The sequence below is a fragment of the Lepisosteus oculatus genome, chromosome 2 (genome assembly GCF_040954835.1).
Source record: "Lepisosteus oculatus isolate fLepOcu1 chromosome 2, fLepOcu1.hap2, whole genome shotgun sequence".
Lineage (NCBI taxonomy): Eukaryota > Metazoa > Chordata > Actinopteri > Semionotiformes > Lepisosteidae > Lepisosteus > Lepisosteus oculatus.
In genome coordinates, this window is record NC_090697.1 from 4,429,981 (window position 1) to 4,718,338 (window position 288,358).

The 288,358-nt window shown below is 39.1% G+C and overlaps 17 protein-coding genes across 20 annotated transcripts; 12 read left to right on the forward strand and 5 right to left on the reverse strand.

Annotated features, from left to right (window-relative positions):
* Positions 1-11,429: 11,429 nt before the first annotated feature.
* Positions 11,430-12,431, reverse strand: LOC138225486 (trace amine-associated receptor 13c-like). Its single transcript, XM_069185737.1, has one exon. It carries the CDS (start codon positions 12,429-12,431, stop codon positions 11,430-11,432), a length of 1,002 nt encoding a protein of 333 aa, XP_069041838.1.
* Positions 12,432-20,688: 8,257 nt separating this feature from the next.
* LOC107076435 (trace amine-associated receptor 13c-like) lies at positions 20,689-21,705 on the forward strand. Its single transcript, XM_069185739.1, has one exon. The coding sequence runs from the start codon at positions 20,689-20,691 to the stop codon at positions 21,703-21,705; it is 1,017 nt and encodes a 338-aa protein (XP_069041840.1).
* An 11,750-nt stretch (positions 21,706-33,455) lies between these two features.
* Positions 33,456-34,472, forward strand: LOC138225488 (trace amine-associated receptor 13c-like). Its single transcript, XM_069185742.1, has one exon. The coding sequence runs from the start codon at positions 33,456-33,458 to the stop codon at positions 34,470-34,472; it is 1,017 nt and encodes a 338-aa protein (XP_069041843.1).
* A 4,932-nt stretch (positions 34,473-39,404) lies between these two features.
* Positions 39,405-40,421, forward strand: LOC107078147 (trace amine-associated receptor 13c-like). The gene has a single exon (XM_069185747.1). It carries the CDS (start codon positions 39,405-39,407, stop codon positions 40,419-40,421), a length of 1,017 nt encoding a protein of 338 aa, XP_069041848.1.
* A 19,518-nt stretch (positions 40,422-59,939) lies between these two features.
* On the reverse strand, positions 59,940-61,072 carry LOC138225490 (trace amine-associated receptor 13c-like). Its single transcript, XM_069185754.1, has one exon. It carries the CDS (start codon positions 60,966-60,968, stop codon positions 59,940-59,942), a length of 1,029 nt encoding a protein of 342 aa, XP_069041855.1. The 5' UTR covers positions 60,969-61,072.
* Positions 61,073-68,316: 7,244 nt separating this feature from the next.
* Positions 68,317-69,306, reverse strand: LOC102697474 (trace amine-associated receptor 13c-like). Its single transcript, XM_006626255.2, has one exon. It carries the CDS (start codon positions 69,304-69,306, stop codon positions 68,317-68,319), a length of 990 nt encoding a protein of 329 aa, XP_006626318.2.
* Positions 69,307-76,827: 7,521 nt separating this feature from the next.
* LOC102697277 (trace amine-associated receptor 13c-like) lies at positions 76,828-77,850 on the forward strand. Its single transcript, XM_015353803.1, has one exon. The coding sequence runs from the start codon at positions 76,828-76,830 to the stop codon at positions 77,848-77,850; it is 1,023 nt and encodes a 340-aa protein (XP_015209289.1).
* A 6,923-nt stretch (positions 77,851-84,773) lies between these two features.
* Positions 84,774-89,403, forward strand: LOC102696890 (trace amine-associated receptor 13c-like). The gene is made up of 2 exons (XM_069185764.1): positions 84,774-85,214; positions 88,450-89,403. Exons 1-2 carry the CDS (start codon positions 84,774-84,776, stop codon positions 89,401-89,403), a joined length of 1,395 nt encoding a protein of 464 aa, XP_069041865.1.
* A 17,415-nt stretch (positions 89,404-106,818) lies between these two features.
* LOC138225501 (trace amine-associated receptor 13c-like) lies at positions 106,819-107,948 on the forward strand. Its single transcript, XM_069185766.1, has 2 exons — positions 106,819-107,267; positions 107,493-107,948. The coding sequence occupies exons 1-2, from the start codon at positions 106,819-106,821 to the stop codon at positions 107,845-107,847; spliced, it is 804 nt and encodes a 267-aa protein (XP_069041867.1). The 3' UTR covers positions 107,848-107,948.
* Positions 107,949-113,406: 5,458 nt separating this feature from the next.
* On the forward strand, positions 113,407-116,966 carry LOC138225503 (trace amine-associated receptor 13c-like). Its single transcript, XM_069185776.1, has 3 exons — positions 113,407-113,566; positions 115,147-115,295; positions 116,607-116,966. The coding sequence occupies exons 1-3, from the start codon at positions 113,407-113,409 to the stop codon at positions 116,964-116,966; spliced, it is 669 nt and encodes a 222-aa protein (XP_069041877.1).
* Positions 116,967-124,985: 8,019 nt separating this feature from the next.
* Positions 124,986-125,881, forward strand: LOC138225504 (trace amine-associated receptor 13c-like). Its single transcript, XM_069185777.1, has 2 exons — positions 124,986-125,301; positions 125,527-125,881. The coding sequence occupies exons 1-2, from the start codon at positions 125,009-125,011 to the stop codon at positions 125,879-125,881; spliced, it is 648 nt and encodes a 215-aa protein (XP_069041878.1). The 5' UTR covers positions 124,986-125,008.
* Positions 125,882-133,077: 7,196 nt separating this feature from the next.
* Positions 133,078-136,706, reverse strand: LOC102696692 (trace amine-associated receptor 13c-like). Its single transcript, XM_069185778.1, has 2 exons — positions 136,124-136,706; positions 133,078-133,148 (listed from the first exon to the last, which is right to left on the reverse strand). Exons 1-2 carry the CDS (start codon positions 136,704-136,706, stop codon positions 133,078-133,080), a joined length of 654 nt encoding a protein of 217 aa, XP_069041879.1.
* A 7,356-nt stretch (positions 136,707-144,062) lies between these two features.
* On the reverse strand, positions 144,063-145,163 carry LOC138225583 (trace amine-associated receptor 13c-like). The gene has a single exon (XM_069186122.1). It carries the CDS (start codon positions 145,089-145,091, stop codon positions 144,063-144,065), a length of 1,029 nt encoding a protein of 342 aa, XP_069042223.1. The 5' UTR covers positions 145,092-145,163.
* A 15,386-nt stretch (positions 145,164-160,549) lies between these two features.
* Positions 160,550-162,126, forward strand: LOC138225508 (trace amine-associated receptor 13c-like). The gene is made up of 3 exons (XM_069185789.1): positions 160,550-160,583; positions 161,213-161,545; positions 161,726-162,126. Exons 1-3 carry the CDS (start codon positions 160,550-160,552, stop codon positions 162,073-162,075), a joined length of 717 nt encoding a protein of 238 aa, XP_069041890.1. The 3' UTR covers positions 162,076-162,126.
* Positions 162,127-166,978: 4,852 nt separating this feature from the next.
* Positions 166,979-168,001, forward strand: LOC102696305 (trace amine-associated receptor 13c-like; the record flags this gene model as incomplete). The annotated part of the gene is made up of 1 exon (XM_006626251.2): positions 166,979-168,001. A coding segment is annotated over one exon (1,023 nt), but the record flags the coding sequence as incomplete, so codon positions are not given.
* A 7,731-nt stretch (positions 168,002-175,732) lies between these two features.
* On the forward strand, positions 175,733-213,824 carry stx7l (syntaxin 7-like). Of its 3 annotated transcripts, none has more exons than XM_006626177.3 (10): positions 175,733-175,823; positions 188,762-188,884; positions 191,592-191,661; positions 193,877-193,967; positions 203,135-203,272; positions 203,783-203,835; positions 207,890-207,986; positions 208,322-208,394; positions 210,332-210,414; positions 212,709-213,824. In XM_006626177.3, exons 2-10 carry the CDS (start codon positions 188,800-188,802, stop codon positions 212,802-212,804), a joined length of 786 nt encoding a protein of 261 aa, XP_006626240.1. In that variant the 5' UTR covers positions 175,733-175,823; positions 188,762-188,799; the 3' UTR covers positions 212,805-213,824. The 3 variants fall into 3 exon arrangements, with proteins under 3 accessions (XP_006626240.1, XP_069052198.1, XP_015210173.1); XM_069196097.1 differs by lacking the exon at positions 175,733-175,823 and adding an exon at positions 187,038-187,057 and having other exon boundaries at positions 188,761-188,884; XM_015354687.2 differs by lacking the exon at positions 175,733-175,823 and adding an exon at positions 188,384-188,420.
* A 99-nt stretch (positions 213,825-213,923) lies between these two features.
* moxd1 (monooxygenase, DBH-like 1) lies at positions 213,924-271,303 on the forward strand. Of its 2 annotated transcripts, XM_015354674.2 has the most exons (13): positions 213,924-214,210; positions 214,617-214,687; positions 227,899-228,045; positions 228,324-228,491; positions 229,101-229,184; positions 249,008-249,187; positions 249,618-249,720; positions 255,057-255,223; positions 256,636-256,827; positions 258,384-258,443; positions 260,139-260,281; positions 269,420-269,588; positions 270,526-271,303. In XM_015354674.2, the coding sequence occupies exons 3-13, from the start codon at positions 227,968-227,970 to the stop codon at positions 270,697-270,699; spliced, it is 1,518 nt and encodes a 505-aa protein (XP_015210160.2). In that variant the 5' UTR covers positions 213,924-214,210; positions 214,617-214,687; positions 227,899-227,967; the 3' UTR covers positions 270,700-271,303. The 2 variants fall into 2 exon arrangements, with proteins under 2 accessions (XP_015210160.2, XP_015210154.2); XM_015354668.2 differs by lacking the exons at positions 213,924-214,210; positions 214,617-214,687 and adding an exon at positions 222,502-223,063.
* The last annotated feature ends 17,055 nt before the right edge of the window (positions 271,304-288,358 follow it).

Below are 288,358 nucleotides of genomic sequence, written 5' to 3' on the forward strand. Positions count from 1 at the left end.
TGATTGTACCCATCTGTCATGGTAATAAAGCACCTTGAATTGAATTGAATTGAGAGAGAGGGGGGGGAGGGCGAGTGAGAGAGCACAGCCAGGACAATCAAATAAGATACACTCCATAGACATTCACAACAGCGACATATCATAAAACGTTTGCACATATTGTTCAATTATTACTTGTTTTTCAGGAAGTTAAAAAAACACTTGAATTGCTTATCCAGTCTCTCGAAATACAATTATTTTTCAAGCAATGCAACTAACGTCGGGCAACGTGTTTTTTTTAATCCAACATTGAGAGCCACATCTTAAATCTTGTCAGTCAGCTCTTTTTTCTCTATTTGAATTGTTGCGATTCAAACAACTTGGGATAACAAGTGGTCTCAAAGTTACCGAGCTCACAGAGCTTCATCAACAGATGACAATTTCCTTAGTCCTTCCTTAGTCTTTCTGAAATTGTCAGATTATGAGTGAATAAAAGCATTTTATTAAAAACACAAGTGTTTGTTTGGGAGCTATATTATGTATTTTTCATATGTAAGATATAGTGATGTGTTCCTGCTTACACATCGCACGACTTTAAAAGCTAGAAAAACAGGTTTCGATTCACATTATCTGGCGAGCCTTGTTTTGTCATAGGACAGCACACTCTCTCTCGCTTGCCCTAAACAGACAATATACAGGGAGGAGGGCAAGGCATTATATGATAATATATGAATTCCATCAAGTCAGGCACCTGTGAATTTGCAGTATTCCCAGAAAGAGCCGCATCCCATCTACTGTTCCTCCAGAAAGCTTATGCAAAAGTGAAGGAATTAAATATGGAATTAATATGGAATTTAACCGGTTTCACAGGTATTTTCAAAGTAGAAGGGGGTGAGATTTCCAGCGAAAGACAACCCCCCCTCCATCCAAAACCCAGTAAGTACTGTACTAACTAGTTAAGAAAGCTAGGCTCCTCAATGAAATCGCTTTAACATGCTAATGCGTTGGTGTAACAGTCCGGGCGTGGTATTGAAAATACCTGTGAAACTGGTTTAATTCGCCACAGCCAGCACTCCCACAGAGAGGGAGGTTGTACTTGCAGTGCATCGGTATAGATGGGAAAGCCAGAGCCGAGTCAAGTCTAGCCATGTGTGAGTCTAGTCTCACAGAGCTTTAACAGCAGATGACAGCTTGTGAGTTAGATTAAGAATGAATAAAAACATTTCATTAATAACGCCTTTGATTTGTCTGGGTGCTGACAAAGTAAAAAACAATTACTTTTTGACAATGAAGAACTGTGTGTGTCTCTCTCTGCTGGCGTTTGTAATCGTTTTTATTTTTAAATACATTTTAGCAAAGTAATGTACCATAAAAGTGTTGTGAGACATATTTGGGTTAACATGTTCAGTGTTCAGTGTGTGGTAATTTGTTTGGTGCAAGTGAAGTTTTATTTAAAATCTGACCCAGGGAAAAGTGTGGTGTGGACGGCTGAGGAGAGAATGCAGGCTCGCGCTGTGTCCGTTATTCTTTTTGTCTTTTTGAGCCAGTGAAAGCTCTGTTGTCCTTCACATGAATGCCTGAATCATTGTACCGAACCCAGGATTTTACAGTATTTTTTCTTTAAAATACCAATAACAGCAACATACAGTTTACATAAGATGTTGATGTTCCAAAATTAATATCGTTTATGACCTTTATGACCTTCGTTATGCTCTTCGTTTATGTCTAAGCTGGAACACATCATTATATCTCATTTTGTATTTCTTTTAATAAAAATCGTTTTCCCAGCCTAACAGTATTGTTGTTATTGTTTTTATCCTGTAAAGCGCTTTGAGTAGCCACCTTTAAAGGAGCCATATACAATCTTGGCTGCATCTCTGATCAGTCTTCTCCTTGTCTGAGCTGAAAGTTTAGAGGGACGGCCAGATCTTGGTAGATTTGCAGTGGTCTGATACTCCTTCCATTTCAAGATGATCGCTTGCACAGTGCTCCTTGGGATGTTTGAAGCTTGGGAAATCTTTTTGTATCCAAATCCGGCTTTAAACTTCTCCACAACGGTATTACGGACCTGCCTGGTGTGTTCCTTGGTCTTCATGATGCTCTCTGCGCTTTCAACAGAACCTTGAGACTATCACAGAGCAGGTGCATTTATACAGAGACTTGATTACACACAGGTGGATTCTATTTATCACCATCAGTCATTTAGGACAACATTGGATCATTCAGAGATCCTCGCTGAACTTCTGGAGTGAGTTTGCTGCACTGAAAGTAAAGGGGCCGAATAATTTTGCACGCCCCACTTTTCATTTTTTTATTAGTTAAAAAAGTTTCAAAAATCCAATAGATTTCGTTCCACTTCACAATTGTGTCCCACTTGTTGGTGATTCTTCACATAAAATAAAAAATTTATATCTTTATGTTTGAAGCCTGAAATGTGGCAAAAGGTTGAAAAGTTCAAGGGGGCCGAATACTTTCGCAAGGCACTGTATTTGGGTTAACATGTTCAGTGTTCAGTGTGTGGTAATTTGTTTGGTGCAAGTGAAGTTTTATTTAAAATCTGACCCAGGGAAAAGTGTGGTGTGGACGGCTGAGGAGAGAATGCAGGCTCGCGCTGTGTCCGTTATTCTTTTTGTCTTTTTGAGCCAGTGAAAGCTCTGTTGTCCTTCACATGAATGCCTGAATCATTGTACCGAACCCAGGATTTTACAGTATTTTTTCTTTAAAATACCAATAACAGCAACATACAGTTTACATAAGATGTTGATGTTCCAAAATTAATATCGTTTATGACCTTTATGACCTTCGTTATGCTCTTCGTTTATGTCTAAGCTGGAACACATCATTATATCTCATTTTGTATTTCTTTTAATAAAAATCGTTTTCCCAGCCTAACAGTATTGTTGTTATTGTTTTTATCCTGTAAAGCGCTTTGAGTAGCCACCTTTAAAGGAGCCATATACAATAAAGTTCATTATTATTACTATTGTTAATTTGCTGGACAGAGAGGAAAACATTATTACGCAGAAGACAATGATAGCGATTTACGTTGCATTGTGCATTGTGCTGCTGTAATACAGTTTTAAATAATTAAAAGTCAAAACAGTATCAGCTTTATTTATAGGTTTTAAATAAAGGCGATTTAAACACAATTTAAATCAATATAAATGTTTATATTGTAACGCATAGGTGACTATTCATTGTAATTAAAATGACTTAAATTCGATCATGTTGTGATATTTAGAAATATAAATTTGTTTGGTGCGAGTGAAGTTTTATTTAATCTCTGACCCAGGGAAATGTTTTATTTTTTCAAAGAAATGTTTGTTAAAAAAAAGTCATGGCTTCGGCTGGATTCGAACACGCAACGTGTGATGTAGGAGTCAGGAACCTAACCCACAGCGCCGCTGGCAATGTCACATGAAAAGCGTTGAAAAAGCCTTACAAACATTATCAACAGACATCGTACATCGTGTACTTTTCTTGTGTTGCGGTACATGAATATAATTATATCGTTATTAATTTCTTTAGATACGCAATTCCATATTATATTCCCTTTTAATCAAATTCTAAAAGTATGCTTGTTGACTCAAGTATCACGTTAGTTAAAGACTTCGATGCTTAAAATGTTTAGGGAGAAATGGAATACTGGTGTGTATGTTTTCTTTAAAGTACCGAGACCAGCCATATATTGTATGTTTATGTTCCAAAATTAATATCGTTTATGGCCTTCACACGCGTTACAGTATGCTCCTATTCTTTTTATGCTCAGCTACTAAGATTTCCCTTTAGTGGTAATTTAAATCTTTCTACAACCGACAAACGGACCACGAGTGCCCCTGTCGGTCAGCCAATCACGTACCGCGGTATTTTGTGCGAGGCCATAGCCAATTACCTCCGGTACATGTCTACACCGCGCACTTTGAATGGTTGCATCTGTAAACATTCAAACATTCACAAAGCATCTCATTCTTTCATGTTGTTGTCCCTCATTAAATGGAAGTACTTAAGTGACGTTCAGGAAGGATAAAGACAGCAATACAATTTCACCCAACTGTTTCTAATCATAATCATCTTTGATTATTAGCTATATACTGTATGTCTAACATTAATACCTCTTTTCACATTAGTCCCATGCATCCCTCCTTCCATTTTATCTCCACGGTACAGCTACCTTTCAGTTAACTCCTTTCTGAATGTGTCCAATGGCCTGGGGGCTACTATCCTATCTAAAATACTCAAAACATTCACAAAGCATTTGATTCTTGTTGTCATATAATGTAACACCCAAGTAAGCCCAAGCTCACAGTCCCTGGAAGTTTGACAACTGACAAGTGACTTCCAGCTAGGGTCCCAGTCCAGATGGGTCCTTTTTTGAGTAGTAGACTATAAGATACAGATGTTGGGAGCTTCACTATTGCAGGTGTCAAACATGGAGCCACTTTATGATGTCCTGGTTTGTTTCAGTACATATTTTGAAACAGTCTGAAACAGTCACATCTCAGATGCAGTTATTAAGACAGGAGACCAACGTTGTGGCACTGTTATTGTCTGTTCTAGGCAAGAGAAAGATTAAGAAAAATCATTTTTTACAAGCATTGAATACCTATCTTAATAATTACCCCTACTGATGCAATGATGACAGGAAGCATTGTGCTGTAATTGGTGTTATCTTTCATATGAGATGTTAAACTGGATTTGTGATTGTTTGTGGTCAATAAAGTGTTCATGGGAGTATTTCTTAGAACAGGTGGGTAGCTGTGTCAGCATGCGTAGGCTGCAAAGGAACAAGTAATAGGTTGTTACCTTTTGAGAGGTTGTAAAGGTTGTCACCTCTTGATTGGTCTATTTCTATCCCCTGCTCCCGCCTCTCACTCCTCGTCTTTCCCAGCCTTTGTTCTCCCGCTACATTACCTTTCCCTACTGCCTTGTCTCTCTCACACCTGAAGAAGGCTCCACGGCCGAAATGTTGTGTTTTCTTTCTTCTTTTTTTCAGCATGGAATAAACCTATTACTTGTTTCTTAGAACAGGTGTGCTAATCCCAGATCACTCATTAAAGTTATGTAAAGCAGCTTCTGAATTTAGTTTCATATTGGCGTAAATTGAATCTAAATGTAACTTACTGTCTAAAACAGCATTATGAAATGTATATATATAATGTATTGTTACAAATAAGAAAATGTAAAACACAGAGCAGGCTAATCAATAATTATAGTAAATAATTAAAACCCTCAGTTGTCAAAGATATGCCACAAATATAAACGAGTGGCTGGTACAGTTAGTGGCACCTGACTTCTTTCTTCTATTGCACAACTGTAAGAGTAATACATGAGAGGGAAACTAGTTGCTAAACTAATTGCTACACAACATACAATATAAAAGTTATCCTATCTTCAAAACAGCATGATTCAGAGGCCTGTGTTTTGAGCTGCACAGAAAAACCAAGACTGCTAACCCAGTACTCAGAAATCCTATATAAATATGAAAGAATATGACAAGAATGCATTTGTACCTTAACCATACCCATGATTTTTCATTCCTCCTACCGAAAACAAAAATGTCTCCATATCATAATACTACCACAGAGCATACAGTAAATTATATTGAAATGAGAGTGCATTTCAGGCTAGTGTAAGGTTTGGGTTACAAGAACCCTTAAATGTTGACTCCAGTTATAAATCTATTTGCATATTAAATGAGAAAATTAAGAGAGTTTCACAGTAGAATAGGTTTTCTGACAACTTTTGATCTGACTCAGTTTTGGACTACAATTACTGAAAGGAGCAATATACAATACATTTTAAGCAGCCAAAAGTGTCAAAAAGAAAGTTGAAGATGGGAGCAAATTATCACTAGTCCTAAACTTGACTTACAGTGTAAAATACAAAATACAGTGTTAAAAATATCAAAGTAGAGTGGGAATGCTAACCCTAACCCAAGCTGGAGTCTCAAGAGAGCAATTGTGAAATCTGACTCTGAAGCCCTCCAATAATCATATCTGAAAATGTTCCTCAAACCTAAAACATATGTGTCTAAAACAATCAAAAAATGAAACAAAACCTTGGAAATGCATCTTCTTCATTAATCTTCCTCAGGCAAATTTTAAATAGGCTACAAAATGCTATATACAGCACAATGTATTGAAATGAGTGTGTATTTCAGGCCAGTGTAGGACAAGAAGCCTTTAACGTTGACTCCAGTTATACAGTAATTTTCTTGAGAAGAGGGTCAAATAGAAGTAGTAAACACATTTTTATGTGTTTCCACAAACTCATCTGCTAATACAGCTGCTTGCTCAATGAAATAAGCTGCAATACAGTCAAGCAGACAAATGTTGAATTCTTTAGGCAGAAGTAGCTGTTTGATTTGTTAAAATCAGCTACTTTGCAAGCAGTTCATGACTTATGAAGAGGTACCCCTTTATCCTTTGCACTCTAAACAAAAGTTTTCTTTTTTTCATAATGTCAAAGCCTTTACTTTAACAGTATGCCTCATGGACTAATTCATAGTATAATTAAAACAAAACACCCACTGGACACATTCTGATCTGATATGAAGTAGGGTTAATAACTTCTGTTTTAAAACATTGGTTTTAAGATTTGAATCTCTTGTAACTGTTAATACAATGGTGAATATAATTCTGGTTCTACTGTTTATTGTCTAATATTGCGATTGTTATTCATGTGTGTTATACCTGTGATGTGGTTGTTGAGTTACTCAGGTTCAGTCTTTGCGTTTTCACATTGAAAAAATATGCATGTGCTGTGTTGATGTTATTGCTTTTACAGTAAATCAAATATGCATTTTTATTAATTTAAATCGCACTTTCTTATCTCCCAATTTTCCACACATGCAATTCACATGAAGTCATATCACCAGATATACCGAAACAGTAGAGTACACATCAGTGTATGATACCATATACAGTAGTTTTAAAGCCACTACAGTGTAGTATTTGTGAATATTTGTTTTTATAATTAAAATATAGTAAAAGTGTTTCCTGATTACTTGTTGATTAAATCTACTTTGAGAGAAAATATTAATTATTTTAACGCATATGTAAACCTGAAAGAAGCACATCACATTCACAACAAGTTACTGTATAATAATAAACTCTTTCTTTATACCGTATATCCGACTGAGTATTTTTGTTTTTGTAAAACAGTCATATTTTCTTTTTAAAAATTAATTTAATATTTTAAATACTGTAATATACAGTATGAATTAAACAAAGGTCTAGACACTATACAACTTCTATAGCTGGAAAAAAAGTGTCCCAAAGGGGTCAGCATAGATCGGGATTTAAAACCAATCCTTTTCTGGTGACAGCCCAAATGCTTCCACAAGCCTTGTTAAGCATTTGCTGTGCCACCTGGCAGTTTTACAAAAGAGTGCAGTCCGACAACTGAATATTTTTCGAGTGCTGCAGTAGGGTGTGATGACATGTGTACACCACACTCTGCTGCTTTATCCGGTGTGCATTCTGCATGGCTGGAACTGGAATTGGAAAACAAAATGAGTGTTACAGAGTGTTTTCAGTACTGTATATGTAGATAGAGATAGATAGATAAGACTTTATTAATCCCGTAGGGAAATTGATGTGTTATAGCAGTCCAGCCCAAGACAAACAAAAAAAAAAACTCAGAATAGTTATAAAACAAAAGACAACAAAATAAATATAAAAAAAAATTAAAAACAATTAAAATAAATACATAGGTGTGTGCAAAATGTGATGATCGTAGTCACTGTAAAAACAATTAAATACAGTATGTGCAAAATGTGCATAGGTTTATACAGACAAAGTGTAGTACACTTGATTTGAGTATGTGTAGATGTTTGAATCTGCGATGCACATATCGCTAATTTGATCTTGGCTCTGTGATTATCTTATCCAAGCAGTATAGCTCATTTGATCAATTTCTATTAGAGTTCACAGGGGTGAGGGATGTACTCTTTGCCTGATTGTTGCCAAATGTACAGTAGGGCACCACAGTGCAGTGAGCAAGTGCTGTTTTTAGGCAACACATACTGTAGTGGCAGTTTCCAACGGAGTCCTCTGGTTCATGTCTCTCTGGACATTTGAAGAAATCTATTGACTAAATTTTATGGTACCAATGAGAATATTGAAAACATTCATACTCATATTCTACTCAAGGTCTGTTCTATTAAAGGACTTCAGCCACATAAAGCATCTGGCTGCTCTTTTTTACACTGATTCAATAGCAGTAATATCTTCTCTATATCATTGTGACATAACTTGCACACACACCTCTAAATGAGGTTTCCCTAGTGTATTATACTATTTTAATATAACATAATGTTATGAGTTCAGTGGTTATAAAATCTAGGATTTGCAGTTCCCAGTGCCTAAAAATGAATAGATTAATAGAATTCAGGTGGTTGCCCTGATTGAGGATCAAAGAGGACTGTCTTGTGATTTACCGTGTTTTTTCTTAATAAATAATATTTTTGTGTTTTATGTGATGTATGTGAATGTCCAATATGTCACATTATCATCAATCATGCCAGCAAGTGAACTGACTTAAACTGACTGAACTGAATTGATCAAACATTCAGATCACAGATAAACAGCATAAGACGACACAGGAGAGGTAGGAAGGAGAGAGAAGACAGGAAAGAGTAGAGAAGGAAAAAAAAGTGAGAGACAGACTAATGATTGTGTCAGGTGAGAGGACCTCGATCAGATCACAGTTAGTGACTGTATTCTGAATAAGTTATTTTTCTAACTTGTTTAAGACAGCGGCAAAAAAATCTGATTCCCTTTATTGATGAATCCCCTGGCTAAAAATATTCTGTCTTAGTTGGTGATGCATTTTAGAATATGGAGACAGATTCCTATTAGCTATTGGCTTTCCAGGTTATAGGAAGGAACATTTAGCATTGGGTTGTATTCTTTAGGACAAACAGTATTTCTCTGGTTTAGGTATTATATAGGATTTCAATTAAGGTTTTGTTAAGTTTTCTGTTGTTGTTGTTAATTGTAGATAAATATTTTTTTTTTGTGCTAGATGCCTCTGATTTATTATTGTTAAAAACAAATCACCAGGGCATGATGGTATTTTCTTAGTCATTCTTAAGAAAATGTGGACTGATATTTGTAGACCTATAGTCAGAATATTTTATCTCTCATTTAGAATTGGAATAGTACCCACACATTGGAAAATTGCAAATGTAACATCAATCCACATAAACAGAGATAAGACTGAATCTGGAAATTACAGACCAATCAGTCTTGTCTGTTACTGGTAAAGTAAAATGACAGTTATGGATAAAATAGGATAATACAAGGACAATATAAGAGACAATCTAAATGGGATTATAAAGGGAAAGTGTTGTCCAACCTGATATAATTTTCAAACAAAGCAAGAAGGACATAGGATGACACTAAAGTGCAGTGATATAGTTCTATTTCCAGAAAGTATTTGATGCTTAGTACTTTGCCTGCCTGAAGAAACCAGAACTATCACGTTCTCCCCAATACACCGACACAAAATTCAAACATAGAGGTAAGTGCTGGCTGGTTAAGCTGTGGTTTAGCCAGAAACTGTCAGGACATGCATGTAACAAATGAAAAGTGCATATGACACAGGCTTGAACTTGTTTGAACAAGTGGATTTGATGTGCAGTGCATGTATGATGAGAGTGATGTAATGTAGAACAGTTGGCTAAACTAGCAGCTAGCTGCATTAGCAGGAGCTTGAAGCTCTGTAATGGGAAGTGGAAATTCTGCAGAAGAGTAGTTTGGCCAGAGTACTACTAGAAGAGTAGGTTGGCAATTGGATTCTAAGAGGCAGTCAAAATGTTTAAAAAATAAATTAATTTGTTATATTTATTTAACCCTGATAGAGTTCTCTTGCCAGAGTATTATATTCTTTATGTAAATTTTCCAATAGTTTTTTATAAAAATGTCTTCATTAAAGATTAAGTATCAAACGGAAGAGAGTACACATTTGCGTTTATGTTTTTATTTAGGTTGACTGAAGTCAATACAGAAAATGGGTAAACATTCAAATTGGGGTGATATAGTTAGTAGAGTATCACAGGAATCTGTAAAAATCATTGCTCTTTCATATTGATATTAATATTTTAGATTCTAAATGGATAGACAAATGAAGTGTGTTACATGCCACTATAAAATAAACTGTGATAGAAGCTGCACATGAAAAATATTAAGTTAATTATGTGAGTCATCACATCACGTATACATAATTTCATCTAGACAATGTAAGTAATAAACGGTTAACAAAATGTTACAACAGTTAAAAAAAAGTACATGAAAAAAAAAAGTAAATGAATTGAAGAATTATGTCAATATTCAATTTCAATGTAAATTAGATGCAGTTTGGGGTGAGATTTTGTATTGCCATACTGTAATTAGTAATGCCCCAGTAGATACATTTTAAAGAAGAAATTTTAAACAAGGTGGAGGTTACTTTCTGAATTACAATAACAAAAATATATCTGTTTGTATCTGGTGTATATGTTTTGAAGAGATCCACTTATAAAAAGATAATTGCACCCACACAATGCCCCAGGCAACGTCACAATTAGTAAATTCACAATTAACATGCATAAACATGCATGATGCATAAAATGTTAAAGGCGGAATACTGCTGTTATATTTAGATACCACTCTCATCTATTGTATACACAGTGGTTATATATTACATTATACTTTTTATTGAATTTATATTTATAGCTACCAAAATTTCTCTTAAGTTGTAAAATTCCTTCATTAATATTCCATATTAAGTGGAATGTTTAAATGATCCTAGGGTCACACCTTCCCCCTTCTCTCAACAACCAACTCATTTCCTTCTAATCCTCTATTGCTTGGCAAGTTTTGAATTCTCACCTCTCTTCACCTCTCTTAACTTCACACCACCCAAGTGGCCTCCCTCCTGCTCCCGCCTCCTCTACACTCCCGGCTTTTGTTCTCCTATGATACATCCACTACTGACTTCCCTCTCTTTCTCACAGCCGAAGAAGGCTCCACAGCTGAAACGGTGTGTTACTTTTCTTCTCTTTTCAGTATGCATACAGGAAGATTAGGGCTGGAAACCCCTAATGGGTTAATAAACATTTAATACTGTATTGAAATACCTGAAAACCACTCGCAGCTGCAGTGATTCACTGCATCACCTGGCAGTTTTCCAGAGTAGTGCAGTCCTGCGTTTATTAGAAAAAAGAAAAACACCTTGAATGGCTGCTGTCAAGGATACCACGGTGCCTACAGCACTATACCGAATGACACCTTGAACATTCTAGGTGGCTGCATCTGCATGTCTTTGGACTGTGGAAGAAAATCAGTTCACCCAGAGGAAATCCATCTGAAGTTGGGGAGAACATTCAAACTTCATACAGATCTTTCAGTGATGAATTAATTCATGTTAGACTTTAATTTCAAATTATGGATAGTAGCAGTACATAATTAAAAGTGTTCAGGATATACATTGATCAGAGATGATGCTGTATTAAAAATTTTAAGTGTTATAATTAGTTTCACAGACTTTTGAAACCAGGGGTATAACAGAGCATAAATAATAGGATTGAGAGAAGAATTAAAATATACCAACCAATCTAGAAAATTAATATCCACTGAAGAAGAAGATACAATCTCATCAGATTTAACAAAACTGAACACGTAATATGGAGTCAAACACATGAGAAAAACAAAAATTACAATTCCTAAGGTTCTGGCAGCTTTTCTTTCAGATTTAGAAGAAATTGTATGTTTCCATTTTTGAGAAGAATGTAAGTGTTCCTTCACCAAACAAGTAACTTTTGCATGCCTTCGAGCTACAATAAAAATTTTTCCATATAATGATAATATCACGGTGCATGGAAGGATAAATACAAAAACTACGTCAGCTATTCCCCAGGTTTCACTGATCAGAAATCTACATTGTCCGAAACAAATATTTGTTTTGTCTGAACCATTGATATTTCCATTGAAATAAACGAGTGCCAAATTGTATAAGACTGCAAAGAACCACGTAAACAAAATGAGGGACCATGTTATATTAACTGTTACTTTGTTGGAATATAGTAAAGGGTCACACACAGCAAAATAGCGGTCAATAGCAATACAGACAACATTATAAACTGAAACAACAGCTATGATACAACCAACTGTGTTGTAAAATATGCAGTACATTTCCCCAAAAAACCAACAGGTCTCTATTAATAGAATTAAGCAGAAGGGCAACACAGTTGTTCCTACTAGAAAGTCTGCCACAGCCAGAGAGAGCAGGAGAAAGTTGGTTGGTGTGTGGAGCTGCTTGAAGTGAGAGATAGAAATAATCACCACCAAGTTTCCACACACTGTCAGCATCACCACTGCCACTGCTGAAATATACATCACCACATAAACACCTGGAGATCGGACTTCCTTCAGGCAGGATGAGTTGCTATCCTCAAAGCAATACTGCATAGCTTGAGATTGTGTTACTTCCATTGAACTGAATTGCAAAACAAATAAAATGTTGACCGACTCAGTCCTATCAGATTCATCCTATCAGAATGTTATTGTCTTCAAAAACTCATAAAGTTTTCAAAGATAGATTTAAATGATGATGACACTTAAATAAATACTTACTGGCCCCAGAAGAGATGACTGTTCTGTGTTGTTAATTACACCTGTTGTCCTGGGGTTTTGTGAGGAGCCAGGAGAGCAGCCCGAATCCTCAGAGTGCAGGGAGACCGAACTGAAAAGGATAGTAAACAAAAAAGCTTGATAGAACTTTAAGTGAAACTGAATAAATGATACACAATAAGGTGAATAAGAGATCTGATCTTCTAAACAAAAAAGGTAATACAATGTAAATATAATTAGCAAAACTAAAGTAGAAAGAAATCATGCACAGTCTCTGTGTCTTAGTGCTGATTTTGTTCAGAACTTCAACATGTGAGATATGCTCATGTCACTGACTTTCATGGAAAATAATGTGCGTCAAAGAAAAAAATGCCAGGCTCTTGAGTGGCTGAACTAACAAGGTTGTTTGAATTTATGGTTCACATATTGTTAATTTGAGATTGTCATCTTTCATTATCTAATTCAGTTAGACAATGTGCAGACTGTGTAGAACAATTTATCAAGTGCTATTAATGTCACGCCCTCTGCAGCCAGAGGGCGCTCCTTCTCTGTCCTGTCCCTAGTTTCTGGTCTGCTGTCCTTCCTGTCCCTCTCTTTCCCTTGGGCTATATATTTCCGGGTGTTGCACTCTGTCCTGGCTCAGCAGTGATGTTCGGATGTCCTGAGACCCGCTAGCACCACGGCGCCCCACGTCCGCTCCCTGAGGGCATGGGTTTCTATACGGCATTCCTGAACTCTTTGCACTAATGAGCCCGGGCCTTTTTCCCGTCTCGCCGCTACGCATATGGGTCTTTTTCCGCTCTCCTGCTCCCCACGGTTAGTCCCTTTGGACGTCCGTGACAATTAAAGCTTGCAGAGGTCAGTCAGTGCTGCAATTACAGTTGTGAGAAAAACGTTTGTGAACCCTTTGGAATCATCTGTGTTCTTGCATTATTTGCTCCCAAAATGTGATCTGATTGTCATCTAAGTCATAGCAATAGATAAACACAATCTGATTAAACAAATAACACAACCAACAATTGTACTTTTTCTTGTCTATATTGAACACATTCCTCCCCACTGATCGCTGATGTGTGGTGAGCGTTCTGGCCCACTATGGCTGCTGTCGCATCATCCAGGTGGATGCTGCACACTGGTGGTGGTGGAGGGGAGTCCCCGTTACCTGTAAAGCACTTTGAGTGGAGTGTCCAGAAAAGCGCTATATAAGTGTAAGCAATTATTATTATTATTATTATTATTATTATTATAAACATTCACTGTCTATGCTGGAAAAAGTATGTGTAACTCTAGAATAATGGCCTCTATTACAGTTGGTAGAGGAGTTGATTGCCATATGTACAGATGCAGCCATTCAAAGTGCGTGGTACACACACGTACCGGAGGTAATTGGCTATGGCATCGCGCATTGAGACACACGATGACGCGCGGTACCGCGGTACGTGATTGGTTGACCGACAGGGGCACTCGTGGTCCGTTGGTCTGTCGTAGAAAGATTTACAGTAAACGTCTTTATTGTGCCCGTTGTAGTATTGAATATTTATATGGAATTTTACCACTGAAGGGAAATCTTAGTACCTGAGCATAAAAAGAATAGGAGCATACTGCAACGCGTGTAAAGGCCATAAACGATATTAATTTTGGAACTTAAACATACAGTATATGGCTGGTCTCGGTACTTTAAAGAAAACATACACACCAGTATTCCATTTCTCCCTAAACATTTTAAGCATCAAAGTCTTAACTAACTAACGTGATACTGGAGTCAACAAGCATACTTTTAGAATTTGATTAAAAGGGAATATAATATGGAATCGCGTATCTAAAGAAATTAATAACGATATAATTATATTCATGTTGCAAAAAAACTGCAACGGACATAAAAACTCCCTTGCTTTTAACAGAGCGTTCCATAATTTCTAACTACGAAAATTATTTAAACTGCGACACTTATCATTCAACCAGAGCTCAAAATATCACAAGGATCCTCTAGAGCACAGCAAAGACTGTATTAAAAGAATCGCGTATCTCAAGAAATCAATAAGATATAATTATATTTGTGTACTGCGACAGGGCTGTGTAGGGCTGTTTCACCTCTGTCTTCATGTGACTCTATTCAAAAGCCATTTAGCAAAGAGGGGATGAGAAGAGTGACAGACTAGTATACAGTACAGTACTTTAGATCTTTTTTTCTGAACCGGGGAAAATCTGATCATGTTTCTCTATAACAATAATAAAAACATTATTTTACATATCACCTTTATGTGATATCACCTTAAGGACAGCACATACAAAGGTTAATTCCACAATGGACCACGCAAAGAAATTTAAAATAGTCTTCTTTAGGTGTGAGGGCAGGAGTGGATCGCAGCAGGCATAATCGGCAAATTAGGAAAATAATTATTAATTTCTTTACAAAGCATTGAAACAGATGTACATATATCAGTAGAAAGTCTTATACTACTGTTTGAGTTAGAGTATATGAATATAATTATATCATTATTAATTTCTTTAGAGACGCGATACCATATTATATTCCCTATTAATAAAATTCTAAAAGTATGCTTGTTGACTCCAGTATCACGTTAGTTAAAGACTTCGATGCTTAAAATGTTCAGGGAGAAATGGAATACTGGTGTGTATGTTTTCTTTAAAGTACCGAGACCAGCCATATACTGTATGTTTAAGTTCCAAAATTAATATCGTTTATGGTCTTCACATGCGTTGCAGTATGCTCCTATTCTTTTTATGCTCAGGCACTAAGATTTCCCTTCAGTGGTAAAATTCCATATAAATATTCAATACTTAAACGGGCACAGTTAAGACATTAAATATACATATACATACTGTATACAGTACAGTTTGCATACGGTAATATGTTTATGTTCCTAAATCAATCTCTTTTATGAGCATGTGAAAGGCATGGTGAATCGATTCTCAAAAATTACTGTACTTTGCATGATTGGAAACAAATGCGTGATTGCGAAATGCTGTGGTGTTACTTTTACAAAGATGGTCAATGAAAAAAAGAATGTGGACCAGGGCAATACTTTGAGTTTACACTTACAGCTTGTCCAAGGTCATTCATTATTAATACTATTAGTAATATCTTCGTTAAAGACTTTGATGGCCACAGCTCAAACATGAGAGGTTGAGCTTAATTAGCTCCACCTTGCGGAAATTCCGGATACTATTATTTTGCTTGCGGTATTATAGGAGAATTTACGGTAACTAGCGGTATTTACCGGTAACTCGCGGTAGACTGCATACAGCACACCGGAAAATAATGCGGTATCGCCCGCGCATTTTGAATGGCTGCATCTGTACATGTACTGTACATTGACATAGTTATTCATGACCAGAAAAGCACAGTAGAGCAGACAACACCACACAATGTACACTCTATGTTACAAAATGGTACATGTGTAATTGGAATCAGTTGCAATCAATGAGATTACGTCTAAGCTCATAAGGCTGGAAAGGGTTACAGAAGCATTTCTTAAGTCCTAGGCCTCCATCAATCCACAGTCATTCAGATAGTGTACAAAAGGTTTATTTTTTAGAATTTCAAAACCTTGGATGGTATGACTCATGGACTCATTCATAGTATAATCAAAACGCCCCCCCATCCCCACCAGTTCTCATTTCCCGACATTCCACACATGCAAATCCCATGAAGTCATATCCACAGATACACCGAAACAGTCATGTCAGTGAACTGCAGTGTGATCGTATACTGTATATACTGTATATACAGTATGATACCATATGGTTTCAAAGCCACTACAGTACAGTATATGTGAAATATTCTTCTTAATTGAAATTTAAAGCTATATTTCCCAGTCCTGAAATATCCCTTAAGACAAAATATATATTTTCTTAATGCAGGTGTAAATCTGATAGAAACACATCACATTTGCAACAAGCTAAAGTAATAAACTATTTTATGTATCCAACTATGTAAAAATATAGCCAAAAGGATCGCTCTAAAGGTTAATTCCAAGCTCAAATTGTCTTCTCTATAATTCTTAAGCTTCCAGCTCATTCATGGCCATTTATTATTAATATAATAATATAGTGATGGAAAAAAGAAACACAACATTTTCTGGAATGAGATTACTATAGTTACAGCATACAGTATGTACTTCAGTTGTCAATTTGTTTTAAGTCCTCTGACCAGCAAAACACCTTGTGCAGTGAGGCATTGCAACTTGCCAATCACACGAAAGCTTGTTAAGTGCACTTTCACCCAACAAGGTCCAGGTGGAACAATGCCTGATCTGGTCACCTTTAAAAAGGCCTTAATTCAAAGTTTAGGTCACAGCAAGAAAAAAACTTGGTCAGTTTTCTGTGCACTCCATACTGCCTCGAATGTCACCAGAAGCAATGGAGAGGGCCATTGGAATAATGCAGGAAGGCATGTGATGTGCCGGTGTTGGCAGACACTATGGAGTAAGCCGCTGCACAGTGTCCTGACTCCAGAAAAGGTTTCAGCAGAGTGGCAGGACAAATGACAGTCCAAGATCTGGTCGCCCCTAAGTGACCACACCAGAGCAGGACCGACACATCAGACTGATCCATCTGAGAAATTTTTTCAGATCTGGCACCTGTACTGTTGCTGAAACTGCTGGCAATGCCCAGCTCAGTGACAAGACAGTGAGGCTCCATGCTGCTGGCCTTAGGGCAAGGTGACTTATTAGAGGCCCTTTGCTCACACCTCCTAGGCTTCACACCCAACTGACTTGGGCCAGACAGAGGCTGCGATGGACTCATCAGCAGTGGCATCAGGTCCTCTTCGTGGATGAGTTACTCTTCAGCCTGTTCAACGCAGACGGGAGGGCCAGAGTGTGGAGGAGGAGGTGTTGCATTAAATCTTCCATCAGTATATATTTCGTATTGCATTTAAATTGGAACGTTTTTACAAGTATAAAAAGAGGCAATACACAACATGTCTCCTCTATAACTCTTCAGTTTACAGAAAAATTCCCCCAAAGCCACAAGACATTGCCAATGCCATTCTTGTGTCTAATTTCCAGGGAGTAACTCTATAACAAAAGGGAACAGCGCATCCTTGATTATGGTTAATCAATACGTTTGGTGTCTGGTGGAGTTTTAGCACTCACTTTTCTGTAATTTATACAGAACCGTGACGTCTCATGAAGGTTTGGTACCAATAAACAAGGGAAACTCCATGGACTTGCTTGTTAGAACTAAACCGTGCTCCTGGAATGTATCACCTTCTGCAACGCTTCTAGTTTAACAGGATTTACAGATGCAGCCATTCAAAATGCACGATACAAATCTGTACCGGATGCAACTACCCAGAAGCCACTGCGACGTACAGGAGCACTTGTATTGCATTGGTCGGTAGTGAAAAGATTTAATCATTTAATCTCTTTACTGTGCACGTTTTAATTCGCTTAGTATTGAATATTTATATGGAATTTTACAACTAAAGTGAAATTTTAGTAGCTGAGCATAAAAAGAAGAGGAGCATAATGCATCTGATGATCATAAATGATATTAATTTAGGAACATAAACATAACATATAAACTGTATATGGCTGGTATTGGTAGTTTAAAGAAAAAATACACACCAGTATTACACTTTCTCCCTGAACATTTTGAGCATCAAAGTCTTACACGTGGTTATTTCGGAAACGTTTTTACGTGCTCCTTCTGACCATATTAAGTTTATATACTTTGTGGAATGTGATAATGTTTTAACCTTTTCTGCGAATACGCTCATTATCGGAGTAAACAAGAATTTTATTAATAGGGAATATAATATGGTATCGCGTATCTAAAGAAATTAATAACGATATAATTATATTCATATACTCTAACTCAAACAGTAGTATAAGACTTTCTACTGATATATGTACATCTGTTTCAATGCTTTCTATGTGGCTTGATGTCTTAAGTGACTGACTTATAAGGTCTGGCATTCGAACCCAGCTATCGCCATGAGTTTCTTTTAACAAATAAAAATTTCTTTGAAAAACTAAAATAGCAAATATTATGGACACTACTGTATTTTGACATTTTTTGTATTTTTTATATTTCTAAATATACAACATGTTCGAAGCAAAGTCATTTATTAATAACAACGAATAATTTCAAACTACTACTGATATTATAATAATAAACTTTATTTTATATAGTACCTTTAAAGGTGGCTTCTCGAAGTGCTTTACAGAACGAGAACAACAATAAATAAAAACAATACACAAGATTAAACACAATTACAATATACAGAGGAGACAGTGGATGGTGGTACTAGCAAAAGCAGAGGGGTGAAGAATGGAACCCAGCTACCCACCTGAACATATACAGTACTGTATGTATAATACATTTATGAAGTTCGGGGATGTTATGCTCCTGTTATTTTTATGCTCAGCTAGCAAAATGTCCCTTTAGTTGTAAAATTCTATATTAATATTCCATATTAAGCAGATTTAAGCGCGCATAGTTGAGAGCTTAAATGAAGCACTCATTTCACTAACATCTAATCTCAAGTGCCACCTGTCGATCATCTTTGGCCACTGAATCACATGCCATGGTAAAGTCCTAATAACTCGTTACAGGGTTTTAACATGCATTCTGAATGGCTACATGTTATTTATACCTGAATACTTTTACTGAATCTTTTACAGCTTTGTAATGTTTGCTAATGTACCTCAGATCCCAAATATGTGTTAATTAAAGATTATTGCCCAGTATTGTTGTTGAATTCCCATTGCAGGCTGGTCCTGTTTTTTAATTGATGTACAAGAACTCTACTGTTGCATTTCTGTCTACACACAACTCTTCATGCATTTTTTCTAACCTCTTCCAGCGTTCTCCACATTTCATTACTTGTACGTAAGGGGGATTGTAACAGCACTGATCTTAAGCCAGTGCTGCAGTTTCCTCACCCAGGTGTGTTAGTGCTAAATATTTTTGTATGGTATCCCTTTGTATTCATTGGCTAATTTCAGCATAACTAAATGTTAAATGAGCATCCAACATCTCATAGTGAACAGGAAATAAACAGAAAAAGACAGTAAACAACAGAAAGTGTAAGATATTTAAGTACATGAATTAAAATAAAAACGGACCACAGAAATGCAAATACAGTAAGTAAAATCCTAAGAGAGAATGCATAGTACAGTCTCATGCTTTTGAGGAGGCCATGATTGGTAAGGGCCAATGGGAAATTTGATCAGGACACCTGTGTAACACCCCTACTCTTTTCGAGAAACACCCTTGGAATTTTTAATGACCACAGAGAGTCAGGATCTCAGTTTTACTCCTCAGCCGAAGGACTGCGCCACTTTACAGTATGGAGTCCCTGTCACTATACTGGGGCATTAGGACAAACAGACTGAAGGGTGAGCACTCCTTACTGTTTCCTCTAATACCTCTCCCAGCAGAAACCTTAGTTTTTTTTTCCCAGGAGGTCTCCCATTCAGGTTCTGACCAGGCTCATACCTGCTTAGTCTCCCATCTGCCTAACTTCAGTGGGCTGCCAAAGGTGAGATGCAGGGTGATATGGCTTCTGATGAACACATTTGAGACAAAATCTCTAAATAAAATTATTTTTAAAATGTATTATCTTAAATCTTCTTTACCTTAAAATCAATGATATCACACCGCATACCTGTACTGCATATTATACCTCTGATTCTAATGGATACTTCCAATTATTTCAGTTTTATATCTATTGTGTTCATTTCCTTTTACCATGTTTTTTTTTCTACACACAGAGTACACAAAACATTTTTCCACCAGAATGTTTCCACCAGTTTTTTTTTCTAATTTTCTCCTACAGTTCATTCTGTGTGGGGGGGCTGCTCTGTTAGCATCCGCACATAAGCTCAGGAGAATAGAGATTAACAGGACAAATAAACGATCATTGAATTCTGCTAACAGCAGGTGGAGCCAACAATGCCACTTATGTTATAAATGTCACAACACCATCATAGCAATTTCCAGACACTGCAAAACTGACAACCTGTTTTTATTACAAGCTTATGATCATATCTTTATTACACAGGCTAGAATTTTGAATTGTACAGAACTCAGAACAGTCTGAATTTTAAGCTATCTTTATACAATGGAACAGTCAGAATTACAAGCAGTTGGATACTGTTTTGAATCTAATTCTTCCTGCCTGAAGCAAGTCCGATCTCCGGCTGTGTATGTGGTGATGTATATTTCTGCAGTGGCAGTGGTGATGCTGACAGTGTGTGGAAACCTGGTGGTGATCATCTCTATCTCTCACTTCAAGCAGCTCCACACACCAACCAACTTCCTAATGCTCTCCCTGGCTGTGGCAGATTTTCTAATAGGAGCAGCTGTGATGCCTTTCAGCTTAATTTTATTAGTAGAGACCTGTTGGTATTTTGGAGAAATAGTTTGCATAATTTATAAAATCTTGTTTTATATCTTCACTTCTGTTTCAATTGGTAATGTGGCATACATAGCTATTGACCGCTATTTAGTTGTTTATTACCCATTACTTTATTCTACTAAAGTCACAGTTAATGTTACAGCTGCTGTCATATTGCTTATTTGGCTGATATCAATACTGTATAATTTTGTATTCATGTATTTCAATGGAAATATTGGTGGTACTGAAAAGCTAAATATTTGTCTTGGAGACTGTGTGCTTTTTGTAACTAAAGGTTGGGTAATATTTGATGTATTATGTACATTGATTTTGCCTTGTTCTATAATGATAACATTATATTTCAAGATTTTCATAGTTGCTCGAAAGCATGCACGAGCAATCAGCTCTGTTACAGAGCAAATGCAATCAGCAGATGGAGGGAATAATAAAATTTCCCCAAAATCTGAATGGAAAGCTGCAAAAACATTAGGAATATTAGTGATTGTATTTCTTCTCTGTTTGGTGCCGTATTACATATGCAGTCTCGCTCTTGAAAATGTGGACCGGTCCTCTTTAGTACTTAGTGTTCTGAGTTGGTTTTTATATTTTAATTCTGCTATCAATCCTATCATTTATGCTTTGTTTTATCCCTGGTTCCAGAGGTCGGTTAAACTGATTGTTACACTTAAGATATTTAAAATAGAATCCTCCCTGATAAATGTGTTTTCTAAACATATTTAAATTTGCAGTCTTATCTTTCCACAGGTAACCTAAATAATTAGTTCAATTCTGCAACTGGAGCTAACCTTTTCAGCATGGAATAAACCTTTACTTGTCCCTTTGCAGCCTACACGGCTACCTACTTGAACTAATTCTGTTTATTGTAATTGTATTATTTTGAAGCTGATTTTCATCCTTAAGATATTTAAAATAGAATCCTCCCTGATAAATGTATTTTCTAAAGAGATTTAAATTCAGTCTTCTCATTACATCAGAAATATAAATTATGACATTATTTTAATTTATTAAATGAATGTTTTTCTGTACAAATTTATTTTTAAAGTATTTTAATTATAATTCTTATTTTATATTAAATTTATACTTGATTACACTTTATCCAATATTGTACTATAAAAACCTGCTCATGGCATCTATACTGATTGTCAGTGCAGATTTGTAAGTTTTGAGAGGTATGATTAATCCAATTGATTCGTATAATTGAACTGGAGTGTTTCTCTTGGAGTTTTACATGATAACTTTGTAGTTTAAATGTCTTTAAAGAAGTGTTTATGAACAGTTGAGCTCCTGGGGATGCTACACATGAACTTTGATTTCAATTTTACATCCCCACCTTAAAATGTAAACTAGCACTTTATATATATATAAGGATTTATATATTCAATTTTTATATTTAATTTTAGGTAATACTTTAACATGGGTTTTGTGCAGTAACATACATGCAACCTAAAACTGAACTACAATTAATTTTATGTTTAAAAATATTTTTTTAATATATCTATGCTTTTTGTGTTCTGTTTAATTGTAAAATACAGTACCTGTGTATTTTTTTAATGTTTATGAAGTGAAAACCTCTGATTTTAAAATAAAGAAATGAAAAAAGCAGCATTTGAATACCCCAGTCCTACAGTGCTTTTCTTCCTTCGCTGTCTTTATCTCATTTCATACTGTTTATTATACAGTATGAAGCCATCCTGAACACTACACTCTCTAGAAACTAACTTTTGCTAATATGAAAAACGAATTAAAAATGTATTCGGCTTTGAAGGTTCATTGATGTGCTTTTGAAGATTTATTTGTATTTTGTTTCTGTGGTTTTAAACTATTTTGTTCACTGTGTTTGTGGTTTGCTGTTTAAAATCAATGTATCTCTTTTGGCAAAAAGCATACTTCTATACAGATTCATTTCTATCAGTATTTAGTTCTCCTTTGCCAAATAATCACTCAGAGAGAAAAGCAACCTAAATGATTAATATTGATAAAACATATTAATTAGAAATCAAGTTAATCTTTGCAGAAATAAAGATCTGTGCCTAGAGATGTGATTTTATTTGTTAGTTTTTTTTTATTTTTACTGGCTAAGCTTTTATTTAAAATTCATATTCTTAACATAAAAATGACCTAAAACATTATTTTTCTTTGTAAAGAATCAATTAGAATGTCTCCCAAAATGTTGTGGTTTTGTATGTCATTTAAAAATCCACTACGTGTGAATTCATAATGTAAATTTGAAAAAGATTAATTATCCATTGCAGAAAAAACATTTCAGTGTTCAGTTCCTACATTGCCTGTCTTTCTTCAACATCTTTATCACATTTAACATATATCACATTTAAAAAACATATTAAAAATGCACTGTGTATTGGAAGAGTTTTGTGGTTTGGACTTCAGTCACTGTACCTCTTTTGCCACAAACACACACAGAAAGGTGCATGTCATAAAGTGTCTTTCTGTGCAGGTACATTTCTATCAATATTGTAGTACTTGTTAGCATGATAATCCTTCCAGTAGGGCAGAGAAGTTAGTAAAATGATAAATATTGATAAAAAAGTGTCAATTATAAGTAAAAGCTTAATCAAATATAAGTATTTTTTCGAGTTAAAATCATAATATGAGGAACTTGCATTACTGCTAAACAAGGTGTGGTAAACTGCAATGTGTTTCAGCTTGCTGTGACAGTCACAGTTCCGCGCGGGGTCGTGCCCCCCAACGCCCCCTTACCTGGGGCACGATCCCAGGTCTCCGGCATAACGCAACAGGGCGCCAACCGCGTGAGCTAAAGGAGACCTCCCCCAGCCCAGGCAGCTGAGGACCCTGCTACGCGCAGTGAGGGCGCTGACGTCACCACACCAGCTCCGCTACACCAGCAGCTGCCGTACAGTCCACAGGTCTGCAGAACTCCGCTACATTACCACCTTTAGCACCTCACTGTCCATAGAAAATCGATATAGTCTCGTGGCTCTCGCGGTTCATTAGATGTTTGTGAAATGGTAGCTTCATTTAATCTTTTGTACCACTTCTTTAAATTAACTTAATATAGAATAGTAATATGGAAATTTTGAAAATTAAAATAACTCAAGTATAACAACATTTCTGATTGTTATTAACTATATGTATAGAAATATGAAAAGAAATACAATACATTTGTATAGCTGGTAGTGGTAAAAATAAAATAAAAAATAAGGTACACAACAGTATCCATCTTCCATATTCCACCATCTTCATAAATGTTGCATTTAATTCTTTTACCAGGTCACTAGTTTTGGTTTTTGGTTGTTTTGGAAACATTTTAACATGCTTGCTTTAACTGTATTTTGCTGTATACTGTAGATTGTTGGAATTGAAAATGGTTCTGTGTTCAATTCCTGGCCAATGCATAAGGTGTGCTTTTAACAAATAGAGCGCCTTTCTTTAATAGTAAAATATAATATTTCATTATTTTTGCATGTATGTTATATATTGTTAAAATGAAAAACATTCAATAAACAGGAATGAGTTAGCAAAACATGAATATTCTCAATTGTGGGATTAAAAATTAGTTCTACCAGTTGCTTGGAGAAAGCAAGAAAATGTAAAGATGCTCTTGCACAGAAAACACAATTTTATGTGCATATTTGCTTTTAAATACTAAACATTAAAGCAACTATATATATTATATTTTTAGACACTTGGAATTTTTCTTCGTATCTCTACCTTGTAGTTTCAAAGTTGGCTTTCGTTATTCGAAATGTATGGAATAATTTGCATGCTATGTAGTATAGAATTTCCATAAAAAGAACCTTTATAAAAAGAGGGACAGGTGTATATATCACAGTATCTTAAATATTAAAATACTGAGGGTGGGGATGAATCTTTTGCATAGGAGTGCCAGTATTTTCTGTGTGTTTGTGTCAATAGTAAAATTAAATCTGTCTGCAATATTTTTATGTAAACAAGCGTACCTTATATGATTCATCCTAAGGTGGAGGCACAATTATAACGTTTAGAGAAAATGGGAATTTTGTCTTAAACTGAACACAGTGAGTGGGAAATTCCAACAGTTCCAGAAAGGAAAAGCTGGCAATTAGTGCATTTGTGAAGATTTTAAAGTTACGATAAATCCTGTACTCCACTGTGTTCATTACCCTTTACTTCATATAGAAGACATTTTTGCAACATCAGTACAGGTGGGCATGCTAGGAAATAGTAGTGAGGACTCTATGCATAAAACCAGGGTGATCTCCAGAGGTATAGTCGATATAACAATCCAAGGTCCGAAAACCGAAGGTAAACAAGCAGGTGCAAAAGTAAAAAAACCAGAAGCGGAGCCGTAAGCCATGAGGAAGCCGAGATTCGAAACCAGAACAATAACCGAAGTACCAAAACCATCACCAGGAGACGTAATCAGAGAATAAACCAGGGTCAGGAAGCCAAAAACCAATTAGTAAGTTATAAGAAAATCGAAGTAGCTCTAGCCAGGAAATCCCTAATACTGAGCACAGGGAAGAGTGTGAAGCAGCATTAAACAGGCTGGGGTAAATGGGCTAATTGGGACGGCTTCCAACACCCCAGAGGATTGATTGAAGAGACACCGGAGGAAACCAGCAATCAGTTGTCGGTTCAAAATGTCCTTTTCAGGAACCTAGGAGCGCTCCTTGGGCCCATAGCCCTCCCAATCAACGAGATAATGTAACTTGCCACGGAACCAGCGAGACTCCAGTATCATTACAGTAAATGCTGGGAGTCAATCAATAGTCCGGGAGGGTGGGGTCTAGAAAGGGGAGATCTGTGGAAAGGTTTGAAAAGGGAAACATGAAAAGTGGGGTGAATCTTCAACAAACAAGGGAGGTTTAAGCAATATGTTACCAGGGTCATTTGTGCCAGAATACGAAAGGGACCTATAAAGCGGGGAGCAAGTTTGTGGGATGAGCAATGAAGGGAAAGGTTGTGGGCCAAACCAGTCGCCCACACCTGAGCTGGGGTGCAAAAATGCGGTGTATATTTGCAGATGTCCTTTGGCAGATAGGTGCGAAAAGAGAGCCGATTTTGCCGTTTTCCAAATTTTCCAAAAGTTGCAGATGAAATCTTGTACAGATGGTACCTGGATCTCTGGAATGGTATCAGGGAAGAGAGAGGGTTGGTAGCCAAGAGAACACTGAAACGGAGACATACTAGTAGCATGTCTAGTATGAAGTGGAGAAGGAATTGTGGGCATATTCCGCCCAGGGGAGTAAGAAACCCAGTTGTCCTGCATGGTAGAGATGTAAGCTCTGAGAAAAGTCTAAAGTTCTGAAGTATGTGATGTTTGCCCATTAGCTTAAGGGTGGTATGTGGAGGAGGCTCCGAGAGCTTTGAAGGCATGCCAGAACTAGGAAACAAACTGCGGACCCCAGTCCGAGACAATGTCCTTGGGGATTCCATGGAGTCTGAAAACATGCTGCATGAAAGGGTTGCGAGTTCATGGGTGGTGGGCAAAGAGGGCAGAGGAACAAAATGAGCAGGTTTCGAGAGCCAGTCTATGATAACAAGGACAGTGGTGCAATCCTGGCTGACAGGGAGGTCAGTGATGAAGTCTACCAAGAGTTGGCTCCAGGGGCGCTCTGGACAAAATCCTGCTAGATGGGATGATGTGCTCCAGGGGTTGTTGCACATTAGGAGGTTCATGGAGGCAAGAGAGGGCATCCGCTTTGAGGTTCTTGGTACCTGGTGTGTAGGTAATTATGAAATTGAACCTTCAGAAAAATAAAGACCACCTTGCTTGCCTGGAACAATGATGTTTAGCCGACTGAAGGGAAGAAAGGTTCTTATGGTCAGTGAGAATGAGAAAAGAGTGTTGTGCCCCCCCCATCCAGTGTCTCCACTGTTCAAGTGCTAACTTGATGGCTAGGAGTTCATGATCTCCAACATCTTAGTTCATCTCAGCCGTGGTCAACAAAAAAAGCACAAGGATGCAAGATGCCTTTGTCGTCGTGGCACTGAGAGACAACGGCCCCAACACTGTGGCTTGAGGTGATAACTTCAACAACAAAAGGAGAGGTAAAAAGGCCCTTTAAGTGTTGGAAGGCGTCATCGCCTTGAGGGGTCCATTTACCCTGTTGCAGGCCCTTCCAGGTGAGGGCCGTAATAGGAGCCACTAAGGAACTAAAATTACGAATAAATCTCCTATAAAAAATTGCAATACCCAGGAAACATTGTACCTGTCTTAGGGTTTTCGGGGTTGGCCAATCCGTAATTGCAAAGATCTTGCTTTTGTCCATTGTGACCCCTTGCAGTGAGAAGATATAGCCCAGGAATTGGATCTTGGACACATGAAAAATGCATTTTTCCTTCTTAACATAGAGCTTGTGACGAATCAGACGAGACTGGACCGCTCTTACTTGAGAGATATGTTCCTGCAGGTTAGTGGAAAAAATCTAAATATCATCAAGATATACAAGGAGGCATTTCTGAATGAGATCTTGAAAAAACATTGTTCATACATGACTGAAAGACCACACGTGTAACAGAGCTTTCCTTCAAGATAGACTAAGCCCAGGCATATTTTCAAATGGAGATTGAAGATGCATCAAAGAAACATTTGACAATACTCACAAAGGTCTGTTTCAATACAATCTCCTTGTTTTTGGGGTTCTGTTGGCCCCAGCTCTATGGCTGTGGGTGATTTATCAAGTCCTGCAAGGAATTCCAGGTACACAGTTTCTGGACTGACGGGGAAAATGATAGAGAACACTTGGGAAATTTAGAGACACTACTTACCAGACTCAGAGAGTGTGGATTGAGAGCTAATAAGGCCAAGTGTGAATTTCTTAAAAGTGAAATCTCATATTGTGGTCATATGATTAACATACATAACCTTTGTACAGTAGTCACAGGAAACAATGGCAGCAGTGTTTAGAGCACCCCAACCATGATCTTACCTGTGGTTGGTAAACTATTACCACACGTTTTAATCGAACCTGTCAACAGTTCTTCATCCCCTAAATGCTCTGCTTCAAATGGGAGTAACTTGGAACTGGTGTGAAAGCAGCAGTAGAGCTTTCCAAGAAATGAAAAGATTGATCGCATCAGTGTTTGTGCACTTTGACCCATCTCTGCCCATCAGACAGGCATGTAATGCTTCACCTTTCAGTATTGGTGCAGTCAATCACAAGCTTACACAAGTATCACACAAGCTTACAGATGGCACTGAAAGACCAGAGCTGTTTGGTTCCAGATCTTTAACAAAAGCAGAACGTGGTTATGCCCAAATGGTCTGTGAAGGTTTGAGCTTTGTGTGGGGTGTAAAAAAATTCCACATTACCTCCCCTTAGTGACTGAACACCATCCTTCGGTGTCCATTTTTCAGCCATAGAAAGATGTTCCAGTAATGGCTACAGCATGTCTTCAGAGGTGGGTGCTTTTTTGAGGGGCTCATGTTTAAAAGATCAGATCACTTTATTGGACATATGCAATTTCTTGCACTAGGAATTTGTCTTTTCGCATACCCCAGCTTGCTCTTCATGAGACACACAGATAGGGAGAGAAGCTTGGGTCAGAGCGCAGGGTCAGCCATTTATATGGCATCCCTGGAGCAGCTGGGGTCCAACGGAGTAGGATTCATCTGCTGGCCGTGGGAATCAAACCAGCAACCTTCCATCATTCATGTCAATTTAATAAATAATAAAGAATCCTTACACTTATCTTACGCTTATACAGATCTGTGCTGGACACTCCACTCAAAGCACTTTTCAGGTAATGGGAACTACCCTCCATCATCACCAATTTCTAGCCCCACCTGTTTAACGTGACAGCAGACAAAGTTTGCCAGTAAACGCATTATACAACAGCTATTAGCGGGGAGGAAAACAGAGTAATGAAGCCAATTCATAGACGGAGATTATTAAGAAGTCATGACTGGTAAAGGCCAGGAGAAAATTTGGGCAAGACTGTTGGGAAACACCCCTACATTTTTCAAGAAAAGCTCTGTGATTTTTAATGACCTCAGAAAGTCAAAAACTCAGTTTCACAGCTCATTTGCAGAACAATTCGTTTTTACAGTATAGCATCCCCATCACTACACTGGGGCATTGTGACCCACACATTAATTTAGGAATATAAATATATTATAAAAACTATATATGGCTTGTGGTTGTAGTTTAAATAAAAAATACACAACAGTATTCCTTTCTTCATAAACATTTTATGCATCAAAGTCTTTTACTCGGTCTCTAACTGTGGTTATTTTGATGTGCTCGTTCTGACTATTTTAAGTTTATATAATTTATAAAAAAGCAATAATGTTTTAACCTTTTCTATGAATACTTGCCCTTGTTATTGCAGTAAAAAAACGCATACTTTTTAGAATCTGCTTAATAGGGAATATACTACGGAATCACGTCTAAAGAAATTAATAACGATTTTAATTGAAGGATCTAAATATATTTATATAGTTCAAAGTATTACCATATTCCACTTTTTTTGTAAACATCTGCATCAATATGACCGGCCGAGTGGCCAGTAGGCACAATTGCTTCAGCGGCTGTTTATGTATTCCATTGCAGCTATGTTATGTAAAGCAGCTCCGTACCTCATTAAGAAATAGTTGTCACAAAGGCTAGGAGTGTTACACACTGCTGTGTTTGATATGTAGAATAGATAATTTTTGGGGGTGAGGATGCACCTTCAGTAGCATGCCCTCTGTTGTGTTTGTCTCTCTTTAACATAAGACAATCAGCAATCAAAAGTCCTGTTGTTTCTAAACACTTGTTTTTCCATACTGTAGTTTTGAAACTTGAACAAAGACATACAGTGTGATGCTGTGTAGTTTTAAAGCCACTACAGTACTGAGGTCCTAACTCAGTACTTAAGAACTTCAGAAAGAAAACACAACGTTTCGACCATGGAGCCTTCTTCAGGTGTGGAGCGGAAATGTTGTGTTTTCTTTCTTTTCTTTTCAGCATAGAATTAACCTATTACTTATTCTTTTACATTTCATTATGTTGGGAGTCTATCCAGTTAAGTCCCTCGTATAACCCCAAGAAAATACAGATTATTTAAACAAACTGTTGAACTTGAACTTGAACTTTATTGCCATATGTAACCGGTACATGTACTGGTACAATGGAATTCTTACTTACAGAAAGTCTCTCGATTGTAAAACAAGCGTAAAAACACAAAGTGCAAACAGTGCATCAAGACAATATACAAACAAACAGTAGACAATGTACAAGTAAACATGTAGACAGTTTGAATGTAAACAATACAGACGTGTAAACAATGACTGGAGATGTGCAATAGATAAGAAATCATAAAGAGGTAGATGGTGATGGTGTAGGTGTGGTCTGAGGGGGATGGCTAAATGTGTTCGCCAGTCTCACTGCTTGTGGATAGAAGCTATTGAAGAATCTAGTGGTAAGTGTCCATATGCTCTTGTATCTCTTGCCTGAGTACAGTGGGGTGAAGAACTCATGCCCGGGGTGGTGACTGTCCTCTGTGATGGCCTTTCTTTCTCGAGAAGAGGTGTTGCCGTACCATATGGTGATCCTGTTGGTGAGGATGCAGCGATAGAAGTTCACCAACACAGGTACTGACATCCCCCATCACTTGAGGCACCTCAGGAAATAAAGGCGCTGCTGAGCCTTCTTCATGATAGAGTCAGTGTTCACTGTCCAGGTTAGATCTTTAGAGATGTGAATTCCCAAAAACCTAAAGCTGGTGACTATTTCCACTTCCGTTCCATCAATACTGAGTGGGCTGTGAGTGTGGCCTGTGTCTCCGAAAGTCCACTATTAGCTCCTTTGTTTTATTTACGTTCAAGTCCAGGTTATTGTTATGACACCACCTAAGCAGCTGTACGACTTCATCCCTGTAAGTGGACTCATCATCATCGCTGATCAGACCTATTATAGTGGTGTCATCCGCAAACTTAATTGCTGTATCTTGCTGTGCAGTCGTGAGTGAACAGGGAGTACAACCTTGGACTCAGACAGCAACCTTGTGGGGTTCCAGTGCTCAGGGTGAGTGGTGTTGATGTTTCATTGCTTATCTGCACCACCTATGATCTCTTGATAAGAAAGTCCATCAGCCAGTTGCAGACAGAGTTGCACAGACCTAATCCTCTGAGCTTTGTCACCAGTTGACTGGGTATGATGGAATTGAGTGCTGAACTGTAGTCCACAAACAGCATTTTCACATACGAGTTCTTAGTGTCCAGGTGTTCCAAGGCTGTATGTAGAGCCAGGGAGACAGCATCATCAACTGATCTGTTGCTCTGGTAGGTGAACTGCAGGGGGTCCAGGGACTCTGTGATGGAGGAGTTGATGTGTGACAACACCAGCTTCCCCAGGCATTTCATCACGTCAGATGTTAATGCTACTGGGTGGTAATCGTTCAGGCACATCACTTTTGCCTTTTTGGGGAGTGGAACAATAGTGTTTTTTTAAAGCAGGTGGGGACCATGGACCGTGACAGGGAGGAGTTAAAGATGCCTGTAAACACTGTGGTGAGCTGGGCTGCACATGTCCTCAGGAAGCGAGGTGGTATTCCATCAGGCCCTGCAGCCTTACAAATTTTCACCCTGCTCAGAGTCTTCTGTACATCCTGCTCTGAGAGTTTCAGAACAAACTCACCCTGCACGCTTGGGGTCTTCTCAGCAGTGCCCGTGTTCAGAGCATCAAAGCGGGCATAGAAATGGTTCAGCTCGTCAGGCAGGGATGCGTTGTTCGTGTCAATCTCCTGGCTGCAGCCCTTGTAGCCTGTGATTGACTGTAATCCCTGCCACAGCCTCCGGGTGTCAGCGCACTGCGTTTCAAGCCGCACTCTGTAGCTTCGTTTGGCGCATTTTATGGCTTCCTCTAATGCATACCGTGATTTCCTGTACAGTTCATTGTCCCCTGATTTGAATGCGGTGGGTCTATCTTTTATTTTATTGCGAATGTCATTGTTGAACCACAGTTTCTGATTGGAGTTAACACTCCTCTTGTGTTATAAATGTCACACCACCCCCATGTACTTTTCATGTAATTTTACTTTGTTCAAGTAAAGAAAACTGGGAAAATATATAAATTACACATTTAAACTTTTCATTCTTGAAATTCTGTGATGTAATAAAATACAACAAAATTGTTTTTTTGTAAAATTGTAAATGATTCAAACAAAACCTATTAACTTATTAATACTTATTAACTGTTATGCATATTAAAATGATAAATTCATGCCCTTTATAATTATACATTTCAAATTTTCACAGTAACAGTATATTTTACACTTCCAAATGTTCAGGAAATAAGTTGATTAGAGATTATGCTGTTTTAAAAATTCAAAGTGTTAAAATAAGGTTTTCATACGTTTGAAATCAGGGTTGAAGAAAGCAGAAATAATAGGATTAAGAGAAGAATTCAAATATATTCACCAATCAAGAAAGGTTTTTGACATATTTTAGGTAACAATCTATACATTTGTTCAGTACTGAAGAAGGTGAAGAAGATAAAATTTCACCCAACCAACCCCCTGTGCTTTCCGTTGATTTACAAAGTACTGAATCAGCTTGTTCATTCAGTCCTTACCGGTTTATTTTGTCTCGTTTTTTAGCCATTTTTTTCACTGTCTCCTACAAAATTCTACCATTCCCAAGGAGAGCAGAGTGATGAAGTCAGTTCATAGATGGGGATTATTAGGAGACCATGAATGGTAAAGGCCGGGGGGAAATTTGGCCAGGAGGCTGGATTTACACCCCTACTGTTTTTGAGAATCACCCTGGGATTTTTAATGACCACAGAACATCGGGACATTGGTTTAACATCTCATCCGGAATAGGGCGCCTTTTTACAGTATAGTGTCCCCGTCACTATAGTGGATCATTAGGAGCCACACAGACTACAAGGTGAGCACCCCTTAATGGCCCCACTAACAACTTTACAGCTATAACCTTAATTTTTCTCAGGAGGTCTCCCATTCAGGTACTGACCAGGCTCATACCTGCTTAGCCTCCCACTTGCTTAGCATAGTGGGTTGCCAATCGTAAGTTGCATGGTGATATGGCTGCTAATGTACACATTTAAGACAAATATGTGGCTAGGGTCTCTAAAAGTGATTTTTTAAGTTTATTTGTGGTCAGTTCCTTTCACGATGTTATTTTTCCACACACAGAACATAAATCGTTTTTCTACCAGAATGTTTCTGTCTTTTAGTTATTAAGTTTACTTCAAAATTCAGATTTTTCTCTAATTTTCTTGTACAATTCATTCTGTGGATGGGTGCTGTTCAGTAAGCATCCACACATAAGCTCAGGAGAATTGAGAATAATAAGACAAATAAACTATAATCGAACAGCAGGAGGAGCCATCAATGCCTCTTAAGTTATAAATATCACACCACCATCATAGAATTTCCAGACACTTCAAAACAGTGGAATCTGTTTTTTATTACAAGCTTATGATCATATCTTTATTACACAGGCTAGAATTTTGAATTGTACAGAACTCAGAACAGTCTGAATTTTAAGCTATCTTTATACAATGGAACAGTCAGAATTACAAGCTGTTGAAAACTGTTTTGAATCTAATTCTTCCTGCCAGAAGCAAGTCCGATCTCCAGCTGTGTATGTGGTGATGTATATTTCTGCAGTGGCAGTGGTGATGCTGACAGTGTGTGGAAACCTGGTGGTGATCATCTCTATCTCTCACTTCAAGCAGCTCCACACACCAACTAACTTCCTAATGCTCTCCCTGGCTGTGGCAGATTTTCTAATAGGAGTAGCTGTGATGCCTTTCAGCTTAATTTTATTAATAGAGACCTGTTGGTATTTTGGAGAAACATTTTGTATGCTTTATAAAATCTTGTTTTTCATCTTCACCTCTGTTTCAATTGGTAATGTGGCATACATAGCTATTGACCGCTATTTTGTTGTTTGTTACCCATTACTTTATTCTACTAAAATCACAGTTAATGTTACAGCTTCTGTCATATTGCTTATTTGGCTGATATCAATACTATATAATTTTGTATTCATGTATTTTAATGGAAATATGGGTGGTGTTGAAAAGCTAAATATTTGTCTTGGAGACTGTGTGCTTTTTATATCTAAAAGCTGGGTAATAATTGATTTATTATTTACATTGATTTTGCCTTCTTCTGTAATGATAACATTATATTTCAAGATTTTTGTAGTTGCTCGACAGCATGCACGAGCAATCAGCACTGTTACAGAGCAGATGCGTTCAGCAGATGGAGACAATAATAAAATTTCCACAAAATCTGAATGGAAAGCTGCAAAAACATTAGGAATATTAGTGATTGTATTTCTTCTCTGTTTGGTGCCGTATTATATATGCAGTCTCGTTCTTAAAAATGTGGACCGGTCCTCTTTAGTACTTAGTGTTCTAGGTTGGTTTTTATATATTAATTCTGCCATCAATCCTATTATTTATGCTTTGTTTTATCCCTGGTTCCAGAGGTCGGTTAAACTGATTGTTACACTTAAGATATTTAAAATAGAATCCTCCCTGATAAATGTGTTTTCTAAACATATTTAAATTTGCAGTCTTATCTTTCCACAGGTAACCTAAATAATTAGTTTAATTCTGCAACTGGAGCTAACCTTTTCAGCATGGAATAAACCTTTACTTGTCTCTTTGCAGCCTACACATGCAGACACAGCTACCTACTTGAACTAATTCTGTTTATTGTAATTTTATTTTGAAGCTGATTTTTATCCTTAAGATATTTCGTATAATTGAACTGGAGTGTTTCTCTTGGAGTTTTACATGATAACTTTGTAGTTTAAATGTCTTTAAAGAAGTGTTTATGAACAGTTGAGCTGCTGGGGATGCTACAGATAAACTTTGATTTCAATTTTACATCCCCACCTTAAAATGTAAACTAGTACTTTATATATATATAAGGATTTATATATTCAATTTCTTTATTTAATTTTAGGTAATACTTTAACATGGGTTTTATGCAACAGCATACATGCAACCTAAAACCAAACTACAATTAATTTTATGTTAAAAATATTTTTAAAATATTTCTTAGCTTTTTGTGTTCTGTTTCATTGTACACATACAGTATGTGATACTTGTGTGTTTTTTAATTGTTTATGAAGTAAAAACCAAAGGTCTGAAAATAAAGAAAAGAAAAATAGCAGTATTTGAATACCCCGGTCCTACAGTGATTTTCTTCCTTTGCTGTCTTTATCTCATTTCATACTGTATATTATATGAAGCCATCTTAAACACTACAATCTCAAGAAACTAACTGTTCTCAATATGAAAAACCCATTAAAATGTATTTGGTTTTGAAGGTTAATTTATGTACTTCTAAATATGTATTTTTTCACCGTGTTTGTGGTTTTCTGTTTAAAGTCAAGGTATCTCTTTTGGCACACAGAAAGGTGCATGACAAAAAGCATACTTCTGTACGGATTCATTTCTATCAGTATTTTAGTTCTCCTTTGCCAAACAATCCTTGCACTAAGAAGCAACTTAAATGATTAATATTGATAAAATGTATCAATTAGAAATTTAAAAGTTAATCAATGCAGAAAGCTTGCTAGCTGGCTCACGCTTATGTATTTGTTTTATCTCACACTGCTTGTCTTACTTTTTTTAAGCTGTAATTTAACTTGTTGTTGCTGCTGCTGTTCTGTGTTTATGTTTTCAGTGATTTCTTTCATGTCTTTGTATTGGAGCACACATACAAAGAAGCATTTCATTGCACTTTATATATGACAAATAAACTCAACTGAACTGAACCAAATTCTTTAACTTGGTCATTTGCTGTCATTATTTTTTTAAAGTTTTGAGATGCTAATTTTAACTACATTTCCCATGAACACTTGCAAGGTTCAAATTAAAAACAATAAACATATGATTAAAATTATAACTACTTATAAACCACCTAGGCTGGGTGGGACCTGTAGCTCCCAAGGGAGCAGAACCGTGGATTGCTGGGAGGTGTAGTTTATGTGGATAGTAGAACGACTGGGCCATCTAGATTTGTGTTTTATGGTTTATTTTCATAAACTCAAGAAAGAGAAATACTGTGGCATAATTTCTTTGACAATCTGTTATAACTGTTAACATTTCTAATTTATTTAAGTAATTTGATTCAGTATATATACTGAAATGAATAGAAATATTCAGCAATATATGTGAAAAAAACACTTCAGTGCTGTTTATTTGCCTGATGCCAAGTGCAATTAAATGCTTAGGTAGGATAAGTCAAATCCTACTTAAATGATATTGAATTTGAATTGAAAATTGAAAATGAATTTTAGTGTTATGTTTTGATTATGAAGTCTGCTGCTAATCAAAATATTTTTATTTAATATTTTATTTTGCAATCCCTAAACATAATTCAAAAGCAGAAGTTTCACTTTATCATTTGAAATAAATGTATTTCTGGATGGAGTTGGGCGTGTTCTAAAGAGATTACAGATTGGTCAGCCATGAAATTAATATTTCAAACCCATTGTTACTTACAGTACATATGATATCTGGTGAGTTTCAGCATTCACTTTTCTGTAATCTGTAATCTTTTCTGTTTCAGCTAAATGAGGCAAATATAAAGACAAATCAGTCAGGATCTCTGAGTTTAATAAGTGAGCTCTAGAGTCTAAAATATTTCACATATCAAGACTGTCAACATCTACACAGTGTACATTAATAAACAACATAATGAGTCACTGGTTCACTCAAAGGTGTAACACACCTGTCTTCACTGTTATGGTACAGTTTCAACATATTCATAAGGTTTCTTTAGTTACTGGCAGTTGTAAAAATACCCCTTCTTTCCTCTTTTGTTTGAGTTAAAGAATTCTGTGAAGAAATCCTTAATAAAAAAAAAACATGTACTGTATGATAATTCAGATATACACACTCACACCAGAGCCAATTTTGCTGAAAACAACCTCCCAGTAAGTCTTTGGAAGGCACAGCACTGTACAGTACAATATAAGGTTTAAAGTCTTAAATTTAAAGTTGCATTGTTTGTTTATTGCTGGTTGCTGAAATTTGGCAAGACAAAGATTTTTCCAACGCATATGTAAACCTGAAAGGGGCACATTGCAATCCCAACAAGCTATAATTCTAAACTATATCCATATATTCTGTTATTAAGATACTTAAAGCAAAACTCTGACCAGGCTTTGAACCGGCTACATTACAGTCCATGAGCATTTCATTGTCCATTACTACTATAAGGATAATATTTTTTTTTGTTAATGAATCCAGCAAGCCTACTACTGGGGACGCATGCGACACAATGTTGAGAAGTTATTTTTACTAGAATATGATAAGTGCATGAAACCAGAAACTCTAAGAGGTTTAAATATTTAATTTTGATTCACTATATTACTGTACTTCTTTTTCTGTCGACACACAGGTGCATTGTGCTTTTGAGGCACAAATTCCAATCCTTCTCCAGCTGCAGCACACTTTCTAAAAATGATTAAATCTCACTTAACACCACGTTCACAAAAGCCCCCCAAAATGTTCATCATGTGGTCACTAAAGGCTGAATTTTAAAAACGCTTATGAGGTTTTATTTACGTGATCTGGATTTTAATGAATTTTTGAGTGGTATTTATTCGCTTTACATGTTTAAAATATTTTTATTTTTATAAAACTATGGTTTTATAAATATAGTATAGTTTATTAACTTTAATATGTTTTTTTCTTTACATGCACCATTAACGCTTGACCTCCATTGACAGTACACCACTCTGCAGCACAATAGTGGAAGGGAAATTTAAGTCTTCACAGCGCCCCCTGACAGGGTTACAGAGTAGTGCAGTCTCTGTATTCTGCTGTGCCTACCGCTGCATGCCTATGCACATTCTGCATGGCTGCATCTGTATTTACAAGTGATAGAGGCCCAAATGATCCTAGTAACAGGTCAGCCGAGGTCAGCTGAAAGCAATATGCTCAATACTGCTGGCCTGCCACAGTTGAGTTTTCATATCCTTACTTGTACATATAATACACATTATTGGTCCGAAATTACCTGGGTCAGTTTTGTCAGCCTTCTTATGGATCGGCGGTACATTAGCTATATTCTAGTCCTTAGCCATTATCCCTGACCTGTGCGATTGTTGGAAGGGTTTGGTTAGTAGCTTCAGAATAACATCTCTTGTTTCGTAGAGTAAAATTGATTAGTTGCCCTTGAACCCTGGGGTTTCATTTATCTTGAGTCCTTCAAATACCTGAAACACTTCAGTTTCTTCTGAGTACTATTATTAAAAAATATGTATTGCTGCTTGGTGGATGTTGTCTATTTCTTAATTACTGAAAAGCAGAGTTACATTAATGCATACTGTAGTTCATGTGCCATTTCCTTATCAGTATCTAAAAATGTATTGTTGTTGTCTTGGGTATATTTTACTTCATTCATAATGCTCCTTTTGTTCTTGTTGTAGTTTTGAAAGTAGTATAAATGTTCTGTTTCTTTTATTTACCCCTCAGCATGGATAAACCTTCACCTGTTTCTTACCTGATCCATGCCCATTCATGCTGATGCAATTTCCTAAAGTTTATACATAAACCAGTTAAGCTAGTAATATATAAATATCAAGGAATATAGTAGCATAAACATGTGTTTTTTAGCCTCCAATGGAATATTCCTTTCTACCTCTTTCTCTTCTAATATCCTTATTAAACTGTGTCTGTAGTTCATATACTTCCTCTGACTTCTGATGTCCTAGCCATGGTCCGATCATAGTTTGGGTTCTAGTGAAGTCAAGAGGCTTTTTTAATTTATGAGAATTTATGATGCAGAGAAATTAGATTAACGATCTCATCATTTTATGTTTTGTTTTTTTTTTCTGTGTGGTAGAAAAACAGTGAGCTCTAATGATTAAGTGCATTTAAGACGTGGGAGGTGTCTCCAAAAGCAATTTTTAAAATGTACTGATGCATGTCATGTCAATGTATTGCTGCATTTTTTAAACATTTTTTACTCATGAAAAACCATGACAGCAGACTGCATTTATACCTCTGATTCTAACAAACACTTCCAGTTATTTTAGTGTGTTAAATTAATTTGTTGTCCTTTTACTATGTTATTTTTCCACACACATTAAATACAGGTATAATGTACGTTTCCATCTTCAAGTTACATTTTATTTATTAAGCTTATTTCAAAATTCATTGATATTTACTCTTATTTCCTTCTACATTTCAATATGGTGGGGGGCTGTTCTGTTAGCTCCCTCACATAACCCCAGAAAAATAGAGATTATTTGAACAAAGAAACTGTCATCAAATCCTGCTCATAGCAGGAGGAGTTAACACTCCTCTTGTGTTATAAATGTCACACCACCCACATGTTATTGTCAGACACTGTTAAGCGGACAAAGTGGATTGATTGTGTCTGTTTTTATCACAAATTTATAATTAAAACTATAAAGTACTGGTTTCAAATTTGAATTGAAGAGAAGAGTCAGAATTTTAAGGTGACTTTATTCCATGGAACAGTCAGAATTACAAGCAGTCGAATACTGCTTCGAATCTAATTCTTCCTGCCTGAAGGAAGTGCGATCTCCAGCTGTGTATGTAGTGATGTATATTTCTGCAGTGGCAGTGGTGATGCTGACAGTGTGTGGAAACCTGGTGGTGATCATCTCTATCTCTCATTTCAAGCAGCTCCACACACCAACAAACTTCATAATGCTTTCTCTGGCTGTGGCAGACTTTCTAGTAGGAACAATTGTGATGCCTGTCTCCTCGTTTTTTTTAATAGAAACCTGTTGGTATTTTGGGGAAATGTTTTGCATACTTTATAAAATCTTGTTTTTCTTCCTCACTTCTGTTTCAATTGGTAATGTTGCATGCATAGCTATTGACCGCTATTTTGTTGTGTGTCACCCATTACTTTATTCTACTAAAGTCAAAGTTAATGTAACAGCTTCTGTCATATTGCTTAATTGGATGATATCACTACTGTACAATTCAACATTCATGTATTTAAATGGAAATATTGATGGTGCTGAAATACAAAACTTTTGCACTGGAGACTGTTTGCTTTTCATGTCTAAAAGCTGGGTAGTAATTGATTTATTATGTACGTTGATTTTGCCTTCGTCTGTAATGATAACATTATATTTCAAGATTTTCATAGTTGCTCGAAAGCATGCACGAGCAATCAGCACTGTTACAGAGCAGATGCGTTCAGCAGATGGAGGCAATAATAAAATTTCCACAAAATCTGAAAGGAAAGCTGCAAAAACATTAGGAATATTAGTGATTGCATTTCTGCTCTGTTTGATACCATATTATATATGCAGTCTCGTTCTTAAAAATGTGGACCGGTCCTCTTTAGTACTTCGTGTTCTAGGTTGGCTGTTCTTTTTTAATTCAGTCATCAATCCTATAATTTATGCTTTGTTTTATCCCTGGTTCCAGAAGTCTGTTAACCTGATTGTTACCCTTAAGATATTTAAAACAGGATCCTCCCTGATAAACCTGTTTTCTAAAGAGATTTAAATCTACAGTCTTCTCTTAACGTTAGAAACATAAATAATGTTATAACTAATTTAATTCTGTAAATGTTTGTTTTTAAAATCTTTTTTCTAATTCTTATTCTGTATTAAATTCATATTTCATTATAGATCATGTATTAATGTACCACCAAGTCCTGATCCAAGCAAATAAACAACTGTTTTGAAAAAGCTGGAGGATTGCTTTTATCCTTGGTATTTTTCCCAAATGTCTATGTAGATTTCCATTTTTGAGAAATAATAAAACCTTTTATTACTTTTTATTTAATGTTAGTGCTATTGTTGTTTTATATGTTTTAGATCATTTTCATTTTATTTTAATGTTTTTACACAACTTTTTATGATCAGTATTTATAGAGGAGAACTGCTGGTGGCACATGGAGACCCTGCAGCTAAAGCTGAGATTTTAATATTATTTTGCTCACAAACTGGATAAACGTTGGTTCCAGTATTACAATCCTAAACAGCAGCATTAAATCAGCCAAAAACAGATGGAGCATTATGGTTCTATTACATTATACAGTATATTTTCCTTTTATTTCAGAGTTTTTACAGAAATAATGTACCTGTGACTGCAGCTGTGAGTTTAGTATATTTTTGCTAATAAATAAAGGCTAAACCTTCATAGAAAATTTACAATCTTAACAACAGCAAAAAAACTAAATCATAATTTTACTATTTAATTTATTTTGGTGTTGTAAAAAAATAACATTTAAAACATGTTTTCCTAACTTGGGTGTTTATTTGTGTACTCTTTGCAAAACACTTGAATTTATCTTTCTTTCTCCTTCTTCAATCTCTTTATCAAATTTCACCTGTTACATGAAACCATATAAAAAATTCAAGAAGTCAAGAACATTTAATTAAATATTTATTTGAATTTGAAGGTTCAATGATGTGCCTTTGAAGATTTTAGTTTTAGTTTTTTGTAGTCTTTTTGAATATTTATAACTTTGTATGGCTGCATCTGTGGAAGTAATAGAAGCATAGAAGCAATATAAAAATGTCAATTAGAACATTAAGCTTAACCAAATATGAATAACAATAATAAAAGTGTTTAAAGTTTAAATCACAATGACCATGTGTGTTTTTAACATATACACCTTCATTGTGCTATATTCCTTTTTATTGTGTATAGCAGGGTATTATCAGGGTATTACTTCATTTGTAAATCACAATGTGATGGAGCTCAATGTGAATGGAAGAGAGAATATCTGCGAGAGGCATTGGAGATACTGGAGTGCTTAACTGACATGTGCATAACACTTAACATCAAAGTAAAATTCTGAACATATTTCCAAGCCACCACTCTTAATAACATACTAAGATGGTAAAATATATAAAAGTAAGAATAAATTATTATAAACCGTATGCTACTTTTTAATAATATTATATTAATATTAAACTAGTAGGCTTATCTATCAATAGCAGAAAATATATATTTTTAGTGGAAATAAATTCATTATAAGAAGTCAAAGAGATAGAATGAAATAATTTAAATTATTTTCTTTAAACAAAATTATTTAAATAATTAAATTAGCTATTTAAAATGTAATTATTACATTGAAATTAAATTATTTAATTATTGAATTATTTGTAAACACATTAGATTTTTTTTAATGTCACACGGTCGTGTTGGAGATCACAGAGTGTGGACAGTTTCTAGAAAAACAGGTGCACTCCGATGAACTCCGTTGAACTCCGGCACAAATTAAACACAGGATACTCCTGTAAGTGTTACATTCAGAAAAAGGAGCATCCTTTTGTTGCCTGAAGTACATCTTTCAGTTTTGGATTAAATAAATGTTTGTCAGATAATACACACAATTTTGCTCTATTTGGGACTGGTGTTTTTGCGTTAAGACACTTAAAAAAAAACAGGACAGCTATTCACACAGACACTTATAAGTACTCTGTACCATCAGACAGCAAATCAATCTGCTTCTGTCTTACACATTCATCCTGACTCTGTGATTAAAAGGATTTAAGGATGTTACTGGCATTAGAGCTTCACTATGCATGGTACAGTATTGAGATGGTTTGAATTTACTGAAACTATAAGAAATCAGAAGATTAAATTGAGAAAGTGCCTTTATGGCTACCAGGAATTAATTGTAAAAAAACAATATACAGATCCATTCGGAATGCATGGGGATAATGCAGTACTTTGCAATGCACATACTATGTTTTACAGCACCTTTTTAAAAATACTATGTTGTGGGACTGCACTGCTTTGTAAAACTGCCAAGTGAAAGCTCAACATGACAGTTAGAAGCATTGGGGCTGTTGCCAGGGAATGCCTGATTTTGAATCCCGGTCAAAGCTCAGGGACAATCTTTTTCCAATTATAGAATTTAAGTTTTATACTGTTAAGACTTTTATTAATTTTCAACTGTATACTACAGTACTTTAAATGTTGAATTAATTAAAAAAGAGAGTAACTTTACAAAAACAACATTACACAGTTAGAAATATTGTTACATCCTCGTGCGTGCCCATGTTTTGTTTAGTTTATTCTGTATTTCACCATTACCTTGCCCAAACGTGTCATATCAACCTCTGTGCTCTTTTGTGCCCTATTCCTTGTCTACACTCGCTTTCCCTTTTTGTATTCGTAGTTCACTTGTGTACTTGTGTGAACTTTTGTGTTAAGGGTTAGTTAAGGTTGTTGGGTATATTCTGCACACATAGTTGATTTCTATATTAGTAACATTAGTTTAGGACAGGTGAGTGGTGTTTGTCTTGTATGGTTTTGGGTAGTTAGTGAAGGTTAGCCAGGGCATTAGAAGACACCAAAGACCGAGTGTTTCGGGTTTCGGGTAAGTGATTGGCTGTCCAAAATGACCGACAGGAGCACTCGTGATACATTGGACGGTAGTGAAAAGATTTAATCATTTAATCTCTTTACTGTGCACATTTTAATCTGCTCAGTATTTGTTACGTCCCAGTGTGTGTTCTGTGTGTGTTTTTTTCTATGTTCCACACTGCTGACCCTTGATTGTTCTCCCTTCCCCATTGGCCCACCATCACTCCACTGTTTTAGTATGATGTCATCATTAATTAGCCTCAGCCAATCAGAACACATCTTATTCACTATATAACATGGAGGTTTTCAGAAAGAAGAGGCCTTTCGTTTGACTTCGGTCCCGGTCAGTTTTGGTTATCGCTTCGCTTCTTGTTATTGTTTCGGCTTCGTTTGTTGGTTTGTTTTGCTTTGTGTGTGTGTATTTTTGTATAGCTTCTGCTTTGTTGTTTTGTTGGATTTACGTTAGTTTCATTATACTTTCGTTTGTTTGTGTGTTCATCCTTGTTTTGTCATTACCTTGCCCCAGTGTTACATGTTCAACTTTTGTGTTCTTTTTCTACCCTGCTCCTATTTATTACTCTTGTTTTCCCTTATTTGTCTTCCTGGTTCACTTGTGTGTTTTTCAGTTTTTGTGTGAACTTTTGTATATAAGGTTAGTTTAGGTTGTTGGGTACACTTACACACTTAGTTGATTTTGTATTAGTACACTAGTTTAGTACGGGTGAGTGGCGTTTGTCTTGTGTGGTTTTGGGTAGTCAGTGCAGGTTAGCTAGGGTGTTGAAGACGCCGAAGACCGTGTGTTTCGGGGTTTCTTTTGTAGTCAGATTAGCTTTCCCTCACTGTCCTAGCCAGCTCCATTTTTGTTTGTTATTTTCTTTCCTTTGGCACCACTCTAGTTCCTTACCCTTATCATACTTCCTAGTCCCTCACCAAAACCCCCCCTGCTTCCAAAAGAATTATCCTAAATGTTACACCCCTTTTCCCCTAGACACTTGGGGTCGTAACAGTATTGAATATTTATATGGAATTTTACCACTAAAGGGAAATTTTAGTAGCTGAGCATAAAAAAAAGAGGAGCATAATGCATCTGAAGGTCATAAACTATATTAATTTAGGAACATAAACATATTACTGTATGTAAACTGTACTGTATATGGCTGGTCTTGGTATTTTAAAGAAAAAATACACACCAGTCTTCCATTTCTCCCTAAACATTTGAAGCATCAAAGTTTATGAAACAGTCCCCAAATATGTGATAGCTGTATAGAATTTTAATTTTAAAAAATATATTTAACACAAAAATTAAGCTGTTTACGTTCCTCCGTCTGAGAATATAGTCACTCGTTGCTACGCAACGCAGAAACACAGCCACAGCTAACTAGCAAAGAGAGGACATTAGCTAGCCAATATGGTAAAGGAATACATTATTTTTTTATTTTTTTTTGCACATTTATTTGAACATTTCCATCGATTGCACAAGCACTTGGAAACTGTCGAATCCCTAGCTCATCTGCATTTTCTTTTATGCTCCGGGCCTTCTCCCAGTCTAGCGTCGGTCTTTGTCCTCTAGGGTATAATGCCGGCAATTTGTGTTAGAATTGGGTTTCCAATAACGCCGCAGCAGACTCTTGTTTTTATGGAACAAGTAATAGGTTTATTCCATGCTGAAAAAAAGATGAAAGAGAACACAAGATTTCGGCCGTGGAGCCTTCTTCAGGTGTGAGAGAGACAGGGCAGTAGGCAAAGGTAAAGTAGTGGGAGAACAAAGGTTGGGAGGGAGGAGGAGTGAGAGGCGGGAGCAGGGGACAGAAAGAGAGGCCAATCAAGAGGTGTAAAAAACTCTTGTTTTTATGTCCACTATAATGGACAATCTCCCTCGTTTTTAACCAAGCGTTTCATAATTTCCTAAAATGAAAATGCGACAGAATTCTGGGGTCTCCCTATACCAGAGATTACGGTAGGGTTCAGAATGGTGATTGGCTGACACCATCTGACACTACTCTGATTGGAGAAAAAAAAAACTTGTTGATCTGTTCTACATAGCAGGAAGACAACAGCATATGCTGCTTCTATTCGAAATGCATATTTTAAAAGTTTAAATAGGAAGTAAAATCTTACAGCGTACACAGAAAAATCACGCATAAAAAGTGGTTATTAACTATCGAAACCTGTTTTATTTATTTTATTTTTATTTAGATTAAGAGTTCCCATCACCCCCATTTCCATTTAAATCGCAAACCCATGTTTAACAATATATGTACATTTTTTAAGATTATTTTTATGTTGTGAATGTCTGTAGATTGTATCTTATTTTTAGTTTTTGTTTTCTTTCACATTACTTTTATATACTTTTATCATGATTAAAATACTTTTATTTTTTCACAATCTGGCAATGCCAGACAGAATTCACATTCGCTACAGCCAAATGGCCTTGCACATCAGGAAATCAAGGAACAAAACAATTATCGCGCCCAGCTCCTCAATGGAAACGCTTTAACATGCTAATGCGTTGGTGTAACACTTTGTGTCTAGAGTACATTGTGAACAAACCGGTTTCACAGGTCTTTTCAATCCCCAGCCACTGTTGTTTCATCGGTTGTTATCCTGTAAAGCGCTTTGAGGAGCCATCTTTAAAGGCGCTATATAAAATAAAGTTTATTATTATTATCAATATTGATCATATTTTTCCTCCCAGAACTTGTAAATTGTTGTTGTCATTGTTGTTGTTATCCTGTAAAGCACTTTGAGAAGCATACTGTCCAGCTTGTCAGGTGCATTCTCTTGTAAATTAATTAGTAGAGCTTTGGGCTTATTAGTGCTCCACTTACAGCAACCCAATGTAAATACATTTTGTCTCCAAATCCACCACCACTTGTATGAATCATAGCCCTGCCAAACGATGCAAATTCTGCTGCAATTGTTGAGTGCAGGAATTATTCAGTATGGCATCTCCATGTTCAAGTAAACACTGCTCTGTGTGCAAATGCAAATGCAATTAAAAAAAGTTTTTTTTTTAAAAAGCCACCTTTAAAGGCGCTATATAAAATAAAGTTTATTATTATTATTAATATTGATGATATTCTTCCTCCCAGGACTTGTAAAATTGTTGTTGTTATTCCGTACAGCACTTTGAAAAGCCTACTGTCCAGCATATTGTATTTCATTATACTTTGACAGATCGTCTTATAATCACTTGTTGTTAGAATATCCCCCAAGAGGATATTCCCCCCAAGAGGATATAGAGGATATCCCCCAAGAGGTATCCAGGTAACAGTGAAAGGGGCGTACAGTCTGGGGAGATCGCCCATTTTCCATGTAAATTGTTCCCTAGTTCCGCACCCCTTGGTGTCTCTCTCTCTGGCTCTCTCTCTCTCAGGCCCGCACTTTTGGCGGGCTTGTCTTGTGTCTCCCCCTCGTCTGGGTGCAGGAGTGCTGCTGGCAGGTGGTGACTGAGAAGAAATAAAGCGCAGTTTTTAACTCCACAAGTCTGAGTATCGGTGTTTGTCCTCAACGAACCCAAATTCATTACATTGGTGTTAGAAGCGGGAGGATGGACAGTGAACGGCCGATGATGTCGGACTCCAGCAGCCGAGTGACCCCCTAAAGCGCCTTTTGGGGGCGAGCAGCAGACGCCAGGGGCCGGGACGACCCCTCAGCACCGCCAGTGGCCACAGTCCTTATCAGTGCTACCCCACGGTGACCTACTCAGCGGAAGGGGGACCCTTTCCCGGGATGCCTCAGGCCGTGTGGCAGGAAGGAGACGCCAGACCAGCGGGGTCCAGCCCGCCACCCCTCCTCCAGCCTGCGCCGGTGAGACTGAGCCGTTATAATGGGGAGATCCCATGGCAAATGTTTGATGCCCAGTTCCAGATGGCGGCCTGGGCAAACGGCTGGTCTCAGGTGGAGATGGTGGGCCACCTCGCCGCTGTCCTGGAGGGGAAGGCCTGTCAGGCGTTGCTGGATGTACCCGGGGACCAGGGGAACAACTACGCAGTGTTGGTGTCGGCCCTCCGGAGGCATTTTGGCAGGAGAGGGGAGGTGCTGGGACTGCTGCGGGCATGGTTGGGCTAACACTGCTGCCTAGCGGGAGAGCCACTGTGTCCAGTCGCCGCAGACGTGGCCTACTTAGCCCGCCAGGGTTTCCCTACTCTCCCAGAGGAGGCCCACCGGGAGATAGCGCTCCAGGCGTTCCTCTGGGCTCTGGCGCCGACTGAGGTGCAGCCCCACGTGATGCTGGCCGCACCGGAAAGACGGGGAGGAGGAGACAGCCAGCGAGGCACTACTGGGGGAGTGACAACGGCTGGTCATCTGCCACTGCTGTGGGGAGAGGGGGCACATCGCCCGGGAGTGCCAGGTGCTGGACCCCGGGGACTCCAGAGGCCGTTGGGAAACAGGTGCGGGGAGGCCTTACAGGGGGAAGGCCGCCCTTGAGCGACGCTACCCCCGCTCCGGAAAACCAGAGGGAGCGCTTCACCCCGCCTGCTGTGGGAAGGGTTGGCCACAGCCGGGGCTTATTTCTTCCCTGCCTCATAGAGGGCAGACCCTGCCAGGCCCTCGTCGACACCGGTTCGACCATCACCCTGCTGCGGCCTGGTGTCCTGCCTGGCACCGAGGCAGCCGGACCCCCAGGGCACCCCCTGTGCACTTTGGGGCTGCGAGGGCGAAACACCCCTTCTACCTTGCCCCAGTCTGCGAAGACTGTATCCTGGGGTTGGACTGGTACTTACTGTACTGTACTTAAGTACTACTAAAAAAAAAGGGGGTTTTGGAGGGGGGTGGGTGTCTTTCTGCAACTTGGGGGAAAAAGCTTCTCCCATATTATTTGATACACAACACAATATTGTGTTTTTGGGGAAAAACACAATGACCCAATAATGGAGGAATGCGTTCTTTATTGTGTTGATGATTATGATTCCTTCTCCAGTCTCCCTCTGCTCACACTTCCTCTTTGGATGATATTCTTGTATTTATCTTGACCTGCCGCCAGATCTTCCCATTGTGATCCAGCTAATGTGCAAATTACTGGATAAATACAATATTATACAACTACACAATGGCTTAAACTGGAGCTCCACTTCAGGGCCAGAATAATGTAAGTTAAATAATGCAATACATTAGTGCTCATTCACTTTTTATACTTTTGTCTGATTTTGAGATATTTCACTGCATTTCATGAATAACTTTATTATTTATTAGTGATTATTAGTGATTCTTTGCCAGGTGTCTGCAGCAATTATGGGCAACGGATTTTACCCACTCATAGTTTTCCATAAGGAGCCATAATTCATATTCTCCAAATAAAGACACTCATTCTTTGCTGTTTGTTGTTGCAAAGGAGTCAAGGCTTGATGCTCCTGCCTCCTGAGAGTGGCACATTTACTCTGATTGATAAACCCTGTGTGGCTTTCAACTGACAACTGACAACTGACAACTGACAACTGACAACTGACAACTGACAACTGACAACTGACACCCGAGTTTGCCTTTGCAACGCTGGAGCAAACCTGAAGTCAGTAATCTGGTTAATTCAATCTGGCTATCTAGAGAAAATCTTAAACAAGCTAAACCTGTTTCATGAACCAGCCACCTGATCTCTTAAAGTCCATAGCTGTGTATTGTTAGGCCTCCTTCAGCTGTGGTCTCATAACAACACATGTTTCTCTCCAGAGTGATCTACATTCCTGACAATCACACCCTGTGTTATGTTGCAATATATTATATTTATTTTGTTCTAAAGTTTGACATTTTTTCTACTTTTAACTAAATATTACATACTGCATAGAGTTTAACTCATTGTTTAAAATTCCCTCTTGTATTTCATAAATATTCCCTCTTGTATTTCTGTTTGTCAGAAATTCATTTTAGAAAGCAAACTCTCCTGATGAGATCTGCTCTATGGAAGTACAGGGTGAAGCAATTAAGTACAAATAAAATTGGGAGAATCTCTACAGTACACTTGAACTATAAATACAAATGTAACTAATCAATATTTGTTACTATTTTTTAATTATTTTTTTTAATTTTTAAGTTAATACATTGTATGCAATCAAAAACAGAATAAATTCCATAACAGTATATATAAGAAAGCATAAGTCATATCATCACACTGACATAAATACTGATTTTTTAGCAGAAATTCATTCATATAAGAAAGCCAAATACCCTGGTGAGAGCTGCTAGTATCATGGGATTGAAGGTGGATTTAAAGCACAAAAATTCTGCATCTAATGTATGTTACAATGAATGATAAAACTGATACAATTTCTGAAAACAAATTAAATTAAGAAAAATATAGATCTTAAAATGATACATTCATGCACCTTACAGTTCTAATGGAAAAATACTGAGAGTAGCAGTACATACCTACGAGTGCTCAGGAAATAAATTCAGCATAGAAGATGCACTATTAAAAATCTGAAGTGTTATAATTAGTTTCAGTGACTTTTGAAACCAGGGATAAAACAGAGCATAAATTATAGGATTAAGAGAAGAATTAAAATATACTAACCAATTTAAGAAATTAACATCCACGTAAGAAGAAGAAGATAAACTTTTATCAGCATTAACAGAACTGTTTACAAAATATGGACATACATACAATAAAAAAACAACAATTACAATTCCTAACGTTCTTGCAGCTTTTCTTTGAGATTTGGTAGAAAGTGCACGATTCTTTTTTTTAGAAACTGTTTGTCTCTTAACCAAACCAGTAATTTTAGCATGCCTTCTAGCCACAACAAAGATTTTTCCATATAATAATAATATCACAGAGCATGGCAGAATAAATACAGTAATTAAATCAGCTGTACCCCAGGCTTCACTGATCCCAAACTTACATTCTCCAAGACATATATTTGTTTTTCCTGTACTGCTAATATTTCCATTAAAATAAATTAGTGCCAAATTGTATAGGACTGCAAACAGCCACACAAACACTATAAACAATCTTGTCATTTTTACTGTTACTTTGGTGGAATAAAGTAAAGGGTCACACACAGCCAAATACCGGTCTATAGCTATACAAGCGACATTATAAACTGAAACAGAAAATATGATGTAACCAATTGTGTTGTAAAATATGCAGTTAATTTTATCAAAATACCAACAGGTCTCTATTAAAAAAAATAAGCAAAAGGGCAACACAGTCAGTCCAGTTAGAAAGTCTGCCACAGCCAGAGAGAGCAGGAGGAGGTTAGTTGGTGTGTGGAGCTGTTTGAAGTGAGAAATAGAAATGATCACCATCAAGTTTCCACACACTGTCAGTATCAGGACTGCTGCTGCAGAAATATACATCACCACATAGGTGACTGTAGATCGCACTTCTTTAATACAAGATGAGTTGTCAGCCTGAAAGCAATACTGCACTGCTTGAAATTGTGTTACTTCCATGAAATTGTAAATGAATTAAAAATAAGAATAACAAGCTTATCGATATTTAAGCACCTTAAAGAAAATTCATAAATATTGTATACAGCAAAAATAGATGCAATGTATACTGATTAGAATAACATGAATGTCTTTGTCTTCCACTCAGTGTCTATCCTTTGAAGTTTGTATGACATTTATGTCCGTAGTTGTTGTCCCCTCCTGCTGCTAATAAATCTTGATGACTCCTCTGTTTCTTTAATGACACCTGTTATCCTGGGGTTATGTGAGGAGCCTAGAGAACAGCCACATCCCCAGAGTAAACTAGGAGTAAACAGAAAAAGACAAAAACAAGGATGTCATGGTAGTGGAATGGTTAGCATTGGAGCTTTGCAGGACTGGAGCTCCTGATTCAATTTTGGACCAGGGGTGTGGAGTCTGTGTGGAGTTTGTATGTTCTCCCCATGTTTTTTGCCACGTGCTCCTGTTTCCTTCCACAGTCCAAAGACCGAATATAATTTGCCCAGCCTAAGAGGGGGGATCTGCTCTCATTGACAGCTGACACTCCTCCATACGCTCAAGTGAAAAATTAATAACACCAATGTAAACGTTGTATTTACAATTTGTTGATAATAAAAATGTTAAGTTCTCTAAAGCTTTCTCAGTCAAGTATGATAATTTACCTAGGGAGCTGTGTAAGCATGCGTAGGCAGCAAAAGATCAGCTAAACTGGGAAGATGTGACACTGAAGATATTATTAATAACCTTTTAAATCTGAAGGGAGATCTAAAGGGATCCACTAGATAGAGGTTCCTCCTTCTGGAGCAATTCAAAGGGAAAGACGTTGACTATTCGTTCGTTGTTATTAGAAAATCACTTCTATTCGAACATGTTGTGATATTTAGAAATTTAAAAAAGTCAATAGAGTGTCCATAATATTGCTATTTTAGTTTTTCAAATAAATGTTTGTTAAAAGAAAACTCGTGGCGCTAGCTGGATTTGAACAATTGACCTCTCGTTTAGAAGTGAGGCACTTAATTTCTGCAATTTCCCTCACGGGATCAATAAAGTATCTATCTATCTTAAACCATCACACCAATAGTTCAGTCACATGACAAGCGGTGAAACAGCCGTACACATATCAATAGATACTGAATGTGTCTATACTACTGTTTGTGTACATGAATATAATTATATCATTATTAATTTCTTTAGATATGTAATTCCTTATTATATTCCCTATATTCCCTATTAATTAAAATTCTAAACGTATGCTTGTTTACTCCTGTATCAAGCGTATTGGCAGAAAAGCTTAAAACTATCACTTTTCTCACAAAGTACTGTATAAACGTACAGTGACATGGTCAGAAGGAGCAAGGAGCACGTAAAAACGTTTCCAAAATAACCACATGTACGACTTTGATGCTTAAAATGTTTAGGGAGAAAGTGGAATACTGGTGTGTATTTTTTCTTTGAAATACCAAGACCAGCAATATACAGTTTACATAATATGTTTATGTTCCTAAATTCATATTGTTTATGACCTTCAGATGTGTTATGCTCCTCTTCTTTTTATGCTCAGCTACTAAAATTTCCCTTTAGTGGTAAAATTCCAAATAAATATTCAATACTAAGCGGATTAAAATGTGCACAGTAAAGACATTAAATGATTAAATCTTTCCACGACCGACCAACACACCACGAGTGCCCCTGTCGTTCATTTTGGCCAGCCAATCATGTACCGCGGTATGACGGGTTATGACATGCTATGATGGAATGATTTGCCAACGGTTTGTACAGCGCACTTTGAATGGAAGCATCTGCATTATTTATTATATTTTATCATTAGAGAAATTTGTTTTATTTGTTAAAATACAGTTTGTGCATTGTCCAGGAATTGAAGCCTGGACCATATTCCTGGCAGGTGACATTTCTACCAATGAATCAAAGCGTTGGTCAGTTTAAACAAGTTAATTTAAGACTGCATTTCATTTTCCATTACAACAAGCCTAAAAGCAAAACGTAGTTAAAACATGCCTGTTGTTTCCAAAATGACCACAAGTGAATGAGTAAAGGAATTCAATGCAGATGTTTATGAATGGAAGGTAAGGTTGCCTATGTGGGTCCTTTGGCTTCTCCCTCTCCAAAAGGATAAAAAATGGCTCAGCTGCAAAGCACATTTGTGCAAGATGTTTAATCCGGACACACCCAGAACTCATCCATTCACGTAAAATAAGAAAACTATATACAGATGCAGCCATTGAAAATGCACGGTACAGACATGTAATTGGCTACGTCCTCACGCATCGTACCGCGGTACCTGATTGATTGGCCGACAGAGGCACTCGTGGTGCATTGGTCTGTCGTAGAAAGATTTAAATGTCTTTACTGTGCCCATTTTGGTATTGAATATTTATATGGAATTTTACCACTGAAGGGAATTCTTAGTAGCTGAGCATAAAAAGAATAGGAGCATACTGTAACGCGTGTGGATGCCATAAACGATATTAATTTTGGAACATAAACATACAGTATATGGCTGGTCTCGGTACTTTAAAGAAAAAATACACACCTGTATTCTATTTCTCCCTAAACATTTCAAGCATCAAAGTCTTTAACTAACATGTGAAATAGCATGTAAAAAAGTGGTAGTTTTAAGCTTTTCTGCTAATATAATATGGAATCGCGTATCTAAAGAAATTAATAACGATATAATTATATTCGTGTACTGTGACAGGGCTGTTTCACCTCTGCTCATGTGACTTCCCCAGTAGCCTGCTGGTCTATGTGCCGGACTAGTAACCCACAGGTTGTATATTCAAATCCAGCCGGCGCCATGACTTTTCTTTTAACAAATATTTCTTTGAAAAAATAGAATAGTGATCTTATGGACAATTGACTTTTCATATTTCTAAATATCACAACATGATCGAATTTAAGTCATTTTTAATAACAATGAATAGTCACCTTCTTTCCTTCTGACAACTGTCCCTGCTTCTGCTTCCTGCTTCTATCGTGTGTGTGTGTGGGGGGGGGGATCCCTTTAGATCTCCCTTCAGATTTAAAAGGTTATTAATCACATCTTCGGTTTCGCATCTTCCCAGTGTAGCTGCTCTTTTGCTGCCTGGGTCAACAATCACAAAGCTTTAGAGAACTTAACATTTCTATTATCAACAAATTGTAAATACGACGTTTAGATTGGCATTATTAATTTTTCACTTGGGTGTATGGAGGATTGTCAGCTGTCACTGAGAGTAGACCCCCCTTCTTAGGCTGCACACACGATCTTTTAAATTTTTATAGAGAAATGGAGACTGTACAGTATGCGTTACAATATAAACATTTATATTGATTTAAATCGCGTTTTGATTTAAATCACAAATGTGTGTTTAATTATATGTGTTTTTTGATTCACAATCAGACAAATGCAACTTAAATTGTTATCTTTGTCTTCTAAGAATCTTAATAAACTTTCAGCATAGCTTTCTCCCCGTTTAGATTTATATTTCTTGAGATTTTGGGATCAAACGTGGAAAGATTAGATTGTAATCGTTTTTATTTTTAAAATACATTTTAGAAAAGTGTAATCTATACTAAAAAGCTGTACACTACATGCTATATAGATACATACTGTATGTTTAGATATTTACATATTTAGACCCGGCGTGGCACCGAGAGAGGGAGGAGGCGCGGAGCTCAGTTCTGCTGCCTGGGGCGCTTAATACATCAATAGCGTCTGCATTTATAACTTAGTTTTTAAAATTAGTCAAGCAATATGAAGCATCTCTTTTTACTTTTAAGTCCATTAATTATCATTAAGCACAGCTTTCTCACCACTTAGACTACTTTTTGATATCATCCTTAGACAAAGTAGAAACTTGTTCTACTTTCTAATGACATACAAGTGGAAAGATTACAGATTTCAATTGTCTTTAATTTTTTTAGAAACGTTTCATCTATACAAACACCACAAAACTATTCTCGATTGTATTTCTGAATGTTATGTTACACTTAGTTCACTGTTTTAAATACATCGAATTAAGAAAGTTAGGTGTTAGCATAAACTATTAGTAATCAATAATATTGAATTTAGCACTGTAATAAGTTGTTGCACTTTCCCCCGGATCTTGTAAAAATATATTTAATTGTTCAAATATACATTAAATCTGACTATTATATAATAAGTTAAATACAAAACTTATTAACTTATTTAAAATATTTTGCTAACAATGTTAACTGTTTATAAATAATAAAATGTATTAACCAAGGAGTAGGATGGCACAGTTGTTAGTATGCTTTTAGTTTTGTTTCTTTTTCATAAATACAACAGTAGTACCTGATGTCCTAGTGGCCTTCAAAATTAAATTATGCATGCAAACCTGTGAACTAAAAAAGATAACTAAAATATCCATCCATTTCAAATGGTGGCAAAGTGGTTAGCATTGCTATCTTGCACTGGGGTCCTAGGTTCAATTCCTGCCATCCTGTGTGTGTGGGGTTTGCATGTTCTCTCTGGGTTACATGTTTTTTCTCCATATAATAATTAATAATTAATAATAATAATTGCTTACACTTATATAGCGCTTTTCTGGACACTCCACTCAAAGCGCTTTACAGGTAATGGGGACTCCCCTCCACCACCACCAATGTGCAGCATCCACCTGGATGATGCGACAGCAGCCATAATGCGCCAGAACACTCACCACACATCAGCCATCAGTGGGGAGGAGAGCAGAGTGATGACGCCAATTCTTAAAGGGGATTATTAGGAGGCCATGATTGGTAAGGGCCAGGGGGAAATTTGGCCAGGACGCCAGGGTTACACCCCTACTCTTTTCGAGAAAAGCCCTGGGATTTCTAATGACTGCTGAGAGTCAGGACCTCGGTTTTACGTCTCATCCGAAGGACAGCGCTTATTTACAGTATAGTGTCCCCATCACTATACTGGGGCATTAGGACCCACATGGACCACGGGGTGAGCGCCCCCTGCTGGCCCCACTAACACCTCTTCCAGCAGCAACCAGCAGCTGGAAGCAATGCTGCTGCTCTTCCAGCAGCAGCAATATGTGTGATACGACTCCCTCTCGCACTCCAAAACATAGTGGTAGTTTAATTGGTTTATGGGAAAACTGGCCCTGGTGTGTGTTTGTGTGTGTGTGTGTGTGTGTGTGTGTGTGTGTGTGTGTGTGTGTGTGTGTGTGTGTGTGTGTGTGTTGTTTGTGTCTGTCTGTCTGTCTGTCCTGTGATGGACTGGCGCTATGTCCAGGGTGTATTCTGCCTTGTGTCCGTTGCTTACTGGGATAGGCTCCAAATCCTCTGTACTGGATAGAGAGATTAGAAAATGGATGGAAGTAAAGGCACTGTGTGGATGGAACTATACACAGTGTTAGAAACCCACTATGAAATGGCCCCATTCCTTCAATGAATGTGCATCCAACACACAGTTCAATGCTAGCAACTAAACAAAATCTAAAATACAATCCTCGCTATTTCACATGTTAGTTAAAGACTTTGATGCTTAAAATGTTTAGGGAGAAATGGAAAACTGGTGTGTATTTTTTCTTGAACCTTTTACTAACAGTGACATATTTAGCCAATGTCCGCCTGGAATTTCCTCCCTCTTAAACATTTGTTATATCTCTGCAGCAGAACATAGCAGGAGCCTGGTTCAGGTCTTAAATTGAAGCTAACCCCCTTGGCTTTGAGTGTGAATAGTCAAATTTCTTATATTTCTTAATGTGTTCACTCAGCAGACAAACATATGAAAACAAAAACAAAAAACAGCTGGCAAACACTTTTTTTTGGTCTTCAGAGGTCAGATTGTTCAACTATATGCATGTCAAGGGCCTGGGAATGATTTGAAAACCTTGTTCTAGGTGGCTACTAGCTTGGATAAAAATTTGGGACAAATTGATCAATTAGAAAAAATTCTACATCATGTTTTGTGAAGACTGGACCTGGAATGAAATTTCACGCCTATAATAAAAAATCATAAAAATATTGAAAATAATAAGAATAAAAACCATTGCAATTGCTATAAAAACCTTAAGACACAGCTAGAGAGCCTTTATCTGCTGTTATGCAATGAAAAAAAACCTCAGAGTTGCCTTCTGGTGTGAAAAAGGAGCACTGATAAGAAACTGATAAAAAACTGAATGATTACCCCTTCTGAGTCAATGATTGACAGCTAAAAATGTAATATAAGAAATATATAAGACATTTTTAGCCTGAAGCTTCTAGAGGAAGGCTCACCCCCTAAGGGCTCTGAATAGCTGAAAATACAATGAATGACAGTGGTTTTTACCAGTCAAATCGCCTTATTTCTTTTGCTCGTTCTTCAAAAATGTACTACGTAATCAATAACGTTTACTAGTCTCTAGCTCTTGAGATAAACTAGTCTGGGTTATTTTGGATATTTATCATGCTCCAGAATAAGGTAAAAACATTGGATATATATATATTTGCTGGTTTTTGCTTTTGCGGTTTTGTTGGTAAAAATGTATGATATTGACATGCTGTGCTTGCCGTGTTGCCATGTGTTTTTATTGGGATTCTGCTAGTTCATTAATTTATTGGTTTATTGCATAATAGTGTCATGTCTGTGGAAACAAACTTTATGGTTTTGTTGTGGTGATATTTGAGAATACATGCATGTGAGAAAATTTGTGGAGCGGTTTCAAACAAAAGTTGTTTATCTCGCGTTTATCTTAAAAATAAAAAGTGTCATCTGGGGAGACAGGAGTGGTCCTCGGTGACCACAATCCGGACTAAGTTGTAGTACCGATTCCTGGATTCTGACTGTCTGACACTCTTCTGAAGTGGTTCCATAATATCTGGTATACGGAAAAGAAAGCATAGATAAAAAAGCTTGGATTCTTATGTATCTTATACAAGTATCTTTTAATACAGTCTTTGCTGTGCTCTTGAGGATCCTTGTGATATTTTGAGCTCTGGTTGAATGATAAGTGTCGCAGTTTAAATAATTTTCGTAGTTAGAAATTATTAAACGCTCTGTTAAAAGCAAGGGAGTTTTTATGTCTGTTACAGTAAAAGAAAATGCCTGACAAAGTAGGGCTTGGACAGATTCCAGGTGCTTGTACAAATGTGCTAAAGAAATTAGCAAAAAAAGTCATTCCTTTATTGTATTGGCTAGCTAATGTCCTGTCCTCTTTAGTTAGATCAACTAAATGCTGTGGTGTTTGTCAAAGAAAAAAATAAAAGTTTTTTCGTTTAAAATGACGGTTAGAAAGAATGTGGACAAGCGTAATACTTTGAGTTTACAGCTTGTCCAAAGTCATTCATTATTAATACTATGAGTAATATCTTCGGTAAAGGCTTTGATGCATAAATATTTCTGCATAATTAAAATATTTATGATAAAGGTAGGCTGTGTACTTTTGACCAACTGAGCAATCTTGCTTTCATAAAATATACCAACTTCTTAATGACTGATGATTAACATGCTATAATACACAGTTTAAATTAAAAAGCTCAAATGCTGTATGTGAGAGGTTAAGCTTTATTAACTCCTCCTGGCGGTTTTATAAGGTGATTCCGGATACTTTCCGGCATGACGTCAAATGACGCGATACACCGCGTGATACTGTGTTTTGATGTGACAGGCCCACCGCGGTATACCGCGAAATACCCCACCCGTTTTGAATGGGTACAATCACACACATGGAAAAAACATCACTGAATTCCACAGAAAACACTACTCTACCACATGACTACCATTGCTCTAATCACTAACTGTGCTGCCGAGTTCCTTTCTACTGGAAGACCCTCACCCTTTGTACTGAAGAAAACTCATGGCGATAGTTGGATTTGAGCACCTTATAAATCAGTCACTTAAGCCATCACGCCACAGACGCAGTGACATAGCAAAAACTGAAACAGCTGTACACATATTGATAGAAAGTCTTATACTACTGTTTGTGTTACAGTACCTGAATATAATGATATCGTTATTAATTTCTTTAGATACACGATTCCATATTATATTCCCTATTAATCAAATTCTAAAGTATGCTTTTGTTTACTCCGATAACGAGCATAATCGCAGAACAGGTTAAAACTATCACTTATCTCACAAAGTATATAAACATAATATGGTCAGAAGGAGCACATAAAAATGTTTCCGAAATAAGCACATGTAAGACTTTGATGCTTAAAATATTTAGGGAGAAATGGAATACTGGTGTGTATTTTCTCTTTAAACTACCAATCCCAGCAATATACAGTTTACATAATATGTTTATGTTCCTAAATTCATATCGTTTATGAGCATGTGAAAGGCATGGTGAATTGGAGATTCTCAAGACTTACTTTGTATGATTGGAAATGAATACATGGCCAGATCAACAAAAAGCTGTGATGTTACATTTTGTCAATGAAAAAATAAAGTATTTTCATTTACAAAGGTTACAAAGAAACTAGACCAGAGTAATACTTTGAGTTCACAGCTTGACCAAGGTCATACATTATTAATACTATTAGTAATATTTTCGGTAAAGACTTTGATGCATAAAATATTTCAAATATTTATATAAAATATTTCTGATGAAGGTGGTAGGTTGTGTACTTTTGTCCAACTGAGCAATCTTGCTTTCATAAAATATACCAACATTTTAACATTTAATGATTAACATGATGTAATACACAGTTTAAATGAAAAAGTCTAAAGAGAATACAACTTAAATTCTTAATTAAAGAATTTAATCTGGATTCGAAACTGAATGTTTTCTAGTGACAGCTGATTCCGGATACTATTAACATAATCTAATTTGCATGCTGTAAAACGCGGTTAGACGCATCATGACTTTTTGGATGCGATACGCCCACCGCGTTGTACCACAGCGTATTGCGCTCATTTTGAATGGCTGCATCTGTAACCACTTGGTACAGTTGCATACAAGCAAAACATTTTGAATATGCTGAAAAACAATTACTGAAACAACACCAGCCATAAAACTGTAGATATTGTAGACAGATGCCAAGATACAAGAAACAGTAAATCTGTTAAAAATGGAATTATGCACAATTTTCAAAAGTAATGTGAGCCATGTTTCCTCAATTCTTTGTGGAAATGTAGGCTAGACCAAGAAACCTTCAAGGTACAGGCTACAAATAATAATATCAAATAATTAAATCTATTTGCTGCTGTGACTCCATATTGAGTTTGTGTGTCAAAGTGAAAAAAGAAGAATGGAGAAATAAGGAACCATTACTCCACAAATAAACAAATTATGAAAGTATTTTAACGTTCTGAATAATTGTCAAAAGAAGTACAAATTACAATAAAAAGCATGAATTTTATATTGAAGGTAATATTTAATGGTTTTCTGGAAACAAAGTAATAAGTGTGGATGCTGAATCACATATCCTAAATGTTAATATTTCTTTTGTTGACTTCTGAAACCAGGGGTAAAAAAAGGCATACAAAATTGGATTCATTGTAGAGTTAAAATAAACTAGAAAAAGTAGAGAATTCATTACTATAGAATACGAAGACAAATTAAAGTTTTCTACAGCCAGGCTGAAAAGATAATATGGTATCCAACACAGAAGGTGTACACTAATTATAATGCCTAAAGTTTTGGCTGCTTTTCTTTCCGATCTTTTAGAAATTTTACTATTGCTTCCATCTCTACAGTAATGTTTTCCAGTAACTAAATTGATCACTTGTGCATGCCTTTTGGCAACAATAAATATTTTCATATACAGAACTATCATAACAGAGTAAGGCAAAATAAAGCAAATCAACATGTCAGCTATCACCCAGGCTCCACTCATTTCAAATAAACAATCTCCACGACAGGTATTTAGGTTTTTGGACCTTTTAAAATTCATACTAAACATTATAGCCACATAACATACAGAGAATGACCAACTTAATATTATACACATGCATATGATATTAAGTGTTATTTTATTAGAATACTGTAATGGGTCACACACAGCAAGATATCGATCAATACTTATTAACAGAATATTACTAAGAGAAACAACAGAAAGTAAAGTTACAACTGCGTAGAAAAAAGCACAGAATGTGATCCCAAAATACCAACAGGTTTCTATATATCTGATCATTACGAACGGCATCACAATCAGCCCTATTAGAAAGTCTGCCACAGCCAGAGAGAGCAGGAGGAGGTTAGTTGGTGTGTGGAGCTGCTTGAAGTGAGAGATAGAGATGATCACCACCAGGTTTCCACACACTGTCAGCATCAGCACTGATATAAAGAAAACATATAAAATTACATAAACAGCTGTGGATCGAGTTTCTTTCGGGCAAGATGTATTGTCAGATGAAAAACAGTAGTCCTGTATTTTACGTCCTCCGATTTCATTTAATTCCATTATCTGAGAAAAAAGAATAAAAAAACTGCAGCTCAAAAAACTGCTCTTAAATTTCCAGAAAGAAATTCAGATCCACTCTATCTACTTTATTAAAAAGGGATATTAATCCTATTTGTAGAATGAGATTCAAATTCGCTGCTGTCAGCTTTGCTGCCCCTTGGTTTATATTCAGTTTCTGGTAGCTCCTCCTGCTGCTGCTGTGCATTAATGGTGTGAAAAGCTCAGAACAGATTAATTCCTTTGAGACCTTCTCAATAGAACTAGTCTGTCTTGTTACCCTTGGTATTATATTTAGCAGTATGTATGCTTGTGTCAACATCATTAGTAAACGTTCAATGTTTAAAATGAATTGAAGTGTCCCAACATTACTGTTAATCTTCAGCTATGTGGATGGGCTACCAAGGAAATTAGGAATATTGAAAGTTATTAAATGTATCCACATAAAAGTGTAAAGTCCGGATACTTAAAAAATAGCCACCAGGTAAATCTTTCTAGGAATAAAATATTGTGACAGTGTGCTACTACGATGAAATTCGAACTGGTTTAATTTTAAACTCTCGTGAGTACTGTAGACAATTAGAGATTGGGGTATTGCCTTTCCACAGAGCTTTTATTACGAGCTACTTCTCCTTATGAGGATTGCAGCAAACCTGAGCCGGTCATGGAAATATATATGGCAGACCAGAGAGCACAAGACTACTCTTATCCTTGAAGTAATGGCAAAGTCTGTCAAAGGTTCAAGGGGAAAAAGAACAGTTCGCCTCTGAAGATGAACTATGACAACTGTATCCTCTGTCCAAAGGTTAGTGTGCTTGCTCCGGTTGGTCTGCAACCTTGGCACCATACAAGACTTCCTATCAAGCACACAATACGGCTTAGATCTCTGATGTCATGACAGTGCTGGCGCCAGTGATCGGTCCTGCATGCACACATGGACAGCGCACCCCCCTGTGCTGTTAGAACATGCTCAGGCAGACTTTCACACCATGTAGCTAATTAATCTGCTATTTATTATTTCTTTATTAGTTCCACTTGGCTTAAATACTTCCCCTTTCACTCAGGGCTCTGTCATTAGCTGAGCTACTGTGCTTTTGCTACCTCATGGTTTCTTTAGGCCTGTTTTCTTTTTGCACTTGCTTATTAATACTGAAGCACTCTGGCTGCCTTCACATCATCCAGGTGGATGCTGCACATGGGTGGTGGTGGAGGGAATCCCCATTATCTGTAAAGTGCTTTGAGTGGAGTGTCCAGAAAAGCGCTATATAAGCATAAGGAAATCTGATTATTGATTCCCCTACCATTACTATCCACTGTACCTTTCAGTGGACCTTTTGAGTGCTCATCAGTCATCCCTACATTATTTCCATGAGTAGAAATCTTGAATTTACATAATATCCTGTAACGGTAATTCAAAATAATGAATTATGACTGCATACCTGCTCCATATGAAAAACTCTTGATCCCGAGGAGTAAAAAAAACACACAAAGACAATGACAGAGAAGTAACAATTATTCTTCTGGTCCCCACAGATGTTGAGCAACAAATTCCTGGAAAAAAGTAAATATATTCTAATCAACAATGAAAAACCAGCAAGGCTTTCTTGAAATAAAAAAAAATCAATACACTTATAAAACACTTTTCTGAACACTCAACTCAAACTGCTTTACAGGTAATGGGGACTCCACTCCACCACCACTAGTGTGCAGCCCCACCTGGATGATGTGACAGCAGCCAGAGTGCACCAGTACTCTCCCCACACACCAGCTCTCATTGGGGAGGAGAGCAAGAGTGAGGAAGCCAGCTCATAGATGGGGATTATTAGGAAGCCATGAGTGGTAAAGGCCAATGGGAAACTTGGCCAGAACACTGGGGTAACACCCCTACTCTTTTTGAGAAACAACCTGGGATTTTTAATGATTGCGGTTTTACGTTTCTCATCTGAAGGACAGTACCTTTTTACACTGTAGTGTCCCTGTCACTATACTGGGGCATTAGGATCATTAGGATCCACACAGACTGCAGGGTGAGTGCCCCCCTACTGGCCCCACTAACATTAAGACAAAATATACGGTAGATTATTGTGACGCCCTCAGGACAGCTTAGCACTGAAAGAATGCGCCACAGTGCAGGCTGGGAATTGCTGCTAGCTGACCCTGGTCATGTAAACAGTTGTGTAGAGAGACAGTAAGCACGGATTTAAATAGTTGTGTTGTTGTTGTTTTGCCCTGTTTCTCCAAGACCTGTATCCACCCTAACCTTGCGTGCCTGTTCCCATTGCAGCCCTCGTGTATTCAACCCTTACTTCAAGAATTTTTATGGTCTCTGTTGCTCTTGTTGGTGGACAGAGGTCCCAGATAAAGAGGTGCCCGTGCATCCAAATAGGAGGACAGTCCTGCTTATTTCCCACATTATTTTAATGAGGATGTAAACCTGAAAGAAGCACATCGTATTCACAACAAGCACTTGTTTTTAATTAATAAAAGTCTAAGCACTATACAACTATAATTGGAAAGATTGTCCCAAGGGGCTCAGCATCACCAGGGTTTCAAACCAGGTGTTTTCTGACTACAGCCCAAATGCTTCCACACATCATGTTAAGCATTCACTGCATTCACTGCGCCACCTGGTGGTTTTACAAAAGTAGTCCAGTCCTTCAACAGAATATTTTTTTAAAAGGGCAGTGTGGTGCAGTGCAGAGTGCTGGGGTTTGCGTAGCACAAACTGCTGTATTGTCCAGCATGCATTCTGAATGGCTGGATCTGTATGGCTTACATAGCTTATATAGGTTTTTTCTGTGGTCCCATTCTGCTGCTCTGGGAAGTAACACCAACTCTTTTAACCTCAACCCTTGTCGATCGCTATTAACCAGTCTCTTCACCTCAAAGATTGTCCATCGATACTCCTTAATGTAAGCCCCAAACACATTTAAAATTGACACAGCTGACAACAGTCCTTTCTAACGACAGAACTGAAAATAGATTGATTTTTGTAACAAATGCCATGTGATTAATTTCACATTACATTATTAAATGGACAAGTCTGTTAACAAGAGTATATGGTTGCCAAGGGTGCCAGAATGTTTTGGTGGTTGTGTCTATGATGGTAATCATTAATTAACATGACTCCAAGTCACCTTCGCCACACAGAAGCTGTGACGGTGGTATAATATACCTGCGGAATATTGTTTAACAAACCAGAGGATGATACTAGACTCATCTAGTTAATTTGGTTGCAAGTTGCTTTTTCCATTGAAAGTTCCCACCTCAATTTTAATTCATTCATAAATTCCATTAATTTCCTGCATAGACAAGGTAAACAAACAAAAAAAAGTTTTCTTTCTATTTTGAACAAAAACTATAAAGGGAATCGATACAAAATCCTTATCTATCTCCTCTCCCAAAATGGAACAATGTTCTCCTAGACCGGATGTACCTTTTAATGTCTTGAATTATCTTTGAAACTACACGCAGTATAGACCTGGTTTGGGTCTTGAATTAAAGAGAACCCCTGTCTGAACCTTCAGATTTGTATGTTTTTTCTCACATTTTAGACAGAAATATCCAGAACAAAAACCTACTACCTTGGGTAAAAAGTGATCGAACAAGTATAAAAAACCTGCATGATTTTTTTTATGAAGACAGGACATGAACTGGTTTTCTCACCCTTCCGAAAAATTAAATGTAATAGTATTTAAATACTGCCAGCCCTAGAGAGGCTTCTGATAATCTTTACAGTTTAAAGAAGTGTTTTACACTTTTTGTTTCAACTTTTCTGGTATTTATAGGGTTAAACAGGTTTAGTAAAACAAAATAAAAAACTATGCACGCATTCTAAAGAGAGGATACGTATTTGAACGTACAGTATATGGGAGCTTCACCAGCCATCTTTGTTGCAGAATGTTTTGTTTTTATAAACTTGTGAATTTTCTCATGGTAAGGTGAAATGTTCTTTATCTATTTTAGCAAAATTTAGCTTTTCTGCTTGTATCTGGCTGGAGAACCAATAAATCACAGACATACTGTACTTTGGTGCTTCTCTAAACTAAAACGCGAGATGACTATAACTATGACAAAAGGTTCATTTGCTTTATGATGATGTATCTAGTTATGAAACACAGTTCTGAAAAGCTCAGATTGCCTTGTGTTTTGTGATGTTGCGTTTTGATTTTGCTGGTAAAAATATATATTATTCAACCATTGTGCAGTTTCTGTCTCAAGTGCTATTGCCAGTATTACAGTATTAATTTGTTTATTAAAAAATTGTTTCACTGAAATGAAAACAAACTTAATTGTTGTGTTTAGAGGATATTGGAAGTCAGTTTTATGTGCAATATTGTGCGGAATGATTAAAAAAAATGTTTTGGTAATAAAATGTTTAGCATTAAAACCAAATACACAAGCTTAGACTGATATGCCTAGCTAGGGGTGGACAAAGTCATCCCAATGGACTCAGAATCAACAGTTAAACCCAATAATACTTAATGATGAGAACAAGAAGCACCTTTAACACGTTAAAACATCTGGAACCATAAAAATATCGAACAGCCATTTCATTGAAGCTGATACGCTGGCTACATTCAGGATATCAGCTTCAAAAACTTGAATGGGTAGTTTTTTGCAGACATCCAGGTAGCTAGTTACTGTATTTTGTGATGCTGAGTGTTCCAAGTGTGCATCAGAGTCCATAAGAGAGCATTTTCTAGGCTGTCTCTATTGGGTTTTGCTGGCTACTTCACTAAGACAGGGTTCTTAACCAGGGGTTCAGGAAGGGAACCTAAGGGTGTGGGAGTCACATATAATATTAACAGAGAATGCCTAACCATTATACAAATATTTATCTTTATATTTTTATAATTTGCAATTAGTTATTGTTTAACTTAATTGCATAGAATCCATTTAATAAATGTTGCCATTATTATTTTTAATAAAACTTGAAATGATCATTTAAACCATTGCACCCTAAGTTTAAAAATGTTGGTGATGTCGACGAAGAATTTCAACGAATCTTGGTCTCACATTCATCACTGATCATCATGACATACAGAGGCCTCAGTGCTTCTTATGTGGGAACATTTTTTGCAATGCCAACATTAAACCACCTGGGAATGAATCAGACAGTCTTGAGGTATTCTGACAGAAAAAGGCTCCAGGGAGGCACCAGAAATTTTGCCGAAACTTAGATTTGCTTTGGTGCAAAAACTAGAAACATCTTACAAGGTCATTTGTCATGCCTTGTGCCATGGAAATGGTTGAGCTGGAATGTGCTACAGAAAAGTGAAAGAAGATTGAGGAAGTAATTTTATCATTCATTCTCAAATTGTCAATGTCTTTGAATATTCTGAAACAGGTTATACAAGACAATACCAATGTGTCACATAGTAGTCAGCTGTTCATTTTTTATTTGGTATATGGAAACTGGTACCATAAAGAAGAATTTATCATTTTTTGTGAGCCGTTTCAAACAACCATGGAGGCTTCAGATATTCTTTAAAAAGTAAAAAGTCAAGGTTTAATTGTAAGGAATGTCTCAGCACAAGATACACCAATGGAGCACCTTCTATAATGGGAAAGAACACTGGATTTCCTCCCTGCTGAAGAGAGAAGAAAGTCATCGAGACTCACTGTTTCCTACATTGGGGTGCTCTGGCTTCTACATTGCTTCCAGAAACTCTAAAATATGTCCTGTCAATAGCTGTACAAGTATTCAGCTTTATTCATGCCAGGTCCCTAAGCATCAATCCATTACTGAATTCTGTACTGTTATCATGTAATAAATATTTGAATTTACATATCATACATTAAACATGAATGCTCTTTGGGGTGTGGTGTCTGGTGTTGCCTCCAGGCTGTCTGAAGGCTGGTTGGGCATGTTGTTATGGGCAACCCTGCAGTCTTCAGTTCTAGGAAGCTCCAGGCAAAGGGCTCTTGGCATGGGTCAGGTAACATGGCTGGGGTGGGGTCCAATGCAGCTATGGGGCATAGCACAGTGCTCCCAGTCCCGACCTGTGGGCATAATTGATATCCCATTCAAGTTGAGGCCACTGGGGAGGCCACTGCCAAGACTAGAAGAGGAACTCTCAGTGTGGGCAGCTTGGACACAAAGCAACCGGCCAGCGTCTAATAAATGCACTGGATGGGGCTGCTGCCAATGTTCTCATCGTCTTTGATAAGTGTCACGCCTGACATCCCTTCCTAGAGGGCGCTCCACTTCTCCCATTATTGTCCTTGTGATTAAGCTCCCTAGGTGTACCCCCTTAGCTTTATTATTTAAAGACTAGCTCCTCCAGTCGTCGGCGCTCATCATTAGGGTAAAGATGTCGCAAGGCCAGCCTAGCACCAGGAAACCCTACGTCCATCTCCTGAGGGCATAGGCCTCATCACCGACATCTCCCGCTTCCTGAGCCCGGGGTCTGGAGGATCTCGCCCCGTCACCCTTGGACCTCCATGTTTTGCCTGTCCGTGTGTTCCCCTCTCCCACGGATTTTAACCTTGTCGCGTCCCAGGATAGATTCCTTGTTGATGGACTTTCGGACTGTGCCCTGACCTGCCTTTGGACCTGTTTGGATTTGGATGCCGTGTTGTCTTCCCTGTTCACTGTCTCACGGATTGTCACTATTATTTTGTGCACTATTAAACCACTGTGTGTTCCCTTTGACCAAGCCTCCTGTTTTCTCCAGCTCTTACCGTATCGCATAGGGTCTACTACAAGATGTGACACGGATTTCAGTCAGTGTCCGTGACAATAAGGAGGCTGTGGAAGTCACTGATAGCTTGATGGTGGCAGTGGAAAGGTGCTTTGGCAGGTGGGAAGTCCTCACAGTTGCCTGGTAATGCCTGGGACAAAGACTGCAACAAAAACAGCACCTGTTTTGCTACAGACGCTGCTTGCTTGTGAAGGAACCTTACCTTGGAAGTCACAGACTTTTAAAATGTTGCTGGCACTGTAGAAGCTGGGACCACTCATGGTATGATGCCAGAAAAAGCTGACAGAATGGCATTAACAGGGTTCTAGGAAACATATAATAAAATGGACAAGCCAACACTCATTTCTTTGCAATGTTCCACTAAACAACTTTGAGAAGCATTTTTAAAGTAGTTTATTCAGAACGTTTTGTATGCAGAAACATAAGGAAGCAGGAGAAATTAATTAGTGACATACAAAAGATGCTGATTTTGTCTGTGACTCATGATGTATTTCAAACATGATGAAACTATAGATTTGTATTTTCTCCCAAAGTTTTAAAAAGTGCTTTTAAATACATATGCACTGTACTTCTAAAAGGGATAGATTATTGCACTTGAGGCTTATAATGACTATGTATTAACAGCACCAATATGTTTACAAGTTCTATTGGAACAAGGTGATCAAAGATGATGCAGTGTTAAAAATTCTGAGTGTTACAATCAATTTCACAGTCTTCTGAAACCAGGGATAAAAGAGAGCATAAATAATAGGATTCAGACTAGAGTTAAAATATACCAACCATGTCAGAAAATTATTAACTATAGAAGAAAAAGATAAATTCATATCTGCATAAACAAAACCACATATATAATATGGCATTAAACACATCAGAAAGATAAAAACTACCATTCCTAATGTCTTTGCAGCTTTTCGTTCAGATTTCATAGAAATCCTACCCTTTCGTTCATGAGAAAAAGGCAATTGCTCCTTGAATGAACTAATGACTTTTGCATGACTTCTAGCTACTATAAAAACTTTTCCATAAAGTAATAACATTACAAAACATGGTAACATAAATATAATTATATCAGCCATACTCCACATATCATTGATAAAAAACAAACACTCTCCAAGACAAGTATTATGTTTTTCTGCACTGCTGATATTCCCATTAAAATAAAGGAGTGCCAAGCTGTAAAGGACTGATAGTAACCATACATGCAATATGGCTATTCGTGTTAGATTAGCTGTTATTTTTATAGAATAAAGTAAAGGGTCACACACAGCAAGATACCGGTCAATAGCTATACATGCAATATTATAAACTGAAACAGAAGCTACAATACAACCAATTGTTTTATAAAGTATACAGAACTTTTCTCCAAAATACCAACATGTTTCTATTAAAAGAATTAAACAGAAAGGCATCACAGTTAGTCCTACTAGAAAGTCTGCCACAGCCAGAGAGAGCACAAGGAAGTTAGTTGGTGTGTGGAGCTGCTTGAAGTGAGAGATAGAGACGATCACAATCAGGTTTCCACACACTGTCAGCATCACCACTGCCACTGCAGAAATATACATCACCACATAAACAGCTGGAGATCGCACTTCCTTAGTACAGGATGAGTTGTATGTCTGAAAACAATACTGCATTGCTTCAAATTCGTTTTTCCATGAAGCTGTAAATCAATTGTGTTCACTAAAGGTCCACATGTAAAATATCAGAATTTAAATAAGTTTGTAAGTCATGAATAAGGCACGCTTACAGATTCAACTGGTATTAATCAGAATAATGTTTAAACATTGAATTATATACCATGAATAAGTTAAATATCTGCACTCAAAACATCAAAATCTAAACATGGTTAAGAATTTTTGGGAATATGATGAGAACAAATTAAATTGACACAAATAAGATTAACGTTAACAACCTTGCCTTCAACTCAGTGTCTACAAATCTTTTGATGTGGTGTGATGTTTATATTAATAATTCCTGGCCCCTCCTGGGTGTTGATGACTCTCCAGTGCTCCTAATGACATCTGTTGATCTGGGTTTTTGTGAGGAGCCTAGTGAGCATCCCATATCCTTAGACTGAACAGGGAATAAACAGAAAAACAATGGGAACTTAAAGATGTTTTGGCAAATTCAAATAAAATAAAAGTGAACAAAAGTCTTTAAACTAGGGGGAAGAAAGTTAATTAAATCAATTAATGAAAGGCAGATACAGTAAGCAAAATCCTTAGAAAAGAGCATGTACAGCTCATGCTGTTGGGGTTAATGTGAAAGTAGTCTGCCAGGACTGTTGGTAGGACAGTTGCCCCTGCCACCTCCTGGATGCTCGTAGGCATGCAGTGTTGCTTGTGAGGAATCCACCTTTCTTCCAATTAGCGATAAACCTTTACTACTGGTCTATTTTACCAATAAAGTGGTAGAAAATGAACAAATCAAAGGTCAACAGGTGGAAGGAGCACAACTACACTTCCTCACGTTCCCATGAGCAAACCCAGAATTCCTAGCTTGAAGCAGAGACATGAGAAAACACATTCGACATTTGACATCAGATGGATGTTTGTGGATATTATGACTTTCGGGTAGTTAGTTGACATAGGAAGGTGAGGAGACTGTTATTTTAGGTCTGTTGGGCCGTTAGATTACACTGTTCTTCTTGCTTCATGAGGAAGCTACATCCCCCTTTTTATTTACAGGGGGCATGCTACAGTAGTCACGGAGAGGTGGGAAAAGCAGGGCGAAGAAGAGAAGCAGAGGGAGGTGAGGTTCTTGAATGATTCCAGGTAGGAAGAGAGCGAACAGGGGTCTCACATTCCTTTTGTGGGGGGGGTGACACCGCGGATATACCCTCGCACCCCTCGCTACGGATGGTACCACTAGAGGGCCTGTAAGGCAACAAAACAGCCCCGTGCTCACCAGTGACTGCCCAGAACTAGAACCTCGCCTATGCAGCACTGCTGAAGAGCTTAGTAATCAGAACCCCTTAAAGACAGAATTCTTCATTTACTTTGCTATACAGCTCCATTTAACTGTATAGAATATAATCCATCTAAGTGATTCTTCACCGACTTTCCACCTCCTTATCAGGAGAGTTAATTTAATATTCAGTGACACCCCTGGCTAATTACCCACGCACTGTCACATCGTGGCGCCCAACGTAGGGCTCTGTGTGGAGAAATGGCCAGGGCTGATTCTGCTTAAGGAAGCAGTACGAGCACTCATTTTCGCCGTCTCTGCTGAACAAGAGGCTAATGGGCTCCGTCGTCAAACTCAAGACACCCAACAAGTGTCACGCCCTCTGCAGCCAGGGGGCACTCCTTCTCTGTCCTGTCCCTAGTTTCTGGTCTGCTGTCCTTCCTGTCCCTCTCTCCCTTGGGCTATATATTTCCGGGTCTTGCACTCTGTCCTCGCTCAGCATTGATGTTCGGATGTCCTGAGACCCGCCTAGCACCAGGGCGCCCCACGTCCGCTCCCTGAGGGCATAGGTTTCTATACGGCATTCCTGAACTCTTTGCACTAATGAGCCCGGGCCTTTTTCCCGTCTCGCCGCTACGCATATGGGTCTTTTTCCGCTCTCCTGCTCCCCACGGTTAGTCCCTTTGGACGTCCGTGACAGAATGCTGAGCCACCTACTAACCCCGCGAGCGGCGTTTTTTTTTTTGTCTTGCCGCAGTTTTTTTTTCTTGTTCTCTGGGCTGTTTTTTTTTTCAGTTCCTCTATTCTAATCACTGGATATCACTCCGATCTTCCGTGCCTGTGAGCGGGTCCTGTACCTGGCTTTCCTCGGGTAGATCACTCCGATATCAGTGATTGAATGTTGAGCTGGCTTGCCTATTCTTATTACTGGATATCACTCCGAGCTTCTGTGTCTGGAGCGGGTTCTCGTGCCTGGCTGTTCCTGGTCTTGCTCTCTCCGATATCAGTGATAAAATGGTAAGCTTTATGCCGTTCCTCCATTCTTTTCGCTGGATATCACTCCGGGCATCTGTGTCTGTGAGCGGACTTCGGTCTGGCTTTCCTCAGGTTGTCCACTCCGATATTAGCGTTAGAATGTGAACGTGCCCATTTGCCGTTCCTCAATTCTTTTCGCTGGATATCACTCCGGGCATCAGTGTCTGTGAGCGGACTTCGGTCTGGCTTTCCTCAGGTTGTCCACTCCGATATCAGCGTTAGAATGTGAACGTGCCATTTGCCCAGTCTGCGGTATTTTTTCCCGGGATTTTTGTGGTTTTTTTCTTGTTTTTTGCCTTTTGTTTTGATTTTTTTCTTCCTGATTTCCCCTCCTTTTTGGTCCCCCCTGCTCTCTGTGTCTCGGAACTTTGGTTCCCACCTGTTTTTGGTTCCTATATGTTTTTTGTGGTTTGTCTCCCTGGCCTTTCCCAGGTTTTTGTCGGTGTTTGTGCTTGTGTACTTTTTTTGTTTTAAGTCTCCGGAGCTCTTCTCTACCCCCCCCTTCCTCCACCCAATAAAGGTTTATACCCTGGAGGAAGGGGTAGCTCTCAGCCATGGATTCCCGGAGGTTTCCTTTCAGTTAAATGAGGTTTTTCCTCCCCCCAGTGCTGTGCAGCTTATTTATTTGTATGGGCGTCGGGAGTCGCCCATGAAGGGGGAGGTACTGTCACGCCCTCTGCAGCCAGGGGGCACTCCTTCTCTGTCCTGTCCCTAGTTTCCGGTCTGCTGTCCTTCCTGTCCCCCTCTCCCTTGGGCTATATATTTCCGGGTCTTGCACTCTGTCCTCGCTCAGCATTGATGTTCGGATGTCCTGAGACCCACCTAGCACCAGGGCGGCCCACGTCCACTCCCTGAGGGCATAGGTTTCTATACGGCATTCCTGAACTCTTTGCACTAATGAGCCCGGGCCTTTTTCCCGTCTTGCTGCTACGCATATGGGACTTTTTCCGCTCTCCTGCTCCCCACGGTTAGTCCCTTTGAACGTCCGTGACAACAAGTCCAGCTGGTGATTTTCCAGGAGGCAGCCTCGGTCCAAACCTGCTACCTACCGAGCCAGGTCAAGGTGACCCAAGACCTTTGTTGTCAAATGGAAGATTTTATTTATCTTTTCTCCCTGCTCCTCCTCATCTTTTTTGAGAGGACAGCTGAATGCCTTAACCGGGACTCTGCTATCTGGGTGAGCATCATTGCTCCTTTTCTCTATGGGGAAGCTCAAAAGGCATATTACAACCTTGACAGCTCTTCTGCTGCAGATTATAACCTGCTCAAAGCTGAGATCCTCACCCATGAAGGGGTTAAAACACGGGTCCAGGCACAGTATTCCAGGTGTTGCGCTACAGTCCCAACATCTCCGCTCACTCTCAAATGTTCAATCTAATCTACTGTACTTGGCAAAGAAATGGTTGGAGCTATTCACTTTGATGCCCAATCAAATAGTAGAAAGAATAGTCCTCTACTCTCATCCATGACAATCGCCCCCTAACCTGTATCAAAATGTTGAACAATCCAATCGTCAAAATGTAGATGACTTCATGGCAACCTTGGAACAGTCTGGCAGCCACTGACATCGCAGGGAAATCCCAGGGGGCTGCTGCTTCCTCATCCTCTCCTCTGTGTCGAGGACTCCAAAGGGAGGAGACCAAGCAGAATCTCGGAATGGGTGCAGAGTCAGTTCCCATCTAATCTGAAGGATGGCCATAGCTTTCCAGGGACATAAGGTGGTAGAACCGTGATGAACAGCCACATTGTGAACATCATGAACTTGACCAGTGTCTCATCAAAGACTGCACTAAGACGGACTGTAATATAGAGACCGGCTAAAGTAGAGAGTCACCCCAGTTTCTCTATCACCTGTATTCACAGGAAGCAAAAGAATTATCCAGCCGCCTGTCTAAATCTCCAGCTCAGAGGACAAAGCTTCAATATCTGCACCACCATGATTCTCTTATTCTTGTGAGGGACTTTCCCTGGTTTTCACAATTATTCCCCTCGCAGGAATCCCTTTCGCAGAATACAAACTTAAGGAAGAATGAAAAAACTTACCCTACGCCACAGGTAATCTGCATAGTGGGAAAATGAGCAAGAAAAGGAGTCACTTCGCAAACAGACTCTCACAGAGCTTCCCCCTCTCCTTTTTCTCCCCACAGCTCAAGGGCTAGGTCTAAACTAAATGGCACAAACCCAGAAGGGATACTCGTACTATAAAAGCATTGACAATTCATATTGCGGGCTAGCCCACTCAAACCTACAGAGATGCAGGAATTGAAAAAACCCAAGAAAGAATATTTGAATAGGTTCTCCTGGTAAGGGAAGGTTCTTCTGCTGACGTCAGGGGTTTCTGCAATAGCTTCGTTCCCTGAAGCCACAGTTATAAGCTCTGCTACAACCCTTACTCATTATCGAAGAACCTTTTTCTCGCACCGCAATGGATCTCCTAGGACCACTCCCCAGAAGTTTTCTCCCAGAAGTTTGACAAGGTGGAGCACCCAGTCCTTTTTCTAAACTGTAAGTGCTCCTGAGGGAACAAAAATTAGCTGGGCAGTGTATTCTGACTTGTTCATAGCAGGGACTGCAAAAAAGACCACCTCTGCTGGTATCTGAAGCTTACAACCAAGAATAAGAAGGGAAGGTGTGCAGCTAGTGAATCCTTGACTGCTGAGGAGCAGGTGAGGACCACCAGGGGCAATTACTGGCACCATGCCTATTTGCAACTTCCAGGGCCTGTCTGAAGGTTCCCCTGTCCCTGCCCACAGCGTCTACTCTAGGGGCCTCTCAGCAACCTTCCTCAGTTGTTCTGACAGCCAGTGGGCCTGCTGTCTGATAGGGCAAGTGTCACCAGTGTCAATGAGGTGCCTGAAGAAATCGGTGTGGCCAAGGTCCTGTGGTACTAACGCGAAGACATGCTGGAACTACAGGGCAAGACTCCAGAGATGCTCACCTTGGCAGGGTGTCAGGTCCTTGGTCAGGTCAGAGCCACACCAGCACAGCCTCCCTGGTTCCTGGCAGGGGTCGACCTGGTGAACCCTCATGGACTAGAGCAGGGTTCTAGTGCATGGGTGAAGCTTGACAAGCCTTCTGGCGAGAACTGTCTTAAGATCCTGCCTGCGTAGGGTGTCAGGTTTCGATGGCTGTTGGCGGGAAAGGGCTGCTGCCGGCAACTTACTCAAAGGCTGCCAGGCAGTGGTCAGCTCTACTGCAGGGCTCTGATTCAGGAACCAACTACAGTATAGTATTAGTCTCATTCTTGCAGACTGCCTAATTGCCAGTATTTACCATTGCTTTGCAAATAAAATTATATTTCAGGGTTTTGAGTGGTGCATACCGTACTTCAACAGCAAATTGCAATATTAACAATTTTGTTATGGATGTTGATATACAGTAAATATAGAGCAGATTTGTATCAGCTTTTTTTTAAAGCTTTTGTTATCCCAGTGCCAAAGATATTGAATGTAACATGTTTGAATGTTTACAGGTTGGTAATCTCACATCAGCCATTATGAAAGTGTTTGACTGGCTAGTATGCAAAATAAACAAGTGCTGTTGAGGAGGCTGCCTCTCTGTACCTGCACCTTGAGGTACACACTGGTCTTGCTCATAGATTACAGTTTGGCTTTTAATACAGTACAATAGTCCCTCAGACGCTGTTCCATCAGCTTTCATTGACATGGATGTGAATCAATAAACAGTTTCTAGTTTCTAGATTTTTTTTATAAAGTAGGAGGTGGATGGCCAAAGTACATCAGAAGCTCTCATAGCCATTGGTTTTAAATACAAGTACTTCCCAAGGGTAGAATTCTGTGACTGATGTTGAGATAGTGGAGAAATTAGGTGCTGTTCCTTTAAGTTTCATGGCACAACAGTCTTCTCCATCTTGAATGAGAGACCAATGTACTGTACGTATAACATAAGACAATCAAAAACCCTTTTCTCAGCAAACTCAGAAAGTTTGGTGTGTAACATAGACCATGGTCCATTTTTACAGGGCAACAGTTAAGAGAGTGTTAATGTTTTCTGTGACAGTCTGATTTGAGAATTTAGCCTCTCCAGAGAAAAAACAGTTGGATAGAGTGTTCCACACTGCTTCTAAAATAATTGTCTGTGACTTACTATCTGTTGCTTCCACACACTGTATGCAACATGCTTAAAATTGAAAAAATTGAAAAAATTATTAGTGACCACCCCTACCCTCTTTTCCCTTGCTGCTGAAAAGATTTGCATGTCTGTGGTGGATTCTCTACTCACGAGAACATGAGTGAGTATCACACGCTTTTAAGTTCAAATTAAATAGTGATGAATGTTCAGTCTTTAATGTCTGCAAGGTTAAGGAATTGTATGTATGGTTTTGGTAGTGGTAGATATATACTGTACAGTGTTATTTTATGGCTCCAGCCACATTCCAACTGGTTTCTTCCCAAAGACCACCCACAGGTCAAAGGTATTACAGATATTGTAAAAAGCCCATCAAAGACCCCGTTTTCTCAGGCAGCTCAGAACGTTTGATTTGGTTTGTCTCATGACCACGGTCCTTTTTTCACAGTGCAACACTTGAGAGTATGCTAACCTTTTTTTGTGAATGTTTAAGAATTTAACCTCGCAGGAGAAAAAACAGCAAGTTTGACTGGTCCACACTACTTGAACTCTGAGAATTGTGAGAAAAAAAAAACATCCAAATATTTCAAAATCTTTTTTTTTTAACCCAGCATACAATACACAGCAGTTTGAATGCATTCGTAAATATTTTGAGTGAACCACAGCCATTTATTTGAAGGTATTTAAAATGTTAAAATTAAAATGCTTTGTCAAGGTTTTTGAATGTTATTCTTTATTGTTTCTCCTTGCCGTATTTTAGAGCACATAACAGCCTGTTTAATTTTTTCCATTGTTATTTAATATTTTAATATTTTATGCTCTACAGGTATGTCTGATCGTGGGGGCTGTTCTTTAAGCTCCTCATCCAACCCTTAGTGATTAGGGCCAATGAACAATTATCAACACTATTAAAGTGGGAGTGGCTAGTAATCCTGTTTAACATTTACACTCACATGAAGAGATGTTGAGAGACTTTGAAGCAGGCAAACTAGCAATGATTCTGTCTGTGCCGTTTTTGCTCTGAATATAATTCACAGTATGAAGATGTAATTGTAATTTAACTGTAACTGGGAAATCTGTTTATTTTTCTTTTGTGGATAATTCAGTTAATACATTTCAAATCAATGGAATTACCAGAATCTGGGGAAGTGCAGTACTGTTTCCAATCATATAACTCATCCTGTATTAAGGAAGTGCGATCTCCAGCTGTGTATGTGGTGATGTATATTTCTGCAGTGGCAGTGGTGATGCTGACAGTGTGTGGAAACCTGGTGGTGATTATTTCTATCTCTCACTTCAAGCAGCTCCACACACCAACCAACTTCCTCCTGCTCTCTCTGGCTGTGGCAGACTTACTAATAGGACTAACCGTGATGCCTTTCCGCTTAAGTGTGTTAATAGAGACATGCTGGTATTTTGGAGAAACGTTTTGTACAATTTACAAAACAGTTCAATATGTTTTCACATCTGTGTCAATTAATAATGTTGTATGCGTCTCTATTGATCGTTATTTTTCTGTTTGTTATCCTTTCCTTTATTCTACAAAAGTTATATTTTACATAACACAGCCAGTTATATCATTTAATTGGTTAATATCTCTGTTATACAATTTGGCACTTGTTTATTTTAATGGAAATATTAGTGGTGATGAACTCAATACTTGTCTTGGAGACTGTTTGTTTGTGATGAGTGAAGCCTGGGGAATAGCTGATTTAATATTTGTATTTATTCTGCCATGTTCTATAATGATTGTCCTCTATGTGAAAATTTTTGTAGTAGCTAGAAGACATGCAAAATTAATCAATACTGTTACAGCACATGCTAATTCTGCAAATGAAAGACAAGGCAAAATTCCTAAGAAATCTGAAACAAAAGCTGCTAAAACATTAGGGATCGTAGTTGTTGTCTTTCTCCTGTGTTTGGTGCCATATTATATCTGCACACTAGTTTATGAAAAAGTCAATATGTCTTCTTCTTCTGTACTTATTAATTGTCTTGTTTTGTTGGCCTGTTTTAATTCTTGTCTCAATCCCATTATTTACGCCCTGTTTTACTCCTGGTTTCAGAAATCCGTGAAATTGATTGTAACACGGAAGATATTTAACCCAGCATCATCTTTGATTAATTTGTTCCCAGAAACCTTGTAAACATAGTGACTCCCTGTCTCAAGTGTCAATTGTATGACTTTACCCATCCCTCTTTTTTTGTCTTTTTACCAGAGATTTGATCATTTTAAAATTCACCATCACATATCAGTAAACAGTGTGAAACGACTCATACTGAATTAAAAATAATATACTGTACATACTTTCTTTTATAAATATTCTGCAATAGAAAGTACCATGTTATACTGTAGTTCCTGCCCTCTGTTTAATAATATCTAAACTTTACAAAAAATATTAACATCATTCTCAAATGTATATGGAGGAAGAGGGCAGATGATGTTATATTGTAGATTGAAACAGTTGAGAAAAATCAAATCCTCTGTCCTTGATATTCTTTCACACTGGCTTTTTACAGCAAGAATGGGAACCCCATGTTTCTATGCCAGTATACTGTAGGTTGATATTTTGATTAGCTACTGACTAACATGTGCAAAAAGAGGTTGTGTGATCTGCTATCTAAATAGTTTGTTCTTTTACGTTATTCAGCTGTAATAAAAGTCAGGGATCCACTGTAGTTGTAGTTGTACTTTATTGGTTTAGAAGATGATTCTAGATAACAGGTCTTCAACAGGTCTTTTTTCCATTTGTCTAATTTAATAATTTATCTTAATGAGTACCTCATCATTGTTAACTTTATATAACTTAATATAAAACATATTTATTTCTTACATTTTTATTTTTAGGTATACTACCCCAGCACTTTTGATTCCTCTAATAAAAGTCAATATTAAACTTGGAATCATAAAAAACATATTCTTCTGGGGTTAAAGAGATTGCAGATTTATTTTTAAAAATTAAAATAATTTTCCTTCATTATTAACTGTGCAAATATCATTATTGTACCATTCCTCAAAAAAGGCTTCTGTTTTTGGACTTTATGTATATTCTATTTAATGACTAACAGCAGCCATATCACCCTGCAACTCACAACTGGCAACCCACTGAAGCTAAGCAGGTGTGAGCCTGGTCAGTACCTGGATGAGAGACCTCCTGGGAAAAACTAAGGTTGCTAACGGTAGAGGTGTTAGTGGGGCCAGCAGGGGGTGCTCATTCTGCAGTCCATGTGGGTCCTAATGCTCCAGTACCGTCTTTCAGATGAGATGTAAAAGTGAGGTCATTAAAAATCCCAGGGTGTTTCTTGAAAAGAGTAGGGGTGTAACCCCAGTGTCCTGGCCAAATTTCCCATTGGCCCTTTCCAATTATGGCCTCCTAACAATCCCTCTATGAGTTGGCTACATTACTCTGCTCTCCTCCCCACTGATATCTGATGTGTGGGGAGCGTACTGGCGCACTATGGCTGCTGTCACATTATCCAGGTGGGGCTGCACATTGGTGTTGGTGGAGAGCACTTTGAGTGGAGTGTCCAGGAAAGCGCTACATAAGTGTAAGCAATTATTATTAATTATTATTAACATCAATGTGTTGAAAATATATGTTTGCAAAGTTCGCAAAATCAATAAATTTGTTTTTGAAAGGGAATGTTTGATTTCATTACCAGTTTTATAAATGTTCTATGTTAAAAATGTAAGGTTTAACTTTTTTCAGAACACAGTACAGTACAGCAATTTTATGTATACATTAGTTGTCAAATTCAGTATTCACTATATTAGATATTCTATTAAGCTTCTGTGATTTGTTTTTCAAAGAATAACCAATCAATCACCTCTGTCTGGGTCCAGATGTAAAGGCAAACGATCTACACTGGCTGTTTTCAGCCTTTGGTGCACCTTACCCCAGGGGTGTAAAATCTGTAATGTCTGAAAAATTACTTCACAGAATTACTTCACAAAATATCACAGGTTTTGCTGATATTCAGCATTGTTGAATGTCCATATTTAACATATTGCCTTTAAAAAATATAAACATAAATAAACAAAAAAGAGGTCAGATTAAAATATATTTTGAGTTATGATTTGAATGCATCTCTCTACACTACATAAAGTTTTTTTTTATTTAATAAAAGACAAGTTGAATCCAATACTCACACAATACTGTATATACAGTATACAGTAATTGTAACAAATTTTGAGTTTGTGCTACTCCGCTTTTATATGGTTTCACTTAAATACGGATAAAACCACTCATATATGAAAAATTAAAAAAATCTACCACTGAACCAAAGCATAATTTGGACGAGTTAGATTAAAAAACCACAAGAGTTACTTTTCTGTTTTCTCAAAGAGTTTAATGAAAAACTAAAAGCATTTAATTTCCCATTATAACAATCACCACAGCAAATTGTTGTTAGAACAAACACATCCAAACGTTTCCAAATGAATCACAAGTGACTGAAGAATGTTTGCTGGACATTGATGAAGATTGTGGTTACCACCACTCCCACTATATAAATACAGTGTTGTTGAAAGTATTTAGACTATTTAAAAATTCTTAAATGTTGTTGGATTGTTGGATAACAGTTCCTCCCTTTGATGAGGAATGAGGAGCCCGGGACCCCCAGAAAAAAAGTGAGAAGTGGCGAAGGGCTAGCTGCAAACATGGGGATGGAGAAATGTGAAAAAGAGGTATTTCACGTCATGAGAAATTCATGAGACAGGTCATGCTGTAGAATGGCATGTGTATGCTTTACCTGACCACCATGTTCTTATGACTGAACTGCCAGCCCAAGCTCACGATCCAGCATTTTTCTTACATCTCCGCTCAGGTTTTTAATATTCTCCTATACCCAATTTTCCCATATGTATAAATTATTTCACAGAAAAAACAAACTGGATCATTACTGGGGAGGTGGCTCTGTGGCTCAGGATCTGCACCTGTGGTTTGTATCCCGCGGCCGGCAGAGGAATCCTACTCCATTGGGCCCATGAGTAAGGCCCTTAACCCCAGCTGCTCCAGGGGTGCCGTATAAATGGCTGACCCAGTGCTCTGACCCCCAGCTTCTCTCCCTGTCTGTGTGTCTCATGGAGAGCAAGCTGGGGTCTGCAAAAAGACAAATTCCTAAGACAAGAAATTGTATATGGCCAATAAAGTGATCTTATCTTACTGCAGCAATCACCAGTTCTGATCGATATCTTGGGAAAGGGTCATTCCCTGGGCAGTCTGTTCCATTGAAAGTTGTAAGAACCTATAGGAAAGTTTTATTTTTCTCTTCTGTTAAGGTAGAGAAAAAGAGAGGTGTGCCTTAGCTTGGTCACTAGTGGTGATTTTCTAACTCTGATAGAGACACACTCACTTGAGAATCTTATATTGCTGCTCTTCTGAGTAGAAGCAGCTACTGGTGATAATCTTGTAATTCATTGCCTTGTGAATGTTAGGGAGGTGAAGACCAAGCTAAATTCCTTGTCTTTGTATGCCATTTAGTGGTGAACAGTTTTCATTCAGTGGATCTCTGCTTTACCATATATCCTTCCCCTCAGGTCAAACAACTTTCCTTTGCATTGATAGGCAGTGAACTGTGGAGAGGGCATTGGTATTTCCATGCCCTGAACCTGCTCAGGTTTCCATTGCAAATCTGTAAGGCTGGAAAGCAAGAAATCACCAAGTCTGCCGGGTGTTCTTGTCTTTGTTGGTCTTCACCCAGGTCAGCAGGACATGGTCCGGGATAAACTCCCTGCTGAGCTCTACACACACAGTATCAACAGACATTGTACATCGTATACTATTGTGTTGCAGTACATGAATATAATTATATCATTATTAATTTCTTTAGATACGCGATTCCATATTATATTCCCTATAAATCGAATTCTAAAAGTATGCTTGTTTACTCTGGTATCGAGCATATTCACAGAAAAGCTTAAAGCTGAAATGTGTATAAAAGCAACCACGTTTTATACACATGTTATTTCACATGTTAGTTAAAGAGTTCGATGCTTAAAATGTTTAGGGAGAAATGGAATACTGGTGTGTATTTTTTCTTTAAAGTACCGAGACCAGCCATATACAGTTTACATACTGTAATACTGTATGTTTATGTTCCAAAATTAATATCGTTTATGGCCTTCACTAGCATTATGCTCCTATTCTTTTTATACTCAGCTACTAAAATTTCCCTTCAGCGGTAAAAGTCCATATAAATATTCAGTACTAAAATGGGCACAGTAAAGACATTAAATATACATATACATACTGTATACAGTACAGTTTGCATACAGTAATATGTTTATGTTCCTAAATCAATATCTTTTATGAGCATGTGAAAGGCATGGTGAATCAGAGATTCTCAAAAATTACTGTACTTTGCATGATTGGAAACAAATGCGTGATTGGATCAACAGAATGCTGTGGTGTTACTTTTACAAAGACGGTCAATGAAAAAATAAAATCTTTTCATTTACAAAGACGGTTACAAAGAACGTGAACCAGGCCAATACAGTACTTTGAGTTTGCGGCTTGTCCAAGGTCATTGATTATTAATACTATTAGTAATATCTTCGGTAAAGACTTTGATGGCGACAGCTCAAACATGAGAGGTTGAGATTTATTACCTCCACCTTGCGGAAATTCAGGATACTATTATTTTACTTGCGGTACAATGCGGTACTATGCGAGATTATACGGTATTAATATGGTAACTTGCTTTACACCGCAACAAGCGCTCCACATTATAATGCGGTATCACCCGCTTGTTTTGAATGGCTGCATCTGTAATACCACAGAGTTTCTATGGTCCACTTCACTGCTAGGCATTCCTTCTCCATGATCCCATGATTTCGTTTTCTTGGTAAAAGTTTGTGACTGTGATAATAGGATGGGACGTTAAACATCATCAATTACCTGAGATAGTACAGTGCTGAGTCCCCTTTTGGATGCATCAGTCTGTAAGAAGAACTGACACAAAAATTCTGGCATGCTCAAAATCAGGTTCCTACAGAGGGTTTCTTTCAGGTCTGGTCAGGTTGGCCACTTTGAGGGCAGAACATAGGGTCATGTCAGTCAGAGGGGTCGCACTGCAAAATGTGGGATTTACCACAGATTGTAACCAACCAGTCCCAAAAAGGCTCTCACCTATGTTTTCGTTTTGGGCACTGAGCAGTCTCAGATCTCCCTTTTTTTTGACCTGAGGTCTCACTTGTCCACCCCCTACAATATGACCCAGGTATGAAGCGGAGGAATACCCAAAGAAGCTTTTCGCTGGATTAAAGTGTAAAATATAATGAGGAAAGTGTGGTTTAACAGTGTACTAGGTGAGAGTCTCAATCCTCAAAGAAAATTACCAGGCCATTAAGATATGCAGAGGAGTATGACAGATGCAGATGTAATACACGGTTCATCATACACTGGTAAGTGGAAGAGACTCAGTGAAGACCAAACAGCAATACCTTGTTGTGAAAGCCGGGGGGGTACTGAAAAGGCAGTCTTCTATTTAGCATCAGTTGACACTGGAGTTCACCAATAACCTTTGGTCAAATCTAAGGTTGTTAGGTATTTAGACAACCCTAGTCTTTCCAAAAGTACATCTACTTGGGGCATAGGATAGGCATCAAACTTGAACACCTAGTTTAGTCCATCACACTTTGGCACAAGAAAAATCAGACCAGGGGCTAGTACGTTCTTCAATGATGTCTAGGTCCAGCATTTTCTGCACTTTCTGGCGGACCTCTTTTCAATTGGCTTCAGGAATGCAGTATGGGGGAAGTCTCACGATGACTCAAGGGGGCGTCTAGATGTAATGTTTAAATGAGGTGCATATGCCCTGGTAAGCAGGAAAAAACATGGCAGCATTCTGATGCAGAAGAGAGATAGCTTTCTGGTTTCCAACTAAAGAGAAAGGGAATTAAAGGGAAAAGGAAACCAATGATTTAGTGAGAAAAGCGTAGGAACATCAGCAGCATAAGGGAAGTCCTATCCTCAGATGAATACGTTTGCCACGGTTTAAAAAAAATTAATTTTGTAGATCTTCTCCTTTTGTTTACAGTCAATTTGATATGTTTCATAGGTAACCGGACATGTCTGTCCAAGGACTTTGTGGGGGCCTTGCCAGTGAGCACAGAGTTTACACTCCAGGGTTCGTAAGAGGAGCCAAACTCTATCACCTGGGTGAAAGGTCCAAGGATGCTTTTCTGAATGTAGTTGCACTGCTGTCTCTAATCTTATCTTTTAAGATGCTCTTCTACAAAGGGTTTTAGGTGAGTGATATGTCAGTGAAATTTGTTAATGTAGTCGAGCAAATTCCTATTGTTAAGGTTCAGGGTTTCTCCCTCAAGCCACTTGAGGAACTTCCATGACAGCAAACATTAGGAGGGGGAGAAGTTGATCCCAGTCTTTCTGTTCACTCTGAACCACTTTGCTGAACATTTGCTTCAGGGCTTCATTGAGTCTTTCCACTAAGCAGTGGGTTTTTGGATGATACACCGAGATCCTCAAAAATTTGATATTGAGAGGACTCATGATTTACTTATTTTAAACTTTACTTACTTGACCAGGGTCCCCTGCTGGTGAGGATCTCTTGGGGAAGCCCAAATACAGGGAACAAATTCAATAGTTCTTGCTATCACGCTGGTGACCAACAAATAAATGGGTATAGCCTCAGGATAACATGTGGAGTTTTCTATAATCACTAATATATAGGGCATCTTACCCAGCCAACTTTACATCATACCCAGCCGACTGGTGACAAAGCTCAGGGGATTAGGACTGTGCAACTCTGTCTGCAACTGGCTGCTGGACTTCCTAATCAAGAGACCACTGGTGGTGCGGATAGGTAATAAAATATCAACACCACTCACCCTGAGCACTGGAACCCCACAAGGCTGCTCTCTGAGTCCAAGGTTGTACTCCCTGTTCACTCACGACTGCACAGCAAGACACAGCAACAACTGCATCATTGTGGATAACACCACTATAATAGGCCTGATCAGCAATGATGATGAGTCCACTTACAACTGCTGAGGTGGTGTCATAGCAATAACCTGGACTTGAACGTGAACAAAACAAAAGAGCTAATAATGGACTTTCGGAGACATAGGCCGCACACTCACAGCCTACTCAGTATTGATGGAACAGAAGTGGAAACAGTCACCAGCTTTAGGTTCTTGGGAATTCACATTTCTAATGATCTAACCTGGACTGTGAACACGGACTCTATCTTGAAGAAGACTCAGCAGCGCCTCTATTTCCTGAGGTGCCTCAAACGATGGGGGATGGCAGTACCTGTGTCGGTGAACTTCTACAGCTACACTGAGAGTGTCCTCACCAACTATGTTTTACGCAACACCTCTTCTCAAGAGAGAAAGGTACCGCAGAGAATGTTGAATGTGGCCCAGATGACCATCGGCTGTGGTCTCACTGAGATTAAAGAGCTCTATGAGGACAACTGTCATGGTAGAATTCCATCACAGAGGACAGTCACCACACCAGGCATGAGCTCTTCACCCCACTGCTTTCAGGCAAGAGAAACAAGAGCATACGGACACTTACCACCAGATTCCTCAATAGCTTCTACCCACAAGCAATGAGATTGGCGAACACATTTGACCATGCCCCTCGGACCACACCTACACCCTCTACCTCATTATGATTTCTTATTTATTGCACATCTCCAGTCATTGTTTGCACATCTGTATTGTTTACATTCAAACTGTTTACTTGTACATTGTCTACTGTTTGTATATTGTCTTGATTCACTGTCTACACTTTGTGTTTTTACACTTGTTTTAACAATCGAGACATGTACTGGTTACATATGGCAATAAAGCTCAAGTTCAAGTTCTTTAGCACTTGGTTTTAGTTTTTTCAGGTATGAGAAGCTTCTCTGTTCTTGCCATTCAGTTGGTAGAGGAGGTCATTTTTTATAATAAATTAACAAGGTAGTCTCTTGAGTCCCCATTCCATTGATTTCCACAACCTGGGCACGGGAGTGAGATAAGGTGGGATCTTCAACTCGGTCGAAGTGGAAGCAAACGGTTATGTGTCCCATCTCCCAGGTGTCAAGGTGCTTAGACCAGGATAGGGAAGAACTGTTCGGGTTTGTTTGTGTGGCCACCCCTTTCCCTAGCCTTTTCCCAGCCACACAGATTACCTTTTCAGGTAGAAATGACCCTTTTTTCGCTCCCTTGAATGCCATGATTTATTTTGCTAGCTCTCACATTTGGGGAAGAGGTGTCTTCAGTTATATAGCCCTGTATCTGGAATATCTGTTGGATATGGGGAAAGTCTCTCCCTAGGATTAGATAGTGTGGCAAACCTTAGACTACTGTTTACTGAATAGTGAAAAGTTTGCCCTTGGAGTCGCAGGTTCAGGCATGTACTGTATGAGGATGGGTCTTCTTATCTCCGTATGCGTAAGTGACAGATTAATTCTGTTCACAAATGCCTATACTGAGTCGAGGTTAAGGAGGACTGGTTCCATAAATGGGGTGTTTTTAAGTACCCGGGATTCTGACTTACACCCGATAAGGATTCTGAGGTATTACAGTCCATTATCTCTGTTCCCTGAGTGGGCTCTCTTCTTGATCTTGAGAGAGGGAATTCAGGCATTGTTATTCTACTCCAAACCATCCAGGGAATGAGAACCTTATCACCTCTTATCTCTGGTGCTCCCCCTTGGTGTGGAGTCATTGTCGCTTCCTGGCAATTTTGGCAGCTGAGTGATGTCATTTAAAGTCATCTCGTTAGTCTCCACTGTGTAGCAGAACAATACTACTGCCTTTGACCACAGCAACATGTGAACCATAAATTCATGATGCTCAGTGATGGGAGCTTATATCATGTGTTTAATCACTGAACATGTTTTTAGTATGTTTTAGTTTTAATAGTTACACTAGAACATGGAGATCAGGGACTGAGCATCATCTCTTCCTCCTATAGTTTAGTTTAGAATAAAGTCATGGAACACAAAGTGAAGGTGTGGAGTCCTGACCAACACAGGTCAGGCTGGTCAGGGTGGGAACCAGAGACCACAGATCAGGAAGGGGAAACATGGGACAGCCACACGTACATAACATGTATACAAACCCTCGTCCTTCCCCCCGAGTCCCAGGAGTTAAAGATGTCCTTGATATTTCCCAGCTATCCTAGACAGGTTCCGTGAAGAGGTGTTAGTGGGGCCAGCAGGGGGCGCTCACACTGCAGTCCATGTGGGTCCTAATGCCCCAGTATAGTGATGGGGACACTATACTGTAAACAGGGCCTTCCTGTTTACTATCTTGTAAACAGAAATAAAACTGAGCTCCTGACTCTCTGTGGTCATTAAAAATCCCAGGGTGTTTCTTGAAAACAGTAGGGTGTAACCCCAGTGTCCTGGCCAAATTTCCCATTGGCCCTTACCACTCATGGCCTCCTAATAATCCCCATCTATGAACTGGCTACATTACTCTGCTCTCCTCCCCACTGAGAGCTGGTGTGTGGGGAGCGTTCTGGCGCACTATGGCTGCCGTCGCATCATCCAGGTTTGGCTGCACATTGGTGGTGGTGGAGGGGAGTCCCCATTATCTGTAAAGCGCTTTGAGTGGACTGTCCAGAAAAGCGCTATATAACTGTAAGTAATTATTATTATTATTATTATTATTATTATTATTATTATTATTATTATTATTATTATTATTATTATTATCTATCCTAACATGCTCTCCTGAGGCTGACATCACCAGCCCCATGGCCTGTCCACTCAGAGCCCCATCACTGTCTGAGGAGGGCGCTACAATACTATCTCAGAGCTCAATTCTGTGCTTTGTACTGTCAAGGGCCAAGACCTTGCTGTTGTTCTAACTGAAATGCAGGTCTTACTACAAGGGGCTCTGAATCAGAACATTTGAATAAATCTGATGTGAACAGTACGTTAATGCACTGTGTAGACCACAATAATAATATAGAATTATTAAAAAGCTGAAAAAGAAATCCAGGAGGGTTTGTATGAAGGTAGCAAAAACAAACAATAAAAACAAATGACAAACCCTAAAAGTGAAGTGGCTGCATAAGAAAAAAACTTCAGTGTTTCTGTTGACTCATCTTTTTTTGTCTTTTGACTTTTTTAAATGGAAAATCAATTAAATTGACAAACAAAACATAGGGATATACAGTATGGTTTAAAGCATACAATATTTGTTGCCATGTTATTGAAAAGATATTGCTGCTCTTGAAAACTATAGCCAGATACTATCTTGAACAAACTCCATAGGAATCTTATACAAGTTTTCAAACTCCTCAATGTCAGTGAGAATGTCCAATTTGTACAGTTATTAAAAGGCTTATTATTAATAAATTATTAATATTTATTTCATAATATCTATTTTAGCTTTAAGTTCCATCGTGTTTATAATCTTTTTATGTTTAATTTCACTGCACTCTAAGGATGTGGGCTGCACGCTAGGCTCCACACATAACCCCAGGACAACAGGTGTAATTAGAAAAACAGAACACTCATCCACGCTTACTAGCACCAGGAGGGGCCAGTAAGAATTTATATAAATGTCATAGAAACATGAAATGTTTTACAGACGTTGGTAGAAGTCAAAGATGTCAGTGCTATTCTAATTAGTATAGCCAGGATCTATGTTTATTTAATATTTAAATTCTGGTATATTAAGTATAGATAAGTAAACATTATTATACATTTCAATGGAAGTAATAGAATTTGAACCAGTGCAGTATTGTTTTCAGACTTACAACTCATCCTGTATTAAGGAAGTCCGCTCTACAGCTGTTTATGTAGTGATGTATATTTCTGCAGTGGTAGTGGTGATGCTGACAGTGTGTGGAAACCTGGTGGTGATCATCTCTATCTCTCACTTCAAGCAGCTACACACAACAACTAACTTCCTCCTGCTCTCTCTGGCTGTAGCAGACTTACTAGTAGGAATAATTGTGATGCCTTTCAAATTAATCGTGCTAATAGAAACATGTTGGTATTTTGGAGACATATTTTGCAAAATTTTCACGACATTTTCATCTGTTCTCACTTCTGTTTCTGTTAATAATGTTGCATGCATATCGATTGATCGTTATTTTGCTGTTTGTTACCCTTTTGTTTATTCTGCTAAACTAATAACTAACATAACATGGTCAATTATATTATTAAATTGGTTTTTATCACTGCTATACAATTTGGCTTTTGTTTATTTTAATGGAAATAGCAGTGCTGAACTCAACACTTGTCTTGGAGACTGTTTGTTTGTAATTGATAAAATATGGGGAATGGTTGATTTAATATTTGTATTTATTCTGCCTTGTTCTATAATGGTTGCCCTCTATTTGAAGATTTTTGTAGTAGCTAGCAGACATGCAAAATTAATCAACTGTGTTACAGCAAAAAATAGTCCTACAAATGAAAGAAAACATAACCTTACTAAGACATCTGAAGGAAAAGCTGCTAAAACGTTAGGGATCATTGTTATTGTTTTTCTCTTGTGTTTGGTGCCATACTATATCTGCACTCTTGTTTATGAAAAGGTGAATATTTCTTCTTCTTCTGTGGTTATTAATTTTCTGTGTTGGCTGATGTTATTTAATTCTTCTTTCAATCCCATTATTTATGCTTTGTTTTATTCCTGGTTTCAGAAATCAGTTAAATTAATTATAACACTGAAGATTTTTAACCAATCATCATCTTTGATCAACCTGTTTCCAGAAACCTTGTAAAACTAGTGACAGTATGTGACTGCAAGCCTCAAGTATGTAAATATCTTCATTTTCTTCACACATTTCATGGCATGGCGGTAAAACTGAAATTCCTCATTTTGAAAAAAAACATACACAAATTCTGTTTTTCTATATTCTGGAAGATGAACTTTAAAGTTATCATTTCTGACATCTAATAATGTTCTACATGCACAGCAAATGCTAAGGGAATTCCCGAAATGGAGGAAGATTTAATCCAGTAGATTGAAACATCTGAGGACAGTAACATTATGTTATTTATTTCAAAAATAACATTATATTATTTCACACTGAGATGGCTTTTTACAGCAAGGATGGGAAACCCCATTTCTTTGGGCCAGAGTACTGCAATTTGGGCAGTTGGTTTTGTATTAGCATCTAATCTGCAGAAAAGGGTTGTTCTTATCCAGGTACTGTAGTTTGTTCTTTCAGGAGATTTGACTGGGCTATTTTTCAGGAATGTATTCATTCTGCGAGGAATGCAGTTGCCCTCTAATGTTTTAGAACCTGATTCTGGAGAGCATGTCTTCAAAATAATGTGAAGCATATCAATAGACACGTGATCTGTGTTTTCAATTGTCTTACTTTAATTTACCAATTTTGGTAATAAGTGCCCCAAACTATGCTAAATCTGTGTAAATGCTGAAACGTATAGTTAAATGTAAAACTTTAAGCCAATTGTCTTATAGTTAAATATAAATATAAGTGTCTTCTTCAAATGTATCTAAAATTTGAATAGATTTCACTTCTTACATTCATGTTTCCATCTCCCTGCACCTAAAATTATAATTCTGTCTATCGAAGTCAGTATTCCGCTAGGAATCACTTTAAAATCAATAGAATAGTTCTTTTTTTTAATGTTATGTAAATACAGTATTTCATTTTGACTTGTATAAATATCTCTATTGTTCTACTTCTCAAAGAAGACTTATATATTTTTTTCTTACTGTAATGTATTATTTAATTAGAGGCCTGTGAATTCTTTATTCTCTGACACAGCTTTGTTGAGAGCAGTTAAAATGCAGGCACACTTGGGTAAACAAACATTTATTAATGCCAAGACACAAACTACACTACACAAAACAAAGCACACAGCACACTAGTTACTCTATGTATAGTATTTACAGACAAGGCGTTTCAGAGGCCTAGCCTTCTGGTCAACCAGAAAAGCCCAGACTGCTACTAAGCATTAAACGTTTAATGCCTACAAAGGCCACAAACGAATAAGATGCCTTCTAACTAAATACAATGCAACTTGCAGCTAAATCTCTCTCTCTGCACCCCCCATGCCGCAAAATCAATGGGAAACTATATCCTAATCCATAAAAATGCACCCTAACCAGGAAAGACGTTTCTGGTATATTTTACCCAGGAAACACAAGTTCAAATACTGTACTGAGCTCCAGTCAGGTTTGGTTTGGATGACCAAGAAGTAGGGGGTTCTTGTCTGGCGCAAGCTTCAAGTCCCAACTCCTCCGGACTCCTCTCTCTTCTTCTTCTTCCCTGCTTCCCTGCTTTCTTCATTTTGTCCTGTGCTCCAAATGTGATCTTAGATTGTGTTTCTGTACTCCTCTTTGATAATCATTCACCCATAACCTACCTAGGTATACTAAGGTAAACTTTACAATTGTTTCTGCTCAAGAGGCTCCCAAGAGCTCAGCACACATCCTCTCTGGCTTTGAAGTGTTTACTCTTCCCAGTGTTATAAACTTTGTCTAAAATCCATGAGACACTTCTCAGTCGCCTAAAATTGTAACAATATTTAAACTGTATTGTTTTCCATTCTGGACATGCAAAATATTCAATTAGTTTTATTTTTATTTTCTATTAAATGAAGATAATCTTATTTATACCTTGGTTGTCAAATTCGGTATTGACTTAAGTTTTATGAGTCCTGTTGTGTGATTTGTTTTTCAATATATAAGCTGTTCCCCAGTGGATCATCTGGTTCCAAGCATTTGGTTCTGTCAGACAAAAGCAGTATGTGGATGTGCAGAGGAAACTGCTGCAAAGGGTCCTGTGACTGGCCTGTGAGCAGCAGAACCTGTGGGCATCTAGATGGCCTCTCCACTATTTTGTACAACTACCCAGACCCAGGAATTACTCTCAACGCCATCTCCCAGAAAACCACAGGACCACTAGTGTCACGCCCTCTGCAGCCAGAGGGCGCTCCTTCTCTGTCCTGTCCCTAGTTTCCGGTCTGCTGTCCTTCCTGTCCCTCTCTTTCCCTTGGGCTATATATTTCCGGGTCTTGCACTCTGTCCTCGCTCAGCATTGACGTTCAGATATCCTGAGATCCGCCTAGCACCAGGGCGCCCCACGTCCGCTCCCTGAGGGCATAGGTTTCTATACGGCATTCCTGAACTCTTTGCACTAATGAGCCCGGGCCTTTTTCCCGTCTCGCCGCTACGCATATGGGTCTTTTTCCGCTCTCCTACTCCCCACGGTTAGTCCCTTTGGACGTCCGTGACAACTAGAGGCTATCATTCCCAGTACCAAGGAAGAAGTCTGGAGTACCAATGAGTCCTACAGGGCCACTACCTGCCAACTGTAATGGAAAGTTACTGAGAAAAAGTGTTTTATCCTAAAATTTTGTTTACGGGCAGAGCTGTGCTGCAGAAGCAGCTGGATACTTAGAACAAAGTGTGATAGCACCCAACTCGTCAAGGGCACGGGATGTTTTAATAATGTTTATCTCTGCTGCTTGAAGAAGGGAATATGAGAAACTGTTTGTATAACTGCTCTTCTTTGCTTTAAGCAGAAACCCATGAGGAATGGAAAATTACTGCTTCACCTGTCCTTGAAGTGTTGCATCAGCTTAAAAAAGATATAAAACAAGGGGCTCTCCCTGCTTGCTTTTGAATCAGCTTTCACTTCTCTGCACAGGCTGTGTGATTGCTTTTTCCCATATTGCAACATGAATAAAGACCTTACTGAGTGAATGAGAACACCTCTCCTGGCTCTTCTTTGATAAAATTCCACAACAAACCCCTTCACAAGCCTTCAAGGACTCTCTGGTATCCACCCAAACAAACACTTCGACAACATTAGATCTGGGACTCTTTTTGGGGACCACTGAGCTCATCCAAGCCGCCAAGTCCCAACCTTGCAGATGCTCTGTCAGCAGCCACCCTGAAGGATGCAGCATTCTACATACAACCACTGCTGTCCTTCTCAAGGGCCTGTCTAGCTGTTTCACTGGGCCCTGAGTGACTGGTGGTTCAGAAAAACATCTTCCTCCTTTCTCCAAACCTGAGGAATGTCTCCCATCCAGGTACTGACCAGATATGAGTCACTTACTCCTGACACTTAGGAATGCAGTCCAGATGTCCATCTGGCACTCCCAAGACAGATAGGCGCCAATGGATGACCATTGATCATGATTGCCAGGCTTAGCTAAGTGCATCCCCATTTGGGAGCTGTCCCTTATCAAAAGAAAACATCATAAATCAGCATGCATGAATAGTTTCTCTGTGGCTGCACCACAGAGATGAACAGAGAGATGGGGCCTCATTTGGGAAAGCACTGCAACACTTAATTCTGTCTTATTAATAAGCATTGCCTCTACAAGTTCATTGACACAACAAGTACAGTCTGGAGGATGTATGTTTTGCCTGGTCTTCTCTCTCCCCATCATTATATTTAGCCCATCCCAGGCCTGCTTTGCATTACCCATGTGCTTCTGCTCAGTTTTCTTTTTAAAATCTTTCTTAGCCCTCCTTACTTTACTCCTAAATTCCTTTTCTTTCTCTCTGACCACACCTGTATTAAAGGCAGACCGCTACTCATTTAGACACATCTTAAGTTTCTTTACACACATGCCTTATTTTGGGGAAAAATTCCAAAAAATATTACTGTATTATTGTGTTTTCACAAAACTGGATACACAATGGTATGGCACCCGTTAGCTTGTGTGCTTCGAGACAGGAGCCAAGAAACACCTGCCATTCTGTGGTGTCAAAGCAGTGTTTAAGTTCCTCCTTACTCTCCTCCGACCACAGCTATACAGATTTTATACAGAGCTGTATATAGTTTTTCATGTTTAATCTTCTGTCGGTATTTCAGCAGAAGATGATTAATATTGTAACGCCCTCGCCTGTGTAATATTATACGTCTTTTGCCCCAGTGGGCAAAAGACGTATAATATACGTCTATTAAACGCATACCTTAGACGTCTAAATGTGGTCTACAATTCGTCTAGAATGAAATTCTAATATACGTATAAAGTTATACGTCAATTATACGTCTATGTTTAGACGTTCATTATACATAAATGGTTGGAGTTCTATTTTACGGATAAATTTAGAGGACTATTATACATATATGGTTGGAGTTCCAGATAACTTTAGAGGTCTATTATACGGATAACTTTAGAGGACTATTATACGTATATGGTTAGAGGTCTATTATACGTATAACTTTAGAGGTTTATTATACGTATATGGTTAGAGGTCTATTACACGGATAACTTTAGAGGTCTATTATACGTATATGGTTAGAGGTCTATTACACGGACAACTTTAGAGGTCTATTATACGTATATGGTTAGAGGTCTATTATACGTATATGGTTAGAGGTCTATTATACGGATAACATTAGTGGTCTATTATACGTATATGGGTAGAGGTCTATTATACATCAAAGATAGATTTTATAGGTGTAGAAACAAGTAAACCAAGCCAATGATTAGGTTTAGAAATGTATTCTGAAAATACACATTCACACCTGAAACATATGTATTTCAAATTATACATTGTATACAATCAATCAACAATCAACATATGGGCAATAATCATAAAAAACACAACTAGTCTTAAACTTCAGCTACAAATTCTGGTAACATGGCAATATACAGTATAGTAATGACAAACACAAAACTAATTACAATAACACACTAACTCAAAACCACATTTTGATTCAAATATACATTTTAAAATGTACAACTTCTATATTTCCAAGAAAAAAAAATATTACAATGGAAGTTAAGACGATTTTTGTCCACTATTCGCAAACCCTGTCTAATTGTCCTAACAGTTAGAACCAAAAACCTATTATTTTCAGAGTCCAGATCTCCTGGCCCCCTGCCTTGCATATGCATTCTTCAAGTAACACATTGCGTGCTCCTTTAATTCTTTTTCTGTTGATGTAGGGTGGACTTCAGCACCGCAGCTAGGAGAAAATTATATAATATTACTTCCCAAATAAATGATGATTAATATCTTCTTTAGTATAATCTAAAAAATGAACGGTTTACTAAGCTCAAAGCTGAAATAAATGTATAAAATTTGGCTTGCATCATAGCAGTTGAGCAATAAAGTCTGTCCTAATTAAAGAGTACCCAAAGTTTGAAAGTACAACATAGAATAAGAATAAGAGAAACGGCAAAACGATTTTGTGTCATCTTCCCCATTCAGACTATTTTATGTGCCATTATTTTGCTTATTCACGTACTATTTTAATCAAAATAATATTAAGAAAGATCTGTATGCATTCAGATAGTATTATTATTGTTCATACTTACACATCAAAAGAGGATTGCTGAGATATTTGCGGATATACTTCTACATTTGAAAAACGTGTCCAAAATGGTGACCAACGAATACTAGCAATGCATTGTGGTATATAACCGGAAAATATGCTGGGTTCGATATTTTCTCAACGTATGCGTTTATTAATGTTGTCGATATTATGGTTGAAATTTAACATTGATAATACATCGCAGCTATGTGCCCCCTGCTATGAGCTGATGTGCAATTTTAACGCATGCAGTTAGTAAGGATCGGTCACTGTTGTATGGTATTATATATAATGACATTATGGAATAGGATGGGGACAGGCCTGGCATCACGGAGGGAGGGGGGAATGTCGCCCCTTCAGTTTTGGGCAAAAAGATTTACCTAACTTAATTTGCGCCCTAAAAAAATAGTTGTACTTTGTCAATGGTCAGACAACACTAAATGACACGAACAGTCACTCAGTCTGTTTGATGGGCAGGAGGGCTATCCGTCCAGGAACTGCACATATCAGTGTCGTTATTGAGTGTCAACATTACGATCCTGTTTGCTCAGGTGGACCGATTCCTTGCAGTAGTTTATCATTATACTTAAAATCGTTATATAACTAGGACTAGTTATAGCAGTCTGTGCTTTCTGTTGGTTTTACAACATTTCTTTCTTAACGATTCAGAACGTCCATGTAGCTGCAAAAATGAACGCTTATGATACTTTTCGCTCCAGGCAATACAAACCGTGAGAGTGACGAAAAATGTGAAACTGAACTTCATTGCAAATACCAGATTGCTAGTCGTTATCTTCTATCATGAAGCACTAATCAATGGCATAGCCGCTGGAAGAGGTCCTCAACGGCACGCCTCGCTTCCACGCAACGCTCGGCCCCCGCCACCGCCGCCTTGTCTGGCCCCCTGGCTGACTCGGGGGCAGGATCCGGCATGCTCGCTCCCTGGCGACTGCTGCTGCTGCCGCCGCCGCTGCCTCTTTTTCCCCCGGCTCCGGCAAGTCCGCGTCCCTCGGCCTTCACCGGGCCTGCCCTCCACCAGGTGCAGTCGCTCCCCCTGCCACACCAACTCCTACCGGTCCAAGTCCAAACTGGCCCCCACTCACTGCAGTAGGTCCAGCCCCAGAATGCAGTCCTCCTGGATGGCTGCAAGGTAGCAGGGGTGGCGCACCGTCGCTGCACCCAGACGGAAGGCAAGCACCTGTTTCCCCCGGACTGCAGCGAGCTGTCCCGTCACGGTCCTCAGCCGCAGGCTGGAGGCCTCCCATCTTGGGGGGTTGGTGCCCTCGGTGTCGGGGAGGACGCCCGGTCGGAGTAGGGTTACCGATGAACCGGTGTCGAGTAGGGCCAGGCAGGGTTGGTCCTCGATTCGGCAGTGGAGGTACAGGCCCCGGCTACAGCCGACTCGCCCCACGGTGGCGTGAGGGGCGCCGGTTTTTACAGCGCTCTCCGGAGCGGGGGTTGAGGTGTTCAAGGGCGGCCTTCCCCGCGCTGAGCCGCCCCGTTCCCGTTTCCCGACGCCGATCGGGAAATGCGAGGTTCGGGTGCACAGCAGAACCGGGCTCGGTGTCCCCTCTTCCTGCAGTGGTTGCAAATCAGCGTGCGGGGCTGTTCCGGGGGGTCGCTGCATGGGCTGGCTCCTCTTCCCCCTCGCTGGATTCCTCCGTCGCCGTCTTGGTCAGCCGGCAGGGCGCACTGCGTCTGCTGGCGCTTCCAGTCACCCCGAACACTGCCTCAGCCCGTGTAGCAAGGGCCAAGGCCTGCTCCAGCGATGTTGGCGCGGCCAGCTGCACGTGGCGCCGCAGCTCCTCGGGTGAGAGGGCCTTGAGAAAGGCCTGGAGAGCCAGCTCCCGCTGCGCCTCCCGGGGGAAAGTTGGGTATCCTCGGCGGGCGAGGAACATGACATCCGCGGCGACCGGGCCCAGTCGCTCTCCTGGTCGGCGCCGCTGCAGGGCCAGCCTCTCCCGCATCAAGTCCGGCGCCTCCTCTACACCGAAGCGCAGCTGGAGAGCTGCTGCCAGCGCCATGTAGTCGCCTCTGTCCTCCTCCGGGATGTCCAGGAGCACCTGGCATGCCGCTCCTTCCAGCGCCGCCGCCAGGTGGCCGGCCATCTCTGCCCGACTCCAGCCATTCGTCCGGGCCGCGAGCTGGAACTGCGCCTCATAGGTCTCCCAAGGCGCCTCACCATCATAGCGACCTGGTCGCACCCGCGCCGATGGGTGTGGGAATCGCTGATCGGCTCCGGCAGGGAGGGCATCCTCTCTCCAATTCTACTGGCGGGACCACTACTGGGTAGCCCTGGTAAGGGCTGTGGCCACCTGTCGCACCCAGGAGTTGCTCAGGCTCCCTATGTGCGCCGCCGATGGGTTCTGCGACTTTCAGCATCAGCCGGCGCTTTACGGAATCGGGTAGTGTCTGCCACGAGTTGTTCATTCTGCCCGCTTCTGACACCAATGTAGCATTTGCAGGTTCTTTTTCAGAACTAAAGAACAGTGGAGACGCGATTAACCAAGCACTAGCTTTATTTAACAACCACACAAAACCAAACACAGGATCTACACACACAAGAGGAGACTGACGGAACACGTACACATATTTAGGGTGGTAATTACCTAACAACACACTATACTTTTACAGGACTACACAGGGCACTAGAATTACTAGGACATTATTTACACAGGTAGGGTCAGCCGCTGGTCATCGTGCTGACCCTCAGACTCTCCCCGGCTACCACTCCCAGCATGCCCAGTGGTACTACGAGCACCTAGGGGCGCTTCCTCCTCACCACCAGGCGAGGGCGTTACAATACTGTAGCAATATATAGCTGTTTGTATTACCATATTCCACTTTCTTTGTAAACATCTGCGTCAATTTCTTTTATTCTTTGATTCATTCACATTAAATCCGCTTTACCACTAAAGGAAAGTTTTGGTAGCTGAGCATAAAAATAACGGGAGCATAAAGTCTCTGAACGTCATAAACAGTATTCATTTAGGAACATAAATATATAATACAGTACAAACTGTCTATGGCTGGAAATGGTAGTTTAAATGAAAAATACACAACAGTATCCCACTTTCTTGATTTTATGCATCAACGTTTTTCACTCGGTCACTTACTGTGGTTATTTTGAAAAAGTTTTGACATGCTCGTTCAGACTATATTCATTTCAAATTAATTTTTGTTTTCAGCTATTTTCAAAATAAATTTTACAGTTTTGTTGTAGGAAGCTAAAGTTTACGCTAACATTTAATGCACAAGAAGGGCTACCTATTGATCGTCTTTGGTCAGTGAATCACGATGTTCGCTGTGGGATGGTGAAGCAAAGCTCAGCCCCTGTAACACATTAATGAGTTTTAATGCACATTCTGAATGGCTCCATCTGTATGTAGAAGAAGAGAAGTGCCCTGCCTGGTCTGTGGGTGCACTGGTGGTTTTAAGAGATAAAAAGAGCCTGTGTCAAAAGAAAAATGGTCCTAGCGCTTTTTCATAATTGCTAGGTGGTGTAAAAAAACAAAAGTAGTTCCTGCATATACTGCAGAGTTCACCTACTGTATCTGTGACAAATTCTATGGAAAAAGTAAAACTTTTAAAGTAAAAGTTTTTGGATTGTCTTTCTTTACTAAACATATCACAACGGTAGCTACTTCTCAAGATAATATTCAAATAAAGAAGGACAGCAGATTAATGAGATCTCTAATGAAATCTCTTGGCTCTTCACCACATCTTAATTAACCAAAAGAAATACACTGGTTCCCACAGGCAAGCTCAGTAACAGCAGGAGGGGCTACTAGAAATACTTTATAAATTGAGAAGCAAAGAAGATACTAGCAATACTTGAAAGATAAATCTTACAGATTTTTTTTGGAGTAGACAGAGTTTGAGTGGGAAAAAGCAGCATTTCTAAGGAAGAGGAAGTAGAATTTTTCTCATATAATGGATTTAAATGAAATAGGGGGACATCAAATAGTGCAGTACTGCTTTGCTTCCGACAATACATCTTGCACAAAAGAAACTCGATCCACAGCTGTTTATGTCATTTTATATGTTTTCTTTATATCAGTGGTGATGCTGACAGTGTGTGGAAACCTGATGGTGATCATCTCTATCTCTCACTTCAAGCAGCTCCACACACCAACTAACCTTCTCCTGCTCTCTCTGGCTGTGGCAGACTTTCTAATAGGGCTGATTGTGATGCCTTTGGCAATGATCAGATATATAGAAACCTGTTGGTATTTTGGGAGGACATTTTGTATTATTTTCTATTCTGTTCTCTTCATTCTTTCAGTTGCTTCTCTCATTAATGTTGTTTTCATAAGTATTGATCGGTATTTTGCTGTGTGTGACCCACTGCAATATTATAATAAAATAACAGTTAATGTTATGTGCCTATATATAATATTCATTTGGTCATTCTCCGTATTTTATGTGTTGATGATTGTTACTTGTAATATTAATGTTATAACCTCTGCAGGTGCAAATGCCTGTCTAGGGGAATGTGTTTTTGAAATTAGTGCATCCTGGGTTATAGTTGATATGTTAGCTACTTTTATTTTGCCTTGCTCTATAATGATATGTATCTACATAAAAATATTTATTGTTGCCAAAAGTCACGCACATGTGATCAAAACTGTTACTGAGCAACTGACATATCGAAGTGGAAGAAACACTAAAGTTTCCAAAAGATCTGAAATAAAAGCAGCCAAAACCTTAGGAACTGTAGTGGCTGTATTCCTTCTGTGTTTCCTGCCCTATTATATTGGCAGTCTAGTTCAAGGAGATCTTAGTGTCTCTTCTTCAGTAACTAACTCATTAATTTTTATTATAAATACAAGCTCTGCAATGAATCCTATTATTTATGCTTTGTTTTATCCCTGGTTTCAAAAGTCAGTGAAAGAAATATTAAAATTCCGGGTATGTGATCGAGCATCCAATCTTATCAATTTGTTCCCTGAAAATCAATGAATTTTGCATGCATACTAAACTAAACATCACTTTGTTTCATGTAAATGTATTTCATTGTATATGAACATTATTCATACACGCTAAATAAAGTAAAAATAAAATAGGAGCGGAAAATGAGTTTTGCAAATGTACAGATGCAGCCATTTAAAGTGCGCGGCACAGACACGTACCGGAGGTAATTGGCTACGGCCTCGAGCATCGTGACGCGCGATGACGCAAAATAGCACGGTACGTGATTGGTTGACCGACAGGGGCACTCGTGGTGCGTTGGTCGGTCTTAGAAAGATTTAAATGTCTTTACTGTGCCCGTTTTAGTATTGAATATTTATATGGAATTTTACCACTGAAGGGAAATCTTAGTACCTGAGCATAAAAAGAATAGGAGCATACTGTAACACGTGTGAACATATACATACAGTATATGGCTGGTCTCAGTACTTTAAAGAAAACATACACACCAGTATTTCATTTCTCCCTAAACATTTTAAGCATCGAAGTCTTTAACTAACATGATACCGGAGTCAACAAGCATACTTTCAGAATTTGATTAAAAGGGAATATAATATGGAATCGCGAATCTAAAGAAATTAATAACGATATAATTATATTCATGTACCGCAACACAAGAATAGTACACGCTGTACGATGTCTATTGATAATGTTTGTAGGGCTTTTTCAACACTCCTCATGTGACCTTGCCGGTGGCACTGTGGGTTACGTTCCTGACTCCCACATTACACAAGTTGGGTGTTCAAATCCAGCTGGAACCATTACTTTTTTTTTTTAACAAACATTTCTTTGAAAAAATAAAATCTTTCCCTGGCTCAGAGATTAAATAAAACTTCACTCGCACCAAACAAAATTATATTTCTAAATATCACAACATGATTGAATTTAAGTCATTTTAATAACAATGGATAGTTACCTATGCGTTACAATATAAACATTTATATTGATTTAAATTGGGTTTAAATCGCCTTTATTTAAAACCCAGAAATAAAGCTGATACTGTTTAGACTTTTAATTATTTAAAACTGTATTACAGCAGCATAATGCACAATGCAACGTAAATCGCTATCTTTGTCTTCTGCGTAATAATGTTCACCTCTCTGTCTGTCAAATTAACAATAGTAATAATAATGAACTTTATTGTATATGGCGCCTTTAATGGTGGCTCCTCAAAGCGCTTTACATGATAAAAACAATAACAACAGTACTGTTCGGCTGGGCAAACGATTTTTTTTTTTAAAGAAATACAAAATGAGATATAATGATGGGTTCCGGCTTAGACATTAACAAAGAGCATAACATGGGGGCGGCGTAGCGGTCGGCTCTGGCTTTCCCATCTATACCGATGTACTGCAAGTACAACCCCTCTCTCTGCGGGGAGGAGAGCAGAGTAATGTAAACTCATAGATGGGGATTATTAGGAGGCCATGATTGGTAAGGGCCAATGGGAATTTGGCCAGGACGCCAGGGTAATACCCCTACTGTTTTCAAGAAACACCCTGGGATTTTCAGTCATTTTATGTCTCATCTGAAGGATGGTGCCTGTTTACAGAATAGTGTCCCTGACACTATACTGGGGCATTAGGACCCACATGGACCGCAAGGTGAGCGCCCCCTGCTGGCCCCACTAACACCTCTTCCAGCAGCAATCTTAGTTTTTCCCAGGAGGCTTCCCATCCAGGTACTGACCAGGCTCACACCTGCTTAGCTTCAGTGGGTTGCCAGTTCTGAGTAGCAGAGCTGGGGCTGCTGTTTCCCAATTATTTTTCCTGCCATTTTCACAAGCTTGGACAGTTTGATTTTGCTTTTCAACCCCAGGATTCCATACTATACTGTCATGTTAAATCCCAGGATGCCCTCAACAAGGCTTTTATATGCCCTCTCTAGGACATTTTGACTCATAAGTTCTTGAGTCTTTGAATTAAAACCCCCCTCTGACTTGCTTTCTTAAAAATGTTGTCTATGTTCTCAGTGTAACTCAGCCTCTGATCAATATGTGTTCCTCATTCCATACATTTGGCTTAAAGTGAGCTGAGAGCCACAGTTCTAATATCTTTGAGTAATTTAGCCCCTGGCTTTTTCGGAGTAGGTATAACTGTAGATACTTTCCATATGTCTGGCACTGTATGGACATTGGGCAAGAACTGAAAAAGCTGGGTAAAAACCCCTTTAAGCTGGCTAACACAGACTTTTAGCACCTCCCCCCTTAAACCGTCAGGTCCTGGTGCTTTGTTTGTTTTGATGCATGCTAGACACACAGCTACCTCCTATTCTGACAATTGTATGGGTGGGCGTATGGGAACTTCTGGAGTCTGTGGAGTCAAACTTTCTATAAAACTGATTAAGTTCATTGACAAAATAAGTACAGTCTGCAATATGTATGTTTTGCACTGTCTTCTCTCTCCCCATCATTATATTTAGTCCATCCCAGGCCTGCTTTGCATTACACATGTACTGTAAAGCTTCTGCTCAGTTTTCTTTTTAAAATCTTTCTTAGCCCTCCTTACTTTACTTCGAAATTCCTTCTCTTTCTCCCTGACCACGCCTGTATTAAAGGCAGACCGCTACTCATTTAGACACATCTTAAGTTTCTTGACACACATGCCTTATTTTTGGGAAAAATTCCAAAAAATATTACTGTATTATTGTGTTTTCACAAAACTGGATACACAATGTTATGGCACCCGTTAGCCTGTGTGCGTCGAGACATGAGCCAAGAAACACCTGCCATTCTGTGGTGTCAAAGCAGTGTTTAAGTTCCTCCTTACTCTCCTCCAACCACAGCTATACAGATTTTATACAGAGCTGTATAGGGTTTTTCACGTTTAATCTTCTTTCTGTATTTCAGCAGAAGATGATTAATGTTGTGGTCAGATTTACTGAGAGGGGGCCTGCACACTGCTCTATAAGTGTCAGTAATGTTTCCAAAGCACTTATCGAGGACACATGTTGAGCCCGTCGGACATGTGATGTACTGTATTGCTGACGGGCAGGAAGGACATTGAAGAAGAAAAATAATAATGTTGTTTTGTCCATCACTATACAAACAAATAGTCAAATAGCATAATAAGATAACTGGTGAAACACAAACAAACCGAAAGTGATGATGAACTGTGCAGCGGCAATGCTTGTTAATAAGACAGAATTAAGTGTTGCTGTGCTTTCCCAAATGAGGCCCCATCTCTCTGTTCATCTCTGTGGTGCAGCCCCAGAGAAACTATTCATGCAGGTTGATTTAAGGTTTCTATTGATAAGGGACAGCTCCCAAATGGGGATGCACTTAGCTAAGTCTGGCTATCATGATCAATGGTCATCCATTGACGCCTAACTGTCTAGGGAGTGCCAGATGAACATCTGGGCTGCATTCCTAAGTGTCAGGAGTAAGTGACTCATATCTCACCTTGATTAACCAATCAGGGATTGGTAGGGCTGAGTAACCCACATGGGTCTCTGATGCCCAGGAAACTTTCAGCCAATGAACGGGCTGAAGTTCCTCCAGGTAAAAACAGGCAACACAGAGAGCCTGGAGTAGGAACAATTGTAGGAGAATTCAAGGAGAATTCCAGGGGTGCGAGACAATTCCAGGGCAGGATGGCCCAGGAGCAGAAAGGCTCCCAAGGGCAGGACATTCTCACAGCGCGCCTCCTGAACATCCTGAGACTCAGCCCGGACAACCACGGAACGGCCGTGTGTCCGAGTGCCAGAACTTTCCTCTGTTCTAAGAGTCTACAGCGGAGGTTGCCAGAGAGTAACCAGAAGATCCACCCGAGGTTAGCACCAGCAGCAGGCCTTGTGAACAGGTTGGAACTGTGGACAGCTGAATCAGTATGCAGAACTAGCACTTCATCAGGAACAAACTGGTCCTCTTCCTGACCTGCTGGGACCCACAGTCACACTTTTCTCCTGTGCACAAACTTCACAGCTAGTTAAAGCCAAAACTAACTAGCCGGTCTTCAGAGAACATCAGCAGCGCAACGTCGCAAGCCGTACAGCACAGCCTGGCACAGAGCCAGAGGGTGCGGATTGGACAGCAACCAGCCTGCAACTGTCTCTTTGTGCCCGCAGGAGATCTGAATCCCTAAAGATTGGATGAGTATTCAACTTCACTGCATTACTGCTCGAGAATTCAATTGTTATCCCAACCAGTTGATATCAATTTTGTATTTGTTTTGAGTATCTAATGTAGAAGTTATAACCAAGTTCATTTACGAAACGGTCTAAATGAATGATATACTGAACGTATGTCCTCTTGATATATGTAACTCTTCGTAACTGAATGAATATATATCTTTTGTATTCGGATAACCCTCACGATAAGATCTATTAGGTTTACATGCATATTTTATGTATTAATAAATTGTATCCTCGAGTATTAGTACCTGTGTGTGTGCGTTGTTTGAGTTTTATCGCATGGTTGGATTCTAAAGCCATTAAAAGAAACCTTTCGTGATTTACTGCTACAATTAATAATTGTCCCAGTAAATGCCCAAACCCTACAGAACTGGTGCCTTCAGAGAGCTACACTACAGCTGTAATCACCATTTCATAAAACAAAGCCGTTTTCAGTCTAGTTCATCCCATCCCAAGAGCAGGCCTGGTCTTCTTTATCAACATTGGGTTACCAGGAGTGATGTACCCCACATCAGTACCTGCCATCTCCTGTTGACACTGCAGTGTGAACATACAGATGAGTTCAGAATATTGCTGCTCCTGCTGCTATGAGGGGGGTGGTCCGGCTCTCCATTACTTGGCAGTCCTTGCCTGGACTGGCTGAATGACCCTGATTTCTGTCTTTGTTGAGAGAAACAAAACAAAGACATTAACAACAATATTAATTTAAGGATCTAATATAATATATAATATATTGTAGGCATCCTCTCACGAGGCCCCAGTAAATGTCGGGGTTTTGTTCTTAACTGGGTCAATTATTAATTGTAGCAGTAAGTCACAAAAATGATTCTTCTGATGGCTATTAGAATCAACCTTGCGGGATAACTCAAACAACGCACACACACGGGTACTAATACACGAGAATACATTTATTAATACAAATGTGCATATAAACATAACAGATCTTATAGTGAGGGTTAGCAGAATACAAAGGCATATATTCAAACCAAGAGGGACATACATTCAGTATACCATTCATTTAGACCGTTTCGTAAATGAACTTGGTTACATCTTCTACACTAGATACTCAAAAGCAAGTACATCACTCATAGGAATTAAATTGACATAAACTGTTGTTGAGGTAACAATTGAATTCTCGAGCTGTCATGCACAATGTTGAATACTCTCCCAATCTGTGTGGATTCAGATCTCCCGCAGGCACAAAGAAACAGTGGCAGGCTTGTTGCTGTCCAATCGGCGCTCTCTGGCTCTGTGACAGGCAGTGCTGTTGCGGCGTGCGACGTGGTGGGAGAGATTCCTGCTGCAATGCGCTGCTGATGCTCTCTGAAGACCAGGTAGTTGTTGGCTGAAACCAGCAGAGTTTGTGCACAGGAGAAAAGTGACTGTGGGTCCCAGCAGGTCACGTTCTAGAGAGGAAGAAAACCGGTTCGTTCCTGATGTACAAACTGTCTATGGCTGGTAGTGGTAGTTTAAATAAAAAATACACAACAGTATCCCACTTTCTTCATTTTATGCATCAACTTTTTTCACTCGGTCACTTACTGTGGTTATTTTGGAAAAGTTTTGACATGCTCATTCAGACTATATTAAGTTTCTATGCTTTGTAAAAAGCTCTAATGTTTTAAGGTACAGGTACAGGTATTATAGATAAATTATTATAGAAGATTGGTAGAACTGTTTTACTCTCTCCATCTTTAGTATTCACCCATTTGTTCATTCACAGCCTTTTTTCCATTCAGCAGGGAATGAACCCTTAACTGTTCCTTTGCAATCTACGCAACGAGAACAATGCTAACACTGAACCAAATTTTCACTCAGTTTGAACGACTTGTTTGGGCAAGATTTTCAATTTTCCAATGAAACAATCATGACAGAAAAAGTAGTTAAAATAAGCACGTCAAAATGTTTCCAATATAATCACAAGTGACCGAGTTATGTTTATGAAGGAAGTGGAATACCCTTCCACAACCATCTAAATAAATATATTTGTATTAATAAATTGAAATTGTTCATGACGTTCAGAAATTCATTTTTATTTTCAGCTATTTTCAGAATAAATTTTACAGTTTTGTTGTAGGAAGCTAAAGTTTACACTAACATTTAATGCACAAGAAGGGCTACCTATTGATCGTCTTTGGTCAGTGAATCACGATGTTCGCTGTGGTATGGTGAAGCAAAGCTCAGCCCCTGTAACACATTAATGAGTTTTAATGCACATTCTGAATGGCTCCATCTGTATGTAGAAGAAGAGAAGTGCCCTGCCTGATCTGTGCACTGGTGGTTTTAAGAGATAAAAACAGCCTGTGTCAAAAGAAAAATGGTCCTATTGCTTTTTCATAATTGCTAGGTGGTGTAAAAAAACAAAAGTAGTTCCTGCATATACTGCAGAGTTCACCTATCTGTGACAAATTCTATGGAAAAAGTAAAACTTTTAAAGTAAAAGTTTTTGGATTGTCTTTTTTTACTAAACATATCACAACAGTAGCTACTTCTCAAGATAATATTCAAATAAAGAAGGACAGCAGATTAATGAGATCTATAATGAAATCTCTTGGCTCTTCACCGCATCTTAATTAACCAAAAGAAATACACTGGTTCCCACAGGCAAGCTCAGTAACAGCAGGAGAGGCTACTAAAAATACTTTATAAATTGAGAAGCAAAGAAGATACTAGCAATACTTGAAAGATAAATCTTACAGATTTTTTTTTTAATAGACAGAGTTTGAGTGGGAAAAAGCAGCATTTCTAAGGAAGAGGAAGTGGAATTTTTCTCATATAATGGATTTAAATGAAATAGGGGGACATCAAATAGTGCAGTACTGCTTTGCTTCCGACAATACATCTTGCACAAAAGAAACCCGATCCACAGCTGTTTACGTAATTTTATATGTTTTCTTTATATCAGTGGTGATGCTGACAGTGTGTGGAAACCTGGTGGTGATCATTTCTATCTCTCACTTCAAGCAGCTCCACACACCAACTAACCTTCTCCTGCTCTCTCTGGCTGTGGCAGACTTTCTAATAGGACTGATTGTGATGCCTTTGGCAATGATCAGATATATAGAAACCTGTTGGTATTTTGGGAGGATATTTTGTATGATGTTCTATTTAGTTCTCGGCATTCTTACATTTGTTTCTCTTATTAATGTTGTTTTCATAAGTATTGATCGGTATTTTGCTGTGTGTGACCCACTGCAATATTATAATAAAATAACAGTTAATGTTATGTGCCTATATATAATATTCATTTGGTCATTCTCTGTATTTTATGTGTTGATGATTTTTACTTGTAATATTAATGTTATAAACTCTGCAGGTGCAAATGCCTGTCTAGGAGAATGTGTTTTTGAAATTAGTGCATCCTGGGTTATAGTTGATGTGTTCGCTACTTTTATTTTGCCTTGCTCTATTATGATATGTATCTACATAAAAATATTTATTGTTGCCAAAAGTCACGCACATGTGATCAAAACTGTTACTGAGCAACTGACATATCGAAATGGAAGCAACACTAAAGTTTCCAAAAGATCTGAAATAAAAGCAGCCAAAACCTTAGGAACTGTAGTGGCTGTATTCCTTCTGTGTTTCCTGCCCTATTACATTGGCAGTCTAGTTCAAGGAGATCTTAGTGTCTCTTCTTCAGTAACGAACTCATTAATTTTTGTTATAAATACAAGCTCTGCAATGAATCCTATTATTTATGCTTTGTTTTATCCCTGGTTTCAAAAGTCAGTGAAAGAAATATTAAAATTCAGGGTATGTGATCGAGCATCCAATCTAATCAATTTGTTCCCTGAAAATCAATGAATTTTGCATGCATACTAAGCTAAACATCACTTTGTTTCATGTAAATGCATTTCTTTGTTTATGACCATTATTCATACACGCTAAATAAAGTAAAAATAATATAGGAGCAGAAAAAGAGTTTTGCAAATGCACACGTGTTGTATACTGGAATAATGTTTTCTTCTAATGGTATGTTCTTTCATTATCATTTCATTAAATATCTTAAATATCAATATACATTTTCATTTGGTTTTGGAATTTTAAAGGAAGGCCAATGAAATAATAAAATAATTTATTTGTCATGGTGTTTACATTTTATTTATAAATATTCTCCTTATACCATTCATTAAAATTAATCTCATCACTATATATAAATGTTTGTGGAAACTATATTCAACTGGTTATATACAGAATTTATTTAACTTAACATTTATGCCAAACCATGAAGCACATGTAACTTACTGCTGAAGTACTAAATCTCATTGATGTTGACAGGTGATTTAAACTGTGAAATGTCAAGCCTTGTGTAACCTAAGAAAGAAAAATACCTCTACATATAAATATAAAGATATTATATACAAAGCATTATATTTTTGAAACTAATGCACAAAATCCTCATTTCAATGGCTCAAATGTTCACAAATACATGAAATGGACGCTTCAAAAACAAACAATTTTTATACATCTGGCTGTGTAAAAATATAGCCAAAAGGATCGTTTTTAAGGAACAGTTAATTCCAAGCTGAAAAGACAAGACTCAACGTGTCCTCTATTACTCTTTAGCTCTATAGTTTACAGCTTGTCCATGGTCATTCATTATTAATATTATTAATAATATTGTAGCGCCCTCGCCGGGTTCCTTAGCAGATGTCTGATAATGTGCGCCATGGTGCAGGTTGGGAACTGCTGTCGGGGGATGGACTGAGGGTCCGCAGGCTGGCCGCTAGCTGACCCAGGCTGTGTCAATAGTGTTCACAACAAGCTATAATAGTGGACTATTTTTATGTATTTGGCTACGTAAGAAACAAACCAAAAATAATTCCCTGATTGGGCTTTGAACCGCCTGGGTGCAGCATGTTACATTACAGTCCATGAGCTTATATGTCCAATACCACTATAAGGACACCAACAGTTTTGTTTTATAAAATGCTGCTGGCACTCAGAGTCTGAGAATGTCCTGGACTCTGTGGAGCCTCTTTTTTCTGGAGGGACTGGTCATTCATTGGTTGGAAGATTTGCGGGTATTCGAGACACTCGTGGGGTTACCCTGCCCTACCAGTACCTGATTGGCTGATCAAGGTGGAGGATGAGTAACAATGCTCTCCGACCTTAGGGTTGTAAACACCTTGGAATGAAACTCTCCTTTGGAATCCCCCAGACAGAAAGGCACCAGAGATGACCATTCATTAGGGTGGCTGGAGAATCTCAGCCCTGGGAGTTGTTCCTTATCAGGAAGCTATCAGACTGAAAAACAACTTAAATCTGAACCACATGGAATGGCCTCTGTGTCCCGCACCACTGAGATGAGGGAGAGAGAAACTGGCAAGGGAGCAGCAAACTGAATTCCTGTATTATTAATAAGCATTGCCGCTACAAGTGTACCAATAAAAGGGATGCACAAACCTATAAACAATTAATTGTGTGATACTGTATGACATGCAGAGTAATACCAAATGTGTCAGAACACAGTATTATAACAATGTTTATTGTGTCCTTTTATATAATAGGCCTGATCAGCGATGATGACCAGTCCACTTACAGGGATGAAGTCGTACAGCTGCTGAGGTGGTGTCATAGCAATAACCTGGACTTGAACGTGAACAAAACAAAAGAGCTAATAGTGGACTTTCGGAGACACAGGCCGCACACTCACAGCCCACTCAGTATTGATGGAACAGAAGTGGAAACAGTCACCAGCTTTAGGTTTTTGGGAATTCACATTTCTAATGATCTAACCTGGACTGTGAACACGGACTCTATCTTGAAGAAGGCTCAGCAGTGCCTCTATTTCCTGAGGTGCCTCAAACGATGGGGGATGCCAGTACCTGTGTCGGTGAACTTCTACAGCTACACTGAGAGTGTCCTCACCAACTGTGTTTTACGCAACACCTCTTCTCAAGAGAGAAAGGTACCGCAGAGAATGTTGAATGTGGCCCAGATGACCATCGGCTGTTGTCTCACTGAGATTAAAGAGCTCTATGAGGACAACTGCCATGGTAGAATTCCATCACAGAGCACAGTCACCACCCCAGGCATGAGCTCTTCACCCCACTGCTTTCAGGCAAGAGAAACAAGAGCATACGGACACTTACCACCAGATTCTTCAATAGCTTCTACCCACAAGCAGTGAGATTGGCGAACACATTTGGCCATGCCCCTCGGACCACACCTACACCCTCTACCTCATTATGGTTTCTTATTTATTGCATATATCTCCAGTCATTGTTTACACATCTGTATTGTTTACATTCAAACTGTTTACTTGTACATTGTCTACTGTTTGTTTGTATATTGTCTTGATTCGCTGTCTACACTTTGTGTTTTTACACTTGTTTTAACAATCGAGACATGTACTGGTTACATATGGCAATAAAGCTCAAGTTCAAGTTCTTAAGCACTTGGTTTTAGGTTTTCTCAACCACTATATGCAACCCTAATGAATGTGCGTGGCAAGTTTATAAAATAAGCGTCGATGCTTTTCAGGTACAGTATGAGAAGCTTCTCTGTTCTTGCCATTCAGTTGGTAGAGGAGGTCATTTTTAATAATACATTAACAAGGTAGTCTCTTGAGTCTCCATTCCATTGATTTCCACAACCTGGGCATGGGAGTGAGATAAGGTGGGATCTTCAACTCGGTCGAAGTGGAAGCAAACGGTTATGTGTAGGGAAGAACTGTTCGGGTTTGTTTGTGTGGCCATCCCTTTCCCTAGCCTTTTCCCAGCCACACAGATTACCTTTTCATGTAGAAATGACCCTTTTTCCGCTCCCTTGAATGCCATGATTTATTTTGCTAGCTCTCACATTTTGGGAAGAGGTGTCTTCAGTTATATAGCCCTGTGTCTGGAATATCTGTTGGATATGGGGAAAGTCTCTCCCTAGGATTAGATAGTGTGGCAAACCTTAGACTACTGTTTACTGAATAGTGAAAAGTTTGCCCTTGGAGTCGCAGCTTCAGGCATGTACTGTATGAGGATGGGTCTTCTTATCTCCGTATGCGTAAGTGACAGATTAATTCTGTTCACAAATGCCTATACTGAGTCGAGGTTAAGGAGGACTGGTTCCATAAATGGGGTGTTTTTAAGTACCCGGGATTCTGACTTACACCCGATAAGGATTCTGAGGTATTACAGTCCATTATCTCTGTTCCCTGACTGGGCTCTCTTCTTGATCTTGAGAGAGGGAATAATGAGAATTCAGGCATTGTTATTCTACTCCAAACCATCCAGGGAATGAGAACCTTATCACCTCTTATCTCTGGTGCTCCCCCTTGGTGTGGAGTCCTTGACTCATTGTCGCTTCCTGGCAATTTTGAGTGATGTCATATTTAAGTCGTCTCGTTAGTCTCCACTGTGTAGCAGAACAATACTACTGCCTTTGACCACAGCAACATGTGAACTATAAATTCATGATTGTCAGTGATGGGAGCTTATATCATGTGTTTAATCACTGAACATGTTTTTAGTATGTTTTAGTTTTAATAGTTACACTAGAACATGGAGATCAGGGACTGAGCATCATCTCTTCCTCCTATAGTTTAGTTTAGAATAAAGTCATGGAACACAAAGTGAAGGTGTGGAGTCCTGACCAACACAGGTCAGGCTGGTCAGGGTGGGAACCAGAGACCACAGATCAGGAAGGGGAAACATGGGACAGCCACACGTACACTCACATAACATGTATACAAACCCTCGTCCTTCCCCCCGAGTCCCAGGAGTTAAAGATGTCCTTGATATTTCCCAGCTATCCTAGACAGGTTCCTGGAAGAGGTGTTAGTGGGGCCAGCAGGGGGCGCTCACCCTGCAGTCCATGTGGGTCCTAATGCCCCAATATAGTGACGGGGACACTATACTGTAAACAGGGCCTTCCTGTTTACTATCATGTAAACAGAAATAAAACCAAGCTCCTGACTCTCTGTGGTCATTAAAAATCCCAGGGTGTTTCTTGAAAAGAGTAGGGTGTAGCCCCAGTGTCCTGGCCAAATTTCCCATTTGGCCTCCTAATAATCCCCATCTATGAACTGGCTTCATTACTCAGCTCTCCTCCCCACTGAGAGCTGGTGTGTGGGGAGCGTTCTGATGCACTATGGCTGCCGTCGCATCATCCAGGTGGGGCTGCACATTGGTGGTGGTGGAGGGGATCCCCATTATCTGTAAAGCGCTTTGAGTGGACTGTCCAGAAAAGCGCTACATAAGTGTAAGTAATTATTATTATTATTATCATTATTATTATTATCTATCCTAACATGCTCTCCTGAGGCTGACATCACCAGCCCCATGGCCTGTCCACTCAGAGCCCCATCACTGTCTGAGGAGAGCGCTACAATACTATCTCAGAGCTCAATTCTGTGCTTTGTACTATCAAGGGCCAAGACCTTGCTGTTGTTCTAACTGAAATGCAGTTCTCACTACAAGGGGCTCTGAATCAGAATTTTTGAATAAATCTGATATGAACAATATGTTAATGCACTGTGTAGGCCACAATAATAATATAGAATTATTAAAAAGCTGAAAAAGAAATCCAGGAGGGTTTGTATGAAGGTAGCAAAAACAAACAATAAAAACAAATGACAAACCCTAAAAGTGAAGTGGCTGCATAAGAAAAAAACTTTGGTTTTTCTGTTGACTCATCTTTTTTATCTTTTGACTTTTTTAAATGGAAAATCAATTAAATTGACAAACAAAACATAGGGATATACAGTATGGTTTAAAGCATACGATATTTGTTGCCATGTTATTGAAAAGATATTGCTGCTCTTGAAAACTATAGCCAGATACTATCTTGAACAAACTCCATAGGGATCTTATACAAGTTTTCAAACTCCTCAATGTCAGTGAGAATGTCCAATTTGTACAGTTATTAAAAGGCTTATTATTAATAAATTATTAATATTTATTTCATAATATCTATTTTAGCTTTAAGTTCCATCGTGTTTATGATCTTTTTATGTTTAATCTCACTGCACTCTGAGGATTTGGGATGCACTCTATGCTCCACACATGGCTCCACCCCAGGACAACTGGTGTCATTAGAAAAACAGAACACTGATCCACGCTTACTAGCACCAGGAGGGGCCAGTAAGAATTTATATAAATGTCATACAAACATGAAATGTTTTACAGACGTTGGTAGAAGTCAAAGATGTCAGTGCTGTTCTAATTAGTATAGCCAGGATCTATGTTTATTTAATATTTAAATTCTGGTATATTAAGTATAGATAAGTAAACATTATTATACATTTCAATGGAAGTAATAGAATTTGTACCAGTGCAGTATTGTTTTCAGACTTACAACTCATCCTGTATTAAGGAAGTCCGCTCTACAGCGTATGTAGTGATGTATATTTCTGCAGTGGTAGTGGTGATGTTGACAGTGTGTGGAAACCTGGTGGTGATCATCTCTATCTCTCACTTCAAGCAGCTACACACAACAACTAACTTCCTCCTGCTCTCTCTGGCTGTAACAGACTTACTATTAGGAATAATTGTGATGCCTTTCAAATTAATCGTGCTAATAGAAACATGTTGGTATTTTGGAGACATATTTCTCACAATTTTCACAACATTTTCATCTGCTCTCACTTCTGTTTCTGTTAACAATGTTGCATGCATATCGATTGATCGTTATTTTGCTGTTTGTTACCCTTTTGTTTATTCTGCTAAACTAATAACTAACATAACATGGTCATTTATATTATTAAATTGGTTTTTATCACTGCTATACAATTTGGCTTTTGTTTATTTTAATAGAAATAGCAGTGCTGAACTCAACACTTGTCTATCCAACGATCAGCTTGAATTCTTCCTGCACCATTTCACCAACTTCCACCCGTCCCTCAAATATACGGTTTACATTTCTTACACCACTCTTCCGTTTCTAGACATCCACTTGTCTATCAACTACCCCCGACTGTCCACTTCAGTTTATTACAAACCCACGGATTCACACAGCTACCTCCTGTACAGCTCATTTCACCCCAGCCACACTAAAAACTCTCTTCCTTTTTCACAGTTCCTTAGGTTACGACGATTATGCAGCGACGACATCGACTTCGAAAACCAAGCCCTCGAAATGTACTCGTTTTTTATCAACAGAGGATACCCCAGCAGTGTGATTGACAGGGCCCTTGCCCGAGCCAAAAACACCCCCCGGACCATCAACCCGATCAGGAACTCCCGCCGTAACAACTGCATTCCTTTGGTGCTTCCTTACCACCCTAACACACTTCCTATCCCCAGGACCATTAACCAGAACTTTTCCATCCTACAGGATGATCCCTCCATTGGGGCCCTCTTTTCTGATCGCCCTATCATCTCATATCGCCGACCACCTAATCTGCGTAACCTCCTTGTCCACAGCTCCCTTGACCGCCCTCAGCAACCATCCACACCAGGCACTTTCCCTTGCAAAAGAGCTCGCTGTATCACCTGCAAGTACACAGCCACCACCACACTCATTCAAGGCCCCTCAGGACAATTCCGGATCACCCAGACAGCATCTTGTACCTCCAGCAACCTTATTTACTGTATCTCTTGCAGTAAATGCCCAGCCATCTACATTGGGGAAACAGGAAGGAGACTCGGAGACCGCTTCAGAGAACACGTCAGGGCTGTGAAGATTAAAGATCTCTCCAAGCCCATTGTTTCTCATTTCACCTCTGAAGGCCACGACCACTCTAATCTCTCCGTCTGTGTTCTCAAAGACGGTTTTCCGAACTCATACATCAGAAAGACCACCGAAACTAAAATTATTCTGCAGCTAGGATCACACATTCTCCCTTCCCTTAACGACAGATTACTGTTCTTTTAAATTTTCTCCATTCATTGGAAGTTTCATTTCACACCTCTCTGCACCCATTCTGACTTCACACCTCTTGATTGGCCTCTCTTTCTGTCCCCTGCTCCCGCCTCTCACTCCTCCTCCCTCTCAACCTTTGTTCTCCCGCTAGTTTACCTTTGCCTACTGCCCTGTCTCTCTCACACCTGATGAAGGCTCCACGGCCGAAACGTTGTGTTCTCTTTCTTCTTTTTTTCAGCATGGAATAAACCTATTACTTGTTCCTTTGCAGCCTACGCATGCTGACGCAGCTACCCACCTGAACTACTTGTCTTGGAGACTGTTTGTTTGTAATTGATAAAATATGGGGAATGGTTGATTTAATATTTGTATTTATTCTGCCTTGTTCTATAATGGTTGCCCTCTATTTGAAGATTTTTGTAGTAGCTAGCAGACATGCAAAATTAATCAACTGTGTTACAGCAAAAAATAGTCCTACAAATGAAAGAAAACAATACCATCCAGCCCTTACTTCTAAGGAGGAAGCTGGAGGAGATGCAAGTCGATGCCTCCATGACCTCGTGGATCACTGACTACCTGACGGGCAGACCACAGTCTGTGAGACTTCAGAACTGCGTGTCTGAACTGGTAGTGAGTAACACAGGGGCACCTCAAGGGACAGTTCTTTCTCCATTCCTCTTCACCCTCTATACTTCGGACTTTAAGTACAACTCAAAGTCATGCCACCTGCAAAAGTTCTCAGATGACTCTGCAATTGTGGGATGTATCAAGGGTGAGCAGGAGGAGGAGTACAGAGGACTGGTCAGCAGCTTTGTGGAGTGGTGTGGGGTGAACCACTTGGAACTGAATGTTACAAAGACAAAGGAACTGGTGGTAGATTTCAGGAGGAAAAAGGTCAAACCTACTCCTGTCTACATCCATGGGAGTGGCGTGGAGATGGTGGACTCGTACAAGTACCTGGGAGTGCACATCGACGATAGACTGGAATGGTCTAAGAACATCGAGGCCATCTATAAGAACGGACAGAGCCGACTTTACTTCTTGAGGAGGCTCAGGTCCTTCAATGTGTGTAGTAAGATGCTACACATGTTTTATCAGTCGGTGGTAGCGAGTGCCATTTTCTACGCAGTGGTGTGCTGGGGCTCTGGGATTAGAGCAGTAGATTCCAAAAGGCTGAACAAGCTCATCAGGAGAGCGAGCTCTGTCATTGGGTCTGACCTGGACCCCTTGGAGGTAGTGGCTGAGAGGAGAATGATGTCCAAACTGGAGGCCATCATGGACAACTTCTCCCATCCCCTCTATGACAGGCTTGCAGGAATGAAGAGCACGTTCAGCAATAGACTGATTCATCCACGGTGCGACAGGGAGCGCTACAGGAGGTCATTCTTGCCGTCTGCCATAAGACTGTACAACGCATCCACCTTGCGTCTTGGCAGAGGCAACAGCGACAGTGACCTGTTTCTGGACTAAACGCATATACACATATACTGCTACATCTGTTCTCTTTCTTTTTCTTTTTCTTTTTCCCGTTTACAACCACTTTTGTGCAATATATGCCAGGGACCTGTGCAATACATTTATATTTATATTTATATCTATGGTTACATCTATATTTATATTCATACGTGTGATACGATTTTCTGTGTACTGTTCTGTTCTAGTTTGTTCTTGTGTGTCCAGACTGTGAGTAACTCTTGTATTGTATTGTATGTATTGTACTATTAGTATATAATTCGTTACACTGTGGCTGTGTTGTGTGTGTTAAGCTGCTGTTGCACTGCAATTTCCCTCACGGGATCAATAAAGTATCTATCTATCTAAAACATAACCTTACTAAGACATCTGAAGGAAAAGCTGCTAAAACGTTAGGGATCATTGTTATTGTTTTTCTCTTGTGTTTGGTGCCATACTATATCTGCACTCTTGTTTATGAAAAGGTGAATATTTCTTCTTCTTCTGTGGTTATTACTTTTCTGTGTTGGCTGATGTTATTTAATTCTTCTTTCAATCCCATTATTTATGCTCTGTTTTATTCCTGGTTTCAGAAATCAGTTAAATTAATTATAACACTGAAGATTTTTAACCAATCATCATCTTTGATCAACCTGTTTCCAGAAACCTTGTAAAACTAGTGACAGTATGTGACTGCAAGCCTCAAGTATGTAAATATCTTCATTTTCTTCACACATTTCATGGCATGGCGGTAAAACTGAAATTCCTCATTTTGAAAAAAAACATACACAAATTCTATTTTTCTATATTCTTGAAGATGAACTTTAAAGTTATCATTTCTGACATCTAATAATGTTCTACATACACAGCGAATGCTAAGGGAATTCTCGAAATGGAGGAAGATTTAATCCAGTATTCACACTGAGATGGCTTTTTCAGCAAGGATGGGAAACTCCATTTCTTTGGGCCAGAGTACTGCAATTTGGGCAGTTGGTTTTGTATTAGCATCTAATCTGCAGAAAAGGGTTGTTCTTATCCAGGTACTGTAGTTTGTTCTTTCAAGAGATTTGACTGTGCTATTTTTCAGGAATGTATTCATTCTGCGAGGAATGCAGTTGCCCTCTAATGTTTTAGAACCTGATTCTGGAGAGCATGTCTTCAGAATCATGTGAAGCATATCAATAGACACGAGATCTGTGCTTTCAATTGTCTTACTTTAATTGACCAATTTTTGTAAAAAGTGCCCCAAACTATGCTAAATCTGTGTAAATGCTGAAACGTATAGTTAAATGTAAAACTTTAAGCCAATTGTCTTATAGTTAAATATAAATATAAGTGTCTTCTTCAAATGTATCTAAAATTTGAATAGATTTCACTTCTTACATTCATGTTTCCATCTCCCTGCACCTAAAATTATAATTCTGTCTATCGAAGTCAATATTCCGCTAGGAATCACTTTAAAATCAATAGAATAGTTCTTTTTTTTAATGTTATGTAAATACAGTATTTCATTTTGACTTGTATAAATATCTCTATTGTTCTACTTCTCAAAGAAGACTTATATATTTTTTTCTTACTGTAATGTATTATTTAATTAGAGGCCTGTGAATTCTTTATTCTCTGACACAGCTTTGTTGAGAGCAGTTAAAATGCAGGCACACTTGGGTAAACAAACATTTATTAATGCCAAGACACAAACTACACTACACAAAACAAAGCACACAGCACACTAGTTACTCTATGTATAGTATTTACAGACAAGGCGTTTCAGAGGCCTAGCCTTCTGGTCAACCAGAAAAGCCCAGACTGCTACTAAGCATTAAACGTTTAATGCCTACAAAGGCCACAAACGAATAAGATGCCTTCTAACTAAATACAATGCAACTTGCAGCTAAATCTCTCTCTCTGCACCCCCCATGCCGCAAAATCAATGGGAAACTATATCCTAATCCATAAAAATGCACCCTAACCAGGAAAGACGTTTCTGGTATATTTTACCCAGGAAACACAAGTTCAAATACTGTACTGAGCTCCAGTCAGGTTTGGTTTGGATGACCAAGAAGTAGGGGGTTCTTGTCTGGCGCAAGCTTCAAGTCCCAACTCCTCCGGACTCCTCTCTCTTCTTCTTCTTCCCTGCTTCCCTGCTTTCTTCATTTTGTCCTGTGCTCCAAATGTGATCTTAGATTGTGTTTCTGTACTCCTCTTTGATAATCATTCACCCATAACCTACCTAGGTATACTAAGGTAAACTTTACAATTGTTTCTGCTCAAGAGACTCCCAAGAGCTCAGCACACATCCTCTCTGGCTTTGAAGCTAGAAGTGTTTACTCTTCCCAGTGTTATAAACTTTGTCTAAAATCCATGAGACACTTCTCAGTCGCCTAAAATTGTAACAATATTTAAACTGTATTGTTTTCCATTCTGGACATGCAAAATATTCAATTAGTTTTATTTTTATTTTCTATTAAATGAAGATAATCGTATTCATACCTTGGTTGTCAAATTCGGTATTGACTTAAGTTTTATGAGTCTTATTGTGTGATTTGTTTTTCAATATATAAGCTGTTCCCCAGTGGATCATCTGGTTCCAAGCATTTGGTTCTGTCAGACCCCAGCAGTATGTGCATGTGCAGAGGAAACTGCTGCAGAGGGTCCTGTGACTGGCCTGTGTGCAGCAGGACCTGTGGGCATCTAGATGGCCTCTCCACTATTTTGTACAACTACCCAGACCCAGGAATTACTCTCAACGCCATCTCCCAGAAAACCACAGGACCACTAGAGGTTATCACTCCCAGTACCAAGGAAGAAGTCTGGAGTACCAGTGAGTCCTACAGGGCCACTACCTGCAAACTGTAATGGAAAGTTACTGAGAAAAAGTGTTTTATCCTAAAATTTTGTTTACGGGCAGAGCTGTGCTGCAGAAGCAGCTGGATACTTAGAACAAAGTGTGATAGCACCCAACTCGTCAAGGGCACGGGATGTTTTAATAATGTTTATCTCTGCTGCTTGAAGAAGGGAGTATGAGAAACTGTATAACTGCTCTTCTTTGCTTTAAGTAGAAACCTATGAGGAATGGATAATTACTGCTTCGCCTGTCCTTGAAGTGTTGCATCAGCTTAAAAATGATATAAAACAAGGGGCTCTCCCTGCTTGCTTTTGAATCAGCTTTCACTTCTCTGCACAGACCAGTGATTGCTTTTTCCCATATTGCAACATGAATAAAGACCTTACTGAGTGAATGAGAACACCTCTCCTGGCTCTTCTTTGATAAAATTCCACAACAAAACCCTTCACAAGCCTTCAAGGACTCTCTCTGGTATCCACGCAAACAAACACTTCGACAACATTAGATCTGGGACTCTTTTTGGGGACCACTGAGCTCATCCAAGCCGCCAAGTCCCAACCCAGCTGCCCTTGCAGATGCTCTGTCAGCAGCCACCCTGAAGGATGCAGCATTCTACATACAACCACTGCTGTCCTTCTCAAGGGCCTGTCTAGCTGTTTCACTGGGCCCTGAGTGACTGGTGGTTCAGAAAAGCATCTTCCTCCTTTCTCCCAACCTGAGGAATGCCTATTTCCCCACTGACCCCAGCTTGAGCACTGTGCTTTAATTTCTGGGGATGTGTGGGCTCCACCCTACAGTATGTGTAAAACTCTCTCTCGCCATAAGACAGCAGCGCCCAGCAATCTATCTCTCCCTGCGGCCTCATGCCCTCCGCTTGTCTTTAGTAGATGGGTCCTTACCAGAACTCTTCTCTAACATGGCCCCCATGAGAGGTACATCACTCTGTGCAGCCAAACAAGAGTATTCCTGCATATGACCCCACATCCCCACAGCAACGTTGGCAGGATCTCATGGTTTAACAGCAAAATGGAGAACTCAGTTTCAACCAAGTGGACAACTAATACATTTCTCACCTTTATGTGATATCACCTTAAGGACAGCACATACAAGGGTTAATTGCACAATGGACCGTGCAAAGAAATTTAAAATAGTCTTCTTTAGGTGTGAGGGCAGGAGTGGATCGCAGAAGGCATAATCAGCAAATTAGGAAAACAAAGAACAGGACAGGTGAGACGTTTTTTGTCCAGAGAGCGAGTGATCTAAAAAAGGAACAGCTGTTACGCCCAGGTTTTACGCTCTGTCTCTGCTGAATGAATAAAAGCATTTTATTAAAAACGCGTTTGCGTTTGTCTGGGTATTTACTTTGTAATCTGTGGTTTACATCTACTGTATTGCTTTGAGATGCCACTTTTAAAGGTGATATGTAAAATAAAGTTTTTTATTATTGTTATAGAGAAACATGATCAGATTTTCCCTGGTTCAGAAAAAAGACGATTAAAATCTGTAATCTTTCCACTTGTATGTCATCGGAAAATACAAGAAGTTTCTGCTTTGTGTAAGGATGGTATCAAAAAGTAATCTAAGTGGTGAGAAAGCTGTGCTCCTCAAAGCGCTTTACAGGATAAAAACAATAACAGCAATAGTGTTAAGCTGGGCAAACGATTTTTTTATAGAAATACAAAATGAGATATAATGATGTGTTCCAGCTAAGACATTAACGAGTACAAACCCCTCTCTGCGGGAGTGCTGGCTGTGACGAATTAAATCGGTTTCACAGGTATTCCACAGGTATTTTCAAAGTAGAAGGGGGCGAGATTTCCAGTGAAAGCCACCTCCCCCCTCCAAACCCAAGGAAGTACAGTACTTACTAGTTAAGAAAGCTAGGCTCCTCAATGAAATTGCTTTAACATGATAATGCGTTTGTGTAACAGTCCGGGCGTGGCAAGCTTCTTATGTCAATTCGACTCAATTGGAAGACAATGAACATATTCTAGCCCTAAATGAATTAATAGCAAACATGGTTTACATAAAAGACATTTTTCCAAGAAAGTTTATAATCATACGATCTATAGTTGAAATCTGAGCCTAAGACAAAGATAACGATCTTGATCAGTTTAGAAATCTGTGTACGCTGTAAGGTTTTTACTTCTTAAACTTTTAAAATACATGTTTCGAATAGAAAAAAATCATCTTCCTGGTACAGTATGTATAGCAAACCAGCATGTCTTTTTTCTCCAATCAGAGGGGTTAGACGCTCAGTTAAAAACAAAGGAGATTGTCTGTTATAGTGGACATAAATACAAGAGTTCGCTGGCATTATATCCTAGAAGACACAGACCGGAACCAGACTGGGAGAATGCCTGCAGCATAAAGGAAATGCCTGATGAACTAGGGATTGGACAGTTTCCAAGTGCTTGTACAATCGATGGAAATGTTCAAATAAATATGCAAAAGAAATAAACAAAATAATCATTTATTTCTTTATCATATTGGCTAGCTAATGTCCTCTCTTTGCTAGTTAGTGGCTGTGTTTCTGCGTTGGGTAGCAACGGGTCACTGTTCTCAGGTGGAAGATGTAAACAGCTTAATTTTCGTGTTAAATAATTTTTTTAAATTAAAATTCATTCTATACAGCAATCGCATATTTGGATACCGTTTCATAAAACTTTCATGCTTAAAATGTTTAGGGAGAAATGGAAGACTGGTGTGTATTTTTTCTTTAAACTATCAAGACCAGCCATACACAGTACAGTTTATGTACATACAGTAATGTTTATGTTCCTAAATTAATATTGTTTATGACCTTCAGATGCGTTATACTCCTCTTCTTTATATGCTCAGCTACTAAAATTTCCCTTTAGTGGTAAAATTCCATATAAATATTCAAAACTAGCGGATTAAAATGTGCACAGCAAAGACATTAAATGATTAAATCTTTTCACTACCAACCAATGCACCACGAGTGCCCCTGTCGGTCATTTTGGCCAGCCAATCACTTACCGCGGTGCCCTGCGGTGGCTTGTGGGTAGGTTACTGTACCGTGGGTTTGTACCGCGCATTTTGAATGGCTGCATCTTTATTTTTTCTTTAAAGTACCAAGACCAGCCATATGTTTGTATGTTTATGTTCCAAAATTAATATCGTTTATGGCCTTCACACGCGTTACAGTATGCTCCTATTCTTTTTATGCTCAGCTACTAAGATTTCCTTTCAGTGGTAAAATTCCACATAAATATTCAAAACTAAAACGGGCACAGTAAAGACATTTTAATCTTTCTACGACCGACCAACGCACCACGAATGCCCCTGTCAGTCAACCAATCACGTACTGCGGTATTTTGCATCGTGGCGCGCGAAGCCATAGCCAATTACCTCTGGTACATGTCTGTACCGCGCACTTTGAATGGCTGCATCTGTATACAGATTTTGTACGGTTTTTCATGATTAATCTTCTGTTGGTATTGTGGCAGAAGATGATTAATATTGTGGTCAGATTTACTGAGAGGGGGCCTGCACACTGCTCTATAAGTGTCAGTAATGTTTCCAAAGCACTTATCGAGGACACATGTTGAGCCCGTCGGACATGTGATGTACTGTATTGCTGACGGGCAGGAAGGACATTGAAGAAGAAAAATAATAATTTTGTTTTGTCCATCACAATACAAACAAATAGTCAAATAGCATAATAAGATAACTGGTGAAACACAAACAAACCGAAAGTGATGATGAACTGTAATCACCATTGCATAAAACAAAGTCGTTTTCAGTCTAGTTCATCCCAGCACAAGAGCAGGCCTGCTCTTCTTTATCAACATTGGGTTACCAGTAGTGATGTACTCCACATCAGTACCTGCCATCTCCTGTTGACACTGCAGTGTGAACGTACAGATGAGTTCAGAATAGCGCTGCTCCTGCTGCTGTGAGGGGGGTGGTTTGTGGATGAAGTCCTGGCTCTCCATTACCTGGCAGTCCTTGTCTGGACAGGCTGAATGACCCTGATTTCTGTCTTTGTTGAGAGACAGAAACAAAACAAAGACATTAACAACAATATTAATTTAAGGATCTAATATAATATATAGTATATAATATATAATATATAATATATAATAACATATATATAATATAGAGATGTTTGTATTACCATATTCCACTTTCTTTGTAAACATCTGCATCAATTTCTTTAATTCATTCACTTTAAATCCACTTAATATGGAGTTTTACCACTTAAGGGAAGTTTTAGTTAGTTAGTGCTCAGTTAGTGCTAAGCATAAAAATAACAGGAGCATAAAGCATAAAGTCTCTGAACGTCATAAACAGTATTGATTTAGGAATATAAATATATTATATAAACTGTCTATGGTTGGTAGTGGTAGTTTAAATAAAAATATACAACAGTATCCCACTTTCTTCATTTTATGCATCAACGCTTTTCACTCTGTCACTTACTGTGGTTATTTTGGAAACATTTTGACATGCTCATTCAGACTATATTAAGTTTCTATGCTTTGTAAAAAGCTATAATGTTTTAAGGTACAGGTACAGGTATTATAGATAAATTATTATAGAAGTTTTACTTAAGTAAGTTTTACTTACTGTTTTACTCTCTCCATCTTTAGTATTCACCCATTTGCTCAGTCACAGCCTGTTTTCCATTCAGCAGGGAATAAACCTTTGCCCTTTTCCTTTGCACTCTATGCAACGAGAACAATGCTAACACTGAACCAAATTGTCACTCAGTTTGAACGACTTGTTTGGGCAAGATTTTCAATTTTCCAATGAATCAATCATGACAGAAAAAGTAGTTAAAATAAGCACGTCAAAATGTTTCCAATATAATCACATGACCGAGTTATGTTTATGAAGAAAGTGGAATACCCTTCCACAACCAGCTAAATAATATATTTATATTAATAATTTGAAATTGTTCATGACGTTCAGAAATTCATTTTTATTTTCAGCTACTTTCAAAATAAATTTTACAGTTTTGTTGTAGGAAGCTAAAGTTTACGCTAACATTAAATGCACAAGAAGGGCTACCTATTGATCGTCTTTGGTCAGTGAATCACAATGTTCGCTGTGGTATGGTGAAGCAAAGCTCAGCCCCTGTAACACATTAATGAGTTTTAATGCACATTCTGAATGGCTCCATCTGTATGTGTAAGAAGAGAAGTGCCTTGCCTGGTCTGTGCACTGGTGGTTTTAAGAGATAAAAAGAGCCTGTGTCAAAAGAAAAATGGTCCTAGCGCTTTTTTATAATTGCTAGGTGGTGTAAAAAAACAAAAGCAGTTCCTGCATATACTGCAGAGTTCACCTACTGTATCTGTGACAAATTCTATTGAAAAAGTAAAACTTTTAAAGTAAAGGTATTTGGATTGTCTTTTTTTTTTCTAAACATATCACAACGGTAGCTACTTCTCAGGATAATATTCAAATAAAGAAGAACAGCAGATTAGATCTCTAATGAAATCTCTTGGCTCTTCACCGCATCTTAATTAACCAAAAGAAATACACTGGTTCCCACAGGCAAGCTCAGTAACAGCAGGAGGGGCTACTAGAAATACTTTATAAATTGAGAAGCAAAGAAGATACTAGCAAAACTTGAAAGATAAAACGAAAAAAGTAGCATTTTTAAGGAAGAGGAAGTGGAATTCTGATATCCTTTCAGCAAGATCTTTCCAAGATTTTTTTATTTAAGATTTTCTTTTTTCTCATATAATGGATTTAAATGAAGTAGGTGGATATCAAATAGTGCAGTACTGCTTTGCTTCCGACAATACATCTTGCACAAAAGAAACTCGATCCACAGCTGTTTACGTAATTTTATATGTTTTCTTTATATCAGTGGTGATGCTGACAGTGTGTGGAAACCTGATGGTGATCATCTCTATCTCTCACTTCAAGCAGCTCCACACACCAACTAACCTCCTCCTGCTCTCTCTGGCTGTGGCAGACTTTCTAATAGGGCTGATTGTGATGCCTTTTGCAATGATCAGATATATAGAAACCTGCTGGTATTTTGGGAAGATATTTTGTATGATTTTCTTCTCAGTTCTCTTAATTCTTACAGTTGCTTCTCTTATTAATGTTGTTTTCATAAGTATTGATCGATATGTTGCTGTGTGTGACCCACTGCGATATTCTAACAAAATAACAGTTAATGTCATGTGCCAATGTATAATATTTATATGGTCATTCTCTGTACTTTACATGTTGATGATTATTATTGGTAATATTAATTTTGTAAACTCTGTAGGTGAAAATGTCTGTCTAGGAGAATGTGCTTTTGAAATCAGTGCACCCTGGGTGATAGTTGACAATATAGCTACTTTTATTTTGCCTTGCTCTGTTATGATAGCGCTATATATGAAAATATTTATTGTTGCCAAAAGGCACGCACAATTGATCAAAATGATAACTGAGCAACTGACCTATCAAAATGGAAGCAATGGTAAAGTTTCCAGAAGATCTGAAATTAAAGCAGCCAGAACATTAGGAATCGTAATGGCTATATTCCTCACATGTTACTTGCCATATTACATTGGCAGTCTAGTTCAAGGAGATTTTAGTTACTCTTCTTCAGTTACTAGTTCATTAATATTTGTTGTCAATGTAAGCTCTGCAATTAACCCTATTATTTATGCTTTGTTTTATCCGTGGTTTCAAAAGTCAGTGAAAGAAATATTCAAATTCAGGATATGTGATGGAGCATCTGATCTAATTAATTTGTTCCCTGAAAATCACTGATTTTTGCATAATAAACATTAGCATGTCTTATGTAAATGTATTTGTTTATGTCCGTAATTCAGACATACTAACGAAGGTTAAAATATAAAGGAACTGGAAACAGCATTTTGCAAATGTGCATGTGGTTTTTCATGGAAACATGTTTTCTTCCAATGATATGTTCTTTCATTTTAATTGAATTAAATATATACATTAACTTGATAAATTAATTTTTATTTGGCTTTAGAATGTTAATGGAAGGCAAATGAATACATAAAATAATTTATTTGCCACATTGTTCACATTTTATTATTGAGTAATATTCTATATATTCTATATATTAATGTTTCTAGTAAATATACTCATCTGACTATATGTATTTAATCAACTTATCATTCATGCCTAACCATGAAGCACATGTGATTTTGACTATTGAAATACTAAATTAAAAAATTTTTAAAAAATACCTTCATATATAAATATATAAAAAATATTTCCCCACCTATCCACACAGAACAAAGCCATTAACTACAGATGCAGCCATTCAAAATGCACGGTACAAACCCGTACTGCGGGCAACTACGCACTAGCCACTGCGCCGTAACACGGTAAGTGATTGGCTGGCCAAAATGACCAACAGGGGCACTCGTGGTGCATTGGTCAGTAGAGAAAAGATTTAATAATTTAATCTCTTTACTGTGCACATTTTAATCCGCTTAGTATTGAATATTTATATGAAATTTTACCACTAAAGGGAAATTTTAGTAGCTGAGCATAAAAAGAAGAGGAGCATAACGCATCTGAAGGTCATAAATGATATCAATTTAGGAACATAAACATATTACTGTATGTAAACTGTACTGTATATGGCTGGTCTTGGTAGTTTAAAGAAAAAATACACACCAGTCTTTCATTTCTCCCTAAACATTTTAAGCATTTAAGATTTATGAAATGGTCCGCAAATATGCGATTGCTGTATAGAATGAATTTTAATTAAAAAAAAATATTTAACAAGAAAATTAAGCTGTTTACGTTTCTCCGTCTGAGAATATAGTCACTCATTGCTATGCAACGCAGAATCACAGCCACTAACTAGCAAAGAGAGGACATTAGCTAGCCAATATGATAAAGGAATACATTATTTTTTTGTTTATTTCTTTTGCACATTTATTTGAACATTTCCATCGATTGTACAAGCACTTGGAAACTGTCCAAACCCTAGTTCGTTTTCCATCTGATAATACATCTTGCCGAAAAGAAACTCGATCTGCAGTTGTTAATGTAATTGTATATGTTTCAGACTTTCTAATAGGGCTGATTGTGATGCCTGTTGAGATGATTAGATATATAGAAACCTGTTGGTATTTTGGGAGGATATTTTGTATTATTTTCTATTCTGTTCTCTTCATTCTTTCAGTTGCTTCTCTTATTAATGTTGTTTTCATAAGTATTGATCGGTATTTTGCTGTGTGTGAAACATTGCAATTTTATAATAAAATAACAGTTAATGTTATGTGCCTATATATAATATTCATTTGGTCATTCTCTGTATTTTATGTGTTGATGATTGTTACTTTTAATATTAATGTTATAAACTCTGCAGGTGCAAATGCCTGTCTAGGGGAATGTGTTTTTGAAATTAGTGCATCCTATAGTTGATATGTTAGCTACTTTTATTTTGCCTTGCTCTATTATGATAGCTCTCTATATGAAAATATTTATTGTTGCCAAAAGACACGCACATGTGATCAAAACTGTTACTGAGCAACTGACATATCGAAATGGAAGCAACACTAAAGTTTCCAAAAGATCTGAAATAAAAGCAGCCAAAACCTTAGGAACTGTAGTGGCTGTATTCCTTCTGTGTTTCCTGCCCTATTATATTGGCAGTCTAGTTCAAGGAGATCTTAGTGTCTCTTCTTCAGTAACAAACTCATTAATTTTTATTATAAATACAAGCTCTGCAATGAATCCTATTATTTATGCTTTGTTTTATCCCTGGTTTCAAAAGTCAGTGAAAGAAATATTAAATTTCAGGGTATGTGTTTGAGCATCCAATCTAATCAATTTGTTCCCTGAAAATCAATGAATTTTGCATGCATACTAAACTAAACATCACTTTGTTTCATGTAAATGTATTTCTTTGTATATAACCATTATTCATACACGCTAAATAAAGTAAAAATAACATAGGAGCGGAAAAAGAGTTTTGCAAATGTACAGATGCAGCCATTCAAAGTGCGCGGCACAGACACGTACTGGAGGTAATTGGCTACAGCCTCGTGCATTGTGACGCGCGATGACTTAAAATACCGCGGTACGTGATTGGTTGACCGACAGGGGCACTCGTGGTGCGTTGGTTGGTCGTAGAAAGATTTAAATGTCTTTACTGTGCCTGTTTTTGTATTGAATATTTATGTGGAATTTTACCACTGAAGGGAAATCTCAGTAGCTGAGCATAAAAAGAATAGGAGCATACTGTAACACGTGTGAAGGCCATAAACGATATTAATTTTGGAACATAAACATACAGTATATGGCCCTTGAGGTGCCCCTGTGTTACCCTGTGAGACCAAAGTCTCACAGTCTGTGGTCTGCCTGTCTGGTAGTCAGTGATCCACAAGGTCATGGAGGCATCGACTTGCATCTCCTCCAGCTTCCTCCTTAGAAGTAAGGGCTGGATGGTATTGAAGGCACTGGAGAAGTCGAAAAACATGATCCTTACAGTGTTGCAAGCCCTGTCCAGGTGTGAGTAGGCCCTTTGCAGCATGTAGATGATCGCATCCTCCACACCAACACTGGGCTGGTAGGCAAACTGTAGGGTGTCCAGTGATGAGCTGACCAGGGGTCTCAGGTGGGATAAGACCAGCCTCTCCAGTGTCTTCATGACGTGAGAAGTCAGTGCAACTGGTCTGTAGTCGTTGAGGACAGAGGGGCGCCCTTTCTTTGGTGCCGGGACCAGGCATGATGTCTTCCAGAGCACCGGGACTTTCTCCAAGCGCAGGCTCAGGTTGAACAGTCGCTGGAGCACTCCGCTCAGCTGATCAGCACAGGCCCTCAGAACTCTGGGACAGATGTTATCTGGTCCTGTGGCCATACCCTGGTGCAGCCTCTTCAGCTCCTTCTTCACCTGGGCAGCCATGATGGTCAGCCTGGCCTGGGGGATGGTGCTCATAGTGCTTTCAGTGCTGCAGGTGTTAATGGCGGATGTGTTGGAGAGTGGCAGCTGTGGGGGATGGGTAGGTGAGTAGCTGTCGGGGGTTGTAGCTATAGGCGGCCATGTTTGTGGGGGGATGGAGGAGGTGTTGGGCAGTCGCAGCTGTGAAGGGTTAGGGAGCGTGTGGCTGTGGGGGGATGGGTGTTGAGCCACAGAGGACCCAGAATCAAACCTGTTAAAGAACTGGTTCAACTCGTTGGCCATCTCCAGATTCCCCTCTGTTGCACCCCCAGCCTGTTTGAAGCCAGAGATCTCTCTCATGCAGCTCCATACATCCCTCACCCTATTCCTTTGCAGCTTGTCCTCTACCTTCCTCCTGCAGGCGTCCTTGCTCTCTCTTAACTTCTGCTTTAGCTCCCTCTGTACACGCTTGACCTCTTCCTTATCCCCCCTCCTAAAGGCTCTCTTCTTGTCATTCAGAAGAGCCTTCAGGTCGCTGGTGATCCAGGGTTTGTTATTGGAAAAGCAGTGTACGTCTTTGGTGGGGATGGTGTTGTCTACGCAGAAGTTAATGTAGTCAGTGACACAGTCCACCATGCTGTCTATGTCATCCCCATGTGGTTCGCACAGCACATCCCAGTCGGTAGCCTCCAGAGCACCACGTAGATCCTCCATAGCCTCCTGAGACCATCTCCTCACAGTCCTCATGGTCGCAGGTTGGCGCTGGACAATAGGCGTGTATAGTGGTGATTGATATAAAGAATCCGAATAAAAGATAAGAGCTACATCATCGCACGACTTGTAGTGTCTCAATAAGTAGATTGTTTTTTTTCCATTTTTTTGGAACTGTTTTAATTTGTTTATTCTTAAATTTGATAAATATATTGATTTTCTATTTCAAAGACAAATAATCCAAAGTTCAACATATACAGTAAAAGAAATGAACTCATTTAATCCACTGTGACGTACTGTATAACACATTCCTGTATGAAGAGAAGCTGATGATTTGCCAACAGAACATCAAGTAGAAAATTGAAAAATTACTTCACTAACTCAAGGGAGAACCTTTAACAGGCCCATAATGTTGTATCCTTTAATACACCTGACGATTTGGATAACATTTGCCTTTGGAATTCAGTTGTTTTCTCTCTCTCTCTGACTCCGCACAGGGTCATGCTGTACTTCCATTTATCTGTAGCAGTTAGAGATGCAGGACAATTTGAATTGCTTAAAGTTCTTTCTTTACTCAACCAGTGAAGTAATTTCACACTTCTCAAGTTAATCCATTGTGTATTTGGGTTGTTGGCACATCATGCTCTGCCCTTTACACAGGAGGGTGCTGTATGTCAGGGATGGATGAATTGGGTGATGCCGAGTAGCAGTCTGAGGTAGTTAGGCCTCTGAAACGCCTTGTTTGTAAATACTGTACATAGAGTAACTTGTGTGTTATATGTTTGTTTTGTGTGTAGTCTAGTTTGTGTCTTGTGTCATTGTAATAAATATTTGTTTAACCAAGTGTGCCTGAATTATTACTCCTCTCAACAAGTTGGGGTTTATGAATACTTATTTTAATTATTGACTATACCATTCGGTCAACTCCTGATTTTCACCAGTTTCGTAACCATATATTTTCTAAAAAATTCGAAAAAACCACGGGAGGGTGTCTAGACCTTATCGGATGATCCAGAACAATAGGCAATAGCCTATTATCTATTATCTATATAATGAATATAAATAAGTTCAACATAGGGGACACTTTTAACCTTAAATGTGAAACAAGTACAGGAGATCACAATAAACAAATTAAGGAAAATTTGTTTAGGATGAAGGAAACACTTTACTCGGGGTAGTGGATAACCTGCGGACACCCCTGGCTGTGTTGCAATAAGCAGCTTCATGACTGTAACACATACACTGAATTTCTTTAAAACTTTTAAAACCAAAGATTGCAAACCACTTCACATATAAGAAGGTGCACAATTAATCCACTCCTGAAGTACAGAACCCTGAAGTGTGATGGGGATATCAAGATGATAGCAGGGGAAGACTTCTCAAGAGTAGCAGCCCCAGGACACAGTAAACCAAGTAAGCAAGTGAGAAATGACTTTTCTGGTTGAAGAGAGGAAGAACTTTAAGCAGGCCAGATCATTCTGCAGAAATTCATGCTGTACTGCATGTTGTGACACCATGGGGTTGATGGTGGAGGATGTGTTCCAAGTGGGTTCACAGGAATTGACATGCCCCTACAGCCTGTTGGGGAACTTTCGGCACTATTTTTCCCCTATTAAACATTATCTGCTCCGAGCTTAGTGTTTTATATGCTCCTTCATCATGGTACCTAAAACAAGGAACATAATATTTGATTTGCTTTTTCTCATTCCATCAGAGCTATTTTACTTATTAACTATCTCTGAGCTCTCGGTTTGCAGATTCTCAGGCTCTGAGTCCCGTACAAATAATATGTCATCCTACATGTCATCATGGATCTCACACCTCTGTCCTTCACCTGTCTGACCTCCACTGTGTTACTCTTTGAGGATGACATTGCCAGCAGCCATATCACCCTTCAACTCACAACTGGCAGCCCACTGAAACTAAGCAGGTGTGAGACTGGTCAGTAACTGGATGGGAGACTTCTGGGAAAGCTAAGGCTGCTGCCGGAAGAGTTGTTAGTGGGGCCAGCAGGGGGTGCTCACCCTGTGGTCTGTGTGGGTCCTAAAGGGGACACTATACTGTAAAAAGGTGCTGTCCTTTGTACTGTACTTCGCCATTTACCCACAGTTTTTAATTTGGGTATGTGCGAACAGTAATCCTGGGGACAACATCTTCTGTGCATTTGCTGATATACTGTCGCTAGTAGCATATTCCAGGTTAATGTCGTTCCCGGCAGCTTCGCAAAAAATCCACCAGTCAGTGGTAGCAAAGCAGTGACTTAGAATAGAGCCCGATTCCTCTGACCAGCGCTGAATTGTCCTTTTTAGCAGGCTTCTCCTGCTTGAGTTTCTACCTATAGGCAGGGAGTAGCAGGATGGAGGTCTGATCGGATTTGCTGAAAGGAGGTCGGGGGTCGTGCTTTGTATCCATCCTGGAAGGGAGTGTAAACATTGTCCAACGTGTTTGTTCTGCGTGATGGACAATTTATATGCTGATGCAGGTTTGACATGATTTTCTTCAGGTTCGCGCCATTGAAGTCCCCCACTGTGATAAATGCGCCCTTGGGGGGCATACCTCTGGGATACTTAGGATACACTGTGCTATAATGTTTAGCAAGGTATTGTAGGTGTTTTGTGCATTTACTGGGACAATTATTAATTGTATCACTAAGTCACAAAATGATTCTTCGATGGATATTAGAAAACCAACTTTGCAGAACAACTTAGCAAAGCACACACACAGATACTAATACATGAGAATACATTTATTAATACATAAAATGTGCATATAAACATAACAGATCTTGTAGTGAGGGTTAGCAGAATACAAAAGGTATATACTGTATTTAATCACAAAGAGACACATACATTCAGTATACCATTCATTTATACCATTTCATTAATGAGCTTTGATTACAACTTCTACATTAGATACTCAAAAGTAACTACATCACTCATATGGGACATCAACTGGGGTTGAGGTAGCAATTGATTTCTCGAGCTGTAATGCAGAATGTTGAATACTCATCCAATTTATGTGGATTCAAATCTCCTGCGGATACAAAGGAACAGCGACAGGCTGTTGCTGCGTCCAATCTGCGTCCTCTGGCCTGGTGCCAGGCAGTCCTGGTTCGGCGTGAGGTGTGGGAGAAGGAGGGAGATACTCCTGCTGCAGCGCACTAGCAGTGACTCTCTGAAGACTGGCTAGTTAGTCCTGGCTGCACTAGCAGAGATTGTGCACATGAAAAGTGACTGCGGGTCCAAGCAAGTCACACTCTTTAGATGGGAAGAAGACCGGTTCACTCCCGATGTAGCGCTAGTCCTGAATCCTGAGATTCAGCTGTCGACAATTCCGACCGTAGTTCACTCGTTGATCAGGCGAGTGTTCGCAGTGGAGTACCGGCGGTTCACGAGGCTTGCTGCTGGGCTAACCTCAGGCGGATCCTTTGATTCGAGTGGGTGACCCCCGGTCTCGACTCTTAGAACAAATTAAAATCCTGGCACTCGGACACACTGGGCCGTCACGTGATTGTCCGAGATGAGTCTGAGAATGTCCTGGAGGGGCACCTTCTGGGCCCTATGCTGCCTGTTTTATCTGGAGGAACTACGGTCATTTATTTGTTGAAAGTCCTGCGGGCATTTGAGACCCATATGGGGTTACCCTGCCCTGCCAGTTCCTGATTGGCTGATCAAGGTGGAGGATAAGTAACAATGTTCTCCGACATTAGGGATGTAAACAACCTGGGACAAGTCTCTCCTACGGAATCTCCCAGACAGTAAGGCACCAGAGATGACAATTCATCAGGGTGGCTGGAGAATCTCAGCCTTAGGAGTTGTTCCTTATCAGGAAACTCTATCAGCTAGAAAAACACCTTAAATCTGAACCTAATGGAATGGCCTCTCTGTGTACAGCACCACTGAGATGAGGGAGAGAGGGACTGGCAAGGGAGCAGCAAACTTAATTCCTGTATTATAAATAAGCCTTGCCACTACAGTATTAAAAAAATATTAAAAAAAAAATAAAAAAGTATTTTTTTTAAAAAAAAGAGCCAATGGGAAATTTGGCCAGGATACCAGGGTTACACCCTACTCTTTTCAAGAAACACCCGGGGAATTTGAATGACCACAGAGGATCAGGACCTCACTTTTACATCTCATCTGAAAGACGGTGCCCGTTTACAGTATAGTGTCCCCGTCACTATACTGGAGCATTAGGACCCACTTGGGCCACAGGGTGAGCAGCCCCTGCTGGCCCCACTAACACCTCTTCCAGCAGCAACCTAGTTTTTCCCAGGAGGTCTCTCAGCCAGGTACTGACCAGGCTCACACCTGCTGAGCTTCAGTGGGCTGCCAGTTGAGAGACCCAGGCCCACTTTAATAGGGCTGTTGTTGAAGTTAAGAGTTCATTTTAATGGTTCATTTTAACCCCAGACAGGGAATGTGACATTATTGTTGAATGTGCTGTACTACATAACATTGCCACCCTGAGGTCCTCCCCTCAACCTGAACCCTGTATTCAAAAAGGTAGGAGAGCTGTGACAGACCATCAGGAATGAGCACATTATAGTTAAATGGTGACCTAATTTTTAGGATTTTTCTTCCTATTATAAGTAGGTCACATTTTACCTGGCTTAAGACTTTCTGCAACTTGGGGGAAAAAGCTTCACCCATATTATTTGATACACAACACAAAGTTGGGGAAAAACACAATGACCCAATAATGGAGGAATGCGTTCTTTATTGTGTTGATGATTATGATATTCTTGTATTTTGTCTTGACCATTGTGATCCAGATCTTCCCATTGTGATCCAGCTAATGTATACATTACTGGATAAAAATAATATTATACAACTACACAATGGCTTTAACTGGAGCTCCACTTCAGGGCCATAATAATGTAAGTTAAGTAATGCAATACGTGTGTGCTCATTCCATTTTTATAGTTTTGTCTAATTTGAGATATTTTACTGCATTTCATAAATAACTTTTGCTCTCAATTTATTAGTGATTCTTTGCCAGGCGTCTGCAGCAGTTATGGGCAACAGATTTTACCCCCTCATAGTTTTCCATAAGGAGCCATAATTCATATTCTCCGAATAAAGACATAATACATTCTTTGCTGTTTGCCTTGGTTTTGTTGGTGCAAAGGAGTCAAGGCTTGACACTCCTGCCTCCTGAGAGTGGCACATTTACTCTGATTGATAAACCCTGTGTGGCTTTAAACTGACAACTGAAACCCGAGTTTGCCGTTGTGATGCTGCAGCAAACCTGAAGTCAGTAATCTGGTTAATTCAATCTGGCTATCTAGAGAAAATCTTGAACAAGTTAAACCTGTTTCATGAGTCCATAGCTGTGTATTGTTAGACCACCAGCCTCCTTCAGCTGTGGTCTCATAACAACGCATGTTTCTCTCCAGAGTGATCTACATTCCTGACAATCACACCCTCTATTATGTTGCAATACATTGTGTTTATTTTGTTCTTAAGTTTGACATTTTATATACTTTTAACTAAATACTGCATAAGTTTAACTCATTGTGTTAATATTCCCTCTTATATTTAATAAATATTCCCTCTTGTATTTGATAAGAGTGTTTGTCAGAAATTCATGATCAGAAAGCAAACTCTCCTGATGAGAGCTGCTCCTATCCTGGAAGTACAGAGTGAAGCAATTAAGTACAAATAAAATTGGGAGAATCTCTACAGTACACTTGAACTATAAATACAAATGTAACTAATCAATATTTTTTACTATTTTTTAATTAAGTTAATACATTGTATGCAATCAAAAACAGAATACATTCCATAACAGTATACAGTAGATAAGAAAGCATCAAGTCATATCATCATACTGGTATAAATACTGATTTTTTTAGCAGAAATTCATTTATATAAGAAAGCCAAATATCCTGGTGAGAGCTGTTCCTATCATGGGATTGAAGGTGGATTGAGAGCACAAAAATTCTGCATCTAATGAATGTTACAATGAATGTCAAAACTGGTACAATTTCTGAAAAGAAATCTAATCAAGAAAAATATAGATCCTAAAATGATACATTCATGCACCTTACAGTTCTAATGGAAAAGTACTGAGAGTAGCAGTACATACCTACGAGTGCTCAGGAAATACGTTCAGCCTAGATGATGCTGTATTAAAAATCTGAAGTGTTAAAATTAGATTCACAGACTTTTGAAACCATGGGTAAATCAGAGCATAAATTATAGGATTGAGAGAAGAATTTAAATATACTAACCAATTTAGAAAATTAACATCTACTGAAGAAGGAGATAAAAAATTATCAGCATTAACAAAACTTTTTACAAAATATTTACATAAATACAATACAAAAAAAACAATTACAGTTCCTACTGTTCTTGCAGCTTTTCTTTGAGATTTGGTAGAAAGTTCAGAATTATTTTTTTTAGAAACTGTTTGTCTCTTAACCAAATCACCAATTTTAGCATGTCTTCTAGCCACAACAAAGATTTTTCCATATAATAATAATATCACAGAGCATGGCAGAATAAATACAGCAATTAAATCAGCTATACTCCAGGCTTCACTGATCCCAAACTTACATTCTCCAAGACATATATTTGTTTTTCCTGTACTGCTAATATTTCCATTAAAATAAATGAGTGCCAAATTGTATAGAACTGCAAACAGCCACACAAACACTATAAACAATCTTGTTGCTTTTACTGTTACTCTGGTGGAATAAAGTAAAGGGTCACACACAGCCAAATACCGGTCTATAGCTATACAAGCAACATTATAAAATGAAACAGAAAATATGATGTAACCAATTGTGTTGTAAAATATGCAGTTAATTGTATCAAAATACCAACAGGTCTCTATTAAAAGAATTAAGCAAAAGGGCAACACAGTCAGTCCAGTTAGAAAATCTGCCACAGCCAGAGAGAGCAGGAGGAGGTTAGTTGGTGTGTGGAGCTGCTTGAAGTGAGAAATAGAGATGATTACCACCAGGTTTCCACACACTGCCAGTAACACGACTGCTACTGCAGAAGTGTACATCACCACATAGGTGACTGTAGATCGCACTTCTTTAATACAAGATGAGTTGTCAGCCTGAAAGCAATACTGTACTGCTTGAAATTGTGTTACTTCCATGAAATTGTAAAAATAAGAATAACAAGCTTATCAATATTTAAGCACCTTAAAGAAAATTCATAAATATTGTATACAGCAAACATAGATGCAATGTATACTGATTAGAATAACATGAATGTCTTTGCCTTCCACTCAGTGTCTATCCTTTGAAGTTTGTATGACATTTATATCGGTAGCTGTTGCCCCCTCCTGCTGCTAATAAACCTTGATGACTCCTCTGTTTCTTTAATGACACCTGTTATCCTGGGGTTATGTGAGGAGCCTAGAGAACAGCCACATCCTCAGAGTAAACTAGGAGTAAACAGAAAAAGACAAAAACAAGGATGTCATGGTAGTGGAATGGTTAGCATTGGAGCTTTGCAGGACTGGAGCTCCTGATTCACTTTTGGACCGGGGCTGTGGAGTCTGTGCGGAGTTTGTATGTTCTCCCCATGTTAACTAGGTTTTTGCCACATGCTCCTGTTTCCTTCCATAGTCCAAAGACATACTGGTAGGTAAATCGGCACTGGTGTGAATGTGCTGGTGTCTTGTGATGGATGTTGTAATGTCCAGGGCACTTCCTGTCTTTTACCCATCCATTTTCTACCTGCTTAACCTAATACAGGGTCCGAGGGACATCTTAGCCAACCCAGCAAGCACTGCGGGCAAGTCATTACACACCCTGGACTCACACCAGGGCCAATTTTCCCAGGAGCCAAATAACCTACAGTATTTTGTCTGTGGAAGGAAACTAGAGCAACTGGAGGAAACCCACAAACACAGTGAGGACATACTGTACATACTCCACAAATATAACATCCCAGGTCTAGAATTGAACTCAGGGCCCCAGTGCCACAAGGTAGCATGGTCAACCGTACAACTCTGAATTAATTTTATTTTTACCCTTTTTAGCCCTTTTTGTTCCTGGTTTTCTGTTCCTTTAGGCATGTGGCTGTGCTGTCCAGAGCCTCCAAGCTATTGAGTTCGGTAGAGAGGTCGGGACCCCGCTCTCTGCCTGGACTCTGCAGATGATTCCCTCAGGTCAGTCTCCAGTGAAGTCCACTGACCGCATACACTGTCCTCATCTCAGCTGGAGACCTCCAAAGAGTCCGGCTTCTGAATGTTGTGCTTCTTCGATTACCAGCTCATCTCTTATTTTGGCCTAAGAAGGCATTTTTTTAGCGTTCAATCCTTAGAAGCAGTCTGGGGTTTTCTGGGTGATTAGGATGTTAGGATTCAGAAATGCCTTGTTTTTTACATACTGTAAATATAGTAACTTGTGTGTTGTATGTTTTGTTAAAATAAGATCAGATCACTTTATTGGCCATATAAAATTTCTTGTATTAGGAATTTTCTTTTTCCCATATCCCAACTTGCTCTCCATGAGACACACAGACAGGGAGAGAAGCTGGGGGTCAGAGCGCAGGGTCAGCCATTTATATTGCACCCCTGGAGCAGCTGGGGTGAAGGGCCTTGCTCAGGGTCCCAACAGAGTAGGATTTCTCTGCCGGTCGCAGGATACAAACCAGCAACATTCTAGCCACAGGCACAGATCCTTATCCACAGAGTTATGTGTAGCATAGTGTTTGTCTTGTCAATATGAATTAACATTTGTTTAAACAAGTGTGTCTGGATTATTACTATTTTCACCAAAGCTATGCCAAAAAATAAATAATTCATATGCCTTTAATTATACTAACCACTTGGGTATATTCTGAGAAATCACTTACAAGTTGGAAGATCTGAATATTTTTTTTACTTATTGACTAAACCACTCAGTCAATTCCTGAAATTCACCATTTCATAATCCTGCATTTCTAACAGTCACAAATGCAGCCATAAGGTACTGTACAATCTAGTTGTGAGTGTATTATTTTCACATAAAAAACTTTACCTAGCATTTCATAATAGTTCATAGGTGTTGTTAATTTTATTTTTTTAAACTGAAGAAGTCACCAAAGGTGTTTCTCATCGTAACATTTTTAAATAGACAGTTCAAAGGACTTGAAATATTTGATCCATCTTTTGAGCCAGGTATTTAAAAATTTTAGAAAGAGCAACTCCCTGCATTAAAAGACCAATACTGTATTATTTTATGCAGGGCAAATACAGAAACATTGAAAAGTACAAGAAAATTGCATTATACAGTATGATTTGTTACAGTACTATGTACTAAATTGACCTTAGTAGTTAATATCTGCAAAACAAAATTAGAAACACTTCCATATCACACATACAGACTTCAGTAGTATACAGACTTCAGTAGTATTTGAAAATATTTTTATCTGTTAACTGTAGCGGCCAGGCTAATTAAAGTACAGGAATTAAGTTTGCTGCTCCCTCGCCAGTCCATCTCTCCATCATCTCAAGTGGTACTAGATACAGAGAGGCCATTCCATTTGGTTCACATTTAAGGTGTTTTTCTAGCTGATAGTGTGTCCTGATAAGAAACAACTCCCAAAGCTGAGACACATCAACTACCCTAACAAATGGTTATCTCTGGAGCCTTAAAGTCTGGGATTCCAAGGGAGAGTCTTATTCAAAGTTGGTTTACAAATCTAAGGTCAGAGGGCATGGTTACTCATCGTCTGCCAATAGGAACTGGTAGGGCAGGTTAACCCCACGTGGGTCTTGAATGCCCATGAAACTTTCGACCAATGAACAACCGGTAGGTCCTCCAGGTAAAACAAGCAGTGCAGAGCCCCTCAGGGCACCTGCTGGACATTTCTCAGACAGAGCTCCTCCTGAACATCCTCAGACTCAGCTCTGAACCACTACATAACGGCCAGTGTGTCCGAGTGCAGGACTTTCCTTTTTTCCAAGAGTCGAGGACAGAGGTTGCCGGAGCGTATTCAAAGGATCCACCCGAGGTTAGCATCAGCAGCAAGCCTCGTGAACAGGTCTGAACTGTGGACAGCTGAATAAGTATTCAGAACTAGCGCTTCATCAGGAACTAACCGGTCTTCTTATTGACCTGCTGGGACCCGCAGTCACTTTTCTCCTGAGCACAACTTTGCTAGTTAAAGCCAACACTAACTAGCAAGTCTTCAGAGAGCAGCACATCACAAGAACTTCTCTCAAGCCGCACAGCACAGCTTGGCACAGAGCCAGAGAGCGCGGATTGGACAGCAACAAGCCCGCAACTGTTTCTTTGTGCCCGCAGGAGATCTGAATCCCCAGAGATTGGATGAGTATTCAACTTCACTGCATTACAGCTCGAGAATTCAATTGTTATCCCAACTAGTTGATATCAATTTAATTCCTAAGAGTTATGTACTCGTTTCGAGTATCTAATGTAGAAATTTTAACCAAGTTCAATTACGAAACGGTCTAAATGAATGATATACTGAACATATGTCCCTCTTGGTATTTGTAACTCTTTGTGATTGAATATATACCTCTTGTATTCTGCTAACCCTCACAATAAGATCTGTTATGTTTATATGCACATTTTATGTATAGATAAATGTATTACTACCCGTGTGTGTGCGTTGTTTGAGTTATCCCGCAAGGTTGGATTCTAATACCATCAGTCACAATCATTTTGTGACTTGCTGATACAATTAATAGTTGTCCCAGTTAAGCACAAAATCTATATTTACCTATATTTACTGGTGCCTCGTGAGAGAATGCCTACATAACTAAAGAAATGTTGAAGAGAATATCTTCCGTATTGTATTTGAATTGGAACATTTTTAAAATAATACATCCACCTATACATGTTCTAACCACTTTATCCAGTACAGGGTCATGGGAGAGTGGGAGCAACATGAGCAAAGGCAGGGTACACCCTGTACGGAATGCAAATCCTTCACAGCGCACACAGACATAAACACACTCAAATCAAGGCCAATTTACCTAGAAGCTAGTGTCGCGTCCTACGCTGTCCTGGTCCTAGTTTCCCTGTTCTTTACTTGTCCCTCCGGTGTGTCTTTGTCTGGGGCTATATATTTCGGGGTCACCCTTTCCTCCTTGCTCAGCATTCTGATGTCTTGAGACCCACCTAGCACCAGGTCGTCTTCTCCACCGCCTTAGGGCATAGGTTTCTACCCGACATCATCTGACCATCTGAGCCCGGGCTAACCCCCATTTTGCCACTACGCATAGGGTCTTTAGTGCTCTCCTGCCATTCCATGGCATGCCTTTCCAACATCCGTGACAGAATCCTAAACCTTACTTTTGTTTTCCCGCATCGCTTTTTTTCAGTTCTCCTATTCTAATCGCGGGATGCCACCTCCCGACATCCGTGCCTGTGAGCGGGTCAGTCAGTGGTATGTCTTTCCGACATCTGCGTACGAATACCTGGCTTTCCTCGGGATGTCACTCCTGGCATCCGTGATAGAATGTTGAACATGTTTTTTTTGTTGTTACTTTGTTTTTTTCTCTTGGTGTTTTGGTTTCTCACTTCCTGGTTTCTGTGTTCCCTGGTCTCTCCGACCCCTGTTTCTCTGGACTCTTGGTTCCTGTTGTGTGTGGTTTGTTGGCCTGATCTCCCAGGTTTATTTTTGTTGTGTGTGCTTTTGTATGTGTTTTTTGTCTTGCTCCCTGGAGCTCCGCCCGGCCCCCCCTTCATCTACTGAATAAAGGTTTTTACCCTGGAGAAGAGGGTAGCTCTCAGCCGTGGACTCCCAGAGGTTTCCTTTCAGTTAAATTATGAACTGAAAATTATTAAATTTAAAGTTTTTCCTCTCCCCAGTGCGGTGCAGTCCATTTGTTTTTTGGGCATCAGGAGCCGCCCGTGAAGAGGAGAGGGGTACTGTCAAGCCCTGTATAGCTAGAGGGCACTCCTACTCTGTCCTGTTCCTAGTTTCCCTGTGTTTTGCTTGTCCTTCTGGTGAGTCTTTGTTTGGGGCTATATATTTCAAGGTCACCCTTTCCTCCTTGCTCAGCATCGAGGTTCAGATGTCTTGAGGCCCATTTAGCACCAGGTCATCTTCTCCACGGCCTCAGGGCATAGGTTTCTACCCGACATCGTCTGAACATCTGAGCTCGGGCTAACCCCTGTTTTGCTGCTACGCATAGGCTCTCCTTTGCTCTCCTGCAATTCTACTGCATGCCCTTTCCGATATCCGTGACAGCTAGTTAACCCACCAGTAAGTCTTTGGACTTTTGGAGTACCTGGAGGAAACCCATCTGAACATGGGAGAACAAGCAAAGTTCACACAGATCACACCCCAGGAATTGAACTAAAACTAGTTGCACTAGTCATTTGACCACCAGAGAGTAAGGGAATTTAAACATACCCTTAAAGAGAAATTCGTTTTTTACATGTGTATTTTCTTGCACATATTACATGTGTAAAGCCACTACAAAGTTTAGATTGATACTGTAATTAGATACCCACTAGCAGCCTGCAGTACAGCTGACCTGTGAATAGCTCAGGAAACATTCACATGTGTTTTAGACTTTTAAATAGGGCTCCCTGTGAATGCCTTCTGCATGTGCACTGGTGGCAACAGACAACTGGTAAAGCACTAGCACTGGCCAGGACCTGCAGAACATGTCACCACAGCCAGGCAGCACAGAGACTCGTGACGTAGATGCCAGGAAATTGCCCAGCTGGTTTTGTGGGAATTGGAGGTCCTCTGGTAATACAGCATCTGTGAATTATCAGTCTGTTCTATCCCGTACACCCTAGCAGACAAAGGGAACTTGTAGCTACTGCTTGCAATGGGGAAATACTAATATTAAGTGTAAATAGATGAAGGCAGGCTGCAAGAAAGGCAGTAATATTTGATGCATAGATACAGTACATGTGACTAGTACATCTCTGAATTTTTTCTTTGGTAACTTTCCTTACTCATTACATTACTTAGTTCATACAAACAAAACTGTTTCATGTTGTTAATAGTAATATTATGCATGTGGTGCATCAAAAATGTAGTTTATGTGTCAATATGTTTGTTTCACATGCCTTATTGAAAACAACATTTTCCGCTGTTTTTTTCCTGTGTTTTAAATTCTTCCATCTTCCCTATTTTAGACTTCTTAAATGAATAAATGCCACTAACAAAATCAAAAAGTATTGTAAATATTTGTGTTTTGTCTTCGTCCCCTCATGTCATAGCTAGGAGTCAAAATCTATAATAAGGCCTTAGTGGGACCTGCAGAACAGCATGAATAAAAAGATAAGCCCATCTGTGTGAAAAAAAACAGTACATAACAATCAATTAAATTCATAGAACACATGTCCTTGTCTCTAGCAAATAGGAAAAACTAAATGGGATGTACTGCAATCAAGAGAAAATAACTACGTAAGAGTTTATGAAGTTCTAATCAGGAGATAAAAAGTCCTAAATGGGGGGGGAAAAAGTTCTAAGTATGACAGCAAATTTATTTTATTTAACTTGCTTTCGCTCCACAAGCAATGTTTAGTTACCAACAAATTACCACCAAACCATTCAATTTTGCAACACATTGTAGTCACTACAGCATGATACTGTAGGAACAGAAGACAGGTTTGTGCTTTATACAAATTTCTTTTTAATCCACATTTATGCACATTTAAGTTTTATTTAAGGGAGAAAAAGATAATTTTTGGTAGTCTTCCAGCTTTTGTGACCTGACCATTGACTTTCTCTGGATTATATTTTTTATATCCAGGGCTTGTATCTGCTTGTGGCTCTCATGGTATTTTCTAGTTCTTTCTTTGGCAAGTCATACATTTACTTAGCAATTTTAAGTTTCTCCCTCCTGCAACACAATGTAAAGTCTTATTTTACTTTATTGTGACACATTTTGTTACAGCACCATCCCCCAAAAGTTAATTTAATTAACTTAATTGACAGGCCGCCTTGACTCAGACCAACCTTGACTCGCCCATAACAGGATTAGCAAGAGCTGTGTAGCTTCAATTGGCCTGAGCAAATGCTCCAAAGAGTGTCCATTGTCTATCTTTAAAGATGAGAGCAACTGTAATTAACCACTTGGTACAGTTGCATACAAGCAAACCATTTTGAATATGCTGAAAAACAATTACTGAAACAACACCAGCCATAACACTGTAGATATTGGAGACAGATGCCAAGATACAAGAAACAGTTAAAGTAAATCTGTTTCAAAAGGAATAATGCACAATTTTCAAAAGTAATGTGAGCCATGTTTCCTCAATTCTGCATGGAAATGTACTGTAGGCTAGACCAAGAAACCTTCAAGTGGAATCTTAATATTCAAGAATACCATTACTCCACAAATTTTGAATGTATTTTAATGTTCTGAATAATTGTCAGAAAGAAGTATAAATTACAATAAAAGGCATGAATTTTATATTGAAGGTAAAATTTAAAGGTTTTCTGGAAACAAAGTAATAAGTGTGGATGCTGGATCACATATCCTAAATGTTAATATTTCTTTTGTTGACTTCTGAAACCAAGGGTAAAAGAAGGCATACAAAATTGGATTCATTGTAGAGTTAAAATAAACTAGAAAGAGAAGAGAATCCATTACTATAGAATACGAAGAAAAATTAACGTTTCCTACAACCAGACTGGAAAGATAATATGGTATCCAACACAGAAAGTGCACACTAATTATAATGCCTAAAGTTTTGGCTGCTTTTCTTTCAGATCTTTTAGAAATTTTACTATTGCTTCCATCTCTACAGTTCTGTTGCCCAGGGACAGATCTGATGATTTGTGCGTGCCTTTTGGCAACAATAAATATTTTCATATACAGAACTATCATAACAGGGTAAGGCAAAATAAAGCAAATAAGCGTGTCAACTATCACCCAGGCTCCACTCATTTCAAAAAAACAATCTCCACGACAGGTATTTCGGTTTTCAGACCTTTTAAAATTTATACTAAACATGATAGCCACATAACATACAGAGAATGACCAACTTAATATTATACACATGCGCATGTTATTAAGTGTTATTTTATTGGAATACTGTAATGGGTCACACACAGCAAGATATCGATCAATACTTATTAACAGAATATTACTAAGAGAAACAACAGAAAGTAAAGTTACAACTGCATAGAAAAAAACACAGAATGTTATCCCAAAATACCAACAGGTTTCTATATATCTGATCATTTGCAAAGGCATCACAATCAGCCCTATTAGAAAGTCTGCCACAGCCAGAGAGAGCAGGAGGAAGTTAGTTGGTGTGTGGAGCTGCCTGAAGTGAGAGATAGAAATGATCACCACCAGGTTCCCACACACTGTCAGCATCACCACTGATATAAAGAAAACATATAAAATTACATAAACAGCTGTGGATCGAGTTTCTTTTGGGCAAGATGTATTGTCAGATGAAAAACAGTAGTCCTGTATTTTATGTCCTCCGATTTCATTTAATTCCATTTTCTGAGAACAAAGAATTAAAAAAACTGCAGCTCAAAAAACTGCTCTTAAATTTCCAGAACGAAATTCAGATCCACTCTATCTACTTTATTGAAAAGGGATATTAATCCTATTTATAGAATAAGATTCAAATTCGCTGCTGTCAGCTTTGCTGCCCCTTGGTTTATATTCAGTTTCTGGTAGCTCCTCCTGCTGCTGCTGTGCATTAATGGTGTGAAAAGCTCAGAACAGATTAATTCCTTTGAGACCTTCTCAATAGAACTAGTCTGTCTTGTTACCCTTGATATTATATTTAGCAGTATGTATGCTTGTGTCAACATCATTAGTAAGCGTTCAATGTTTAAAATGAATTGAAGTGTCCCAACATTACTGTTAATCTTCAGCTCTGCGGCTGGACTACCAAGGAAATAAGGTATATTGAAAGTTATTAAATGTATCCACATAAAAGTCTAAAGTCCACTTGCACTATAAAGTCTGGATACTTAAAAAGTAGCCACCAGGTAAAGCTTTTTAGGGATAAAATATTGTGACAGTGCGCTACAACAATGAAATTCTAACTGGTTTAATTTTAAACTCTCGTGAGTACTGTAAATAATTAGAGATTGGGATATTGCCTTTCCACAGATCTTTTATTATGAGCTGTGTCTCCTGATGAGGGTTGTAGCAACCCTGAACCTGACAACTGTATCCTCTGTCCAAAGGTTAGTGTGCTTGCTCCGGTTGGTCTGCAACCTTGTCACCATACAAGACTCCCTGTCAAGCACACAATACGGCTCAGATCTCTGATGTCATGACAGTGCTGGCGCCAGTGATCGGTCCTGCATGCACACATGGACACCGCACCCCCCTGTGCTGTTAGAACATGCTCAGGTAGACTTTCACACCATGCGGCTAATTAATCTGCTATTTATTATTTCTTTATTAGTTCCACTTGGCTTAAATACTTCCCCCTTCACTCAGGGCTCTGTCATTAGCTGAGCTACTGTGCTTTTGCTACCTCATGGTTTCTTTAGGCCTGTTTTCTTTTTGCACTTGCTTATTAATACTGAAGCACTCTGGCTGCCATCACATCATCCAGGTGGGGCTGCACATTGGTGGTGGTGGAGGGAATCCCCATTATCTGTAAAGTGCTTTGAGTGGAGTGTCCAGAAAAGCGCTATATAAGCATAAGGAAATCTGATAATTGATTCCCCTACCATTACTATCTACTGTACCTTTCAGTGGACCTTTTGAGTGCTCATCAGTCATCCCTACATTATTTCCATGAGCAAAAATCTTGAATTTACATAATATCCTGTAACGGTAATTCAAAATGATGAATTATGACTGCATACCTGCTCCATATGAAAAACTGTTGTTCCCAAGGAGTAAAAAAACACAAAAAAACAATGACAGAGAAGTAAAAATTATTCTTCTGGACCCCACAGATGTTGAGCAACAAATTCCTGGAAACAAGTCAATACAGATGCAGCCATTCAAAGTGCGCTGTACAAACCCGTACCATGGGCAAATCATTACGTCATAACGCGTCATACCGCGGTATGTGTTTGGTATGTGCTGGTCTTGGTAGTTTAAAGAAAAAATACACACCAGTATTCCATTTCTCCCTAAATAATTTAAGCATCAAAGTCTTACATGTGGTTATTTTGGAAACGTTTTTACGTGCTCCTTGCTCCTTCTGACCATGTTACTGTACTGTACGTTTATACAGTACTTTGTGAGAAAAGTGATAGTTTTAAGCTTTTCTGCGAATACGCTCGATACCGGAGTAAAAAAGCATACTTTTAGAATTAATAGGGAATATAATATGGAATCGCGTATCTAAAGAAATTAATAACGATATAATTACAGTATAGTCATATACTGTGCACACAGTTGTTTCACTGCTTGTCATGTGACTGTATGGTTTAAGTGCCTGACTTATAAGCGAGAGGTCGGCTGTTCAAATCTAGCTCTCGCCATGAGTTTTCTTTTAACAAACATTTCCTTGAAAAACTAAAATAGCAATATTATGGACACTCTATTGACTTTTTTATATTTCTAAATATCACAACATGTTCGAATCTAAGTCATTGATTAACAACAACGGATAGTTTCAGACTGTTACCGATATCATTATCATCGATATGTGAAAAAAGTTAATCCTGTTTTTTTATGGTCTGTAGCTCAAATCCTGCTTAACTAAAAATTAGTTAAGTGTGCTGGCAGCTGTGTGACGCAGTGGTGGCCTGGCATGGTGCAGTGCGCTTGCAACTATGTGACACAGTGGTGGCCGGGCACGGTGCAGTGTGCTGGCAGCTGTGTGGTGTGAAGCAGTGGTGGCCAGGCACGGTGAGGTGCGCTGGCAGCTGTGTGGTGTGACGCAGTGGTGGCCAGGCACGGTGAGGTGTGCTGGCAGCTGTGTGGTATGAAGCAGTGGTGGCCAGGCACGGTGAGGTGTGCTAGCAGCTGTGTGGTATGAAGCAGTGGTGGCCGGGCACGGTGAGGTGTGCTGGCAGCTGTGTGGTGTGATGCAGTGGTGGCCAGGCACGGTGAGGTGCGCTGGCAGCTGTGTGGTGTGACGCAGTGGTGGCCAGGCACGGTGAGGTGTGCTGGCAGCTGTGTGGTATGAAGCAGTGGTGGCCGGGCACGGTGAGGTGTGCTGGCAGCTGTGTGGTATGAAGCAGTGGTGGCCGGGCACGGTGCAGTGTGCTGGCAGCTGTGTGGCATGAAGCAGTGGTGGCCGGGCACGGTGCAGTGTGCTGGCAGCTGTGTGGTATGAAGCAGTGGTGGCCGGGCACGGTGAGGTGTGCTGGCAGCTGTGTGGTATGAAGCAGTGGTGGCCGGGCACGGTGAGGTGTGCTGGCAGCTGTGTGGTATGAAGCAGTGGTGGCCGGGCACGGTGCAGTGTGCTGGCAGCTGTGTGGCATGAAGCAGTGGTGGCCGGGCACGGTGCAGTGTGCTGGCAGCTGTGTGGTATGAAGCAGTGGTGGCCGGGCACGGTGAGGTGCGCTAGCAGCTGTGTGGTGTGACGCAGTGGTGGCCAGGCACGGTGAGGTGCGCTGGCAGCTGTGTGATGCAGTGGTGGCCAGGCAAGGTGAGGTGCGCTGGCAGCTGTGTGGTATGAAGCAGTGGTGGCCGGGCACGGTGAGGTGCGCTAGCAGCTGTGTGGTATGAAGCAGTGGTGGCCAGGCACGGTGAGGTGCGCTGGCAGCTGTGTGGTGTGACGCAGTGGTGGCCAGGCACGGTGAGGTGCGCTAGCAGCTGTGTGGTATGAAGCAGTGGTGGCCGGGCACGGTGAGGTGTGCTGGCAGCTGTGTGGTGTGACGCAGTGGTGGCCAGGCACGGTGAGGTGCGCTGGCAGCTGTGTGGTATGAAGCAGTGGTGGCCGGGCACGGTGAGGTGCGCTGGCAGCTGTGTGGTATGAAGCAGTGGTGGCCGGGCACGGTGAGGTGCGCTGGCAGCTGTGTGGTATGAAGCAGTGGTGGCCAGGCACGGTGAGGTGCGCTGGCAGCTGTGTGGTATGAAGCAGTGGTGGCCGGGCACGGTGAGGTGCGCTAGCAGCTGTGTGGTGTGACGCAGTGGTGGCCAGGCACGGTGAGGTGCGCTGGCAGCTGTGTGGTGTGACGCAGTGGTGGCCAGGCACGGTGAGGTGCGCTAGCAGCTGTGTGGTATGAAGCAGTGGTGGCCAGGCACGGTGAGGTGCGCTGGCAGCTGTGTGGTGTGACGCAGTGGTGGCCAGGCACGGTGAGGTGCGCTAGCAGCTGTGTGGTATGAAGCAGTGGTGGCCGGGCACGGTGAGGTGTGCTGGCAGCTGTGTGGTGTGACGCAGTGGTGGCCAGGCACGGTGAGGTGCGCTGGCAGCTGTGTGGTATGAAGCAGTGGTGGCCGGGCACGGTGAGGTGCGCTGGCAGCTGTGTGGTATGAAGCAGTGGTGGCCGGGCACGGTGAGGTGCGCTGGCAGCTGTGTGGTATGAAGCAGTGGTGGCCGGGCACGGTGAGGTGCGCTGGCAGCTGTGTGGTATGAAGCAGTGGTGGCCGGGCACGGTGAGGTGCGCTGGCAGCTGTGTGACGCAGTGGTGGCCAGGCAGGGTGAGGTGCCCTGGCAGCTGTATGGTGTGATGCAGTGGTGGCCAGGCATGGTGAGGTGCGCTGGCAGCTGTGTGGTATGAAGCAGTGGTGGCCGGGCACCGTGAGGTGCGCTGGCAGCTGTGTGGTGTGACGCAGTGGTGGCCGGGCACGGTGAGGTGCGCTGGCAGCTGTGTGACGCAGTGGTGGCCGGGCACGGTGAGGTGCGCTGGCAGCTGTGTGACGCAGTGGTGGCCAGGCATGGTGCAGTGCGCTGGCAGCTGTGTGGTGTGACGCAGTGGTGGCCAGGCACGGTGAGGTGCGCTGGCAGCTGTGTGGTATGAAGCAGTGGTGGCCGGGCACGGTGAGGTGCGCTGGCAGCTGTGTGGTATGAAGCAGTGGTGGCCGGGCACGGTGAGGTGCGCTGGCAGCTGTGTGGTATGAAGCAGTGGTGGCCGGGCACGGTGAGGTGCGCTGGCAGCTGTGTGGTATGAAGCAGTGGTGGCCGGGCACGGTGAGGTGCGCTGGCAGCTGTGTGACGCAGTGGTGGCCAGGCAGGGTGAGGTGCCCTGGCAGCTGTATGGTGTGATGCAGTGGTGGCCAGGCATGGTGAGGTGCGCTGGCAGCTGTGTGGTATGAAGCAGTGGTGGCCGGGCACCGTGAGGTGCGCTGGCAGCTGTGTGGTGTGACGCAGTGGTGGCCGGGCACGGTGAGTTGCGCTGGCAGCTGTGTGACGCAGTGGTGGCCGGGCACGGTGAGGTGCGCTGGCAGCTGTGTGACGCAGTGGTGGCCAGGCATGGTGCAGTGCGCTGGCAGCTGTGTGGTGTGACGCAGTGGTGGCCGGGCACGGTGAGGTGCGCTGGCAGCTGTGTGGTGTGACGCAGTGGTGGCCAGGCACGGTGAGGTGCGCTGGCAGCTGTGTGGTGTGACGCAGTGGTGGCCGGGCTCGGTGAGGTGCGCTGGCAGCTGTGTGACGCAGTGGTGGCCGGGCACGGTGAGGTGTTCTGGCAGCTGTGTGGTGTGACGCAGTGGTGGCCGGGCACGGTGAGGTGCACTGGCAGCTGTGTGGCATGAAGCAGTGGTGACCAGGCACGGTGAGGTGTGCTGGCAGCTGTGTGGTGTGACGCAGTGGTGGCCGGGCACGGTGAGGTGCGCTGGCAGCTGTGTGGTGTGACGCAGTGGTGGCCGGGCACGGTGAGGTGCGCTGGCCGCTGTGTGGTGTGACGCAGTGGTGGCCGGGCACGGTGAGGTGCGCTGGCAGCTGTGTGGCATGAAGCAGTGGTGACCAGGCACGGTGAGGTGTGCTGGCAGCTGTGTGGTGTGACGCAGTGGTGGCCGGGCACGGTGAGGTGCGCTGGCAGCTGTGTGATGCAGTGGTGGCCAGGCAAGGTGAGGTGCGCTGGCAGCTGTGTGGTGTGACGCAGTGGTGGCCGGGCATGGTGCAGTGCGCTGGCAGCTGTGTGGTATGAAGCAGTGGTGGCCGGGCACGGTGAGGTGCGCTGGCAGCTGTGTGGCATGAAGCAGTGGTGGCCAGGCACGGTGAGGTGCGCTGGCAGCTGTGTGGTATGAAGCAGTGGTGGCCAGGCACGGTGAGGTGCGCTGGCAGCTGTGTGGTATGAAGCAGTGGTGGCCAGGCACGGTGAGGTGCGCTGGCAGCTGTGTGGTATGAAGCAGTGGTGGCCAGGCACGGTGAGGTGCGCTGGCAGCTGTGTGGTGTGACGCAGTGGTGGCCAGGCACGGTGAGGTGCGCTGGCAGCTGTGTGGTATGAAGCAGTGGTGGCCAGGCACGGTGAGGTGCGCTGGCAGCTGTGTGGTGTGACGCAGTGGTGGCCAGGCACGGTGAGGTGCGCTGGCAGCTGTGTGGTGTGACGCAGTGGTGGCCAGGCACGGTGAGGTGCGCTGGCAGCTGTGTGGTGTGACGCAGTAGTGGCCAGGCACGGTGAAGTGCGCTGGCAGCTGTGTGACGCAGTGGTGGCCGGGCACGGTGCGGTGCGGGAGTAGGGGTGTGTGCGGGTGGGTTTGTGGGGAGTGTCAATGAATAAAATAATGTTGACCAGGGCAATACTTTGAGTTTACACCTACAGCTTGTCCAAGGTCATTCATTATTAATACTATTAGTAATATCTTCGTTAAAGACTTTGATGGCGACAGCTCAAACATGAGAGGTTGAGCTTTATTAGCTCCACCTTGTGGAAATTCCGGATACTATTATTTTGCAAGCGGGGTATGCTGCGGTATAACACGGTGGGCGTGTCGCAGTTTACCGCATCATACCATATGCAAATTAGATTTTGTTAATAGTATCTGGAATCACCTTGTAAAACCGCCAGGTGGAGCTAATAAAGGTTAACCTCTCCTGTACAGCATTTGAGCTGTCACCAGAAAACGTCGGTTTCGAACCCCGATCACTGCTGAGGGACAATCTTTCGAATTGCGTATCAAAACAAAAATATAACGATATAATTATATCCACGTACTGTCTGGCGGAATAAACTGAAGAGGTTAGTTAATGCGACACAGAATTATTATTATCACCTCTTTTTACACTGAGAACAAATGAGAACATTCCACTCAGTGGGCGGTGCATTGTTATCTCAATCACCTGCTAATTCGTTTTACACCACTGAACGACAGGAGAATGTGACTGTACTGTATCTGTACAGAATGTGTGTTTCAATCAATACAGTAATTGATTAAAATCGCAATTGCGTGATTAAATAAATGCATTTTTTGATTCACAATCTGAAAATGAAAACCACGTCGAAGTCACCTTGAATTAAAAAAAAACGATTTTGGCACGCCTGTAGCATTTTCACGAAACCTCCTAGAGGTGTGAGAACACTTGCTTTGTGTATAAAGTACATTGTGAATGTTTTCACAGCCTTCACTTTGTCGTTTTTATGCCATTTTTTTACCACACACGAATATTCCTACAGATGCAGCCATTCAAAATGCGCGGCCGATACCGCATTATTTTGCGGTGCGCTTTACACAGTCTACCGCGAGTTATCGGTAAATACCGCTAGTTACCGTAAATTCTCCTATAATACCGCAAGCAAAATAATAGTATCCGGAATTTCCGCAAGGTGGAGCCAATAAAGCTCAACCTCTCATGTTTGAGGTGTCGCCATCAAAGTCTTTTACGAAGATATTACTAATAGTATTAATAATGAATGACCTTGGACAAGCTGTAAACTCAAAGTATTGCCCTGGTCCACATTATTTTTTTCATTGACCGTCTTTGTAAAAGTAACACCACAGCATTTCGCAATCACGCATTTGTTTCCAATCATGCAAAGTACAGTAATTTTTGAGAATCGATTCACCATGCCTTTCACATGCGCATAAAAGAGATTGATTTAGGAACATAAACATATTACCGTATGCAAACTGTATTGTTTACAGTATGTATATGTATATTTAATGTCTTAACTGTGCCCGTTTAAGTATTGAATATTTATATGGAATTTTACCACTGAAGGGAAATCTTAGTACCTGAGCATAAAAAGAATGGGAGCATACTGTAACCCGTGTGAAGGCCATAAATGATATTAATTTTGGAACATAAACATACAGTATATGGCTGGTCTCGGTACTTTAAAGAAAACATACACACCAGTATTCCATTTCTCCCTAAACATTTTAAGCATCGAAGTCTTTAACTAACGTGATACCGGAGTCAACAAGCATACTTTTAGAATTTGATTAAAAGGGAATATAATATGGAATCGCGTTTCTAAAGAAATTAATAACGATTTAATTATATTCATGTTGCAAAAAAACTGCAATGGACATAAAAACTCCCTTGCTTTTAACAGAGCATTCCATTATTTCTAACTACGAAATTTATTTAAAATGCGACACTTATCATTCAACAAGAGCTCGAAATATCACAAGGATCCTCTAGAGCACAGCAAAGACTGTATTAAAAGAATCGCGTATCCAAAGAAATTAATAAGATATAATTATATTCGTGTACTGCGACAGGGCTGTGTAGGGCTGTTTCACCTCTCACTTCATGTGACTATTCAAAAGCCATTTAGCAAAGAGGGGATGAGAAGAGTGACAAACTAGTATACAGTACAGTACTTTAGATCTTTTTTTCTGAACCGGGGAAAATCTGATCATGTTTCTCTATAACAATAATAAAAAACATTGCCACACCCGGACTGTTAAACCAACGCATTAGCACGTCAAAGCCCATTGAGGAGCCGGGCGCAATAATTGTTTTGTCCCTTGATTTACTGATCTGCGTTAATTACAGAAATCTAGTTCCTGCTCTTTGCAGACGACCTGGTCCTGCTGTTGCCCACAGAACAGAGGCTGCGGCAGAACCTGGCACTGCTGGAGCAGCTCTGTCAGACCTGGGCGCTGACAATCAATCTGGACAAGACCAGAGTTATGGTTTTCCAGAAAAAAAGCCAGACCTCCCTTAGTCTTCCTGATTATGAGTGAATAAAAGCATCTTATTAAAAACTCTTTGCGTTTGTTTCCAAGAAAGTTTATAATAATATGATCTATAGTTGAAATCTGAGCCTAAATAAAAAGAAAAAGCATTTTCAGAGAGCAATCACGCTCTGTTTATGTAGAAAAAGTGATTAGGTTTATGAGCAATCTAATTACTTATTCATTTAAAACGCTATATAAAATAAAGTTTATTATTAATTTGCTGGACAGAGCGGTGAACGTTATTATGGATAAGACAAAGATAACGATCTTGATCAGTTTCGAAATCTGTGTACGCTGTAAGGTTTTTACTTCTTAAACTTTTAAAATACACGTTTCGAATAGAAAGAAATCATCTTCCTGGTAAAGTATGTATAGCAAACCAGCACGTCTTTTTTCTCCAATCAGAGGGGTTAGACGCTCGGTTAAAAGCAAAAGAGATTGTCTGTTATAGTGGACATAAAAACAAGAGTTCGCTGGCATTACAGTATATCCTAGAAGACACAGACCGGGAGAATGCCTGCAGCGTAAAAGAAAATGCCTGATGAACTAGGAATTGGACAGTTTTCAAGTGCTTGTACAATTGATGGAAATGTTCAAATAAATGTGCAAAAGAAATAAACAAAATAATCATTTATTTCTTTATCATATTGGCTAGCTAATGTCCTCTCTTTGCTAGTTAGTGGCTGTGTTTCTGCGTTGGGTAGCAACTGGTGACTGTTCTCAGGCGGAAGATGTAAACAGCTTAATTTTCGTATTAAATAATTTTTTAAAATTAAAATTCATTCTATACAGCAATCGCATATTTGGGTACCGTTTCATAAAGCTTTCATGCTTAAAATGTTTAGGGAGAAATGGAAGACTGATAATGGAATGTAATGGAATGAATGATAAGTGTCGCAGTTTAAATAATTTTCGTAGTTAGAAATTATGAAACATTCTGTTAAAAGCAAGGGAGTTTTTTTGTCCGTTGCAGTAAAAGAAAATGCCTGACAAAGTAGGGCTTGGACAGATTCCAAGTGCATTTTTGCAATTTACGTTGCATTGTCCATTGTGATGCTGTAATACAGTTTAAAATAATTCAAAGTCTAAACTGTATCAGCTTTATTTATGGGTTGCATTTTAGAAGAAGTCAAAAACCGCACTTAAAATGCAATTTAGAGCTTTCTGGCAAAAGGAGACACCCAAATTAATAATGTAACATGCCACTGTTTGTGCATGAACAAAGTTATACTGCTATTTCCTTATACTGCAGATACGTGCTGAATCCCCGGCGGAACACATTCCATAAGAATCAGCGCTTTTATATATCGCCTTTAAAGGTGGCTTCTCAAAACGCTTTACAGGATAAAAACAACAATAACAGCAACAACAACAATATTATATTTCATTGCACTTTGAAAACCAAGTAATAACTTAACTATATGTGCAAACGTTTTATGATATCTCACTGTTGTGAATGTCTGTGGAGTGTGTCTTATTAGCCTGTCTGACCTGGCTGTGCTCTCGCTCGCCCTCCCCCCCACTCTCCCTCAATTCAATTCAATTCAAGGTGCTTTATTAGCATGACAGATGGGTACAATCAGTGTTGGGTATTTACTTTGCTTTGAGATTCCACTTTTAAAGATGATATATAAAATCAAGGCTTTAACTTGCTTTAACTCCGCAAGTCTGAGTTCTCGTGTCTGTCCTATCCAAACCCGAAAATATTACAATATGTATCTTTATAGCAGGTGGTGTACAACTTTTTAGCATAGATTACACTTTTATAAAATGTATTAAAAAATAAAAAGGATTACAATCTAATTTTTCCACGTTTGATCCCAAGATCCCAAGAAAAATAAATCTAAACGGGGAGAAAGTTATGCTGAAAGTTTAATAAGATACTTAGAAGACAAAGATAACAATTTATGTTGCATTTGTCTGATTGTGAATCAAAAAACACATATATTTAAACACGCGTTTACGATTTAAATCAAAACGCAATTTAAATCAATATAAATGTTTATATTGTAACGCATAGGTGACTATTCATTGTTATTAAAATGACTTAAATTCGATCATGTTGTGATATTTAGAAATATAAATTTGTTTGGTGCGAGTGAGGTTTTATTTAATCTCTGACCAAGGGAAACGTTTCATTTTTTCAAAGAAATGTTTGTTAAAAAAAGAAGTCATGGCTCCAGTGGGATCGATCACAGACCGTGTGATACAGGAGTCAGGAACCTAACCCACAGCACCAGGTCACATGCAGAGTGCTGAAAAAGCACTACAGAAACATTATCAACAGACAATGTACAGCGTGTACTATTCTTGTGTTGCGGTACATGAATATAATTATATTGAGATAACAATGCACCGCCCACTGAGTGGAATGTTCTCATTTGTTCTCAAGTGTAAAAAGAGGTGATAATTCTTAAAAATTCCGTGTCGCATTAACTAACCTCTTCAGTTTATTCCGTCAGACAGTACATGGATATAATTATATCGTTATTAATTTCTTTAGATACGCGATTCCATATTATATTCCCTTTTAATCAAATTCTAAAAGTATGCTTGTTGACTCCGGTATCTCATTAGTTAAAGACTTCGATGCTTAAAATGTTTAGGGGAAATGGAATACTGGTGTGTATTTTTTTCTTTAAAGTACCAAGACCAGCCATATACTGTATGTTTATGTTCCAAAATTAATATCATTTATGGCCTTCACACGCGTTACAGTATGCTCCTATTCTTTTTATGCTCAGCTACTAAGATTTCCTTTCAGTGGTAAAATTCCACATAAATATTCAAAACTAAAACGGGCACAGTAAAGACATTTTAATCTTTCTACGACCGACCAACGCACCACGAATGCCCCTGTCAGTCAACCAATCACGTACTGCGGTATTTTGCATCGTGGCGCGCGAAGCCATAGCCAATTACCTCCGGTACATGTCTGTACCGCGCACTTTGAATGGCTGCATCTGTATACAGATTTTGTACAGTTTTTCATGATTAATCTTCTGTTGGTATTGTGGCAGAAGATGATTAATATTGTGGTCAGATTTACTGAGAGGAGGCCTGCACACTGCTTTATAAGGGTCAGTAATGTTTCCAAAGCACTTATCGAGGACACATGTTGAGCCCGTCGGACATGTGATGTACTGTAATGCTGACGGGTAGGAAGGACATTGAAGAAGAAAAATAATAATGTTGTTTTGTCCATCACTATACAAACAAATAGTCAAATAGCATAATAAGATAACTGGTGAAACACAAACAAACCGAAAGTGATGATGAACTGTAATCACCATTGCATAAAACAAAGTCGTTTTCAGTCTAGTTCATCCCAGCACAAGAGCAGGCCTGGTCTTCTTTATCAACATTGGGTTACCAGGAGTGATGTACCCCACATCAGTACCTGCCATCTCCTGTTGACACTGCAGTGTGAACGTACAGATGAGTTCAGAATAGCGCTGCTCCTGCTGCTGTGAGGGGGGTGGTTTGTGGATGAAGTCCTGGCTCTCCATTACTTGGCAGTCCTTGTCTGGACAGGCTGAATGACCCTGATTTCTTTCTTTGTTGAGAGACAGAAACAAAACAAAGACATTAACAACAAAATTAATTTAAGGATCTAATATAATATATAATATATAATATATAATAACATATAATATAATATAGAGATGTTTGTATTACCATATTCCACTTTCTTTGTAAACATCTGCATCAATTTCTTTAATTCATTCACTTTAAATCCACTTAATATGGAGTTTTACCACTAAAGGGAAGTTTCAGTTAGTTAGTGCTCAGTTAGTGCTAAGCATAAAAATAACAGGAGCATAAAGCATAAACTCTCTGAACGTCATAAACAGTTTTGATTTAGGAATATAAATATATTATATAAACTGTCTATGGTTGGTAGTGGTAGTTTAAATAAAAATATACAACAGTATCCAACTTTTTCATTTTATGCATCAACGCTTTTCACTCGGTCACTTACTGTGGTTATTTTAGAAAAGTTTTGACATGCTCATTCAGACTATATTAAGTTTCTATGCTTTGTAAAAAGCTCTAATGTTTTAAGGTACAGGTACAGGTATTATAGATAAATTATTATAGAAGTTTTACTTAAGTAAGTTTTACTTACTGTTTTACTCTCTCCATCTTTAGTATTCACCCATTTGCTCAGTCACAGCCTCTTTTCCATTCAGCAGGGAATAAACCTTTTCCCTTTTCCTTTGTAGTCTATGCAACGAGAACAATGCTAACACTGAACCAAATTGTCACTCAGTTTGACCGACTTGTATCCAGCACCACTGAGATGAGGGAGAGAGACTGGCAAGGGAGCAGCAAGATTTTCAATTTTCCAATGAAACAATCATGACAGAAAAAGTAGTTAAAATAAGCACGTCAAAATGTTTCCAATATAATCACATGACCGAGTTATGTTTATGAAGAAAGTGGAATACCCTTCCACAACCAGCTAAATAAATATATTTATATTAATAATTTGAAATTGTTCATGACGTTCAGAAATTCATTTTTATTTTCAGCTACTTTCAGAATAAATTTTACAGTTTTGTTGTAGGAAGCTAAAGTTTACGCTAACATTAAATGCACAAGAAGGGCTACCTATTGATCGTCTTTGGTCAGTGAATCACGATGTTCGCTGTGGGATGGTGAAGCAAAGCTCAGCCCCTGTAACACATTAATGAGATTTAATGCACATTCTGAATGGCTCCATCTGTATGTAGAAGAAGAGAAGTGCCTTGCCTGGTCTGTGGGTGCACTGGTGGTTTTAAGAGATAAAAACAGCCTGTGTCAAAAGAAAAATGGTCCTAGCACTTTTTTATAATTGCTAGGTGGTGTAAAAAAACAAAAGTAGTTCCTGCATATACTGCAGAGTTCACCTACTGTATCTGTGACAAATTCTATTGAAAAAGTAAAACTTTTAAAGTAAAGGTATTTTCGTCTTTTTTTTTTCTAAACATATCACAACGGTAGCTACTTCTCAGGATAATATCCAAATAAAGAAGAACTGCAGATGAAATCTCTTGGCTCTTCACCGCATCTTAATTAACCAAAAGAAATACACTGGTCCCACACGCAAGCTCAGTAACAGCAGGAGGGGCTACTAGAAATACTTTATAAATTGAGAAGCAAAGAAGATACTAGCAAAACTTGAAAGATAAAACTAAAAAAGTAGCATTTTTAAGGAAGAGGAAGTGGAATTCTGATATCCCTTCAGCAAGATCTTTCCAAGATTTTTTTTTTTATTTAAGATTTTATTTTTTCTCATATAATGGATTTAAATGAAATAGGGGGACATCAAATAGTGCAGTACTGCTTTGCTTCCGACAATACATCTTGCACAAAAGAAACTCGATCCACAGCTGTTTACATAATTTTATATGTTTTCTTTATATCAGTGGTGATGCTGACAGTGTGTGGAAACCTGGTGGTGATCATCTCTATCTCTCACTTCAAGCAGCTCCACACACCAACTAACCTCCTCCTGCTCTCTCTGGCTGTGGCAGACTTTCTAATAGGGCTGATTGTGATGCCTTTGGCAATGATCAGATATATAGAAACCTGCTGGTATTTTGGGAGGATATTTTGTATGATTTTCTATTCTGTTCTCTTAATTCTTACAGTTGCTTCTCTTATTAATGTTGTTTTCATAAGTATTGATCGATATGTTGCTGTGTGTGACCCATTGCAATATTATAATAAAATAACAGTTACTGTCATGTGCCAATGTATAATATTTATGTGGTCATTCTCTGTACTTTACATGTTGATGATTATTATTGGTAATATTAATTTTGTAAACTCTGTAGGTGAAAATGTCTGTCTGGGAGAATGTGTTCTTGAAATCAGTGCGCCCTGGGTGATAGTTGACATGATAGCTACTTTGATTTTGCCTTGCTCTGTTATGATAGCTCTCTATATGAAAATATTTATTGTTGCCAAAAGGCACGCACAATTGATCAAAATGATAACTGAGCAACTGACCTATCAAAATGGAAGCAATGGTAAAGTTTCCAGAAGATCTGAAATTAAAGCAGCCAAAACATTAGGAATCGTAATGGCTATATTCCTCACATGTTACTTGCCATATTACATTGGCAGTCTAGTTCAAGGAGATTTCAGTGACTCTTCTTCAGTTACTAATTCATTAATATTTATTATCAATGTAAGCTCTGCAATTAACCCTATTATTTATGCTTTGTTTTATCCGTGGTTTCAAAAGTCAGTGAAAGAAATATTACAATTCAGGATATGTGATGGAGCATCTGATCTAATTAATTTGTTCCCTGAAAATCACTGATTTTTGCATAATAAACATTAGCATGTCTTATGTAAATGTATTTGTTTATGTCCATTATTCAGACATACTAACGAAGGTTAAAATATATAGGAACTGGAAACAGCATTTTGCAAATGTGCATGTAGTTTTCCATGGAAACATGTTTTCTTCCAATGATATGTTCATTTTAATTTAATTAAATATATACATTAACTTGATAAGTTAATTTTTACTTGGCTTTAGAATGTTAATGGAAGGCAGATAAATACATAAAATAATGTATTTGCCACACTGTTCACATTTTATTATTGAGTAATATTCTATATATTAATGTTTCTAGTAAAAATACTCATCTGACTATATGTATTTAATCAACTTATCATTCATGCCTAACCATGAAGCACATGTGACTTTGACTTTTGAAATACTAAATCAATGTGGAATTATTAAATCTCATTAGATCTGATAGGTGACGGTGAAGCCTGTGTAACTTAAGAAAAAAAATACCTTCATATATAAATATATAAAAAAAAATTTCCCCACCTATCCACACAGAACAAAGCCATTAACTACAGATACAGCCATTCAAAATGCACAGTACAAACCCGTACTGCGGGCAACTACGCACGAGCCACTGCGCCTTACCGCGGTATGTGATTGGCTGGCCAAAATGACCGACAGGGGCACTCGTGGTGCATTGGTCGGTAGTGAAAAGATTTAATCATTTAATCTCTTTACTGTGCACATTTTAATCCGCTTAGTATTGAATATTTATATGAAATTTTACCACTAAAGGGAAATTTTAGTAGCTGAGCATAAAAAGAAGAGGAGCATAACGCATCTGAAGGTCATAAACGATATCAATTTAGGAACATAAACATATTACTGTATGTAAACTGTACTGTATATGGCTGGTCTTGGTAGTTTAAAGAAAAAATACACACCAGTCTTCCATTTCTCCCTAAACATTTTAAGTTTTATGAAATGGTCCCCAAATATGCGATTGCTGTATAGAATGAGTTTTAATTTAAAAAAAATATTAAACAAGAAAATTAAGCTGTTTACATTCCTCTGCCTGAGAATATAGTCACTCATTGCTACGCAACGCAGAAACACAGCCACTAACTATCAAAGAGAGGACATTAGCTAGCCAATATGATAAAGGAATACATTTTTTTTTTGTTTATTTCTTTTGCACATTTATTTGAACATTTCCATCGATTGTACAAGCACTTAGAAACTTTCCAATCCCTAGTTCATTTTCCATCTGATAATACATCTTGCCGAAAAGAAACTCGATCTGCAGTTGTTAATGTAATTGTGTATGTTTCAGTGTTGATACTGACAGTGTGTGGAAACCTGATGGTGATCATCTCTATCTCTCACTTCAAGCAGCTTCACACACCAACTAACCTCCTCCTGCTCTCTCTGGCTGTGGCAGACTTTCTAATAGGGCTGATTGTGATGCCATTCGTAATGATCAGATATATAGAAACCTGTTGGTATTTTGGGAGGATATTTTGTATGATTTTCTATTCTGTTCTCTTCATTCTTTCAGTTGCTTCTCTTATTAATGTTGTTTTCATAAGTATTGATCGGTATTTTGCTGTGTGTGACCCATTGCAATATTATAATAAAATAACAGTTAATGTTATGTGCCTATACAGTATATAATATTCATTTGGTCATTCTCTGTATTTTATGTGTTGATGATTGTTACTTGTAATATTAATGTTATAAACTCTGCAGGTGCAAATGCCTGTCTAGGAGAATGTGTTTTTGAAATTAATGCATCCTATAGTTGATATGTTAGCTACTTTTATTTTGCCTTGCTCTATTATGATAGCTCTCTATATGAAAATATTTATTGTTGCCAAAAGACACGCACATGTGATCAAAACTGTTACTGAGCAACTGACATATCGAAATGGAAGCAACACTAAAGCTTCCAAAAGATCTGAAATAAAAGCAGCCAAAACCTTAGGAACTGTAGTGGCTGTATTCCTTCTGTGTTTCCTGCCCTATTATATTGGCAGTCTAGTTCAAGGAGATCTTAGTGTCTCTTCTTCAGTAACAAACTCATTAATTTTTGTTATAAATACAAGCTCTGCAGTGAATCCTATTATTGATGTTTTGTTTTACCCCTGGTTTCAAAAGTCAGTGAAAGAAATATTAAAATTCAGGATATGTTATTGAGCATCCAATCTAATCAATCCGTTCCCTGAAAATCAATGAATTTTGCATGCATACTAAATGTCACTTTGTTTCATGTAAATGTATTTCTTTGTTTATGACCATTATTCATACATGCTAAATAAAGTGAAAATAATATATGAACCAGAAAAAGAGTTTTGCAAATGTAATGGAATAATGTTTTCTTCTAATGGTATGTTCTTTCATTTTCATTTAATTAAATATCCTAAATATCATTATAAATTTTCATTTGGTTTTAGAATTTTAAGGGAAGGCCAATTAAATCATAAAATAATTCATTTGTCATGATGTTCACACTTTATTTATTAATATTCTCTGTAAACCATTAATTTTATGATTAATTCCTATGTCGATCTTACTCTTGATAAAATCAGTTTTATCACTATATATATTTGTAGAAAATATATTCAACTGGTAGATTTTATTAAACTTAACATTTATGCCAAACCATGAAGCACGTGTAACTGACTGCTGAAGTACTAAATCTCATTGATGTTGACAGGTGATTTAAACTGTGAAATGTCAAGCCTTGTGTAACCTAAGAAAGAAAAATACCTTAACATATAAATATAAAGATATTTTCCCCATCTATCAACACAGAACAATGCCATTCCATGTGTTGGGGGCTGCAGTGTTGCTCGCTGTCTGGGGTCTTCACAGCCAGTAATTTCAAGGCAAATGGAGGTTGTCAGGACAGAACAACATCTAGGTGACTAGGAGTTTCTCCCATCAAAAGGGAGATGTAGGAGATGCAAAATTATACTAGAGGGTGCTTTTTCTGCAGGATTTCACTTGTAGTGATCAGTGACAAGCAGTGCATTGCACCACTGTTATACATACAACAACTGGTTCCTTACCTGCCGGTCTTACTGTCGGTCATCTTGACAGGGCCCGTTGTAATGAGATGCCCCATGTTCTCAATTTTAAATTCACTTCTCAAGATGTCACACTTCCCTGTTACATCCCAAAAATACATAGCATTACATCTTTGAAACTAATGCACAAAATCCTCATTTCAGTGGCACAAATCTTCACAAATACATGAAACAGAAGCTGAAGGAAGTCACAGCCCTAAATAATTTTTTTTACCCCTGAAACGAAAGGAGCACAGAAGTTATTTTGACAGTAACTACGAAGCAGCACAAATGCAGCACAGCAGACACTGGCTTTGCTTTCCTCCACCTGGGCCGATGTCTTGGACAAAGAAAGGTAAAGTCCTGATATTAGTTATCATTGTCATGCGACAGTGGTAGAGACAAATGTTCTGAATTTTCAAAATATTTCTTTCTAGAATTTAATTAACATTGATTCTGGGACAGTACCACCAGTTTATATTACTTTAAAACTATGCATATGTATATACAAGTATACGCAAGTTAAAAAAATAGCCTCTTTTGACTGAGAGCTCACAAGCAGGTGAGCTCTGCTTTCATCAATTCCCCTACGGGATTAATAAAGTATTATCTATCTATCTCAGGCAGTGATGAGGTGGGAAACACCACAGCAAAAGAAAAAGAAAAGACACAAAAAATATACAAAAAAATATTCATATCAGCGGAAGTGTTCCAGAGGAGGTTTTTGATTTGGGAGATGGATGGCCCAGTCATCCTGGATGGAGGAGACAGAACACCTCAGGGATGTTTCCAGGTGTTGGTTTGCTCTCTCAGTTTGACCATTTGTCTCAGGATGACACCCTGAAGACAGGTCATTCTGAATGCCCAGTTTATTGCAAAACGCTCACCAGAACCTAGGAATGAATTGGAGGCCCTGATCAGAAACTATGGAAGCAGGAAGCCTGTGGAGTCTTAATACCTCTTGGGTGCAAAATATCCATATTCAGGTGTGACAAACCTCAAGAAGGCTCCACAGCCGAAACGTTGTGTTTCTGTTCTTCTCTTTTCAGCATGGAATAAACCTTTACTCGTTCCTTTGCAGCCTACGCATGCTGACGCAGCTCCCTACTAGAAGTAAATATAATGTTTCATTGTAGTGTCATGGAAAATGAACTTAATAGAAAATGGATCTTAAGATGGCGCAGTTCCATGGTGACGTCTCGCGTGTAGCTCTCAAATGAATCCATTACTAAACAATGCTTGCAGTTTCTAATTTTGGCTTGTGGCTCTAAATACATGAAGAAACTACATTACCCAATACCCCAGACATTAAGTAATGCATGGGTGATGCAGTGGTAGAATTCTTGGCCGCTAGACAGGAACCCTGGGCTCCTGGCCATTGTGCAAGCTGTAGTTGCCTTGGCAAATTAACCCCATTCAGGATAATAAAGACTGTCTTTAAAATAAATATATTAAATAAAATGTATACTACATATTGACATTTTTGTTCATTATTAAAACCACAGCTTGTTAAATATTAAATTAATATTAATGAATATAGTAATAACTAAATAATAAACTTAATCACCAACCAAAATTGCAATTGGTTTAAATAATAAAATACAATTTATCAGAATTTAATTTAATTTAAAACAATCTTTGATTCATAGTAGTTTTTAATAAGTAAAATATATAAATTGTGGGATTCAAAAGCATGTCCTTACAGTGAAAAGCAGGGCGCATAAACTTTTTGCATTGATGGAGAAGTAGCAAATGTGAGAATCCTGCCATAGGAGGAGAATTTTTTTTACAAAATTACAAAATGACTATACAGTAGGTGTAAGCAAGTTCATAATGCGAGAATTACTATTCCTACAGTACGTACAGTATGCAAAACACCTGACCATATAATAAGAATAATAATAATTGCTTACACTTATATAGTGCTTTTCTGGACACTCCACTCAAAGCACTTTACAGGTAATGGGGATCCCCTCCACCACCACCAATGTGCAGCATCCACCTGGATATAAAGCTTTCAGTGCTTTCTTTGTGTATATCCTAATCGCAGTGGGGGTGTGTGTGGGAAGGTTTAAGCTGCAATTGAATTTGTATTCTTCACACCACACAGCAGCCACAAATAAATAAAAATTAAACTTTTTTTTTCTTCTGATCATAAATGTAAAAAATTGTCATGTTTCACTTCCCTGTGTAACAATCATGATGTTTCCGAAATATGAAGCTTAATGTTTTTTAAATTTGCTACCAATACATTTATGAGCACGGTTAACAATATTAATTTATTGATATAAATATATGTATTTAGCTAGTTGTATCAGGGTATTAATTTTATATATCACAGTATTTAAATGTTCAATTCAAATTCATGTTCTCATAGAGGGGTATGTCAAATGTTTCCAAAACATCCGCTTGTGATATTTTAGCTGCTTAGTTACACTATTCCAAATTAATATTACTATCAAATGGTATTAAATCAGTACAACTTTCTTTTACAATAACACCAAGTTGTGTTCTTACTAGGTATTCTTATAAAACGATAAAACGTTATAACTTTTTATGAAGTACAGTACATAAACTTTATAATGTTAGAATAAGCGCGTTAAAACCATAACACACTGTAAGTCACCAAGTTAAAAATATTTATAGAGAAGGTAGAATACTGTTGTGTACTTTTTTATATTTAGCTACCACTGCCATCTACTGTGTGTACATTAGGTATGTATTATGTTATACTACTGTTTTTATTCTCAGCTACCAAAATGTACCTTTAGATTTTTTCTATGTGGATGTGAACTTGAAAGAGGCACATCACATTCACAAACTACAGTATAGTAATAAACTATTTTTATATATCCAACTGAACAAACCTGCTTGCATAAAATATACCTACTGTTTAATCAGTTTAATATTTAACATGCTGTAATACACAGTTTAAAATGATTAAACGTCTAAACAGTATACAACTTCAATTCTGTAATTGGAAAAAGATTCTCCCTCAGCAATGACCGCGATTTGAAACCAGGCATTTTCTGGTGACAGCCCAAATGCTCCACGCCAAATTAAGCTTTCGCTGTTCTACCTGGTGGTTTTACAAAGTAGCACAGCCCAACAACTGAGTATTTAAAAAAACTACGTTACACCGCAGACATTGAACTGCAAACTACTGCACTATCCCCTGCGCATTCTGAATGGCTGGATCTGTACAACACACAAGTTACACTATGTACAAACTTTCACACAGGTGTCCCAGAGGCCTAACATCCTAACTACTAAAAAAAACAGACTGTTACCAAGAGTTCAAACTCTTGTACAATGACTACAAGAGCCAAAATAAGAGAAGCTGGCTTCTGACCTAAATAGAATACGACCTGCAGTTAAATCTCTCTCTGAACCCAGAAGCCACCAAATGAATGAATCTCCCTATTCTAAAAATATATCTTCTTACTGGGAAAAGCCATTTGTAACTGGTAGATTCTTTGATTCTTTATACAGGAAATCAGAGTTCCCTAAAACCACAGAATAGCAAGCTCTCTTAACAAGGTTTAAATACTTAGATCCACTACATCTCACCAAACATCCCCTTGATTTGAAGCTGTTGACACAAACATGGTTCCCCATTGTATCTATAGGTTCACTTCATAACACATAATTATCTTTTTCCTTCATTAATTCAGATACCCTATTTAATGTATTTTATAATATATGGTTTAGCGTAAAGTTCCATCTTGTTTATAGTCTTTTTATGTTTAATCTCACTGCACTCTGAGGATGTGGGCTGCACTCTAGGCTCCACACATAACCCCAGGACAACAGGTGTCATTAGAAAAACAGAACACTCATCCACGCTTACTAGCACCAGGAGGGGCCAGTAAGAATTTATATAAATGTCATACTAACATGAAATGTTTTACAGACGCTGGTAGAAGTCAAAGATATCAGTGCTGTTCTAATTATTATAGACAGAGTCTATGTTTTTTTAATATCTGAATTATGATATTTTAAGTATACATAAGTAAACATTATTATACATTTCAATGGAAGTTACAGAATTTGAACCAGTGCAGTATTGTTTTCAGACTTACAACTCATCCTGTACTAAGGAAGTGCGATCTCCAGCTGTGTATGTAGTGATGTATATTTCTGCAGTGGCAGTGATGATGCTGACAGTGTGTGGAAACCTGGTGGTGATCATCTCTATCTCTCACTTCAAGCAGCTCCACACACCAACTAACTTCCTCGTGCTCTCTCTGGCTGTAGCAGACTTACTAATAGGAATAATTGTGATGCCTTTCCAATTAATCGTGCTAATAGAAACATGTTGGTATTTTGGAGACATATTTTGCATTATTTACAAAACATTTCACTCTGTGCTCACTTCTGTTTCTGTTAATAATGTTGCATGCATATCGATTGATCGTTATTTTGCTGTTTGTTACCCCTTCATTTATTCTACTAAACTAATAACTAACATAACATGGTCAATTATTTTATTTAATTGGTTTTTTTCACTGCTATACAATTTGGCTCTTGTTTATTTTAATGGAAATATTAGTAGTGCTGAACTCAATACTTGTCTAGGAGACTGTTTGTTTGTAATGAGTGAAATATGGGGAATAGTAGATTTAATAATTGTATTTATCCTGCCTTGTTCTGTAATGGTTGCCCTCTATGTGAACATTTTTGTAGTAGCTAGAAGACATGCAAAATTAATCAACTGTGTTACAGCACACGATAATTCTGCAAATGAAAAAAAAAGTAAACTAACTACAACGTCTGAAAGAAAAGCTGCTAAAACATTAGGGATTGTAGTTTTTGTTTTTCTCTTGTGTTTGGTGCCATATTATATCTGCAGTATTGTTTATGAAAAAGTTAATATTTCTTCTTCTTCTGTAGTTATTAATTTTCTGTGTTGGCTGATGTTTTTTAATTCTTCTATCAATCCCATTATTTATGCTCTGTTTTACTCCTGGTTTCAGAAATCAGTTAAATTAATTGTAACATTGAAGATTTTTAACACAGCATCATCTTTGATCAACCTGTTTCCAGAAAAATAGCAACTTAATCTGTGGCCGAAAACCTCAAGTACTGTATATGAATTTTCTTGCTCCAGAAAACACACCAGCTATTTTTGCTGTTGTTGATTTAGTGGATTTTTTATCATTTGATTGTATTTTAGATATTCATCATACATCCCACGGCACTGTGGTAAAACCAAAATTATTCATATTGTAAAAAACATACTCAAACGTTATTTTTCTATATTCTGGAAAAGAAAGTTTCAAATAATCATTTCTGACATCTAATAATGTTATAAATGTGCAGCAAATGCTAAGAGAATTCTCCGAATGGAGGAAGAGAGCTGAAGTTTTAAACAGAAAATTGAAACAGCTGAGTATAGTAACATGATGTGTCTCCGTGTTATGCAGTATTTTCACAATGAGATGGCTTTTTACAGCAAGATGAGACACTCCATAGGCCAGAGTACTGCAGGTCTGCCAGTTGTTTTAGTATTAACATCTATTTCTGATCTGATTGTTTTTTAAGGTAATTTGACTGTAATATATTTTAGAGAGGTATTTGTTCTGCAAGGAATGCAGTTGCCCTTTAATGTTTTAGAAATTGACTCTGGAGAACAGGTCTTCAAAATCATGTGAACTATATTAATAGTCACGAGATCTGCCTTTTCAATTGTCTTTTTTTATTATTCTGTTTATTGAAGTCAATATTCCACTAGGAATCACATTGCAAACAATAGTTATTTGGGGTGATGGAGTTTGCAGTTTTATTTAAAAACAAATGTTATGTACTGCAGTACTTCATTTTCAGCTGTGTAAATATCACAAGTTCTACTTCTCAAAACCTCTGTTTTGTTTACTTACTGTAATATCTGTTATTCAATATTAAAAATCAATGTGCTCAAAAACAATGCTGTAAAGTAACCAAGTCAATAAAATGTTTATAAAAGGAAATGTTTGATTGTTATTTTACCAGATTTCAAAGGTACTGCGGTAATAATGTAGGAGCTGTAATATTTTTAATAGGCTTTGTATTAAGGTGTTGTCTTCCTTTCTGTTCATGCAAAATATTCAATTAGGTTTGTTTTTATTTTCTATTAAATGAAAAAAAAAAGTATTTATTTATACCATGGTTGTGAAATTCAGTGATGACTATTTGTCTTGTGTAATTTGTTGCAAAGCAACAAGTAATAGGTTTATTCAATGCTGAAACGAGAAGAAAGAAAAACTTTTCGGCCGTGGAGCATTCTTCAGGTGTGTGACGCAGCTATCCACCTGAACTTTGTTTTTTTCTCAATATACAGTGGTGTGAAAAAGTGTTTGCCCCCTTCCTGATTTCTTATTTTTTTGCATGTTTGTCACACTGAAATGTTTCAGATCATCAAACAAATTGAAATATTAGACAAAGATAACACAAGTAAACACAAAATGCAGTTTTTAAATGAAAGTTTTTATTATTAAGGGGAAAAAAAATCCAAACCTACATGGCCCTGTGTGAAAAAGTGATTGCCCCCCCTGTTAAAACAGAAATCAACTGTGGTTTATCACATCTTTGGAAAGCTGAGTTCAATTCCTCTAGCCACACCCAGGCCTGATTACTGCCACACCTGTTCTCAATCAAGAAATCACTTAAATAGGACCTGCCTGACAAAGTGAAGTAGACCAAAAGATCCTCAAAAGCTAGACATCATGCTGCGATCTAAACAAATTCAGGAACAAATGAGAAACAGAGTAATTGAGATTTATCAGTCAGGAAAAGGTTATAAAGCCATTTCTAAAGCTCTGGGACTCCAGCGAACCACAGTGAGAGCCATTATCCACAAATGGCGAAAACATGGAACAGTGGTGAACCTTCCCAGGAGTGGCCGGCCGACCAAAATTACCCCAAGAGTGCAGCGACGGCTCATCCAAGAGGTCAGAAAAAAACCCACAACAACATCCACAGAACTGCAGGCTTCACTTGCCTCAGTTAAGGTCAGTTTTAATGACTCCACCATAAGAAAGAGAATGGGCAAAAATGGCCTGCATGACAGAGTTCCAAGACGAAAACCACTGCTGAGCAAAAAGAACATAAAGGCTCGTCTCAGTTTTGCCAGAAAACTTCTTGATAATCCCCAAGACTTTTGGGGAAAATACTCTGTGGACTGACGAGACAAAAGTTTTTTTTGGAAGGTGTGTGTCCCATTACATCTGGCATAAAAGTAACTGTCATGATTATAGTCCCCCCTCCTTAAGGGTGCTCCAGCCCTTTCACTCTAGACTTTATTCGGTGCACCTGTTTCCCATTCCCAGCCCACCTTAAAAGCCAGGCGCTGACGCTCTTCCGGGCTCTGCAGCTGATTTCCATATCGTGCGAGTCTGGGACCTGGAAGCACCTGGTCCCGTTAAGGTTTTAATCTCGGTTCCCGTTCCTGTTCCCTGTCCGCCGGTTCCGACCCAGCCGTCGTGTTTTAATTTCTTTGTTCTGATGGATCTCCTGGTTTTGGACTTACTCATGTGTTTTTGGATACTCTAAGGACTTCTCTCTCGGATTGTTCGCCTCGGCCACACCTCCCCCGTGCACCAGCGCACCTTGGACACGCCCCCCTGTCTTCAGCCCCGTATTCCTGCATGACGTTTCCCCAGTGTTTCCCCACTCCGTCGGACTGTGTCGTCCGCATAGGGCCCGGAAAGAACTGTTCGTTACAGAATGCAGAGCCCGGATGAGCGTCAGCGCCTGGTGTTTAAGGTGGGCTGGGAATGGGAAACAGGTGCACCGAATAAAGTCTAGAGTGAAAGGGCTGGAGCACCCTTAAGGAGGGGGGACTATAATCGTGACAGTAACAGCATTTCGGAAAAGGAACATCATACCAACAGAATAATATGATGGTGGTAGTGTGATGATCTGGGGCTGTTTTGCTGCTTCAGGACATGGAAGACTTGCTGTAGTAAATGGAACCATGAATTCTGCTGTCTACCAAAAAATCCTGAAGGAGAATGTCAGGCCATCTGTTCGTGACCTCAAGCTGAAGAGCACTTGGGTTCTGCAGCAGGACAATGATCCAAAACACACCAGCAAGTCCACCTCTGAATGGCTTAAGAAAAACAAAATGAAGACTTTGGAGTGGCCTAGTCAAAGTCCTGACCTGAATCCGATTGAGATGGTGTGGCATGACCTTAAAAAGCGGTTAAGGCTCGAAAACCCTCCAATTTGGCTGAATTACAACAATTCTTCAAAGATGAGTGGGCCAAAATTCCTCCACAGCGCTGTAAAAGACTCATTGCCAGTTATCGCAAACGCTTGATTGCAGTTGTTGCTGCTAAGGTTGGCCCAACCAGTTATTAGGTTTAGGGGGCAGTCACTTTTTCACACAGGGCCATGTAGGTTTGGATTTTTTTTCCCTTAATAATAACTTTCATTTAAAAACTGCATTTTGTGTTTACCTGTGTTGTCTTTGTCTAATATTACAATTTGTTTGATGATCTGAAACATTTCAGTGTGACAAACATGCAAAAAAATAAGAAATCAGGAAGGGGGCAAAGACTTTTTCACACCACTGTATAACATGCTCTCCAGTGGATCAACTGTGTCTGGTTCGCGCATTATCTTGGACTGTCTCTATAACAGCATGAGGGAACGCTCTCAGGAGAGAGCTAGCCTGGCACACAGCACATTCCTTCACCTGTGGCAGAACACCCAAACCCAATCGCACAACCCAACAGGGCCCCCGATTCCTCCGATCATAGTATCTCTTCTGCTAGACCTCAGCAGTGTATGCATGTGCAGTGGGAACAGCTGCAGGAGGTCCTGTGACTGGCCTGTGTGGAGGTCTGCACCATCTTGGACACTCTGAGTGACCTCTGACTTACCCTGACTTACAAACACCATCCTATGAAGTGAAGGACCAGGATGCCTGCCCACCAGGCGGAGGTGGGAGAGCAGAAGGGAATGGAGTCTCCTCACAGAGCAATGGCGGCGGCAGGTGGAAGAGTGCGGTTTTGCTGGTCGACACCAGCAGCAAAACCACGCTTTCCTTCTGCTCTTCCATCTCTGTCCACTGGTGCTACGTCCCACTTCAGCATGAGATGACTGTAAGACTCAAAGACAGCATGTAATGGAAAGTTACTATGAAAGTGTTTTATCCTAAAAATGTTGTTTACGGGCAGAGCTGTGCTGCAGAAGCAGCTGGATACTTACCACAAGTACTTGGAAGTGATCATACAGCAGAGAAGAACCTGAGATGGGACAAATGCTGTGACACCATTTATAAAAAAAAGGTTAATAGAGACTCTTTTGTCTTAAGAAACTGGGCTCTTTTAGGGTAGAAAAACTTACTTTACTATATTAAAATTATTCTACAAGTCATTTATTAAAAGCATCCTAACATACTGTTTCACTTGTTGGTTTGATAACAACAGCACCATTAATTGCAATAGGTTGTGAAAATTGCCATATAGCCATCATGACTGCTCATCCCATAAAGGTTCAATGGGAATTCAATTCAAGCTTTATTATCCTCTGGGGGAAATACTGTATGTTTTACAGCACAGTCCAATACAACAATACAACAAGGAAGACAAATATTAATGACAGAAAAAATGATACATTAGTGTTACAGGAAATAAGAGAGTTACTTTACATTGGTTTAGAGTGATATTGCAACAGGGATGAAAGATTTCCTGTGATTACTTTTACATCTGGGGATGCAGAGGTGTCTCTCAGATGTAGTGTAAATTTGCAGTGGAGAGGATTAGGCACACACAACATAAGGCTCTTGGCCTTCTTTACAACACTTAGTTTGTAGAGGATATACGATATAAGGCTACTTCATTTTCCCCGTGTACAGCATGCATGTCCAGATGTTGCTTATTGGCCACACATGCTACTAGCCTTTGACTTTATGCTGTTTAATGCACACTGTGCTCTATAGACACGGACTCATGGTCCTCCCGGACTGGACTGCTCCAGTAACCTCTGACCTTTCCCCTTTAAGGCTTACCTTTTTCCTCTCCTCTTCTGGAAAATTAATAGAGGTCCCCCCTTTACCCTTTTTTGCCTTATGCCTGTGTAGAGAAAGCCTCTTTCTATTTCTCTCGGGCCATTACCTACCTCCCTTCAGTGACTTGCATGCCCATTGTAAATGAAAAGTGTGAGCCTGATAGACCTCCTCAAGCCTGTTTTTTTTCCTCTTAATGCCTCCACAAGAGCTGAGCCCACCAAAATATGAATATACCATATGTTTCTATTTTCAGGGGTGCATGCGGAGGATTACTGCACCACTGAGCAACCTGCCAGGAGCACCAGAAGAAGTTGCAGATCGCACTCCTCCTGGCGTTGTTGATAACAAGTGCTTGCAAAGTGTGCGAATGGCTTGCTCCACGAGACCACGTGGATGTGGAAGGGTGGTCCTGGTCATCTGGTTGCCCAGCCACTAACAGACTGACTTGAGCACCTGGGATCTAAAGTTGTGCCCCTACTCTAAGTGGATCCCCTGTGAGACCCCGCAACTAGGGCCTTGCATACTGTCTCCGCCTCCTGATCGGGCTGATCAATATGCTTCTGGCCAGTGCATAAAGTTGTCCGTGGCAGTTAAGATGAACCTGTTGCCCTGTGGCATATGGGGAAATGGGCCCAGGATATTCACAGCAATTCTCGTCATGGGTGCACTCACTGGAAACTGTAGCAGGGCAGCTCCACACTGGTCCAGGTGCTCCTTCTTTAACTGGTTTGCCTGCAGTAGTGAGCCTGCATAGCCACAGAGTGGCTCATAGTGAGCCCAGAGGACCAATGGTCTTAAAGGGGAACTGCAGTCCCAATTTCTCAGACTGGTTATTAAGTCTCGGTAACTAAATGAATTAATTTATGGTAACGCAAAAGTTGACAAATTCCAAATTAGGCACGAAATCGTGAACTTTGTGACAGTACTGGATAGTCGCCATGTGGTCGCCTGGTCTCCCCGCGAGTGAGAGTGAGAGTTTGTGAGACTTGTGATGTGCAGCGGCACTTCCTCCTCACCAGTCAGGCCCTTCCTCCTCACCAGTCACTGTAGTGGCTAATGTACTGCAATACACAAGCAAATAAGTACAGGTTGTGCAACAGACGTGTCACCACAGAAATGTTCCAACATGATCTATATGCAGAGTTAACAAGTAAGTTGTATTAGTCGGCAAAACCATCTCAAAATCGAGAGCAATATTTCTACTGTTACAGTAGAAAATTCAATATTTCTAGCTTTACAGGTCCCCTTTAAAGTTGTAGGCATCACAATTGGTCCCTGCACTTTGCTAGAGACATGCTTCAGCTTGACCTGCTGACCCAACCCTTCTGTGACACTCCCACCCTACAGTATAGCAGATGTGAGAGTGCCTCAGCTGGAGCCTCCAGCAGGAGGAGCTGCAGCTGGAGAGCTGAATTCACGGGCAAGTAGCAACTGGGGTCAAGACTGACCAAATCCCAGCACAGGAACTGCATAGCACACAAAGAGATGACTGAAAAGTGCCTCGTGCAGCTCCAGTCTGCGATCAATCGGGCACATTTCTCATGGACAGTGATCCTGACACCACGAAGGACAATTATTAAAACTAATGGGCAAGAACTGATAATTCCTTGCATTTGTACTGTATAGCACCTTTCATCCCAAAGGACCTCGAAGTTTTTTGTAGTATGGAAGTGATCCACTTCACTTCACTAGTCTGTAGCAATGATCTGGGTTCTGTGCAATAATCATTATGCTCCGGGAGCACGTCTTTCAAACACAGGGTCTCTGGTGATATAACCTAATTATTTTTGGAGGAAATTGCAAAGGAAATTGGTGCTAAAGTAGTTGAGCTAATAACTGTTTACAGCTGTTACTGTTGCTATGAGATGGATGTGGATGCCAGGGTGCATGACTTGATAAAGAGCTTGAGTTCTGTTTCAGTGCTCTGCTTTATTCCTAGAACCCTCACTAGCAATTTTAAGTGCTACACTGTTCTTTTTTTGTATTTCTGCTACATACAATCTATTCTTGTAAAGTTATATCCAACTATTTAATCATCAACAGCATTATTCATATGAGTTCTGTATCATGATTTTCTTTAATGCTAAAGTGGCTTTTTAATGACTATTGGCTGGAAAAACAGTGGAGTAGGGTTGTCATTTGGTTCCATGAGGACTAGATACAGTACTCTGAAACAGGATAGACTTTTCAAGTTTCCTCTGAATTTAAAGACATGCGACCTCTGGTGAATTGATACTGATGCAGTATGACCAGACAAGATTAATTGTGCTCCTCTACTTTTTTATGACAATAAAAATACATTCAAATAAATATATGTATTATTTTGTTATTCCTTTGTTTGTTTGTTTTTGATTTACCCATATTTGATTTTCCCATATTTTAGATTTACAATACTAAACACCTGCTAATTTTGGTCTTGATTGATTGGAAAGTCTGCTTAAAATATGCATTGTAAATTAACAGGAGAGCGGTAAAATTAAAATGTGAATAATTGCAAAAATAAACAATGAAACAAAATGTATTTGACAATTCATTCTGGATTTGTTTTGGCAGGGTGTGTGGATGGAAAACTATGGAATTGTCTTGGTGACATGGAATTAATTACACAACATGTATATAACAAATATTTATTCATTGCTTTTTCTTAATCCGGGAGAAACTTTAAAACTCGTCTAAACCCTAAACAACTCTTGGAATTTAAGAGCCAAGGGGCAACCCCCTTGTCTTCAGGCCAAACACTAAAATCTCAATAAAGTTTCCCTGTTTCAACAGAAGAAAGGCACATCTAATGTCTGCGCAAGCGCACAACTACATCAGGTGACAGGGGCATGACTCGATAAACAGGAAACAAGCAGATAAGTGAGCTGGGCTGCAAGATCAGGGTAAGAAAAATATTGTGATGTCAGTCACTTAAAACGTAATAATATCCAAGAAAGCCACGTACATCTTCATGTATTTGTGCACGTAAAGCATAATTGTTGAGACTTGCCAAACTGCCGAATCCAATTTTCACTCTACGTAGGTGGGAGTGATCGTGTAGAAAATGTGTAAAATGCTTCATATACTGTAACACCGGTGTGTTTGCGCTTGAGCTGCTTTACGCTAACGTTTCAGTGTAAAAGTGTCTGTTGACTTCAGTTGCCGAGTATTTCTTGGAAGCGAGGATAGTAAAATGTAGTTTTCTTTATTTGTGTCGAGCGCGTAGTTCCGCATTTTATTTATCAAGGGACTTTGTGTTTGCCTGACTGACAGGCAGGTGTGTCACTCGACGTAAGAGGTCAAATGAATAAGGTGCTTTCGTATGACTTCAGACTGAAGTTACAGCAGCTGATTTATTAAAAATAAGTTATTCCCCTTTTTTTCATTGTGATTGAAAAAATATGGACCGTTGTCTTTTTTTCCCCCTTCGTAATAAATGTACGTCACTGAGCTTTTCAGTCTAGTTAATACAATGGTCCAGATCAGATCGCACCGACCGTGTCCAGGTTTTTACTTCTCTAAATGTGGTAGGACCCTCTGTAATAGTCGCATCGTACTTGGCTATTTGCAGTTATTCAATTACGCAATTTCAGAGCGCTTTGAGGTGCGTCAGACACTGTGGTCCCAAAGGAAAGGGGATTCCTGAAGCGGTGTAATGGGATCATACTTGACTTCTCTGACTGAAAAGACAAATCACTGTTGTTTAATAGAGGAACTGAAACAACATGTGTGTAACACCATCACCACCCCCCACAATACTTTTATTTGCTGAATCAATGCCAAACGAGCATGCACAGAAGACTCCACGTCTTTAATTAAATTAATTAATTTAACTTCAATTAAATTACGCAAACTATAATTGTGTTATCCAGAATGTGTTTTATTTCTAAAGACACATTAAAAATGGAATGTTTTTAAATATAACTTAAGGCCTGATTATATTTAGGGTTTAGCCTGAGAATGTCAGACTTGCCTGTTCTGAAAAATGTAGATTCAGGTTGTCCGGTTCTCTCAGGCAATAAAGAGTAAAATGTCACCAAATGTCTAGTACAGGGGATCCTAGTGCCATTGGTGCCAGTCTTGGTAAGGTCAACACGCACTTGCCAGTTTTCATTCGTGCCTCGTACCCCGAATGAAACCTTATTTTCTTCTGCTCAGACGTTTGGGATTTTGTTTTGCTGCTTATGAAATGCTGTGCTTGCTTGTGTAACTGAGGGCTCGGCTGGCACAGAACCAGCTGGCACGTGGGTCTCCAGGATGAGGTGTAGGAGCACCTGGCCTAGCAGAAGGTAGTTTGGTAAGCTGCACCCTTTCAGTGGTCTGAGCTGTACCGTTCATACGGATGGCAGGAAGGTTAAGAATGTGGAAAGAAAGGAGTGTATTGTGAGGGATCCGGCATTTTAACCAACCTGAGGAATGTAAAATGTCCTTATTCTGACAATCTTGTGAAGGACTGTTTTGTGGCGACTTTTTCATCTAAATATAATTTCGGAGTCCTAGCTAAAGATATCTGGGCCTTGGCATTCATGAGTAGTCAAGTTGTTAGTAGTTATGTTTATTAAAGGCATTCTAGAGGATTAGTTCCAGTAAGAGCTGCATCAGCATGCGTAGGCTGCAAAGTAACAGGTAACAGGTTTATTCTGTAATGAAAAAAAACGAAACAACTTTTCCGAAATGTTGTTTCCTTTCTTTTCTTTTCAGCACAGAATAAACCTGTTACCTGTTACCTGTCTTATCAGGGTTGCCTGTCAAAAGCTGAATTCCTCCATAATCTTTTTATTGTCTTAAAACTTCATGATCACACTTAATTGAGAAGAGGCCATTTGCCTAAGCTAACCATTGTGATGGTAAGAAGCTAATTGACCCAGATATCTTTCCAGCTGTGTTGTGAAAGTGAGGGTATTAACCTGTACAACTGTACAAGATGGCTGGTCAGCTTGTTCCATACTCCCACAACCTTTTGTGTAAAGTAGTGCTTCCTGTTCTGAGCTTTAAATGCTCTTCTGTGCAGTTTCCTCTTATTTCTCCCTCTGGTTCATGTTTCACTGTTGATTCTGAAGAAGTCCAGTGCATGGCTTTTTGCCTGTGTCGAGGATTTTCAATATGTGGGTCAGGTCTCGCCACAGTAATATCAAGAGTAGTAATATCTTTTTTGTAACTTGCAATATTCTGAGTGAGGTCTTACAAGTTCATTATAAAATTTTGATGTGTAACATCCCTTGATTCCTTGATTAAAATTCTATGCTTTTAACTAATCTTAATATTTATTGACTGATTTGTTTACCTTTTTTTATTTATTCCTGTATATATTGTAAATATGAAATAAAAATGAATATTTTATCAAGATTTTTTTTATAACTAGCCTTTTCTAGCACAATGTAACCATAGCTTGTTTTTGCTACTGAAAGCATGGGAGTTTAGGCCAGGTCACACAGAGGCACCAGAGACAGCAGACTGGACTTAATCGGCCTGGGTGATCACCCTCTCACTGTATGTTGTGTAAAGAGCTACAAGGCACAATCACAGAGGTGTGTGCAAAATTATTTAGTTAGGATTGGAGGAGCTTTTGATACTTATACATTATTCACTATAGTGACACACAAGTGATAGGTGGTTCATGTAAAAAAAATTCGATGAGGTTCATGTGTCTTGATATGGGGCTTGAGAGCGAGGTTCCCTCTCCAAGTTCCCCCTGACCCCTATAGGAGCTCTGCTTCTGCCCAGAGCATTCCAAGAGCCGTTGCTTAGCAACCCAGATAGTGGCCCTCTTGTTCAGCTCTTCTCTCCCAGCACACCATGAGCCGTCTCCTCTCAGACCTGTCTCCCCCTCACAAGCCTGTCTTTCTCTCCGAGCCTCACAAACCCTCGCTGCCTGCATGTGATGCTCTGCACATGATGCATCAGGTCTTGAATTTTATAGTCACCTGTTTCAATTTCATGGGCTTCTTCTACAGTGTTTTCTCTTCTTCCTATTCTGGTTTAATTTGAAAATGTTACTATCAGTGGTTGTAAATCGGTAGGAGCTGGAGCTCAGTGTGAATGAGAGAGAATCGCTGTGTGATGTGCACCAGTTTGCTTTACTGTGACATTTGTGTAAGGCTCAATGTCAGTGTAATGTCGGCGCATTTGCAGTCTACATTGGTGGTGGTGGTGGAGGGGAGTCCCCATTACCTGTAAAGCGCTTTGAGTGGAGTGTCCAGAAAAAGCGCTATATAAGTGTAAGCAATTATTATTATTATTATTATTATTACTGCAGTTGGTGACATGCTATCAAGGTAATTTAGAAAAATCATTTTAAGCCTCATACACCACAATCATACATGATTAGGCCTTCCCTATTCTTGAACCATTTCCACTCTAATGCACCAGTTGGGTGTGTGGGGTCTCACAGTCTGACTCTAATTTCCCACTAGCCCTAGCACAAGCTTTTGGTGCAGCAGAGTTTGCCACTGTCCTGTCTGGAAGGTGCTGGCGCTGTCTGCCCCTGAGTGACAGTGATCGAACCCTGGGTCAAGGGGGCGGGGCACAGATACTTGTGTTGCATGCAGTGGGTATTGAAAGTCCTCACCCCCTTTCAAAGTTTGTACCTTTACAAACCGCAACTCGCATTAGCCAAGTGAAAATACAATTCTGAAACATTCTGAAAATGTATTAATATTACAACAGTAAAATACCTTATTTGGATTAGTGAACACCCCCCTTACAATTGCATTTAAAAACTTGCTCAGGTATAACCAATCACCTTATAGATCACACAACAAACTAATTGGCTCCTACCTATGATCAGCTGTGGTGATTTTTGATTAGTCCAGAATAAAAGCAGCTGTTTCTAGAGGATTCCACTGCTTGGAAATGCATTTCAAAGCAAAGTATCCACTATGGGCAGAAGGGTGCTTTGAAAAGAACTTTGAGATAAAGTTGTGGAAGGCACAGGTCAGGAGATGGGTATAAAAAGATTTCAGAGGCTTCGTTAATCTCATGGAGCACAGCAGACCATCAGTGAGAAGTGAAATATGGCACCACCCAGACCTTGCCTAGATCAGGCCATCCCTCCAAACTGGACAACCGAGCTAGAAAGAGACTGATCAGAGAGGCTACCAAGAGACCTATGGCAACTTTGAACGAGCTACAGGCCTTTATGGCAAAACTGGTCATATGGGAGGGTGGCAAGAAAAAAAGCCACTCCTTAAAAAAAGACACATCATGTCTCGTTTATGTTTTGCTAAAAAGCACCTTAAAGATGCTGTGGTCAGATATGACCAAAATCAAACTTATTGGCCAGAATGCAAAACGGTACATCTGACGAAAACCCAATACATCTTTCCATCCAGAGAACACCAGTCCTACAGTAAAGCATGCTGGTGGCAGCATCCTGTTGTGGGGGTGTTTCTCTTCAGCTGGGACTGGGGCACTTGTCAGGATAGAAGGGAAGATGGATATACAGCACAGGCAAATTCTTGAAGAAAACCTGAAGCCTTCAGCCAAAGCATTGACAATAGGAAGATGGTTCACCTTTCAACAAGACAATGACCCAAAGCACACCGCCAAAGCAACCGTACAGTGGCTGAAGGACTGGAAGGTGAATGTCCTTGAGTGGCCTAGTCAGAGCCCCCGATCAATCCCATCACAAATCTGGAGGGCAGTCCATCAACGGTCACCATGCAGTTTGACTGAGCTTGATCAATTTTTTTCCAGAAATTTTGCTTTCTTTTTTCACTTGGATGTTGCAAGGTACAATTTGAAAATAAAACTGGAAAAAGTCTGATTTTATTTGTCTTCTTTTGGGGCTTTGGGACAACAAAAGGTGAAAATTCTGAAAGGGGGTGGTGACTTTCTATACCCACTGTATGTAGCTCATAGGTAACCACAATTGACAAAAATATTGCAATTTATTCACAGGAAAAAAATAATTTATTAATGTGATTTAAACATGTTTTTGGCTTTATGAAAAGGTACGAGCTGGAGTGTAACCGGCTCAAGGCACAGCCAGGCCAAATTATTAGTCTTTGTAGCATCAGACAGACTGTAGGAGCACATTCAGGACAGTGAAGACCATCTCTGCAGCCTCTTACTGTTTTCCTAACGCTTCAAGTTAAGGTGTTTACACACACCATGAGCAAATTAAGCTTTATAAGTGAAAATGCAATTGAGGATTCAATATGATAAAAAAGTGATCATCAGTAAAATGATTTTTTAAATTCTTAACGGGCATGTAAATTGTTTTTAGGTCATGTGGAGGTGCGGGGGTGTTTAGTAATCCCACAGCAGGCTGTTTCAGATTGAGACATATGGGAGCTGAGCTCTGGATCCAATTAATCACATCTTACTACACCAGGATCTAGATCATTGAAATAAATCGGTCGGCCTCAACTGCAGTATTCTGCCCTCATCTCTACTCTGCCTGTGGTCTGCTAAACCGTTCACACTCTAAACACCTTTCCCTGATTGCCTACCTGTCTGTATATCCTGTACTTGAAGATTTTTAATTGTTAATGAAAATATAAATATTAAATTGCTAATAGCAGGCCTCCTAAATTGGCTAGCCACATATGATTTTGCAACTTTTTCCTTCATCCTTGATTTCCACTGTAGCTGAGTGACTTGCAAATTATCGTGAACTGAAATGGAGTACAGTCTGACTTATTGCCACAAAGTACCAGAAAAATACCTCGAAGTACAGTCGTGTGCTACAAACTGCATTATTAACCAAATAAATCTGACAAGTGCAGCTCTCCCTGCCCCTGCTGGTATCTGATCCCAGTCGCTGATTGGCTCCAAGCACACACGGGACACCACCATCACTCCAAAAGATCACTCCAGGTCCTGGGCCAGGGCAGGGTTTGACACTTCCTGGATTTCAGAGGGCGGTGACGTCACTTCTGGAACTCATGCAGCACACTAAGCTGTGTAACATAAGCACCACAAAAAGATTAGTTTTAGCCGACGTACAGTAAAGTATGGTTTCTTTGCAGTACGATATTGTTCCGATTAGCTGAGAATGTCTGTTTTGTGGTCATGTTTAGCAGCTCTATATTGATTACTGGGACTAGTGTCTGGCGAGTTGGTGAAATGCTGTAGTTAATCCTATTAGTGTAATTATGTATTAATTTGTACCTACAGTTAATTAAGTAAAATAACTAAAACTCCATCGATGTATGTAGAAGACATAAGAAGACAGTCACAATTTTGTATTTAATCTCATGACTGCTGACTTTCTTGCCTATGTACCATATTTTATCAAATTTAATTTTAAATGTTATTAAACAGGATTTTTATAGGGATTTTAAATAGTTAAACATTAGTCATGCTTTATTGGCACTTCTTTAAATCAGAAAAAAGCTTGAACAACCAGATTATATTTAATATTTAGGAACTCATAATTATTTCCTTAATATTTCCAATCCATCCTTTGCTATTTTGGAACTACTTTGGAACCTCAAAAGAATGATTATTTCAGTAGGATTGTGGGTAGATTGGTTTATTCTGCAAGTCAATGAATTTGTCAAATATTATCAGCTCTGTAGTTCTTCTGCGTGGGTTTGATGCACTGCAAAATGTGGAATGGCTTTGGCCCACTTGAACTGATGCTGATATTTTTATAAAGGGAAAATAATTAACAATAATATCAGTCAATCCCTATCAAATCTAAAAAGGATTGAAGTTCGAGTGTTTTTAACTCTTTTTAAGAATAATGAAGTATACCGCAAAATCCTGAACTGGCAAATACTGCTCAGTTCTAGCAGAAGTCTGTTATTTTATCATTACACAGATTCATGTTCTTTAGACAGTGAAAGGGACAGATACTTTGGTTAAAGTGTGTGGTGACTGTAGTCACATTTTACATGTCATATCATGTAATTTACCAAACCGCTTACCGGCAAGCAACGAGCACAAGGCAGGGTACACCCTGGACGGGACGCCAGTCCATCTCAGGGCAAGTGCAAGGCGATCATACAGGGGGACAGTACAGGCCGGGGGGGGGAATTTGGCCCGGACACCGGGATAACTCCCTACTCTTATTGAGAAATGCCCGGGGATTTTTAATGACCACAGAGTCATGACCTCGGTTTTACATCTCATCCGAAGGACGGCGCCTTTTTGCAGTATAGTGTCCCCGTCACTATACTGGGGCATTAGGACCCACACAGACCGCAGGGTGGGCGCCCCCTGCTGGTCCCACTAACATCACTTCCAGGAGCAACCATAGCTTCCCAGGAGTCTCCCATCCGAGTACTGACCAGGCTCACTCCTGCCGAGCTTCAGTGGGCGGCCAGTTGCAAGCTGCAGGGTGATATGGCCGCCATTTCACATTGTTCTCAAGAAGCATTAAAATTATGTTGATTTCTGTTGGAATTTGGCATCCAAATAGCCTTTTGTTGTGAGGGTCTCTGTGTACTTAGTACACACTTTTTCTGCTGAAGCTGCAGTATTTTATGAGATGGACATACAGAGCTGCTTTGAACTGGAATGGAAGAATGCTGGATACAAGGGCTACTGTGTAATTCTATACTGTGTTATATACTGTATGAAAGCGTGCTATGTAACTAACCAATTGTGTTAAAAGAAGTTCTCTTTGGCAAATAGGGAAGAGGAAGAAGAGTGTGATCTTGGAATGCTGCCAGTCTGATCAGCGCTGGGAAGCATGAGAGATAACAGAAAAATATTTAAGGACTGTTCTAATTTAATCACTTGGAGAAAAATACACTGAGCATCTCTGTATGTTTTGCTCCCATGCTCATGAAATAAAAACTTCTTCTAATTTCTGAGACGGATGCCTGGCTGTCTTTTTAGGGGAAGCAGGCAAATTTCTCCAACACTCTTTTTGTTTTGCCCATTCAAATTTCGGTATGGCGATATTACACTTAGTGAGCAACTGCTAATATATCACAGGGAACATTGATTAATTGTACCATTTGATTAGATTGTTTATTCCCTGACATGATCTGCTACACATATTTACTTAGTTTTTTTCGATTAAGTATCAACTTTTTTTTGTTATATCCTCTCGATTTGAAATGGCCAGTTGTTGTTTTTTTCCCCAAAATCTGGACTTGCTGGTAAAAACCCGCAACTGCACACAGGGGATAATGACAGTGTAGGGAGACTTCAAGCTACTGTACCTCTCACCTTTGACCCACTTATTCTTCAACATGTCAGAGGCTGCGAATCAGCTGGAGGAGAGGTACATCCCTTACCGACAGCACCATGTGCCTGCATACACCTGGGAGGAGGAAGGGACTACTGTGTCTGTAATTGCAGAAAGAGCCCCAGCCAACTAAACCCACACTACCCCTTGGTAGTGCTCAGTCAAATGTAGGCCATAGCTTACTGAATCCCGGTCACAGTTTGCTAGCGACCTGATCCAGGCCCGAACATGTGATTGTAGAGCTTAGCCTGTGCTCAGCTGAGAGATCTCACTACTTTTTACTCAGGAGGTCCCGTGAAATTTTAAGAAGAGAATCTGGGAGCTAGGAATCATTAATTATTTGCACTAACTGCTTACATAATGTTGTGCAATAATGTTGTAAGTATCTTAGGAACTCCTGGTCAATTAATTTTATTAGTCAACATACATTAATAGTGCTTTCACATGAACTAGAGCTCTGACAATCTTAAGTTTTCAGTTTGGGTGGTGGCTTAAGGAAATTGTTCATTAGCTTTGTAAACCAAACAATATGCAATAAATGCTTCTGCAGTGCCTGTGAAACCAAGTGGGATTGGGGATGTGGGAATTGTGCCTTTACAGGATTTATAGCTTACCTCATTCTCATTTATAATTACTACTTGGTCAAGAGGCTTACATTGTAACATCAGGTGGCAAACATTTAATCATACATTTGAAAATGCCCACAGATACAAAGGTGAATACTTTAAGCTTTATTCTGCCAATGACTGGGACAATCTGTAGCTACAAACTGGGAAAAAAAACTCAGAGGGTAATAACCTGTGGGAGGTTTAGTCAGATAAAGGTACTATGTCTTAAATTATAGACTAGTGCAAAGAACTGGACCAATGAAGACAAGAATGTATTTTCCCAATTCAAGTAATGTAAATGAATTTAAACAAGTGAAGTTGTCCAGTATGTTGAGAGAGGCAGTTAATCCAAAACTAAAGAATCACAAAATTGAGTGCGGGTGTCGTATCTTGATATGATATAGGGTGGTATATATTATTGTGACAGGAACAAGTAATACAGTAGGTTTGTCCACTGCTGAAAAGAGAAGAAAGAAAACGCAACGTTTCGGCCGTGGAGCCTTCTTATATTGTGACAGGCTATCAGCCAGTGTCCATTCCGGAAGCTGCAGCTGTAGGGAATTGATGGTTTGATAAGTCACAACTGTGGGTGGTCCTGTAAGCAGACTGTAAACAGCCTGTCTGACTTTTCTGAGGGGATTGTTGGGGTCTGGGACTGCAGAGAGGGCCTGCTTGGCTCTCACACTCTGCAGGGCCACTGCAAGGATTCTCTCTGCGAGAGACGGAGAAAGACAACGGCTCATTTCAAAGCAGCCGTGTTTGTCGGGGAACTCTCCCAGACCTCCTATGCGTGGGTGAAACCCACTGCAACTCACAACTGGCAGCAGGGCCGTAAGGCTAGACAGCGGTCGGTCTGCAGGCTGCAGAAACTCGTGGCTGGTTGTATGGGGTCTGCGGGGGCACCAGAGAAGAGGTGTGCCCAGGATCGCAGGGGGCTGTCAGTCACAGCCACTTCACAGCTCACGCGAAAGTGAACAGTGTGCCCATGCAGAAGACCTGCAGGCCTGGGGGCCCGGAACAGCTCCTGCAGAAAAGGAAGGAACTGTGGGGGGTTGCTGCTCAGACTACAGTGGGGCTCCTCTCCTGTTTCGTCGCGCCCAGTGGGTGGAAGTTGTAGGAGCGGGACGTGCAGCTGGGAGGACCCCAGCTCTGTGTCGGGGGAGTAACGGGGTTTACCTGCCCGAACGCCGGCTCTCTGGCACCCAGGGACGGCTGGCGTGTCGCCACTGGAAGGACCTTGGCAGGGGAGAGGACATGCCGGCCTGAGAGCTGTTGTGAGCGTTGGTTTGAAAGACCAAGAAAAAGACAGTGTGGTGACTGTGTGCGGTGTGGGGTGTGAAATATAGCTGGGTGGGGGTGAAAGAAAAGATAAGAAGAAACAGAGTGTCAAGTGAGTAGTGAGTGAGGAAACATCTTGTACAGATGCCTCCACTGCAAGCTCACTGATTGACGTGGGCCCCCCTGGTTGTTTGCTTCAAGTTTTGTTTAGCAATTGTAACTAATGGAGGAGTTTGAATTGTTTCTATGGGATACCCTAACTTAAGCCAAGTTTAGGAGAAAGTGCAGTTCACCTAAACTGAATTTTATTGAGACAGAGTTGTAAGTTGACTGTTAATGACAGTAAGGTGATTGTAAGATGGCTGTCATCAACATGAATATGGATATGAGAGTCGGCGGCTATTGGCTGAAAAGACCGTGGAAAAACACCTTGAAGGACTCCCTTAGTATTGGGAAGAATTTGTAGAACGAATCTCGCTGAAAAGGAAATGTGGTATAATCTTGCAGTCCTTGTTGTAATAATTATAATTAATAGGCCTTTCCTTATTGTGGGTGGATGCATCAGTTAACAGGTATTAACATGTTAGGATATCCAACACTAGCAATAATACGAGTTTATACTTCATTCTTGATGCACATAATACTCAGTACGCATCATTCAGTTGTTTCAGCATTGTTTTTTCTTGATATTGAGATGGAATGTTTTGTTTAGACTTCCATTTTTTTAAACGCTCTCTCTGCAGGAACTGCTTTTGTCGGAGAAACGGCTTCCCGTGCTGGATACCCAAGCTTGTGTCACTGCTGACTCTATTCTGAAGAGTTTAACATTGTCAGATCCAGCCTTGATTTTTCACTACATGCTTTGAATACATCAGAATTAGAACAGATGGGCTACTAAGACATTTTTGTTAGTTTTGAACACAAATGGGGTACTATGGTCTAGTACCCAACAGATCCAAACTTCAGTTTTAAATCACATGAGAGCATCAGTTAAAGATGCACACATGCACCTGCTGTATGATTTGCTGTTGAGGAGTGGCTTCAGCAGAAAAGAGATGTCTGTGTTTAAATATGATTAGACAAATTTGGCTTCATGCAAGATCAGGAAAATGCAAATCTGACCTGCACACTGTAGCCTAATGGCTGCACTCTGCAAAGCTGTAAACCTCCACAGTAATGTGCCTAGGAGGTACAGTATGAAACGCAGTGAAAATATGGGAAACGTAATCTGTATTTGCCAGCATTCAGTTCTTGCTATGAGAAAAAGTCTCCCAACATTGTTATAATAATATATCTATGTTCTTGCTTAATAGGAATAGGCGTATTTTCTTAGTACTGCCAAGAAAACAGTTAAATTTTTAGGTCTGAGAGATTCAGTTTATTTCTTGCAATAAGTGAATCCTATGACAAAGATAGTATGTCTTCTTGAGAGGAACGGTAATGTTTGCTTTACTTGCATGGAGAAACCATCAGTGAAATGCAACTTTTTGGAGAACTTGAGTGAAAAGTTGTTGTTTTTTTTAAATGAGCTGATTGTGCGCAACATAAACTTAAGTTGCAAGTGGCAGAGCTCTATCCATGCTTGGTTCTCAATAAAGTTAATAAATTATGGCCTCTTGTGGTTGTTTATATAGCTGAATTATTTTGTGTGCAACAGAATTCTGCCAGTCTTTTACAGTATACAGTATTACACTAGTAATGTGGCTGGTGAGCATGTTATTCTTATGTATATATATATGATTTTACTTTGTCAATTTATACAACTCTATTTTTAACACTGTATAATTATAATAAGTGACGTGGGTGTCATTGGGGTAGTTTAACATGGAGCAAAGTCTTTTCCAGCACTTCACTGTCATATCGTTCAAAGCGGTTCTCTAAGGAACATAATTGGTGGCCACTGGTCGAGACCTTGCAGGCTGTAATCTGGGCTGTCAGTGTCCCCCAAGTGGCAGATCACAGCTGATTCAACACCAGCAGCAACCTTAGTTTTTCCCAGGAGGTCTCCCATCCAGGTACTGACCAGGCTCACACCTGCTTAGCTTCAGTGGGCTGCCCTTTGTGAGTTGCAGAGTGATATGGCTGCTGTGGCCTCAGTAGGCATATTAAGAGTTTAGTGCTTAGGAGCAGTCTGGGGATTTCTGGTTGACCAGAAGGCTAGGCCTCTGAAATGCCTTGTCTGTAAATACTGTACATAGAGTAACATGTTTTGCCGCTCAGGTATATGGCTAGAAAATCACTTACAAGCCGGGGACGAATAATTATTTCACTGATTGAATCCTGCCATTTTTAACGGTATATATGTTACCGTTTTGTATTTGTATGTACTTGCTTATTACTTCATTTTATTTTTGAGTGGCACTTGCTTTCCTCTTACAACATTCTCCTTAATGTCTTTTCCTTGTCATTTTGTTTTTTTGTACCAGCTTGTTATCCAGTCTACTCTTTCCTTTGTGAGTACGCTTCAGGTAAAACATTTCTAAACACTGTAAGTTGTCCTATTTTAGGTAAGGTGAGGAAGGTCTGGTAAATAAAAATTCCACAGTATTTCATGTGACATTAATATTTCTATAAAAATGACTGTATTTTAAACGTTACACATTTTAAAATGTCATCACAAAACGTCCTGTTAAGTGCTGCTGTTTTAGTAAATGACTATGTTATAATTCAGTACTTTTTCACTTAGACCTTTCAGAGGATATCACAGTTCCCCCAATCATTAATGTGTAAAGGAATCTGTACGTTCCAAGAAGTAAAATATCTATGTGTTATTACATTTATTTATTATAGTTTTCTTTTTTCCATCCAGGGTGCCTTTTAAAAATTGAAGAAACACCTGATGCTGCAATGTCTTACCAATCTGGAATACCTCGGGATGCAAATCAGCTGGCACAGGCCATAAGCTCTAACATCCAAAAGATAACCCACCAAAGTAAGTGTTTTTCTTACATGGTCAGGATATGTACTGTAATAACCTAGGCTGGAGGTTCCCAACTGAGCGGCCCCCTGGTGGTCTCTGGAAAAAGTTATTATTATTAATTAAAATTTGATCTTTGGCTGTATATTTGTATATTATTGTTATTTTAATGTTTTTTTTTTTAATGTATGTACAGTACATTTATGATTATTTCATTTTTTAATCCAAGCAATGCCTTTGTAAATGTTCTGATAAGGTTGCATAAGACAAGTTGACGTCGTATTTTTTTGCCAGTTAAAAATTAATTCCTCTTTAGAAACATCCATTATGTGGAAACTAAAGTTTCCTTTTGCGGTTATTTAAAATAGATTTGTGGCTTAAACTGGGACCGTTAAAAAAAAAAAGATAAAGCCACATTGAAAATGGTGGTAGAGTGAGTGTAAAATGTCTGTTTCACACTGCAGTTAGATAAAACTACAGAAGTCGCTGACTCAGCCAAACTGCTTGTACACATTAGATAGGAATATTAGGGAATAGCACATGTAAAATTTTGTTTTGCAGGCCACTGCCTATCAAAATGCCCATTTACTGAATTCCAGTGAGTTACAGAATGGGTTTGCAGAGGAGTGTGGTGTTGACTGGCAGTGTTGTTGGAGTTTGAACGGATCTTGCCAGATGTCAGGGCAACATGAAATGAACTCGCTGTAGATTCCATCAAGAAGCTTTGCCTTGAAGAGACCGCCTGAGGGCAAGACGACTGTGTTAGATTCTGCTGTGAAAGCGATGAATATCGTTGAAGCAAGACCTGGGAATTTGTGGTTTATTTCCCGGGCTCTGTAATGAAATAGTAGTCACACGTAGCTTCTGATTCACGCAGAAGTAAGGTGGTTATCTAGAGGCAAAGTGCTCACATTGTTGTTCAGATTGCATGTGGGTGTTCAGATGCTTCTGCAAGAGCATCTGCTCTCTTTGTCAGAGTGCTCTGTAAAATCTGACTCGTTGAGATGTGAGAAGTACTCACATTTACAGTTTTTGATGGAGGTGATAAGATTAACACCACGGTGAAAAAGCTTCAGTTGTCTGAAATGAAAACTTAAGGCATGCTTTCTGTTTTCCCCACTTTTGAAATTTGACTGAGATATGTTGCAATGAAACAATAAGATATTAATTCAAAAGGTATTTCTTTATTAAATTTTGGATGCAAAAGTGAATATGCTTAATTTTCACATCAGGCGGCATGACGTCTCCTGCGGCTTGCGATCATTTGTCAGCATGACTGACGCCAACTCCAGTTGCCCCTGACACAGCCAAGCTTTAGTCAGACAGATAGGTGGCCACTTCCCCTTAACAAATTAACCTCTACGTTTATTACTCTATTCTTTATTTTACATGCTGTTTATTTTGTTTTAGTTGTAAATGTTTTGATGGTCTGCTAAGGCCTTCATAATTTTTTAATGGTCTGTGGGGAGAGAAAAGGTTTGGGAACCACTGATCTAGGTACATACATAAATAATAGCGACATTAAAGAATCACAATAGAGTAAACTGTTTAAATGAGTAAAAATCACTTAATGGACGTAACAGACAGAACCTGCTAAAGTGAAAATTAAGAATACAATCAGAAATACCAGACTTTCCCCATAATAGACAAAGTATAGGGCAGCTGATATATTGTACATGTAATGGTAGGCAAATTGCTTTTGATGGATGTTTTATTTTGCATGCTTTAGCAATGTTTAAATTCAGGAATATCAATGGTACCCTGCACAGGTAGGTCATGGGTGACCTTGTGATGGGTGTTTCATATGCTTTAGCAAATACATTTTACACTATGTTTATGACAATTGAAATAAAGACTTTGTATCTTAATGATAAGAAATGATTTTCATTGACCGTTGGTTGCATGTGAAAAAGTAAGTGCACTGTACCCTTCAAATACAGTAAAATAGCTAATAGCAGAAGCATCCTGTTTATTGTCCTTGTGTGTGAGAGATAAGGTTAGTTTATTTTGTAATAGTTCACCTTAAAGATTGTAGAACTAAAGCTTTATCACCCTCATTGATTGTAAAATACATTTGTCCGTGAAAATACTTGAATTGATACAGTCAGTCATCTTGAACTGAATTCGCCCTTTTTTCTTGTTTGACATTCTAGCAAATATGAACCGCGATATGTGACCGCAGTGAAATCAGTTCTGTGTACTGTAATAAGTATCAAAATTCAAATGATATGAAGTGCTTTAATTAAACATTGCTTGGTTAAAATGTCAAATTATTGTTGAAATATTGTCTGTCAAACAAGTTTAAGAGAAATAGAGTTCTAAGTGATTTCTTTTTGGGCCCTGTTAAAAATGGTGCAATCCAACCTAGATGTCTTTATACCTATAATTCTAGACAGTGTTATGTGGAGAAGAGACTTATCTTTGAAAATAACTTCTGTAAATTCTGTATTGAAACCCAAACTCCACAGTATTTTGAAAGTATGCTAAAACCTTAAAACAAAGGTCATGTGGAATTTCATTAGAATGTGTGGTCAAGTTGGAGTCAGAAACACAGACTGTAGTCCTCTCACATAACTTACAGTGCTAAGGTCCAGTACCCCAGTAATAGAATTACTAGAAGTACTGTCAGATAATGCAGTTCACTGTGCTTTCAGTAGTTTTCTTGAAAAGCACATCACAAATATGTGTAATTTAACAATGTCTTTATTTCTGTCTTGATCAGCATCTGAAATTCAGCGAATTATAAACCAGCTTGGAACTCCACAGGATACCACAGAACTTAGACAGAAGCTGTAAGTTGAACACTGTATTTGCGTATAGTACTTGTTGTTAAATAGCATGGATCTGTATACTTTTATGTTCAAGTCATGTGTGAATCCCTTTTTTAATGCAGAGATCATTTACTTTTTTAATGCAGAGATCACAAAAAAATGATGAAGTCATTAGTAGTTATAAATGTGACAGAGCATTAAAAAAGCTTAATCCTGATGTAAGTATTTTCTTAGAAATATGACATCTAAGGATTTTGGCTGTTAATTGATATATGATGTTTGTGGTGTCTTTTTGATTACTGGATCTTTCAAGAAAGACCGTGATATGCTCTAGTGACCTTGATAGTTGTATAAGCACTATATTACTTCATTAGAGAGAAAGTTGTTTGAACAAAGGTGATGAGGTAATTTAACCTGTTTAGCATAAGGCCTGGTGAAAATCAAGACTTAAAAACACAGAAAGAGACCAATATGCCCCACATATTAAGGCATGGTGGAGAATCAACTAAGTTGCCATTTGGTACACTGTCTGGTGTTTTCAGTTTTTAATCTTGCAAGATGCTGCAGCCAAATGATCCTTCGGTGATAAGCCACCATCTGCGAGACTACAAGTCGTGACACCTCCTCAACATATCACCCTGCTCCATCTTTATAACTGTCTTTACACTGCCAGTCTGGCCGCATCGGAAACGTTGGAAAAAGTGATTGACGGCAAGCTGCCTGAATATCATGACATACAGTACAGTAGATCGAGTCCTGGGGCCGTGCCTGCACTTTCCTGATGTGGCATTGTTCCAGCAGGACCGTGCACGTCCTAGTTATTGCTAGTTATGTAGCACTGGCATTCTTGCAAAATGTGAGCGTGGAAGTACTACTCCTCAAGTGTGAGCACATGTGAACATTTCTGGGGTGACCTGGAGCAATCCGTCACATCTACGGCTCAGAGGACAATGAACAAGGGATATGCGTGTCTAGGTTTGTAGGACAGAATCCTACACGATAGTATTTGCAATCTGAAGCTAAATATGGTCACCGCTTGTATTGTGTCTAATGGTGACCACACACAACTGTTACTTTCTGAGCAGATGCCCTGTGTAGACAAGTGTTCAGCAAACTGAATTAAACTGTCATCTATATTCAGCACAGTGTCAGAGCACTGTTCTGATAACTGTTGATGTGTTGCAGTTCTGAATATATCTTTATGCTTAGTATATTTCAGAATCCATAGTAAGATCTTGTGCACTATAAGAAATAAAGATGTACATTGGAGAAAGCTAATTTAAAGAATGATTATTTCTACCTGAAAACAGTACTCTGGAGGTGGAAAAGATTCATCTGGGTGATTCAGCCCTGTGAAAGTCTGCAATTGCTGTATATATACAATAATAGTCATTTTTGAAAGGTGGAGGTTAATGATAGAAGAGTAAGTAGGCCGGAATATTCAAGTACTAAAGTGCTAAAGCATAATTGATATGAAGAAAAGCACTGGAAACATTAGCCTCACCTGAGCAAACTCCTACTTGTAGTATGTATACTCCTGCTGCTTGCAGCCTTCTGTAGTAAATCAATTGGGTGTGCCATGGATTACAGCAGTGAAGATTTGCTTTTCTTTGATTAGTAGCACAGATTACCACACCACACTACGCTGCTTCCACTGCTTCTTTGAAAAATACTGTCAATTTAAGTTATCCTGTACTTTACTCTGTATTGCAATGTATTAACCATATATCAATATTTATTTTATCAGAGATACATCAGCTGTGTTGCAGTACCTTAAATGTATGGTGTGCATTATAAATGACCACTAAATCCTTAACCAAATTGGTTATGCCCAATGTCAAAGTGAAAGTGGATTGCATATGTGTTTACTTGTAAAATAGTCTGTACTGTAGAAAAATCTTTTTTTTTTTTACTTTGGGGAATTTTGTTTTTGGTAAATAGATATTTGCCATTAAAGATGAACTTTCACTTTCTATGATGCATGTCAGATATACTGTATGTAGTAATGTAAACCAAGTGTAATTGTGTATTTCCATTTCTTAGAAAATGCATGTAGTATTAGAAAATTCATGAGTCAGTTCAGTTGTGCTTTCTAGGACTATTCAGAAAATACTTAAGCAAAGAAAAACTTGCAATTCAGGTGGTCCAGAACATTTCCTGATAATATAGAATGTCTTATTAATGGAAGTGGATCTCAAGAATTGTGCTTTTGTTTCCTTTTCTTACTATGTTCTAGGCAACAAAAACAGCAGAATGTTAGCCATCTTGCCAAAGAAACAGACCGGTATATGAAGGAGTTTGGTTCACTGCCTGTAACATCTGAACAGGTACACATTTTTATCAACATATAAACTGCTGTTTATGTAATATTCTTAACAGGAAGGGACAAGAAATACTACAAAAGATCTCAATTTGTCTCTGTTTTCCTATGAAGTCTGTTTTGCATATAATGTTACTGAAATGTGATTCATGTGGTGCCAATGTCCTGTTAGAGAAGGTTTATGTATTCTTTTAAACCCACGTTTTTAAGATCTACTATTAGTACTCTCTTAAATGCAGTGTGCTCTGTATGTAATGTAGCCTGTTTCACCTGATTGTGAAAAATTAGCTTCCATCACCTTGGTCCCTGGATACACCATCCCACTAGGGACACTGAATCCAGACCTTTGGTTCACTGATACTTTTCTTTTCAGCACAGAGCAGAGCTCATACAAGACTACTACACCTTGTAAGACCAGTGAGTTTTAAAAGTGTTGGCCATTTGGCATGTTACAAGCTGGACTCATGCTGATGTCACTGTCCACTTGGGCACGCAGTCCCAGTCTCCGGTGACAGCAGGCCGCAGCAAAGTGGAAGTCGCTCCAGTGCTGCCAACTTTAAATTTGCTCTTGATTCTAGAGAGTAAACCAATTATTTCTCTAGTGTTTTTGTCAGTAGAGAACTTAAGCTGTGCTAGTCGCCAAAAATGCCTATTTAGTTTAAAGTACTGGAGTGCTATTACATTTTCACCTTAATGACCTTTCACTTTGACATTGTCACTGTAGTTGAATACAGTTAATAATCGATTATCCCTCATGAAATTTGGAAATGGACTGGTACAAATGCATGCCCCCAAAAATCTGAAAGGAAGTGAAGATGGGAAAAGTTGCCATAACACAGTATTTGCAGCAAAAAAAAAGTAAACAGGGAGTGTGCAAACTGCAATGCAGTTAGTTTTAATAAGGGACAGAATATTTGTGTAATATGTCATGTTTATATAATAAATAAAATACAATAAAGTTCAATTGTTTTTTTGCAATCTGGCAGCATTTGTTTTATAAAAATGGTACCGGGAGGCTGGCGGGGTGACTTTCAGATCATGCAAGCTATCAAAACTGAGCAACTCAGTTTACTGCCACTTTCTGGTTTGGTGCACAAGGTAGACTGGTGCCTGCTGGATGCAGAGGCAGGCAGGTAAAATCCTAACTACTAATCCTAATTTCACCTAACTGGACCTTTTAAAGTAAAAGCTGACCCTTTGCCTGTTTTGTACAAGAAACAGGTAAACCACATTGCAGAGGTGAATGTCAGAGTTTGACAGCAAAGATAAGATTTTTCCATTGACTTAGCAGATAAATGAATAGTTGAGATTTAAGACTGCCACTGCATGCTGCTTTGTTCTGTGGTTTTTATCATAACTGTGGTATGTGCTCCTGTGATAAGCAACATGAAAGTTTGCACCAGTAGTGCTAGTGTTTCAATTTAATGTTAACTCTCTTAAACAAGAATTTAATCAAATTCTGTTTACTAATAACCCAAAATAAAACGGTGGTCTGATTGCACTGTAACTCAGTGATGTGTTGGTGAATTCTAGAATTCCTACACATTGTAGTGACAGACATAACCTTTAAGACCTTAACCCACTTCGACATCATTTATAATTCTTACTGCCCTCATCAATTCCTACTACCCCAACCATTAACACAGAACATAGACACACATTTAAACTCAAGAGGCCTCCCAATTGTCCACTTCCAACCAGTCACAGGGAAAACACAAGACTCCTGATCAGGATTTAACCCGTAAAACAAAACATTGGATGAGGATATGCTTATGTAATTTGTATATGTATTTGGTTACGTTGGGTATTTATTGTGCTTTCCTCCTTTGTGCACATGTGTCGTCTACGGCAACAAATCATATGACAACGTGGGACTCGGGGATCAGGTGAGTCCTTACTGTATGTGACATAACTCCATCCAGCCTTCTTTCTCCTCTTTGTGACTGTATATAAAAACACAGCTTGTCCGGGGCTTAGCAGCTCAATTCAAAATAATGTATTCATTCCCAAGAGTCAATTTAAGATGTTCAATTTGTTGACTCTATTAAACGAGAGCATTACTATGGTGATGAGAGAAGTTAACAGAGGTGTATAAACTTACACCAAAACATTTCTTATTCCACTAAGCACCTGTGAAAGTTTTGAAGAACTGTAATGCTGTGTAACATTGTCAGATAAAAATACAACAAATACCAAATACAGATGTCAGCCATAACACTAAATACACCCCTATGGAAACATATTGGTGAAATCTGCTCACTTCCTTGTTGTAAATTGTAGATTTCAGAACATTTTGCCGAAATAATGAGGTGATCTGTGTTGTCATTGTGGCTGGACACATTTAAATTGTAGCTTGATATTAAATTCCTGGCATGGAATTACATTTAATCTGGGTCTGTTAAGAATGCTGTAGGGAGACGCTGCCATCCCTGATGGGTCAAAGAACTGACATTATGAGAGACGTCAGTAAGAAAGAACCTTTTAATGATTACAAAACAAGGCAGTGACAGTTGTTTCAAGTCAAGTGTTTTCTTGAAAAGACTGTGACCTTGAAAATGTACATTTAAGGTTGCCATATCAGAGATGAGTGCATATCAGGTGGGAATTAGGGGAACCCACAAATGTCTTTCCACATAATTGTAATGTCTCTGGTGATTTAGAGTTGTCTCTGGTAGATGAGGAGGAGAGCAAAACAGATGCTGGAATGTTTTCTGCAGTCTGAGTTTAATTTAATCTAAAATAGTTCTTGACAAAATTTTGGAACGTTCCAACCCTTTGTCATTCTGAAAGCCAACAGTTATATTTCTGCCACCCAATGTGATGTGAACTTTAAGTATGATGGATTAAGGAAAAATGAAAAAATCTGAAATAAAAATACAGTAAACAAGTCATTCTTTTTTAGTGTGTGTGTTTGGTCCTTTGGTCTTTTAAGGATTTTAAAACCAATCTTTAACAAATCCCATTCTTAACAGTAAACAAGACAATGTGTGGAATTGCACAAAACCCACAACTAAATCTCGGTGTTTCACACAGCTCTATGAACACAGACATCCTGTAGCTTCTTAAAGTCTAAAACCCTAGCTGAGGTCTCAGCTATGAACTGAGATATTTCGTGGAGTTCCTGTGTCTAAGTATCTTAAGTATTTATTGTACTGTATGTGTGTAGGCGGAAATTACAGTGAAACGTCTAATGTGAAACATTGATTTTATGTTATTTGATATAGGATCTTGTATGCAAGTAGAAACAGACCACATGAAAGTTATATATAGAAAACTCTGACATTTTTAGAACATCCAACACCAATAGACCTTTCAGACCATAGTGTATTTACAGTACATGCAATGTATTTGGTTGACCATATTATTAAATTCTTGTTGGGAAAAATAAAACAATGCATATCATAGAGGATCTACAGAATTGATGTTGTGATTTTGCTAATTAAAAGGGGTTTGAGGTGTGTCACCCTGTACATACTGTTAGAAATTCAAAAACATTTACATTTCTCAGAAACATGTAGAGCTTAATGCCTGTTTCTGTCCATGTGTGCTCTGTCAGTCTATTAGCTATGCAAAGCTAAAAATATCTGTGCAATACAAACCCACTTATTCATACAGCTATCTCCTTTAAAGGTCATGTCATCCTAAACTCATAACTTTTTCTTCAGACTTCACCGCTTACACGGTGACGAGATGAACTTCCAAAACTAACCTCTTAAAATGTACTCATCTTTCATTGATCAGGCCTTCAGTGAGGCAGAAAACAGCCCAGAACATCAACAAGTAATTCCCAGATAGAGAGCCACATTTCACTGGTGCCTCCCTTCCACACCCACATGCTTTCTGTTCCCAAGCTCTTTAAAGAAAACTTCTTTATTTTAAAGGTTGACTCTTCAACTCTGACCAACTAGCCACTGTCCAAACCTAATATGCACCGTTTGCTATAACAAATGTCTCTGCACTAACTGCAAATATTTATCTAGCATACATATGCATGCACCCCCTGGCAATTTCAAGGTCAGCAAGACAGCATGTCTTGTATCCAGCAATCTAATTTGTTGCATCTCTTACAAAAAATATATCTTAGTAAAACACCACCTGTGTAATCTTCCCTGACATTCTACTTAATCTTTGTTTTACATAACATGGGGAGACATCTTCACTTTTTGCTTTCAAATTAAAAAGGAAACATAGGTCTTCCATCATCTACAACCTCTGCAGGGAATGTTCCTTATATCTGTCCATGTAATTCATACCGTTTGGCCTTGGGACCGCTCTGCTGATCTACTGTGCATTCTCAAAGGCTCAAAGCTAGAAGTATATACACTAAAAACAATGCAGGTTTGCAATAGAATTGCAGTTTCAGAATAGCCTCTTGACAGGTTACTCTCTAATCCGTAATCCTGTTTGCCCAGTGTATTGTTTCTGTGCACTAGCAGGTGCTTGCCCTTTGCCGTTCTGAGGACGAATTGATTACAGTACCTGAATATACATACACTCAACCACAGCTTCTTAAATTTTAATCAGACTTTATTATACATTTTAATTGGGCTGTATTTTCTTTATTATGTGTGATAAAGAAACTTGAATTATATAAACTGGCATTTATTAAGAGGGAGGTGTTCGTTTTCAGTAGATTAATTCTGGTGGCAGAATGGGAATATCAGATTTCTTGAGGTGGTTAGGGTGGGACCTCATTTTAAGAGCATTTCCAATTATTCCTTTTAAAGGCGTTTGAAATGTCAAAAAACATCCATCCATCCATTTTCTAACTGCTTCTTCCAGTTCAGGGTCGTGGGGGAGCCAGGGCCCAAGAAACGGATGCAGGGCAGGGTACACCCTTGGCGGGACACCAGTCTATCAGAGGGCAGACAGACACAAACACAGACATGCACACACTCACAGCAGGGCCCATTGTCCTAAGAGCTGGTTAACCTACCACTATGTCTCTGGACTGTGGAATGAAACTGGAGCACCCGGGGGAAACCCATGTGAACCTGGGGAGAACATGCAGACTCCACCCAGACAGCAGCCCAGGTCAGCAGTGCTGAGAGGCACTAATGCTAATCACTACGCCACTGTGTCACCCATTCAAAAATGCAGTTTCTAAGACTCAATAAAAGAGGCCAACATGTTTTTTATACCCACATTAATTTGCACTGAAAGCAATGAGTAGATTCAAGAACCAAAGAAACAGCAGGCAATGCAGTATTTTGTTGTAATCAGCTTTCAGGTTGTTCTCCATGGTTATAAATTACACCTGGTAAGATTAGTTCATTGTGTCTAAAAAAGGTATATTAAAGTAGCCTGTGCTTCACAAACAGTGTGTCATGGCTGTGAGAGAGGTTGTCAGGTGGGAGTCAGGAGAGCCTAAGTGCGCAATAGAGATGTTTGCTCTTGCCTCATTATTTTTTGCATTATTTAAGAAATGCTAAGTAGCTGTACTGTTTTCTGCCCACCAGTTTTGATTTTAGAAATTTGGATAGTTGTGATGTTAAAGGGAGATATGCAAGAAAAGCACTGAAAATTAAATATATTGATTGACCTGTTACATAAAATTACATTATCTGCAAAGGTCTGCCGAACACTATTGTATTCGAGAACTTTTTTTTTACAAAACCGCTCAATTTCTTTACTTGTATTGGTGTAATGCTGTTTGTTATTCTTGCCAGGTGTTTATTTATTAATGTTGAGTTAAGAAATGTAAAATTGTTTAGTCTTACGAGAATTTGCTTGTTATTTCTTAACCTGAAGTGATATCAGTGCCACATATAACCTTGAACCTTGCCAGTATAATCCTGTTTTCTTATAGATAACTGTGTTTTTATTAAGAGAACCCATTTAGCTTTAGCATTAGATTATATAGACAGAGGGAGTCAGTTTTATTTCGCCAGAAATGGTACAATTCTGAATCTCATTCATATCACGTTGTGCTGGATGACCCCAGCAGTCAAGGTCTGGGTTTGCAAGTTATTGGATTTAAAGAACAGTGTCTCCATCTAGTGGTACAAATTGAAAATGCAAAAGCACACCAGTACAATTTATTAAATATTTATGTATTTTATTGAAGGACCTCTCTCAGTGAACACATGATAACATATGTAATAGGAAAAAGAGATCATTTAGATCACAATAAAAATAGAAAAATAAGATGGGGACTGTGCACTCAAACACTAATGTAGAAACTGGTCAATCTGGTAGGGATTTTGGAGGTTCCTCGTTGTTCTGAGGAATTCTGAAATGATTGCAATTATTCTTAAGACAATATTGGGATAGAGAAAGGAAATTAAACTTTGACTGTGAATTGGATTAGCATTGTTTCCCCTGTATTCCATTTCCGTACATAATTAGTTAGATTGTTAACCACAAAATGGAGAAAAAGGTTAGTGCTTATTTTTAGAGAAGAAGTGAATCATTGAGTCTGTATTAAACTTCATCGAATATCTGTTTTTATTTTGGACTATGCAATGTGTGTTTAAAAAAGTGAGTTGTAATGTGTTGGTGAGGAACAACTGTTAAATACTGTTTACGTGTACTGTAAAGTGCCTTTGATTTCCAGCACAACGCTGTTTAGTCTTTATGATATTTGATTTTGGAACCTGATTTGGGTAAAACATATACTGTCTGTATACTGCATACTGTTGGTGCATTTTTTTTTTTTCAGAATTGCTTAGTACCCACAACCTAGGACAACAGGCATTTCATGCATTTAAGTTAAAATGAATCTGAACATGTAATGTTTACACATAGAAAATACATAATAAAGGTTAAGAGCAAGACCATCCACTTCATCTTGCTAATTGGGATTCTGTTATTGATCCAAAAAGCTAAACATTCCAGAACTGTTCCGGGTGAGTCTGCTTTATCAGTATATAACCAGATCACTTGTTATAGACACTCACCGTTGTCTTAGTTTCATTGTTGAGCCACACTTATCAATACTTTTGAATTATTGAATTCCCCAAGTAGTCTCTTCTGCACTAGAAAGAACTGGAGCAATTACCTTGTCCTTTTGATTGTGATTTACATGAGAATGGGAAGTGATATGTGCTCTTCTTTTTTGACACTTCTCGTTGTTATAAAAAAATAGCTTAATTCCTACTTTTTCAAACATTTTAGAGAAAATGCATAAAACAAAAATTACCAGCAACTGGTGCACATAGATTATTTATGGTTTAATTTGGATGGCATTAAATGCTAGTAACATTGAGTGTTATCTCTCTGTTCATAGGTCAAAATAAAGGACCTTCTACAGGATTCTAGTCAGTTTCTAGTATAAAACGTGTATGGGGAAACACAAATGAGGGTATTGGGGTGCTTTCACAGGAGTCTGTCAAGGATAGCTTCTCCATATTCATGGCTTTAATATCCAGCAGGTGGTCAGGCCATCACAGTGCTGTGACCTTTAAGTTGCATGTGCATTGTGAGTGGGGACAACATCTTCAGCCATCAGCCTGTGAAAATATTGGCTCATAGAGCAGATTGAGCTCTATAATGCAGAAGGTGGTTCGACATTGACATTGCTGGCAAGCGACCATGACAGAGATTCCCAACTGGCGATTGGCGATTCCAAATTGCCAAAGTATAAAACATAAAACGATTATTCTCATTTTTAATAAAAATCTAGATGGAGGTACAGTACAAAAAAGCTAATGTTTTCACTGAAGAGATGCAACCGTCCTATAAACTAAACGACATGTCAGCTAAGACAGTCAGTGCACTGAGAAGCTGTCTAGGCCTCACCAATCACCAGACATGAACCCTGATGATTGTGAGCTCACATCCTAGAACTCCATAGGTTCTGTGGTAAGAAATGCTGCTGTCCTGCTAACGGAGATTGCTTCTTTATTCAAGCTGGAGAAGAGACAGCACTTAATAACTCCATTTCTATTTCAGCCAGTGTTGAGTCTGATGGTGTATAAATACACTAGTGCTCTGTTTCTGCTTACAGTTTTTGCGTGCACACACAAACACAAGTTTGGGTGTATTCTCTTATCTATGTGAGCGTGTGTATGAAACTGTTCTTGTGAAGTTCTGAAGGGAGTACTTTACAGGGTCAGCAGGAGCTCTTTTCCATTTTCTTTTTTGTCTGGGTGAGAGGATGGAGGGGGAGGGAAATACCAAATTGGCAAAAAAAAAACCTTCCTGAAGGTTTGACCACAAGGCCTCTCCAGAGTATTTATAAATAACACGGATATAGACCTACAGCTGCTGTGGTGGGGAATGAGAGGGGATTAATTAAATTAAGAGCAGATAGAAATTTTTATTATATGTTGAAGAAGTAATTTCTTTTGTGCGTCTGATTAGCGCAGAATGTCAACATTTTCTGTAATTTATAAAATACTATATACAGTAGATGCAGTTTGTTGTTATTGCTTATTGTACAATGTATTGTGCAATATGTACGTTGCACTCTTCATGTAATATTTTAAAGGCTGCTTACAAACAGAGGCATTTTTATGCATTTTGTTATGGGGGGATAAATACATGTTCAGAAAATAAACCTTTTATGTTCTTGAAACAGATGAAACTGTGTTGTTCGGAGTGATTCTTCATGGAATATTCCAAACATGTTATGCTTTGTAGTGACTTCAAAAACCCAGGACATGAATTTCCTGTTTTTATAGCTGTGGCCACTTTTAAAAGGAAACCTTAAGGCAAATAAAACTGAAGCATCTTAACAGATACAACACATTATGAAAGAATTTGGGGTTGTGGGTGGAGAAGTACATAATCCATTTGTTTTCACATACAGAATTACAAATGATTTGTTGAAATAAAACTTTATTTCAATTTTAGTTTTATTTCTTTATATTAAAGCTGTCTGCTTTCTCCTATTTTACAGAGATTTTATATTAGAAAAAATAAAGAATTGTATGTTGTTAATAATAAATGTTCAGAAAACCATATTCATGAGTTCACAAATTACTTAACTTCCCCTTTCTTCAGACATGTGTGGGTTATCCTTCCCTGGTGTGATGAACCAAAGATTAATTCTAACCTTATTTCTGAAGGCCTATAATCAAATGTAAATGGTAATCATAGTTAATGAGTACTGTTTAGTACCATAGGTGTATATTGTATTTTAGAATATTGATTTTTTTCACATTTTGAAAATGTTTCAAATTTAACACCACATTCTTCCTTACTGACAAAAGTTACTCTTTTTTTTTCTAGCGCCAAAGAAAAATCCAAAAAGATCGCCTCCTTAATGACTTTTCTAATGCATTGGCCGCCTTCCAAAAAATTCAAAGGCAGGCTGCTCAAAAAGAAAAGGAATTTGTTGCTAGAGTGCGTGCCAACTCAAGAATATCTGTAAGTAGTGGAAGTGTTTTCATCATTTTATTCTGTGTTACATTGCAAATTCAGTTGCTGAGTTTGTTATGTTTTAGGGAGTAGTTGGACAGTATTATTGTTTTATTGTTGCTATCATTGTCATGCCTATACATTCTTATCTGCAAATATGTTGACATTTCATCTTTACTTATTACAATACATTAAAAATATTGAATAATATTTTAGGTTCAAAATCATATTGATGTTATAGAGAGGTTGAATTGCTGTGTAGTCAGCATCATTAAAAAACAAATCTATGTATAGGGTTAAGCAGTAAACACCAGTGTATAATAACAAGTTAATGAGATTTCTCACGTTCACCTCGGGCCTTGGTTGCCAAACAGATCTTGAAGTGTGACATGGGCACTGGTGGAAAATGACAGATCAAACTAATTGCTCCCTGTGGAAGCAAGAATTATTGTGAGTTTGCAAAACTAAAGTTAACTTTGGTCTCTATAGTCCCATGCTACAGCTTGTTTTTGTTTGCAGGGCGGCCTTCCTGATGACGGCTTCAAAGGAGAAAGTTCTTCGCCCTTTGAGAGGTTAGAAATGTTGCACATACAGCCTTGATATTGCTCAGTCTCAGAATTGCACAGAATACTATGTATTCATATAGTTGCAGGATAAATGCAGCTGACAAATAAATATAGTAGTCAGGTTACAGGCCAAAGAACAGCAAACAGTCCTCTTGCTCAGTACTTTTATTCTTGGTCTCAAAATCAAAATGAAAATTATTAAAGGGATGTTCTGTTATTTCATACAGATCTGTGAAATCGTATACTGAAACACCTTAGAACAAAAACCCAAGATTAAAATTACAGATGTAGATGGTTTCATTTGCCAACTGAAATAAAATGCACAATGAATTTGCCCTGGTACAATATTTCAAGCAATCATTAGATTCAATATTGCACTTGTACACAGAAGCTACTTCACATTTTACATTCAAATATATTAGTTTGCATAGAGAATTACAAATAAATTGAACCAAATTAAGCATAGCTTGCCTAACTTAAAGCCTTTATAGCTACAACAATAAAACTACCAAAATGACTGTTTTTTTTTTTACTTTCACGTTTTTGTCATTTTTTCTATTTTACAGCGCTTCTTATTCTTCCTATTCTGGTATGGTTTAATAATTAGTTTTGTTCAGGTTATGGAAAAGGTGTTGCACGGAGATCAAAATATAACGGACTCATTATATAGGAGATGTAAACTCACATCCATTTCTTACCATGCATATGTTCACTCTGTTTCTGCCCTTTCATTCTCATAAGAAGTGCAAAAACTGAATTCAAAATCACAGAATATGAAAACGCAGCTTTTGACAAGCTCTTAGTCATAAATATTGTTTAGCATAACATTTTCTTCTGGGTTTATTAATTATGCTGTTTCTCTACAATGCTTCAGTGTGAAGTTGTATGCTCTCACAGTGAAGGGACAAAAATTGAAAATGTAAGATGGAGGCACGTGAGAAAATGTTATTATTATCGACATAATAGTTGAAATAATTAATTAGCCTTTTCAAGATTTTTATGACAGGCAGCAAAATGGTAGTATATATTTTATTACAGTAATATATATCTCATTTTTTAGGTTTTTGTGCATTACCTAACATCACATCAAACAAGTGTAGTTAGGTATTTTCTCTTTAGTTTAGTCATATTAAGTAACTTTTACTTAACTGATACCTTTTATCGCAGCAAGATGTTTTTATACAAAAATATAATATATAAAATAATCCCAGTATGTTTCTTTTTCTTCAACTTGATTGACCTTTTACTGTAGACTGCAGTTGGCAGTGCAAAACAATTATTCCACATGAGAAAAATAGTGGTTCACTACAAATGATTGGAAAACGGAGAAAAAACATTATATAAACAACTACAACTGTAAAAAATAACCATTTAGAACATAAAAAACTAATTATGCTTTAAGAGACCAGTAGTAAAGCTAAAGGCCATTAGGAAGCAGCAGGTTACTAGAAATTGCAAAAAAAAAGGATGCCATTGAATGAAAAGTAGCTGACCTTGAGTTGCAATTTTTTTGTAAAGTTTGAGCAACTGCATTACATCACTGAACTACTGTATTCATGAAAGCGGTGCAGCGTACGTCCTGCTGAATAAAATTAGGCATCTGGCATGTAAGCTTGAAAAATCCAGGGAATCTGCCTGCTTATTGGTGAGAGAAATGTTGCTGCGCACAACCCCAAAAAGGTCCTGTAAGTGAAGTGAGTCCAGTGTTAGTACAGGATGAAGGAGTGTTTTTTTTTCCAGATTTCCTTTCTCTCTTAATATTTAAGATTATTGTCTTCTGCAATCAGACATTCATGGTTTTTGCCACCAATCAGGCCCAAGAGCAACTTTTCAGGTAGTGTTTGATCTGGAAGGCCAGTGCAAGTTAGGGCTACAGATGACCTTTCACCTCATTATAAAAAGGTGGTATTTGAAATAAGGGCAACAAAAGTAAAAAATTTAACGAATGCAGTTTAGTTTCTGAGTTTTGATAAACTAATAAGTTGATGATAATGAATGTTCAGGAAAATGTTAGGGCTCACTTTAATCAGAGGAGTTAAAATTGCGCCCTGGCTTAATCTATAAACTGTAAACCCATGGTCCCGCATTCAACTAAATTCAACTAAGCACCAAGCTAAGTCAGTGTATCCCTAATCTGATCTTCAAATTGTTAAAGTGTTATTCCTGTATATAGGTTTTGTATTTTTGTGCATGACTGCATAGGTGCACAAAAATGTGTGAAATCTAATTGGGATTTTGGAGATTTGAAAGTTAGGCCCTTGAAAGATTCATCAATGTATAATGAACAAGTAATAGGTTTATTCCATGCTGTAAAGAGATGGAAGAAAATGCAACGTTTCGGCCTTCTTTAGGTGTGAGGTGTTAGCTCTGTGTAGTGCTGCAGAGATTGTTGTCCGAGTTCTCAGATCTTAGCCTTGGAACTCTCTAGTTCTGTCAGGGTGGTCATCTGGGTTCTTGGCCACTTTCTGATCGAGGTCCTCCTTCACTGATGGCCGGGTTTGGCAGCCATGGTCTGCACTTGGATGATTGTTAGGGTAGTTCCATATTCTTTCCATTTCTTCATGATAGACCTGACTGTATGGCTGGGAACTTTCATTACCCTATTTTCTACCCCTCCCAGATTGATACCTCTTCATAATTCTATTGCAGAAGTGGTCTTCATGGTAGAGTGTCTTCTCTGACATGCACTGTCAGCTGAGGGGTCCTTATATAGACAGGAGTTGTCAACAATTTGTTGACATGTTAAATGACCACACGTGGACTACGTTCAAGTTTTAAAGTGAAGTTCCAAGGAAAGTAAATGCACCTGGGTACAAATTGGAGAGTCATTGCTAAGGAGGCAAATACTTACCATGTCAAGACATTTCAGAGTTTGCTTTCAAATTACAAATAAAAACATTAATTCCAAATTATTGGGTAATTTGTATAGACAAAAGACAGAAAACAACATAAAAGTATTTCTTTTTAAGTTTACAACTTAACAAATTGTGAAAATATCTATTAGGGGAGTGAATACTTTCTGCAGGCTCTGTACTTTACTAAAGCTAGCTACCTCACTGTCTATATGTGTAGCTTTAGCTGATTACTGATTACAGTTTTTCTGCAGCTTTTTGTGACACTGGGCCTACCAAACACAGACAGGCTGGGTGAATATTTCTAACAACATCCAGCTGTGATTACAGCCACACCACAGCATGGGATATGTGTATCGGTTTTGGCCAGATAAGCCCTTCCTGATGTTCCACACTTCCATCAAAATCCTATAAAGCACTGTATATCTAAGGCTGTCTGAATTAGTACTCCAGCCAGGTCTGCTGTTGCTTTAAGTGATGCACCCAAGAAGCATAAACCAACTGTCAAGGTTCTTATGAGGCAAAACACATCAAGGAAAGGCCCTGGTGAGCCACTGCTTTACATTCTTCATTAATGATGGGTTACACCACATGCTGGGCTGCTACCGTTACATTAGACAGGATGGGTTATTCCAACATATTCCAGTAAAATATCAGTTAACGATGAAGGCTGACCAATTTCTGGCCAGTTGTTTTATTTTGCTAGAGCTGCATATATGTGAAATAAATTAGAGGTTTCATAACAGTTTTAGTCCCTGTATTTGGCAACATCCTTTTCAACTGATGGTTTTAATAGGCTGGGTTGTGGAAAGGGGTGGCATGGAGGTGCAGTGGTCAGTGGCACTGGGGCCCTGGGTTCGATTTCTGGGGTGCAATCTGCTTGGAGTTTGTATGTTCCCCGCCATGTTCCTATGGGTTCCTCCAGGACTTCCATTTCCTTCCACAAACCAACGACATACTGGTAGGTTAATTGGCTTCTGGGAAGACAGGCCCTGGTGTGTATGAGTGCCCTGTGGTGGACTGGCGTCCCATCCATGGTGTTTCCTGCCTTGTGTCCATTGTTTTATCAGGATAGGCTCCAGATCCCCGACAACCCTAAATTGGATTAAGCAAACTTGAAAATGGAAGGATGGGTTTTGGAAATTATTTGTTCATATATTTCTATCATCCTGACCTCTGAATTTATTCATTATTATTTTTAATGACAGTGGTGGCCAGCCTCAGGCACAAGTACAAGATGATGTCATTACAGAAGAAGATCTTATGCTTATTAAAGAAAGAGAAACATCCATCAGGCAATTAGAGGTAAATTCATCTTAAAATTGATGTCACCATATCAAGTCAATAACAAGTATTGTTTCTCTGTTTGCAAAATTTAACTTAAGATCTACTTAAGACTTTCCAGCTACATAGACCTCAAATGATGGCATAGATTTTGGTGAAATACCTGCTTACTGTATGAAAGGATTGGTCTGCATCATGTGCTTTCTTACTAGATGAAAAGCCCTTGAAATAAACATTTTTCTCTTTTTAATTGAGCATTTTTTTTTAAAATGTGACATCTATAGGACTGTAATGGTCTTAATTTATGTTTATGGCAAATTATTTTTATATTCTGTACCTTTTCTTTTTTCATTTAGTCAGATATTATGGACATAAATGAAATCTTCAAAGATCTGGGAATAATGATACACGAACAGGGAGAAACTATTGGTAAGATTTCCTTGTTCTGTTTGGCTGTTTTTCCTGTTATTTTAGATACATTTTTTTATTTTTAGCCCTGAAAAACTGCATCACCACTGGCCAACCCCCTTCTTTCACAAGGAATTTGTATTCAGTGGATTTTTCTCTTCTGACTGTATACTTTTTGCTGCTGTATCTCAGATCCTGATAAAATAACAGTATCTTCAAGACTCAATCTCAAATTCAATGGCTGGGTCTGACCTATATTCGGTTACACATTGCTGTAATCTGTATTTTGATCATCGGGAGAGGATTACTCATAAATGAATCCAAGACAAATGTTTTTCTAAACATATTTAAACCATTTTAAAACTTGCCTATAAACGAGCTCTTTTGATACAGTATATTATGTACTGTTCTTCTGTTCCAGCTTTTTAACAACATGCTTCGCAGCTGTGATTTCTGCCACACTTCCATGTAAATTTTCTTATAGTTTTGTGTAATTTTATGTATTTATCCTCAAACACTGTGTAAAGGTACTATGAACCACTGAATGAAAAATAAACAGTGCTTTTGAAGTGATAGTCACTTTTTTTCTGTACTTTTTTTTTCTACAGTGTTAATCATTTAATGTATGTGCATATTCATTTTAATATCTTCTCCACTGAAGGTAAGAGGGATTAGGCCTGAGCAGTGTGTTATGTTTGTATTTCAGCATGTTTGTTTGACTTCGGGAAAAAAAATTATGCAGGTTTCACAGTGGAATTAAACTTTGAAAATTCTCACTTGGTTTCATTTGTCTAAAGTTCTGTGTGGAATTTATTTCTACATGGACCAGTGACAAATAAGTGGTGGTTACACACACATAATGAGGTGCCAGACTGTGTGCCAATGAATTTCACAGTACCTAATGCATCAATTAAATGTGTTGAGCCAGTTGGTCTTTAAGGGCTTTTAACAAGCACCTCTGAGAATTCCAGTTTCTTCATTAACTGGCATGTACTGTTAGTAAGAAAACCTGCATAACATTTTGTTAGATTGTTAAACTAGATTTAAAACCTGAACAGTTTGCGCTTAGTTTGATCTCAACTTTCGCCAAATGTTCTTATTTTGTGTGTAATGCATTCTTATTAGTTTTATGAAATGTTAAAAACTGCTGCTCTTTGGCTGTCTCAATGGTTAAGAATATGTTGAATGTGTTCATGAACTACATGTTTTCCATTGTACTAAAAGTATTTAGTGTCTCTTATTTCACTTGTATCAAATGTTGTAATTCACAAACTATAGAAACCGCAGGAAAATAAAATAGTCTCTTCTAGCATTAATCTTAAGTAAATTTAACCCACTAGCTTTTCATGTATTGTTCTACTACACAGAAATGTAATTAAGTTGATTTATATTTAACACTTCGTTGGGCAGGAGGATGCAAGGAGTCAAAGCACACATAATGGAAGTTTGGAAAGAGGTCTATTCTGTCTCAGAAAGGCCTCCCAGAGATAGTTCCTCTCCCTACCTGATCTGTACATCATTGAAGAAATTCAGATAGGGAGCTGCATCAGCATGCGTAGGCTGCAAAGGAGCAGGTAAAGGTTTAGTCCATGCTGAAAAGAGAAGAGACACAACATTTCGGCTGTGGAGCCGCCTTCAGAGAGGAGAGGGGAACCTCTCTACCTCCACAGCCGAAACGTGTCTCTTTTCTTTTCGGCATGGAATAAACCTTTACCTGTTCCTGTAAATCATTGTTCACAAGCACCTTATGTACTGTAAAACATCTCCTTTAACTACCCTAAATGGTATTTGGAGAAGCACATATTTTAGAACTAGAATATTTAAAGTAAACCTTTCTTGATTGATTCTTTATACAGATTTCCATACAGGTCCTTTTGTGGATACATACCTACAAAGTACTGCCTATATCACAGATGTACCTTAATTTACAGTAGTGTCATGTTTTTTCTTTTGATCAGACAGCATAGAGGCCAATGTAGAGAATGCTGATGTACATGTACAGACTGCTACCCAACAATTAGCAAGAGCTGCAGAATATCAGGTAAGCTCTGGACGCGTTTCACAGACAAGCGTTCTGCTTAACATAAACCTCAGGAAATGGGGAGCATCAGTTACCTAAAAACTTCACAGATTGTGGCATGAATAGTGAAGGACATTTTTTTCCACTGCCATAAGCAGGAAATCAATGTATTTGAAAGGTTGCCTGCATAATCAGTACACAAATGTTTTCCAATAAAGTCATTGAATGACAAAGTAATCCAGCTAGCTTGTAAACCTATGAAACGTGATTCCAAAATCATATGCTATATAAGAATGTATTTATTTTAAAATAGAGTAGAGAATGGACCCCATAGTGCAAGTTTTCTGGAATCCCTACCCACCCATAGAATGAATGTTGATTTGCTGCCTGTGGCTGGGACAGACCCAAAGTGGCACACAAGCACAATCTGGCAGATACTGCATGGTGTATCTGCTGGGTTTTGTTCTTGGTGTTCTCAGGTAAATAAGCAATTAATTTAAATGTGGTGGGATTTTTTTTGACATTGAGAAAGCCTTGGTACATAAGTTGACATTACAATTAAGTAAATATACCCTTGTATGAATGAGCACAGGAACGGCTTGTTTTCAAGAACCACAGCTAAACCGTATACAGTGTGTATAGAAAGTCACCACCACCTTTCAAAATGTTCACCTTTTGTTGCCTTAGAGCATAAAAGACTTTTTCCCGTTTTATTTACGAATTGTACCTTGCAACATCCAAGTAAAAACAAAAGCAAAATTTCTGAAAAAAATAAAAAAGTAGAATAACTGGGTTGGATAAGAAACATCCCCCCTGAATAAATACTTGGTGGAAGCACCTTTTGCTTGAATTACAACCTTGAGTTTGTTTGGATACATCTTTACTAACTTTGCACACCTAAAGGGAGGAATATTTGCCCATTCCTCCTTACAGAACTGTTCAAGCTCAGTCCGTTTGAGACCGTTGATGAACTGCTCTCTTCATGTCATTCCAAAGATTTTTGATGGGATTTATCTGGGGCTCTGACTAGGCCACACAAGGACATTCACCTTCCAATCCTTCAGCCACTGTACAGTTGCTTTGGCGGTGTGCTTTGGGTCATTGTCATGTTAAAAGGTGAACAATCTTCACATTTTCAACGCTTTGGCTGAGGGCTTCAGGTTTTCTTCGAGACTTTGCCTGTATTTTGCACCATCCATCTTCCCTTCTATCCTGACAAGTGCCCCAGTCCCAGCTGAAGAGAAACACCCTCACAACAGGATGCTGCCACCAGCGTGCTTTACTGTAGGACTGGTGTTCTCTGGATGTTAAGATGTATTGGGTTTTCGCCAGATGTACCGTTTGCATTCCAGCCAAAAAGTTTGATTTTGATCTCATCTGACCACAGCACCTTTTGTCACTTGGCCACAGAATCTTTAAGGTGTTTTATAACAAAACATAAACAAGACTTTATGTGGCTTTTTTTAAGGAGTGGGTTTTTTCTTGCTACCCTCCCATACAGGCCAGATTTGTGGAGCGCTTGTGATATTGTCACATACACTCAAGGTTCGCTCTTTGCCATAAAGGCCTGTAGCTCGTTCCAGGTTGCCATCGGCCTCTTGGTAGCCTCTCTGATCAGTCTCCTTCTTGCTCGGTCGTCCAGTTTCAAGGGATGGCCTGATCTAGGCAAGGTCTGGGTGGTGCAATATGCCTTCCACTTCTTACTGATGGTCTTGACTGTGATCCATGAGATACTTGAAGCCTTTGAAATCTTTTTTATACCCATCTCCTGACTTGTGCCTTCCACAACTTTATCTTGAAGTTCTTTTTGAAAGCACCTTTCCACCCATATTGGATACTTTGCTTTGAAATGCACTTCCAAGCAGTTGAATCCTCTAGAAACAGCTTTTATTCTGGACTAATCAAAAATCACCACAGTTGATCACTGGTGGGAGCCAATTAGTTTGTTGTGTGATCTATAAGGTGGTTGGTTATACCTGAGCAAGTTTTCAAATGCAATTGTAGGGGGGGGGGTGTTCACTTATCCAAATAAGGTATTTTACTGTTGTAATATTAATACATTTTCAGAAAGTTTTTGCATTTTATTTTCACTTTGCGGGTTGCAGTGTGTCAATTAAAAAAGAACAAGCCTAATTTAATTTGTTTTCATTTTCAGAGTGTCGTACAAGAAAAGGCTACAAATTGTGAAAGGCGGTGGGGGCTTTCTATGCCCACTGTACTGTATACATATGACTGTGCAATATCCTGGTATACAGTATGTGTTGCTTCCATCATTGGCTACATGAAAATTTAGGTGGAATGTTTTCTTTTCACAGCGCAAGTCACGGAAGAAGATATGTGTCATTATTGTGGTTCTCACAATAGTTGCGGTGATAATTGGAGTAATCATCTGGGTCTCGGTGAAAAAATAAACATGGTCTGTTTCACATCCACTCTACTGAACGCCACGAACAAGTTTTTATTGTGTTGTCTAATTTCACCCTTAAAGATGTTATACTTGATGACCAAACCTGAGAGCCAAAGCTTTCCAAAATCGTCTCATCTGTCTTATCTGATCATTGCTGATACTGTATACTGTACAAACAGACATCTCGTTACATAGTATTGTCTTCATTGTATCGTAAATAATTTAGCCTTTTTATTAAAACAACACAAAATGTAAATTGATAATGAAATATTTTTCCTGCTCATTGTTGCTGCATGTGCCATGAGATGAATGAACCCTGTGAACATGGAACAATTCTGAATGTGCCAATCTATCAGCTTAAGCGTCTCAAGAATCTCCGGTGGTTTAGATTACTCTAGATTGTTTATTTTATGGTCAAAATGCGACCTGTTTTTCCCAGGTTTCATTTTTGTTATGTTAATTTTGTGAAAATTAACAATTTTTCCACAATTTGCCTATTTCTTATCCTAATCCCAAAACTCTAAGGATCTCAGCAGTCCTTTGTGCTAAGCATGTCTTTACTCCCCAACAACATCGTGCATAACCATGCAAATTGGTGCTTGTTGTCATGTGTACCCAGCTTTCAAGCATGTTATAAATTTTACACAGTGTGCTCACACACAGACCTGGAAAGAGGAACTAAATGAAAAAATATATGATGATTAGTTTTTGCACCTGGGCATCGGTTCATGAGCTGGTTTTTGTAACATATTCATAAATGCTGCAGGCTGAATACAAATTTTCCTGTGTAAACGTAACACTAGTCTAGTTATCAAAGGCACAATTAAGAACTATGCTTCCAACTGTTTGCTGTACTTTGCTCCGTCTATGTAAGTAGGTACACATTCCATGTTTTGAATGTCTCTATTAATTAAGAGCTAGTAATAGTAATTATTAAACCATGGGTGTGATTAAAATGTTACTATTTTCAACTGTGATTTAAAATGCAAGCTGTTACAATCAAAATAAAATACATTCAAATTGATATATTAAGTGTTGTTTAACTTCATTTTAATACTTGTTCTGGAGCTATTCCTGTTCCCATTGTCTTGATTTTCAAATCATAAGAAATAACTCTGTTATTATGACATGCTAATACATTTTATTTAAGGTCCTTCACCTAAGATCCCCTAACACTTTTGAGTTACCAACACTGGGGCGGAGCAGTGGCACTGTGGCTAAGAATCTGCGCCTGTGGCTGGGAGGATGCCAGTTCAAATCCCACGGCCGGCAGAGGAATCCTACTCCATTAGGCCCCTGAGCAAGGCCCTTCACCCCAACTGCTCCAGGGGCACCGTCTAAATGGCTGACCCTTCGCTCTGACCTCCAGCTTCTCTCCCTGTCTGTGTGTCTCATGGAGAACAAGCTGGGGTATGCAAATTCCTAATACAGGAAATTGTATATGGCTAATAAAGTGATCTGATCTGATCTAAGAGACCTTTGACCTCTGTGTAATCATAAGCAAGCAATGATCCATAGGCAATGGACCTTTTGCCTATGGATCTGCATCAGCGGATAAAAATAAAACTACTGATTTCTTAACTGGGAAATTCCTTGTTATACATAGCACTACACAAATTGCATTACAGTATAACCATGATGACTGGGAATTGAAAGGAACAGCATCTGTATTAATAGTAGAACTGGTCATATTTAGCTTCCCATAGAGAATGCTTTTTGTAGGAAGTGCAGTTTTTGGAGGTCCAGTCCATCAGACCAACATCATTCACTAAATGTTCTAAAGCACTTCAAGAGGCAATGCATTTTACTCTTTCAGATACGTATTGGCTGATGTTAGTAACAAAGTCTGAGCTGTGATACATCTACAAGCAGACACTGCGTCTAAAGGTAAAAAGATGTTCAGTTGTTTCAAGTAGTACTTGCATTAACACACACTGTGAATTCAGTAAACTAGATCAGAATAGGGGTAGTGAAAATTGATACATGAGAAGACTGTCTAATTACTCTTCAGCTAACAGTATCAAAGATAAACATGAAAGGCTGAGGTTATAAGTTTGGAATGCATAAATGACTGAACGTCCCACCTTAGCGCCTTAGGCATTTGGAAGTGCATTTAAAGTATTTCCTTGCTACTTGCTTGTAACAGTAGCAGACATCAGGTTTTACTCTGATTTTTTTCATTCTTGTTGTGTGTGGACCATCATTATCATGTCAAATGCCAGAACATTCTAAGTATTATTGATGTACCCAATCAAATCTTTTTTTTCAAAGTTGCATATTTTTCCATGCTTGCATTTGCAGATATTTTTGACAATATTTTTAAAAACTATTTGGTGCAAACAGTCCTCAGTTTATCATTAGAGACCAAGTGGAGTATCTGTATCGTATGAGTATAAACAGGACAAAATGTGAGATATAATGGTACATTTCTGCCAGAGAACTACAGTATGAGCGTAACTTAAACTTTGAGCTCTAGTTATCCAGTGTATCAACCAGTTAAATTCTGATATTATGATAAATTGTACTTAAAGCTGAGATACATATTTAGTTTGAATAATTGAATTCAGTCAAACATTAACCTTAATATTGCATACATGCAGATGATACACAATTATGTGAACCATTCAGTGATTCTAAGCTAGTTATCTGTAAACAGGGATATGTTTAGGTGTACTGCTTATTATAGTATTGACCATTCCCTATCCCATTGGAAAAGAGACATTTACTGTACAATCACACTTGGTGCATTGTTGGATTGACAGACAATGTTCTATATTAAGGACAGTTACTGCTTGTTCAGCTCAGCCTGCCTCTTGTATGGCCTAATAGAGTTTGTGTTTAACTTCCGGTCAACCCTGGGAGTCAGCCAAAAGTTGGTGTTCCCACTTTATGTAGCTAAATCAGACACAAGGTACAAACAAATATTGCAGAATTTGAAGATTTAATTTTGTTACATAACACCGTAACAAGCAATAGCTCTGAATGCCTTCAATCTAAACCAGGATTTCTGTTCTGGCACCCCCTTTATCTCTCTGTTGCTGGCTACCCTCTCCTCTGTCTTCCCTTTCTCCTCTCTTTCCTTCACTCTGACAACTCACTGAAGCCCAGCAGGTGTGAGCCTAGCCAGTACCTGGATGAGAGACTCCTGGGAAATCTAAGGCTGCTGCTGGAAGAGGTGTTAGTGGGGCCAGCAGGGAGCGCTCACTCTGCAGGCTGTGAGGTTCCCTAATGCCCCAGTATAGTGATGGGGACACCATACAATAAAAAGGCGCCGTACTTTGGATGAGAAGTAAAACCAAGGTCCTTCATTAAAAATCCCGGGTGTTTCTCAAAGAGTAGGGGTGTTACCTCAATATCATGGCCAAATTTCCCTGACCTTTACCAATTATGGCCTCCTAATCATCTCCATTTCTGAACTTGCTTCATCACTCTGCTCTCCTCCCCACTGAGAGCTGGTGTGTGGTGAGCGGACTGGCGCACTCTGGCTACAGTCGCATCATTCATTTTACAGTCGCAAAAAAGATGAGGCCGTTTTGCTTTTAGCAGCTAAGTGATCCAAAGGTCTCCTTCAGATGACTTTTTAAGAGAAGCGATAATACCAGCACAGACAATGTGTTTTATCCCAGTTTTCCACAACCTTTTTTATCTTCTTTTCTGAACTTGTGTTCTTTGGTTCATGTTTCAGTCTAGCTTCTGAAGAAACCTTTAACACTCTATGCCAACTTAAAACAGCAAGAGGAAAAGTTAAGCTCACAGCAATAGTCATCGCTATCACCACCAAATATACTGTATGCTCCTCCTTCCTAGGCCTCAGACAACTATAGTGTATACCAGCACAATAATCATCTTCAGCCATCTCTATCCCAACTGCTGAAGCAGCCCAAAGGGTGTAAATCCCACACAACCCCTCTTCCACATCTTCCTTCACTGAGATACTCTGCCTGTTCTCTGGCCATCCTGTTATCACTCACTTCACCTGCTGCTTATTCTCAGACATCACCACAGTGCTCACCCCCTGACCCACACCACCCCTACTTCCAGTTTCTCCTGCTGCGTCTGTCTTCTCACACCCTCATCAAGGTCAAAGGTGCTAGGACATACACTATTACTGTATCTTTTCAGGAGATTAAAAAGTCCACAATTTCACTCCTTCACATCTCCATCTCTACACCCTTGCTTGTAAAAGCTGACATTTCTAAATAGATTTAAAGTTACACTCATAGTATTTTTGATACCTCCTCGGGGTGTTGGGGAAATTTATTTTTATTGTGCGTTCCACTGTCAGACGTCACTTAAATCTACAGGTTCCCAACTCAGAAAGTGTTATGACCCTCTATCTCTATGGAATCTTTGGGAATAATTCTCAACTCCAACTTCTCCTCATCTTACCACAATTCAGATTCAGTCACATCAAAAAAATCCTTTCCACTTCTTTTTTTCTCTCACCCTCCTACAAGTGAGCTCCTTTCAGTCACTTCAGTTATGCTATGAGCATCATTATACAGGGGCTCCTTAACATAAAATCAATCATGTTTTCCAGGTTAATCAATTCTGAAATCACACTTTGCATAATGCAGGGTACTAAAAACTGCAAAGATATCTGATGCTCACTTGCAGTTCAAGACCTCTGTACTGTAATGGAGAGGCTCCTTGCTTTTGAGACAAAAGACATTTTTTTCACTATACAGTATGTCCTGAGGTTTGACATCATTGGCATATCTGTGGCCTGTGACCAGGCTTTTTATTAACGGTCCTGTCCTTATGCAGCTGTGGTACAGTACCTTACTGTAGGTATACCTCACTGTATTCCTACAGTCTCTAACCAGAACATCCACACATCTGAGGACCATATACAGTACCTGGCTTTCTCTAACCTAAGGGATTACATATGTTTTGAGACAAGAACCTGCCTGATGGTATTAGGTGCACCTCCAACAGCAGAGTGATTATTGTTCCCCTCCTTGGGAAAACACTCAACTACACTTAAACTAGGACTTGAGGCTATAAATGTCCAACCAGGGATGATTTGTTGAGTACTCAACTTGCTCCACTTTACTATTAACTCATTAAAAGAGCTCTTAGCCCTTCACTTGTGGATTCCTAAGCTCAGTTATCAGTATGTTACATTTCCCCTTCAGTAAACTAAAACAATCTCCTGTCTCACTTCTTTGTGCACCTCAGTAACCTCCTCTGAGGTTATTTTGGTCCCTGCTGGACACTACTCACCCACATGCCGAGAAACGAGGGATATGCTTGCTCCTTAGTAACAAAATTTGAAGTTTTCCCTTCCCTTCTCACTCTCAACAGGTTTGCCTACTGCCACATCCTTAGCCCTTTGCTCACTTATTTGGACTGCCAGCACACAAACGGCCACAAGCTGCCTACAGGGAAATTATGAATGAACTACCCCTGCTCCAACTCCCTCCTGCATTAGGGAATGCCAAACGTCCATTGTAGGGAATGAAGTCTTAGATTCCACCTTAACCATGATTGCCATGACTCTTGCTATCTAGCACTCTTGTAAACCTAAGACAGTTTAGCACCTAACCATCGATGCTAAGATGGATCCCCCTAGATAGCTGTTTTTCTCTTGCAATTGGGCTACAAACCTCAGCTCTTGCCTATCCTGGAAGTCTTGTGAAAGCTAATCTTTGTTCATCTCCCTCTTCAGGATTTAGTTATATCCTGAACAAAGTCCATAACATATCCAGACATATCCAGCTAATATAGTCCATGATCCTCCGTCCCCTGTCCAGTCTGTCTCTCTTGTGTAAGAATTTGTTATACAGTAGCTGTGCTTACCTTGAACACAATATCAGCCATAACCAAACCTGTGTTTCTCTTTTCTCAAACTGCCTACGGAGTTTCTAACCTTTCACATTCGTGTTTTCGATGATGGAGATCCTTGATCTATTCATTCCCTCCCCAGGGAATCTTTTTAAATCCCCTCTGGGATTTATAACCAATTGATCTTTAGCCAGTTACCTGGCCCAGGATTTAGAACCACATTAATGTTATGTTTGCAGGGTATAAGGGTGGGAACTCTAACCTGCTATCTAGTAGCAGGATCATCTTTCTCTTGGTTAATCCCATTTGGCCAGAACCATGCTACCTTATTAGTGGCCTGACACCACCACAACCGAATCAACTGAAGCAGTCTGGGCTATCCCAAACCCTCCAACCGTGTGCCTGTTTCTCTAGGAAACTCTGAGTGGCTGAATAAAATTATGATGAAAGCAATCGGAAGCTTCTGGCACTGAAGTTAGCCTTGGAGGAATGGAGACACTTCCTGGAGAGAGCTGCTCATCCTGTCCTTGTATTCACTGATCACACAAATCTAGCCTACATTGAAGGAGCTAAGCGGCTGAATTTGAGGTAGGAGGGAGGGGTTCTGTTTTTTTCATGATCTGATGAGAAATGATTGATGTCTTTAACTCAGTCAAAACAATTGAGGTACCAAGATGAGCGGACTTACTCTCCAAGATACATAAAAATGAAAAGCCTTTGAGAAACTGTTAACATTTGTTGCTATCAAGTCAGACGTCTGAGCTATGTCATTTGGAATAAAAGGAGGACAATTCAGAGTTGATGTCCCAAAGCCAGAAAATGATTCAGTCTGCTGCCATGTGAATAGTAGTTTTGTCTAACCTTATGTATAAAGCAATCTGCCCCCCATCTGAGCAAAGGCTTTGAGTTATTTCTTAGTGATATCATGTTCAAACTGTGTCAAAGAAAGAACTTTTAGAGTGTGTTCACGGAGAATTAATTTAGGTTGCAATTATTTAATTTAATGCACATTGTGTTTGTAGTCATTATTAGGAAATAGTATGACAATTCTCCTGACAATTCTTATTTTTATAGACAGAGTGCAGAGGCGAAAGTCATCTTCATAGCAGTACATGAGAGGCTAAATACCATCAAGGTGTATTTATAAGTTTGTGATCTTGATAATTGGTAGCAAGGTTCTCAAGAGGGAGGTTTTGTAGTTCCCATTCAGATTTTGCCTTTGCAAGAAGTTTACTCAATACCGGTAGCAAACAAACCATTTATACAGAGGTCAATACTTTCTGGGAACCTGTGCTTCCTTCAGCACAGGAGAGATTGTTCGTTCAAGATTACGTAGTGTCCATTGTGTCCGTAAAACACACCTCTAGCCTCCCTATGCAGGGAGCTTAGCAGCCCAGTTGAGTTTACAGATAAGGTTCACGTAGAAGTCTACAGGTAGTTTAGACTTTTGTTTATGTTTTGGTGTTTTGGTTATTGTACCTTCTAATTAAAAGAGCAGTCAGTTTGTCAGAACCTGCTACCCTCTCACATACCATTATAATGAAACTGAAGTGTAGATTATCAAGAAAAGCAAAAAAAATTGTAAAATGGAAAACCCCCCACTCACTCAAATCTCCCACATTCATGCACACTGAAGATACTTGCTGCCAACCAACAAATCAATACTGAGCAACAAAAAATACTGCAACAAATTCACCAAGGTATTATCAGGAAAATCATTTTTGTATCAGGTGTACTGACATTTTACTGAACAGACATAAGTAAATTCATAATGATAATAATAATAATAATAATAATAATAATAATAATAATAATAATAATAATAATAATAATAATAATAATAACATCACTTTATTAACCCTTTACAATTTCTTACATTAGGAATTATCTTTTCGCATACCCCAGCTTGCTCTTCATGAGACACACAGATAGGGAGAGAGCCTGGGGTCAGAGCGCAGGGTCTGCCATTGTACGGCGCCCCTGGGGCAGTTGGGTAAAGGGCCTTGCTCAGGGGTCCAATGGAGTAGGATTCTTCTGCCGGCTGCTTACATTTGTTATCAATGGTGGTGCTTGTTGTGAAAGCCACAGGTTAATGTCACATCTCCAAACATTGCTGTGCGCCAGCTTGTAGACTCTTTTGTGATTCTGTCTCATTCTCTTTTCAGATGCTAGACTAAAAGCCTGTTCACTGGTCTTTGAGCCCTTAAATTCGCACGTCATCTTGGTGTCACGAACCGCATTCCCAGGAGCACCTCTCACCCCCAACACCCGCGCACTAATCACTCGATCCTCATTCCTCACGCTCTTCCCTGTTTATACCCTCTCACTCCGCTCACTAGTGAGAATTACCCTGGGCTTTCTCTGGTGCGCACTACTACGCTCAACCTGATTTCTGGCTACCCAACCTTGTTTCCTCCTGCTTCAACTTCGCCTTGCTTCTCGTTTTGGATTTGGATACTCTCGACCTGACTCTTGTGATACCCGACCTGGTTCTTCTACCTCGACTTCAACTTTTGCACTTTAGCTTTGGGATTTGGATGCCAATCCCTTGCTACTACCTACAGTACAGTCTCAGCGCCGCATAGGGTCCAGCCAGGTGCTCCTAACGCCATCCCTGACACTTGGTTCATGGCACAGATAATCCATTGTGCTTAAGTCGGGCAACAAGAGTATGCATAGTCTTTTGAGATGAAAACTGGTTCTGATCATCCGTATCTACATATACTAAAACTCTTCCCTTGGAGGAGGAGGTCCCATTAGGCAGACTTCTGTGGAAGATGTTCCAACAAAGTAATGAAATAGCAAGAGATGAGTAGCCAAAGAAGACCAGTTTATTATATTAGTTATATATTCAGCTGTGTCACTCATCTTCTTCCAACATGGAAGAAGCAACATATTGTGAGTTCCACTTCTCTTCAGATTCAAACCACCAGCAATTTAGCCTTACCTAAATGTCAAAACCTAATCTTTGAAAACTGAAATCTTCAAAAACTGAAAAATGGTGTTTATGAGCACAAAAGAGACTAGAAGTAATGAAGAGACAACTGTTTTTTTTTCATTTATGAGGAAAGCTTTATTTCCTTTTAGTCCCCACCAGACAGTGCCTGTGTCTGTCTGATTTAAAGAAACAGTTCTCACAATTGTGTATCAGGTTTAGAGAGCAGACTGTGTCTTGAAGGGTCTTTGGTATTTAGAAACCAGCACTATCACAATACGTACTGTAATCTGCCATGTTTCCATAAGATTAAAGTAATGTTGGTCTAACTTTGAGGGGACAAGTGAGGATAGAGTTTTGGACTGAAGGAGGTCTTGTGTGTTTATCTAAAGTGTTTATGTGTTGTAAAAAATATTTGACTTTTTTACAACACATGTGCCTCCTCATTACTCTGCCCTCAGAAAGAATCCAAGTGTTCTAGATCAGTTTCCATTCTGGAATATAGGATGTTTTTTATTTTTTATATTTATTAAACACCCCGCCCTGCCCACCTAAAGTATAGATATTGTATTAGTCATAACAGATTATAGGTACCTACTGTAGCTTGACTTTATAACTTTACCAAATATTACTGGTAGTACTGTACAGTATGTCACAAATACTGTAAAAACCTAACACGTGGCTTAACTCCTAAAGAAGCAAAAGTTATTTCTAAAATAAAGTGATACCAAAAGTTCTAAATTATTATTATTATTATTATTATTAGGATTATTAAGACTACTGCTAGTAATACTATTATTACTTTTATTAGCCACTCTAAAATGATCAGTGTCAAGATATTTGATGAAAATGTATGTGCAGGGTACCCGCTGACATTTCGGTTTTAACTAATCCAAGCGCTCCTCTTTGAAACCCAAGAAGAAAGAAACGACAGATCATACCGTAATACAAAAACAAAAAACAACACAAAAGCCATTTGGAGAAAAAAATGACCATAGAGTTGAGAGCAGGACGTGTCGCTGCAGATCAGAAAGCACTTGCACAAGTTTCGACAGTCTCGATGGGAGGATGAGATGGTTGTTTCTAGTGAGCTGTGCTGCTAGATCGTTTTTTGCCGGATCGCTCGCTTTCAGTGCTGCTTGCCAGCTAGAAACGGTCAATCAGGATCTGCGGCATTTACAGTACATTCGTTTCCTGGGAAATCAAGATTTAAAAATCAGTGTTTTAACACGTGAATGCTGGAAGTGATTTAAGTGAAAGGATCCAGCATGGCACTGCCAAACTGCTCTCCTGCCCTTACTTGTATCGTCATTTTTGGATTTTACCCGTCGTTTTGCACCAAAGGAGGTTTCTGGCATTCGACAGTGTTGGATGATCAGGGGAAATACCACATGAAATGGAAACATAATGAAAGCAGAATTACCTTTGAAATTGAAGTGGAAACTAGAGGCTATATTGGATTCGGACTATCTCCCAATGGAGCAATGGCGTTATCAGACATTGTAATTGGTGGAGTGGAGCTTGGGAAACCTTATATACAGGTATGAAAATGAACGTCCTTCTTTGTAATACACACCTTTTATGATTAGACTTGCATCACAGAATCTTCTCTGTAAGGAATCCCAGGTGCTCTAAGCCAGTTGCCAGTTTTGATTTGTACAAAATGTGAAAGTTTTAAAAATGCACAGTTGTTTTTCAATATCCTGCGTCTTTAATGATTAATAGCGTTTATTGCTCTTTAACCGCCTGCAATATGTCGCAAGCCTTCTGCTATAATAATTTGTTTTAAACTCAATTCTAAACAGAAACCTTTATGCTTTACGAACAGCCGAAAGTGTGGTGAGAAGGGCTACTGTCAGTAAAACTAAAACAAAGCTAAAACATCGATTCGGAAATTGACTTCTGAAATCCGCAACGTGATCAAATAGTGCCGCTATGCTGAATGTTAACTTTTAATGTCATTAAAGGCGTGTGGGTCAATAGTCAGGAAAAACGGAACACTTTAGTTTCCACTCTTGGAATAAACTTCAGAATGAGATTGATTGATATTTATTAGTAGGGAAGGTTAGTTTTGCATTTTTTATGATTTTCAGTTTTGTCTCGTTATAACATTTCAGGAAAAGTTCTTGAACACTGGTTCTTTTTTAATTGAACGTGTTTCTGATTATCTTTCAGTTTTACTTCGAAATCTGTACTAATACACGCATAGTATTGTGAATTTAATAAGCATAACTGCAAATTAAATGGTGCTGCGAACATATTTCAATGTAGGACTCTCATAGTTTCTTTTACTGCATTAGGAATACGGCGGAGCGTTGAGGGTATCACTGGATCGCATTGAAAGTATTTGGAGGAGCAGAATGAAAAGATAAGATAAAAACCCATAGAAAACGATGTTTTCTGACTTTCATCAAGGAGTAGCTGTGTAATAGAATTCTGGCTATAATAATCATTGCAACAAAAAAAAAACATACCGTATCAGGGGAATGTTACATGGTTAAACATTGTGTATACTCTATTTTGAATGTGTAAGGCCACTAGTTCCTTTAGTTATTAAGTTATGAAATTGTGTAACAGGTGTCACTGTATGGCTCCAGTTACCATTCACACCTACTGTATTATTACAAATAACTACTTGACCATCAGGAAAAAGAGAAGTCACAAAAGGTCATTAAGTGAAGAGAAATATACATTGTTATACATTTTCTAAAAAAAAACAAGGGTGCACAATGTGATGGCCTGTGACTTCAGGATCACTACAAATTTAATTACAAATAGACAATGACCTATTGTCACGGACGTCCAAAGGGACTAACCGTGGGGAGCAGTAGAGCGGAAAAAGACCCATATGCGTAGCGGCGAGACGGGAAAAAGGCCCGGGCTCGTTAGTGCAAAGAGTTCAGGAATGCCGTATAGAAACCTATGCCCTCAGGGAGCGGACGTGGGGCGCCCTGGTGCTAGGCGGGTCTCAGGACATCCGAACGTCAATGCTGAGCGAGGACAGAGTGCAAGACCCGGAAATATATAGCCCAAGGGAAAGAGAGGGACAGGAAGGACAGCAGACCAGAAACTAGGGACAGGACAGAGAAGGAGCGCCCTCTGGCTGCAGAGGGCGTGACACCTATTTGCCAAAGTTAATTAAAATCAATAATGCAATGCATTATAACTCAATATAATGTTCTACTGCAGTACGTATTGCATTAAATCATTGTATATTTTGTAAATCCATGGTAGCCTACACATATTAGTGTTCAAAATGTAATCAACCATTTTCTCCAAACTCAAGAAGTACACTTCAAAATGCACAGAAGCATTTAAATAAAAAATTCACTGCAAAGTACAACAATGTCTCCTGGTTGTGTTTTTGTTCTTGCCCTTTAAGCATCATGTTTGTTTTATGATGAGTAAGACTCTAGTCTTACTGATAAATGGCCTGTAGCCAAACCACCAAGATGAATGATTTTGTCAGACCCCATGAACCAGGCGTGGCAGTGCCTGTTCATGAAGTTCCTGGGGCTGACAGTAGCAGAAGATCAGACATTGCAGATAGGAAACAGGAAAATCACAGCAATTCCATACTAATGTAAAAGGTGTACTGAGATGAAGATGCATCCTTCTAGATCAGGGATGTACATCTCATGTCTAAGAGAGATGCATTGTCTGCAAAGTTGCAACCTATGTCCTAGAACGACATTATAGGCGAAATCCAGATTAACACATATCAAGCAAAATGTACCAAACTGCAGTTCAGAATGAATGAACATAAACTCCAAAATATCTTTGTAATGCCACACTGACAATCTCAAAAATCAGTCCTCTCAGTGTTGCCTCTTAAACTTCTAATGTAATAAAAGAAGGAGAGATACTTGTAGTGGCATATTCTGATACTGTACCTCTAACCCATTGAAATGTCTGTGTGTACTCTAAAACATCTTTGTTGTCATACTTTGGGCTCAGAACAATGCAAGGCAAAGGTAGATTCCTGAGTCAATAAGCACCAATATTCTGCATTTCTCGATTTTATTTTGGAAGTTCCTTGATTATTAAAAAGCGTATACTGTAGCTACTTCTTACTTACGGAGTACTTGTATATAAATATCTGTCTCGATGTTTACTTTTCTTGTGAAAAAAAATAGAATATAGTGTTGCAGTGCAGGTCAATTTGATATCTCATGATAAATTAACTTTTTAAAACATTTTGTTCTGGATTCAAACAATTACATAGTGCTATGATTGTCATATAGTATAAAGTTGCTAGTAATTCTCTCATGGCAGGTGATCTGGGTGCACTTAATTCTCTTACTCCCCTGTCTGACACTGTAATCAAATCATCATACTTGCCTGGTTAGAGAGGACATCTCTGGTATTGGCCTCAAATGATTGTTGACGTTTTACTTTGCTGAGCACTGTCATTTTATTACTCTTGATGGTTTTAGTTCTGAGGTTGGAGTGGCTACATCTGGTGTTCCACAGGGCTCAATACTGGTCCCTCTGCTGTTTTGTTTTACTTATGCATTTCCTTTTTTCCAAATACTGAAATTACATGGACTGGAATATAATTTCTGTGCAGATGATACCGAAATCTAGATCCACACTAGACTGATATTGAGGTAGAAATTTCCAGTTCTCTCTGATTGGTCATCCTAATTGCATCCTAATTGGGGTTATTGGTTTCCTCCCTTCTGTTACAGTAAATCAAACCATTGCTTTGATGGGACTGTGCATTTTTTTATTGCAAAGTGAATGTTTTGAAGGTAATTTTGGTGATGATGGTGGCTATGCATTTTATGATTTAGTCAGTATTTCATCTGTTTACTTTCGTGCCCACTTTTTAGTGAGTAACAGGTCTTTTTGTTTGTTAACATCATCATTCCAAAAGAACAATACAAAAGAACTCATTGTCAGCATTGTTTTTAAACCCAGCTTGATATAAGGGCTCTTAACGATTGATTTTTTCATATATGTCTATGTGATTTTTCTTATGTTCTTTTTACAGTTCAATATTGTTAAAGTGCTTTGAGATCATATTTTATATATTTTAAAGGTACTATATAAAAATAAAGTTCAACTAAAGCTTACATTGTTATATTAAATAAAGTTTAAAGTTCATTATTATGATAAGATAGATGAACAAATATTAGTATTGGTATCTAATTTAGACAATGCTATTGTATAATACGGTCATCCGACGGCTCAGAAATATACCAAGCTGTGATCTCATCACATGTCAGAACATAATGTCAAAGGTAAGTCCCATGCTGCAAAATTAAAAAAAAAAACATTTTTTTCCGATCGAGCCTTACTGTATGTATATACTGTATGTAGCTTTTTTATAATGGATAGCTACTGTATTTAGGTAGTGCATACAAAGAGTGAGTAGAGTTATTTTCTTACTATACTGTATATACATACTGTACAGTATGAGTGCTAGAGTATGTCTGCTTTTATTTCTTCTATTCCTTGTCAAGACTGGCATGGACTTCCACACAGGGTTTTGCATAGGTTTTGTCCAGTAGGATTCATCAATACATATTTGGTTAACACCCCCAGTTAGCACTGTTTTGTTTTCCCCGGGAAAAGTTCGTATTTGAAGATTTAAACATTCTTGGTGGATGCCAGGCTTAAACAGCTTCTTATGAGTCAACGCCCATATGAGGTAAAGTATGAGCTGGCAGAATTGAGGGGTGGGAGTTGCCACAGACATCTCATTGGGTTAAGGGTGGATTTGAGATTCGAGGTGACTCCATGTGCTGTAAAGAAGGGGAAAAGAAAAGGAAGGTGATGAAAAACCTCTGTGAAGTTCTGTTGCTGAATAAGTTACTTTTGATACTCAACACTTTTGTCATTTCCTGAAAGGGTTTATAGCAGTCTCGCCGCGGACGTAAAGGGATCAGGATCGGAAATGCTACATGAACCCGGACAGCACAAGAGAAGCTTAGAGTAATTAAATCAGTGGTAAAATATAATTTATCGAAATGTTTAATAAATTGCACAAAGACAAAATAGCAATTTAATTTGGCTCCAGGGTGGGAATTAATGCGAAGTTTTAAGTTATCACCACCCTTTTAACAATGAAAATACTCAGCACCAGATGCAATAAAAAGAACAAACATAACCACAGAGCCTTTTGAAGGTTTTATTTGTCTCTGTATACATGTATCACCCATGTGGGTCCTGCTGTTCAGATGTGGAAGACGTAGGTCCCCACCTATTTGTGTAGCATTCTGCAGTCCTGTAGGAAGAAAGGGGTTAAAGAAATGTAATGAATAATATTTCATATTATTTCAAAAGCATTTGTTTTGAAATAATATCGTTTCAAAATGATAAAATTCCCTAGAGGGAGTCTGTCGTGTTTCATTTGTAATATTTTCAACAGGACTATTTTGTAAGCACGAGCAGACAACTCCGCAAAGACGATCAGCAGAATTACCATCTGGAGTACGCAATGGAGAATAATACACACACTGTCCTGGCTTTCAGCAGAGACCTCCACACATGTGACAGAAATGACAAGCCCATTACGGTATGTGCTTGAAAAGGCTGCTTAATAACCCTGCACAACACAGCCAGTGAGCAATCAAACAGTTTAATTTTTTTCAGTGACTAAAAACATTGGAGCAAACCCTGCTTTGGGGGCAAATATATCACAATTAATCTGACATTAAAGAAGAAATATAAGACTTGGGCATGTCCATCAGTTATGAATCAAAGGAAATCTTGTCATCAAAAACACTGCTAAAATACCTGTTCACTAAGTTAGAAATAGCAGCTTTAATCACTGCTTGTGTTCTTCATAACCAGGAGAGCACTGTGAGAGTGATATGGGCCTATCACACTGAGGATTGTGGAGCTGCTGGACCACAATACCATGGAGTAAACAGGGGAAGGAAGAGCCTGCGGTTACTCAACCCTGGGGGTCATACAGCCGCCCCCTCTGAGACGGCTTCCTTTGACTTAAGAAACCTTAATGTAAGTAGCTGAACTGAAAAGGGTCCAAAACCTTTTAACTCCAAAGGGTGTATGGCTTTTAAATTACACATGTAGGCTGTGATGTTCCTATCATCTCACAACCTCTTTTAATTCAAATTCTTTGACATTTTCCAAAGACAACCAGGTGCATTTCACCTCAGTCTTTGAAAGGCAAGTACAAGCAAAAAGGTCATGATAACCATGAATGGGTATTAATGGAAACGCTTTGATTATTAAATATTTGTGTAATGTCAAAAGCAAAAATAGAATATTACTTTAATTTTCTTACACAGATATACATTTCTAAATGCTGCACTAATCTACCTCTGATCTGGTAGTTTTATCACCAAAGAACTCACTAATCTCTTCCCGGAGGCTGTTATGCTATTACTATCTATTTTTGTCGGGATTTGTGAGAAACTAGAAGCAGTCGAATTTAAAGGGATAGAGCTTGCCTCGAAAAAATAGACAGGGATAGAAAGAAATTGCACAATTTAAAACCAAAACCATGTAAAGGAAACTATCTGAAAAAGTGGTGGTGACATAAATTACTGAATATTATGTTTTGTCTTTTTTACTAATTTCAATGTTGACATTTCAATAAAACAGGTTCCAGTGCCTTTTAAGGATACAACCTACTGGTGCCAGTTGTTTAAATTCCCAGAACTTGACAGAAAACATCATGTCATCAGAGTAAGTGAAGAATGTTTATTTTTTCCAGTTTCAGAGTCAACAAGCCTACACTATTACATATTTCCATCCTTATTTAATAGTCCATAAACAAAGCTTAATTGCCTCAGTTATGCATGGTGGGTAGGACCGCTATTGATTATGGGAACATCTCAACTGGGATGGATGGGAGAAATGGCACGCTGTGTCGGATGCCACTGGAGAAGGGAGGGTGACCTATTGCCATTGCTGCTTGGGCCCCAGCTTGGATGTCTGAAGGAGCAAAAGCACAGTGCAAACACAGGGGCAGCAAGGGCTGGGATGAGCTGTGGATTCGACCCTGCAGGGGTGGCTGTGTTCCCAGAAAGACTAAGGATGGGGAAGGGAAAGAGGCAAAACACTTAAAGACATTGTTGGGGCCAAAGGCATCTAATGCTGAAAAGCGAGCGAAAAAGTTATAAATGGAGGTGGAAAAGGCACCGAGTACTGTATCAGGCAGGAACTGCAGGAGGGACGAGAGAGAGAGAAAAGATAGGTATAAAGAGCTAGAAAGAAGGTGGGATAGAGGGGTGTGGTTGCACTTTAGCTCCATGAAGATGCCTTGTCAGGATCAGGGATCCTGAGGAAGGAGATCAGCATGGTTGGATTTGCTTGGACATTACTGTAGATGCAAGCTGACAAGTCATTGAGCAGCTGCAAAGGTTACGAATGGACTTCTAGATTGGGATCTGTGGAAGTTGGTGTGACAGGACCGACCACTGGGAGAGCTGTGATATGGCAGCAGCAATAGCAGTTTGTACTTTGAGTTTTAGGCAGCACTGATGTAGTGATATCAAGGATAATGTGGCTTTTGTAAAAGGCTTCAGTTGTGTGGCTTCATAAGGTCACAGGAGAGCCACAGATAGATTTCCCTTGATCAGAGAGTCACGGAGAGGTGCACGGAGGGTACAATGCCTTGAAGAATTCTGCATTTTGTTCCTTTTAAGCTGGAGATCATGACTCTTTGAAGAAGCAATCAATATTTGGTATATGCACAACCTATTCCACATATTTAAAGCAAAAAACATAAAGAAAGAAGTAAAAAGATAATATTAAAGAAAAATGGAAAAGTCACAATAGCACAAGTATTCAGACACTTTGATGTGGCAAACCAAACAAAACTCTACTATTTATTTGAGCTTAGTGATGTCAACTATTAAGAAGTGGAAGGTACCCAGACACTGCCTAGATACTGAGTAGCTAGACAAAGAGGAAACTGGTTAGGAATGCCAATGGTGAATATGAAAGTGTTATAGTGAGTTCAGTGCCAAAAATGGGAAAAATGTCCCTGGGTCAGCCATATCCCGATTGCTCTACAATGTAGCTGGTATGGAACTGAGAAAAAAAAAACATCTCAAATCCTTCATGAGGTTTGCAATACTGCTCCTGATACTGCAAATACTGTATGTTACAAAAGGTTTTATGGTCAAAGAGAAAAAGGGAACTTTGTGGTCTAAATCCACAGCATTACATCTGGGGCAGACCCAATAAATTGACTCAAACTTCATCACTTAGTTAACACTATCCTTCTCGTCAAGCATGGTGGTGCCAGCATTATGTTAGAGTTCTGCTTCTCATCTAGTCAGGACTGTTGGGAATACTGATAGAGAAAAGCACTGGAATATCTTAGAGCAGGGGTGCCCAACCTTTCTTAATGTAAGATCTACTTTTTCATTTGCCAGACCAGCGTGATCTACCAGTGTGAATTTGAAGCTCTGATATAGGAAAAACCAACTGTGGGCACATCAGTACAATAATGGCAAGTTAAAGCAAGTGACTCATGTTACAGTGAACAAGTAATGTCCCCCATTTTAGAAAAAATAATATCCTACCTTAATGTGAGCACTGGCACAGAGAAGTTTACTTGAGAACACTTGTATTTTTTTGTTTTTGAAATCTCCTAACAGCCAAGTCAGCAGCCTCAGCAAACGCTTTTTGTATTACTTCTTGATCCCTGAATGACTTCTTGTCTATGGCCAGCAGCCATATCACCCTGCAACTCACAACTGGCAGCCCACTGGAGCCCAGCAGGTGTGAGCCTGGTCAGTACCTGGATGGGAGACCTCCTGGGAAAAACTAAGGTTGCTGCTGGAAGAGGTGTTAGTGGGGCCAGCAGGGGGCGCTCACCCTGCGGTCCATGTGGGTCCTAATGCCCCAGTATAGTGATGGGGACACTACACTGTAAACAGGCGCTGTCCTTCGGATGAGACATAAAACAGAGGTCCTGACTCTCTGTGGTCATTAAAAATCCCAGGGTGTTTCTCAAAAAGAGTAGGGGTGTAACCCCGGCGTCCTGGCCAAATTTCCCATTGGCCTTTACCATGGCCTCCTAATAATCTCCATCTATGAATTGGCTTCATTACTCTGCTCTCCTCCCCACTGATAGCTGGTGTGTGGTGAGCCTTCTGGCGCACTATGGCTGCCGTCGCATCATCCAGGTGGGGCTGCACATTGGTGGTGGTGGAGGGGATCCCCATTACCTGTAAAGCGCTTTGAGTGGAGTGTCCAGAAAAGCACTATATAAGTGTAAGCAATTATTATTATTATTGTGTTGAGCCAGGACGTGGAACAATGCGATGATTTCCGCTTTCCGTCTTGCATTAGGCCTCGTGAAAACCAAATGCTGCTGGCTGAGATTTAAATTTTTCCAATTTTCTTTTCCGTAACTCACTATTAGTCCACATCATATGTTTTGTCTGCAGTTTTGAAATGTTGTTTTATATTTCCTTTTTTGGCATAGACGCTAGCATTGCAGATTTGAATGCAAAAGTACAAAAGAAAATCATGCTCCCATTCCTTGTGGTAACGGCACGTTTTCGGCCTCTTTGCTTCATTTTCGATCAAACACTACAACTATCAAATAGGCAATCAAACTTATCAAACTGTTGGCGAATTTGGCCAGTCTGTTTCACTCCACTATGCACTGTAGCAAATGTGGGGTTCGTGCTGCAATAACCAAGAGGCCATTCTTGGGCAGCGCACACAACACTATTTACGGAGCTCCTGTTGCCTTTTTTCCAGTGTCAGCCAGCACTTTTCCAACCTGTTCGACAAGGGTCAAACACACACAAGGGCAGTTAAATGTATGACATTACATGCACAGATCTGAATGAATCTTTAGGCAATCGAAAAAAGTAACATTCTTGCAACTGATCGACCGACAAGCACTCCGGGATCAACTGGTCGATCGTGATCGACTGGTTGGGCACCCCTGTCTTAGAGGAAAGCCAGCTAAAGTGGGACAGAAGTTTCTTTTTAGCCAGAAAATAATCCAAAACCGAAGGAGAAAGGAACAATGGAGTGGACTCGTGATAAGAAAGCAAAAATAGCCTACAGTAGTGAGGCCCAGTTAAAATCCTGACCTGAATCCTATGAAGAATCTAAAGAAAAACCTAAAAGCCGCAGTTCATAGATGATCTCCAAGAAACTTGAGTGAGCTTGAGCACATCCGTCAGGAAGAATGTGTTAAAACTACACTAAACCATTCTGTAACGTTTCTTATCGAGACTAACTGATTGGTGCCAAGTGTACGTCCATTGAATATTGAGTTCACAGGTTTACATACCAACATACAGTAATTCGGCTTTTTCATTTTAATTTGTTGAAGATTTTTCATTAAAATTTTTTGAAGAACCCTTACTTATACCATAAGACGTCTTCAATTGAAGCATTCAAACTTTGAATTAAAGACATTAAGTTTAAAAAATGGAATGCATCACTTTGTCACAAAATGGGACACCTTAGGAAGCATCTGAATATTGCAAGACAGTATGGCAAGAACAAGCATAAAATGGTAACATGCATAAAGAAACTTGCAAAAGAGTGAGCAAGAATAACATATAAAAAATTTGTATGTCTAAGTGGAAGTGGCTAAGATTGATGACCTCCATAAATTCCACATAACAGGAGGAACTTAAGATAAAATGGGAAAAAAACAGAAACTCCAAAACTCTGTAAAATTTTACAAAATCTAAAATGTAGCTTGTTAGTTTTAAGACATAAAGGAGAAATGTATATGCATTATATACATATATGAAAGTGTACAGTATGGGCATTTTAAAAAGTGAAGAACACATAGAAAGTGTTTTCTTTAATTTCTATTCCATTCCATTTCCATTATACCTAGTTTTACATTTAGGTATAAATTTGAGATTCAGATACAGTGAAAATATGCAAAAATAATTTTCAATATGGGTAATAAAATACTGAGAAGCAATAAAACCATCATTGACATAATCTTAAGGAATGTCATACAATAAAGCCCGAGGGCACTTTTGTCACCAGCAGTTTATGAACAACAGCTGGTGACATCCTTCTTCCAACATCAGTGACAGCTCATTTTCCAACATGACAATGCTGTCAGGATTACCAGATACTATATTCACAATCACCAAATAGAAAACCATCTGAACACTTAATTACTTTATTTTATATAGTACCTGTAAAAGCAATTATCTTGAAGTGCTTTACAAAAGCAGAGAAACCAAAAATCCTTATTCATACATTCATACAGTACATGCATGTCAACAAACAGTGCATTAGCCATAGTAAACCAGAATATGCTGAACGAAGGTCAGGTGTGTAAGAGTAAATTGATAACATATCAGTAAGATACTTTGGAGATAAGCCATGTAGTCTTGAACACAAGCAGAAAGGTTTGAAAATCAACTTGAAACCTAACAGACCATTGCAAGGACTCCAAGATGGGAGAGATGTGATTACTTCCACATGACCTGTTCGGCAGCTAGGAGTCTAGCATATGAAAACTGAGCATATGTGTAACTTGTTAAGTGTAGTTTTAGATAATTCTGCAAAAATGGAGCATTAAAATAATCCAACCTTGCAGAATTAAACCCCTGAAAAAGTGTTTTTATCTCTCCAATGGAAAACAAAACATTTAGGCGGAGTTTTGTTGTGTTCAACTGCAAACAGTCTCAGTGACAGACAATCTCAAGTTGCATTTTCAAGTTGTTGCAGGCATCATTGAGCAGCTCACCATGTTCAGTTCATATGAGCCTCCTTTGTCAATTAATGCCATTTAGGTTTCAAGGATTTGTCAGGCAGAAGGTGGTCACACCCATAACTAGGTATCAGTTACTGCTACATAGTTTCATGACTACTGTTGGAGTCAGTCCATATCAGTGCTGGTTGTGGTTGTTCCTTATGTTTATAAGATTGCTAAACTGAATCAAACATTATAAAGTGCCTTCCAAAAGTATTCAGACCCTTTAAATGTTTTCAAATGTTGCTGGATTACAAATGATACTTAAACATCTTTTTCCAATCAGTATTTTTATTGCAAACTCATATGCTCGAACAGAATTTGTTTAAAGACAAAAAGAGTTATTTGATATCTTAAGGAAAGTCAGAAACTGAAATATTCTGCTTAGCTCCGGTATTCAGACCTCGGTGCTCTGTTCACACAGTTGAAAATATCCCTAATGAATTGCCATTGTGTTATCATTGGCCTCTGCCTGTGCACCATTGAGGTACTGTCACATTTACTGGATAAAACCCCTGTCTGTTTAAGGATCATCGGTCAGGCAGTGAATCAGAATCAGAAACGTTTATTTGCCAAGTACAAGATATACAAGGAATTTCTCTTGGTTCAGGTGTTGACATAAATTCCAATAAGATAAAAGTAACAAAAAAGAAATCTACAGATAAAAACAAAGTTCAGTGATATGTATAATTTAAAAGTATATACAGTTGAGTAATAAAATGTATGGTAATACTGCATATATTTACAGAAAGCATTGGTAGTATGTGCCGTTAAATGAAAATGTACAACTGATCACAGAGGTGAGATGAGAGAAGTAAGCCACTTTATTGGCCATCTACAATTTCTTGTATTAGGAATTTGTCTTTTCACATACCCCAGCTTGCTCTCCATGAGACACACAGGCAGGGAGAGAAGCTGGGGGTCAGACCGCAGGGTCAGCCATTTATGCAGCACCCCTGGAGCAGCTGGGGTGAAGGGCCTTGCTTAGGGGCCCAATGGAGCAGGATTCCTCTGCCAGCTGAGGGATTTGAACCAGTAATCTTCCAGCCACAGGCGCAGATCCTTAGCCACAGTGCCACCCCTCTGGGGGGGGGGGGGGATAAAAACGTGTCCTTGTTTATAAGAGTTATGGCCTGAGGGAAGAAGCTGTGCAGTTGTCGGTTAGTTCCAGTTTTTAGGGCTCTCCATCTTGGCCTCCGCTGAGAGGGAACACGCTGGAAGAGAGAGTGGCCAGGGTGTGAGGGGTCAGCCGTGATTTTCCCCGCCCTCCTTCTCATCCTAGACGAGTATAGATCTGTGTGGGGGGGGGGGGGGGGGGGAGCTGGCGGCCGATGATTTTCTCTTCACGTCGCAAAATGCTCTATCATTTCCACTTTGAGTGTGATGATGCAGAGCCAAACCAAACAGAACTAGAGGATGTAAGTAGAATTGGCCTAGCAGCGCTTGTGACAGCCCAAATTTCTTAAGATGTCTCAAAAAACGCATGCACTGTTGGGCTCTCTTGGTAATCATGGTGATGTTCCTGTCCCATTTAAGGTCCTGTTGGATGACAGTTCCTAAAAAATGGTAAGACTCTGCTCTGCTAGCCGTGAAACCATGTATTTCCAAAGGAAGGAGAGGGGTGGGCTTCTTCCTGAAATCAATGACCATCTCCACAGTTTTTTGTGTATTCAGCTGCACGTTGTTGACTCCATACCATGACACCAGGCGGTTTACTTTCTCCCAGTATGTGGATTCGTCACCGTTTGAGATAAGACCAACCAGAGTGGTGTCATCTGCGGAATTAAGAAGTTTGACAGATTCGCTGTTAGATGTACAGTCATTGGTGTTAAGTGAGTAGATTGTGGGAAAAAGCACATAACTCTGCGGAGAGCCAGTATTGAGAAGGATGGGGTCCGAAATGTGGTCACCCACCCTGACGTGCTGTATTTCTGTTGGTTAAGAAGTCGTGGATCCAATGGTAGACGGGATGGGAAACATTGAGCTACCTTAGTTTATCCAGAAGTAGATCAGGGATGATAGTGTTGAAAGCAGAGCTTAAGTCTACAAACAAAATACAGGCATAAGTGTGAGAGCTGTCCAGGTGCTGCAGGATGTAATGCAGAGCCAAATTGATGGCATTGTCATCATTAACTCTGTAGGCCAACTACAGTGAGGCCTGAAAGGCACCAGTCATGATTTTGAGGTGATGCAGAATGAGTCTCTCGAAGCACTTAATGACAACAGAGGTTAAAGAAACCGGAATTGAAGGAAGGGTTATGAAAATGAAGACTAAGAGCTTTTGAGGAAGTTGGAGCTAAACTGGTAAAAATGCACACATTAGGAAAACGATTCAAAAACTGTCAAAGTGTTTGGATATCCCAGTGAGCACTGTTGGCTCAGTAATCAAGGAGTGGAAGTTGTGTCACATCACCCAGCCACTGCCAAGAAAATGCCATTCATCAAAACTCAGCATGCGAACAAGAAGAAGGCTTGTGAGGGAAGCCAATGAGAGGCCAACAATCACTTGGAAACACCTACAGATTACAGGGGCTGAGAGTGGAGGAAAGGCACATCTACTGTATCAGCCATATCAAGAGCTCTGCCTAACACTGGCCTGTATGGGAAGGTGCAAGAAAAAAGTTGTTACTCAAAAAGAACCATCTCAAAGCCCATCTGGAGTTTGCCAGATGGCACAAGAGTAATCCTGGTAAGATTTGGGAAATGTTTTTGTGATCAAATAAGACCAAGATAAAGTTTTTTGGCCAAAATTCGAAAGCATTATGTGTGGTGCAAACCTAACACGATCCCTACAGTAAAGTATGGTGGTGGCAGCATCAGGCTTCTCATCAGCAGGGACTGGGAATCTTGTTAAAATTGAAGGAAAAAGTACAGGGAAATAGTGCAAAGGAACTAGTTTCAGTCTTCTAAAAAAACTGAAGCTTTGGAAAATATTCACCTTTCAGTAGGACAATGATCCCAAGCCCAGGACCAAATCAATATTGGAGTGGCTGATGATTAAAAAGGTGAATGTCCTTTGGTGGCTCAGTTCTGACCTCAACCCCATTTAGAATCTGTGTCATGATTTGAAAATTGCAATCCATAAGAGTTGTCCAAGAAACTTGAATGAGCTGAATCAGATCTCCCAAGAGGGTGAAAATCACTCCTAACCATAGTGCAAAGCTGGTAGACATCTACCCCAGAAGCCCTAAAGCTGTTATTGCTGCAAATGACGCCTCTACTAAATATTAATGTGTGGTGTCTGCATACTTATACATGCTGCATTTTTCAGTTCTTGACCTTCTTAAAGATAACTATATTTTACTTAAAGAACATGATGTGTGAGCATGTGATTTTCCAATTAAAATGCTGATTGGAAAAAGATGTGCAAGTATCATTTGTAATCCAACAACATTTAAAAACTTTTAAAGGGTCCAAACACTTTTGCAAGACATTGTATTTGCCATCTGAGCCATCGTGGAGTCAGAAAATGATGTTATTCAATGAATTACATTTTTGCCTGTTAGTATATGTGAAAACTTCAGTATTTTGCATATCCACACCTTGCTTCCTGTGTTAATTGCAGTCTTTTTTGTATTTTAAACTTTTTCCTGGCATATTTCCAGAGATATTTTTGCCTGCTCTTCAACACATACGGCTTAGAGTTCAGCGTTTGACTTTTGTTTCCTTTTTGCAGAAGCACCCTTCATGTAATTCCACACCAGCTACTGAACTGAGATGACCATTCCAGAGCTTTAATGTTTTGTTTAGAAACTCCTTTGTAGACTATACAGATATATAGAGCCATTGTCCTGCTGGGTTACAAGTGTGTGGAACAGAATCACGTGAACCTACAAGATTTCTTGATAATTTGCCCTATTAATTGGTTGTTTGGCAATGTTTAAAACTGGGTTCTCTCTCTTTAAACACTTTGTCTTTGTATCCAAAGTCAAATCTGTCATTGTAATCCAAACATTTTGCCATCCTCGACAAACAATACTTCTTGCACATTTTGCATAAATCCTACTTGGTCTCAGAAACTTGGAACAGAAATATTGACTATGACCATTTTTATTGCGTTTCATTTAAATTACTTTTATAGTTATTTTCTTGTGCTTGATGATTGTGCATTTATTTGATGTTCGTTATAAAGTGTTTTTAATCCTGAATGGGTTTTAAATGGGTTTCATATGAAATATGTTGATTGACCAAATATCTCCATAAAACTTGTTTTTACATGCTATTTTTGATTTTGCTCATATTACATAGTAATTTGCTAGTTTGTTATAAAGCTGAATCTCTTTAAAGTTATACATACCACTTTCTTTTTATTGACCGAAAGAATCATTTAATTTTCCAGCCAAACTATGCTGTTTGTATGAGTATAGAAACATCTCTCATATCACAAAATTAGGTATTTAGCTGCTTTTGAAGTTTAGCTGGCCATATATGTTTTATTTGTGACTATTAACAGGAACTACAATAGTATCCCTCTCTGCACCAAACATCAGATCTATGCTGACCTGCCTCATTTTATTTCTTTGATTAATATTAATTCAACAGTTGAAATTAGGATAGAAGTTAATCTATCAGGGGTATTCTACAGTATGTTACTAACATGCTGAATTTCTCACTTAGTCCTCCAGTGTATATATGTGCTAATAGAGAGAGAAAAGTAGTCTCGAAAGCAGACTAATTGCATTCACCTCACCAGACTTACCCAGTTCCCTTGAGGTAACCCTTTAACACAGACGAGATTTGTCTTGCAGAATAGATTTTTCTAATGGGAAACAATTGTTTCACTTTAACAGTCAAGCTAAATTACTTTTTTGAAAACATGTGGTTGCAAATGTACTAAAAACTCCAGGGATATGTAAATTTAGATTGACTTGCTCAGAATGCATCTTGCTACATGTAGGTATAGGTATAGGTAGCATTCCTATGCAATTGGGTGTACTTTGGGATATTGTATTTTCCATTGTTCAGCTCATACAGTAGTTTATTTTAACAGTTGTATTTAAACTTTAATCATAAATGATGAAAAGTACATTGGCAGCATTTCCCATTTTAGATCTTAAGCTCAAGATAAGCGTCTGCTTTTGCAGTTGTTAGTCATTCGTTTGGGATCTGTCTTTCCTGTATTCACTCAGGTTTGTTCATGTTTTAAAGCACACCTGTGTTTTGTTTTAAAAGAACTGTAGTTAGAACCAGTGTGGCCCTTTTATAAGTATATGTACAAACCTCAAATTACATGCATTCTGTACTTAATCATGTTCAATACCTTCAAACATGCTATAATTTTACAAAGCATTTAATTACAGGGAACTAGATACTGCAGTGCAACACTAACATTAAAGAGGCTGCCCTTAAAACCTATTCCCAAAGAAATAGAAAAGGTTGTTCTGTACATCAGATCTCTGTATATACAGTATAAAGGATAGAAACATCTGGAATGTTTGTACAGGTCAGTAGTGCATCTAATATCTAAAATTCACTCCATTCTAGAAAACCATATTTTGGGTCTATTAACTTGTCTTTATAACTTACATTATATTAAAATTATAACAATTAAATACAATTAAAAGAGCAATGGATGAGGTTTTCTTTTTCTAAATATTTAACATGCCCTGAAGAATACCTCACTTTCCTATTACCTACTGTGTTTATTATACAACTGTGATTTGTTAATTAATGATAATAATAATAATAATTATGTTCTTTTATGAAGGCAGTTCTCCTATTAATGTACAGTAATGTACAGTATACTCTCAAAACACAATAAATAAGGGAAAGTGTCTTTTCTCTGACAGGATCACTGTGCTATGGACATTTTATTGATCTTCATCTGCAAACAATGGCCCAACACAAAAATAGATCAGTGTCTCTATTACCAAAGCATGAAGTAATCAGAAGTGTTATATGAACAGAGTAAGATGTGCCAAATCCTGTTGGACTACTGATGTAATGCTAGAACAATATAAACAGATAAGAAAGATTACAAATGAGAGGAAGCCTTTCAGCTCATCCAAAGATCCCATCCAGCTGTTATTTGAAAGAAGCCAGGGTATCAGCTTCAACAACAAAGCAGGGTCATTTGTTCCACACACTGTCAACCCTACAGTATGAACAATATCAAGACGTTCATCCTGTTCTCAGTTTTAAAAGCATTTCTCTGTAGTTTCCACTTGTGTCATCATGGTACACTGAACTTCTTAAATGGGCCCCATCTTAAAAGCAGCACTGATTAGATAAATAATCAGCCGTGTTCTTTTATTTTTAAGAACATAAGGAGAGGTATCAGATAGGCCCTAAAGCTTGTTTGTTAGTAGATAATTAGATCTTATCCTGCTGTTTCTTGAAAGAAGCAATATTGGCGTCATAAGAAACGACTCTTGTTCTAAGTTTAAATGCACTTCCACATACTGTAGTTACATTTATGTTCTCTGGTTATTGTTTCAGCTCTTCATTCTAACTAGGTCTTTTAGGTTGACTTTGTGGATTTTTAATATTTGATTCTAAACTCTCATATTCTTCCCTGTTCAAAATGTGTTCGTTCTTTTAGCCTTTTGGAGTAGGGTGTTCCCTTACGCCACGGAATGTACTGTATCTGGTTGCTGTGCTTTTGAATTCTATGCCATTAATTATACTGTACATCCTAACATTCTTTTTTCCTTTTTATTGCTTACCTACTGTATGTTTCCTATATTATGTTATACCAGAATCTAAATCACTGATATCAATTAAGAAAAGTGGTGGAACTAATACAGATCCCTTTGGCACTCTGCTAACTGCATTACCCCAGTGTGCATGCCAAAAGCCTTATGAAAATCTAAATACCATAATCTGCGCTCTGATTTAGTTAAGCAAGTCCTACCTTTTCTGAAACCATGTTGACTGACCTATTGCCTTTTAAATTTTGTTACGGGCAAAATACCCTTTTTCTCAAGTGTAGTGCACCGCATCCGGGACAGCGGGTCTTTCCCGTATTAAAGCTCTGGGTGCTTATCACAGACGAGATCCAGAAGCCGTAGTCAAGAGAAGCCAAGTCCGGTAACCAGGAAGTACTTATGCGTCAGAGGAGATTGCTGACAAACAGGAAGTTTAGCCCAAGAGGTGGAACCCAATACTGTCACGATTATAGTCCCCCCTCCTTAAGGGTGCTCCAGCCCTTTCACTTGAGACTTTATTCTGTGCACCTGATTCCCATTCCCAGCCCACCTTAAAAACCAGGCGCTGACGCTCATCCGGGCTCTGCATCTGATTTCCGTATCGTGCGAGTCCGGGACCTGGAACCGCCTGGTCCCGTTAAGGTTTTAATCTCTGTTCCCGTTCCTGTTCCCTGTCCGCCGGTTCCGACCCGGCCTTCGTGTTTTAATTCCGCGTTGATGGATCTCCTGGTTTTGGACTTTCTCGTGTGTTTTGGATACCCTAAGGATTACTCTTTTGGATTGTTCGCCTCGGCCACACCTCCCCCATGCACCAGCGCACCTTGGACACGCCCCCCTGTCTTCAGCCCCGTATTCCTGCATGACGTTTCCCTAGTGTTTCCCCCACTTCTTCGGATTGTGTCGTCCGCATAGGGTCCGGAAAGAACTGTTCGTTACAAATACTGAGCAATGAGACTACAGCAATTCGGCCTTAAGTATGGTAGTTAAAGAGGGGTGTGGTAGTGGACAGGAAATGTTTTTGGTAAATTGTGTCTGGATGCTTTGCGTTTTCCCCTAATGACCGAGGTCAGGGCTTCCGAAAGGGATGCCTTCCCGAGACGGGAAGTCGAACACGTAACAGATGAGTATACTGTAAAAAGTTTATTTTGTAATTAATACAATAATACAGTACCACAAAAAACTTGCTCAACTATATACACTTTCAAGTAAGCAGCTGCGTCACCATGCATAGGCTGCAAAGGAACAAGTAAAGGTTTATTCCATGCTGGAAAGGAGAGAAAAGAGACACAATGTATCGGCTGTGTTCTTCGGGTGTGGGAGAGAAGAAGACCAACAATAGATGAACCATGGGAGAACAAAAGCTGGGAATGGAGAGGAGGCGGGAGTAGGCCAGAAGCAGTATCGACACTTGAGTGGTGTGAAGTCAAGAGAGGTAAAGAGAGGTGTGAAGTCATAGCATGCAAATTAATAGAGAGGATTAGAGGATACAATATATAACAATAGAGGATATTGTTTTGGATGTCTTTCTGCAATTGGGGTTCCAAAACCCCTCTTTCTGAATGCAGACGGAGAGTTCAATATGATCATGGCCATCAGAGTGGAAATAGGAAACTATGGATTTGAAGAGATCTCACAGCCCTGATACGTTCCCTGACATGCTCTCCCAATCTCCTTCCTGCCTCACCAACGTAAAGGGCTAGGCATTTTCTGCAGGTTCCAGATTGCTGGAAATACAAGATTTCATCTGAGTGATCCAGAATTGTCTAGAGAAGCCTTGAATATGTGTGTGGTATTGGATATTCTGTATATTTACAGGTGATACAGCAAGTTTTGTTGCAGGGGAAAGGGACTGGTGTGGATGATTTCTGAGGGCGCTCAAGGGAGCTGTGAACAAGGTTACGCAGATTAGGTGGTCGGTGAAATGAGATGATGGGGCAGTCAAAGTGGAGGGAGAGGGATGAGGAAGATGAGGAAGTTGTCATTAAGTTGGCCCTGGGGATATAAAGGGTGGTAGGGAAGCAGGAAGCTCCAATGGAATCCGGTTGTGAGTCCAGGAGTTCCTATTTTGGTTGATGGCTGGTTCTGGCTCAGGAGAGGGCCCTGTCAATAACATGGGTGGGGTATGCTCTGTTATTTGAAAAAGTGTGCATTTAGAGGGCTTGGCTTTGGAAATCCATGTTGTGACTGCAAAGTGGCTGGAGCCTTAGGAACTATTGAAAAGGGAGAGAGTTTTTAGTATGTGTGGTGTGAAAGGAGCTGTATTGGAGATAGCTGTGTTAATCTGTGGGTTTGTAATAGACAGAAGTAGGGAATCGTGGATGGTTAATGGATAGTTTAATGTAGTGAAACGGAAGAGTAGTGGAAGATATGTTAACTGTATATTTGAGCGATGGGTTGAAGTTGGTGAAGCTATGCAGGAAATGCTCTAGCTGAGGACCAATTCTGCAAGACGTACAAGGGTGTGGGTGGGTGGATCAAGCACTGTGAGTTTGTACAGAGTATGCTTAAGGGCTGTAAGACCATCATGGTGCAGAATGATGGTGTTTAAGGATGTGATATCCATGGTAAGAATGAAACATTCTGGGTCCTGAAACTGGAAATCGTTCAAAAGTTGGAGAGCATGGTTGGTGTCCTTAATACATGAAGGAAGACCTTCAACCAGTGGTCTCATAAGGCTGCCGAGAAAGGCTGAGATGTGAGCTGTGGGACCGGTGCATGCCAAGACAACGGTGAGTCCAGGGGTGTCAAGTGTGTGGATTTTGGTAATGAGGTTTGAGATGCCTGAGAATGTTCAGCAATGAGACAGTTTGCCTCTGGGATGAGTCTCTTATTGCTGATGAGAGGAGAGATGGTGGATACCGCTTCCTTCTGGTAGTTAGTGGTAGGATCCTGTGGAACTGGATGATAGGCGTAAGTGTTGGTATGTTGTCTGGAGGCTTCATTGATACATACAGTAGGTCTTTCTACCACACCACAACAGCGCCTTTGTCCGTGGTTGGATGACAATATCATCTCTATTGCAGAGAGATTTGAGTGCCTGAATTTCAATATACTGTACACTGTATACTGTAGCTGTACAGTACTCTATAAATGTTGAATTCTTTTGGGATAAGTGATTGGAAAACAACCTAAAAATTCATCTGATTTTTGGCTTCATTCTTAAATAGTATTTGGTGTTAACAAAAAACATTGTACTGTATGAATAAGGTTTCAACCAATGTGTGACCAATAACTGATTAGATGGCCATAAAACTAAGATTTCATGTTGCTAAGGCAACAACACTTATTGACTTTGGAATGCTGTAACGGGTCATGCTTACAGAATAAAGGACTTCCTGTTCAGAAAGTTACTGAATTAATGTCAGTAAGATACAACTATTAGTCTCTTTTCTTCCTCTGGGTCTCCCAGTGAATTTTTAATTGAGCTTGCACCAATACTCTTTCATTCGAGTCTTTCAGACTACTGTATTTGGTCAAGGCAATCATATGAAAAGAATTAGATCATAGAAGTAGAAAATATCCTTTCTATTAGATGACAAATGCATTCCAGATTAAGTCTGTGGAATTAATGTTAATGTTAAAAAACTCTGGTCCTTTTCTCTTTAAATAACCATAACTGTAATGTTTTAGAACAAAATTTCTTTCTGAGTGAATATATGCATGGTATCAATCTTGAGAAATTGGGATTTATTATACAGTATGTTTAAAGTTTAAAATTTTATATCTAAAATTTAATTTTACTCAAGAAAAAAAAATATGCTTTATAATTTATTAAGTAAGCATTTGTAACACAAGTTTAAATCTGATGTTTGTAATGTAGTATTTCCAGCAAGAATAATGTCAGTTGTATTGTTTACATTTACATGTACAGTACATTGCTGAAGTATTGTACTGTACACTGAGAAGTACTGTATTAAAAACACAGCGAATGATGATTGGATCCAATACAGTTTCTTGTGTTTTTAGTTCCTCTCAGTGTATTAATATTTTCAACCGCATGATTATTTACGAGTATGTTAAAGCTATGACCTTTCATGTCTTTTTCTGCCTCTACATGTTCTGTATTCAAGGCATTTAATCCTTTAACGTTTTTTTGGTGTGGAGAGGTGCTACTCCATCCACTGTATTAGATGGGCTGAGTAGCTTTCTCTTGTTTGTAACTTTTCTGTTGTTATTAACATAATTCTGTTAAAACCGAGACACTAAAATCCTTGATATATGACATGATTTTCAATATATGCCTGATCCCACATATACCTGTATAGAGAGAGCATCAAGAGCTAAAACACATCACTTTAGTCATGTATATATGTAGACAAATAAAATAAATGATTCTGCATGTTTATTAAATGGTTCTTGCATCATTTTAATTAATTGATGATTAGCTGTATTATACTCACATGACTTTGTTAGTTACAGTAAGCACTAAACCACCTCAGTAGATTTGACACACGTGATGATGATATAACCTGATGATATAGCCTGTTGAATGTCTACCTTGCAAATAAAGCAAGAAAACAGAAAAGGAGCTAATATTCCCTATTTACCAAGAGAACATTGTATTTGGTATGGTAGAGCCAAGTTCTCTTTAGAAATAAATCAGTTTTCTACATCGGTAAGTGTGGTGCAGATGTGCAGAACAGTTCACTGTTCTTCACAATCGCTCTGTTTAACAGGCCAATTGATAGAGAGCTCAATCTGGAAAGGATTGTCCTGGTACTCTAACAGTCCATCTAATAGCAGCTGGACAGAACGGCACTATATTGATCAAATCCTGGGACCTGACTTACTGCCCGTTGAGTGGGTTCAAACGGATGTGAAAACATTGCAGCAGGAAAATGCACATCCTTGTGCTGCTTGTACTGCTTGTGGATTCTGGCTCATTATATCAAAATGTTACAGCAATGCTTTTGGTACCCGCTTGACAGACATGAGTCCCATTGAACCTTTGTGGAATGAGCTCGTAGACCTGTGTATCATGCTTGATACACAATCCCACAAGATAGCATCTGCAACCTGCCACAAATCACAAGATGTAAACTTGTAGTGCTTCTAAAGTGAGCCACACATTCTACTAGCCTCTGACTTTCACAGTAGAGGCCCTGGTGATCATCCCTGTTAGTGAGAAATGTTAATTGCATAATACCTACTGTATGCGTTCACCTGCTCTGTGAATTTCAGTGGATGGAGTTATAAGTGGTTTTATTTTTGATGCTCAGCATAGAAATATTTTCAGACTGTGCACTCTACAAGTTTAGTTTTATTTAAATGATTCACGTTTGAGTTCTGCTAGCAGTGTTATTGTCCTGTGGCCTGATCCAGTCAGCTCTCAAAAGCTGAACAAAAAAGGTCCAGGTCAGTACTGGACTGGGAGACCTGTAGAGAAACCCAGGTAGCTGCTGTAGGTGTGGCTGGTGAACCAGTGGATGGTGCTCTTCTGTTCAGTCTTGAATTTCAGAACTATTTCTCCAGCATGGTACTAGGAATATTGCTGGAGGACGTGCCATCCTTCCGATGAAATGTTAAACCATGGTTCTGCTGTAAGTACTTATCCCAAGTCATTTTTCAAAAGAGCAAGGATCTTGACTTCTGTATCCTGAATAAATTCCACTTTGTACTATCTGGACTACCTACAGTAGGTTCCGCTTTAATGCACTTTTTTCATCTTTGCCTGATTTGTTATGTAGCTGGGATGGGAGTTGGAGGAGGTGGTCCTCTCCCATGTGTTAAGGCCTTTGGAATCCTTCGGGATGAAAGACACTATAAATGCGTTGGGATTATTATGTTTTCTTATAATTGAGGTGTTCCTTCATTGTGATGAATTCATTAATCTAGCAATGATTAAATTTATAGTACCTTGGAAAGACATAATGGATACAGCTTGTGCTCACCAAAGCTATGCAATACTTACTATATATTCCAGTAAGAAATTCCACTGCCTACAAACGTTTTATGATTTACTATGAAGTTCATGTTAGCTTGGGTGCCCCCAGCAAACGGAATAACTCTTCTGCATTTTAGGCATGTAACAGATCCCATTTAGTGGTAGCATAGCAGGGGACCTGCAAATGAAACCAACCCTGTAGTGGGAGATTTAACTGCCGAAGGGAACCACCCCAAAGTTACTATTCCTTCACTCCTTCCCTACCCTGTAGTCACCCATAAACACGCACAGTTAACTCCACTTCAGAAATGAGGAGCAGTGGAAATGCCTCACCCAGTCGACCCTGTTTAGGCCAGTCTCTTCTCTTCTTTCTCACAGGCTGGCTCACATGGCCGCGGTCGGGGCTCCATCTTGCTTTTACCCCCCAACGGAATATTTGTAAACCTTATTAGAGCTTTCCCAGAGGATCTCACGCTGAGATTGTGTCATCGCTCTGTCCCAAAGTGATCAGCCAATTTCCTCATTTCCTCATGAGAATGCATAGGATCTGTTGGTAGGACTGTCTCAATGCCGCCCTCTTGTGGTTCAACTCCATTTGTACAGTCCCATCCTGGCCACCTTGTTACTTGAATCTGGGTCCAAAGAACAAAGCAATGACAAACCAGGAACAATCCCAATGAAGCAGAACTGCAATCCTATTTTTATACTTCAGGGTTAGAAGGAATCAGCATTGATAAGGGAATCTCAAGCCATTATTAATAATAATAATTCCTTATACAGTGCTTTTTCTGGACACTCCACTCAAAGCTCTTTACAGGTAATGGGGATCCCCTCCACACCCAGTGTGCAGCTCCCATGATGATGCGCCAGCAGCCAGAGTGCACCAGTACGCTCACCACACACCAGCTCTCAGTGGGGAGGAGAGCTGAGTGATGAGATGGGGGTTATTAGGAGGCCGTGATTGGTAAAAGCCAGGGGAAAATTTGGCCTGGACACCGGGGTAACACCCCTACTCTTTTTGAGAAACGCCCTGGGATATTTAATGACCACAGAGAGTCAGAACCTCGGTTTTACATCTCATCCAAAGGATAGTGTCTTTTTACAGTATAATGTCATCAAAACTATACTGGGGCATTAGGACCCACACAGACCACAGGGCGAGCGCTCCCCACTGGCCCCACTAACACCTGTTCAAGCAGCAACCTTAGCTTTCCCAGGCGGTCTCCCATCCAGGTGCTGAACAGGATCACACCTGCGTAGCTTCTGTGGGCTGCCAATTTGGAGTTGCAGGGTGATGAGGCTGCTGGGTGTAAATCTACTGTATATATTTAACTAGAAATGTAAAGCTAAGATAGTTTTAATTTTAAGAGTAATTTTATATATAATTAACTTTAATCTGAAGTGACCTAAAATACAAGTGAAAAAATCTGTGTTGAGATAAATTTCAGAAGACTGAAAGAATGTTTATAAAGAAGTATTTATGTAATGGTCATAAGGCTTCATGTTTTGCCCTATACTCAGCTGAACTTGAAAGAGATTTCACAGTATGATATCACTGTAAACCCAGTAGGTAGCATTTTTTTTAGTTAGGATTTCAGCTCAAAGTAGAAACTTCAGCTGATGGAAAACATAAAATGTTTCTACTGATTTCCATTTCAAAAGTACAGAAACAATCCTTCCCAAATGAATGAAATGTTAATCTTCTGTTTATCAAGAGTGTTGATATTCAACCAATAAACCAAGGGCTGTATGCAATCAGTATAAGAAAATATTTCTAAAAATATATTATTTACTTTGCAACAGGAGAATTGTTTTTTCTCGATGTGCATTACAGACAAAGCATTCCTTGTAGTTTCTACATATATTCAAATTTAATTTTCCACAAAAACTACAAAAAAGCTACGGTAAATTATACTCTGAACATCTGTAACTTGTGTGCTCCTTTTTCTTTCTTTCCCAATGCACAATTTTGTGATTATATTTTTGTATTTAATGGTGTATATACAGTTCAGAGTGTCTCACAGTAATAACTAAATATGTTGTTGCTGTGATACACTACTGTACAGTATATGCAAAGTTACAAAGTTGTATATTCAAAGTCTGCAAAGTGAAGTTGCAAACATTTAAAAAACGAATCTATTACTGTCGCATTTAATTTAGTGTGATTATATTTGATTTGTGAATAGTTTATGAGTGTTTCATCTTTTCCTGCATCAGAACTTGCCACTCATTAATGTTGTTGTTGTTTTCATTCTTCTCCTTTTGTCAACTATAGATTGAGCCTTTGATTCAGACAGGACATTCCAATCTGGTTCATCACATCTTGCTGTATCAGTGTGATAGTAATTTAAATGAGAGTCAACTCGATATTGGTCATGAATGCTACCATCCCAACATGCCAGACTCTTTTCTCACATGTGAAAGTGTTGTCTTTGCCTGGGCAATAGGAGGAGGGGTAAGTAATTGTTATTATGTCTTACAGTACAAGGCTCAGTGTGTGGGGGAAATGTCTGAGGAATGGCACTGTGCCAACCTATCTCACATCGAATCTGATAGAGACAGGGATAGTTAAATTCATCACACTCAGATCATGAAAAAAATAATCAAAGTTATTAAACTTTCCTTAAATCAAAGCTCATTTTGAACAGTATGAAATATATTAAGTTCAGTCTTGAATAGTGATAAGATAACCCTTTGGCAATAATGACTATATTTATTTACTGTTTAGTCTCTCCCACATCTTCTAACACAATACTTATATATTCCTTTTAACATAGGGAATATTTAAACATATGAAATCAAAACTTGTACTGATGTATCTAGTAATTCTGTCTTTGTTATCTAACAGGTTGTAAGTGGTTAAACTATTATTTTATGACCTCCAGGGTTTTACTTATCCACCTCATGTTGGGCTTTCCATTGGTACCTCAATAGATCCTGTCTATGTCCTGTTGGAGATACATTATGATAATCCAACACGCCAGCGAGGTAGGGGTGGTACTGTTTCAATTTTTTTCTTAGGTAAAAACATGAAAATGGACAAATTAAAAAAAAATTAGTCTTTCAACCAATCAGAAGTGATTAAGTGATTTATTTAACAGGAAGTTTGAAGAATTGTCTATGAATTGCTAGACCATATGAACAAGGTTGAAATAATCTTTACAAGGATGGTACCCAGAATTCCACTAATGGCATAATTAGGGCATTTTATATCTCCTCTACAAAAATATTTACCTTTTTAGGTATTCACCATTGCCACGATGTAGATAAATAAACTTGAAAATATTGTAGTTTATATATAGTTTATATATAATATATAGATGTAGGTTATATAATATAAAATATTATATTTGACATACTGTATACAGAGCAAGTCTACTGCACAAGTAAAAAGGACCACAACAATTACACACTGATTAGCATGCTTTCTGCTTGCAAGAATTTAACTAAAATATATTCACAATATATTTGTGAATGCAAGGCTGCAAGGACTCTGTCTAGTGAAGAGAAAACAGTCACCAGCTTTAGTTTTTTGGGAATTCACATTTCTAATGATTTAACCTGGGGTGTGAACATGGACTCTAAGAAGGCTCAGCAGCACCTCTATTTCCTGAGGTGCCTCAAGCAATGGGGGATGCCAGTACCTGTGTTGGTGAACTTCTACCTCTGCACAATCGAGAGCGTCCTCACCAACGGGATCACCGTGTGGTACAGCAACACTCTTCTTGAAAGAGAAAGGCACTGCAGAGAACGGTGAATGTGGCCCAGAAGATCATCGGGTGTGGTCTCACCGAGATTAAACAGTTCTACATGGACCGCTGCCGTGATAGAATTCTGGCCATCACAGAGGAAAGTCACCACCCCGGGCATGAGCTCTTCACCCCACTGCCCTCAGGCAAGAGATACAAGAGCATACGGACACTTACCACCAGATTCCTCAATAGCTTCTACCCACAAGCTGTGAGATGGGTGAACACATTTGGCCATGCCCCTCGGACCACACCTACACCATCTACCTCATTGTAATTTTATTTATTGCACATGTGCAGTCATTGTTTACGTGTCTGCATTGTTTACATTCAAACTGTTTACTCGTTTACTTGTACATTGTCTACAGTTTGTTTGTATATTGTCTTGATGCACTGTCTGCACTTTGTGTTTTACACTTTATTAATCAATCAAGTGACTTTCTGTAAAAATTCCATTGTACCCATACAGGTATCTGTTTTACACATGGCAATAAAGTTCAAATTCAAGAACAGGTGGGATGCAGAAGAAAGCAGTATTATGAACCATTAATTTAATTAGTAGAAAAGTAATTAAAACATATTCACAAGGAATGGCAGCAGCTGAAGATTGTGTGACAGTAGCATCATTTATCAGATTTGGTGAAAACTTTGGCTTAAGCCGCTTGGCTGAGGCCAACCTCCTAGCCACAGGACGAAGAGGCCGGGACCTCTGTGCTTGGTAGAAGGGGACCAAGGAGTAGCTGCACAGGTGGAGATGGGGTGGAGGAGGGATAGAGTGATATGGGGTATATATGGAAACTGAGGCAATTACTTCAGGATTAGTTGCGAGTTGCGGCAGCTGTGCTTAATTAGTCCGGTTGCCTTCATCCCTCACCTACTTTCATTAGAAATGCGTTAAGTATCAGTTGCTGATATGTGTAGAATTAGTTTATTTAAATAAAACTACTCTGTACTGCATATACTGCTTCTGTTTTGGATACTTTAGATTCCTCAAAGAATCGTCATAGTTTAATATTTTCTCGTTAGTAGACTGAAGAACAGAGGCAACAGTATCAATAATATGTCTTCACTTAGTCCTTGTTACAGTCCCAGCATCCCGCCACCAGAGGGCACCTCAACCTCTGGTGCCTACTTCATCTGTACAGCAGAGGCGTAGATCAAGCAGACGGCAGTAGCCAGTAGTATCCCTGCTTGCCCAGTTTCTCTACAGTACCTCACCATGCCTCCCCTCCCCAAACCTACTTAAACCCTGCTCTTTGTTCAAGCTGTGCTCAGTATTGTTTTCAGCTCAGCCTTTGCTGGATTCTTCCAGGACTCTTTGCCTGACTTTTGGATTTTGGCCTGTTTCTTGACCTTGGTTTTTGGATCGTGTCTCTTGCACTTGATGCCGAATTTGTCTTCTGGCTTTGGACTTTCGCTCGCCTCTTGACCCTGACCTTGGACTTCCCTAATTTACTGGCTTAGGATTTTTGTGATCTTGAAACTCACCTAGGGTCCATTCCTTGTTTTCTGAGCTGTGGACCAGTGAAACAGTCCTGTCATGGGTCCTGCTCCCCAGAGTTTAGACACCAAGTGTTGACTTGTGGGATGCAGTAGAGCTGTTCACCACGTCTTGGGTATTTTTTTGCCTTCTTGCACCAAGAACTAAAGAATCATGGGATGTTCAAAACATGGTTTCCTAATATTTCATTATACAGTACCTTTCATTTCTTCATTCCTGAGATGGCCATGTACAGTACATTATGACCAGGCCATGACATTACCTCCACCGTGCTTAAGAATTCCTTGGGAAGTACAGGATGAAGATGAGCTTTGGAATATTGTTCAGTAATATGGACAGAAGACAACATGACATACCATCACATTCCAAAATGTTGAAAAGGTTATTGTGTAGAGAAAGAAAGGAACAGCAAATGCGTCAAAGAACGTAATCTCATCTGTAAAGCCTTGTCTGGTGTGGGCAAGCATGGCTCACTGGTCTCTGCTGATAATGAAACTGGTGACGACAGCAGCAGAGGGAATTCTGACCTTTAAAGTCCCTAAACCTATCATCCCTTGAAATCACTGGGTTGAACACAAAGTATGTTTTAGTTCCAATATGATCAAACATGAATGGGCACGCAAATATAAAGTTATAGAAAAGCACAGGAGAAGAGTGTTAAAACATTCAAGATGCTGAAACCCCATTGAACATGGTGGAATCATTAAGACGTCGAAGGTGTATCATAGCACAAAGACACTACCTACTGTATATCAGGCTGTCTTTCCAAACTGAAAAGCTGAGAAAGGGGGGACATTGGTAAGAGATGCCACTGTTATGCCAACAATGACTGGGACAGAGCTCCAGGGTTCAATGAATAAGATAAGACCAAATGTCCATGAGTCAAAGCCGGCTTGTATAGCAGAGAGGAAAGCAGGAAGCCATTACTGAATAAAAAACATCTTAAATTGTGCATGGTATTTGCAATAAAAAAAATCCTAAAAGTGATACTACAAAACAAGTCACAAAAGCTTTTCTGATCACACAAGACAAAAGTGGAACCATCCCTCCTGTCAAGCAACATGGTGTCTGCATTATGTCACAGGGCTGCTTCTCATCATCAGGGACTGGAAAGCTTTTCAAGTACGATGGGGTAATGGATGGAGCAAATGCAGACAAATCATAGAGGAATACGTGCTAACGACTTGAAAGAAGAATGAAAATTACCCAAAGCACAAGACAAAAACTACAGTACATTGGAGTTGCTTCACAAGAAGTGAATGTCTGTCAGTGTCCAAGTCAAAGTCCGACTTGCATCTGTTCGAAAGTCTGTGCCAACACTTAAAAACTGCTGTCTAACAATGCTCCCCAGAATCCCCACAGCCTGAGTAAGTTTACAAAGAAGAATGGGCAAAAATAGCACCACCTGGCAGAGATGAACCAGACTTGCAGCTGTAATTGCTGTCAAACAGGATTCCACCAAATATTGACTCAAGGGGGTGAATACTTATGTAGTCAGCATATTTTAGTTTTCGATTTTTCTACAGTTTTTTTACAGACATTGAACTCCTTTCCTGTTCAGTTAAGTTTTGATTCAAAATATTCCAAATATAGATCATAAAATTATATTTTAATAAATGTTTGTACATGTGCGTAAAATAATACATGTATGTACATTTTGTATTTTGTATGTACTCTCATTTGTAATTCAACAAAACGGGCCATCATTGGAGCGAATATTTCTGCAAGGCCCTATACTGTATATAGAGAGAGCCATTAAAAATACAACAAATAATAGGTCATATTATTGCCTCTCAGTATAACTTCATTGCTCTTACTGTTTGGGAATGCTTAGAGGGAGAATTGTCTCACTGTCAGGAAACAGTTCTTTCCGGTCCCTATGCGGACGACACGATCCGGAAGGTGAAGAAACAATAGGGAAAAATAACATGCAGGAGTCGGTCAGGAGACAGGGGGGCGTGTCCGAGGTGAGCAGGTGTCCAGGGGAAGTGAGTCCGGGGCAAACAATCCAAGCATAAATCCAAAAAGGGAAATCCAAGACCAGGGTATCCATCCGAAATAACTAAAAACCAGAACCGGGTCGGGACCGGCGGGACAGGGAATCAGGAACAGGAAACTAAAACCATAACGGAGCCAGACGCAGCAGGACCCCGGGCTCTCACGAAACGGGATTCAATGAGAAGCCCCGGGCAAACGCCTGCGTCTGGCTTTAAAGGTGGAACTAAAGAGGGGCTGGAAAAGGAACAGGTGTGGGGAATGGGACAGAACAAGGAAGGGCTGGAGCGCCCTTAAGAGGAGGAGTAACGACCGTGACACTCACAGGACTCTGCTTTTAGCAGTATAAAGTCAGAATCAGGAGCTAATGACAATCTTCACCCTTATTAGCACAAGGAGAATCAACAAAATGCTAATTTCTTGCATGTGGAACATTAAAATGTTTAACATTGTGTATTAAAAAATCTATAATTAAAGAAACACTACATTAAAATATATAAATTGTATGAATACATCATTGTAATAGTAGTTAGAGCAGCTATAGGACCACTGTACAGTACAATAAATCCAGTGACTTTGGGATTTTTGTTTTCTACGAATTATAAAATAATTTATGGGGGAAAAAATCAATAGCAAGTGTTGTGTGGATATTGGATTTTAAACTGGTTAACCTGAAGGGTGAATAATCTTGTTGAAAATTATTTATAAGAATACGAATTAATAATTAATAATTAATTAATAATTAATAGTGATAATTAATAGATCTATAATGTAACATAATTATGCTACGTAACCAAAATGAGCATACCGCGACCAACACTTTTCAGAATAACTCGCATAACAAATATACCAGTATAGAATATTTAGGTAATCCTACCTGTGGATAATTACTGTATACTGACAGTTTTAAATAGGAAGTGTTGTCTATTAAATAAACAAATAAATAAAAAAACCTTTAACCTTGTTTTTATAATGGTGATTATTTGCTTAAATAGGAGAGAAGAATTCCATATCATTGGTTTGCTTATTACTGTTCATATTTTGACTTTATTCATACTGTGCATTGTTTTCTTTCCTAGGTTTAACTGACAGCTCCGGCCTCAGATTTTTCTACACTCCTATGCTGAGGGAATATGATGCAGGTGTCATTGAGACTGGAGTATGGGTCAGTCTTTACCACATGCTTCCACCAGGCTTACCTGAATACATCTCGGAAGGCCATTGTACCATGGAATGTCTCCAGGAGGTACTGTACAATTCAAAGAATGGGTATACTGGTGTTTATACCGAACTGATTCAGGATACCACATACGAGATAAGATAAGATCACTTTATTGGACATATACAATTTCTTGCCTTAGGAATTTGCCTTTTCACATACCCCAGCTTGCTCTCCATGAGACACACAGACAGGGAGAGAGGCTTGGGGTCAGCCATATATATGGCACCCCTGGAGCAGTTGGGGTGAAGGGCCTTGCTCAGGGGCCCAATGGAGTAGGATTCCTTTGCCAACTGCAGGATTTGAACCAGCAGCCTTACAGCCACAGGCGCAGATCCTTGGCCACAGAGCCACCACTCCGCCACACCAATGCAGTTGTGCCATTAGTGTCCTTCTCACTGGTACTGGATTAAATATTTTTTACTGTAACTGTGTTGAACTTTGGGTGCAAGATTTGGTACTAGGAATTTTAACATTGAACAAAAATGAATTCTCACATTTTATACTGTTAACTAAAGTAATATACATTTATTTTTTTGTAGAGTTTTTGTATGACAAGCAACAGAAGGCAAATTAATTTGTTTACTATCCTGAAATGCGCATTACGTGATAACAGTGTTGCATGGAAGAAATATTGTTCGCTTGATATTAAGTTATGATTTATATGATCATTTTATGCATTTTGCTTTATATGCTCTATTTAGTTTTCATGGTTTCTTTTTATTAAATGTAACCACTGTTGTAGAGTTTTGTCACCTTTTATAAGATCTTTTATTAATTTCCTTGTTAATGACTTTAATATCTAAATATCAAAATGTTAAAGTTTGTTTATAATTTGAAAAATATAAAGAGCCATTTTTGTCTAATTCACCACTTTATATGTTATACAGTATACTCTATATATATTCTGTGTGTTTATGCAGAATTAGTAATATCTACTCATATATGAAGAGTCAGAACAGCATAGCAATATACAGTATAAATGTCTCTAAGATAAATGTCTTCATTTTCAAATCAACGCATACATCATTATGAACCACTACAGTATATTTCAAGCACCTTATTTTATACATGCTGCAGTACTGTACTGTATATTCCAGCAAGGAGACTCTTGCAGAGGTAAAAAATGCCGGACGCATTTTAAGCACAGTTTGTTCAAATCAAAACTCTGCTCAAACCTCTTCCCTTGCTATAGGTTAGTTATGTGGAACTTGTCATTTTGACTGATGTCTCTGGGAAAAGAATGAACACTCCAAGCACAGCATATAATATATCTTAAAATACACTACTATGTAACCATACAGTATACAGTATGTACTGTACTGTATACTGTACAGGTATGTGTAGATACAGTATATCCAAAGCTTTTACGGTAAATATGCTGTATAGTCTATTACTTTCTGTGACTTTAACACACAAAGGTTTCTCTTGTTTCAAAGGCACTAGATCATGAAATGCCAGCAGGAATCCGAGTGTTTGCTGTTCTTCTCCATTCTCACCTTGCTGGTAGAGCCCTGCGAGCAAGGCACTTCAGAAAAGACAACGAGCTGCGTCCCTTGGCTTATGACAACGAGTTTGATTTCAATTTTCAGGAGTTTCAGTATCTCAAAGAAGAAAGACTCATATTACCGGTACGTACATGGTTCTAATGACTTGCCTGTGTCAGTGCATTCAAGAAAACCTGAACTGACATCTTATAGGAAACAAAAAAAAAGTTACATGGTGAAAAGAAAAGAAGAGAGACACAACATTTGAGCTATGGAGCCATTTTTGTCACGGATGTCAGAAGGGAAGAACCATGGAATGGCAGGAGAGCGAAAAGACCCTATGCGTAGCGACGAGACGGGGGTTAGCCCTGGCTCAGCTGTTCTGGAGAAGCCGTGTAGAAACCGATGCCCTCAGGTAGCGGACGTGGGGCAACCTGGTGCTAGGTGGGTCTCAGGACATCCGAACGTCAATGCCGAGCGAGGCAGAATAAGTGACCCGGAAATATATAGCCCAAGGAAAGAGGGAAACCGGAAGGACAGCAAAGCCGGAAACTAGGGACAGGACAGAGTAGGAGCGCCCTCTGGCTGCAGAGGGTGCGTGACACAACTTTTATTAAATTGCACAATAAATTAATTGGGTGTCTTTCATAGAAGATAAAATGGAGGGCTGTGTCAGTGAGCGAACAGCAAATGAACATGTAGAGGTTAATTCCACACTGAAAAGTAACAATAAGAAACTATGGGGCCTTTTCCAGGTGTGGCGTGTAGAAACATAGAAGTCTACAAAGTCAAAAAACAGATTTTTTAAAGACTTGATATGGTAGGAAACTAAATGTAATACGCAGTGCCTTACATGGTACAGTATGTGCTAGCATTAATGTGTGCTAGTATTCAAGCAAGTCACTCTAAAGTGTTGCCATCTGGGTTGGCAACATGTTGCACCTGGTGTTCAAGTCAGGACTTTGTCCTCTCAGGGATAGTCACTCTCTTCTTATCAGACCATTTAAAAAAGTGGTTTTTCAGTCGACTTTTAGATTCATGGGTGACGTAAGACTTAATACTTAATTTCAAGTTAAAATACTTTGATTACACTCAGGCAGAAACCATTTCCCTATTTTTTTTTTTACTTTTCAGACCAATCATTTGCACCAGATTGGATTCAGGGTAACCATAGCAATTTACGCAACTACTTCAAAAAATCAAATTAATATTTTGTTACTTACAGCGTTTCCTACAGTAGTTTTATCAGTTTTTTGCAGATTGTTTAGATTCTAAATACAAATGCCTATCTGAAAGTACAACTATGTCAAGTTCGGACGGCAGCAAAATATGGAAGCTTCTCAGTCAAGTGAAATACTTCTGTGAGGAACTGTCAGGTTTTATGTCTGCTACAAACCTGTATGCCTTCTTGTTTAAGTTAAGAGTTTGAGTCATACTGATGAGCCAGTAAGGGCCAGATTGCTGCAGAAATGGCATTGTGCAATGTTCTTATTAATGTGAGGGCCAATGATTAATTTCAGTAATGTTTGGATGGAAACATCTTCGGCACACACGTTCCACAATATGTCAGAGGTCCACCAGTCTGACATAAATTATTATTTAAGATAGTGTTTGCTTGTTTTTTCTGTTTTCTCTGTGATGAAAGGTTTCAGAATATACCAAAATTCTGATGTTCGTTGAATGTTTTTCTCTTTTTTTAGGGAGATAATTTGATCACTGAATGCAAGTATAATACCAGAAATCGGAAAAATATGACTTGGGTAAGAGATGGCAGGCTTTTTGTCATTTGTTTTTGAAAAATAATCTATTTAAAATGTGAGAAGAGTAGTGTTGAGTTTTACGGAGTCTATTTTCTTTTGATTTAACCAATTTTCTGCTTGCATTTGAGGTGCGTTTTTATTTTAGCCTGACTAAAACACTCAGAAACAAAATGTTAAAATTATGGTTCTTTTATTACTGAAGATTGGGTCCAGATTTGGTTTGCCCCGTAGTTCTACAAGCCCTAAATTACAGATATTTCATGTTTCACAATTTTTTTTTCAATGAAGTGTGATTATACACTTTTAAAATGATTTTTTTTTATCAAACAATAACTTCAAGTATATCTCATAACTTGCTATAATTTTAATTGGCTTTGTTAAGAATAAACACTCCCTTACATTAGCCTACTAGTTCATTAGACCTTCACCTTCTCGGTTTCTCTAATATTAAGAAGACTGAGAGCCATGACTTATATTATGTGGATAGCTCACAGAATTACTAGCAACACTGGGACTTTTATACAGCTGTGTGGCACTCCTTGCTGAAGGATACAAGAACACTGTCTGTTGTAGGGATTTTTTTCCCAGGTAGCCCAGGACTCCACAGTCCAGTCCTAAACTACTATACTATACAGCCCAATGTTACAGATCATACCATATTTACTGCGTAGTCCCTTTTGAGAGTCTTAATGTCATTGTGCAGAACATATCGCACCAAACCTACCCATGTCATTTTCATCTTGGTAAGAGAACAAAATATGCAAGAATAAGCTGACCACTTTAAGCAAGACTGTGAAAAATATCTATATTTTCCATTTATTATTTAAACAGTAAGTAAAGTTAAATTGTCTTCAATAGGCCCCATTAATACTGCCAGGCAGGGATGTTGCTTGTTGACTTCAAGAACTCTCAGAAATCATCCAAATATAAAGGCTTGTAAGTTTGTAGCTTCATCGCTCAGAGGTTAATAGCCAACTAGAAGCTTCTGATTTTTTGGGAATGTAGTTCAGGCAAGAACTGCCATCTTGTCTGAACCTACTGCCATTTTACACAGATTAATAATTAATAATTAATTGATCCAGGAATCTCATTCATCCATTTCTTGAAAGAAGACAGAGGTTTCAGCCTGAACAACAACCCTTTGTGTAAAAACATGCCTCCTGATCTCAGATTTAAGTGCACTTCCAGGTAGTTCCATGTGTGCACTCTAAACTGTGTTAAACTGTTTGATACTGAAGAAGGTCAGTTGGATGACTTTGTTCATGCATGTCAGGATTTTGAATACTTCATCAGGCTTTAGTCTTCTCCACTTAATACTAAAATCATTAATCTCTAATTTTAGCAGTGCAAGGGTCTTTTGCAAAGTCTCCTGCAAAATGTATAAATGTTGAATAATGACAGCCTCACGTACTTTGGAGGCAACTCATTTTAAAGAATTTAAAATGTTATATGATACCTAAAATACCTTCTTACCAGTGCTGATCATTTACAATGAGAAAAACAATGGCTATAATCTGGAGATGAGCAAAAACAATCTACATACAGTAGATTACTTTTTTAAGACACTTCATAAACAGAAATGCACACCTCAATTAAAATTATTTTTCATTTTTGATGTTTTGTTTTGTTTAAGCATTGTATGTTCTTGTTTATGATGTTCACCTAGGTGGCAGTTAGAAATGTGTCTTATTACAGGGTGGATTAAGTACCAGGGACGAAATGTGTCTGTCGTATCTCCTGTACTACCCCAGAATCAATCTGTCCAGATGTGAAAGCCTTCCAGAAATTACAGGGCAGCTTAAATTTATTGGTGTGAAGGAGATATACACACCTGTCACGTAAGTATTCCTTAATTACAATAATCTATGATCATTCTTTTTGGGGAAGTTTACCGAGCTTTCACTGCATGTAACTTAGTCCAATTAACAACATCAGTGGACTGCTTTATTTTTAATTGCATAGAATAGATAATACAACTGTTTCAGCTGTTGCAAGACTAGCTCATATACTAGTGAAGTACTAGTCATAAGCACTGTGTATTTGTTTTCCTTCCACTTATGTGAAGATTGGGATATTGTGCAATAAAAACTGTGGTTAATTTTATTAAAAGAGCATATGTTTCTCCATGTCGCATAAATTACACAGCTGTCTGGTTCTGGCATTAGATAATTCATTTTTTGTCTCATACACAAAGAAAGACAAGTCAGTGGGCAAGCATATAAAAGACTGCATTTTTTTCTTTTAAAGTATGGCCTTACAGTCATACATTTAAAAAATCACCATCTTGTGTCAGTTTTAGACTTATTAAGATCAAGGCTATTGGATAGTCTGTAAATGAGCTTCACATTTTCAGTGGAAATTTTACAATGCAGTTACGTTTTTGAATTCTGTAAACATTTAAAGTAATTCTTTCATGTGTCAAAATTGAATTGTATCCATTTAATAATTGAGTTAAGAAGTTCATAAATTCAAAACATTGAATGTGTTTAGTAGTCCACAATAGTGATTAAATGTCACAAAAGTACATGTAAGAACAGTGATAACACAAACCCATCTGGTTTAACCCTCTTTGTTTCCATTTCAAAAAGCTGATCTTGATGGTTTATTTCTGAGATTCCTGGCAGGATATCATGTTAAAGTCAAAATTATCACTGTATGATTTTGTTTCCATGTAATGTGAGTCTGTGATCCTATTAGATCCTACTTGCACATTTGTAGAGCTTACAGGCACAGATCTGAGATTCATATAAATGGAATCAGGCAGAATAAACTGAGGACTTACAGTAATTTTGATTCAGAAACATTCATCATGTGTCTTTACATTGAAAACGTGTTCCTCAAAAGGACTGGTTCTCACGGATGTCGGAAGGGCCTACATCTTGAGGGCTGTAATGGCTTAAAGCAGTGGTTCTCAAACTGTTGTACGCGTACTGGCAGTGGTACGTGGCGTGCCTCCAGGTGGTACACCAAATGACCATGGAACTGTGTCATGTGCGCTGAAAAATCGGGCCGGGTTTTCATATTTTGTATTTTAATAAGTGTCGAATACGCAGCCTAGGACTACAATACAGTGCGCGCTAATACTTCAGTGGACACAAGAGATACTCTGTAATTCTATACCACTCTATAGGGAATGCGTGCTATGGATGCAAGTGACCAATTGTATTTAAAAAAAGCTACTTTATCTCCAGCAAATAGGGAGGAAGGAGAATGTGCGTGATTTTGGAACAATGCCAACGTTGTAAACACAGGAATGCATAGAAATACGTGCTACGAACGCAGGTAATCTTGTGAGCACACGAAAGCGTGATAACAGAAAAATATTTAAGAACTGTTCTAATTTGAGAAAAATACACCGAGCGTCTCTGTGTTTCGCTCCCATGCGCATGAAATAAAAACTTTAAATAAATACGGAAATAACGGAAACGCGGAAAAATGCAAGCTTGCGGATTGCTAAAGCAGGTAATGTCACGCCCTCTGCAGCCAGAGGGCGCTCCTTCTCTGTCCTGTCCCTAGTTTCCGGTCTGCTGTCCTTCATGTCCCTCTCTTCCTTGGGCTATATATTTCCGGGTCTTGCACTCTGTCCGGGCTCAGCATTGACGTTCGGTTGTCCTGAGACCCGCCTAGCACCAGGGCGCCCCACGTCCGCTCCCTGAGGGCATAAGTTTCTATACGGCATTCCTGAATTATTTGCACTAATGAGCCCGGGCCTTTTTCCCGTCTCGCCGCTACGCATATGGGTCTTTTTCTGCTCTCCTGCTCCCCACGGTTAGTCCCTTTGGACGTCCGTGACAGGTAAGCTACAATATTTTTGAAGAACCTTATTTACCGTTGGCAAAAGAGCTGCTAAACAGCTCGACCTGCTGCCCCCCTCCCCCTGAAAGATACAGTCATTCATAGAATTATTGAAATGAAGGATTATATCAAAAGTACACTGATAGAGCGTGTTAAGATGAGCAGATGTTTTTCACTGCAATTAGATGAGTCTGTAGTCGATTTGGCCAATTTGCTCGTTTACGTTAGATACGAGTTTGAGGGTAGGTCCCATGAAGACTTTCTGTTCTTTAAACCGCTACCAAGAGGAACTACAGGAGTGCACATATTTCAGCTTCTGAATGAATTTATCGAAGAGAATGGCATCGACTGGATAAAATGTGTGGGAGTTTGTACAGACGGTGCTAGAGCAATGACAAGCCGACATAACGGTGTAGTTGCACGAATTAGAGAGGTTGCTCCAGAAATTAATGTACGCATTACATCATCCACCGCGAGACCTTTGCCATCAAGAAAATGCCTGACGATTTAATATATGTTAGACTCTGTTGTGAATTGTATCAAGGCTCAAAAAATTAATTCACATCTGCTTTGCTCAACTAAACAGGCTCACCCCTCTCACTGAAATGGTGCTTTTTTATTAGTTGTTGTTAATGTTTTTTTCTGTAAAACACTTTGAGAAGCCACCTTTAAAGGTGCTATATCAAATAAAGTTTATTATTATAATATTTATTATATGTATGCGCGCTCGTGTTGGTCATTGAGAATTTCTGGGGTTCCTATGAGATGATGACTTGTAGGTGGTACTTGGATGCTTTGGTTGGATTAGGGGTGGTACTTGGTCCAAAAAGTTTAAGAATCACTGGCTTAAAGAATATAGTTCAGGTCTTACCCTGCTTTTGGAAGAACAACATACAGATAGACGTTGTTGGTCTGATGTAGGTTTTTAGCTGGCTTCTGTTCCCAATACACATCCTCAGTACAGACTCACTGTCACAGACAAATTCACTGTCACGGATGTTGGAAGGGCATGCCGTGGAATGACAAGGAGAGACGTATAGACCCTGTGCTTAGTGGCAAAAGGGGCAACACGGAGGTTAGCCCAGGCTCTGGGGGTCGGACCATTTCGGTATAGAGACCTGTGCCCTCAGGCTATGGATGTGGGGCGACCTGGTACTAGGTGGGTCTCAGGACATCCATACCCTCAATGCTGAGCCAGGAGCAGAGCAGACCCAGGAAGTAAATAGGCTACACAACAAGACACAACAAGACATGAATAATCACAGGGAACTAGGGACAGGACAGAAGAGCAGCGCCCTCTAGGAGTACAGGGCGTGACTCTGGTGCTGTTCTTCCTTCATACTGTATACCTGGTGATGCATAAAACCATACTGGGAACTGCAGGAGTAACTACCTGAAACATGGCTAGGAAGGATAAAAATAAAAGGAATGAACACAATTATTTTTTACATTAAGAACAGAAGATGTCATAGTGTTAGCCATTATTAAATTGGACAACCGAAGTTAGAGGATCCAAGCAGTTTAAGACGTATGCAGATTAAATTACAAAATAACAATTCAAAGATTTAAACAACAGTCGTAAGCTACAGACCACCTACAGTGAATACGCACACAAGTAGGTTACTGATTGATGATATCAGGACACAGTGTAGCCAAGTTAATGTTCTCTTACTGGGAGATACAGAATCTGAAAGGGATATTGATGAAAGGATTGATAATCGCTTCTTAACCAGGATGCATAGTAATTAAAAGAACATACAGTACTATAAGACAGGTTAGAAATAAGAGGAAGTCATTTTGTTTATCATGAATAGACATGATAGAGGCAATTCTGATTTATACTTTCAATCTCTAAAACATGAGTCAAAGCCCAGGGTTTATAATTTTCAAACAGCAAACTACAGTATAAAGGCATGAGACAGATCTTACAGGGAGTGAACTAAGAACAGATGGATACAGAGTCAATAGAAGAAGGTTGGTTACACTTCAAAAACATGATATCAAAGACTCGGAATTAATTCATGCCTTCAACCATCAATTTGAAATCTAAAATATGGTCTAATGCTTTAATGGAGATGTTAAGAATAAAATAGAAGAAAGATGCTTTGCAGACTGCAAAAGGGCCCAAGATTCAGTGACAGAAAAGCTTCAGGCACTACTGAAAGAAGGTTCGATAGGGGCTGGGGCAGATAACAACCCACAAATTGCACGCAAATATGGGGAGGACATACTGTACAAACCCCATACAAATAGCACCCCAGAAATTAGGCCCAGTACCCCTGCACTGCGAGGCAGCAATGCTAACCACTGCTCACTGTGCCGCTCAATTCAAGGAAATGAGAATCTTGTTCTTAGACCCATAGATACAATATTTCACCATTCAATTAGAATGGGAGCAGTACCTACAGATTAAAAGCATTTCAGTTTTAAATGCACCTCTCCCAGTTGTTTGCAAATTTTGATTCTGACTGACTTTATCAAGGCTTTTGAGCATATTGAATACTTGACTCAGGTTTCTTCCTTGTTAAAGACTAAAAAGATTCTGTATAAACTATGTTAGAAACTGCATAATTAACAAGGATTCCTTTGTGTTTGATGTCCTCAGATTTGCTGGTGGGAGTAAGGTGCTTATACTGTATGTACTGTAAATGAGATACTGTGCACTGTGATTGTAGTGGTGATCATCACCCTGGTACACAAAGCCATATTGAAATACAGCTGTTAAACATTTAGCTAGTGTAGTGTGTGGGGTCAGGTCCAGGATTTAAACTGCCAATTCCTGCCTCTAACTGAGCACCAGACCCACGCAGCCCAAACAAGAGCTAAATCCTCTGTGCTGAAAGTTAAGTCCCTTGTTGCAGAGATTTTAAAAGCTCTTTTGGGAGTCCTGCAGAGTAATGCTGCTAGCTCATCTTACTTTGCAATTTGTTTAGTTAGCCAATCACATACACAGTTTGCAAGTAATGTAGTAAGTAGAAACACAGCAGTTTCTTGAGAGGCATTCAATGTATCTGTAGCCTATGGACACCCAGACATGTATACCTCTCTGGTATTGTTCATGTTTATGCCATGCACACAATTTCCCATAAAGCAAGCCATTCCCTGCATTTCTTCAAAATTTGTTTTGTTCTGGATAAGTTGGGTTTTAAACTCAAGGATCTTAACTTGGTAGTATAAAACAATTTAAGTATTTAACTTAAGTAAGTTTTCAGTTTAAAGATTTTTCTTCCAACCTTGTTAAAGGATATGACTCCTTACTGTTGCCAATCCATCCACTTTCTAATGGCTTCTTCCAGTGCAGGGTCACAGGGGAGCTGGAGCCTATCCCAGCAGGCGAGGGGCACAAAGCAGGGTACACCCTGGTCTGGAAGCCAGTCCATTACAGGGCACACACAGATGCAAACACAGACAGACACACACTGACACCTAGGACCAAATTTCTGGAAACTGGAGCTCCCAGAGGAAACCCACTTATTTTTTCTAAGATTTAACTTGTTGCTGCTCCAGCTGTTCTGTGTTTATGTTTTTGGTGTTGCCTTAATGTCTTTGTATTGGGGCACACAGGCAAATAAGCATCTCATTGAAGGTGACAATAAACCAAACTGAACATGGGGAGAACAGGCAAACTCCATGAAGATACTGGAGCAGCCCAGGCCTGGAACTGAATTCAGGGCCCTAGTGGTGTGAAGCAGCAATGCTTAGTGTTGCCAGTATTTTAGAAAACCCCCTTCTTTGACTACGTTGTCATCTTATTTATGTTTGTTGTTCACTGTATAGTCCAGGTGTGACTTAGTTACCAAACAAACAACACAGATCGAGAAATCCCAAATGGATACATAAAAAAGTAGTAGCTTTGCTAGAAATGTATTCACACTGACAGTGTCTTCTGACAACAGATGCAGTCCTCAGATAAACACAGAAACAATACAAAAGCTGTAGGGCGTAATAGTAATGGCCACAGATCCATAGCAACACCGTGGAGCCTGACTTCACAAAGAACAATTACAAGAACATTGCGGTGGACACAAAGAAACAAATCATAAAAGCATAACCCCGGCGTCCTGGCCAAATTTCCCATGCCTCCTAATAATCCCCTTTCTATGAATTGGCTACATTACTCTGCTCTCCTCCCCACTGAGAGCTGGTGTGTGGTGAGCGTTCTGGCGCACTATGGCTGCCGTCGCATCATCCAGGTGGATGCTGCACATTGGTGGTGGTGGAGGGGATCCCCATTATCTGTAAAGCGCTTTGAGTGGAGTGTCCAGAAAAGCGCTATATAAGTGTAAGCAATTATTATTATTATTATTATTATTATTATTATTATTATTATTATTATTATTATTATAAAATTAGAAAGTAATTTACTGTATGTATCAACTAAATTTCTGTCGTCAGCGATGCAGGTCTTACAATCACAGACAAAATAAATGAAATACTGCCCGAGACTTGTAACTCTTAAGATCTTTTGTTTTTGCAGAGGCCCAGCTCGCACATACAGTACATCCTCTCCTTGGGTTATAACATTAATAATATGTCTTCACTCAGTCCTTGTTACAGTCCCAGCATCCCTCCTCCAGAGGGCACCTCGAGCTCTGGTACCTACTTCATCTGTACAGCAGAGGCATAGATCAAGCAGACGGCAGTAGCTAATCCCTGCTTGCCCAGTGTCCCTACAGTACCTCACCATGCCTCCCCTCCCCAAACCTACTTAAACCCTGCTCTTTTTTCAAGCTGTGCTTAGTATTGGTTTCAGCTCAGCCTTTGCTGGATTCTTCCTGGACTCCTTGCCTGACTTTTGGATTTTGGCCTGTTTCTTGACCTTGGCTTTTGGATTGTGTTTCTGGCGCTTGATACTAAATTTGTCTTCTGGCTTTGGACTTTCACTCTCCTCTTGACCCTGCCCTTGGATTTCCCTAGTTTACTGGTTTAGGATTTCTGTGACCTTGAAACCCACATAGGGTCCATTCCTTGTTTTCTGAGCTGTGGACCAGCTTAACAGCCTGCTCAGTCTCGAAACCCAGTCCTTCACAGAGATATTAGTCCCCAAAAGATCTCCAGCTCCTCTTCTCACGTGGAACAGCTCTTCAGTCCTCTGTTCTGTTCCACTGAGAGAGCTGGAACGGATGAATTCTTGATAATCTCCCAAATTCCATAGTTCTCTTCTTTGCAGAATAACTCTTTCATTCCCTGGATCCCGTGGCACAGTCAGCTGTGCTCCCCCATGCCCAGTCTTCCCTTTACCTGACCCATTCCCACTGTGGGACCCCTGCCCCACTTAGTCGGGCTCACCCTTCCACAGCCAGTCTTCCCTACGCTGGAAGATACATGTTTCATCACACCCTCCTCTAGACCACGACTCCAGCCACACAAGCAATACTGCTCACCTGGCTGACGTCATTCACAAGTGATCTCCCACTCAATGTCTCCATCCAAAAAGTTGCCTTGCAGGCCATACACTCAAATTCGCTCATACATCAGTTTCTCTTTGACTGGTTATATAATTAGACTCTCTTAACACAAATTGGCTTTCCGAACCTGTTACTGTAAGTATTATGCCTATTTACTGTACTTAAATTCATGTTTAACATGTCCAATTCTATTTTATGAGCGTTTAAATGTGGAAAGTGGCAAGAAAATTCATGCAGATAAAAACAGAGTATAAAAACAGAATTTGTTGAAGATGCACTTAAAAGCACGCTCAGCAGGCGAAACATTTCTGCGTAAGAGAGCGAGTGTGAGATTACAATTTGAACTCGCTTGAACTTCTATTTAACGACTCCGTTAAGATTGAAAACAGACGTGGTGCATGCTCTACCTGGCACTACCTGTCTATGATGAGGAAGCCAGTTCCTTGGCATCCTTCAAGACGCAGCTACAGAAGATGATTCTGTGAAAATCATATGCAGTGGTTGCAGGGTGTGTGATAAGAGCAAACCTCATACCTTAAAAACTGGGTGTTTTGCGGGCAGTAATGAAAGTAAAAATTAGTAGTTTGGACTTTCAACCCCAGGGTAAGCAGTTTAAATCCAGCATAGTGATGCTGTTATACTCTAGAGCAAAGTTCACTAATCTAAACTGCATACAGTAAATGACTTTTATAATTGTTATGTAGAAAGCAGTTAACTGTAATTTGAAAGCCATTTAGGATTTAAGCTTACTTTGCAATATAATGTATGAATAAGAAATTCATGCTCAACATTGATTAGTCTCCAAATGTGGATGACTTGTTTCCATGAGTAGTTTTTATACAAGTAAGTTGAAAGTAAACACACAAATATGTATTTTGCGTGGCTGCATATTCACAGAATTCTTTGGTACAGGTTTTAGTAGCTGTAGCCATTTGATAGAAAACTGCCTTTGGTATTTTGTTTGTACTGTAGTTTTAGTTCCCAGATTTTTTTCCTGTCTGTTTACAATATTAATTTTTCCTCTCACATAAAAAAAAAACAATAAATTGTTTTTGGGAAAATGTTAACTCCATTGTGAAATTGTGTATAATATTTTTATGAAATTGCAGTCTGTTGGTAAGTGATCTAACAAAAGCTTGTTACTTTTGCTGGATTTTTAAAGGTAATTCCTAAAATGAAAATAGGGCTAGGGGGGGGTTGGGTTTAATTTGCTCTGTTACCCTGCTGTTAAGCTGTGATTGATCTGCAATTACTCACTATCCTAGAATTTTCAAAATGTAACCATCAAGCTCTTAATGTCCGTCAGCAAAGAGACTTAAGCCCACGTAATAATGAGAGTCTAGAAATGAGAACCATCTGAGAGGGCAGCCTAATGGTGTGTGTTTACTCTTATTGTTGGCAGCAGTGAATTCTTCCTGTACTAGTGTTTAGGAATGGAAGGGATTTGTATAAGTCATGCTGAGCCACACTGAACAGATTAAGTTACAAAGCTCTTTTCCCACAAACGTGTTGCACAAACAAGCAATAAAGAAAAATACTTTCCGTGCTTTTCTTTTAAACAGGCACACATCGGACAGTTTTGCATGATAGTAAACAGATATTCATCAATAACAACCCTTTAATATTTAAAATGTTTATATGCTTAAGCTGTGGTGTTTTTTTTCTTCCTTTATTTGTTTTTTGTCATATAGGCCGATAACAGCGGTGCAAAATAGCATGATTTCGAATTTTGGTCAAAATATGTGACTTTACTTTCTATTTCTCCGCTCTAAGGACCTGGCCATTTATAATCAAAAGCCCTATGAAGTATAATAACCTCTCCTTCATGGAAGCCATGGATAAATTCAGGTGGTCCAAGAAAAAGGGAAAGGCCTTCAATGACGTAGTTCATCGCCTGCCAATCAATGTGAGATGTGCCAAACACGATCAGGATGAGTGGTCGGTGAGTATCGACCTCAGCCTGTCTGTTCTGTAAACATCACCAATAAAGAAGAATGACCAGTTCCAGAGGTGGCCATGCATGCCCTGTCCAAGACACTACCTCCACCGTGCTTCACACCACACTTCAACCTTTCCATCTTTAAGGTTTATCTTGGTTTGGATCTGTCCGCAAAATGTTATTCCCAAACTTTCCTGGTCATCTTTGTACTTCTGAGCAAATGTGACTGCTGTGTTCTTGATACTGAAGGGAGGTTTACAAGTGATATACCTTTTTTATTTTGCCTCCTTCTGCAAACCGTGGATGATACCAACGCCCTACATTCTGCAACTTGTAGCCAGTTTCGCTCACAGTAGTTTGAGAGTTGTCCTTGACAGCTCTAACTTCTGCCATCAGATTGTTTTTCTTGACCGACCCTGTCTTGGCAGATTGGTAATTCATTTTCTTCTTCAGTATATTCCAAATTGAAGTGTTTGATGTGCCAATAGATGTTCTGCGCCATATCTCCCACTGAGTTTTTCTTTTCTTTAACAGCAAATTCTTTGGTTCTCATTTTGACTTTCGACTACAGACTCCAAGCACTGAATTCAAAGTGAGACAGGTTGAAAGGCTGTTCACAACTCTTTTAATGAGTGCCAGAGTGCCCAACAATAAATGCCTGTCAACCTTTTGACCCTTCAAAATAAAGAGGTTCAACACCATCAATATGCTTTATTGACCCAAGACAGTAGAGCTTCGTTAAATTAAATACATACATAAATTAAATACATACATAAAATACAAAATAAGTATGTAAACTTATCAGTCGTGTTTTCTTAAGAGAAATGATTATTATTGGAGTAGTCCTAAAACGTTTCGAGAACACTTTTTCTATTTCTGTTTTCCTGTGTACAGTGCAAAACATCTGCATTCTTTTATGTTTTTGCCACTTGTCTCCTAGGTTCAAGGCATGATTGTGTCTCCACCTGAAATAAAGAGGCCAACCAGCATTTCTCCAGTCCCATGCAGTAGAGCATCAGAACAGCACTGCAGTCCAGCTCTCCTTATTTTCACCTACTTTGTGTATTTAATCAGCACCTGGCCACGATTGTGCCTAAATCCAGGTGTCATCTAGCACTTTTCTGTGGGCACTCCATTGTTCTGATCTTATAATCGAAGCAGTTAAGGAACACTGAAGGTGAAACAGATCGAAAGACATTACAAACATGAAAATAAGGGCTTTGCAGTTCACTCTGTTATTTTCTAGAACATAGGGGGCAATCGTTTTGTGCATTCTCAAAAAGTACTGCAGGCTTGTTTGATAAGCATCCCTCTTCTACTTGACTAAAATATTTATGTGACCCTAAATCTAACATTCAGTCGTGAGGTTTTTTCCCTCTGTTGGAAAATAAATTCTGAGAAATATGAAACATGAACTAATACTGATACTAAGCATAAGCCATTAAGGAACTATTTGTATGAAAGTACTGTCAGAATACTCTGTGTGACATACTGTAAGCAAAATATACTGAATGATACAAAACATCCTCAAAAGACAATTGACAGAACATTCCTGGAATGTTCCTTGAAGTATAATGTTTTGATAAAGTAGAAAGATATTTTTTCACTTTATTCTATATTTTTAAAACTTTTAATAAATGTATTACTTTATTATGTGGATACAGTTGTCAGGTAAATCTAAAATTATGTATTAAAAAAGATTTTTGTAATTAAATGTGATGACAGAAATGTTTGTTTTCGTTACTCCGTTAAAGAAAAATAACGATTTAAATATATTGAAGTGATGTGAAGTACAACAACTTTAATTGTACTGAAATGAAACTTTATCAGAAAAATCCCAAACTTTAAATCAGTATTATAAATTCTCAAGGTATGAAATCTGGCGTTTTAACCGACAGCAAAACATTGTAACTATGCCAACGTTTAAAAATATTCACATATACTCTATTATAGAATTCTCAAAACTATTTTTTTGCTGTCAAAAATGTAAATTTCACAATTTATTCTCATGTAGTGCACCAAATTGCTGCCTTTCACACGTTTCTTAACATTATAGGAACTGTTTGCTTTTTTAAAAAGTCACCTGTGGTGACAGGACTGAGCTATATTACAGTATATGGAAATTCAACCATGTTAAAATGCAACAGCAACAAACGTGAATTGAATTTTTGATGTCTATGAGTAGGGATTGTAGCAGTGAACTGGGTTACGTACAATGATATATTTTCCGAACTGGCCTGCAGAAAATTAGGAGGAATAATGACATAATCCAGTTTAAATCCATTCTGAACTGTATATCTATCTGATGCAGATGACTATACTTGCTTATTGATGGGCTGCATATTCCAGTAATCATGAGGGGTATCTGATTACTCAAGAATAACATTCTTTCTCATGATCTCCTGCCTTTCAGACAGTCCTCCCCAGTCCCCATCATTTGCCCCTGTCCAAGCAGTCACTACACAACCCATCAGCGAAGTCAGTGAAGGCACCTGCACTAGTGTTCTTTGTGGATAACACACTAAGGGACATTGGAGGCATTGACAAGGGACATGTACACAGATGTACTGTGAAAGAGTAAGCAGAGAAGATCTGATGCAAAGGAAGAAAAAATAAAAATCTTCTATATTTCCTTGAATTTATATGGCAATTTTCATTGCAAAGGATCTCAAAGTACAGCACTATACATAAAGGAGACTACAACTACAGTACATATACTAGCTGAACCAAGGGAGTTCTTTAAGATGGCTAGATTGTACAAGTGGAATTTATCTAGGACACTAGCATTAATACCCCTACTGTTTTGAGAAGTGCCTTTGAATCTTTTATGATCAAGTAATCAGGAGCTCTGTCTAATTTGGCATCCAATCCAATCCAAAACCAACTAGGTTTTCCTTTTACAGAACTCCAACCCAGTACTCACCAGGACCACCTTTCTTAGCTCCTGAGATTTGCTGAGAACAGGCTAAACAGCTGGAACACTGCTGCCACTCCAACCTGAACAGAGTAGCTGCTTTCAGTGGAACATTAACTATGTACTGTACATGCCAGGAGAGCTACTTCCTCACATACAGTACGTATACAAATGCAGAGCAAGAATCACAGTGAAGATCAAACAGTGAAAGACTTTCACTGCATTAGTATTTCTCAACCAGATTTAAAAGTTCGTTCAAGGCTCTCCTTCGAAGAAAAGTGGTATGCATAAAAAAATCATTTTGTTGTCCCTGTCTCACTCTTCTTTTCCTTTTCAATGTTCGTGTCCGCTCTCTCACATTCCCCATGACAGTAGGTTCTCCATATCTCTCGCCCATAAGTGTGTTATTAAATCATAAACTGATCACACCTCCAGTTTATATACCCAGGACAGCTGACTTTTTTCCATATGTGTTCAGCCCTCCTTGCCTCTGAGGTGTTTCTGGGAGTTGTGGTCTTCTCTCGTCTAAACCAGCTCTCCGTTTCTCCAAGCAAGGTAGCTTACCTACCTTGAGCAACATTGCCCCCATGGTGGTATAGTATATATGTACAGTATAGATATAATGTATATTGTTTAAAATACAGTAGGATCTCAACATTTACAAGGGTTCAGTGCAGAGAACATTCACTATGTGCCCAATTCACATAAAATCCATCCCTATGCAGTTACATAATGTACTACACTACAGTTGAGAAGAGCAGACGCTGTCAGTAACCAACCTTTGTGTGCCATTTTTATACGGCAGGGTTCGTCCAGCCCTCCAATCTCATCTCATTGATTGGAACACCTGACTCCAATTAGCTTTTGGAGAAGTCATTAGCCTTGATCAGTGGTTCTCAACTTATGGTACGGTAGGCGGAGCGCCGCCAGGTGGTACGCCATATGACCCTGGAACTTTGTTGTGTACACTGAAAAATTGGGACGGGTTTTCATATCTTCTATTTTAATAAAATTAGTTTGTGTCGAATCCGCAGCCTACATACTACAATACAGCGCGCGCTAATACTTGAGTGGACACAAGAGCTACTATGTAAGTCTATACCATTCTATAGGAATGCGTGCTACGAACGCAAGTGACCAATTATATTTAAACAAGTTATCTAGCAAATAGGGATGTAGGAGAATGTGCATGATTTTGGAACAATGCCAATGTAGTAAGCACAGGAAAGCATAGAAATGCTTACTACGAATGCTGGCAATCTTGTGAGCACAGGAAAGCGTGATGGATAACAGAAAAATATTTAGGAACTGTTCTAGGTTAATTTGAGAAAAATACACCAAGCACCTCTGTGTTTCGCTCCCATGCGCTTGAAATAAAAACTTCTTTTAACTTCTGAGACAGACTGCTGAAATGGAAACGGGGACAAATGCAAGCTTGTGGATTGCTAAAGTAGGTAAGCCCCACACTATTTTTGAAGAACCTTGTTTACCATTGGCAAAAGAGCTGACACGTATTATGTGTGGAGATAAAGCTGCTAAACAGCTCGACCTGCTGCCCCCTCTGGAAGACACAGTCACTCATCATAGAATTATTGATACGGCGGATGATGTCAAAAGTAAGCTGATAGAGCGCGTCAAGATGAGCAGATGCTTTTCACTGCAATTAGATGAGTCTGTAGATATTGTTGATTTGGCCAATTTGCTCGTTTACGTTAGTTACGAGTTTGAGGGCATGTCCCAGGAGGACTTTCTGTTCTGTAAGCCGCTACCAACAGGAACTACAGGAGAGCACATATTTCAGCTTCTGAATGAATTTATCGACTATCGAAGCTGACACAGCGGTGTAGTTGCACGAATTAGAGAGGTTGCTCCAGATATGAACTGCAGCATCTACCGTGACGCCTTGGCCGTCAAGAAAATGCCTGATGATTTAAAATCTGTTAGACTCTGTTGTGAATTGTATCAAGGCTCGACCAATGAATTCATATCTGCTTTGCTCGACTAAACAGACTCACCCCTCTCACTGAAATGGTGCTTTTTTATTGTTTATTTTTAATTGTTGTTGTTCCTGTTGTCATTCTGTAAAGCGCTTTGAGAAGCCACCTTTAAAGGTGCTATATCAAATAAAATGTATTAATATAATATTTATTATGTGTGTATGTGAGTGTTTGCGCACACATGTGCTCATGTTTTTCATTGAGATTTTCTGGGGTTCCTATGAGAAGATGACTTGTACTGTAGGTGGTACTTATTGTAGATGCTTTGGTTTGATCAGGGGTTGTACTTGGTCCAAAAAGTTTGGAAACCACTGGCCTAGATGTTCACATACATTTTCCAACATAGACTGTGGGTGTTTAAACTATGTGTTCAGTACTGACAAGAAGAAGTACAATTATTTGTGTGTTATTAGTTTAAGCAGATTGTGTTTGTCTATTATTGTGACTTAGTTGAAGATCAGACTACATTTTTATGAGTAATGAATGCAGAAATTCAGGTAATTCCAAAGTTCACAAACTTTTTCTAGCAACTGTAGATGGCCTCAGTGTTCTCAGTCCATTCCAGTCTATCGTCAATGTGAACGCCCAGGTAGAGTACTTGTATGAATCAACTATCTCCACGTCACTCCCATGGATACAGACAGGGGTAGATTGGACCCTCTTCCTCCTGAAGTCTTTCATCAACTCCTTAGTCTTTGCCACATTAATATGAAGATGGTTCTCCCCACACCACTCCACAAAGCTGTTAAAAAGTCCTCTGTACTCTGCCTCCTGCCCACCCTCAATACATTCCACAAGTGTAGAGTCGTCTGAGAACTTCTGCAGGTGGCACAACTTCCAGTTGTACTTAAAGTCTGAAGTATACAGGGTGAAGAGGAATGGAGAAAGTACTTTCCTCTGAGGAGCCCCTGTGTTACTCACTACCTGTTCAGACACTCAGTTGTGCAGTTTCACAAACTGTGGTCTGCCTGTCAGATAGTCGGTGATCCATGAGATCATGGAGACGCCCACTTGCATCTCCCTCAGCTTCCTCCCTAGCAGTAAGGGCTGGATAGTGTTGAAAGCACTGGAGAAGTCGAAAAACTTAATCCTCCTCACAGTGCTGCCAGCCATCTCCAGGTGGGAGTAGGCCCTTTATTGATCCCGTGAGGGAAATTGCAGTGCAACAGCAGCTTGGTCGATGTTCTTAGACCATTCCAGTCTATCGTCGATGTGCACTCCCAGGTACTTGTACGAGTCCACCATCTCCACGCCACTCCCATGGATGTAGACAGGAGTAGCTTTGACCTTTTTCCTCCTGAAATCTACCACCAGTTCCTTGGTCTTTGTTACATTCAGTTCCAAGTGGTTCACCCCACACCACTCCACAAAGCTGCTGACCAGTCCTCTGTACTCCTCCTCCTGCCCACCCTTGATGCATCCCACAATTGCAGAGTCATCTGAGAACTTCTGCAGGTGGCATGACTTTGAGTTGAATTTAAAGTCCGAAGTATAGAGGGTGAAGAGGAATGCAGAAAGAACCGTCCCCTGAGGTTATTCACTACCTGTTCAGACACACAGTTCTGAAGTCTCACAGACTGTGGTCTGCCTGTCAGGTAGTCAGTGATCCACGAGGTCATGGAGGCATCGACTTGCATCTCCTCCAGCTTCCTCCTTAGAAGTAAGGGCTGGATGGTATTGAAGGCACTGGAGAAGTCGAAAAACATGATCCTTACGGTGTTGCCAGCCCTGTCCAGGTGTGAGTAGGCCCTTTGCAGCATGTAGATGATCGCATTCTCCACACCAACATTGGGCTGGTAGGCGAACTGTTGGGTGTCCAGTGATGAGCTAACCAGGGGTCTCAGGTGGGATAAGACCAGCCTCTCCAGTGTCTTCATGACGTGAGAAGTCAGTGCAAGTGGTCTATAGTCGTTGTGGACAGAGGGGCGCCCTTTCTTTGGTACCGGGACCAGGCATGATGTCTTCCAGAGCACAGGGACTCTCTCCAAGCGCAGGCTCAGGTTGAACAGTCGCTGGAGCACTCTGCTCAGCTGATCAGCACAGGCCAGAGAAGCTTGCCCATGTCAGCTTATGCCTTTTATTCTGAAGGCTGACATAAAAGCTTTTCTGGTCAAATAAACAGCAGAGGCAAAGGCTAAAAGTGCAGTACTGTGAGTACTGTGCATTCATTGGAGATAATCTTGAGATGTGAAGGTGTTTGTTATACTGCCAGAATTATTTTTTCTTTTGTTCAGCATGCATCCTTCATCCTTATGGGGTTATTCTTCACTACAGATGAGTGATCTTCCTGGAAATCAGGATCAAAGTGCATTTTTGTACTTTTGCAGCTGCTTGTGTTTAATTCTGTTGAATAATACAGTACACTGTTGGCCTCCTAACACATGAAAGACACTTGGCTTTATTGCCATAATGTAACTTCAGGTTTGTGAACAGTTTCCTTCTCCTACTTCAAGCTGTTATGCAGTCCTACAGAGTAAAGTCAACATAATTGATGTTAATAGATGAGGCTATATAGGTATATTACTATAGTTTTTACAGCACATATACAGTAGTAGGTTGAATACATAATACTGTACAGTAACTATGTTCAGTGAAAAGGGGTATGAACATGTTCTTCTTTTAAAAATGGCTTAAATATAAGAGGCTTGTAATCCATAATGAAAACAGAATGGAAAAAGTTTGTAAATGTAATTAAATTGTTGTTAATACTGAGATGATGTAATGGATTTTTTTTCACAATATAATTCTGGCAGATACATACAGTATTCTGTATATATTTTAGTAAAACACTGCAGTACTTTTTCATTGTTTGAAAATGAATTGTAAGACAATGTCCATACAGGGAAACTAATTTTAAAAGTTAGTGTTCAAATCTGTATTAGTCCTGCTTGGAGCAATAACATTTCAATTTATCTGGACTAGCTTGGAAACAATTAAATTCAAACAATTCTTAAACTATTTCACATTAAAATGATACAGTAGCTACTTCTTAAATGTGTAGAACAGGCTAGGACAGAAAGAAAATTTCTTTCTCATTAGTGTTTTTAAAGCATTATGTACATAATTTAAAATTCCAGCTTTAATTTAAAACTGATTAACATGAACGATTCCCTTAAAATAGTAAGATTTTGATTAAATATATTGATGTAGCCATCTAGAATGCATGACAGACAGTAACACAGGCACAGCATTTTGTGTTTGAATAATCTGCACTACTCAGTAAAACTGCCAGGTGTCTCAGTGCAGTCGTAAAGCACCACAACCACTTGTGGTTGTCAGAAAAATCAGCACAGTATTAAATGTTAATAGGTGATGCAAAATGACTTTTCTTTAGTCAACAAAATGATGGATCCATATTCTGCTTTGTGTGGTCATACTTACAGTGCCTATAGAAAGTCTAAACCCCCCTTGGTCTTTTATTCACATTTTATTGTGTTTTTGCCACTCACCAACACAATGTACTCTATAATGTCAAAGTGAAAAACAAATCCAGACATTTTACTAAATTAATTAAAAAAAAGAAACAGAAATAATTGGATGGATTATCTGATCTATCCAATTATTTCTGGATAGAATATTTAATAAGTATTAACCCCCCCCCCCACAGAGTTAATACTTGGTAAGACCACCTTTGGCAGCAATTACAGCTGTGAGTCTCTTTGGGTAGGTCTCTATCAGTGTTGCACATCTTGGCACTGGTATTGTTGCCCATTCTTCTTGGCACAATTGCTCAAGCTCCACCAAGTTGGATGGGGATAGTTGGTGAACAGCAGTTGTTTTTTGGACTGAGGTCTGGGCTTTGACTGGGCCACTCCAGGACATTAACCTTTTTGGTTTTAAGCCACTCCAGTGTGGCTTTTGCTGTATGTTTCGGGTCATTGTCCTGTTGGAAGATGAATCGTCTTCTAAGTCCCTGTGCTCTTGCGGATTGCAGCACGTTTTCCTCCAGGATTTTTCTGTACTTGGCTCCATCTATTTTTCCTTCTATCTTTATGGGTTTCCAGTCCCTACCGCAGAGAAGCATTCCCAAAGCATGATGCTGCCACCACCATGCTTCACTGAAGGGATGGTGTTCTCAGTGTGATGTGCTGTGTAAGGTTTGCGCCAAAAATAAAGTTCAGTTTTGGTCTCATCAGACCATAGAATATTCCTCAAAATTGAGGGGTGTCTCACATGCCTTTGGGCAAACTCCAGCCGAGATGTGATATGAGTTTTTTTCAACACAGGCTTTCTTCTTGCCACTCTTCCGTACAAGCCGGATTAATGAAGTGTGCGTGCTATTGTCTCACACAGTTTCTCCCATCTCTGTCATGGAGGACTGTAACTCCTTTAGAGTTGCTGTAGGCCTCTTGGTGGCCTCCTTTACTACAGCTCTACTTGCCCGGACACTCAGTTTTGGAGGATGGCCAGTTCTGGGCAGATTCACAGTTGTTCCATATTTTCTCACCTTTTAATGATGGCCTTCACTGTGCTTCAAGGTATATTCAATGCCTTGGAAATTTTCTTATATCCTTCCCCTGACTGGTATTTTTCAAGAACTTTGTCTCTAACCTGCTTGGAATGTTCCTTGGTCTTCATGGTGTAGTGTTTCCATGGAAATGCACTAAGTGGGGAAGCTCCCAGACTCAGGTGTATTTTTTCTGAAATCATGTGAAACACTTCAACTGCCCACAGGTGGACCTCAGTTCAGGTAATTATGTGACTTGGAGAAGTGAGTTGGTTACTTCAGAGGTAATTTAGGTGTGTCAAAGCAAGGCGGTGAATACTTATGCATTTTTAGTTAATCTAGTACTTTTTTTTTAGTTTGACATTATACTGAGTACTGTGTGTTGATGAGTGGCAAAATGTCTGAGTTACATACATCATGGTTCCATGCTGTAACACAGTAAAATGTGAAAAAGACCAAGGAGGGTGTAGACTTTCTATAGGTACTGTATTTACAGCATGTGAATAAGTATAACTTATTGCATAGCATCCTCACACACACAGCATATTCTAGTTATAATAAGAGATAAGCTGCTTTCTAAACTAAATAGAATACAACCTGCAGTTAAATCTCTCTCTCTGCAAACCCGTGTTGCCACAGACCAAATGGAACCTATTGCCTTATTCTGAAATGCACCCACTAAGCAGGGAAGGCTGTTTTTCACCATGGGATTCTTCACTCAGGAAATCTAAGTTCCCCGATACTATACAATAGTGAGCTCTCTTAGCAAGGTTCAAATGCTGCTGGGTCTTTTCAGATGCTCTCGAACAAGGACCTCTTGCCTGGCGCATGCGTTACAGTATGTTCTGTCTCCTCCCGTCTCCTCACTCTTGTCAACAATTCATTACACATTTTCCCCGGTTCTGTCTTGATCTGATCTTTCTTCCTCTCTTACCCTTGGACTCTTCCTGAATGTCCTGAGTACTGGCAACAAAGATAACATTATAAAAACCATTCGATCTGAACTTTGGCAATATTGAGGACTAGACATGTTTTATCTGGTCGTAGTTAAAAAAGAGATTCTTCTCTTTCATAATTTCAATGAATCACTGAGGGATTTTATCACCTTATTATTGAGATTTTTTCAGATTAAACATTCAACTGTGATTAAGAAATATGAACTTTCTATGAATTGTTTTTGACTGATGTGAATGATACTGGTAAACCCATTCATGTCAGTGAAAATGAAAAGGAAGCCTTTCCTTTTTGCCTTTCTCTGCCTTTGTTTTTAAAATGAAATTAGATTCCTCTAAGGTAAGAAGTCAGATTTATCCAAACAATTTTATGAACTCAGTATTTTTTTTTCCAGGAGTGATTTGGCACCGGGAGAAGAAATGAAGTCTAAGGAAAATGTTTAGGCAGGCCCAGTTACAGCAGCTGAGCCTTTGCCGTGTTTACAATAGAAGAAACAAGACAGATATTGTGCTCCCATGACGAGTAGTCACAGTCATTTCGAATAAGCAAAACTAATGAATTTACTGTTCTAGTCTCCATATTTACTGTTTGACAATGTTTTGTCAGCCTAAACCGGAATGAAAGAATTAACCTGCACTGTAAACAAAAGAGCCTGTGCACAAAACTGTAAGATCTTTCCCTAAGAATAAGTTAAATTGAATTAGAAAATAGCTCCAATTCTTATAGAGGGCTCAGATGCTGGTTTATGTAACAATGCTGTTGCTGCCATGGGCTTCCTGGTACTGCAAGGAACCACTATTCCTAAGGCCCTGAAAGTAGCCTGCGTGTTTAATAAGACTTACGACTGCTTTCCTTGCGTTTGTTACTGCCACCCCATCTGGTATGAAGTCCAGTAATGTGGTTAGAAAGTAAAAATCTGGTTTTAATTTTTTTAATGTAAATTATAATGAAGACTTGAGCTGATGAAGGTAGGACTTTTTTGTATTTGGGTCAGAATGGTTTGGATATTGGAGGGTCATAAAGGCTTAAGGTTTGTTAATGTGTTGCTTTTCTCTAACTTTCAAAGACAGAATTTTATGTTCTCTCAATTATATGTGTGAATACTTTTGAAGTTGTGTGTCTATCATAAAGGGTGGTTTTCAAGAGCTTTTAGTTTTATTTACAGGAATTATTAGGTTTCCAGGACAGGTATTTATGGGATATTAGGGATACTCACTTAGCTGCATCTTTATGTAGATGGTAATTAACCTGAATAGATAAAGTTATTCATGTTTTACAGTGGTATAGAAAGAATGTTTTATTGATCCACAGTGTTTTGTGGTTTTCAGTAGATATTCGACTAACAGCTGTAAACATAGACTGCAGGAACCCAAATATGAAAATGTGATTTTCAGACATTCTTGGTTCAAAAGCAAAATGTCACCTCTATGTTCTGCATGCTACAGTGAGGTTAGAGGTACAGTAAGGTCTTTTAAATAGAAATGCAGAAGAGAAAAGCAGTGTTTTATTTTAAATGTGATTTGCAGGTTTGTTAAAAATCTGTTAAAAAGTAACAAGTTTGTCAGTGGGGAATTTGATTGTGAATGTTATCCGTTTTTTTAACTGATTCATTAGATTAAAAATCATTTGTAAAAAGGAAAGATTTATTTTTCTTTATATATTGTTAAATCTTGAGTGTACTAGGATATGGTGTCTTATTATTGTATATTTAACCTTGTTGTGTTGAAACGTGTTGTTTAAAGAAACAGGTTTTAAATTTAGATTCCTTTTTAAGCAAAGCGCATGTCACAAACTATGAAGCAAGAATATTTGTTTCTGTGTATTTGCTGCCACCTTCTGATCACTTAATTAATTTCAAATATTATTTCTTCCCTTGTATTTGTATAGGAATTTGTGAAGTTGTGTCTTCTTTTAAAACAGTAATTTTCAGATCTCTATTTATTTCTTTTTGCTCATAAATATAGTTGTAAAACTGTCACAGAGGCCCATGTAAGGAACCCTCCGTGAAATTCACTGAAATAATATCAATTGAAGACAACATGTTTACTGTACAGTATATATATTTTTTAAACTATTTTGTCAGGAATTCTCCACATATACTATAATAACATATATATGTTATTAATTTGTTTAAGACCTTATACATGAATGTGCTTGGTGCACTACAAGTATTTTGGAATGTTACAGTATGAATTTTTTGTTAATGAGTGGCTTACTTCTCAGATTTGCCCAGTTGTATAAATGTATGTCACGTGTTTGTCTCGTACAAGTGCGAGACAAATAAAATAATAATAAAATATAAAAAGATATACAGTGCCTTGCAAAAGTATTCACACCCCTTGGACTTTTTCACATTTTATTGTGTTACAGCATGGAACTATAATTTATTTAAGTCAGACTTTTTGCCACTTATCAACACAAAGTACTCTATAATGTCAAAGTGGAAAAAAAATCCAGACATTTGACTAAATTTAATTAAAAATAAAAAAACAGAAAACATATTGTATAAATGTATGTCACTTGTACGAGACGTAAAATACATTTTATTGCGAGACAAATAAAATGATGCTATGATGTAAAAAGAGCTATATTCTCTTAAATCTTGAGATTTGGAAAGTGAGCCCTGCAGAGATGAGGCCAGGCCTGATCAGCACCTGGACAGAAACCAAAGTTTTGTTTGTAAGTGATCTTGACCACTAGATGGTACTTTTCTCCCTGGGTCAGAATTTCTATCCCACTGCCCCAGGCTGTGAATAGGAGGCATCGACCTCCAGAGGAGACGACAAGCCAGAGTACAGTATGTAAAAACCAGCACTTACTGTACATGCTGCATTGGCTGCCTAGCAAGTCACCTATTAAATACAAGGTCTTGATTACTAACTTTCATGGCTTTAAATAATCTGGGTCCATCATACACTTCTGAACTTTCTCCCGCAGGCTCTGTTCAGCTGAGGATGGGTACTCAGTGCACCCAGGACTAAATCCCAGACTTTTCATCACCAGGCCTTTTCCGTCTCTTTTCCTTTGTTATGGAATGCCCTACCTCTGACTCCAGGAGAGACGTATTCTCTGGCTCAGATCTGTACACAGGCTCATCTTTTCGCCAGGGCCTGTATCTGATTGACCTGCGTTCTGTCCTGTATGTTTTTTGTTCTATTTTTTGTTTCTCCCTCATTTTTTTTATTGTCTTTATCTTTTTCACTACGTACAGCATTTCTTGGGTTTGGAAATGCACTTTGTTTTGTAAGTCCTGACAGCTTGGTCAAGTAGTAAAGATCCAGTGGCGCTGTTGGCAAGAGAAGGGTGACAATATCGTAACGACCTTGGGTTTCGGTACGGAATGGCGCAGGCATGGGACTCGGGAAACGGGTTTGAACAACACATTTATTCACCAGAACCGGGGAAAGATACACACACAGGGACAGGGGTTACAGTGCTGCACCTTCACTAACACACACACACACACGAAGGGGGGAGACTGTCCCCCAGCCTCCGCCCTGCTATATACAGTCCCCTAGTCCCGCCCCCAGCGCTGTTCTTTCGTGCGCATGGCTAAAGTGCCCCGTGTGGTGCTACAATATATACTGTACATTGTGGAATATTATCCTAGAGGGAATAGATTAAGTGAATCCTATCCAGTATGGAGAGAGCTTTGAGGTAAATGGAAGGGATTATTTTTATTACTATTATGTTACAACGTAGTGTATACTGCAGATAAGATCACTTTATTGGCCATATACAATTTGTCTTCTTGCATACCCCAACTTGCTCTCCATGAGACACAGACAGGGAGAGAAGCAGGGTCAGTCGTTTATACAGCGCCCCCGGAGTAGTTGGGGTGAAGGGCCTTGCTCAGGGGCCCAACAGAGTAGGATTCCTCTGCCGGCTGCAGGACACAAACTGGCAGCCTTCCAGCCACAGGCGCAGATCCTTAGCCACAGAGCGATCATTACTAGCTGCATATTTAATGGTATAGCCATTCATTTTGATTCCAACAAAAAGAAGAGATATGGAAGGATTAAAAAGAAACAGTGTCGGGATAGCCAAGTAGTTTGAGACCACCATTGCAAAGTGTGTTTTGAAAAGTTGGAATTCCACTTTTGTTACATAACTGACCGAGGTTTGCCTGTTGAATTTCGATAATAAATTCTGTTTTTTTTTTCCGTTTTGAAAAAGCAGCATTTTTATTTTACATCATTTTTTCTTAGCAGGCCTAGTAGCGAAAAACATATTGAGAGGTTTTGGGCTGATCTGAAAGTGTACATTGATTTAGTTTTTGTACAGTACCTGAGATAAAGTGAATTTACTGCCTTTGGTGTTGTTCATTGGAATAATTAAATTGCAGGCACAGCAAGAATCTTTAACAACATATGGTCATTATTGTTATTGTTTGTAGTAGTAAAAGGCACTCTGTATTAATCTTTTATTTTTAAAATCAGTATCTGTACAAATGTATCAGAACAATGACACAGCTTGCAGTTGCAATTGTAATTAACAATATCTCCTTTTTATATTTTTCAATATATTTTTTCACATCAGTTTCTTTGTTGAATTACCTTTACATTTGCTGTTGTTCATAAAAAAATATGCATTCTCCAATTTCCGACACGGGATAAATAAAGTATCCATCTATATGACATTGCTTCATCCTCTTTAAATAATTCAACAGTTCACCTGCAGAGGGCAGTGGTTACACAGACAGTTTGGCCTGATGTAATTCTTCAGGTTTGTGTTGCTTTTAAAATACATAAGGGTAAAACTGTCTCTGTCAAGTGCTAGGCTTGATTTGTCTGATAATTTTGCTAACTGAAAACAAAGTGACAAAGCATTCTTATCAATTTATTTGACTGGTGTTTTTATCTAAAAGAACTTACAGTAGATTTGTATCCATTAATAATACAGCTGGGCATTTTACTAGGGCAATCAGAGTGAAGCACCTTGCTCAAAGGTATAAAAGTAATGTGAGACCTGGAATTTGAACCCTCAGCCTTTCAGGTCTGAACCAGAGTGTTGCTACTCCTCCAGATCTCTCTGGTCAGATTTCCTAATTCATCACAAGGTGGTCTGAGGAAACAGATTTCCACATTATTCATGCAGTGGTTGTGTACATAAAGCACATAAAAGCAATACTAAATTATGTGACCTTACACTCCCTCACACAAACTTACGTGACTTGTTTGCAAAATAAAACAAAAATAAAACTTAGAGACCACTGGGGAAAAAACAAATTTATTCCACGGGTTTTCATGACTTCTCAAGTCTTTCCACCTCTCTCGTCCTGGCTAGGCACAACAGAAAGGTCGTTTACTAGTCATTAAATGACAAATCGAATCACTGTATTTCCTGCCAGAGGAGGATTTACACAATACTTACTATAGTGGTGTATTTCTATTTATCCATTTTTTAACTGTTTCTTACGATTCAGGGTCATGGGGTACAGGAGCTTGGGTAAAAACCCGAGACAGGGCCCCAGTCCATCACAGGGCAGAAGAGGTGTATGAATATCACTTTGCTGTACGCAGTTCTGTTAAGATTACTGTAGAACTCTTTTTAGATTTTTTTTAAAGCAAGACAAATTATCAATCTGTAAATCTTTCTGCTAGTTAATGTCTGTTGTTCCTGTGTATTCCTATAGAAGTATGAAAAGATTTTGAGGGCTCTGTACTGTATTTACTCTAGCTCTTTAAATAATTAATTTTGATTAATTGGAAAAGTAGAAGGCTCCCATGTGAGACAACAACTTAGTCAAAAGGATATTACCAGCAAAGCAAATGCCCCATTTGAAAAAGTTTATTGGGTTTGCCAAGGTATTTAATTTAAGCCCAGAGTTTATCCAGAATATGGATAAACTGTGCCAGATCCAGAACTTTAAAACACTTTACTTTTGTCTGTTTTAGTGTCCTGAAAGAGGTGGTATATGACTTACGTGATGTTCTCCTTTTAGGGACAATACCTAACTTTGTGTTGTCTAGCCTCATTCTGTCATCAGATACTAGATATCTAAAATGTATGTAAATAATATATTTCTATTTTACTATAACTTTGGATTTCATTCTTTTGGATCAAAAATATTTAAAAAGTTGAATAAAACAATAAAACTCCTTATCCCTGAATTATTTCCTGTGGCGTTATAAAAGGCTTCAGATCAAAATTATTTTTAATATGCAGCAGTGTCCTATTTTTCATCAAAGGTTAAAAGCAACCAAGCCACATTGAGCTATTTTTAATGATATTATGCAAGTACATTGTTTCACCAGACATTTTTATATATACTATAAACATCCAAATCAGAGTATTACAATTAATTTCTTTAATTTTTTAACAACATAATTTTTGATTTTGCACAGCTTACCTGCTGAGTGAAAAGGTGTAAATTGTCATTTTTCTGGGAGGCTGTAATGAAATATGTGGGATATGTCTTTGAATATTACACATTTTACAAATTCAGGGCACGATGCCCCCTACCACTATGCTGGGGGAATGTATTTACTTTTTTTCTTTCACTCTGTGTGTGGAGGCCTGGCTAAAAGTAGACGTCTCTCGCTCTCCTGTCTTTTATGGCTCGATCGAATGCAATTGTTTTTTCCCCATCACAGAAAGAAAGATGATTGAGCTGAAAGGAAGTGTTGCAGGAACCAGACCTGGTGTCATTTCTCAAGGCCTCACAGACGGCACTTTGAGTAGCCAAACATAAGTCTAGCCAAACCAGCAAGTGACGACCTTTCCGAATCCAAAAACTTTGACAGTGGCAGACTCATTGTCAACAACTTACACTTAAAGCAAACTGCATTTTCTGGCTCTCTCCAGGCAGACACAGTGACGACTGCTTATATAAGACTGGATCACTTAGAGTGTTATTAGGGAAACATAATAAGCTTTGCAGAAGAAGACATACTGTAGTTTTGACCGACGTGTGTTTATTATTTTGAAAAGTATTAAATAAAGTCTTTCTCTAATGAATTATTACACAAGTGAGGACAAAACCTGGAATTTGGCAAGCAGTGAAATAATTATAATTACAGTACCTACTGGTTAAATGAATTAAACATTTGACTCCACAAAACGATTTTGAGCGAACATACCTCAACAACACTTAAAATATTACCCCACTTGAGATACGGTTTCAACTATGATAGAGTAATAAGAAACAGGTTTATTCCATGCTGAAAAAAAAGAAGAGAAAGAACACAACGTTTCGGCCGTGGAGCCTTCTTCAGGTGTGAAGAGGGCCACACCTGAAGAATGCTCCACGGCCGAAACGTTGTGTTCTCTCTCTTCTTTTTTTCAGCATGGAATAAACCTATTACTTGTTGCTTTGCAGCCTACGCATGCTGACGCAGCTCCCCACCTGAACTATAATAGAGTAATGGTGAAGAATTAGACAAGAATGCTTCATTCTCTAATGAGGGATTTGTGTAGAAAGCTTAAGGATCAGCATCTGACACAAAAAGCTATGGAGTTAATATGAAGAGTAATAAAAGAAGAATGTGAAACAGGAATTAATTAGTAAATGCTCTTAAAAGTACTGTAGACCTTGTCTTTGCAACAGAGTGAGTATTTGTATGATATAACAAACTTATTTTTTTCAATTTGTAATTCACAATTTTTACCCACCACTTAATAAATTCATTGTACTTATTTGGCTGATACCTCTATCCACTGTAACCCTTGGTTGTACCTATGCATATAGCTGTGTACTCAAACGTACAACAGCAGTGTCTCACCTCTCACCTGGGATTTGAACGCACAAACTCCAGAATCGTAACCACTGTTCCTTCAGTTTGGAACTGGCAGTCCCACTAAAGGAAAAATGGAAATTGTATCTGCACTCCTGATGATGATGGTGACGTCAATGCCAACATGACTTAGATTAAAAGCTTACAACACAATTGCTTCCATGCAGTTATGCTTGTCCTGCTGGGAGTTAGCATATTTCTGCTGTTTAAATCCACTCATTGAAATACCACATAGTTATCAGTAACATTTGTATGCTACTAAACAATCACTAGACAATGATACTTTTATCCACATTCTATTTGAGCAGTGCATGGCTTAAGCTGAATCTTGATATTCTGTTTGCAGTTTTAAAGGATTTGTGAAGTGTAGGCTAGGTGAAAATAGTTTACGTAACACAATTAAATATAAATTGTAAAACATAAGGGGTGGTTATATTACATTCAATGATTTGTTAAATCAGTAAAAATGCCTCCTTAAAATAAATTCCAATCCACTCCTTAAAATAAATGCCCAAATATCCTCACAATAAACATATAAATTCATTAAATATTCGATTGAATTGCAACTTGTGAACACATCGACTGATATTGTAAAGTTATTAAACTCTTATCCCAACCAATTTTGTAATGAAACACTGTTTTACAACACTAAGTAAACGCAAATGCTAGTTTCTTGCCTTTCTCTATTAAAATAAAAGTTATAGGATTCAAGGGTATCTTTGAAA

Coding starts and splice junctions, on each gene's coding strand:
- LOC138225486 (XM_069185737.1), bottom strand. CDS start 12,431: ATGCAGTATTGCTTTGAGGATAGCAACTCATCCTGCCTGAAGGAAGTC.
- LOC138225504 (XM_069185777.1), top strand. CDS start 125,009: ATGGTGATCATCTCTATCTCTCACTTCAAGCAGCTCCACACACCAACT. Junction 125,302..125,526: donor AAAATAACAGTTAATGTCAT/GTGCCAATGTAT, acceptor TGTTGCCAAAAG/GCACGCACAATTGATCAAAA.
- LOC138225490 (XM_069185754.1), bottom strand. CDS start 60,968: ATGGAATTAAATGAAATCGGAGGACGTAAAATACAGGACTACTGTTTT.
- LOC107078147 (XM_069185747.1), top strand. CDS start 39,405: ATGGAACAGTCAGAATTACAAGCAGTCGAATACTGCTTCGAATCTAAT.
- LOC102697474 (XM_006626255.2), bottom strand. CDS start 69,306: ATGCAGTATTGTTTTCAGACATACAACTCATCCTGTACTAAGGAAGTG.
- stx7l (XM_069196097.1), top strand. Junction 191,662..193,876: donor ACAGAACTTAGACAGAAGCT/GTAAGTTGAACA, acceptor ACTATGTTCTAG/GCAACAAAAACAGCAGAATG. Junction 203,836..207,889: donor AGTTCTTCGCCCTTTGAGAG/GTTAGAAATGTT, acceptor TTTTAATGACAG/TGGTGGCCAGCCTCAGGCAC.
- LOC102696890 (XM_069185764.1), top strand. CDS start 84,774: ATGGACTTTCGGAGACATAGGCCGCACACTCACAGCCTACTCAGTATT. Junction 85,215..88,449: donor CTTCACCCCACTGCTTTCAG/GCAAGAGAAACA, acceptor TCCTGTATTAAG/GAAGTCCGCTCTACAGCTGT.
- LOC102697277 (XM_015353803.1), top strand. CDS start 76,828: ATGGAATTACCAGAATCTGGGGAAGTGCAGTACTGTTTCCAATCATAT.
- LOC138225583 (XM_069186122.1), bottom strand. CDS start 145,091: ATGGAATTAAATGAAATCGGAGGACATAAAATACAGGACTACTGTTTT.
- moxd1 (XM_015354668.2), top strand. CDS start 222,791: ATGGCACTGCCAAACTGCTCTCCTGCCCTTACTTGTATCGTCATTTTT. Junction 223,064..227,898: donor TTGGGAAACCTTATATACAG/GTATGAAAATGA, acceptor TATTTTCAACAG/GACTATTTTGTAAGCACGAG. Junction 255,224..256,635: donor CCATGGAATGTCTCCAGGAG/GTACTGTACAAT, acceptor CTTGTTTCAAAG/GCACTAGATCATGAAATGCC.
- LOC138225488 (XM_069185742.1), top strand. CDS start 33,456: ATGGAACAGTCAGAATTACAAGCTGTTGAAAACTGTTTTGAATCTAAT.
- LOC138225503 (XM_069185776.1), top strand. CDS start 113,407: ATGTTGACAGTGTGTGGAAACCTGGTGGTGATCATCTCTATCTCTCAC. Junction 113,567..115,146: donor AATCGTGCTAATAGAAACAT/GTTGGTATTTTG, acceptor CCACCTGAACTA/CTTGTCTTGGAGACTGTTTG. Junction 115,296..116,606: donor ATGCAAAATTAATCAACTGT/GTTACAGCAAAA, acceptor GTGTGTGTTAAG/CTGCTGTTGCACTGCAATTT.
- LOC102696692 (XM_069185778.1), bottom strand. CDS start 136,706: ATGTACACTTCTGCAGTAGCAGTCGTGTTACTGGCAGTGTGTGGAAAC. Junction 133,149..136,123: donor TAGAAGACATGCTAAAATTG/GTGATTTGGTTA, acceptor ATTTGTTCTAAG/AGTCGAGACCGGGGGTCACC.
- LOC107076435 (XM_069185739.1), top strand. CDS start 20,689: ATGGAACAGTCAGAATTACAAGCAGTTGGATACTGTTTTGAATCTAAT.
- LOC138225508 (XM_069185789.1), top strand. CDS start 160,550: ATGACCGACAGGGGCACTCGTGGTGCATTGGTCG. Junction 160,584..161,212: donor CACTCGTGGTGCATTGGTCG/GTAGTGAAAAGA, acceptor TGTATGTTTCAG/TGTTGATACTGACAGTGTGT. Junction 161,546..161,725: donor TAATGTTATGTGCCTATACA/GTATATAATATT, acceptor CTATTATGATAG/CTCTCTATATGAAAATATTT.
- LOC138225501 (XM_069185766.1), top strand. CDS start 106,819: ATGGATTTAAATGAAATAGGGGGACATCAAATAGTGCAGTACTGCTTT. Junction 107,268..107,492: donor AAAATAACAGTTAATGTTAT/GTGCCTATATAT, acceptor TGTTGCCAAAAG/TCACGCACATGTGATCAAAA.